The sequence below is a fragment of the Mus caroli genome, unplaced genomic scaffold, assembly GCF_978045245.1.
Source record: "Mus caroli unplaced genomic scaffold, Mus_caroli_1 scaffold_8, whole genome shotgun sequence".
In the NCBI taxonomy this organism is placed as follows: Eukaryota; Metazoa; Chordata; class Mammalia; order Rodentia; family Muridae; genus Mus; species Mus caroli.
Window position 1 is genome coordinate 24,326,123 of NW_028227263.1, and position 288,358 is coordinate 24,614,480.

A 288,358-nucleotide genomic window follows, 5' to 3' on the forward strand; every position below is an offset into this window, starting at 1 on the left:
CCCAAAGCAAGGCAGGAAACCAACTGGGCAAACTCCAAACTCTGCATCTCCATGGCTGATGTCAAAGTGGTCTTCAGATCTCCACTCCTTTTTCATCTTTTTTGACTGCAACAAACTGCTTTCTCCTGGGCTGGTTCCACTCCCTGTTAGCAGCTTTCCTCAGCATGTATCCCATGGCTCTGGCATCTTTAACATCTTTGAGTCTCCAAGGCAATTTCAATGTTACAGCTTCTTCTTTCAGTGTCTGGGATTCCACTTGATCTTTTGGACTCCTCCTAAGGACTGGCATCACTTCTCCATCTCTGTCCTCTGTAGCACTCTATGCTCAGGTTGATCCACTCCATTACGGCTGCTGTTCTTGGTGATCATCCCATGGTACTGACATCTCCAATACACTGGGGTGTTCCACTCCAACTAGGCTTCACCAATAGCCTCTCATAGGCTCTCTTCAGGGTGCCAAGCCTCAAATCCTTTGCATGACCCCTTCAATCCTGGGCCATCAACTACCGCTGAGGCTTCACCTTCTCCAATGGCCTTCCCTGGCCTCTCACAGTGCTAAGCCTCAGCTTCTCTCCATGATCCCTTCATTCCTTCACAAGCAGTACCACCTGAGTGACTCTTACACATTACCAAGTCCAGCCGCAGCATGAGGTACAACCTTGGGTATCTCTGGAACACAGCTTCTTTGTGCTCCCAGAAAACAATTTCCAGAAGATTTCACCTCAACGATGCTGGTCTCTTCTTAATCACCGCTAATTCCTTAGCTCCAGCTAACCAGCATCAATTTTCCCAGTAGTTCCTTCCATTCTTAACTCTAGAGCCAGAGGCACATGGCTGAAGCTGCCGAGTTCTGCTGCTTACAGGAACTAGAACATGATCCCCTTGTATTATTACATTATCACTAGCTTTATGTTTTCTAAATCCTTCACTGCCTAAGCTTGGCTATCCTGGTTCTTGCTCTGTAGATTGACCTTGAATGTAGAGATCAGCATGCTTGTCTCATGGGATTAAAGGTGTGTACCACCATGCCTGGATCTAATTTAGCTGGGTAGGATCTTGCCCCAAGGTCCCACTCCCTTAATCTTTATCTCCTAGAACACAAGATTTTGCTCCATTTCACTTCCTGGTACTCCTTTAATACTCAAACCATATATTTTATATTTTTCCTTTCTAAGCTTGCTATGCTTGTTCAAACTTTTCTTCATAAGACTTAACCAGAGAACAAAGTCTCTGCTGGGCTTTTTTGAAACTTCTTTTGTCAATGCAATTAATCCAAGTCTCTTCACCTTAGCCTCAGGCAGACTTTTCAGGCAAGGGCAAAAAGTAGCCACATTCTTCACCAAAATACCACAAAACCAGTCTTTATGCCACATTCTGAAATTCTCCTTTGAAATCTCTTGGGCCAGGTCAACACAGTTCAAATTACTCCCAGCAACAAAGTCTTCCATATTCCTACTAGGATGACCCATTAAGCCCCATTTAAAGCATTCCACTGCTTTCCAAATCCAAAGTCCCAAAATCCACATTCTTTCAAATAAAAACATGGTCAGGCCTATCACAGCAATACCCCACTCCTGGTACCAACTTCTGTATTAGTTAGGGTTTTACTGCTGTGAACAGACACTATGACCAAGGCAAGTCTTATAAAAAAAAACAACATTTAATTGGGGCTGGCTTACAGGTTCAGAGGTTCAGTCCATTATCATCAAGGTGGGAGCATGGCAGTATCCAGGCAGGCATGGCACAGGAGGAGCTGAGAGTTCTGTCTTCATCCAAAGGCTGCTAGTGGAAGACTGACTTCCAGGCAACTAGGGTGAGGATCTTATACCTACACCCACAGACACACCCATTCCAACCAGGTCACACCTATTCCAACAAGGCCACACCTTCAGATGGTGCCACTCCCTGGTCCAAGGATATACAAACCATCACAGACTCCATGGACAGTGATGGGAGGCTTGTGTATCTACCTTTGCAGTGCTTCTTGGTCTGGAGTCTTTGCCTACCTTCACTTCATTGAAAGAGGCTCGGCAGAGAACGTCTCCTGGTATCCATGCTGGTCTTGGTCCCTCCTGCTGCCTCCTGCCGATTTGGCTGAGGCCTGGCTGTCTCTGATGGGTCCTACAACTGCTGCTGATTCATGTCTGCTATCCCAACACTACTGAACTGCACTGCTGGTCTATTCATGAAGTGTTTGTAAGTGGATCGAGCTGCCACTGCTGACTCCTGTGAACTGAACTGGACTTCTGGTATCCTGACAATTGGAGATCGAAATTGCTCCAAAGAACAATTTCTAATCAGGCCAACTTCTACCGTATTCTAATAACTTTTATTTTCTTCTACCTCAGATGGGTGGTAGGATAGAAGGGAGGTTAAAGCATTTAAGAACCCCTATTAAAAGTAGGGCTTGAAAAATTGAAGCCAATACATTCCCTTGACTCTCTCACTTCCTCCCAACTGTCCTCCAGTTGAGGGAGACCTTCCTCTTCTCTTCTTGTGATTACCATCAGCAGAGTAGAGGACTCTTAAGAGAACTGGGCCCTTGTCCTCCAAGGCATTTATGTCAGTCTGTAATGACATGCTCACTACTCAGACTATTTGGTTAACATCTGTTCATGCCATTATGCTATGCTTGGTGCTTCAGGGGGTGAAAAGACTGCTGATTTTACAGTTCTGTCTGGTTGTCCAGGACATTGCCTGGTAGACAATGGAAACTGAATAAATGTTTATTGAATGACTGGTCCATCAAACTGAATAAAAATCACCAAGGACCAGACAAATTGGACATTCTGCCACAAATTCCATAATGCATCTTTGTTTCCATCCATGGATGCTCAATCAGCTCTTGGCACAATGATGGTGCTGAGGCTGCTGACTGGATGCAGGGTGGGAAGAAGGGCAGGAAGAAGAGTTGGGCTTGGGTAAGGAGTATTTAGTCACTCTTGCCTATAAGAGTTTCCTCTACATTATTCATGCCCTGGGATCCATTGAGAACCCAAACTGGGTTAAAACTCTTAGAAGCCCATGAGCTGAGAAAACTGGAGATTGGGAAAATAGCTCCTAACTATCCCTTGGGTAGTCTGTCTCCATAATGACTCTGGGCTGGCCTCATAACTTGCTTTGGATTGTGGGAAAATAGAACTGTGTTAGTAAATTGAAGTAACTGCCTGGGTAACTTTATAAAGAAAAAGCATTATTATTCTGGATGTTTGAGGGCCAAACCTCATATTGGCCTTTTAGATGTTAGAGTCCAAAAATGGACCAGAGAGTCATATGGTAGGCTACAAGTGCCTCTCCTGGCTTCTCTCTCTTCTGAAAATATCAATATTTGTGGTGGTTTGAATATGCCTAGGAAGTAGCACTATTAGAAGGTATGGCCTTGTTGGAGTAGGTGTGGCCTTGTTGGAAGAAGTGTGTCACTCTGCGGGTGGGCTTAGAGACCCTCCTCCTAGCTGCCTGGAGGCAGTCTTCTGTTTGTCTTTGGAACAAGATGTAGAACTCTCAGCTCCTCCAGTACCATGCCTGCCTAGACACTGCCATCATTCATAATGAACTGGGTCTCAGAACCTGTAAGCCATCCCCAATTAAATGTTTCCATTAGAAGAGTTGGTCATGGTGTCTCTTCCCAGCAATGGGAACCCTAACTAAGGCAGCCTTTAATCACGAGTCTAATGGCTAATCCTGACTGCCAACGTGACTATACCTGGAATCAACTACAACTCAAGGGATTTTCTTGGTTGGACTATTTGAAGTCAGAAGACCCACTCTGAATCTGGACCACACCTTCTGCTAGAAGCCTACAGAAAAGCTCACAGAAGGAAGCTTTGGCTTTTTTGCCTGCTTTCCTCATTCTCCTTGGCAAGTTCATCTATCCTTCTCCCGAGTTATTTCACTAGTATGAAAACCTACTTCTTCAGGATCCCACGGTAGACTGAAGACCAGCAGTTCTCTAGGAATCCTCCAGGACTCCAGCACCAGATTGGGACTGCTCAGGTGTCAAGCCTCATAACTGAATAACTACTGAATTCTAGGCCTTTCCATTGTGAAACAGCCATTGATGAACTACCTGGACTGAAATCAGTAAGCCACTCTGATAAAGCCCACTTTCATATATATATATATATATATATATATATATATATATATATATATATATATATACACACACACACACACACACACACACAACACACACACACACATTGCCCATTCTGTTCTTTAAGAGCAGCCATTTTTCAACCTGTGGGTCATGACCCCTTTGGGGAGGTGGGTCAACTGATCCTTTCACAGGGGTTGCATATCAGATATCTTGCACACCAGATATTTACATTATGATTTACAACAGTAGCAAAATTACAGTTATGAAGTAGCAATGGAATCACTCTATGGTTGGAGGTTCCCACAACACGAGGTCACAGCATTAGGAAGGGTAAGAACAGAGATGAGAACAGCCCTGCTCCATTAGTCAGGGTTCTCTCAAGCACTGGCGAAACATGGAAGAAGCTGTGTTACATTTGCAGTCTCTTGATACTTTACAGTGGGGGTTAAAGGTCAACACACGAACCCCTGGTGGACATGTTGCTCCACATTCAAACCAAGGCATGACACTGGCAGAAGCTTAGCGGGTACATGCTCACTGGCTTTGTCCCCTCTTGTTCATCTGAGACCCCAGTGACTACCTGTGTACAAATGAACTCAAGGAAGCCTAACAGATGATGAACAACATATGGGTATAAGTTGTCTTTATCTCCCCCCTGTCCTGCTGACCCAGAACCTCCACTTGACATGTAGGAGAGGCCATCCTGGACCATCTACTTGTGGCATAGCCACCAGATGGACCATAAAGGACAGCTGAGCTGACCCAGCCCCAAGGAACATGCTTGTTAACTCATTACTATGAGAAATAGAACAAAATTGTGTTGATTCATCATGTTTCCCGATTGCTTGTTACAAAGCAAAAGCTGACCAAGACAAATATGGTGTATTTGTAGTTAAACCCCATCATTGAATGGTTTTACCTGAGAAATGTTTTTCCCATTTTCTGATCTCCATGTGTCTTTTCCACGTACAAAAGCACGATAACAAGGAGAGATCGTGTATGTGAAAGAATTCATGTATTTGTTCAGTGAGTTTATATGTTTAACATTCTCAGAAGAGGGATATACCGTATGGCCCATTGATGATGTCATATGTGTGTTTTAGTTTGGGGGAACTCCGGCTAAGCGCTCCAAGGTGGAGGGATTCTCCTCCCATCAGAGAGCAGGCTCCAGCTAGCTCCCCCCTGCAACAGCTGCTGTATGTTAGCTGAGCTTATCTGTATTCTAGGCAGGGAGTGACAGACAGCTCAGAGCAAGAGACTCAAATGCACATCTGAGACCCCGTGAAGTCTGTCCTCTGGACCGTGATCCACAGGGCAGGCAGAACCCCTTCTGTGCTGACCTGGGCCTCTGCCCTCCATCCTTAGGGGGCAGTGCTAATGAGAGGGAGAGCTCTCCTGAGGGAATGCTGCATGGTCCAATGGCCAGTCCCTGCACTGCTTTGCATGCACAGCCTCACAGGGCTCTAGGGGTTACAGAGATGGTGGCCTGTGACGGCTTTTCCAGCCACAGAAGCTGAGGAAATTCTGTGTCCTTAAAAGTCCACTGAATGGTATCAATGGGAAGGGATGGGGTGCCTCCCTACCGTTGGTTTGTGTGGTATCATGACATTAGCCCTCGGAGGGAGATGTTGCTGTAAGCTGCCATCTGACTTGAAGTCTTTTGTTTACACGCAGCTCATTTTGAGTTTCCTGGGCCCTGGTGCCTCCAAACATTTACCCGAACAAGATGTGAGCATGGGAGAAGGCAGCAGGGCAGTGAAAGGAGTCTCATTGGCTCTCCCAGAATCTCTCAGCAGTTCCTCTCACTTGCTATTTCTTTTCCTCCTGGCACACTGTAGAAAAGGGACAGCCTGAATAACTCAGAGAAGAGTTAGAGAGTAAAGGGCTTGTCTCCTTTACTCTGGGTCTCCACTGAGTGACTCGTGGTGAGCTCCAGGAAGCTGCTTCATTCTGCCGTGGCTCAGTTTCCCCAGCTGTAAAAAGATGATGTAGATTCCTCAGTGTGTCTCTTCCCTTAGTTCCTGAAAACACCTAGTAGGTGCACTGGTTCTCTCCATTCCAGACTGTTCTACATGAGAGGAACCAAAGCCTAGACAGGAAGTGAGTGACCCTAAAACTCATAGGTGTGAATGACAGCAACATTCTTCAAGTTCAGGTTGTTTGGCCTTTGAGTTTTTGGCTTATTCCCTGATCAGTTAGAAACCTCTCTCCATTGAGAAGCAGACCTTGTGGTTGCCAGACAAGGCACAAACACCTGGACCAGGTACTTTATCAGTTCTTTCCTCTAGGAATATGGCCTGGTGGTGAATTCTATTGAGAATGAAGTCATTTTATTAAGAAAGGAGCATGGGAAATGGTTAGGTGGGAGGTCAGGCCCCAGGCGGGAGCTGTGAAGTGTAGGATTTATAGTAAGAGAAAGCATAGGAGCTGTGGTTACCGATGCGGAGCCCTGGGAGGTGTGGACAGCCCAGAATGTACACTGTATGGAAGGCTGGGCGAAGAGCAAGCCTGGCCCAGTGTGGGCCCATGACTAGTGTTTATGGCAGATGCTGGCTATGAGGGGAAACACTTGGGACTTCCAAAGACCATCATGTGCTCTTATACTGCAGTGACCACAGTCCTGACAAAAATAACTTCAGGGAGGAGAGATTTCTTTTGACTCACAGTTTACACTGTGACTGGGAAGGCACCCGACAGCAACTAAGTGGCAGTGGCAGTTTGTGGACAGGGTGGTTGACAGCATGGTGGACCAGACCCTGAGAGAGTAAGACAGGAATCAGGAGTGGGTATAATCTTCAGAGTGGTCAACTTCCTTCAGCTAGGAATAAAATCGGTACCAGCCAAGGAACAACTTTTAAAACACAAACCTGTGCGTATTCAAATCACAGTGTTCATCCTCTGCCTCCATCATTCTGTTCCCCAGCCTCCTCACCTGCCCTGATTACCAGGTTCCCAGATTTCTGGGAGATTTACCTTTCCTCGTAAATCCATGTGCTAAGCAAACCTCCTCCCCCACTGCCTCTTCTATAAGCTAACGCTACCATTAAAGAGAAGGGCCATTGGCAAGGGTAGAAGGCATGCCCCAAGGACAGGTGGGAAAATAACTAGGAGAGCTGACAGACCCTTGCAGGTTGAACACTTTTCTGGCTGTTTCCACCATAACATACCACCTCAGTGCTCAGTAACTGAAACATACTTGCAGTCTTATTTCTTATGTGTCTTGTGGGGCATGTAGATCATACCACCAAAGGAATTGGCATGGATCTGGTGAGGTGGAGCATGCTCAAACCCTAGAAGTCACAAAATTAGAGATTAGAATCTCATCGTGAGATCATGGCAGGAGTAGGACTAACTCCCTTCTTGTTTTCTATGTCTGCCATTGGCATGTATCAGGTAACCCCAACCAGCAGTCAGTCAGTCAGTCAGTCAGTCAGTCAGTCAGTCACATACCCAACACCTAGAATGCCTCTCCATGCTAATGAGGCCTTTCGGTAGACTTGGCCTTTAGCCAATGGCCTTCTCTCCCCGGATAGTCTCACATTCTTCACCAAAGTTCACCTCTTATAAAGTGTATGGATTCAAACCCACCCCCAATAAAGAAATATGAACAAGCTAAGATCTTCTCAGAGTGCTGCTTCATTAAGGATCATTGGCGAAGGCCTTCACTTAAAAGATCTGTAACTAACATTCTTGGAAAAGACCTTGCTCCCTGTCCCCCAGGAACTCACGTCTGACCAGATTGGGACCCTTTTATCCTGGACTACACTTTACCTTCTCCTGGCCTGACAGGCAGTGGAGTCTGATGCCCCTGAGGGAAGAGGTGGGCATCGGACCCCACCCTTTCCAGAACCATTCTGCCCCACCCTCTCTGAGCCAGACACTCAGAAGAGAGGTGGGACTCAGCACCACAGGGTCTGGCAATTGGTGGGGTTTAGACAAGTGGCTTTTCCAGGAGGGCTCTACTACTGACCATAGTCACCTGGAGCTTGCCTGAGCTAGACAGTTGACAATGGTTCACTGATAGGTCTGGCAGCTGACTTACCAACAAGAAGAGGGGCAAGTGCTGATATCATAGTTTGAGTACTGAATGCACACAAGACAGTGAGACCCATTCTTCAGACAGCCTAGGTCATTGAAGGGAGGTCACTACATAGGGTGTTTCAAGATAGCCGTGTGAGTCAAATACTAGCATGTTCCATGGCCATACAGCTAGAGTCAAGTTAGATCTAGATAAGCATAGATGTGACATTCAGCACAAGAATGTAAGGAAGTGTGTGTGCTAATCAACAAAGGCTCTAAGTGCAGACTCTGATGAGCAAAGGCTTGCCTTAGGCACTTGTTCTATGGACTGGGTAAGCTTTGCATTTTTACAAGCTTGCCAGTTTTCTCTGAGTTCTCAAAGGTAGGGAGACATTGTCAGAGAGGCTAGCCCCATCCTCGCTCTAGAGAAGAGAATAATGTGGGTGTGTGTTGCGGTAAATCTCTCCAACCCAAATATGCCCTGGCAATGAAAATATTGCACAGTTAACATGCTGTGCACCTAGATTGGGCAGATCTTCCACTACACCACCATATTCCACATCTATGAGACCCTTAGAACGTGCGGTTTCTCCAGGCCATGTGCTTCTGCTCTGCTTTTCTCCTTTTTCCTCCTCCTCTGCATCCTCTCTGTCTTCCATTTTCTCCTCCTCTCTCCCCCACCTTCAGCTTCACCTTCCCTTTTATCTGCCCAATCATCAGCTCTCTTTTATTTTACAAATTAAGGTGGGAAGCAGGTTTATAGGAAATCACCTGAGTGCTGACTCATTCCTTGTTCACACCCACTCACAGGAGAATGGAACTAACATCAAATATAATTAGCTCCAGGGCTATTCACAACAGGTATGCGAGCTGCCCTGGTTCGAGAAGGCTAGTTCACCATGCATGTGCAACCCTTTCTTCACTTAGGCCATTGTATCAGGACAGGACAATCAGTGCTAGGGCCTTGAGGGATGCCCCTGCTAGTTTCTACTGCAAGATGGCAAGGAGTTGGTTCCAGGATCCTCTGGAATTTTCCCTGGGCAAGCAAGATACAAAGAACCTTGCTTTCCACACTGATTTTGTTAGCACAGACTCACGTTGCGTCTTAGTGGTGTGCCTTACCTTTGTATCAGGTTCTTTTAGGTACAAGTGCCAACATCTCAATGAAACTGAAAGACCTGACTGAGTTTGACAATGAAGCTAAGACATATTTACACTTAACTTCCTTCCTTAAATGATTCCTAGACAGGCTGGAGAGAAGTTGATATGGGGGAATATGCATTTGTAGCAACAGGCTTTGGTGCGTGTATTTCTGCAGAGGTTGTTAGCAACCTAAACACTGGTTTAGGTGGGTGTTGACAGACAAACAAGGGGGTTGGGAGTGTGAGTGGTAGGTAGCTAGCTGAGATGAATTGTGGAGATCATGGGGCGGGGGGGGGGGGCGGCTGTCTAGGCTAGTTAAGGAGGATTGTCAGGGTAAAAAATTCATAAAAGCAGAAGAAAGAATGACTGAGCACCCATGGAGGGTGGAAGAGTCCAGCTGGAGGAGTTGCCTCTGATGACATATTACCCTAGGAGATGTCAAGGCTCTCCATCCGTGTGGGAAAACACCCAAGTTACAGAGTGAAGGAGCCAGGAGGCTGTTTGTTGGACAAGTCACCCTCACACTGGAATTCCCAGCTGCAATGAAAGAATGCGCATCTTAGATGTCAGGGATGAGGATGCAGGAGGGGATGCTTAGATGGCACGGACTTCCTTTCTGTTCAGGGTTGGAAAAAAAATAATGAGACAGAAACTCAGGAGAGTATGGGAATGAGAAAGAGGTGTGGTGCTTGCTCATTTCCTCTGCAGTACTGAGGATTGAACCCTAGACTTGTGCATAGTGCTAGACAAGTGCTCTACCACTGGGCTCTATTTCAGGCCTCACTCTTTCTTCTTTCTTTCTTTCTTTCTTTCTTTCTTTCTTTCTTTCTTTCTTTCTTTCTTTCTTTCTTTCTTCCTCTCTCTCTCTCTCTTTCTTTCTTTCTCTCTTCCTTCCTTCCTTCCTTTTTTCTCCCTTCCTTCCTTCCTTTCTTTCTCTCTTTCTCTCTTCCTCTCTTTCTTTCTCTCTTCCTCTCTTTCTCTCTTCCTTCCTTTCTTTTTTCTTCCTTCTTTCATCTCTTCAATCATTCTTTCCTTCTTTTCTTCCTCCCTCCCTCCTCTCCAACTCTCTCTTTCTCTCAACAGCACTGGGGATCAAACCTTTACACATGCTAGGTATATGTTCTTCAATTGAGAAACATCCTCAGCTCTTAAAAATGTTTATATGAAATCCAAATAATATATGCCATTACATGCTAATGTATTATAATATGCAAACATATTCCAATAAAGGGGGAATACCAACCAGGATGCCACCTGGGATGTAGCTGAAGGCAGAGAGATGAACGGAAAGAAGAGTAGGAGGGAGGTTCCCCGAGTGAATTCTTCTCATATGGCACTTCTAAAGAATAGTTTGTACTGGGGAGGACAAAGCAAGCCATGTAGCCAGGGCAGAGTCTGATGTCAAGCCAAGCCAGCTGGCCTCCTTGGTCACCTTGGATGTCAGCCCTGAGTAACTGTGGCACATCTGTCACCAAAACATCTGATAAAACAACTTAAGGGAGGGAGGATTCCTTTAGGTTCATAGCCACAAGGGCTTTGTTTCATCATGGTGGGGAGGCATGGTGGAGCACAACAGGTCCCATATGGTGGCCAGGAAATAGATAAAAAGGGACTCAATGGATTTGATTCCATCCAACTCGCTAACTCATGGGGCAATGTCATCAATATTCAAGGTGAGTTTTCTCTCTTAGGTTGTCCTCTTTAGAAACACCTCCCAGACACCCAGAGGTGTGCCTCCCCTTGTGCTAGGTGATGCTAACCCAGTCAAGCTGGCCGTGGAGATATTAGGAGGGTTGGTACCACTTGTTGAGGTTCTTCTAGGCGCAGAACTCTCAGCAGGGAGCTGGTGACCAGGGCTCTTGGCCTCAGGAGCATGGCCCTCATTAGCAGTCTCTAGTGCCCCAGAGCGTGGATTGGAATAGTTTAGACATGAGCAGCGCGTTCCTGATTGACTCGTTTCCATTGAGTCCGCACCTATTAGGGATCTGTTGGTAATTACCCGGCTCCACTTCAGCCCCTGGGGGCCTGTGTTCCGCTGCAGTAATGAGCTTGAGCAGCCTCGCTGGCATAATAAACAGCCCGGGAACGCACAGAAGGGCACTGCCTTCCACTCTCAACAGGGCAGCTGCAGCTTCAAGGACAATCCAGAGACCCGGGATCACAGACGCTTGCTTTTTAATTGCTTTTGTAAAACTGCAGATGGGAAGCAGGCCTTGGGGTCCCCGCTTGGGGTCCCCCAAGCCCCGATGGAGTCCTGAGCTCACACTCACCTTGCTTGCTCAGAGAGTGAGGGAGCCACACCCACAGGTTCACTTAATGAGTTTAATATGTGCTGTGTGAAGAGCTCTGTGTGGCTGACCGTGTCCATAAGGACAAAGATTTTCCCATTTTCAGATGAAGAAATTGAAGCTTAGAACAAGCGATGCGATTTGTTGACTCTATTCTAGTTGTAAATTGTGGGGAGCTGGGGGAAATATGGGGCCAACCTTGTAGGGAGTGAGAAATCTGTTCCCTGCTTTCAAGGTACAGAGCAATGGCTGTTCTAAAACGCGGTGGCAGAGGACCATCTTCTTGTACACCGCATCTTTGTCACTGTTCCTCTTTCTGATACTCATAATGGGAAAAGAAACCCATCCAAATCTGCCCAGCAGCCTCCTCCATCTTCACTGAAGTTATGACTTTAGATCATCATAGCACCCCCATCCCCAAAGTGGCAACAGGACTGTATTCGTTATTTTCTCTTTTCAGTCACAAAACATCTGGCAAAAGCAACTTAAGGAAGAAAGTGTTGATTTAGCTGGAACTTCCACAGTGAGCCCATCATAGCCAGGAAGGTACTGCACACTGGTCACACGACATCCTAGGTCAGAAAGCAGAGAGAGATGGCATTCCAGCCCATGGGATAGCACTGCCCACAGTGAAGGTGGCTCTTCCAAGCTCAACTCACCAGGTCTAGACAATTCCCCAGGGACATTAGGAGGTTATTTTCCAGGCAAGTCTAGATCCCATCAAGTTGATGATCGGCGTAAAGCATCACAAGGTGTAAATAAGGACGTGTATAATGTCTAAGGAAGAAAGTGGCTTTTAAAACAGAAGAGATAAAGTGATGTTAGGAAAAGGTAAGGAAAGACCAGAAATGGTGGCCTATACCTGCAATCCCAGAGTCAAGGAGGCTGTGGCAGGAGGATTGGGAACTTCAGAGCCAGTCTGGGCAACATGAGAACACACCTCAAAAAAAGCCAAAAATAAATGGATAGAGAAGTAACTGCAGTGGAGAATCCTGGGGGAGATGCAGCCAACAGCCAGCCTGGTAGAATGCTGGTTTCTTCCTCATGACTTTTTGTTTGCTATATTGAACCTACTGTTCATCTAAAAATGATCTCTAAACAGCTATTTAAGAAATAGCTGTGAAGGTTCTTTCTACAGCCTCAGCCATGGATATAAAGCATCTCAGAGAGAGTGGAGGCGCAATGCAATAGCTTCAATTATGTGAGCCAATCCAAAGCTAGGTTCAGGAAAACTAATCGTCTTAACTGCTTTAGTCACTAAGAGAGTAAAAGGGAAAACAAACAGCATTGACTTAAGGTGTAGGGAAGAGGAGGGTGAGAAAAGAAACCCAAGAAAAGCAGGCAGGAGAAACAAATGGAAAACCACCAATGACCCAGAAAACTTGAGACCAAGGCCAGATAGCACCACCAGAACCTGGATCTAAACAGAGGGAGCTAAATGAAACACCAGACAATTTAAGAGAACAAGCACGACATGCCTGGTTCTTTAAACAGACCCAGTAAGGTAAATAAGACCACAGCAGACATGAGAAGCAGAGCTCAGAGTGAAGGAGGGAGCAGAGTAGCGGAATTGTCAACAGTGTCACAACACAACGCAAATGAATCTGGACACGGAGTGAAATGGCGTCCTCAAGGAAATGAGTAAAACAAGTGTGGAGCACAAGCAGCCCAACAGCCCTGAAGCAAATGGCAAAAGCGCTTCACACAGCGAGACTTCACTTCCTAAAAGAGCTTGCTAGACATGTATGGACATACGGACCCTGTCTTTGCAGCACTCAAAGGGCCAGATATTTCAGACTGGGATGGTTACAACAAAGAAAACGACATTTTTCAAATCACTTTGCAAATCTGTCAGAACAGATACAAAAGTTAAAAAAAATTCATGCTGGGCATGGTGGCACACGCCTTTAATCCCAGCACTCGGGAGGCAGAGACAGGCGGATTTCTGAGTTCAAGGCCAGCCTGGTCTACAAAGTGAGTTCCAGGATAGCCAGGGCTATACAGAGAAACCCTGTCTTGAAACCCCCCATCCCCCTCAAAAAAATATTCACAGAAAATTCAATATTAACCATCCAAATACTCCTATGTGTATCAATTTAAAAAAATCCTAAGTAAAACATTACTGATTTAATTCTAACCAAACTGTTCTGTTACTATACCTTGAGTCCAATAGCCCAGGATCCTTAACTCTTTGTTCTTATGACCATTTTTCAGCCTGAGAAACTTTTACATGTCCCATGTACACTGATATATAAAACAGGCACACAGATCAAATATTTCTGACATAGAATCATAAAGAAATTTATTTCAAATATGTTGAAGATGAAGGGGAATCTTCTAATTTGATGGATACACTTGTTTATTTTCACATAAAGAGAATCTTTCCTGAGTATCTACTACTCTATACTACAGTATAGAGAACATCTTCAATGTTTTTTCAGAGTTAATCAATAGTTTGATTTTATAATCCTCAATGGTAAGAATGCCACTTCACTTTAAAAAATATAGTAAAAGTGGCATAAGTAGGTTTAGGGTCATTTCAGAAATTATTGGAAATTCTGTTTTAATTCCAAATTAAAACTAACATTTAATGGCATTTGTAAAACGCAAGTCAGCAACTCAGAAAGCACTTTAGCTTTCTCACACATTATAAGCCAAAGATATCATCTGATACTCAGATGCTGGAGAATGACAGCAGGGAAAGTTAAGAGTCTGTTTTCTGGAATTAAATCACTACACAAATTTCTGTAAGAGCAGAAGACTTTGTATATCAGTCAAAACACTGCAATTCACAGAATCCAAATCAAATCTGAGCGGAGGTGTTTCTGGCAGTGTTTGTTGGCCTCCAGTGGTGTGATAAGATGCCCTGTGCACATTATATGTTCAGGACCATGGCTGAGTGAAGTTTCCTGATGCAACATGGGTGAGTGCTTCAGAAATGCCTCCAATGCACGATGCATGCGATTTCTAATTGATTTTGTAGTTATGTGTTAAGCGACCTTTTGCCATTGCCAATTTTTGGTAGAGACTGCACATTCAATTATGAGATCTCTCAGTGTAAGAAGCTGTACAAGAGGGTAGGACTCAGTCAAGTTCAATTTTGCGATGCAAGGGTGGCTCAATATTAACAAGGTGGTGAACATATTTGGCCACATCAGTAACTCCCCAGTGGGAAGCCAGATGATTAGACTGTAGATATTGTAAAAATGTGTGTGATAATAATTAATATCCATTTTTTCCAGCTCTAGGAAAATAGGGTTCATAGCATAGTTCTCAAGTACTGTGAAGATTTTTATATCTTAACACCTGCTTATTCCAGGGCTCAAAAACCTACCATCCCTCAAAATTCCACCAAATCCAGAGCTTGCCCCAAGATCAGGCTACAGAATGCCATCAATCCCAGGGCACTCTGGAAAGCTCCAACCCTAAGGAGCTCTATAGAACTGCCTCCTGCCTAGTTCTTTGTTGCTTCTTTTCCAAGAAGAGGTAGTCACCCTCTTGTGTTTCTCCCAATAAATCTCGTGTGTGATGTTTGTTGTGTGGTGTGACTTTGTGGTATTCCTTGGCTCCCAACTGCCAGGATACCTTTCCCTTCAGAGCTGTAATGCTTCCATTGAGGAAACCATTTTCCTCAGAGCTGCAACACATCCATGAGCACGGCAACTCTTATAAAGGAAAGCATCTAACTGGGGCTTGCTTTCAGGTTCAGAGGTTTACTCCATTGTTGTCAGGGCAGGAACCATGAGGGCATGAAGGCAGACATGATGCTGGAGAAGTTGAGAGGTTCTATATCTGGATCAGCAGGCAGCAGGATGAGAGAGACACTGGGTCTAGCTTGAGCATTTGAAACCCCAGAGCCCTTCCCCAACAAGGCCCCACCTTCCACTCCCTCTAGAACCCCTCTCTAATGACTAAGCATTCAAATATATGAGCCCATAGAATCCACTCCTGTTCAGACCCCACTTCAACTCCTGGTTTCCATAGACTGTAGCCATATCATAACACAAAACTGCACTCAGTCCAATCCCAAAATGTCCCCATCCACTGTCTATCACAGTTTCAACACATTTTAAAAGTCAAAATTTTAAAGTCCATTCAGAGATTCATGGAAATCTCTTAACTCTAATTCCCTGTCAAAATCAAAATTAAAAAGCGGGTAACATACTTCCAACAGTGACACAGAATAAACATTGCTGTTCCAAAAGGGAGGAAAAGGAACACAATGAGGAAATGATGGACCAGAGGACAACCTAAAACCAGCAGGGCAAACTCCAAACTCTGTATCTTCATGTCTGAGGCTAAAGGCTCTTCAAATCTCCAGCTCCTTTCAGCTTCGTTAACTGCAACATAGTTCCTTCTCTTGGGATGGTTATACTCCCTGTTAGCAGATTTCCTTGGCAGGTATTCCACAGTGCTAGCACCTCCAACATCTTGGGATGTCCAAGGTAATCTAGGCTCCACCTTCACAACTCTATTCAATGGCCTCTCTAGGCCCCCTTGCAGGGATAACCAGATACACACATGGTCTCAGCAGCTTTCCTTATCTACAGTAGGAGATTCTACAATAACTTTCTTGTATCTGTGACTCGAAAGCCTGAACCACATGGCCAAAGCTGCCATCTTTTTTATGCTTGCTGGGCTTTAGCATGGCCTCCTTGTTCAATATATCTCACCAGCTTTCTATTTTCAATGGGTTCTTTCACTGTCTGAGCTTGGCTGACCTGGAACTCACTCTGTAGACTGGGCTAGCCTTGATCTCAGAGATCCACCTAACTCTGCCTCCCAAGAGCTGGGATTAAAGCATCATTATGCTGGGCCCTAAACTTTTCTTTAATTGCTTTTTTACAAGTTGGAAGTTTAGCTGGGTAGGGTCTTGTCCTGTGCTCAACACTCCCTTTTTTTTCTTTAGGATCATGTTTTTCTTTAAGATTATTTTCCAGGACTCAGCTCCATCATATTTTCTGGTGCTCCTTTTCCCTTCAAACTCTACATTTTGTTTTTTTTTTTTTCCTTGTTTTGCTTGCTCATTTTCATTATAGATCTACATATATGTGTATGTCATGTGACTGCTAATAACCACATGACAGAGTCAATACTAGATTGTCTTGAAATCTCCTCTGCCAACCCCATTAATACGAAACTCTTCAATTTGGCTTCAGGGAGATTTTTTGGGCAGAGGCAAAAATAAGCCACATTCTTTGCCACAATATCACAGGAAAAGTCTTTAGGACACATAGTAATATCCTTTTCCTCTGAAATTCTTGAACTGGGATGTCACAGTTCAAATTACCATTAGCATTGTCTTCTGTGTTCCTATTTTGATGACTCATTAAAGTGTTCAATTGCTTTTCTAGTTCAAAGTCCCAAAGAGTTCACATTCCTCCAAACAGCAGCATGGTCAGGCCTGTTACAGCAGTACCCCACTCCTGGTACCAAGTTCTGTCTTAGTCAATGTTCTGTTGCAATGAAGAGACACCATGGTCATAGAGACTCTTATGAAGGAAAACATTTAATTGGGACTGACTTACAGGTTCAAAGGTTTAATTCATTTTCATCATGGTGGAGAACATGGTGGCATTCGGGCAGACATGGTGCTGAGAAAGTTGAGAGTCCTACATCTGGATCAGCAGGCAGCAGAAAGAGAGAGACACAGCCTAGCTTGAGAATCCAAAACTCTAAAGTCCACCTCCACTGATGCACTTCCTCCAACAAGGCTATATCCCTTAATCACTTTCAAGTAGCACTAATGACCAAGTATTCAATTATAGGATCCCATATGGGGGCATCCCTATTCAAAGCACCACAGGTAGGGTAGAGAAAATCATACAGATAACCTCAAATCATATGTTCAGTGGCAAAGGAAACACCTTCTATGGCTTCCATATCATTAGCACTAAGCAATGGCAGACTTCTCATTTGTTAGTCAGAGATGGACTGAGATCTGGTAGGATATGCCTGCTCATACCGAATTTTAACAATTAAATGTTGGGGTTGGTGATATGGCTTAGTTGGTTAACATTATTGTTATGCAAATATAATGGCCTGCATTGAATCCCCACAACACAGGTTAAAAAATCTGAGTGTGGAGGGACATACAAATTATCTCAGCTCTAAGAACATAGAGACAGGTAGATTGCTAGGACTGGCTGAACAGCCAGCCTAGCTTATGGATGAACTCTGAGACGTCAATAGCCCTGTTTAAAAAGAATAGAAAGGTGGATGGTGCCTGATTGAATGGCACCCAATGTTGTCCTCTGGCCTCCATCTGTATGTGTGTCAACACACATGTGCAGTGGAATATATACATGCACCTGCACACATGGCATTCACACACATGGGTCACATATACACACAAACTATTCACTGAATTATAAGAGCTGCACACACTTATTAAAATAAGTTAATCATGTCATTCAAGCATCTAAAAGAGAGCTAGTAAACATGTCTTTCTATGTCTAAACCAATATCACTACTGGACACTGTTAAAAATGTGCTAAGGCTTCCTTCTGTATTTTCTTTTGCTTATAAACAGGTGGAAGCATGGGTACACACACACACACACACACACACACACACACACACACACACTCCCTTTTCTTTAAGAAGTAGGAAGTCTAAAGATGCTGTTCTTCAACTCACTTAAATCATACACCAGATAATCACAAATAACCAGGTTAATAACAGAGCTTTACATGACTGGAACTGTTGTTCAGTAAATATTTGCTCAGTAGATCTAAAAAGGAGAAACTTTGTGACCCGTGGGAAAGAGGGAAGAAGAGTTCAGGGGATGTCGGTTTCTCTGAGATGACCTGGTAACCCAGCTTAGCCAACCTTAGATAAGGAGTTTAATGGTCCTCTGTTTCCAAAGCCAGCCTTTAGAGGGCACTCCTCCCTCCTCTACACAAAGCAATTCCTCCCAGCCTGTGAAAACAAGAATTTTGGTGAATGTGATATTCAGTCATTTGGGTGCCCCAGTGGTATTTGACTGATGTCTTAAAAGACTATGTTTAGGCAACCCACTTTATTATATATCTCTATAGCCACCGCATATCAGGAGGAAAGAGCACTTACACAGCATATGTAGAATTTTGATATAACCTGTGTGTAGGCGGCTTGAATATCCAGGCTGCATACCATTTGACCAAGTACCTTAACATAAAGTAATATAGATACATTTATTATATAAAGTACCTGGAAAACCTTTAAAATTATTTTTATCTTCTGGGTTCTTGCTTGAAGGTTATGTATATGGACATATGTGTGTTTGGTGCCCAGGGATGCTAAAAGAGGGAGTCGTATCTTTTGGCTACAGTTACAGAAGGTTATGAGCTGCCCCGTGGGCTCTATGCAGGAGCAGAATATGCTCTGACCCACTGAGCCATTTCTTTAGCCTGTCACTACTGTTTTTCAGATGAGATCTTTCATAGCCCAGACTTGTGGTAGCAGCCCCTGCATCCACTTCCTGAGTGTTGGGATTATAGGTATGTGTCATCATACCCTACATGGATGGTTATAGACAAAGATTGACATCTACTCCATAGGTAAACCACAGTTTATTTCTAGTGTATAAAACTTAAATGATTATAAATGAAAATACTCATAAACAAGAAATGTAATTTTGGGTACATTCATGGAATGCAGTTGTATGGATTGTTAAAAGTAACATGATTGGAAAGAATCGATTATCCCAGAACATATTTATAGCATCTTGACAGTGTGTAGCATGTAGCTTCCTTTTCTCTGTACATTCAATGCTCATCAGACATTTTGTTGCTGTGACAAATTCCTCAGAGAAATACAGTTGTCTAATGGTTTTAAAGGTGTCAATCTGTGGTCATCTGGCTCCATTGTTTTTAAGGCCCATGGCAAGGCAGAGATACTGCAGTCAAAGTGTGGGTGTGTGGGGTGCTGTTCACCCCATGGCAGCCAGGAAGCAAAGAGAGAGACAGGGGGCCGGGTACAATGACCAGGCAGAGAAGGTGTCTCTGCTGGTCACAGGAATACAGCTGGGGTTTACTCTACACTTATGTCTTGTTCCCATGTCATTCATAACCCAGCACTGCATGGTTCTTCTTCCGGAATGGTTGCACAAAGAAAAGCACTTTTGCCGGGCAGTGGTGGCACACACCTTTAATCCCAACACTTGGGAGGCAGAGGCAGGCAGATTTCTGAGTTTGAGGCTAGCCTGGTCTACAAAGTGAGTTCCAGGACAGCCAGGGCTACGCAGATAAACCCTGTCTTGAAAAACCAAAACAACAACAACAACAACAACAACAAAAACAAAACAAAACAGCACCCTCTAAGAAGAAATGTCACATTAGGTTCAGCAGCTGAGAAGTAGACCAGAGCATCTCCCCTGCCCTTCACCGGCTGGTCCTCCTCCGTAGTCTCCTCAGGCTCCAGGTCAGGTCAGGGAACCCCTCAACCTCTTACCATCATGGAGGTGCAGAGATAATGGCTTTTCCTCTTTATCTCCATAGTATATGATTAGGGCTTTCATTGGCTGCTCCTGCCCTGTCCAAACCAGGACAGCCAGACCAAGGACAACTAACTGCATAAGAAACAGAAACAGGTTCTGGGGTCATTCCCCTGGGGCGGGATCCTGGACCAGGAGAGGGAATAGTTTTGCGGTGAACTCAAATCATTTTCAGCTGACAGAAGACTGCAAGCCACACTGGACCTGCTTAATCTCCAGACTTCTCGAAGAATCCCAGGACGGTGCCCCAGTGATGGTTTTCTTCACTCTTTCTACACACTGTCTTCCTATGCGAGCCACCATGTCCAGCTGCTCTGCCTGCACCATACAACTTCAGAAGGTACCATTCCTGTAGGCTACAGTAAGAATGGTATCCACTGGAATCATGCAGTAGGGTGAGCCATCCTGCTGTTACCTCCATTTTGGATCTCTGGATAGGGATTTGTTCCTATAATGTGTAATTTTTCACAAAAGCCGTATTTAAGAAAGTTAAGGCACCCCTATACCTCCATATATCAGCGGGTCTTATTTCTGGCTGGTGACATAATGATTGAGTTTTATTTTCTTCTTTGTGATTTTTTTCTCCCATTTTCCATTTTTTTTCCCGCAATGAGCACATATTCTTTCTTTAATCAGAGAATGAGAGAAAGCGACAATAAATGTTACTTTAAGAAAAAAAAGAAAGTAAACGAGGTGCCCAGAGAGTCTGGCAGGCAGGAGAGCAGAGGCGAGCGTTTACTTGTAAGAGAGAAGCTGGAAGCAGGCAAGGAGAGGATTTCTAATGAGGCCAAGAGTCCAGGGAATGTGCCAGAAGGGGCTGTGATTACCATCCGAGTCTAACAGTCTTCTTTAGAAATCACTAAGAGCACCGTGTCCTGGGAACACAGGGAGCTGTAGGACGCAGTTGGAGAACAGGGTACGTTGCCCCAGGAGTGGGACTGAGTGCTGCTTGAAGTCTCTGCCCCCACCAAAGGAAGCGAGCCAAGCTGGGAGCAGCTTGATTAACTGCCGATCTGTGGCCAGTGAATGAAAGTTCAATTAGAATGGGGTTTGCTAATGAAATCCAAAGGCAGGAACAGGAAGCTGGCAAGAGCTGCTGTTTTCTGGAAGTATAAATCAGAACCTGAAGAGGGTGGGTGTCGGGCAGGAGTGACGGTGAGAGCAAGAGGGTGGGGGGCTCCCCTAGGCTGTTTGGGCCACCCTCAGGAGAAGGGCACCTGGCAAAGACGGACTGTGTTCAGGTAAGTGAGCTAGAACCTAGCCTGTCTTTCAAGCTCGTCTCTAAAAGAAGTAAGTATGCTTGCACTTTCCTTGCTGGACGACTGTTGGGAAGTAAACACCCAAGACTGGGCATGTGATGAGTCTTCAAGCTGACTGGTGGATGCCAAGCACTTCAGGAACGGCAGGTGGCGCTGCTATGGAGTCGGGCTGGCCTCCAACACTCATCTTCCCGAGTGCTGGGATGGCAGCGTGTGCCCAGCTGTAGCAATGCTTTCTTCATGTACATTGATATCTTTATCATCACTGTTCCTCCAGAAGATAACCACTAATGAGGGTGTACATGTGTGTAAGTGTGTGCTGGCGCATATGCGTGTGTAGGTCATGAGTCTTGATGTCAGGCTCCACCCACCTTTCTTTCCCAGGGTTGTTTGTGTTTCCATCTCCCAGGTGCTGGCAGCAAGCATGTGACACCCCACCCAGGTTTTCACATGGGTATTAGAGACTGAGCTGAAGTCCTCAGACTTGTGTGGCAAGAATTTTACTGACTGGTCTTGGCAACCTAGTCGGCTTGGTTAGTTCTAGGTCAGTGAGAGACCCTGTCTATAAGAAAGAAAGACAGAGGGAGGGGGAGAAGGAAGGAAGGAAGGAAGGAAGGAAGGAAGGAAGGAAGGAAGGAAGGAAGGAAGGGAGGGAGGGAGGAAGGAAAGATGGAAGGAAGGAAGGGAGGGAGGGAGGGAAGGAGGGAGGGAGGGAGGGAGGGAGGGAGGGAGGGAGGGAGGGAGGGAGGGAGGGAGGGAGGGAGGGAGGAAAAGAAAGGTGGGTGGAGCCTGAGGAATGACATCAATTTTACTCCAAGATAAACATTTTTATAATAACTTTATTTTTAACATCTTATTTGAAAAAAAACCCATCTTATTTGGAAATGATTTTAGACAGAAAAGTTGACCAAGTGGAAGAATGTTTCTGAATGTCTTAGACTTAACTTCCACCAATGTCAACATCTTACAACACTGTAGTTGGATTGTCACGAACAGCCGACTGTCAAGCACATGAAGACTAAAAGCTGACACAGATTGTAGTTGAGTTCTCCATACATCCCTTCCTGTCTAGGACCCACTTCACCTTTCATCCTTATGTCTCTCTGACTTCCCCCATGTGTGTTCTGTCTTTCAGGAGCTGGACATCTTGGGGTGTTCTTATCTGTTATGGTATAGGATGTTTCTCAGTCTGGGCTTGTCTGATATTTCCTCCAATTAGCAGACATTCTACATCTGGGTAAGATTGCCTCAGATGGAGTGATGCCTCTGGCTCAGAAGGCCCTACCAGGGACTTGTGATGTCGCTACATCTTGTACTAGCTTTGTATCACATATTAGTTTAGAATTATGGGGGCTTGGTAATTCATCAGAGGCCCATGAGGTTATGGCAGGGTCTTATGACCCAAACTGACTGCTAATCATTGATCCTCCTGCTGTGGCCCCTGAATGCACAGATTGCAGATGTGCACTTCGACACCTGCCAGGTCTGTGACTTTGAACTGCACAGATTCATAGACTACACCCAACGATCCCGAGTTCCTTTGCAGCAGAAACCCCTTGTAGTGTTGCATAGCTTACGGTACCCTGCTTCCTGCTGCTGGAGGGACTGAGGGAGGTTAGACATGCAGGATTTAAATCGAGGCTTGCTATCCCAACTACTTTGCGCCATTTGCCTGTGAACCAAGCTTGATAGGTTCCTTAGGGGAGGACAGAGAGCTCTCGGGCCACCAATTCAGCAGACACAGCATCAGAGCTGAGGCAGGAGGATCCCAAGTTCAAGACCTACCTAAGCTAAGGAGTGGTTTCAAAGTGAAAGAAAGACTAGAAATACAACTCAGAGGTACAGTGCCCAGCTAGTAAGAAGCCATAGGCTTAATTCCCAGCCCTCTGAAAGAAGAAGAAACAAAAGCAAGGATGTAACAGAAGTACAGCTCTTAGGTAAGGTAGACACACGTGTGTGATGGTAAGGTATACGCTTCATGCTTTGTATAGGGCAGCTCTATTTGGCTGAGTGAGCTGTGGACACAAATGAGGGTGGTCCCAGTATGGACAGATTTTCAATGAGTTTGTTAAAGAGGGCCCAGTACTCTGGACTCCCCTGTAAAATAAATAGCCTGGTTTTCAAATGTCAGCAACTAAAATCACAAAGAACACTCCGACCTGGTCAAACAGGACAGTCCATTTTGCAGGAAGAGGTTCACACCTTACCCCCGGGCAGACTGCAGATAGTTGAGGTGGGCGCTTGGATGGAGGATGAGGAGGGAAAAATGTCTGTAGGACCAGTAGTCTTAGCATGATGTCTGTCACATGAGGACAACCAGCCCCTGCAGCCTGGAGGGCTGCCCTGATGGTAGCTGCAGAAGGGTGGACACTCTGGCCAAGGCTGCCAGTAGCCCACTCTTCCCCTTTGTTTACCAAACTGTTGATGTGAGTTGGGCTCATCACCACTTGGGACAAAGGGTGGTCTTCTGTTCTTGCTTGCAGCTAGTGTGTGATTAGATTGAGGTTAATAGGATGTCCTTAGAGTATTGTATAGGCTTTCAAGAAAGTCCTCTTAACAGGGAAGAAAACTTCTTTCTAATTTCTTTCACTGGCTGCCTGGAATGTGGATGTAATGGCTAAGTACAAGCATCCAACCTTGGACCATGTGGTGACCAGGGTGGGGCATCAGGATAAGGGGAGCCTGGGTCCCTAGAGGTCACAGAGACAGCAGGCTGCTCCCAGACTTCTACAACAAGGCTTACTATTGAAGGAAGAAAATAATGTAAGCTGGCTGATGAAGTCACTGATATTTTGCATACATGTTGAGCCAGAAACACAAAAAGGCCATTTGGTGTGAGAGGGAAGACTAATTCCCAAGTGTGCTGTGTGCCACCAAATATCCACATTACCTGCTGTGATTAAGCAGATCTCATGAGCAACCCCCATGAGGACATGGAGGATCCACCTAGGCCACTTAAGTCAGAGTCCTTCAGGGGGTCAGTCCCCAAAATCTGTCCCCCAGTGGTCTTAATGCTCATGAAAGTCTGTGGCTTACGGAATGATGTGGGTAAGAAAGCAAGGTACCAACCATTTATTTAAACTCAATTTGCCTAAAATTAACATGGAGGAATGTCATGCTCCATCATCCCTATAGGAGAAGCACAGTGGTCCTCTCTTATCTGTGGTTTCACTTTCAGTGAAGGGCCACACACTAAAAATACCAAATGGAGCATTTCAGAAATAAACAGTTAATAGTTTTTACTTCATGACCGTTCTAAGTAATAGAACCAAAAATTTGCACCATTTCTCCTCATCCATCCTGGGTCACAGGGCACCCCTTTGTTCCGAGTATGCAATCTGCATCTGCTCCACTCTTCTCCATCACTTAGGACCTGTCTCAGTTTTCAGCTGGATATTTAGGACAGCACAGAGCATGGGTTTGGGAAACCCTTGTTTTTACCCAACAATGTTTTGAAGATATGTTAGAAAGAAACTGTAAAGCACTTCCTCATGTGAAAGGTAAAAGTATAATAAGATACATTGAGAGAGAGAGAGAGAGAGAGAGAGAGAGAGAGAGAGAGAGAGAACATTCATATAACCTATTATACAGTTTTAACTGCTCCATTTTTATCAGTAGTCACTGTTAGGTTTTATCTTTATAACTTGAGCATGTTAGAACCTCGGCAGCAGTGTTGGAGTGGGTGTTTGGGTCACAGAGAAGCCCACCGATATGAACATTCTTCTCCATTTGCCCAAGGGAAAGTTTAACATATCTTTTTATTTCTCTTGAACATTTGCCAAATTTGTTCCATTTTATTCTTGTAGATTATTCTCTTCTGCCTGCCAAATAGCCTTCCTTGAATGGGTGTGTTTCTTTCAATAAATATTCTCAGACCTGGAGCATTTAGAACAGGATTTCCCAAATCCATCCATTTTGATTATTTTTGTCTCCCTCTTGATTTTTTTTAATATTGCCATGCCTGAGTGTATTTCATGAGCTATACCAAATTAATATGTTGACAATGTTCTCTCCTGCTTAGGAAAGTGCTGGCATTTGACAGCAAGGACAGAGGCATGAATGGATGGGTTTGGGATTGTATTGAGTTCATTCTATTTTATTTTTTGAGTTATTTAATTTATAAAGTAATTTGGGGATGAGGAGATACAGTGATACATATAATATTACAACCAAGTGTATTTATTACAAAATTATAAAACTTTATAGAAAAGTCCCTAGACAAGCTAGGAGGAAAGTCAGGAGAGGGCACACAGTGGTTGTCAGAACTGTGCTTTTACTACCAATATGATGCTGCGACTAAGTGAGTACATTCGTTCCCTCTCTCAGCCTCAGTTTCCCCATCTTCAGAATCAGGGTGGCCATCATTTACATGGTTGCATGACAAATGAAGTCCGGCTGGCAGATGATGCTTAGGGAGTGGTGGGCTTGTTATCAGACTTCTCTGGAGAAGCAGTGGGGGGCGGGAGGGGACATATTTCTGTGGCAATTAGTAAAGGGAAAAGGAAAGAGAGAATGTATGTTAGGGTAAGGGGATGTTGATCTTTTGATTAGGATTCTCTAGAGGGAAAAACCCAGGATAGATGTACGTGTTACAAAGAGGATTCCTCTGACTGATTTGCATCCCAGAGGTCACGTAGTCCAACATGGCCATTCACAAGCTGGAAAGGTAGAGAAGCCAGTAGCTGCCCTGTCCATTGTGGTTGTTTTAGCAATCCCAATCCTGGCCTAAAGCCTGGGGTTCTCTGAAGAGTTGCTGATGTTGAGTCCACACTGAAGTGCACAAGAAGCTAGAGTCTGATGTCAGCAGACCACCACCTTGTGCACCTCACTAGGATGGGCAGGAAGCACTCTTTGCCTTTCTCCAACTTCCCTCCATCTGGACCACTCTCCCATGGGAAGATGCTGCCCACATTCCTGGGCCTGCCTTTCTACCCTAGTCACTGTCCCACCTGCCAATCATCTCTGAAATGCCTCTCACAGACATCCAGAGGTTCATCTCACAATCCTATCCATTCAAGCTGACAACCAAGACCAACCATAACACTCCAGGAAACAGACTGAACATTACAGAACAGCAAAGACAGCTGGCCAAGCCAGGGAACGGAGCCAGGGGGATGTGGAGCCTCCACTGCGGATGGGGAGGAGCTGGACTCGCCTAAAACAAGGATGCCTGGGAAACCTAGGTTAAGGCAGAAGCTTTGGGATGGCAGTGGAAGTGGTTCTCATGGGTCTGCAGGAGGTGCTTTGGGGAAGGTCTGCTAAGCAAAGTAGCAGAGGCCAACACGCTAGGGCGGATGTTGGATGAAGACACTGCCCTACAATCCCTTTTTCCTGCTGACCTCAGACTCCAGCTTCTGCCTTTCTGTAAGGGAGTGATTATTAAAGGTAGCCTTTGATGCATCCCGCCCCTTGAGAGGAAGCATGGCTCTGTGGCCACTGGTGTGTGAAGAAGCCAGGGGCACACTATATCCAGAGTAACTGTGTGGGAAGGAGAAGTTAACTGCATTTCTCTTTATTAATCCCTTTAGTTACTTGATTATAAAGTGAAATTTAGTTTTCAAGAAATGTAGAAGGTGGTAGTGCTCACCTGTAACCCCAGTGGCAGGGTCAAAAGTCTCAGGCTAGCCTGGGCTACACAGCCAGAACCTGTCTCAAAACAAGACAAGACAAGACAAGACAAGACAAGACAAGACAAGACAAGACAAGACAAGACAAGACAAGACAAGACAAGACAAAACAAAATGGTAAGTTGAAAGAAACAAACAGGAGATCCCACTGAGAGCTGGACTTGATTTGCATTGCTTCTCTCTCTCTCTCTCTCTTTCTCTCTCTCTCTTTCGATCGCGCACTCGCTCAGGTTCTATGGAATTCTTTGGAGAATTCAGGCACTGATACTTGCATAACACTCTGCACAAGACCATATGCGGTGTGGACATGGTGGGATGACTTCGTTGCTGTGGTAACTGATGACTGCCAGCAGTGCTGTGTCCTTGCTCATCCTGAGTCTTCCTTCATGTCGGAAATTCATTTCCCCAACTCTTTTGCCCGGGATAACTTCATACCATCCTTCAGATGGTAACTCAAGGACATGTTCTCCAGGCAGCCCTCCTTCCTTCCCTCTTTTCACATTATAATCACCTGTTTAAATGGCTTCCACCAGACTGTAGGCATTTGTGGATCCCAGCCTACAGGCCAATTCTATGCTTCTAATCCGGATCAGAAATCAAGAAAAGTCTGATAAATAACACCCCAAGGATTTTTTTTTTTAAAAAGAAACGAATTTAATGGTGGCCCAAGAAGCAATGACCAACTCTACTTGTAGGTGGCAAAATCGAACAGGCAGAGTGGAGTGGGATTTCCAACACAACTGGTTTTAGTGTCTTCTGCCTTTGCTTATTAAGCAAGTGGCTGAATTGAGAGGCTTAGACTTACCAAAATGTGGTGCCACTGAGGCCTAAGGAGATTAAGACACTGGCTTTAGGGTCAGAATTTCCAACTTTAAAACCAGGCTACCTTGTTTGCCATCTGTGAAACTTCCAGCAGCTCACTTCATTTCTCTGGTCCTCCGGTTTCCCGGAGAGATGGGCAAAAAAAAAAAAAAAAAAAAAAAAAGCACCTACCTCTGTCCAAACAAGAAAATGGAAGGTGAGCGGGTATGCTCCCGCACACCAGGATACAGGGGACTTAGAGGAGACAGGGGAATTAAGAAGGGTCCTTCTTGAATCCTCGTTCTACCTGTGCAACCTGGAGGATGCGGGGTGGGGGCAGGGATGCACCTGGCGCCCCACACCAGCCCTAACATCTTCAGGGTGCACCTAGAGAGGAAACAGGTTTCTGGGGTTTTGAATCTGGTTGGGGCTCCTGAAAGGAAGCCCCTGGGGCGCTGTGCTTCCTGGCTTCTGCTGCCTCCCTCCTCCTGTGCTGCAAGGAAAGCTGAGGTTCACAAAGTGGCCCTTTAAATGGTTTTTATAGCGACATAAAAGCGCCAGCGGGCGGCTGGCCTCCTCTGCGATGACCTCTGAGCTGGTGGTAAATTGCATCTCTTGGCACAGGCGGCTGTGGGCAGCGGCAGGATCAATAGTGCAGCCCTTGTCTGGTGGAGGGCAGAGAGTGATGGTGGGGGACGCATCTGGGGATTACCAGAGAGGTTCAGGCCAAGGCCCCAAAGGGGTTTGCAGGGACCAAGCCAGGCCATTTGAGACTCTTTCATTCCTTGGAGGCTTACAAAGGAAGCTCCCAGCCATGGTTCCCAGGAACTCTCGGGGTACCGAGAATGTTCATGGTGGGACAAAAATGAAAACTGGATGGGGTTGCTGTTGGAAGGTGGCACGGCACCCCAACCAGAGGCAGTCTTTCCTACTCCCTTGCTGTTTAGGAACCAGGCAGGAGGGCTTGTCAAACAGGGCGCTGACATAATGTTCTGCATGCCAGAGCCCACTAACATATGACCTAAACTTTCTTCTAACAGACATTAAGGGCCACTTTTGGGGGAGGGGGCTTGATTTCTTCATCCATGAGTGGAATTATGAGGTGAGCTTCCTATGGTGTTGCCCTTAGGATCCCCGGCTATTCAGCTTGCAGACATGACTAATCGACATCAGCAATCTTGGGCAGTCAGAGTCTGGGATGCTCAGAGAGACTGAGTATATAGTCCTCCATATAGACCAGTTCAAGATGGCAATAAGGATAAATCCCACACTGATTTTGCTAGCTCCAGTGCTTTAAGCTACACAGTAAAGAACCATAGTTACTGCTCACGAGCATGTTATCATCATGTTAGAGAAGTATGTTGCTAATGTATTCGCAGATAAATAAGTGTATCGTCACAATCATTAGTTAGAGGAAGCTAATATAACCTAGGACATTTCATCTACAAAATCAAATGAACAAAACATCCCCGGACACACGTCTTCCAGGTTAGGAGACAACCCAGATGGAAATCTAAGCTCAAGACTGTACTGATCAGGCAACCAGAGAGTGTGAATAAGTTTTCTAGAAAGTTCCAAGACGTTGCTAAGTTCATAAGAAGTTGCTCCATGGTGTTGATGAGAATAGGGCATTTTACATGAATTTCTCATTGTAAAGACTGAGGTGATGATCATAATGCATGAGGGTGACATAGGTGACCTTGCATGAGGGTGACATAGGCAGCCTTGACTTCTACTTTTCAAAGGGTTGGGAGGGGTCTTTTGTGATCCGTAGATTTCTCTAGAATTGGGAGGATGTCTAAACCATGCTAGGCTCCTTTCTTTATATTTCAATTCTAATATTTTGTTTTCAGCATGACCTGCTGTCACCACCACCAGAACACACCCCAGTTTGAATGTTGGTTGCCCAGCGTCCATGTTTTAGGGCATTAATCAGCAAAGTCATGTGTTAGTAGCATTTGGATGTGGGGCTCTGTGAAAGAAAATCTGATGAAGCCATGGAGATGGATGTCCCATGACAGCCTCAGTTGCTCTTTTTTTTTTTTTTTAAAGATTCATTATATATAAGTATACTGTAGCTGTCTTTAGACACACCAGAAGAGGGCATCAGATCTCATTATAGATGATTGTGAGCCACCATGTGGTTGCTGGGATTTGAACTCATGACCTCTAGAAGAGCAGTCAGTGCTCCTAACCACTAAGCCACCTCTCCAGCACCCTCAGTTGTTCTTTATGAAGAGAAGCAAGATCCAAGGTGGCAAGCTTGCTTGGTCTGACCAATGGATGTCCTCCACCATGTTCTGATACAGCAAGAGGGCATTTGCTAGACACCAAGGCCAGACTTCCTAGTCTCTAGAACTCAGAGCCAAATAAACCTCTGTTCTTTATGTCACCCTGCCTATGCACCCTGCTATGTAGTAGTCAGGTAGAGCCAAAGAAGACAAACTAAGACAGCTTAGCTATGTCTACCTCTCTCTCTCTGATGCCCATGCCTGGTCTCTCCTACCTGGCCTCCTCATGGCCTGGGCTACCTGCTCATCTCTCTACTCACACTTGATCTGTGTACCCAAAGAGAGTTTTGGGGATGAATCATATTCCTTTGGGCTTAAGACTCTCTCTTAAGCTTTGAGCAGGAGTGTCTGCCATTGAGGTGCTTTGCAGGATTTGGCTTGTTTGGGTCTCACCAAGGCTCCTGCCATCCTATCCCAGAACTTAAAGTGCGTTCTGTTTTCTTCGTCACTCTGCCCCCCACCAAGCACAGTCCCCTTTGCCACCCAATCTCGGGAATGATGTCTCCTGTCACTGGCATTGTTATTTCAAGTCACCTCACTGAAGAGACCCCCACTGACTACCCTATGTGAAATGAGGACTCCTGTCATCCCCTGCCTCCTTATTCTGTTTTCTTCTCTTTCTGTGGTTATCTGCTTGTGTGTTCACTCATGTGCATATACCACCTGCTCTAGTTTGCTTTACCCATTGTAATAAACTCCATGGCCAAAAACAATTGAGGGTAAGAAAGGATTGATCTCACCTTACAGGTTACAGTCCCACAATGGAGAGAAGCCAAGAAAGAAGCTTGAAGGATAAACCATGGAGGAACAGTGTACACCAACTTGCTCTTCATGACTTGCTCAGCCGCTTTCTTACCTAGTACCACCTGTCCAGAGGTAGCACCACCCATAGTGGGCTGAATTCTCCCACATCAGTCAATAATAATAATAATAATAATAATAACAATAATAATAGCTACAGTTCAGTTCTTCATATTAGGCTCCTTCTCCTAAGTGGATATAGTTTATGTCAAATTGATAAAAACTAACTAGTGCATCCCTAGAATATTTTTCCATAAGGCACTTGACTTTCTCCTTCACTGCTATGTCCTTTGAGCCGAGGATGGTGCCCATCATAAATATTAAAAAATTATCAATTAAATATGTGAAAACATCAATAAGACAAATCATTATTTGAGGCCTCCCCCAGCCCCAGGCTCTGCATAAAACAGCTAACTAACTATAGACTTATTCTTACCATTAATTAAATTTGTTCTTTCACAGTTTGATAATGCATCCTGATTGCTCTCATGCCCACCTATCTCCTTTCTTCCTTTGTCTACTAACCTTACCCCCACATTAATGTTTTTTTTTTTTTTTTTTTGCTTGTGCCCTTAGAAACCTGATCAGGGGCCTCTTACTTCTTTGAATGACTAAATGATGCCAAGGTTGACAATGGCTTTGCACCAACATTAGGTCACAGTTGTGATTCAATGTTTGCCATGTTGAGATCTTATTTTGGGTGGTCCTTGACATCCATGATATAAAATACTGTCAGAAACCAATGATAAGACAAAGCCAATCCATAAGGATCTTGCCTAGCATCCCCCTCTTCCCCAGACCACCTCACCAGCTCCAGCATAAGCAAGCTGGTACAGCAAAGAGCTGCTGGGTAACAGAGGATAGCTAAGGCTTGGCTAAAACAGAGAGTTGGCACTTGAGTGTGTGGGAGTGGGGGAGTTCCTGAAAGGACAGGCTGTCTGTGTAGGCAGAGTGGAGAGTCAGCACTTCTTAAATGCTACTCACAGGCCAGTCCTGGCATTTCCTTCTTCCCAGCCATACAGTGGTCAAGTTGGAATTTGGTTGGGAGATAAATACGTCAGGGCTGAGAGCAGAAGAATTTCCTGAGATTTCTGAAATGATTGTTGAAAACTTGACAGCACTGAGGATAAGATCATAGAATGAAGCTTGGAAGACTCAGAAAGAAAGGGAGGGGACGTCTCTTAGACCACGTACAAGATGTCTTCTGGGTTAACTATGGCACAGGAGAGACACCAGTAAGTTCCCATAGCAGTGTAGAGGAAGAAAGACCCCCCCCCCCAGAGAAATGGGTGCATAGCATATCCACATGTAGTAATGCAATATTCGGAAAATATTTCTTGCATTCTAAGAGGCTGGGACATCTGGTGGGTCTCAGAGCCTGAGTTTACAATATATCCTGAGGTCACTGAAGACTTAGGACTGCTCTCTGATTAGTGCTCAGCCCGTTTGTTTAGCCCACTTTGAGAGAACTCTGGCCTTTGATTTCCCATGTGTACTGGTTAGTTTTGTGTCAACTTGACACAGCTGGAGTTATCACAGAGAAAGGAGCTTCGGTTGAGGAAATGCCTCCATGAGATACAACTGTAAGGCATTTTCTCAATTAGTGATCAAGGGGGAAAGGCCCCTTGTGGGTGGGACCATCTCTGGGTTGGTAGTCTTGGTTCTATAAGAGAGCAGGCTGAGCAAGCCAGGGGAAGCAAACCAGTAAAGAACATCCCTCCATGGCTTCTGCATCAGCTCCTGCTCTCTGACCTGCTTGAGTTCCAGTCCTGACTTCCTTTGGTGATGAACAGCAGTATGGAAGTGTAAGCCAAATAAACCCTTTCCTCCCCAACTTGCTTCTTGGTCAAGAATGTTTGTGCAGGAATAGAAACCCTGACTAAGACACCATGGAGTCAACTTTTACAACCTAAGCTATTACATAGCTGCAGTCTTACTACTCTCCCCTGCCCCTGACTCTGAGTAATGCAGGTGAATCATTAGCTGAGAACATCAAATACAGAAGTTAGAAGCAACTTCCTCAGATCTACCACAAAGGTCAAAAGCACCACTTATGGATATTGGTTGATAAACAGTGATGCTTGCTGTCTGGGTCAGTTGGAGTTAGTCAGTGACTTCATCTCTTGTAAAACTCTCTCTAGTATCCTGTTCTTTCTCCATGTGATGCTTTCTATGCTGTTCAATAAATACAGAGTTAGGGACCAGATAAAAGTCACTCCATTCACAGACACAATCTGACAGACACAGAGACACAGACAGAGACAGGCAGACACACGCAGGGACAGACAGAGTCTCTGCACAAAGACACACACAGAAAGACACACATAGACACATACGGATAGACATGGATACAGAGACAGGCAGAGATTAAGACCCATACAACAGACAGATAGAAGATGGGAGACACGGAGACTGTGAAGCGGAGGATTCGAATCTGGACTTTCCTCTCTGTTAAACGATTCTAAGTGGAGTGCCTTTATTTCTTTCCTTAATGCGATCCCAATGTATTGTTGGTAACTTGGAGCTTACCACTAATGCACATCCATAGATATGAGGCCACAGACACCAGTCTCATTTGTGTCCCGTACTGTGGGGAAAGTGGCAGACAGAACCCACAGTGTGGATGGATAATACCAACTGTCAGGAGTAATTGTTACCAAAGAACCTGTGCTCTGTGACCCAGCATCCTCCATGAGACCCCATAAAGCAGAGCTGAGGGGGCACCCTGAGAAGTGGGAGTCACACTTAGTGATGGGGCTCAGGATGAGAACTAAGCAGGTATGTCCACATCAGCTGGCCTGGCTTTGGGACACAGAGCCACTCTGTATAGTGCTGGTGGGTTGAGGATCCAGGGACATCGCAACAGCTTCTGGTTGGACGAGGAGATGGGTCTGTGTCTGGGAACCTTGGCTCCCAGGGTGTCCTTGAGGCATCCTCCAGATGTTGCGTCTCTCAGACTTCCATATTCACCTTACGGAATCACCAGCCCCTGCCTAGTGATATCATAGGCGTCACCACACCTTTTTATGTAAATACTGTTTGATAAAATGAGGTGCGGGCCTGCTGTTGCAAAGAACACTTAGCTGTTAAACACTTTTGCTTTCCACTCCATTGACTTTCCCTATTTATAGCTATTCCAGCAGAGCGGTCTATGTCACATTCATTTCCCGCCAGCTGCTGTTCTTCTCATCTTACTGTGGAATTGAGACCTAGTGGTACCTGCCCAGGACCTCCTGTTCTCCCTGGCATCGGCCTCTGGGGCAGCACTTGATAGTGAAAATGCAGAGGAAGTCTCTTGTCTCTTCTATCCTGGAGGCAGTCCTGAGTAGACAGTAGCCATTCTGTGATCTGGGTTTACCTGGTCAGAGGTTATAAGCGGTGTGAATGGAGAGGAGAGAATTTAAAATTCTGAAGAGGTATGAAAATCACGAGCCATGTAAATACTGTAATGAGGGTGGGGACAGATTAATATTAACACCAATATTAATAGTGATAGTAATGCTGGTAGTTAATCTTTATTGAGTTTCTTCCAATGCTCTGAGCAAAGCACTAAAATCTTAAATGCATTATGCATTTAACCTCATCCCAGCCCCACGGGGTAGGCTTTGAGTGGGCAGTATTGATCCGATGGGACTGTGCTCAGAGGGGGAGTAAGATTGTGGCTGGTAAGTAAAAAGTAAAATGAATTATGTGAGTGACTCAGGAGAAACCACCAGCTACATCTTTTCTGTACAAAGACAAAATGAGGAAAAGGGCAGGTAAGACTAAGGGGTGTTTTCTGGTCGGTGAATCCCTGAGAGTGGATTTCTAAGCAGTAGAACTGATGTCTAAGTAAAGGCTGAATCTGCATAAACACCATTTCTGGTTGCCCCAGTAACAGGACCCTTAGTTTAGGACAATAATATTATAATTGGAAAATGCAAATGAAGCAAACAGTAATGAGAGGAGTTTTGTGGCCTAGTTAGCACTGCCTTGGGGGAAAGGAGACAGTAAGGCGAGGGCAAAAGGGAAAACGTTCACGTTCTGGTTTAGTTACCTTGAGAGAGCTCGGCATGGCGTGTGCTTCCAGCTTCTCCCACAGGGTTGAGCAAAAATGGAATGGATAATAAATCATGCCCTCGTTGTCCACACTTCCTGGCCCCTTTCCCCACAGTCATAGCCACCTGGGAAAGGACGAAGGACTGTTTTTCTGGTGATCAGAATCTGTGACCTTGGCTTTGGTCACAGGGGTCCAGGCCCGCCTGGGATCTGAGATGGACAGTATGGCCAGGCAGCGATGACATCAATCTGCTGTTTAGCTCTTTCTTCCTGTCCTGTGGACAGCAGATGGTTGGGCATGTCCTAAAGGAGTCATGGGAGCAGGATGGGAGCCAGGAGATCGTATTCTTGACACAACTTTAAAGACAAGGAGAGTGAGGTTCAGAGAGGCTAAGCAACATGTGTGGGGTTAGACTTTAAATGTTTGGTTCTAGTTCAAGCGGGTCATTCACTCTTGCTCTCCTCCAGTTGTTAAAGATGAACGAGACCTAATGAGGACAAGGAGTGCATGCTAGATTAATGTCTGACACTTAGCTTTATGTCATCATGTCCAAAACAACAACAGAAGCAACTTATAGGAGGCTAGCAGCTTTGGGGGTGGGAGATCAGAAAAGAGGATTCTAAGAAAGGAATTGAGTTGAATTGGCTTTCAGGTAAGAGGCTCCTTACCACTGTGGCCAGCAGTACATTGCAAGAGGCTTTATAGTCCCTCAATCAAAGCAAGGTATCTCTCAAAGGTTTCCTGTACATAAGATGCCGGCTTTGTTAGCTTGTGACCTGTGCTGTGTGCGCAGTCAGGGTGCCCGTGATTGCTGAGTGGCAGATGGGGTGGGGGCATGTCTCTTTGTAAGGGGAGAGAGGCTGAGGGGTTGTGTGTGGCCTATCAGTAGTACTTGGATGGCCTAGGTTCTACCAGGAAAGACTTGTTTAGGCTGAGACTTGCAGAGATTTGGTCTGGCAGGATGGATAGAAAGGAAGACCTGCTGAAGCTGCTCAGGTCACTGGGAATGGTGTGGAAGCCCCTTAGGTCACAGAGGACCAGAAAGTACAGCAGAAACCTGGGACAAAATGCAATCTTCAAAGGCTTGTCTCTAGAGCCCTCCTTTCCCTCGCTCTATCCAGTCTCCTAATGGTTCCACAGCCTCCCAATATAACCTGTGAGGGCCATTTCAGATCTAAACCATAAGAATTTCCCCCAAATGGTTACAGTTCTTTCCCTCCTCTGATGTTTCTCTTTTGTGATGTGATCATCAAGGTCCCCCCCATTAAGAGGCAGAATTTATGTTTCCAGTCCTTGGAACTGGGCTGGCCCTGTATTTGACATGACATGATATCATGATGGCTATGTCTTAGGGTTTTATTGCTGTGAACAGATGCCATGACCATGGTAACTCTTATAAGGGACAACATTTAATTGGGGCTGGCTTACAGGTTCAGAGGTTCAGTCCATTATCATCATGGTGGGAAGCATGGCAGCATGCAGGCAGACATGGTGCTGCAGAAGGTGCCGAGAATTCTACATCTTGATCTGACAGCAACCAGGAGAGACTGACTTCCGCACTGGGTGCAGTGTGAGCGTAGGATCTCAAAGTCCACCCCCACAATGGCACACTTCTTCCAAGAAGGTCATACCTTCTAATAGTGTCACTCCTTGTGGGCCAAGCATTCAAACACATGAGTTTATGAGGGCCAAAACCTATTCAAACCACCACAGTTCATCATTTGTGAGCCCAGGTTTCAAGGACTTTGGTGGGACTCTGCCCACTTTTTTGGAACCCTGAGCCTAGGATTGTCTGATGGAGTTGGAGGAAATATCTGGAGGTGACACAGGTTGCAGGCTGGAGAATGAGATGCCTCAGGAAGCAGTTCCTAGGGCAGTGCCCCAGTTCATACAGATCAGCAGAGAACAGTCAAGACCAATAGAACAGTCTCACCACCCCAGGAACTTAGGGAAATAAGAAATGTTTGTTTTGTATATGATCTTAATCACTTTTTTGTTGCGATGATAAAATACTCTGGAGAAAACAACTTAAAGGAGAAATGGTTTAGTTTGATTTACAGTTCCTTGGGGATTCATTCTATGAGGGTGGACAGGAGCAGGAAGCTGGCCACATTGGATCAGTTCTCGAGAATTTGGGGTAAACAGAAAGAGGGGCTGTGCTTTACAGTTTTAAGGCCCACCCCTGCAGTGACTCCCTCCCTCCCACTTTGCCTCTTAGATCCCACGACCTTCCCAAATAGTGCTACAGTTTGTCAAACATAAGAGGGTATTTGGGGACATTTCAAATTCAAAATACTTGGGTACCAATGGTATTCTGCGATCATTATTACCCAGCATTTTGGTGGCCAAAAATAGATAATTCAAAAGACTATGGGTACTCTGTAGTAGAAAGAGGCACAGTAGAATACAGGCAGCAGAAAGGCACCACTGATTTGGCAGGTCACATGGGCTCCCAGAATCCAAATCCCTGTGGGGACTGTGGAGACAATGAGAGTTAGGATGGAAATCTGAAACTCCTGCAGGCTCATGTTTTGAAGACTTCCTCCCACCCCCACCCTCCCAGCTCATGGTTTTTATTTTCAGAGGTTCTAAAAAGTTTGGGGGATGGGACAGGGCTGGAAGAGTAGATCAGTGAGGGGAAGTCCTTGGGTTGTATGTCTCCGTGGCTTCCTATTCCTTTCTTAGAAACCTCTCCACCATCATATAAACTGCTGTCTACCTTGACACTTCATCCTTCCCAGCCTGATGGTCTAAAACCGTGAGCCAGGAGAAATCCTTCCTCTCTTCATTGGTCCATGACAGGTAAATGGATCCTAATGATAAAAACCTAATACATTGATGAACAGTAAAGCAGGTATCAATCTAATACCAAACCATTGCTCTTGGAGAAAAGAAAAAGATACCATCATTGAGTTGCTCCCTATAGAGAAAAGGATTCTCACTCAGGCCTGAGGGATTCCAGTACTGTTCTCTTCTTAATCTACCCTGTGCTTTCTCACTTGTCTGGATTAGTTACAGTTTCATCTTGCAGTGATGAAATGCCCAACCAAAGCATCTCACGGAAGGAAGCATTTGTTTTGGCTCACAGTCTGAGGGTGCAGTCCGCCACGGCGAGGAAGTCATGGCAGTATGATCTTAAGGCAGCTGATCACACGGCATCTGAGTCAAGAAGCAGGGAGAAATAAATGCTGGCACCCAGCTTACTTTCTTCTTGTTGTTCAGTCTTGAATCCCAGCTGGAATAGTGCTACCCACATTTAGGGTGAGCCTTCTCACTTTGGTGAACCCAGTCTAGAAACTCCCCATTGATATGACCAGAGGTTTGTCTCCCAGGGAAATTCTAGGGCTTGCCATCTTGACAGCTGATCATGTGTCAGGCTGGGTTCTGTGCTAGGTATGGGTTTCCCTAAGTGAGCTGAAGACAGCTTTTGCCCACAGAGAACTGGAAGTCCATGTGACCTAGCGTGTGGTGCTGTGTGGTAAGTTTGTTTTCAGTATGGCATCCTTTCTGAAGAGACAGTTCTGGATTCTGATGATGATTAATGACCAATGGTTTCCAGTGACTCCCCTTGAAGTGGGCTTGGCTTTGAGGTGAATGAATTCATGACCACTTTTTCACTGAGTTCCAGGCATGGCTGTGTTCTAGTTATAACTGGGTTGTAATTTAGTGAGGACTGCACGTCCTCTGCAATATTGGTTCCTCATCTGTCTTTGGATTATGCAAGGATCATACTCAGTGCTGTACCTCATTAGCCTCAGCACTGGACTTTAGGCAATGGGATCTTGGCCAAACTTGGATCTGAGCTGGATAAGGCAGATGGACTCAGAGCCACAATGAGATAGTGTTGTCCTGGCCAACTGCTCCTTATCTATTCTTTATTCTGCATAGTCAGCCTCTGGACTTTCATCTGGGACTCAGGACTGAAAATGGAAAAGCCTCTTTTGTGTGGTTCTTCACTTGTTCCCCCCCCCCCCCAAAGTAACGCGTGCACTCGGCGGCAAGTACTGTGTTACTTCAGGGTCCGAGTGTCTAAAAAATCTGAAAACAGATTTCGAGTATACAAGCCAAGCAAGTTCTTTCTCAGGCTCTTGGCTGCTGGGTCAATGGAGGCAGGTACGCTTCGGTAATGCTTTGAATCTGAACGGCTCCTAACAGAGTCTTATGTTAGCCATTTGTTTCATTTAAAGAGTTACTGTTTGGAGAAGTTGTAGAACGCTTAGGGGTCCAGCCTGGCTGGACCAAATAAGTCGCTGGAACAGGGATTTGAAGGTTATACCCGCCCCTGCTTCTGGTTCAATTTTGCTTCAGGAGCAACCTCTGTTGCACAGTCTATTGCCATGAATGCTGCTGCAATGTCCCCAAAGTGATGAGTAGAATTCCCTGAAACAGTGAGCCAAAATACTTTTATCTCCTAGTTGTTTCTGTAGGGCATTTTGGTCACACTGACGCAAAAGTTAGCCATGTCTGTGAGACACTGTCTTGATTGATGACTGATGTGGAAGTGCCCAGCTCACTGTGGGTGGCACCATCCCTAAGCATGGTGGGCCTGAGCTATGTAAGAAAGAGAGTTGAGCATTAGCCAGAGAATGAGTCAATAAGCAGTGTCTCTCCATGTTTTCTATCTCCAGGTTCCTGCTTTGAGTACCTTCCCTGATTTCCCTCAGTGACAGATTGCTACCTGCAAGTGTAAGCTAAACAAACCTTTTCCTCTCATAATTTGATTTTGACCAGAATGTTTTATCACAATGACAGAAAAGCAAGTTACAACAGTAATTAATGCAATTATTATTGGAATGAGCCAGAGGCTATTAGGTCACATGTGTGCAAAGCAAGGTGGGCATTATATAGGGACGCAATCCTCTTTGTCAGAGTACAATTTTGGGGGTATTCACAAACAGAAACATTGGCATGTACTCTGTATTTTGTGTGTGTAACTGTTTGTAGGTACATGTGTGTGTGCAGGTATATGTGGAGGTCAGAGGACAACCTCAAATATCATCCTCGGGAACACCACCAACCTCCACTTGAGCAGGGTATCTCATTGGCCTGGAGCTCACCAATTAGGCTAGACTAGTTGGCCTGAAAGCCCTGGGGATCTTCTTGTCTCTACTGTCCCCCACTGGGATTACAGGTTATGACACAAAGCTCAGCCTTTGTAGGCAGTTTATGCTGATTAATCTGAGGTTCTCTGTTTGCAAGACAAGCACTGTCCCTTCTGAGCTGCCATCTCTCCACCCAGTACTCACCCTACATTTGCAGGATCCAGACCAGTGACTTAGCTGTATGCTTACACACAGTGAAAAGCCCATTGGGCCAGAATCTGGTGTATGAAGTAAATTTCCAGATTCTGGGCCAGGGAAGACAGTGCTGACAAAGTGAAGCCACAGCTGGGAGTCATACCGAGGAAAGATACAGGAGTAGGGAGATGGGAAATTTAATAATCACATTAAAAAATTAAACACCAGGCCCCAGTGGTTGTCGCTTTCCATCCGCTGAGATTCACAACACTTGACATCCAATTATAATTGTGGGTTCCTATAAAACAGCCCATTAACTACAACCATAAATTATTATTGCTTATGTGGAGGAGGCTGCTGGCTTAGTAGCTGATGGTGAGTATTATGGAAATTATTAACGAGCAATATTGTCCCTTGGAGTCTTGTTGGTCTGGAGAGGGTGTACGGAGCCTGGGGGAGTAGAGACAGCTGCTTTGGAGTTGGGCCTGTGTATTCTGCTTTGGGTTATGACCTCCTTTGTATGGGATGGTGGGAATTCCTCTCTCAACTTCTCCTCAGACTTTCTACATAGTTGTTTTTCAAAGACAGGAAGAGCAAAGCTGGAGTCGAGGGAGTAACGTTGTTATTTGCTTATGCCTGCTCATATACACATAGCCACAGTTCAGTAGTATGGGTTGCTCACACTTGCTGAGTGATTTGCACATGCCTGGCAAAAGCTGTATCTCAGTGTCCTCATTTCCTCTTCATAGCTCACAGGGGTGGAGACACCATTAGCCACAGAGAGGTTACTGGTAACTTAGCTATGGCCAGAGAACTAAGAAATGGCAAGTCTTACTTTAAACCCAGACACTCTAACTCTGGACTGATATCCACCTTCCTGCACTGCCCAACAACACACAGAGACTCTTTCACACATGTGTGTGTACACATCTGAATAGTGAGATAGTCACAACTCGACTCCTAACTCTCTCTAAGAACAGCCCTCTAACACCACATCTTTGCTGCTGAGACCTCAACACACAAACACGCATGCACACTCACATGCACACATGCACATTTGTACACAGAGGTGCGTTAACATAGACAGGATCACATGCATACTTATTGTGCCTCTTTTGTCAACTGCCTCTGATTATACAGAGAAGCCAAGACTGACTCTATCCATCCATCCATGTATCTATCTATCTATCTATCTATCTATCTATCTATCTATCCATCCATCCATCTACCTACCTACCTATCCCCCCCACACACATAATATATACACATACATATATATTATATATATTGTATATATATATGTGTGTAGCCTGGGTTGACCATACCTGGGACAATATTTCTTAATTGTTCTCTTTTTAAAAGTGTAGTGTATTTTCAAGCCTTAAGAAAACACAGGCTAGAAGTAATAGCAAACAGGTCCTCCTGCCCCTTTTCCTTGGCTTGTGTTTCAGAAGGTTCTTTTAGTACACACACACACACACACACACACACACACACACACACACTATATAATATATATGTAAATACTTAAAAAAGAAACCCTGTTAGAAGAGCTTTCTTCGCTGTTCTGAAGGCTGTATTGGCAGCTCACCTTTTTCCAGTGCTTTCTTGTTTCCTGGAAGCGTATCTTTCAGGGGACTTGCTCCCCCTGATGCAGTGTGCAGGGTTTCCATCAGTCTGACTCCAGTCCGCTTAGCAGCCTCCCAGAATTCTCTATCCTCAGGTCCGTTGCCAATATTGTTCTCCGTTCCCCAGGGTCACAGAAGAGTTTGCCTTTTATCCTTTGAGTAGCACTGGGAGACTTACACCCTGGAGGTAAAGTGGGCAGGGTAGGCTTCCCCCCTGGAAAGCAGAAGTCGTCTGTTGCTTTTGAAAATATTTGGGAATATTTTTCACAGCAAAGAGAATATGTTATAGCTGGGTGTGCTGGCCATGCCTGTAATCTCAGTGCTCGAGAGGCTGAGGGTGGAGGGTTGGGAACTCAAGTCCAGACTGGGTTATGTACGATGGCCTCGGAGCAAAACAAACACAAAGATGCAACCATCAACTTCTTGAGAAACCACATCTAATATGCTATCGATGTCTATGAGGTGGGAGCTGAAGAAAAGGAGGCAGAGAGCCCATGTCTATCAAACACAAATAGCTAAAAAGATGACAGGAACAAACTTTGAAATCTGCGACCAAAATTGGGTTATTGAAACACAAAGCCAGTCCTTTTAAACACAATCTCTGTCTTGTTTTGACCCAAAATAATTTTTGCTCTTCCTCTCTTTTCTTTCCCCCTTCCCTCTCTCTTCCCTCCCTCCCTCCCTTCCTGTTTGCTTGCTTCCTTCTTTTCTCTTTCTTCTTTCCTTTTCTTTCTTTCAACATGGTCCCTTTCTATAGCCTGCATTGACCATACTTCACACAATATTTTTAATTGTTCTCTTTTTTATAAGTGTAGTGTATTTTCAAGCCTTAAGAAAACACAGGCTAGAAGTAATAGCAAACAACCCCCCCCCCCACACACACAATTTTTTCCTTGGCTTGTGTTTCAGAAGGATCTTTTAGCACAGTGTCTTCTCCTTTTTGAGCATAGCATCTTCTTAAAGTACCAAGTAGACAGCTAGACATTGGGGGGAAAAGTGTAGACTATGCCAGCCCTTATTAGACTGTGCCAGCCTTTATTGGACTGGCCTTACTGGACCTTTCTGTGTTAGGACTGAGGTGATGGGAGACTTGTATTTTTGTCATTTTCTTTTTTTGGATCAGGGTTTTGGTTGCCTGTGAAGAGTAGGAAGTGCATTTCCAGAGAGTCAGCATTGCCCACAGAAGTTTCCTGCCAGGCCAAGCAATTTCCTTTCTGGGTTTATTCCTGCAGCAGATGTTACCAGGGCTCAGACCTTCTCCAAGTGTCCTCATTAGAAGCTCCTTATAGAAATGCCTTGTCTGGGCCTGACACGCTGTCTGAGGGAGTTGCATGCTCAACCCCCTGTGGGCCAGGGTGGATGCTGACCATGGTCCCATACTGTGAGTGAGGGAGCTGATGGTTTGAAAGAAAATAGTCCTCATAGGCTCACAGGGAGTGGCACTATTAGGAGGTGTGGCCTTGCTGGAGTAGATGTGGCCTTATTAAAGGAGGCATGTCATTGTGGGCAAGCCTTGTGGTTCCAGAAGCTCAACTCTGACCTGGTGTGTCTCACTCTATCTTCCTGCTGCCTGCATATCCAGATGTAGAATTCTCAGCTCCTTCTCCAGTACCATGTCTGCTTGTGTGTCACCATGCTTCCCAACATGAAGATAATGGACTAAACCTCTGAACTGTAATCCACCCCCAATTAATGTTTCTTTTTTTACAAGAGTTTCTGTGGTCATAAAGTCTTTTCACAGTAGTAGGGACTGTCCTCACAATCTCATGTGTTTGAACAATATGTCCCGAGCTGATGGTGCTCCTTTGGAAGGTCGTGAAGTCTTAGAGGTAGAGCTTTGCTGGAGGAATTGGGTCTAATAGGGGTGAGCCCTGGGGCCTCATTTCCTGTTCGCTCTGCTCCTTGACTGAAGATGAAATGTAACTAGTTACTACATGTTTCTGCCACCGTGTCTTCCCTATGGTGATGGACCCTGTGACCTAAAACTGTGAGACAAAATCAGCTCCTCCTCCCTTCAGCTGCTTCTTATTGGATCATTGATCACAACAAGAGAAATAACCACCCCACCCCCACCCACGTGAGTGTCTAAAAAATGTCTTTAGCCTCAGTGTGCTGCTGGCTGCTTTCCCTGTCGGATGCTGATGAGGGTCTCTCTCTTCCTATCCATTTCCATCTTCATTTCTGAGACCATATCAATTGGAATTTATGAAGAAAGAATTAACAGCATGAGCTAAATGATGATAATAAAAATGCAAATTTAAATTCCCCTCTTAGCAGGAAAAAGAAGGAGAGGACTTCAAATACTCAGAGGTATATCTGGGCAGTGGAATTACAAGTGATTTTTATTCTCTGCAGTTTTTCTTATCTTAATTGGAGATCCATTACTTTTGCCTTATATTTTTTTATGTTTTCATATCAAAATGTCAAGCATGTAGAAAATAATGTAACAGATATCCATGTACCCATTATAGAAACTTAACACATGTTAACATTTGCCCTATTTGATGATAGATCTACTTTTTTTAAGGGCACCAATTCCTTTTATAATCAAAGACTTACAGGTTTAACTACTTCTAGAAATAGTTCATTTTATTTAACAGAGGGAAACCTGGCAAACCTGCCCCTGGATTGTCAGAGTGACCAAATCTCTTCAGATATGGTCTAAAGATATGGTCTAGATATGGTTAGCCTCTGGTGTTGATACACATATTAATAAGGAAGTCTGAGGTGCATACATAGATTCAGTGACTAGACATGCCTACACGGGATACAGACCCGCGTCTGTCTGCAGACTGGCTTTCCTCAGGAGTATTTTGGAACTACAAGGGGCTTCTCCCACCACCACATGACTAAGTTCAGGTTCTGATTAAGCAGGACTGGTGTGGGCCTGGGGTCTTCATTTCAACAAGTTCTCAGATAATGGAGAGTTGAGTGCCAAGCTTTCAGAGTTCTCTGCATTATCTCAGACAGACATAGGCCATCCTGGTGGTATTTCAGGGTCAATGTTGTACAGATTTAACATTTAAGAATATATTATCTTGTTCCTGGAGGAAACGATGGACTGCTAGAGCCTTTCCGCTTTTTCTCTCAGCTTTGAGTGCCCCAATTATTGTCAATTATTGTAATTAACTCTTGGAGTAGAGTATAAAGGGTAAACTCTGCGATCTATTCTCACTAGAAAAAAAAAAAGAGAGAGAGAGATAAATGTTTATATTGTCTTTTCCACAACCAGCATATCTGAAATCAGAATCATTCATTCCACTGTCGGTGTGTAAGAAGATTTTAGTTATTACGTTGGTCTCATTTTACACCAGATGTGAATATTTGCTGTGTGTAATAATTAATCTTCGTTGCCAACCTGACTGGATTTAGAATGGTGACGGTGCCTTTTAGGGTGTTTTTAGACTCACTCCATGGACTGACAGCCTGGGTGGAATGAACAGGAAAGGAGAAGCTGGGAGGGCCCCCCCTCCCTGCTCCCCAAGAAGCACACTGAGCTGAATGTCTCCACCATGGGGCCATGGGACCCTGCCACAGTGAGCCAAATCCTCTCAAGCCAGGAGTCAAAAGACTTCTTCCTTCCCATAATGCTTTGTCTTGGTTTTCTACTTGACTTGATCTGGCATTGAGAGAGACTCAGATCTCCAGGAGGGCATTTCCTGGGAAAACAACTGAGTCTCCTAGAGTGAGCAGCATCTTCCAGTGCTGGCCCACATATGAAAAGTTTTGAGATATGGGATGCTGCTTTTGGTGGCTTTCACTCTTTGTTGTAAGTGCATCTACTCTGTTGCTGCTACTGCTGCTGTCAGAGCCATTTCCTCAGCCCCCCAGTGTGAATTGAACCAGCAGCTCTCCAGCCATCTCCTACCAGCTTTCCTGCAATCCTGAGACTGTGGGTGCCATGCTGAACTGCTAGGCAACCAGCTATATTACCTAAGCAGGTATCCAATTTGAAGTTCTCCAGCATGCAGGCAGCCACTGGTGGGCTACCCAGCACTCATTGTATAAAATAGTCTGACACTTCCGTTGCAAATGAAATGTGTTCATTCTCTCACTCCTGTTGCTCTTGAAAACTCTGAATATTCCTTTGCATTCTTTTCAGTTGAGTGCTCTGGTCTCAGAGATAATAAAAATGAATAAATTTGGAGTTTGAGAGATCTGATAAAGTACAATTCTGCATTTCCATGTGAATTTTGAGCTAATTGGGGGGGGGGAAAGACATAAGTCTAAAACTGAAGAAAGACTGCAGCTGCACCCTTGTGATGGCTGGCTGAGCTCTGACTTTGTGAATCAGAGTTATTAATGCCTACCCACCGTCCCTCAGCCAGGACCCTGGTAACCTTCCCTCTGTAAAGTGTGTGTCTTAGGAACACACACCCACTTACTCAGGTCCTTGCCTGACTCTAGACTGAGACAAGACTAGGATTTTCTGATAAATGAGCCCCACCCAGGCAGGGCAGAGGGACCTACTGTGTGCTGCCACATACACAGGTTGAGTCTGTGAGGAGAAGGGGTAGGTGGTGTTCTGACGGGGGGAGGCATTATCCTATAGCAAGAGTTTTAGTTAGAGTTGATGGAACTGGTGTCTCCATTTATGATTAAAAGGTGGAGGTTTCATTTTTAAAATATTGAGGAATAAGAGAAATGATGGCTTGAGGACAGAGAGTAAGGGGCTGGAGAGATGCTGAGTGGCTGAGAGCACTTGCTGTTCTTGCAGAGGATCTGAGTTTAGGTCCCAGCTCACAACCTCCTCCAACTCCATCTCTGAGGGACTGGATGCCCTTTGAGAAGACTGGTCTTTGGGGGTAACTGCACATAACTGCACATATACAGATAAGCATACACACATAAAAAATAAATAAAAGTTAAGGTAATGACTACATGGATAGTATGGACATGTCAAATTGCAGAAACCATGTCAGAATGACTGAAGTTACTGGCCCAGTTAAAACTTCCTGAAATCTCATCTTTACAAACTGAAGGGCAGAGTCTCCTTTCTTTATATTTTTCATTGGGGACAAGAGGATTTAGGTCATTATTTGACTATTGGCCATGATTTTATTCCAGTTCATTTCATAGAGAATAGATAGAACAGAACATTTCAGCCCATTGATGTATTATATATAAATTTTGATTTCATATATAAATAATTTATAAATTGAGTCACACTATCTTATTAGTATTGACCCAAGGCTTTTAATTCTCCTTTCTGGCTCTCATCTTACCGAGTTCACCATGAGAATCTGAGTGTATAGCCTGGAAAATTGGTTTTGTTTTTAATGACACGAAAAGAGAATGTGCTCTTTATAAACTTGGTCCAGTTTTTTTAGTAACAGGAAACATCCTACTGCAGGGAAGACTTTCCTTTCATCCATTGCCTGTCAAAGTTACATTTACAGGATCTAGGCAGCATGAAGCAATGAATCCCATTGGCTAAATGTGCCAGGTAGGATTGGCAACATATGCATGAAGCTCAAACCGAAAACCTGTAGCTGGCAGAGAACTCTTGGCATCCAAATGGGAAACATCAAATGACTCCACCCCAAACGTTCATTCACTTGGTTCTCTGGGGGACCATTTGTTGTCAGTTTCTCCAAACGGTTAATTGCTAAGTATTTGTGATAAAAAAAAATAATAAAGGTGGTTTCCAAATATGCTTTATAGAAGGGTCACAACCTCTCTTGCCAAGAAAACCCTTCAGAACAGTCAGGAGTCATTTTACATTTGAACCCTTTTAAAAATCTCCATATTAAAACATTCTTGAAATTATTTTCCTTAGAGCCATGCCTCGCCGGCTACACAACTTGCAGCGATCCGAATCCATGCTAATCTTGGGTGTTTATATAGGTTGCTGCCTGGACTTGTAACTGAAACGGCAGAGCAGTTTAACTCAGTGAAGGCAAAGAAATGGAGCCCACATTTGATCCTCATGTTTGTTTGGTGTGTGAGTGCAAGCTGTGGGTGTAAGCAAGCTCTTAGACTGTGGTAACAAGAAAGGTACGGCTCCATTTCCACAGTTGATCACCATGAGGTCAGTGGTCCCAGTGTCCTGGGGATAGAGACGGGACGGACTGGGAGAAAATTCTCATGGTCCTACTGTCACAGGAGTCTTGTCTTTTTGACTGAAATAATTAAGTCAAGAAATAGAAACAGCTTAAGCTGAAGTTTATTTAGCAAAGAAAACGCTTCAGAGAAAAGGCTAGAGTGAATTGCCTCAAAGGTGGAGAGCAGCCAGGGCTCACTATGTTGTAGATTTAAAATAATTTCTCATAGGTACTTAAGAGGTAGAGGGTATACCCATGGGATAAAGTGACCCTTCCTCAAATCATGGTGAAGCAGCGCTTCCTCTTAGCATATTCTTCCCATGATCCTCCAGGAAAGCCCTGGAAAGAGGAGGCGTGTCGGAGACTCACTGTGAGCAATGGCATCGGGTCTTTGGGGTTGTAGCCCTTTCGCTAGCACGATCCTCAGTTTGTAATGCAGTGGGGGAACAATTTAACTTCAGCTTTAAAGAGGTTTAACCATAAAGGGGCATCTGACTTCCAGGGGACACAGCTACAAGGTTCAGCTGCTCTTCCCTTGGTTACCTCAGAGCTCACACCTTGCCTACCTCAACATCACCATGCAGGAATTTGAACAGAGAGGGGAAAATACATTGCACAAACGTCTCGAAGTACTAATAAACACATGCGGAGGAACTGATGTTAAAGATTATGGCAAATTTAATGATTGTCTTTTTCTAATGCACTGGAAGGAGAAAAGCAACATTTTGTATCAGTGTGTTTATCCATATGGTGTGACTTTTAAATAGATCCTCGTTGCTTAAATAAGTCAGACAGGACACATCGATAGCTTACTGTGCCTTCTAATTTCCTAAATGTTTGTTTTAGGAAGAGACAAGGGAGAGTGTCATTTTTATAGATCAAAACAGTGAGGCATTGGAAATTTCATGCCACTCAGTATTTTAAACTCAGGTTGGCAAAAGATATTAAAAGTATGGTAGATCACCTAGGTACAGCAGGCGTTTGTGCCATCACCGTGTGGAGCAGAGGCCTAGCATTGCTTCCTAGGCTCGGAATCTTCAGAGCGAGGCTGTGGTGCTATTTGGAAACAAGAGTTTTTAAAAATTAAAATTTCACTTCTATCTATCTATCTATCTATCTATCTATCTATCTATCTATCTATCTAATGTGTGGAGTGTGTGTGTGTGTGTGTGTGTGTGTGCCTGATTTGGAGGCCAGAGGACAACTTTCAAGTGTTGGTCTTCTATTTTCACTAGAGTCCTGGGGATCAAGCTCAGGTCTCTTGGTAGCAAACCCCTTCACCTTCTGAGCCCAGTGATGAGTTTTTAAATAACTGAGAACTGTCCTTGGAGACTTGCTCTGTCAGCAGCTTTTGTAGTCACTGTCCTCTCCATAGAAATTTGGTTAATTTTTAAAAAATCTCTCTCTCTCTCTCTCTTCCTCTCTCTCTCTCTCTCTCTCTTCCTCTCTCTCTCTCTCTCTCTCTCTCTCTCTCTCTCTCTCTCTCTCTCTCTCGTATACTGTGGATTCACAGCATGTATGTCTGTACGACGCAGTTGGATCCTCCGGAACTGAAGTTACAGACAGTTGTGAGCTGCCATGTTGGTGCTGGGACTTGAACTCTGGTCCTCATGAAGAACAGCCAGTGCTCTTAACCACGGAGCCATGTTTCTAGTCCCTTAATATCTTTGGTTATTAACTATACGTTTTCACATGAAGTCACTAGTGGCATCAGTGGCATATCATTTGCTCACAGTTAATCTAATATCATAATGGGTGACTTAGGCCCAAGGAGGGCAAAGATAGTCTTTTTCCCCTCTACCAATCCAGACTGCCGCTAATTAGTAGTTGTTATACCACGCCATCTGGGCATCCAACAGAAGCATCGAATTTAGATCCTCATTATTGTATATGGGTTAACATGCAGATTATCCCAGTTCTTGTCAAAAGGAACATTATTTTAATGAGTGTCTCACACAGGAGAATCTCTCTCTCTCAGGAACTTGGTCCTCTGTCCTTTGAACCCATGCCTTGAGGTCATATGAGATGCACTTCCCGTAAGCTTTTACCTTTGCCTTAAGTATTCAGAAGCTCCTGGTGTGGTGTCTCGAACCTTAAATCCTAGCACTTGGGAGGCAGAGGCAGGTGGATTGCTATGACTTTGAGGCCAGCCTGGTCTACAGAGAAAGAGAGAGAGTTCCAGGTCAACCAAGGCTTCAAAGAGAAACCTTGTCTTTAAAAACAGACACCAAAGACAACCAAAACGAAAACGTATTCAGAAGCTCGAAGCTATGTCGGAGGCCAATTACAGGATTTTCATTACAATGTTTCTTGACATGATTATAGTGTGCTCTCCCCCCCCCCTTCACCCACTGCTGCTGTGGTGCCTCCTCCTGCTCCTCCTCTTCCTCTTCAAGACTAACTCTTGTCAAGCTTCCAAACTGGTCTAGAACCTATGATTCTCCTGTCTCGGCCTCCTGAGTGCTGGGAGTATATATGTGTGCACCCTGACTCTCAGGTTTTACCCTCTTAATTACAGAACCTTTCATTTGGGATTTTGTGTCGACTCCCAAATTAGAAGCTCTACTGCCCAGATGTCAGTTTGGATTCGGTACGAGGCTTGGTTGTCCCTGATCCTGTGCTTGACCTTGCCATCACAGATGACCCTGTGTTTACCCTTGCCATCATAGATGACCCTGTGCTTGTCCTTGCCATCACAGGTGGCCCTGTCCTAGTCCTTGCCATCACAGGTGGCCCTGAACTTGTCCTTGCCATCACAAATAAAATGCCAGGCTCTGTGTCTGATGTTTTATTCTTGTCACCACTTCTTAGATATGTCAGAGAAGATTCGATGAGTCCTGTGCACATTATAGTATGTATCCGTATCCACTCTCTAGCCTAGGGTCTAACAAACTTTGCTGGTAGCAACTCCTTAGAAGATCATTTGAATGTTAACATTGTAGTGTGCATCCTTTCCTTAGAAAGACAAGGGATTTAGCACTAGAAGTTGTCGATTTGAGTCCTCACTATGGAACCTGGATCACATTAGGCAAGTCTCTGGACTTCAATTTCTTCCCTCTGTGGAACCAGGAATAAGGATTGTAGTTATTACAAAGCAAAAATGATATGAAGTTATGTGAAAGGACCTCATTCTCTTTAACCAGAAAAACTCACATCTCATTATTCAAAGATATGGTTGAACTCCTAAAAATACCTCTGTGCCCTGAACTCTTCACCTCTGCTTTTTTTCTTGGAAACATCATCATATTGTCCAGAATCCCCGTGCTGTGCCCTGGTCTAAGGACTCTGGACATAGAGAACCTCTCTAAGGAGTTCTCAGGGCTCAGAAAGTGGCAGAAGAGGTTTGTACAGCCACTGGCAGAAACCTAGAACTGAGCTCTATTAGGACAGGGGTCATATGTGTTTAGTGGGCTGCAAAACCCTAGCTTGTCTTTGATAGTCAAACAGCCAGCTGTATGTGGTCAAGGGATGAGCTACATCCCCCTTTCTAGGTCTAAAAAAAAAAAAAAAAAAAAAACAGAGCCCGTCCTGAGGCACATGGGGGCAGTATAGCAAGCCCATCAATATCAGATAAGGTGGTACAGTTAACCAAGCTTCACACTAAAGTGTTTGAGGCAGACCAGCCATGATCCAATTAGCCAGGTGTCATCAGTCATGTATAGTCAGATAGACAGCAGCCTGACACACGTGTCAGTCATGCAGATTCATCTTACAGCCCCTGAGACACATGGAAACAAAATAAATGTCAGACACATACATGCATACATTTTTGTTAAGTGTATTGAGTGAAGAGGGGAACGCAAACTATGTGGCCCCATATCAAGCGGGAAGGGGGCTGATTTAAGAATTAGGGAGTTTCTAAAAGTCCTTCTGTTCCCTTCTGCTTTTCCTCTGAGACTGGGTTCCAAAGTGAAGAGGTTTGATAGCAAAGGGACACAACCGAATCACCCTAGAGATCCCCTCAATCCAACAGTTACTCTTCCAGCCCCTGCTTTAATGTATTCACAATGCTGAAACAAAATGCCCTGAAGGAGTTCTTGGTGAACCACAGAAGTTCATCTCACAGTTCTGCTGCCAGAAAGTCCAAGGCCAATGCCAATGCCATGGCAAGTTCAAGTGCTGTGGCCCTGGATGACATAAAGGACAGAAGGACAAGGGTGACAGAACTCACTCTCTTAAGCCCTATGACAGGGGTGTCCATGGAGCCCCAACAGCCTATTTGCCTACTAAAGATTCCCCCTGTTGCTATTTTGCATTGAGGATTAGGCTTCAAAAAGGAGTTTTTGAGAGGACAGCTAGTCAAACCATGGTTGCAATGGCCTACCATTCACTAGCTTTCTTTTTGCTGGGTTGATGCAGTAGGTGGCTTTTGGCTAGGCACACTGGAATATAAAGGTAAGTAATACTCAACATTAGAGTTGGTTAGTGAAGCATCTTGTTCTCCACGAGAGTCACATATATGGAGAGGAGGACAAAAGACCCGGGGCTCCTTCTCCTCGTTACTCGGCTGTATGCGTACATTTTATCTGCAAAAATGGAAGATAAAATTGCTGCGCCATTTAAATCATTTCTCCTTTTCTTTTGCTGACAGAATGGAATTGAACTTGGTTGAATTGCTTTATGAAGAGGTGACTCCTTGCATCACCAGCTGAGTAGCATTTGACTCAAAGACGAAAATGCATTTGGTCCAGATCCCAGGGCTCAGGTTAATTTAGGCACCGAGTTCTTGAATACATAATACGACTGACTGTGGATTTATCCTCTTAGGGGTTCTCTAGTCAGAGAAGCTGGGAGAGCAGCAGTTAGGCAGTGGTGCACCCAAGCTGGCTACTTCTGACTCCAGAGAGTTGGTTATGTGCGACTCCCTCTATCGATACACTCAGACATGTTGTTCTGGTCACTAGAAACTGACCACAGTGGGAACATTTACACCAGGGAGATCTGCAGACACGACAGTTGATGTCTCCCTTTGTCCTACCACTCCCTCTGAGGTCCGATTTACTGGCTCAGAGAAGAAGGTAGAGAAAAGTTGGTATTGGGGTCCCTTGCTTTCAAAACTCAAGAAAAAGAGAGAGAGACAAACTGGAAGTCTCAAATAGCACCATGTGTGGGGAGCACAGGTGAAGACTGGTTGGAAAAATGTTGATAAGCAGGAACAAATTTCAAACAGTTGGGTTTCCTGGTAACAGAGGCTGTTAACAGCCTTCCCAACAGCCATTTTCCCTTCTTCCCAGGCACCAATATCCTGGGATGAACTGTGTTCAGCAAAGGATTGCATTCCCTGCCTTTCTCAGCAGTCCGAGATGGCCAAAAGTTGTAAGTGTAAAAGCCACACTTGTTGGCCCCCCAAAAAAATGTCTCTTGCTGCAGGGTTCTTGGGATATCTCACAATGCAGTGCCCAGGTGCTTTGTGTCTCAAACAATGAATTGAGCAAGATATAAGTTACTGGGCAATCAAGAGTCCCTTTTAAGAGAGATGAATTCTTTATTCAAGCTACCACTCTCAGCAAAACAACCAGTTAAGAATACTGGTTGGTCCAATGGAGCACATCTACATGTTTCTTGTACAGTAGCAAAATGCAGTAAGAGTTTTATAAGTGCGTGTCAAGGCATTTATGCTCATTCTCCCAGCCCCCAGAAATAAAAGCAACATGTTCAGGCTGGGTTTATTCTGAATCAGTTTCGACTGAGCCACTTGATCCTGGCTTGTAAGGACAGCGTCATTCAAGGTACATGGCAAGAGACAGGGGGAGGAAAATTGCTACGAGCTTGGTTCATTTAGAGCTGCAGGGCATCAGAGCTGGCAGGCATCTAGCAGGCTCTGCTGCCAGGGAGCAAATAAACAAGAACTAACGAGAACCTACTATGTGCCAAACAAGACTTTTCTCACCTAATCTCCACAGCAAACCTCTTGTCTTGAGTACAGGGTCTGACTTGATTTATTGATGATTACATCCTTCCAGAAAAGAAATGATTTGTCCAAAGCCACACAGCTAAGAAGAGCGTTTGAATTTGAACTTGAACCCACCGAGCTCCAGGAGTCCCACTTTTCTCTAGTCTGCTTCATGCTGCCTTTTGGTGGAGGCAGTGTGAGGGAAGCAAGGACTGACCCACATTCCATTTGAGTGGAGAAGCATGCTCACATGCTGCAGTCCCAGAGCCATAGAGAGCACTACACACCCAAAGCTGTGCTCTGTGGAGAAGAGTCTGTGTCTGGGGCAGGAAGGTGGCCCTCCATACTTCTGTCCTCTGATTCTAAGACAGAATACTTACATGTTCCCATCTCCCTGCAGCTCACAATGTGGCCAAGGGATTGAGTTCTACCAAAGTAGATGCAGATGGAAGGAATGCTGCTATCCTGTCCAACCCTCAGGAGTACCATTCACACCACGAGGAGGCTGTGAATAGAAAGGATGCTAGAACCTGAAATAGAAGTAGAAAGGGTGCTATAGCCTCAAAAAGAAGAAACTGATTTCTCCTGAACCATCTTTGGATCCCGAGAGCATGGTGTATGAAGGGACGAAGGTCAGCCATTGTGACAGCTGAACTCTGACCCATTGTCTCTGCAAGTGACCCACTTGCAACAGTCTGGACTTGGTCAGTGCACAATAGCTCACCTTTATCTCTCCTCACTTTCAATTCAGCACCAACCACAGAAAAACAAACGGACACTAATCTGGACTTCAGATAGCTCATCAGCTTGCCAGTGCCAGCAGCTTCTGCTCAGGGCACACCTGCATCTTTCCTTCCCTAAGCTCACGGGGAACCTTTCCCCCTGACTTTGAGGACCCTAATGTAAGGGTCCTTGCTTTGGTGAGCCAAACTATGTGTCCATAGACCCACTTCTACTTTTTTAGGGTGGTCTTTGTTTCTTGTCCTCTTTCTGTGGAGTGAAATGCAGACATGTGTCCAGCTATCTTGAATTATCTTGGAGGTGAGAGGAGTCTGCATCTATAGTATTGAAGACCAGTCAGCCACCAGTTTCTGCTTTGAGATATATCAACAGAAAGGTACACTTCAGTCTTTTAAAGTGTTTCTTTGGGTTTCTGGTTTCTATAATCTCTCTGTCTCTCTGAGTCTGTGTGTGTGTGTGTGTGTGTGTCTCTGTCTGTGTCTGTGTCTGTCTGTGTCTGTGTCTGTGTCTGTGTCTGTGTCTGTGTCTGTGTCTGTGTCTGTGTCTGTGTCTGTCTGTGTCTGTGTCTGTGTCTCTGTGTCTGTGTCTGTGTCTGTGTCTGTGTCTGTGTCTGTGTCTGTGTCTGTGTCTGTGTCTGTGTCTGTGTCTGTGTCTGTGTCTCTGTGTCTGTGTCTGTGTCTGTGTCTGTGTCTGTGTCTGTGTCTGTGTCTGTGTCTGTGTCTGTGTCTGTGTCTCTGTGTCTGTGTCTGTGTCTGTGTCTGTGTCTGTGTCTGTGTCTGTGTCTGTGTCTGTGTCTGTGTCTGTGTGTGTCTGTGTCTGTGTCTGTGTCTGTGTCTGTGTCTGTGTCTGTGTCTGTGTGTGTGTCTGTGTGTGTCTGTGTCTGTGTCTGTGTCTGTGTCTGTCTGTCTGTGTCTGTGTCTGTGTGTGTGTCTGTGTCTGTGTGTGTGTCTGTGTGTGTCTGTGTCTGTGTCTGTGTCTGTCTGTCTGTGTCTGTGTCTGTGTCTGTGTCTGTGTCTGTGTCTGTGTCTGTGTCTGTGTCTGTGTCTGTGTCTGTGTCTGTGTCTGTGTGTGTCTGTGTGTGTCTGTGTCTGTGTCTGTGTCTGTCTGTCTGTGTCTGTGTCTGTGTCTGTGTCTGTGTCTGTGTCTGTGTCTGTGTCTGTGTCTGTGTCTGTGTCTGTGTCTGTGTCTGTCTCTGACTCTGTCTCTCTCTCCTGTGTGAGTCTCCCTGAGGAGGCCTTTTGGTTTCAGATGCAATAGTCAGACTTCATCTATTTAAACTGTACTAATTTGGGACTTGTGCAACTTTGCCCTGGGGCAGCCTAAGCGAGAGGGAACAGTTACACTAGATTAAAAATCAGAGCTTGCTGAGTAGACCCATGTACTCGGAATTTCTGTCATTTCGGCTAGGATTTTAAAGATACTTTAGCATCTTTCATTTGCATACAATGATGGATATGCTAATTACAGTAGACATACCTATTCATTAAGATGGTGCTGCTGCTTAGCCTGGGCGGCCTGCGGATGCTGGCAATGTAGAAGAATGAAGCTTATCTGCACACAACGTTCAAGATTTTTACAAATTCTTGGTGAATCCTCCTAAAGTTGAGATAAGCTATCAAATTTTACTGACTTTTTATCAGGGGCTTCTTTTATGTCCTAGAGATTCTGTCTCCCAGTGGCTGTGGCTTTGGCCAGAGTGTAGCTCAGGATACCAGGGCACTAAACACATTTCAGTGGGAAATACTATAGGGCAATTTATTGTCACCCACATACATTGTCTGTCTGTTCCTCAGTGGCTCAGAGTCCAGTTCCAGGAAGTAATGGCTACTCATTCCTCTGCATCACATTTTCAGATCAACAGGGATAAACTCACAAAGGCACTTCTCAGTACCATGGCTACAGTCCTCTGCTGTCGGGAAGATGCATGGCTCACAAGACCTACCCATTCATACATACAGTGAACACCTTAGACTTTTGTGTCAGACTATGCCTTCCAATGACCTATAGGCACTTAGAACTCTTCCTTTGGTTCCACAGGCAGGATAAGAACTTGGTGTCTCTGCCTTCATTTAGAACCTGGTTCCCTTTCTTTGGGTTGCCTGCTCACCTCAGCATGCAGGGATGATAATCACCCAAGGAGTGTCTATCTAGAAACCCTAGACGTCTAGCTCATTTTACGCTCTTTCAAGGCCAAAGGCACAAAGGTAAGAATCACAGAGGTCTTTTACGACATCCTGTTCGGGATCCTCAAGGGCATCCAAAGTCTTATCATTATCCTAAGTCTGTAGTTACCTCTGATTGGAGGAACGGCAGAGCCTTGCACCGACAGAGCACCCCCCAAATGAAGGAAGTCACCTATCATAGGGAGGTGTCCTGGAGCAGAGGTAATCATCCCATGGTCACCAGGTTGCTTCTCCGGAGTGATAAGGTCTTCTTTGGACCATTCCACAGAACCAGAACGGGGCAAAAGCATCCAGACCACACCTTAACCAGAGCGGCTTAATTATGGTCCAGCTTCCTCCCCCCCTCCCCCTGCCCCATGTTTAAAGCTAAAGCTCTACTCAGTTCCTTAAAGATGGACTTGGAGTCACGTGGTCCCTTTATCTGTTCCCCTTCCCAATATAAATATGGATCAAAAGATCTCTCTCTGCTTTTTATATCAGTATTCACCTTCTTAACTGGTTTGTTGAGAGAAGAGGCTGAACTCAACCTGCTGGGGCTTTTGCCCTAAGACTTTGTTAACACCTCTGTAATGCTTAGCAGAGCATGTGAACCTACAGTAGTCTCACTGCAAACATGTAGTGGATGGATGTGTAGGTGTGTGGGTGGATGCTGAAGACCAGGGCCTTGGATAAGGATGAGCGGAAGAAGTAAACTGCTGTAGTATGTATGCGTCCTGCACGGCTCCACGGAGCATGAAAGAGTCTTGATCTTCAAAGAGTTCCTGATCTACGGTGGAAACACATTTAAATACCCAACTGTTATCTAGTGTGATAAAAACCTGCTATTGACAAACGAAGATAGAAGAGTGAGCAGCTGTCAACAGAGGGAGGTGACTTTACAAATGTCATGCATGAATACTTGAATGAAGTCTTACTGGGATTCTGGTTTTTGAATGAGACAGAGATGTGAGGGAGGAAGAAGAACAAACATTCCACAGCAAAAGAGAGGGAATGGGCCAGAGTGTGGGGACTTGAAAAGGACACAGGAAAGCATGATTCTGGAGTGTTGGAGAAGATGAGAAAGAAGCAGGAGGTGAGCCAGATGATGGGAGTCAGGATCATCTCGGTGCCATGTTGGATGGACTGGACACCATCCTAGAGACTGGGACATTCAAGGCAAGACTGGGAAATATTCACAAGGGTCAAGCAGATTATGCCTATCAAGGAAGGGAGCTATGTGGGAGCTGGAAAGCTCAGGAGTGCAGGACCATATCCAAAAGTGGTCATCAATTCTCATGTCAGAGTTTCTCTCCTTCCTTCCTTCCTTCCTTCCTTCCTTCCTTCCTTCCTTCCTTCCTTCCTTCCTTCCTTCCTTCTCTCCTTTCTCTCTCTCTCTCTCTCTCCTTCCTTCCTTCCCTTCTTCCTTCCTTCTTTCTTTTTTTAAAGAAAAGTCAAAAGCCTACATTTTGAGGTGAATTCTTTCAGTTTGTAAACACTGACAGCTATTTCAAAGCTTTATGCTGGCCAAGCAAAAATATCTATCTGATTTTTCCTCAATCCTTGGGCCTTCAGTTTGGTATTTTAAGTTGAAAGCATCTAGGCAGAGATGTTATCCAACCCAAATCGTGTTTCAGAGAAGAAGCCAGCCCTGCAGTATGTGACTCTAATCCCAGATACTTAGGAGGCTGAGGCTGGAGTACCCTAAGCTCATGGCTAGCTTGAGCAACGTAGTAAAACCCTACTCAAGATAAATATAGGGGCAAAAGAGATAGCAGAGTCAGTGAAGCTTCCCAAGCAAGCATGAGAACCTGCATTTTGTCCCCAGCACCCAAGTTGGACATAGTATCATGTGTTTGTAATCCTCGCACTGGGGAAACAAACACAGGCAGATCCCTGGGGCTTTCTGGTTAACCAACTAAGCCTGATTGGCAAGCTCTAGGCCAGTAAGAGCTTCTGTCTCAAAACAAAATAGAACAACAACAAAAACACAATACAACAACAACAATTAAAACAAAAACAACAAAAACCCAGGTGGACAATCTACCTGAGAAACAATATCCTAATTGGTAATCCTGAGGCTAGTGAGAGACTGTCTCAAAAGGCAGTGGGATGGCCTGTTTGATGAGTGATACCTGAGACTGACCTTTGTCCTTCACATACAAATGCACACATGTGCATGTGCATCTACACAGACATTTGTACACTCTCCTCCCTGTGTGTACAAGACACATTAACACAGTAAGAAAATAAATGTAAAAATGACGAGGCTCTATCTTAGTTTCAGAACACGTGCCTAGCATGCATGAAGACCTGGATTCAATGCCTAGTGCTGAAGATAAAGAAATACAATAAACACGTTCCTTGCAGATCTCTGTGTGATCTTTCTGTACCAGTTTCTTACAGCCAGAAACCACCATCCCCCATCTATACCCTGGCTTCTCCCGACACAGTCTTCACACCCACACCCACTTCCAGCTGTCCTCCCAAGTCTTTCACATCCCTGACTACTTCTTCCACTGGAATTTACTGACGAAGGCCTGCCTTAGACAGAAACACTCAGTGTTAAGGACACGAGAGAGCCATATTTATTTCACATGGACAAGCATGATCCCGTGCATGCTGAACATGAAAGCTCGCGTGAAGAAAGTACCCGTAACAGCAGATTATGTGCTTTTGTCCGCAGGGAGCAGGGAGAGTCACAGAGTGCTTTTCAAAGACATCGTTGTCCTCTGAGCACAGTGGAGACCACAGGCTTTGAAGTCACTGGCTTATTTCAGCATCAGAGTCTGTCTCCTGGAGTGGACAGAGAGGGATTTGGGGCTCTGCACACTGTTGATGAACTGCTGTGGTCTGAGGGGGGGGGGGTCATTCCCCTATCCCACTGCTCAGGGCTGCAGGGGAAAATTAAGCTCAGAGGGAAGGTACATGCCACTTGGAATTACGCCCACCACTGAGTGTACAGTGTTGGGATGAACTGCTGTTCTCACATAACAGAGCCATCTCCACTCAGAATATCCCCCAACATCGAGAGATCCTTTCTTCTTACAGTAATTCCTCAGGACCATTCATGGGCAGATAGGAGCAGGTTCTAGAACTGGATGGGTGTGCCAAAAGCAGACAGAATTTCCTGGACAGAGCAGGAACCACCAGTCTCTTGGACTTTATTCAGTTTTCTGGTTCCAAGATGATCTATCATGGGGTTCAAGATGAGAAGAGGGGCTGGAGATGGGGGTCAGGATATCTGGGAGCAAACCTTGTGGAAGAGACAAGAGTAGAGCCCTTGTACCTTGGAGACTCACTCCCACCGGAAGTCCTGCCCAACAGTTTCATAAAATTTAATATTATAAGGTCTATAAAATTCCCGGAGCTGGTCTATAACTTCAGGGTCGATCTGTACATGAGTTCTCCCTTTTGATTTGCCCAGGCATCGAGGCAGAAGGGTTGACTCTGGTTTTTTCAAGCAAGGGAATCCTTTGGTCTTGTTGAAGTAGAAGTGCTTGTCTGTGATGAATCTCTTGATACCCAGGAAGTCCTGAATGCGCCCCATCTCACCAGCAGGGTCGGTGATGAGCCGCTCTCCACTGACGAAGTGGATCTGGGCCAATGGGAAGTACCGCAGCCAGCTCTCCAGGTGCAGTGCATACATGCCGATGCGGATAGCGTTCCAAGACACGTCCACCAGGCCTAGACTGCGGTTGCGGAAGGACAGGCCCTCGAAGGTGGGGATGTCTGGCTTCTTGGAAAGAGTCTGCGTGTAGTCAGAGATGGCTCGGGTCACTGGGTTCCGCACCACCACTATCAGCTTGGTGTCTCGTGACATGTTGAAGATCCGTCGAGGGGCTTCTTGAGTGACGAAATAGCTGGGCGTCTTCTCCAGTGTGATCTGGGTCTCCAAGGTCCTCGGCATCAGGCTCCTGGGGGGGGGGGGACGCAGAAGCAACACATCATCAGAGAGTGTGGCTGTTTTAGGGGTGCTGCTGTTAGCTTCCTCCCCTAGGTGACCCACGCAGGCCCCCCTCTCTCCTATCCCATTTGAGGTTCTTACTTGGTGAGAAACTCACTTCAACTAACATTGCATTGTGTGTGTGTGTGTGTATGTGTGTGTGTGTTTTATAAAAAATTTAAAGACAGAAACAAAATTAAATATCTGTCACTATGGGTTAAAACAAATTGTTTAACCAGTAGATCTATAAGTATTAATATGTAATCAATACAGTAAGCCTCCACATCCAAGGGTTCTACAGCCAGTGATTCAATTGATTATGGATCAAAAATATTTGGGGAGGCCAAACAAGTGTGTTACCCTGAGTTTGGATATCCAGAATTCACATAAAGATGAGTATTTGTATGTCTGTAAATACCAACACTCCTATGCAAGATTCGCAGAGATGGGGAGTCTGTGGAGGCTACTGGTGAGGTAGCTTGGTAGATACAGCAGAGAAACAAAGAGACCCTGCTTCAAACAAGGTGGAAGATAAGGAATGATGCCTGAGGCTGTCCTCTGGTCTGCATACGTGACATGATGCACACACACACACACACACACACACACACACACACACACACACACTTTAGGAAACGTGCATGTGCTAAATACATACAAATGTTCCTTTGTGTACAATATCATCAACACTGTATTATGTACTATAAGCCAGCCACCTAAAGATGATTTGAAGATTACTCCAGTGTAGGATGGAACACAGATACTATGCCGTTTTCTGTAAGAGACTTCAACATCCACAGAGTTTGGTATTATGGGGACTTACATCAAGGATGACCTTATCCTTTGTAATGAAGAAATGCCATATGGCAGCTTATCTCAGGAGGGAGACTCAGGCCTCTGGTGATTGTAGTTAGCGCTGGGAGAGGGATCTGTACGTGGGAAGGGAGAGCTAGGCAATTGGGGATAAATGAGAATTACATTTGATTGTATAATCTTTTACGCTGCTTGAAATTTTTAATGTGTTTATTATGTATTCAAAAATACAAAGTAAGCCGTGGAGTATTATCCTGGCCAAAAACTATTTCTTCAAATATATTAAAATCTTTTTTTTTTTTTTTGAGGAGCAAAAGGCTTGTTTTTGCAAGAATAGAAGCTGTAATAGAAATGCGTTCTGACGTCTTCTATGGAAAAAAAAACTATCTGAATTACATCCTTTGTCTCGGGCTGCATGAAGCACAGGCCTCTCTGGGCAGGCAGCAACTTCAGTCAGAGCCAGGCAGTGCAACCCTCTTTCCCTTGTTTTTTTTTTTTTTTTTTAATTTTCTGGCTCTGCTTGGGACTTCAGAGGATGAAGGTAGCTACTCTGCAGTGTCCCTTCCAGATCTCTCTCTCCAGCCTGGATTCGGAACTCCCCTGATTCCTAGTTGCTGCTTTTTTTCTGAGGGTCGAGTTTTGTCTTTATAGCTGAATTTGTTGCTGGCTGCTTGCACGGGAACATTGCATGAGGATATAACTTTTCCTTTCTCCCTTTCTGGTTCTTTCTTTGTTAGTGAGTTTCATTTTTCTCTCTCACATTTTTATTTAAATAAAGATATCTAGGGTTCTATCCTAAAACAATTAATTAAGCATATTTTGGGCTATTTCATCTTAAAACTCATTTTTAAGGTTCACAGGGAATCAGAGGAGGCTGGCAAGGAAGCAGAGTTAAGACAAAAATATTGTCCCTCCAACAGTATACAACATTACCCCCCCCCAAAAAAAAAAAAAAAAAAAACATCGTCCTCACACTTCTCTGGAACACAGACTCACCCTCTCCAGCTTTCTCCTTACCTCCTGTCACCTCCACCTGTCCTCACACCTTTCCAGTGTCTTCTCTGTCACCAGCCTTTCTTTTCTTTCCTCTAGAAACACTCACAGCCAACCCTTGGGCCTTGTCACCAAAGCTGTCATGACTAGAATGTTTCACCCTGAAGCTCATTCTAGGGCCAGCCATATCCACACAGAACCTCTGAGTGTGGCTTTGTTGGGGGCAGAGTCTAAGCAGATGTAAAGGTGAAGTCTCACATCCTGGACCTGTGGGACTCAAATCCACGGCAGTAACCTTAGACAGGCAGGGAAGAAGGTGGGCTGAGGCAGTAACGCAGTGAACATGATGGCCCAGAACAACACGGTTGTCGCCAGCAGCTACAAGACGGGCCCAAGGCAGTGTTTCTTCACAGTATGGATAGGAGACGAACTCTGCTAGCAACCCCATCTCCAACACCATGGAAAGAACCATCCCCTGATGTGTTAATGCTTTCTCCTGGCCATTTGTTACAGCAGCCTCAGGAGGTGACAGATTACATCTTTGTCTCCTTTCACTGTTAGCACAGTTCCAAACTCATACCTGCCCTATGAGACAGTTTACCTATGAGTTTACCTATGAGACTCTTGATTTCGCTCTCTACCATTTTTCTGGACCTATTGGACAATAATTTCAGTACCATCCCTCATGTACCACCCGGTTTCTCAGTCTCTAACGATGCAGTATTTCAGCTTCTATTCTTGCCAGTTCTGCTCCCAAGTTTCTAACCGGTATTCAGGATTGCTGAGCCTTCAGACAGCATCAGTTCTAGCTTTGGTTGACTCTTCAGCCATGTGTTACCTGGTCTTTACAGCACCCCCATCGTCTGGTGTTTCAAATTCTCACTGTAAGCTCCCAACCCTGCTTCTCTTACCCACTCTTAACATGAAGCTAGCCTCCTCCAATAGGGAGGAGGTAGAAGCTCCCATATCCCAATTCCTTCAGTTTCCTTCCATTCAGTCTTGAAACTGGCCTTCATCTGAATCTGTCCCCGGGCCCTCTTGCTAGTTTCAGAGAATGAGGTGTGCTGGGCTCATGGTCCACCTGTGAGAACAAGGAATGCTGGGCTTGTGGTCCACCTGTGAGAACAAGGAATGTTGGCTGGGCTTGTGGTACACCTGGCTTAGCTAACTTCCTTAGGATTCTCTGAATATCCATCTGTAGGCTCCACATTCACTACTCAGGAGTGCTGATGCAACTGATATTTTTGTTTCAAAACCTCTAAAGGTTTTCCAAACTCCATGGACATTATTGATGCAAAGGACTTCCCGGGGCATAAAGACTTGGTACTTGACTGGCCATTAAATATATTTCTTTGCAATATCCTATGGTGCAATAAGGAACATCTGAGGAAAACAGGGGAGGCAGCATTTCCCAAGCCTTAATAGTCCAGCTGTGAACTTATGACCTCTGCATCCACTAACATCTTACTTTTTGCTACTTTGGAGAATTCCAATCAATTCTGGCGACCTCCAGAATATCATAGCATCCCCCAACTGGACTCTAACAGAGTTTCTACTATTCAAATTCCTAATGGGTACATGAGTTGCATGACCAGAGCTAAGATAAAGGGACCAGGTTAGGGGCTGGTAAGGTGGCTCAGCAGGCATCAGTACTTGCTGTGAAAACATGAGCATCCAAATTTGGATTCTGATACCCACAAAAAAAGCCAGGTGTGCTGAGCATTTGTGTAACCCCAGTACTGAGACAGGAGAATTGCTAGGGCTTGCTGGCTGCCACCCTAGCTCCAGGTGCAGTGAGAGGCCCCATCTCAAGGGAATGAGGGGTGGAGAACGTGATAGAGCAGGACACCCAAGGTCCTTCCCTAGCTTCGGCACATACACATGTACACACACACACACACACACACACACACACACACACACACACACACAGAGTAGTGCCAGGTGGGGACATGAGACTGCACCTTGAGGTCTGCCTTTTCTCCTTATGTCACAGATGGAATTTTGCTTTACAGTTGCCAGCAAACAGATGAATGCTTTCCCTACAGTTCATGCCTCTGAAGTTGCTATCTCCCTTCGTTTCTACATAGCACTAAAATAAATAAATAATACCAGGAGAGTCTTCCTACATTTGCTGTTTGGACTTGCCCTCCATCTTCGTTTTACCTTGCTTAGCAAGGATTTTCCCTACAGCCAGTCACAGCCTGGATTTCCCTTTGTGGAGCTGCCACACTCCTGCTTTGGACAGAGTCTTAGTGAGTTGAAGAGCAGGTGTGTGATGGAAGTCGGGCAAATGAAGGCCTGTCTAGTGTCCTAAGACTGAATGAAAATGTGTCATAAGGACTGAAGATGGAGCCCTACCAACCAGCCACGGGGTCCTGGAGGAGGCTCCTGAAGTGTGTGTTAGCAGCTTGTCAGGATCTTACCATTTCTGAGGTGTGATTCTAGATTTCCTTTGGAGTTTGTGAGTTACACACACCCTGCCTATAAATGACTGCCACTTAAGCGACCTGTGGCTCCTGTTGCTCACAGCCCTCACTTTTGCAATCCGGCCTCTTCTTCTCCCTTTCTGTTGAAGCTGCTCCTACTCTTCCCATGATAAACCCCATGAAGGTAGGCCAGGGTGCAGCACATATGTAAATGTTCCATCAGAGTCTGCCCACAAAGCATGGCACGTGTCCCCACATCTCTACCAGTACGTATTTAAGATTTATTTGTTTGTTTGTTTATATGTGTATATATGTGTGTATGTGTGTGTGTGTGTGTGTGAGAGAGAGAGAGAGAGAGAGAGAGAGAGAGAGAGAGAGAGAGAGAGAATGATGGTTACTGCATGTACATCTGTGTATAATTTTTTACAGTTCCCACGGAGTCCAGAAGAGGGCATTGGATCCTCTGGAGCTGGAGTTACAGATGGTTCTGAACCTCTATGTGGGTGCTGGTTGAACCTGGGTCTTCTGGAAAAGCATCCCGTGCTCTCCACTGCTAAGTCATCTCTCCAACCCCTCTCTCTGTATTTGAGTTTTAATGTAATCAACAAGCCCTCAAATACAGCTATGCTCTGAGTTCCTCAGCCTCTCTCAAATTCCCGACTTTCTCCAGTCTATTCCGGACCTTCCCAATAGACTGCACAGTCGTCCCGAATGATCTCCTTCCTCCCCAGCCTTTAGTCATCACCTAGGGGCTGATTCATAAGTTGGTCATGGATGCTGTATAACTTCAGCTTCCCTGTGTTCTAAACTGCCGGTGTCTGACTGTCTGAGGACCAAACACTTCAACGCCCCATTTTCCCTCTCAAATTGTAATTGCTGTACAGACAGAAAAACAAAACAACAACAACAAAAAATGTCTGTCTTTTTTCCTTGGAACATTTGTCTTCCTAACCTTCCCAAGTCTTTGTGCTCCTCACCTAGTTACAGGGCTCACCTGCTGTAGCTTGCTCTCTGATGTGCATGCTTCTACTGGCTTCAATCCATTCTGCCACCAGGGGAAACTCTCTAAAGCCAACCCAATCAATGCAAGCCTCAGTGACTCCTTAGAATGAAGCCAGTATTCTGTGGAGTACAAGTTCCCTGCCTACCTTTCTAGAATTAATTTCCATCACTCCTGGTAACTTGATGGTCATGCCACACTGAACATAAAGCCCACTCTCCAAACACAGGTGTCTTTTAATGTATGGTTTTTCTTGGTTGAATTTATTTTTTGTCTGTATGCGTGCACTTGCATGTGGAGGCCAAGGGTCAAGCTCGGGTGTTGCTCTTCATGTATTGGTCCACCTTGGTTTTTTGAAACCAGGTCTCTTATTGGTTTGGAGTGTGCAGATTCAGCTAGACTGGTGGCCTTTTGAGGCCCAGAGAGCCACAGATCTCAGCCTCCCTCGGGGAGGCTTGTAAATGCTCATAAATGCTTGGTGGTCAGCTTTCTATGTAGAACTCCTCTCGGTTGCGTGGTGAGCGCTTTGCTGGCCAGGCTATCTTTGCCCTCCTGGATATTTAACGTCTCGAGATTTGACACTGGCATTTTTCCCCCCATGTTCTGATGAACGATTTCTCATCTTTACAGACTGGAACTGAAGCCACACATCCTTGTTGTCTCCTGGTGTTTTATATTTATCAGCAGCATCCTATCGTTTGGTAATTACCTCTTATGTCTCTTTTTTGGTAATTATCTCTTATGTTTCTTTTTATTACTAAAGATTATTAGCTATTTGGAGATGTCTCTTGTTTATCTTTGCCTTCATATAACCTGGCTCACCATCATTGCTCAGTGAGTAGATTCAAGATTCATTCTCAGAACAAGCCTGTTGGGAGGTGGCCCGGGTCAGCCAGCATTCTGTTGCTGTAACAACATAATGCCCTCACAATCAACTTGTAAAGACACATGTTTATTTTGGCTCACAGTCATGTATGATCTAGTCTGTAGTAATGGGCTCCTTTTCTTGGAGCCTACATGTCTTGAGGGCGTGTAGGAGAACAATATGGTTGAGGAACATTTCTACTTCACAGGCAAGAAGCACAAAAGGAGCTGGCTCCAAAACCCTTTTTGAGCGCACACTCCAATGACCAAATGGCCTCCCACTAGGCCCTGCTTCTGAAAGGCTTCACCACCTCCCAATAACACCATAGCCTGGGGACTAAATTGTTAATATTTCAGCTTTTGGAGGACATGTTTGTAGATAGTGTGGCTTTATGAGTCTTCAGCAATCAGCATTGGTGTTTATAAGCTTAGTACTTAGCATTCTGACAGAGAAAGGCCTTGGCAGACTCATGGAAGCAGTATTTTTGTTGTTCTAGAGATTTTATTGTGGCCATAGGTGCCATAGGTTGAACTGGATATCCAAACTCTGCTTCCAATACACACTCCAGAAGCAAGAAGGGAAATGGGGCTTAAGGGAGCACCTCCACTCCCGCCACACACACACACAGCATTGCTGTGTAGTTCTCTGCACTTGCTCCCTTGCAAGGCTCAGCACTGTTCCTGGTGACCACCCTGAATCCCAAGCCAGACTCACTCAACTAGAAATTCTGAGCACAGATCCAGGAGCCTCGGTGAGAAAACTTATATCTCTATGGAGCAAAGGATGGTAGAGAGCAGTGGTTCTTGCCCTTCCTAAGGCTGTGACCCTTTAATACAGTTCCTCATGTTGTGGTGACTCCAGACCATAAAATTATTTTTGTTGCTACTTCATAACTGTAATTTTCTTACTGGTATGAATCATAATGCCAATATCTGTGTTTTCTGATGGTCTTAGGAGACCCCTTTGTAAGAGTTGCTCAACTCCCAAAGGGGTAGCGACCCCTAGGTTGGGAACTGCTGGTGTGGACTATTCATTCTTGTACCATACCGCCATCACTAAAGTTGCTCATGAGTAATGGTTACCATGTGTCCCATGTTCCTGCCTCCCTCATGTGTCCCTACTCAGTGGGATTTTGGCAAGGGTCTATAGATTGGTGTGTGTGTGTGTTTAAGGCAAAAATCACACATATTCCAGGCTAGCCTCAAACTTGCTTTGTAGTCAAGGATGACCTTGAACTTCTGATTTTCAAATTTGGGGATCACAGGTTTGTGATATCACATGCGGTTTATGTGTTTCTATGGATCAAACCCAGGGTGTGCATGCATGTGAGGCAAGCATTTGGTCAACTGAGTCATATCCCTACCCCCCACCCCCAGTCCATTTTTAATCGTGTGTTTAAAGACTCTCCCACCATGATAGGATTTTTTTTAAATAATTTTTTATTACGTATTTTCCTCAATTACATTTCCAATGCTATCCCAAAAGTCCCCCATACCCTCCCACCCACTTCCCTACCCACCCCTTCCCATTTTTTTGGCCCTGGCGTTCCCTTGTACTTGGGCATATAAAGTTTGTGTGTCCAATGGACCTCTTTTTCCAGTGATGGCCGACTAGGCCATCTTTTGATACATATGCAGCTAGAGTCAAGAGCTCTGGGGTACTGGTTAGTTCAGAATGTTGTTGCACCTATAGGGTTGCAGATCCCTTTAGCTCCTTGGGTACTTTCTCTAGCTTCTCCATTGGGAGCCCTGTGATACATCCAATAGCTGACTGTGAGCATCCACTTCTGTGTTTGCCAGGCCCCGGCATAGTCTCACAAGAGACAGCTCTATCTGGGTCCTTTCAGCAAAATCTTGCTAGTGTATGCAATGGTGTCAGAGTTTGGAAGCTGATTATGGGGTGGATCCCTGGATATGGCAGACTCTAGATGGTCCATCCTTTCGTCACAGCTCCAAACTTTGTCTCTGTAACTCCTTCCATGGGTGTTTTGTTCCCAATTCTAAGAAGGGGCACAGATTTTAAACCCTTGGAGTTTGCATGGCTGTCTTTGTTCAGTGCTGTATTCTCAGCACCAGGAAGGAGGTGACTCTCAGTGGGTTTCTGAAAATACCCATTATGAAGAACAGGAAACAGTGGAGGCTTTCATTTGGGAAGAATGAGGCAGGAGGATCATGCATTACTACGTTGTCCCACACCTCAGAATTCTGTGCTGTGTCATCTAAAAGGAAAACCCAGACTTCTTGCAGAGCTTGCTAGAGAGAGAAAAAAAAAATCCAAATTTTATTTATTTATTTATTTATTTATTTATTTATTTATTTATTTATTTATTTATTATAGGACAAGAAAGACCACCTTACGGGAGGGAGGAAGGAATTATGTTAGCTCATGATTCCAGAAGTTTCCGTTTGTGATCAGCTGGTTCCACTCTTCCTGAGCCTGTGTTGAGGCAGAAGCATCATGCTGTGCGAGTACAGGTAGGGCAGAGTTGCTCAACAGCTGTGCTTCTGCAGACTTTGAAGACCTATAGGAAACTACACTCAGGTGTAGACCCTTCTGCCAGAGGAGGAAGCCACCCATGTTTGTGGGAAGCTTAGTTTAGGTGCAGATCGCAACATGGGAACTGGGAGACTTCACCCCTCAAGTCCTACCCGTCCCACAAAGCTGTTAATACCTCAAGGAAGGAAAACACCTCACATATCTTTATATCCCTGGCACATAGGAGGTGTTAAATAAATGCTTCCCATTGAATATATCAGCGGAGAAGGGGCTGCAGAGACAAGATATGACCTTCAAAATTAAGTTTCTAGGAAGGTTTCCCCCCCCCCAACAATTCTTCCTAGCTGTTCAGTGTGAATTTAATCATAAATTAACAAACTTGCTGATGACACAAGTTCCAGTTTGACTCTGCGTCCACTCTGTAGCACCATCATCTGCAGAGCAAGCCTCAGTGTGTTAGCCTTTTGGGGATACTCCCTAGCCAGACCATGATCAGTTTTCGTCACCCTGGGGGCTCTCTGGAGATTACATTTCTGACTCACATTGGCTACCCAGTGGAACACAGATGGTTCCCACAGCCTCCACTGTCCACGCAAGGTGCACCTCGCACACACAGGAGTCTGCTGGAGCTGGGCATTATTGGGAACACAGAGTGAACACTCCTCTGATTATTGCAGACAGAGTCTCTGGAAGGCTTCCTTTCTGCTAAATTTGTGTGTTCTGCACTTGTGTTCTGGAAGGCCCAGCTGCCTGGGGGACTTTGTGATTTATTAGCTCCTAAGTGGGCAACGAGGCTCCTTGAAAAGCACCGCAGTCTCCAGGGGGATAATTAGCAGGCGCAGTGGAGGAAAGAGGCCTCTTTGCAAAGAGCTGATTCTGAAAGCAAACCTGCTAAATCTCCACGCAGAGCCAAGCTCCAGACACCTGTGGCCATTTACCCTTTGGCTGAGGTAGGCCCAGACTGTGTCAAGAGGCTGCTTCCTTCCACCTCTACAGCAGCAAACCCTGACTATTAACTGACCTTGGAGCAAAATGGTAAATTCCAGTTTAAACTCCACCACCGGTCACTCTCTGTTGCCCAGATGATATTGAACTAGACAGAATGTCTATGGTTCTTTTGATCCTGCCATGGCCACTGCTGGGCTACAGTCAGAGTGGACTATTCAAAGTTCAGTCTGTCCTTCTGAAGGCTGTTTTTCATGCTGAGGGGACTTTGATATGTGCCCTTTGCATGAAGCGTTTCTTTTCTTTTCTTTTTTTTTGTTTTTGTTTTGGATTTTTGGATTTTTTGCACTTTTTTATTATTGGGTATTTATTTCATTTACATTTCCAATGCTATCCCAAAAGTCCCCCACACCCTCCCACATCCACTCCCCCACTCCCCCACTCCCACCTCTTGGCCCTGGCGTTCCCCTGTACTGAGGCATATAAAGTCTGCACGACCAATGGGCCTCTCTTTCCAATGATGGCCGACCAGGCCATCTTCTGATACATATGCAGCTAGAGACACGAGCTCTGGGGGGGGGGGTACTGGTTAGTTCATATTGTTGTTCCATCTATAGGGTTGCAGATCCCCCCAGTTCCTTGGGTACTTTCTCTAGCTCCTCCATTGGGGGCCCTGTGTTCCATCCAATAGCTGACTGTGAGCATCCACTTCTGTGTTTGCTAGGCCCCGGCATAGTCTCACAAGAGACAGCTATATCTGGGTCCTTTCAGCAAAATCTTGCTAGTGTATGCAAATGCATATGTATGCCAAATGCATAATCAGCATTTGGAGGCTGATTATGGGATGGATCCCCGGGTATGGCAGTCTCTAGATGGTCTATCCTTTCCTTTCAGCTCCAAACTTTGTCTCTGTAACTCCTTCCATGAGTCCCTTGCTCCCAATTCCAAGAAGGGGCAAAGTGTCCACACCTTGGTCTTCGTTCTTCTCGAGCTACATGAAGTGTTTCTTAAGTCGTCTAATAGATTATTGCTTCTACCAGGAAGCCTTCCCTGACTGATGTGTCATTTCCTTTGCCTAAAGAGGCAAGGCACTTGTTTTCATCCCTCATGATGTCCATGGTACCCAGTGTAGACACAGTGTGTGCACTCTTGACACATTACCTAATTGAACATCCCATAGTGTTAGGAATTTTGCCTAGCACATCTCTGCATCAACAAGGTCTGTAGCCACTGTGAATTCAAGTACTCATTTATTAAGCAAGCATTTGTGTAGCACCTACTATATTCCAGTTACAAAGATATGTCAAGTATACATTTTTTTCCACAAGGAGTTAACAGCTTTGTGGGCAAACTAGGATTGGAGAGGGGCTGCATCAGAACTTAGCTTCCCATAAAACTGACCACTTTATTCTCTGCCATAAGGGTCTATGTCTGAAATCAATTTCCTGTAGGTCTCCTAAGTCCCCAGCTAAGTCTTGTTGGGACTCAAAACCCATCAACCAGTCATCTGATTACCTCGGAACTGATGAGGCTGCTCTCTTCATTGCCATAATGACAGGAAGTCGATTCTATTGGTAGTAGATAATGCTCAGCACAGAGACTCACAGCTGGCTAAGGTGCAGAGAGCAAGAGACTGTGGAGAGCTCGGCCCTAAGAGGAACATGTGCACCTCACCCTTCCCACGAAGGCTCAGGGGCCATTTCAGAAGAGAGGCAGAAAAAGTGTAAGAGATAGAGACAGTGGACGACGCCAAGGAAACATGCTCTTCAGACACAGCAGGGCAGTGCACGTTTGCACTCACAGCCGCTGATAGCAAGCACAGGACCTAGGCAAGCCCAAGCCTGACCAATCCCAGCGTGGAGGGGGCACTGGGCATGAGGCCCCATGCTAACTAACCACAGAGCTGTTAGCAGTTGTTAGCTGCTGGTAAGGAAAAAAATAGTTTTCCCTAAGCATGCAGGCCCTGGAAAGTCAACCACTCTCCAATGGGAGATCACACATCTAAGATAGGGGAAAGGGGACACAAAGTTGGATGGGAAAGGAAGCAGGATGGATGTAGAAAGAGTTGGAGGAAGGATAAATATGATACACGGTATGACATTCTCAATGTACCAATACTTTTTTTTTTTTTTAAGAAAGAAAATTAGTGGAGGTGAAGGAATCCTTCCCTGTGGGGATAATACCATTGGTGGAGGTGTGGAGGCCAGGCATCCATCCCTGGGGATAATACCATTGGTGGAGGTATGGAGGCCAGGCATCCATCCCTGGGGATAAAGCCATTGGTGGAGGTGTAGAGGCCAGACATCCATCCCTGGGTTTCCTCAGGAGGTTCAGCCCTTTGCAGGTCTCCCCTGTCACTGTGAGAAGACAGCACTGTGCTAGGTTTTCTTTCCTCTCTGTGTGACTCTCAGTTTTTAAAGGTCCCTAGTAAAGCCATACCTTGAGTGTTGTGGGACTTGTCTTGGATTCCATTGTACTGGTAGATACCACATGATCATATAGAGAACAGTGGGTCCTTTTAATGACAAGTCATGCACGTATTTTGGAATTTAAAATGCTTTTCATTTTTAAATGTATTTTTACAAAGTTTCTATGACTTGCTCATTATAATATATTGTAAATATATATATATGTATATATATATATATATATATATATATATATGCAGATATCAGCTATGTACAGAGTCATAAGCCACAAACCCAGATGGAAACAAGCCAATAGCTAGCACCTGGCATACTGCATCTCAGCCAATGTCTTTTCTAAGTCTAAGGACACAATCATTGTGCTCCAACTTCACAATAACCCTACCTAGCAGGTTCTCCCGGTTCCTGTTTGGGAGCTGTGGAAAGTAGGGCACAGAGGACCGAGGGAAATCACCAACGCAACACTGTTGCAGTCTGGATTCAAGTGCGGCTTCAGCACTGGAGGAAAAAACGTGAGAACATGAAAAATTCATCTTGGCACCAGGACAGCCTTTCTAGGCATGAGACAAAAACCACGGGAAAGTTAAAGCACATTAGAAAGCTACGTCTCTGCAATGGGAAAGTATCACAAGTAAGAGGGTCGTAGCAAAAGCAGCAAATACCTGTAGCGTGCTAACTGGGATCACGGAGGGATGGCTTCTTCTCTTTCATGTACATAGTTTATGAGTTTTCTCTGACTCCTCACAAAAAGCAAGTAATAGAGAAAGAGCCAGGAGAAGAAAGGGATGCGGGTCATTCATTAGAAAAGAACTAACGGAAAAAGCTACAGATGGAAAATAAGAACATGAAAATAATCTCAGTCTCTCCCAACATGCTCATTTAAAGGAATGCAAATTAAAGTCATGATCACCTGTAACATGGATCATTTATCCACTTGTAACGTAGTATGTGTGTGTGTGTGTGTGTGTGTGTGTGTGTGTAGGCAGGGAGAAGGAGAAGAAGGAGAGGTATGGAGAAGGAGAGGGGGGGAGAAAGGGAGAGAGATCCATGTGTGTCACAATGTATTTGGCAGTCAGAGGACAACCTCACTCTTCACTCCCACTTTGCCTGCTCCCGGGAAGTCTCCTGTCTCCACTTTCCATCTTTTCCAGGTGGAACATAGGAGTACAGATGTATGCTACTGTGTCTGTGTCTGGCTTTACGTGGATTCTCAGGGTCTCAGGTCCTCAATCTTGCTTCGTAAGCCTTTTACCTGCCGAGTCATCTCCCAGACTTAGGCTATATAAATGGTGACAAATTTTAACAAGGGTGTGAAGAAGGAAAGTGTTCTTGACAAGGTAAGAGCACAAATCAATGCACCTCTAGGAGGGCAGTTAGACATTGCCCACAAGGTCTAAAATGCACATCGTCTGGACATGGCCATTGCTCTTCTTGACAATTAACTATACAAACATGTAATGACTTGACGGATGCTCACTGCTGCAACTGTGGTAAAGATGGAGAGGCGTTCAACAGAGATCCCCTCTCTTCCTCTCTGGGGACCTCCTCCCTTCTGTGACCCTGCTTGTACTGTTCTCACAGTTCCAAAGGATTATAGTTCTCCTTACCACATCCAACTGAGGGCCATGGCTGGGTCTTGACAGAAAGAACAAGTGGGGATGAGATGCATTGCTTCAAGGCCAAGGTGAGCGTACAATGGACCCATCCTGTTCCCTGTCTTCTCTAGTGCAGGAGACTCTATAGCTCTAGAACAGAGCAAGTTCGACAAGTACGAGGAAGAGTGGGGACCTCGTTCAACTAGGAAATGCCTTCCCTGAGTGGCTGTGAGCCAGGACAAGCATTTTTGTTTGTTGCTTTGTTTAATTATTATTGCAATAGCAAGCATGAACATAACTACCACCCATTATACCCAAAAGATAGAGACTAGGAACAAACCCTGTGGCCATTAGTAGGATGTGGTTAAATAAGCTCTAACAAGGCTCTGCTATAGATTATAAAGCAGCCGTTAAAAGCAAGAAAGATCTATTTAAAGACACACTCGGAAGAGAGTCCAGGGCGTGTTGTTAAGTGGAAGAGGTGAGTTGCAGTCAGGTTAATGTGACCCTATTTGCGTTGAAAATCCACACACCTATGCTGGGGTGTATATGCGTGTGTCTCTTCTGAAAGGATGCACAGGTGTCCTTAGCAGGGCTTAGGTTTGGAGAATGACCTTGGGAGATCTGCACCGGATGGTGTTGTGCATCCTGGGAATTCATTTTCACCTTTAGTTTGATGTGTTTATGGACTTGCTTCTCTTCTTGACCATGAGCATGTGTTCTCGGTCATTAAGAAACTGTAGCTTATTAAAAGCTATTTGTAAAGGCCTCCATTGATATTATTTAGGAGGACAAATGCTTGCACTGCACACTGAGGGAAGGAAGGTTGTTTGGAGTGGCTGAAGTGTGAGTGGGTGGCGAGGACATGGCAGGCATCCTTCCTCTAGATGCTGGCCCGGATAGGAGGCTGAGGGACCGTGGGTGTTAAGTGTTTTTGCGAGTGCTTGAGCAGCCCTAAGATGTTTCCTGGCAACTGGACCTCAATTTCTCAGGCTCCATCTGTGACTGAGCTTGGGGACACTAGCTGAAGGTAACTGCATATCTGCCTGTCTCCTTGGGGTTTATCTTCTTCCTCTTCCCTCTGTCCTTCATCCTGGGTTAAGCCAGTAAAATCTCTGTGAGGTTTCACCAATACACAAACACAGTCGGTGTCAGGAAGGGGCCCAAGTGTCTGCATATCTATCTGGCTCTGCCTGGAAGCTGACTTGCCCGGCCTTGCTATTGGAGTAGCTGGGTGTCAAGGAGGCAGACCTAATAATACTGGTGCAAGGTATGCATTTGATGTAGGCTTCCTATAGTCAGCAGTTGAGTAACTGATGTCAGGTAAGGAGTTATGCATGATTAGAATTAGTAAAAACATTGGCTAGAATTTAAGTCAGAGCCATTCTGTTTCCTGGCTTCTGTGACATTCCTATCAGCTGCCTCACCAGCAACAGGTGGATGGCTCAGACTTCCTGTGCTGCCCTGAAGTCTAAGCCAGGTAAACAGGTGAGAGAGCCTGTATCAATCATAAAATGCCACACCCATCCTTGAATGGGCTTCCTGTTTTCTATTGGGTTTCCCTGATGGGATTCAAGTCTCTTTGGGGAGCCTGGTGCCTGCTTTCTCTCCTCATAGAGTAGTCCTCTATGGCTGCGGTTCTTTCCAGCTGAGGATCTTGATCCAGAGTTGAATGCTTCTACTTCCTCCTGTTAGTCACATTCTTCCTCATCCCGGTGCTTCTGATTGCCAGCCCATCTCCTCCCTCTAGTGTGTGTGTTTTGTTTTATTTTGTTTTCAGACAGGGCCCTGTGTAAGCCCTACTGGTCCCAGACTCATTACGCAGTGATGGCTTTGATTTTCTGATCCTAGTGGCTCCACCCCCTGAGTGCTGGGATTACAGGCACATGTCACCACAAGTTTTTCAAGGCCTGGGATCAAACCAGGTAAGCATTCTACCCATTGAGCCACAATCTCAAGCCTCTTTCAACTTTAGTCTTGGTTTAATTCTCCCTTATGTAGCATTGGGAGTGTCTACCCACTCCTTACTCCCTAAAATGTTTCTTCTTGGCTTTGGGCACACATGCTCCTGAGCCCTATGCCTATTCCATAGGGATCTCTCCAGGACTTTGCATTGATCTTTGCATGGCTCATCATCCACCCGTTGTCAAGCAACACCAAGGTCTAAATGATAAGTGGGTCTAACTAGTAACCTCTCCTCTCTGACCTTCATCATGGCCAGCTCAGAACTGTCTCAGCCCCCCCCCTCCCCCCCAGCCCCCGAAACCAAGGCTTCACAGCCTTTCTCTAGCTAGGGCTGACCCACTCAAACTCATTTGGATGCAGCTTACTCTTGTGTGATACTTTCCAATGTTGTCGGCATCCAGGAAACAAGAGCGTTCATGTGGGCAGTGATGCTTCTAAGTGGCGCTGAGGGGTCATTATTCTCTTTGTGGTTGCCATGAGCCAGCCTGAAACAGTATAGAGACCAACTCCAGGAGAGGCTCCCCTCCTTTCACAACTTGGACACCCTCTCCTTCCTACAGAATGGCAGATCATCTGTAAGGACATGAAGGAAACAAGCACCATGGAGGGCCTGAAGCTGGCTGCCCTCACCCTCTCCCCATCTGGAGTTCTGTCAGAAGGCACCTTAGTCAGTAGGTGATTCCCACCATAGAGTCCTGGCGGTCAATGTGAAGGACATTAGCACACATGGCCAGTCTGTCATGCTCCTCTGGCCAATGAACTCTTCCTCCGCACACATGTGACGTTAGCACTTTCCCACGCTTTTCAATTCACCAAATCCTGCCATTTGTAGATGAGGTTGGCTCATACTTCAGAGGGGATGGAGACCTCTGGGGTCAAGTGAGAATGGAGCAAACCAACCCAGCAGCTTTGGATGCCACCCTCCTGAGTCTGAGTATCCATCCCTTCACCACACTGTGCCCCCTACCTGAGCTGTCCATACAGCCCCCCCCCACCTCCTGCTGTGTGTATTCAGAGTCTCAAGAGCTCTTAGCATTTCCAGGTACTTGCAAGCTCTCCAACCAATGACTAGATGAATCAGTAAGTTTAGTCTTTTCCCACCAAGCTTTACAACCACCCCACTCCAGAGTCCCCAGAGATGTGGATGGATTTAAAGGGACAAGTTCTGCGAGGCAGCCCAACTTCCTGAAGCACAACAGTACCCCCTAGTGGGGCATGATCCTGATACAGCTAACAGAGTAGACACAGGAATCCCCGGGTTCCTGATGCTGCCTTTGGTGGACTTGATGGCTGATAAAAGAAGGACCTTTCTGTCTTGTCTCTCAATAGCTGTAGGCACACCGATTCCTGCATTAAGCCTCTTGGTTGCAAAGGTCCTCAGAGTTGGCTTTCTGACCATGCGGGGAACGAGACATAACTTATTGCCAAGGAGCCTACCGAGCAGTCAGTATCCCTCCCACCATAGTGTCCGGGCTCTGGTGTGCTTGAACCTGTTGGGTCCCCAGTGCTTGTTTCCAGGTTCGAGACTTGCCTAAATTGTACAAGTGTGGATTCTCAGCTAGCCTTGGAGTAGAGCAACGCCACCTGCTAATCCTAAGGCATTAATATTCTTTCTGTCCAGGATAGTTAACCCTAGCTCTTCCCATGGTGTACCCTGTCTCATCCTCAGATCAAATGTCACCATGATTCAGTGTGATTTTTGATACCCATGGACTCTTTCTCTCATAGATGCAAGCACAGGTGTGCAATGACTTTGCATATCTGTTTATCTATTGCCTTTCTCCCCTGTGAGTTCCCCCCACTAAATCCCATCAGCAGAGGATGGTGTCTGCCTCATCTCTGTGTATCTTTAATCCTTGTCACAGAGCCAATCTCATCACAGGCAAGCAGACGGGCATGAATCATAGCCACCAAATATCTCGCTTGTCAAATGAATAGGATGGGAAGGAGCTGAGGCCTAAATCAAGACAACATGGGCTCCTCGTGTAAGAAAGAGGTCTGCTGAAGATCTTCACAGAGGACTAATACACACACACACATGCACATGTACACACATGTGCACACACACAGAGTTTATATATTATCTGTAGCACACAACTGATTCAGAGATGAGATGCACTTTTTTGCATTGTTTATTTTTGCATATTCTAGGAAATTGCCAGAACACCGTAATGAGGATATATCATAATATTCATACAATAGTCACTTACTGAGTACCTACTGTCTGCCAGCCAGCTCTGAGGTCATGGCTATAAATAAAATAGACACAGGACTCACCCTGGTGAAGCTTCAGGCTTGGCAGGGGTGCTAAAGGGCAAAAGAAAATATTTCATTACAACTTGTTAAAAAGGAAAAGGAAGAAACATGTAATGAGTGAATGAAGTGCCCAGAGAAACCCTAAAGTGGCTGGAAAGTCAGGCAACGAGCACACGCTTAGAAGCAGACATTGATGAAGAAGATAAGAGGATACGAAAATGCAGGGTAGACTGGGGGGGATGGTCCAGTGGGTAAAGTGCTTGTTTTGCAAGCATCCAAGAACCCATGTGAAAGCTCTCTGTGGTGGTATGTGTCTGTAGTCCCAGCTCTTCTATGGTGAAATGGAGGTAGGGAAAAGACTGATCATAACCAGAATGCCCGGAACCAGCTAACTTAGCATACACAGTGGTGAATAAGACCCTGTCTCTAATGATGTTGGAAGGTGAGGACTGACATCTGAGGTGGTCCTCACTTCCACACATGTGTCATGCCATAGACATGACATGCTCCTGGACACACACACACACACACACACACACACACACACACTTGCAGATGGGGTTGGGATGAGGTAAGCCATTGTAGAGAATCTAAAAGTACACAAATACCCAAATCGACAGCCATCAAGAGAAGTCTGACTGATGCAGAAAGCAAAATCAGAACAAACTTGAACCTGATATTTTAATTCTAGTGTCACAATCCACAAAAGGACTGCCTTGAGAGACTTGGTGCAAGAGGCAGTAGTTGCAGCAATGCATGGTGTGTAGGTAGAATTGAAAGAGAGGCCTCAGATAAACTGGCTAGAATGTCAGACAAGATCCAGGAGGGAGGCTTCCCCTTCTCTGGGGGGGGTGGGGTTTTGTAGGGGTAGGGCTGGAAGTGGGGAGGGGGCTGCGAATGGGATGACCAGTGAATGGATAGATGAATTAATGAAAAAAAATCATTAAGCAGACATTTCCAAGGAGGTAAGATGGCTACATGGGTAGACTGAAGGCTACTTACTCCTAACAAAATGAACCAGCAACCCACGGATTTATGCACCCACACATTCAACCACTCACCCACCCAGTATCTATCCTATAGAAACATATCAGTTCAAATGTCTTAAATGACAAGTAGAAAGCAAGTGCTTTTGCAAGGATTACAGACATCCAGCATATGTAAAAGAAGCATTTCTACAAAGTCGAGCTGGATAAGGACATCTTAGCTGCATCAAATTCCAGGCAAAACAACAGCATCCAAACAAAAACACAGATTATCATCTGTAGAAGTTTGTAGAGGAAAAATGACTCCTAATATTTATTATTTTGTCAGTTTGCTCATGAGAACAAAAGAAAAGCACTGAAAAGCATTCAACAGCTTGAAAAACATCACATCCCACCCTCCAAAGAGCACCCCGAAAAGGACAACAGCTGCCCAAGTGACCAGGTGGCAGAGCTAGAGACTACAGAAGTTGTGCAAAAAAAGGACAGTAATTGGGGTTAAACTATACAGAGGCCAGTAAGTAATGCTTTTAGCTTCCACTGTCAAAACTATTCTTCTAACAAATACCATGTGTTCTCATTTACATGTGAAGCTAAAACCTAGCAGGTCTTATAGGATGAGAGAAGAATGGTGAGTATCAGAGGCAGGGAAGGGCTGGGGGAGAGGGTGGCAATTGGCACAGGAATGTGATTGGACAGGAGGGGTAGGGGCTCCTCTGCTTCAATGTGAGTCTGACCAAGAATGACAACAGTCAGCTGTGTGTTTTTTAAAGGTACTGTGGAGGCTTCAGATATGAGGAGAGGGGAGCTTATGCTTTTGTAGATGGTGAACAGGACCTCCAGACTCAATGTCCCTGGGCACAGAGAAGAATGGATTGAGACAAGGAGCCAGGACACTAGCAGGCAAGCTATATCTAGTTGGAGTGACAAATAGAGGGTCCCTATCAAAGAACCCCCTGAATACAAAGAGATAAATATAAGTAGATGTTGGCTTCAGAAGGGTTGGCAATAATGAGGAGAAAACATTCTCCCTCTTCTCCTTCCTTCCTCTTTCTTTCCTTCCCTTTCTCTGTTCACTCGTTTTTGTTTTGTGGAGCTGTGTCTCAGGCTTGTTAGGCACTGAGCGCAAAGCAATACCATCAGAAGCAAACGGAGCACAAAACTACACCATCAACAACAAATGGGTTCTAACACGCTCTCCCAGAAGCTTGGGGGTCAAGGTCGCAGAGACCACCTGTCTGGACAGACAAAGGGTAGCTCATCTCTATAGATGGGGACAAGGACCGCCAGACTGCATGCCATCGGGCGCAGAGAAGAGTGGGCTGGGGCTCTGATGCAGGCATGTAGATCTACTTGGGGCCACATGGGAGAACCCCCTTAAAACAAACGGGCCATCAAATCCTATCCCCCAAAGTACATTATAAAAGCCGGCGAGTTGCATTGAGTCAGTATAATTCCATCGAACACCGCGTTATTACTCAGTGCAGAAATAGGTCACAAGAAAGTTAACATCTCCATAGATTAGTACTTAGTAAATGCAACATCCGTTACTAATTGAGAAAAACTAAGCTTAAGAAGGCAGAAAGTTGCGTCTTCAACAACCACCACCATCTCAAAACAGAGCGGCCATCTTAAAGCATAGGCAGCCGGCAGGAAGGGAGCAGAGATTAGATTAGCTCTGTGAGGCTCACGGCAGGCATGGCACCGCGTCCACCTCACAAGAGCTATTTCATTTGAATCTCTCAGTAGCACCAGGTATGTGTCTCTATTAACTTTAAGACCTTATTTTTCACTTAGGAGATTAGGTGCAAAAAAAGAACCCGCCTAGGGTACTGAAAAGTAGAAGCAGGCACAGAAACCCCAGCACTTCCATTCAGCTGCCTCCGTCTGGGCACCTCCAGGCTGGGAGCCTCATTAAGGCTAGGCAAGACAAAGATGCCCACTAACACAATTAATATTTAACATTGCTCTATAATTTATGGACAACTCAATTAAAACTTTAATAAATGGAGAGATGGGAACTCGTAATGTTAGTGAGAGACATCAATTCTTCTCAAATGAATCTATAAGTCAAATGTAATTCCAACCCAAATCCCAAAAGGACTTAAAAATTGAATTTGACAAAATAATTATAAAGTTTCTATTGGATTAATAAATTAATGAAAAGCGCCAGTTCATTTTATTAGGAGTAAGAGTGATAGAGGCAGAGACTTGCCACATCCCATATGAATGCATGTATGAAAGCTGTCGTAATTAAAACACTGTGACTGTGGCTTGGGAGCAGAGAGATGGAGGATGAATAAAATCAGGTCAGAAACAACCTAAAACTTTGTTTCAATAACCCTTTATCTTCTTCTTTCCTCTCAATATTTTCCTCACCTCCATTCTCTCTCTCTCTCTCTCTCTCTCTCTCTCTCTCTCTCTCTCTCTCTCTCTCTCTCTCTCTCCTTTCCTTTTTTTTTTTCAGTGTTGGGAATCAACAACCAGGGTTTTGTGCACACTAGGCAAGTACTCTACCCCTGAGCTACATTCCTTGCCCCAGGGGTAGTGTTTGCAATGACTGGAAACATTCTGAGTGACTGGGTATTTTGGTAAACACCAGCAAGTCATTTGTGGGGTGGTGGGCTTAGATTTCTTTATTCACTGTTATCTCAGTATTAAGTCAAAATGAACAAACTAATTCAATGTTAAGAAGAAAACCATGGGTCCATTGAAATGGATCACTGGGTAAATATGCTTGCCACCAAGCCTGATGACCTGAATTTAATTTCCAGGACCTACACACGGTAGAAAGAGAAGATTTAACTCCCACAAGCTACCCTCTGACCTCCACATGTAGACTGCATCCTCTCCTCAATAAATCTCACATACACACACACCCCAGCATAAACAATCAGTAATCCAATGGACATGCCTATCCATGGGCGGTGTTTACTAGATTTAAAAAATTTAGTAAACAGGGGAAGACATAACCAGACTACAAGAGATAAAAGCAGAAAGGGGGACTTTTGTTCTGACCATAAAATTTCCAAAGTATTACAGTAGAAAACAACAATAATAACAGTGACAAAAACATAAAGAGGAAGTAAGTGAAAAAGACACACTCCACTTCATATAAGGCAGGCACACGACATCTTTGTAAGTTATTAAGAGAAACTGCTCCAAGGTCGAAAAGATGGCTCAGCTGGTAAGAGCACTGGCTGCCCTTGGGTAAGACCTCAGTTCAGTTCCCAGCTCCCATACAATTCCAGTCCCAGGGGCTCCCACATTCTCTCCTGGTCTCCTCGGGCACTCAGATTTTTACCCCTACACATAAATATTAAGAAAAAAACCACACCAATAGAAAACTGAAGAAAATACATAATTATTCACAAACAATATCATCTTTGGCAAAACATTCAAATTCAGTAGCTGTCCAAGTGATAAAAAAATAAATCCAAATAAAGTAATGTCTTTTTAAAAAAGATTTATTTATTTATTTATTTATTTATTTATTTTATGTATGTGAGTACACTGTAGCTGTCTTCAGACACACTAGAAGAGGGCATTGGACCCCATTACAGATAGTCCTGGGCCACTATGTGGTTACTGGGAATTAAATTCAGGTCCTCTAGAAGAGCAGCCAGTTCCCTTAACTGCCGAGCCATCTCTCCAGCCCCAGATAACACGTTAAAAATTATTTATTTTACTCAGACATGTGTGCTCTAAATAACTATTTGGGCTGCGAATATGCTCAAATGTTATAGAAGACACTCACTGGAATGTATCCTGTCAAAATACTGAGACAGTTGTGGAAAGGTGTTCAAGGCCACTTAGCATATGCAAGTGGTAAAAATAATAAAGATAACCTAAAGGTATTCAGCCCTGGTATGATTGTTTTAATAAAGTGCTCTGCTATGATTACAAGCTGCATTTTAGCAGATGTTTCAGATAGGAAAAGCGGGTGCTTATTAGATTTTAAAAAATGATTTAGAAAATATTTTATATCTGCAGGTGTTTTTGGATACCCAAATGAAGACCCCAGTTTACTCCCTGGTAGTCTAAGTCTGTCTCACATCTTCCCCCTCACTGTAGAGCATGCTGCTGCTCCTCGTCTGATATTCTTATGAAATTCTCTACTTCTTCACTCCCAACACACTTATAACATTCTAAATAAAAACAGAGCTATAGCCCACTTCTGCCAAACAAGTTTATAACAGCAACCTCAAAGAGAAAATAAGGTGCACATGTCTAAAATATATTGGATGAGGTGCAAGGAGAGATTAGGCTGAAGCCTCTGGGAGGGGAAATTGGAGGTTCGGGGCTGGAAGGAAACTCGTTTCCCATTAGGAAACATAACTCCTTGAAGATCCAAGATCAGCATGGTACTCAAATGTATTAGATACAAAGAAACATAAGTTAAATTCCTTGTAATTTTAATTTTATAGTTAAATTTAAACTAGGATTAAAATTCAATTTAATTTAAAATCAACACTTTGCAATTTCATTTTTGCAATACAAATTACATCATTTTTTGCACCTTTTTTTTCAAGTACCCCCTTCCCCCCAAATGAATGTAGGAATTGAAAGTTTCAGTCTCTGTCTTGCTTCTTAACATTGAGTAGCCACTGGCAAGCCACTTCACCTCCAAGCCTCACTTTCCCTATTAAAGAGAATGAAATAAAATTGAGTTGTGGAAAGAATTGGGAGCGGTATGTGAAAATTTCCCCATCTGATTCCCCACTTAGTGGGCTCCCATTAGCTGTAGTTACTATCAGTAACCTTGTACCTGCCTGGGACTGGAGGGGGAACCTAGGCAGAACGCAATTATCCACCCTGGAACAGAGCCAGGATACCTGTGTTGCAAAACACACAGCTGAACGATCAGCCTAGACACCAGTGTGTACACATCGAGGGGCAGCCCGTGCTCCTCTGGGCTTGGGAAGTAAACTGCATTTCACATGGCACAGCTGCTTGTTTTTTTTAAAAAAAAAAATTCCACAACTAATTAGCCAGTTTCCTCATCAGCCATGTCTATGTGGATTAACTAAACAGGCTGTTTCCTGTTAAACACAGGTGATTTCTACTACATAACAATGCCTCCGGCAAGACACCTAGTGCCAGGGAATTGGACAGTTAAAGGTAACTTTCAGCCCTCTTGGCAGGCATTTTTGATATAGCAGGTCAGTTTGATGGCTCTTTAAATCAGGAAGGCACAGTATACAACATACTACACATGCCTTCTACAGATTCAGAGATCTGTCTGACTTTGCATCCAATCCTGCTTGGTCATATCCAGACTGAGTACTCGGATGTAAGTTATTTAATCTCAGCAAGCCTTAGTTTCTACATCTATTAAATGGAATTGTTGCAATAACTGATGAGTGTAACAGCTGATATAAGGAGGTTGAGGGGAAAGGTAGGAGGTGTAGTGCATGGGGACTGCAGGGTCCTAAGAACCATGGTAACAGACAGAGCCAGGTGGTGTTCACCTGCAATCAGCTGTAAGGCTATTTAGAGGCAGGAGGGCCCCAAGTTCAAGGCCTGCCTGGGCTATAGAGTGAACTCAAGACATGCTTGGCAACTTAGTGAGACAGTCACAAAGTCAAGAAAAAAAAAAGGGGGGACAGTGTTATAGCTCAGTCATAAAACACTTGGCTTGCCCTGCCCCACCCAGCCCCCATGTGTATGTGTGTGTGTGTGAGGAGAGACAGAGACAGACAGACAGAAGCTGAGAGACAGAGACGGAAAGAAACATTTTTACTTCTACCACTGCTAAGACAAAACCAAACCGAAGATACTTGTGCATTTGTATTAGAAGATCTGAAGGGATTTGAAAACTATCCTCTGAAGGGGTTACAGAAAGATATATGTAGCTGAGATCTTCTGTCTGTTAAGGATGGGGTTGTCTCATATGTGTATGTATGTGTGTGTGTGTACATATGTATTTGTATGTGTGCATGTGTGTATGTGTGCATGTGTATGTATATATACATGTGTGTGAATGTGTGTATGTATGTATGTGCATGTGTGTGCACATGCATGCCTGTGTCCATGTATGTGTGCATGTGTATGTGTGTATGCATGTATGTGCATGTGTGTGAATGTGCGTATGTATATATGTGCATGTGTATAAATGTATGTATGTATGTGTGTGTGCATGTGTGTATGTGTACATGTGTATGTGTGTATGTGTGCTCATGCACATGCATTCATAGATGCTCTTGTTCATGCAGGTATAAATGTAAAGGCCACAGGTTGGCATCAGGATGTCTTCCTTAGTACTTCTTCTCCAAGCCTCTTGTGTGTCTGGGGTGCTCCATTTCAGCAAGGTTGGCTGGTCAGCGAGGAGCAGGTGTGTCCAGCCTGGCTGGCATTAGGGGCATGTGCCACCACTCCCAGGCTCTACCTGGGGATCTGGATCTAAACTCAGGTTCTCATGCTTGTCCAGGGAGCACTTTACTCCCTCCCTGAGCCATCTCCCTGGCCATGTACTGAGATTTAAGAAACAGTTTAACTTTAAAAAAGCTAAAGGATTTCTATACTGTCCCTTGTGTTACACATATAAATAGCCGGTTTATTAGATGTTCTGGAACAGAGATGTAAAAATAACTGTTTAAAAGTATGGCTCTATTAAGATAAAACCATTTCAATGGGTTTCATACACACAAAAATGAATTCTCTTCTAGGAAGGGATTTTCTTTCGTAGCCGCACACCTGGTGCAGTTACTGTAGATGGAGTCACAGAGGCCCATGCTTTCCCAAGACTGTTATAGAAGTGTAAGTAGATCTTAGCCCTATGACCTTGTATGGGAAGAAATTTCTGATTAGATACAATGTCAAAGGAGGGACATTAGCTTCTCTTCTAGTCGAGCAAAGTGTGCAAAAACCCTAGGATCTTCCTCATTGGATGAAGGTCTTGGAATGAACGTAGGTGTTTACTGACTGCCGAAGCCTTCCACCAGCTTTAAGTATTGCATTTTTCCTCAAAAATCAATTATTTCCCAGAAACTAATAGGGGTCTCCCTAAACCCCAAGTTTCATGTAACCTCCTAATTGTGGTAAAAAAACAAACCAAAACAAAAAAGTCAGATGCACATACAAACATACATTCATACATACATACACATGCACACATGTACACATACATTCACACACACGTACATACATACTTACATACACACATGCACATATATACATACATATACATGCACACATACATGTATGCATACATACACACACACATACAAATACATAAACACATACACATGCATACACACATGAGACAACCCTATCCATAACAGACAGATCTCAGCTAGATATATCTTTCTGCAACCCCTTCTCTCATGGTCTTCATGAGGATATTTTTCAAATCCCTTCAGATCTTCTAATGCACCCCCCCCTCCTACTGCACTTTTAAAGCATACAGAAAACAGACCCAAGCTGTAATCCAGTCTCCATCGCTTGAAGATTAGGGTACTAGTAACTCTCCACCTCTCTGAGTCTCAGTTCCTGTGTTTAGGAGATGAAGGAAGGAAAATACACTCTGCAAGCTTTTGCAGGGTTTGAATAAAATACATAGGCGGTGTCAGCACAGTGCCCTGCACATGGATGATGGAATGATACCCTGCATTGCCTCCATCTCTACTTATTGTCATGGCAACCAAGTTGGAGTTTGATTGTACATTTATCACCAAAATTCTTGAGCCAGAAGGTTCTGTTGTTCTCGGGGCTCCCTCTTTTGTTTAATTCCAAGAATTTATACAAAGATTTGGGTCTGCACACATCCGCATTTTTGTTTTTGTTTTTTCAGCTAGCCATATCCTTGTGTAGCCAGAACATAGAGGAAGCTGGGTTGGTATTGATTTTCATGATACGGTGGCTATTGTACAATGTTGTCAACTGGTTCACTCGATGGTGTGTGCAGGATACTGCCCTTGGTGCTGAAGCCATTATTTTTAAAGCCTTAATTAAAGAGCCTACATTCTAACAGAGAAGGAATATGGCTACAAAGGAAGAAGAAATGCTGAAAATGGAGATGTATTTAAGATGTGAGGACAGCAAGCACCTAACTTGACTCCAAAGAGTGCAAGGCTGTGTTCATGGAGCTGGTGTTACTTGGATAAGTACGTATCTTAACACTGTGAAATAGAAAGTAGAGTGTATTTGCCAATCCACACCAAAAATGTCAGTGATGTCTGATGCTGCAGACAAGATAAAGGCTCTCAACAATTAGCCCTATGCTGATGAGATCATTGGCAGCCCTAGAGAGAGAAATGGGCTTAAGGGTTCAGATCTGAACATCAGCTCAGACTGAGAGACAGAAGACCGGGAATCAGCTTGGAGTCTAGATTTACCCCCTCTTTCAAGAAGCAGACACTGAGACAAGACTTTTGTGCAATCGCTTATTTGGAAGGTGTTCTTAGAAATCAGCCAAAGGTATGGACAGAAAGGAAGCAGTCATAACTTTGCTGTCGAGCCAGTTACCACTAGGAGAAGTGAGGGGAAAGACATTGAAGAGCCAGAGTGAGAGCTGTCCCAACCAAGAGGTCTACAGTGGCTGTCCATGAGCCCATGCCTGCTATTAGCTGAGAGTTACTGAGTACCCCAATCCTCAAGTCCAAGGCAATTTTTAGAAATATGAACTCCCCAGAACTTTAGCCATGATGCTACTGTCAAGTGACAGCCACCAGCATGTAGGAGTGAGGACGGAGGCAGCTCTGAGCAGAGCACAGAGGGCCTGCTATGGGTTCATGCATATGTGTGCATAGGTCGGGATGTGCAAGTATTGAAAGGTTGTGTTGCTCCAAAGCACTGATGCTGAGACAAATCTCCATGTCGACAGCAAGTGGACATGGGGACAGGGAAGTGATCGGAGGACAAGGTCAGAGTCCTAGTGACTTGGATTAGTGTCTTTTCAGAGTCTTCCCAGAGTTCCATGTGAGAACTCAGTGAGAAGACAGATCTATAGGCTGGAAGCTGGTGCTCTAATTTTAGACTTGGGTCTTACTGTAAGCAATGCATGTCTCTCTATAACTCACCCAGTTTATGGTATTTTGTTGTATCAATTTGAATAGATTATGATATTGGCTAGTGACTGATTTATAGAGCAAGATTGACTGTTAAAGAGTGGCTCCAAATATTTAATGTAAAAAATGGTTTTAAAGATGCCTGTGTATAAGGTGACTAGAGGCACACACACACACACACACACACACACACACCCCTCAAAACTCTCAAGAATACCAGGGACATGGGTGAACCAGGGCTGATTGTTCTAAAGAGATCCATGCTGCAGTGTGAGTGGGTCACATGCATCCCTCTGAAGGTCCTTTAGCCTATGAAGCAGAGGCTGATTTTTGTGTGGTGTAATGTGGCTCAGCGCTTGAGTGGTTGTCTAGTATGTGCCAGGCTCTGAGTTTGTCCCTCTGCTCTGCAAAAGATAAATGAAAAACCATCCACCTTGGGCACTCCATTTAAAGTTGTGTGAAGCGGCTTCTTTGCAGCCAAGAAAAAGTGGAGAGCAAACCAAGTGTCCATGGAGTTTGCCAGGTGGTCTCCCCTGTGCCTGGGCTTGCCCCAAAGTGACGCATTTGTCTGTTCTGCACAAGGCTGGCAGCAGTCCTAAGCTTCATACGAGGATTCCTTCGCTGGAGTTTATGAGAAGATGGAGCTTCGGAAGTGGGTCATCCAGACTGCATGTGCAGTGGAGCAGTCTCGACGCACAGGCACCTTACAGCACCTTGTCCCTAAGTTGTGCTTCCTGGGAAGGCTCTTTGCTGAGAGTACCAAGAAGAGAAACACAAAGCTGTATATCAATTTGTTTACTGCGGGAAGCATCTGTTACTTTGCTATGTTTTGCAAGGAAACTTGCCGTCTCATATTCATAAATGGGTTGCTTTGAGTTTAATTGTGCAGCTAACTGGAGCTATAAAGCAGACTTCGTGGCTGTCTGGAGAGGAGTTTGAGGGAGAAGCAAATGAGCCCACAGGACCACTTGGCTTAGAGGAAAATACAAGTGTTACTGTATCCCCTAAAAGCAATGCACATTCAGCCATCCATCTCAAGATGGGAGGGAGTGCCCCTTGCAAGGCGCTGGTAAAAGAAGGCTGTTTTCTCTCCCTCCTTCCCTCCCTCCCTCTCCTTCTCCCCCTCCCCTCCTTCTCCCTCTCCCCCTCCTCACTTTTCATCCCCTCCCTCTCCCTCCGCCTTTCTCTCTAGCATATGTTTCTTTTGTGATGTAGCCAAGCTGACCCTGAACTTAACAGTCTTTTTGCTTCTTCCCCCCAAGTAAGCAAGTGTTAGAGATACAGGCATGCATCATCACACCAGACATGAAAGATCGATTTCTTTATGTATGGATGTGTGTAGACTCATGTACACATGTATGGAGGCCAGAGATTAACATGGGATGTCTTCCACAACTACTATTCACCTTATTTTCCTAAGACTAAACTCAGAGTTCCCTGACTGGCTTGAATGGCCAGCGAGCCCCAGGGATCTCTCTGTCTCCATCTCCCCAGTGCTGGGATAACAGACATGTGATGTCATCCTCTGTCTCCACCTTCCCAGTGCTGGGATAACAAACATGTGATGTCATCCTCTGTCTCCATCTCCCCAGTGCTGGGATAACAGACATGTGATGTCATCCTCTGTCTCCATCTCCCCAGTGCTGGGATAACAGGCATGTGATGTCATCCTCTGTCTCCATCTCCCCAGTGCTGGGATAACAGACATGTGATGTCATCCTCTGTCTCCACCTTCCCAGTGCTGGGATAACAGGCATGTGATGTCATCCTCTGTCTCCACCTTCCCAGTGCTGGGATAACAGGCATGTGATGTCACTCTTGTTTCTAATGTTGGTGCTGGGGATCCAAACTCCGGACCTCATTTCTGGGCAGTAAGCACTTCACCAGCTGAACATCTTTCTAGCCCCAAGTATTGGTTCCTGATGTGTTCACTCTCAGAGTTTGAGAGCAGAGCTAGTCAGGTCTACTGAAATCTGTGTACCATAGACTTCCAGCAGCCAAGGATGACTGTTAACCAGGTCAAAATGTGCTTGTCTTCATTTCAGTGCCATGTGCAAAATCCTCATGAAAGTATTTATCTGGGAAAGAGAGCCTGTTTTCTCCCTAGTAGAGGGACATTTCTGGTATTAAAAACAAGCAAACAAACAAACAAACAAAAAACATTCTAGGACAGAAAAGAATTCACAGGGACACATGCCGAGGAAGTGTGGATTTGAGAGCAGTAGTTCTAAGTTCAAATGTTATGTTCTTCTTGGGAAGGGATTGTCTTGACTCCTTTCAACCTCATCTCCAAAGACTATGGCTTCGAATAGTGGCTGGGCTGTCCTCAGGTATTGGAAGTTGGAGGAGGTATAGGAGGGGAAGCCTTCTTCTGTCCACCCTTAAGGAATCCTTTGCTCTGTTTGTACAGGAGTTTGTGATGTCAGAGGTGTGTAGTCCAAGAGTGAAAAATGCAATGGTTTGGGGCAGATGATGCTTGAGATAGGCGTCTACATTGGATCAGAACCTGCCTAGCTTCATATGGGATTAAAAATGATGGTAAATATACTTTCCTTCCTTTTGCAGATGGAAAAACTGATGATAAGAAAGGCACCCAGGGTTACCCAACTTAAAAATGGCCAAACATAGGTACAAACCCAGGAGCCTGTTTCTGTAGCACCTGCATTGGAATATGACACCCCAGAATGATGGCCAGGACCTGGGGAGATTCATGGTGTGACAACCCTTCAACCATACAGTACTGGACAGCAGGATGTAAGGATCTATGTGAGCACTTGCACACGCTCTGAACACTATTGAGGCTGAAGCATTGCTGTCCCTTCTCTCCCATCCGGAGGCAAGGGAATCTAGACTTGAGGATCTGTTCATTCTCTTACCAGTATGCTCTTAGGCAAGCTGATGAAGCCTCCATTCCTTGGGTCTCTTGTCTGTAAAATGGTGATATGAAGCCTATAGAGTGAGTCAGATGGTGCTCCCCAATATATAGTAAGCATGATATCAGAGTTAACGTTGTGGAATTTGGATCAAGGGTGTCTATACTTCTTGACTGATCCTCTACTCTCTTTCCCTGTCCCCCGGTCTCTGTTACTTGCCCATCACAGGTAAACTCTGGACCCTTTGGAAGGACCTGCCCTGGTTCCTAGAGCAGGTCTGAAAGTCACCCTCTGGCATTCTCTCAATAGATGTAAAAGACAGCCTGACGTCCCCTGTGACTGGCTATGTGGGTGCTCCAGATTTCCCATGATCTGATGTTCCTCTGTGTCTGGCTGGGGGTGTGTGTGCCCCAACTTTCCGCAAAAGCAGGACCCAGTGTTACTGTTGGCTTATGTTCAAGATCCCAGTTCAGTCTAGTATGGCCACAAATAGAAACAGAAGTTGGGTTTTAATTTCTCCCTGCATCTGTATTTTTCCTTAATTTAGAGTTTAGAGGCAGGAAGTGAGGCGGGCTGTAGTTAATCACTAACCCCAGGAGAAGGGAGTAAGGATAAGGATACAGTTCAACCAAACGAGCAAACAAGCAAACAAGCAAAACCCAAACACAAGTCTGAACTCATCTCAGCTGTCATTGGTGGTGTCTTTCTTTAAAGAGTCATCATGTTTGTTTGTTTGTTTGTTTATTTATCTATCCATCTATTAATTGATTGATTGATTGTGGGGGCGGGGGGAGGAGTGCACTGGTTGGGTTCTTTTATGCCAAGGCACACATTCAGATGTCAGAGGACGATCTGCAGGAGTCAGATCTCTCCTTCCCCTACATGGAACACAGTTCAGGTTGTCAGACTTGGTGGCAAGCACCTTTACCTGCTGAGCCATCTTGCTGCTGGCTGTCCCGGTCCACCTACCACACACACACACACACACACACACACACACACACACACACTATAGTGCCTCTCTAGCCATATGTCATTTGTTTAGATGGTGCTGTCTGTGAGTCCCAAAACTTCCAATCCATCCCACATAGCACAGACCTTCCATTTTAGCTAGGGCCTGTCCTGGCAAATCAGCTCCCGGCCTTCAACATCTGCCCTTCACGCACTAGCTTCAGTTTCCTAGGCCTCTCCAACTTCTCTAACCTTCTTTTAAGGGGCGTTGGACTTCCAGGCTAAGTTGCCAGTACAGCTTGGCTAGTGAGACTCTGAGTTCCTCAGCTGTCACCTTCTGTCCTGTGACCGACAGAAGTGGGACTGGCCAGTGTGCTTTGGAGCTGGAGTCTATTTAACATTGACAGTGTTACCATAAGGAGGTCTGGCTTTTCCTCAAATGGAGCATCTGGATATCTGGAATATTGCTGTGGTCTGAGAATCCCAGAGCAGCCAAATTCACCTCCCTCACAGACCCCAAAGGATCTCTTTGGAACCCTCGCGTATGTTACTTTTTAAATTATGAAATAAGAAAAAAAAAGATTTTTTTCCCATGTGAAATTTCTGTCTTAAAATGTTCTCATTTAAAAAAAAAAAAAAAAAGAAACCAAAAGCCACTAAGAGCTACAAAACACATACGGCTCTAGGGAAACTTGCCTGGGTGGCTACATCCTGCTGGCTGACAGCGGGCAGCCTGGGTGTCTACAACACTTGTATTTATCTATTTTTCTTTTGCTGATATTTATTAATTACCATTAAAGTGTCTGAGACCTCAGGAGATGCAGGCAGAAGACCAAGCAGGAGGCCCAGAGCTTGCTCTTAAGGAGCTTACAAACAAGTGGGCAGAGAACTGTTAGTGTAAGCTTCCTCCCTCTTCCCTCCCCTCCCCTCCCCTCCCCTCCCCCACTTCCTCCACTTCCTCTTCTTGTGTATGTGTGGAGACCTGAGGTAGCTGTCAGCTATCTTCAATCACTTCTCTGTCTTGTTTATGAAATGTTTAGCTTTATTTTTGAACTAGCCTACACAGTATTATGACATTTTGAACAGTGTGCTTAGTAATCTTCTTTCTCCCCCTCATCTCTCCCACCCCTCATCGCCCATGTAATCTAACCCCCGTCTTCTTTTTCTCTTTCCTATCACACGTGCCCTTTGGCTCTCTTTCTAACCTTCCTTAACATCTACCGAGACCAAGTATGACAGCCAATCTTGGTTTTCAACAGAATTAAACCTGAAATCAAACGAAACCCAAGCAACCGGACAAGTCTGTGAAGGATTGCACTGAGTGGGTCATTTGAGGCTGGAAGATTCACCCTAAATCCGAGCCACACCTTCTGATGGCAGCGCATAGAAAAAGACAATGGGGAAGGAAGCATCTGTCTTTGCCTACTTGTTTTCACTATGGCTGGCAAGTTCATCTGCTCTGTTTCAGTCATCCCTTTGCTGGTGTTTGAGACCACTGCTTTGGGATTCTAACATAGACTGAAGACTGGTTGCTCTCTAGGAAACTCCTGGGACTCCAGGAACAGATCTGGATTGCTGAGATATCCAGTCTCATGAACTGAACACCCAGACCCAAACCTTGGCATTCCTGGAGGACTTGGGCTGCAACCTGTAAGCCACTCTAATAAAGAATATTTATATAAACTGTAAATAGCAGTGCTTTCTCTTTAGAGAACCTGGCCACTATGCAGGGTCTCTCACGTAACCTGCAGCTTGCCAACTTGGTAGCCTGAATGTCAACAGGTCCTGTGGATCCCCCCACCTCCTTAGCACTACAGGCATCACGGGCATGAGCTGTCACAACTGGCTTCTTACCTGGGTTCTGCGGGATTTGAACTCAGGTCCTCATGCTTTTATGGGAGACATTTTTACTGGATGAGACATCTTTTCAGGAGAGTACAAGTTTGTTGCTGTTCATTTGTTTTTAATACTATGAAGTATTTTCTCCAGCTTCCTGAGCCCACTGGAAACCTTTCTGTCCAATTTTGCCAAGAAAGCTAGGGTTCTGATATAGACATTACATATCCCTCCATACCATCTCACAATCCACAATCTATTCCGTCCATTTGTTCCTAATCCCACCGATACCCTGCAGGCTTTGGTTTCTCTCAGCTGGCTTCCTTTAAATCTTACAGTTCCAATATGGCAGCCGCAATATCCACATGTGAATTCTGGTGCCTTTCCTAGAGAATGGAGTGGCTGGTGAGTGAGCAGAAGGGAAAAGAGAAAATGAGAGAAAATACGAACAGCAAGCCCTGAGGATAGCCTTTGGGGCTTGCTGTGCTCACACGGATTCGACTCTATCTTCTTGCATTGTGTGCCGAGACAATAGAGGAGTGTTGGGGATGAAGAGGATGGGTGGGTCATGGAGCGCCATTCAAGTCAAGCAGTGGTCAGGCGCATACATAGGTGTCCTTGTCAGTCTTCTCAGCTGCCTCACAAGACATGTGCTAATATTATGGATGTTTTTCAGAAAGTGAATTTAGATATTTTCCTAAGACCACAGAACTAGGAGTTGTTAGAAATAAGGTTACAGTTGAGTTTAGCTGTGTGGTCACAAGTGACAGAAACTAACAATAGAATTGATTGTCACATATGCTCTGGAAGTCCAAGGGTTCATTTAGTCTCAGGTTCCTTTAGAGCCACGGATCAAATGATGTCCTTGGTATCCACTGTCTTTATCAGTTCGTGGTCCTCTCCCCTTCTCTTCCCCCCTAGACCTCATTTTTTCCTGTATAGTGCCTGGTATGTCCCCCCCAGGGCCTTGTACATGCTCAACAAATGCTGAGCTGCACCTCAAGCCAGCTCTGTTTTATTTTGACATAAATTCTCTCTTAAGTTGACTTGCCTTGAACTCACTATGTAGCCTAGGCTGATTCTGAGCTTGTGATCATTTGCTGTTTTAACATGGATTCTACCGTGTCTTCTTCCAACAGTACCAGTGTCTGAACCAGCCATCAAGGAGGCATAATCAGCCTGTCACTGAGAAAGCCTTTCACCTGCTTCCTAAGGACTAGGCTTTGGGGGCTATACTAGCCCCACACAGAAGGAAGAGTGAGAGGACCATGTAGTGCCTTGACCTGCTCAGTGCTGGCATCATAGGCATGTGCTACCATCCCTGGCTGATTCTGCTGTGCTCTGTGTCTTGGCCTTACATTTAAGACTACTTCCTTGGTGTGTTTGGCAGAGGCGTCCATCCACACTTTTATTACATAATATTTACAGCCTAAGATCTCAGGGAAAAGCAGTTTATTTCTACTGCATTCCTACTCCAAATGTTAGGGAATTTAGGATTAACTAGGTTTGGGTTCCAGGCCATCTCTGAACACATTATAGTGGCTAGCAGACAAGAAGGTTCCAGGCTACAGGTCCACCTTCATGGAAATAACATAATCAGATACATTCCTCAACTGGGACCACAAAGCACAGAAGCTGTTCCACAGTGGGAAAAAAAGAAACAAAACCAAGAGGTGATACCAGCTAAAGATGGAATAGATGCTGGGGAGGCAAAATCAACAAATATCACCTGTACTTTGCAAACGCAAATTATTTTTCCACAGCACTACTGGAGAGCATACAAACTGAGATAGAGCACTTCGCAAATGTGAGTGATTTCTCAAGCCATTTGACCGTTCTCTAATACCTACCTTAGCTGAGAGTCCTTAACCTTCTCACAGGCTGGACTCCATTCCTCACAGAGCTTTGTGGCCCACTAGAGGCTTCCCAGTCTTCATCATCATGGTTCAGGCAGTCTCTGGTTGGCTATTAGGAGTTTCATCATGGCCCAATGGCCCCTGAGCCTTGTCTGAAAAACCCCATTTATGCTTTGAAGAGAGGAGGCTGGTGGACTGCCTTATCCTCTCCAGGAATTCAGAGGAAGATTTCAGATACAGATGGACTTGAAGGAAGAATTCAGTGGTGGAGTTGCTACTTTCAGATTAATTTACACCACAGCATTCCCCAGAGGGGCCGACAGACTGATGGATGGCAGTGCCTCCTGGGTGTGCAGCCACATTAATGCTGTCCTGAACTCAGCTCATTAGCTCCAAGTCACTCTCCGACCCTCAGTGCACCTCAGACACAGTTAATCTCATGCAAAATGGGGCCAAATCACTCCGGCCATGTGTTTACAATGTCAGGTCCCTGGGGTGGCTTCCCAACAGGGCTGCCAAGCCTGCAAAGGGTGTTGAAATCCATGACTCATTTGCCATCTGTCTTTGCCCTTTCAAGGACACAGGACACCTGATAAGAGCACAGTGTACAAAAGGGCTCAATTGCTTTCTGATGGAACTTCATAGTGGTAGTCTCAAAGACACGAGCGCTCATTACATCACCAGTCCTTCCTGTAGGACATCTAGAGATCTCTAGAGATGATCTTTAAGGCAAAAAAACACATGGTAGATTCATAGGAATACAAGAAGGCAACAATTCAAACTGGTTAGCTACTCAGAAAGCAGAGCCTGGACTTGGGGTTATCTATGCAGAATGACAGGACTGGCATTGAATTTGCAGTCAAAGCCCAGGTATTTGTACTTTTAATAGCTATACCAGCCTCCCTACCTTTAGTGACTTGGTGTCAAAAATAAAGGATGTGAGCCCTAGAGTGAGACACATGGATGGACCATCAGCATTATCTCTCCATCTACCCTTATGTGAGCTAGCACAAGAGACTTCCATGGGCTCCTTAAAGAATACTTAATAACAATATAATTAATATAACTACTAAATAATTAATTATTATTATGATAACAATAATATCAATAGTAATACAGACTTCATAGGGTTCAGTACTTGACTCTAGGTATACAATAAATGCTCTCTGCTGATTGCTGGCTGCCCCATGCAGGCTTACCTCTGCAGGCTTGATCCCCAACCTCTTATACAATTTGGTATGATCCTTAAATTCCAAGCTTTGTTGCAGTTAAGAGTTTATCCCACTGGGGTAACCCAGCTCTGAAGGGCCTGGCAGACAGGGTAGTGTAGCCCCTAGTGTATTTCTGTAGTGGAGAAGGATCAGACAGGTTCCAGTCTACTCACACCCTTGCAAAGTCTTAGGGTTTAAGTTCTGAAAAGTTGAGAGACACGGAACCCTGACTGCTTTTGGAACCAGTGACAGAACCAGGATCCAGAAGAGAGATGCTAGGAAAGCCAGGAGACCATCCTTTAGTTCAGCTGTTTTAGCTTCCCATGGGTCTGGAGGTACACCAGGCCCTGGTACTTGTCTGGACCATGACAGGTTCCAGCCCCAACAGATGTCTCTGCTGGTTCTCAGCATTGACGGCTTAGTGAGCAATGACTTTTCCCAGACAGCATATGGCACTGGCAGTGTTCTGGAGATACAGACTCGCAGCCATATGGGCCTGCTGCCTAAGCTGCTGTGGTCAAGTCAGGTCACACAGGAAAGCAAGGGTTGGAGGACTCAGCTGAGAAGCTCTGTATATAGTCTGGAGAAGAGCTGAGCTCAGGTCTTTCAGGAGCAAACTCCTTATCAGTCCCCAAATTTGCAAGTAGTTTATGGAGGATGACAACTCACTGCCGGGTTCTGGAAGTTTCTTAATTTAGCTTATGGTTGCCATAGGGTCTATCACTTACAAAAATATCCAAAGAAACCCCCTTCTGCTTCTGACCTTCCTGGTGGTGCCTTCTCACACGGACTCAAACTTGGCCATGTGATTTGCTTTGACCAACAGATGATAACACATGTAACACACGCAAACACTTGAAACTGTTGGGCGCCAGCATTTGCCCTCCTGTGGACCCTGAATCTTTTGGCTATCACTGAGTAGGTCCAACATCTTACAGGAGAATGGTTGACCATGTGGAGGCATGATGGCTATCATTATTTCTAGACCAAGCTGCCACATGTCTGCTACCCCACATATCAGACCTGCAAGATGGCCACAGATGCAGAGATGAATCCCACTGAGTTCAGCTAAGTCAGACCCAGACTGGAAGAGCCAGCCAGGTGACCTCGAACCAAGCCAGCACCGTAGAGACTAGTAAGACTCTATGTCTGGTGACTGCTTTAAGCCAAGTGTCTCAGTGGTCTGTTGTACCAGAGCCAACACCGGTACAACACATAGAGCACATAGCCTATTGGTCCAACAAGACTTGGATAACTGCAGCTTCTCACAGAGCTAATAAATAAATTTTCAAATAAGACGTTTGCCTCAAAGAGAGTGACTATATGCTCAAAGTTAGCTGTGCCGAGACAAAAGCATCCATACACCACTTCTCTCTTCCAGCCTGGGCTATCTGTTCCCTAAAATTTCCTGAGGATTTGTAGTAGAGGTCAACAGAAAATGGTCCAAGACACTCACCACTAAATTGAGATGAGACTTAATGAATATTTAAATATCTGTTGTGTTCCAGGCTTTGGATTTGCTGTTTTAGAGGTTGATGGTTATGTTAGCCTCCAACTTTTCCATCCCATGGCATATGGAATAGATTCTGCTTCTGGACTTGACGGAGTCAAGTTACAGGAGTGGCGTTTTCTGAAGGAACAATAGGGTCTGCTAGCTCAAAGCTCCTCCCTGCCTCCTCCCCCTTCTTTTATTTCTTCCTCCCTCCATCCCTTCCTCTGTCTTCTTTTTTTCTGTTCTTGAGACAACATTTCACTGTGTATCCCAGGCTAGCCTGCAACTCACAATCCTCCTGCCTTATCTTCCCAAGGGCTGAGGTCACAAGCACAGCCAGCTCTCAAAGACTTTATATAAATAGTTCATTTCTAGCTGACAACGGTGCGGTGCTACCTATCCATAATCCCAACACTGAGAAGACAGAGGTAAGAGGATCAAAATTTGAGGCTAGCCTGGGCTATCTAATGAGTGTCAGGCCATCCTGGGCTACATAGTGAGCAATGATCTCAAAACATTAAATAATAAAAGTCTTCTTTCCCATTTTGACTTTCACAGGGTATGAGCCTTGTAGTTTGAGCCACAGGGCCAGCTAAGAGAGCAGACTGTCCAATAGGTTCATGTTTGGGACTTTAAGACACAGTTGGTGGAACTTGTGGGACATAGGAGTGCCCCCTCCTTCTCAGCAGAGTAGCCATCACCTCCTAGTTTTTCTAGTTCAAGAATTTGCATGATCATACAGGCAATGGTGGCTGGAGCAGGCTGGCCAGGGTGGATGAGGGTCCCCCAAGCTATGCACTCCATTTCAGAAGAATCCCACGGTTTCCCAGCTAACTGCTAATGGACAGGAATGAGGGTCCCCTGCTGCCAAAATCTCCCACTTTTCAAGATAAATCAGAAGTGTTATTTTTGGTATGTTTTCATTTTTAAGTATGCAGCCAATATTTTTTTCCTCAAAATACCATATGAACTAAACAAAACTTGTGGGGTAACAGCAGCCCAGGAGTCTGATCGACTGTGTTTGACACAGGATGAAGCACGGGGCAAATGACAATGAAAGGATACAGTTAGGGGGGACCTTATCTCCTGGAAAATAAGTCGGAAGTCATCATCTTTTGGGTCGATACGAAAAGTGAAGGGTAGATTATTAAGTAATTCCTTCCTGGCTTTATCTCCAGGCTGCTACTTGCCATCTGGATGCCCTACTGACAGATCACAGGGCTGGCCCCCTTCTGTGCAGAGAGATCTACAGGCCAGCTTCTAAAATGTTCATCTCAGAGTGTCTGCTCTGCTGCTGGCTTGTTTGAGCACACCAGTACACACATCTCATTTCCATCGATAATATGCAGTCTGGAGAGTAGGAGACATCTGTAGCTGTGATAGCTGATACCCAAGTAGATGTTTGTATGCCCAGTCACTTCCTCATGGGGCAATTTCAGTTCATTTACACCTCCAAGCTAGGACTGTCTTGGCCTTGGAAATGTTTCCATGTTCCTGCCAGCATTAGTGATCACACACACACACACACACACACACACACACACACACTGGTATCCTATAAGCCAAACCTCTAGCTGTTGCTACTGATGTAGTCTTACATAGTTCCCTAGGACTCTGGCCACCATCTCTCAGACCCTTGTGCCCAAGTCTTACATCTGTCAAATATCTACCGGTCATTTACTACATGCTTGGTGATGGTCCAAAGCATCATAGATAGACATAGACTAACCTGAAAAAGCCAAACTCTGTGATGCATGGGAAGTATCTGACAGATAGGCTACCTTAGAGGGCTCAAGTCCTAAATAGGAAACTAAGCCAGGGAAGAGGGGATGGAAGAGGTTGAGCTATTGAGAATGGTGTCAAAGAAGGCTTCACTCTGGAGATGCTGGTAAAAGCCTACAAGGAGTGGGGGAGATAAGTGGTGGTCTGGACAGGTGCACGGCCCCCCAGTATGCTTCCCCAGTAACAAGGAAGCCGCCATTGCTGGGAGGGTCAGAAGAGAGGGATGCAGGAGAAATTAAAACAACAACAACAACAACAAAGTACAAAAACAAAAATGAAAAGACCCAGCATTTATGCCAAATGTGACATGAAGCAGAGAGGTCAGGATCTAGTCTCCTTGTGATCTGTTTTACAGACGCTGCAGGATACTTTGGGATGCTATCTGGGGAAAGATAGAAGGGAGACAAGGACAGAGGAGGAATCAGTTTGGAGGCTTTGACAGTCATCCCTGAACACCTGACTCTTGCTGGCATAATGTTATTGTCTGGGCTTTCCCAGGAGGCATTGTGTTAACTTGTCTAATTCTGCAACAAAACATCAGACAGAAGCAATTTAACAAAGGGAGGGTTTGTCTTCTCTCACAGTTTGAGAGTCAAGTCCATCACAGCAGGGCAGGAGCAGGAGGCAGCTGGTCCCACTGCATCCCTCGCCAAGGAGCAGAGAGGGATGGATGCTGGTGTAGGACCCCAGTCCAGTGAGTGTGGGTTTTGCCATCTTGTTGCGAAATACACATCTACATATCCACATACATGATCTATCTACATACAGGCCTCTCTCCTAGATGATCATAGAACCTGTCAGGTTGACAATCAATATTAACCATTACAGGCTTCGTGGATGCCCTGATGTTGCCTGCGAAGTGCTGTGATGTCTATGACTCATACTGATCAGGGCAGAACACTTCAGAGGGCAATAGTTGTGTGGAGTGGGCAAATGGCTCAAGTTCATTCCATGTTGGAGCGAGCTCTCCATAAGTACAGGCAAACTTTTCCCATGCTTCCAGCATTCCTTGTTTTCCCTCCCTGCAAGTTCAGGAAGGTCCACCATCATACTGCTTTGTAAACCAGTGCTAGCATTTCAGATTATGACTATCCAGCAGTCCCTGATAAGGTGAGCGAGCAGTGTGCATGGCTATTTTTATACTGTCTTCTCAAGGAGTGTGTCTCCAGCAAGAGTGTGGCTCTGAGTCTTTGATTTCAGTCTGGTGTGAGCCACAGGACAACTCCAGGGCTTCTTTTGAACTCTTGGTCTAAAGTAACATGCGGCTGAAGATCTTAAATCTTACATGGCAAAGCAATTTGCAAAAACTTGTCCAACTCCTATTTCAGTCAGTCTGAGGCTTTCTTGGTTGATAGCCTGGATCAGCAATCAATAAACACATTTTCTGTTTCTAAAACAACAACAAAATTCTGTCCAAGATCCCAAAGCTGCAACTTAGGGAAGGGGACTTGAATCCACAGCAGCCCGATGCTGACGTCACATCTCAAATCACAACAGTTGGGTTTCCTCGTAGATGCGCTGGAAGATAGGCCAGCTAAGGAGGGATCAGCCAGAATCAGCTCTGTGTCCCAGGCTTAGTTTTACAGAGGCATCCTTTTCCAGCTTGGCTGGGCTGTTCGTGCAACAACATAAATCCCACGTGCAGCCCTTGGCTTTGCACCTGTTAGGAAGACGCTAATGTCATTGTTGATCCCACAGCTGTTCCGATGTTCACAAACAGGTCCATCATAAATCCTCAAGGGATGGCATTTATAAGCAGTTCTACCCCACAGAGTCTAGCATTAGAGGTCCATAAGGCTTCTGCTTCATTAATGGGCCATCTTCCTACTTGTTAATGTCTAATTACTGACACTAATGGCTCCATGTATTTTAAAAATGAAATTATGAGTTATATTCAATTAGGAAAAACACTTGAGAACTCACTGAACAGATCTGGAGAGGGACACAGAGGACTGGGAGTTACGCACGTGCCCCAGCTCTTGGGACCTGAGTGAGCTGCAGGAACAAAATTAACTCCAAGAGGAAACGGATCGATGCCTGAAAGCGGAAGATGGAGCATGAGTGTGTATGAACTCATCAGAGATTAACAGCAGTCCTGGGTAGGGCCAGCCTGGGAAACAGATATAAAACTTAATCACTGCTGACTTTAAAATACTTCCCAACTTAGCAGTCTCTGGTTAATATGCATAGAAAAAAACACATCAAAAACAGAAAGAGAGAGGAAAAAGGATCTTTTATGATCCTTGCATGCAGAGCTAAGCACTATTAAACGTGTGTTGTGATTCCTTCTGGACATTTATGTTTCAACTTGTAATTTGGTGGCCATGCATTTTTTTTTAATGTTTTTAAATAGAAACAGAATCAAGCTAAATAGTTGCTTTATTCCATATTCATTTTACATGTAACTGTGTACTGTGGATAATATTCTATCTCTATTCACACTTACTTTTTAAACAGCTGTATAGTATTCCATGCCAATCTCTCCCATCAACATTACTTTCAGCAAAGCTGTATCAAATACTACCGCATTTACTTTGTATCCTTGAAGTTCTTTTCTGAAAGAAGCTTCTGGCACGACTGAGTCAAGTTAGCCAAATCTCCTTCCCAAAGACTGTTGGACCAGTCAGCACGCGACATTCCTAGAAGCTCTGGCTTTGGAGGTAGAAAGTTTCTCCTATTGGCTCAGGGCATTCTTCCTGAGGAATGAGTTGACTGTTTCTCCTTTGATTTGCTGGTTTTCTACTTGAATCCACTTATTAATGTCCACTATGAGACTTTCTTGTTTGTATGTTGTAACTCTTTACTTGTTAAGGTGCTAATTCCTGACTTCATGTGTTCGGGATCCTGCTGCTAATTTTACTGTCTGCTTTCTTTACAGTTTAAAAATTAAAAAAAAAAACTTAAAATGTAAGGTATAAAAAATGTAAGATGTCCTGTATTTAAACAGATGATATAGGTCTTCTTTATCTGGCCTAATTTCTTCGGTTTTTTTCTTGATACACCCTGTCATGGGCACTGAACTTACATCTTCCCACCACTCTGTTAATGTAAAATGGTTTTGTTTTTAACATGTAAATCTGCAATCCCTTTAAGACTGATTTTTGGTATAGCTGAGGGAAGAATCCTTTTCCCAATGACTAGACAGTGTCCTAACATTACCAGCTAAATAAGTTTCTCCTACTAATTTAAGTGACACCATATCATATATTAATTCTGAACATATTTATGGATTTTCCTCTTCTTTGTTGTTTTTCATCTATTGTCACTGTTTTTAATTATTAATATACTTTCACTGTATTTAATGCAATATTCTTAATCTCTGTGTCCAAATAAATAAAATACTCACTGTCTAATTGGTCCCCAAATGAACTTCAAAGGTTTTATTTTAACTGGATATAAAAAGAGATGAGCTTGAAGTTGAGCCACATCCAGGGACGTATCGAACCTCCACCACTCAGGGCCTCTGCATATGCGTTCTAGTAACAGTTTAGTATTTTCTTCACACAAACTCCTTCTGAAAAATACTTATGTTTTTGTAGGTGTTATATTCTTGTGCCCCTCCCCACAATGTTCCAGTTGGTTACTGTGAGGTGTGTGTGTGTGTGTGCGTGCATGCACGTGTGTGTGTGTGTGTTCCCCCTCGCTAGTTCATTTCCCCGGAGACAATGCTACCCTCTGTTAGTCATGGACAAACATGGCTCTTTCTGGAATTCATATCATATGTCTCTCTGTCTCTCCCTCCCTCTCTCCTTCTATCTCTCTCTGTCTTTCTCTGTCTCTCTGTCTCTCCTCTCTGTCTCTCTTTCCCTTCCTTCCCCTCTCTTTGCATTTGCTATCCTTATCACAACAGCACTAAAGAGTTGCTGGCATTTCCAGGCTCTACATTCTGGGTTAAGGTAATGACAGGCAGGTAGCTAGGTGTCTCTATAATATGAAACATTATCCTGCATTCCCAATTTAGTCTTTTGTTTATAGCTGTGACCACTGACTTCCATCAGTGCCCAATTTAGAAGCTGTTAGCTGGTGGTACACTCTCCCTTCTCCTGGCCACTGCAGTGAGTTAATTGTTAGATCAGGCTTCCTAAAAGCAAAACGTTCTGGGAAGAAGGTTTGCATGGCTCAGTAGAGCACATCTCCCCTAAACTCTCTAGATGTGCACATCCTTTGGCTAATTTTGCTGAATTTCAGCTTCAGGGTTATTCCGGTTCCCCATCTGTATAATCAGTGTGAATACAATCACCTGATAGCCAAATAAATGGGGAGAGGGTAATTTATGTTTTTTAATGTCTACAATAGCATACACATTCTAGATCCTTGAAGATGTGATTAAATTCTGCCACAAAATCTTTTTGGCCTGTCAGGTTTTTCCAGGATATTCTCATCATTACTGGAGTGTTAGTTTCATGGTCTTTTCTCATAAATTTCTCTACAAACTCTTTCTGGGACAGTATTTTATTGCTTGGTAAACATAATTTTTTAAATATTTTGCCATGTTGTCTTTTTAATATTCTATCTTTGAGTTTATCCTCTATCCCTTTCCCCCTCCCCGCGGTTCCTCCCTCCCTTCCTTTTATTATCTAAGCAGAGAGCTGCCTTCTTTTTTTATTTTTCTTTTCTCTAAAAACAGCAGTTCTTGGGGGAGTTCTCTGTCTTGTCTGTCTGTCTGTCTGTCTTGAGGCTCATGGATCTAGAAGCATGGTAAATATGTGACTTGTATGTAGTCAGTCATTCCAATAGGTTTATTCTGGGGCTGTCAGCTCCAGTTCCCCTGAGAAGCCCTGTTGCCCACAGAAGTCTCCTGTAGCCACACTTCTATGAAGCAACCTAAAAGTTCTGACATGGGCTAGCTCTGCTATGGACACTCGCCTCAAACCATACCAGCCAAACCAAATCTCCTGTCGACGTGGGGTTTAGAATTAGAGATGGTAATTACGTGTCTCTGCTCAGATGAGTCATTACTAGCTTGGTTCCTGTCTACCGTTCTTTAGGACAGCCTGAGTTTTCTGTACTTTATGAAATGCCCTTATAACTTTGCAGCAAATTCACTTCTTATTCTTCTGTATATGATTTGAATATGTTCCTGCTATTCTCAGTCAGATGATACTTAAATGAGACAGTCACTGAGGGCTAGGCAGTCATCATATCACCACGCCTAGGATATGACACTGTCATGTTGTCATAGTTTCCACTGATGAAACTGACAGGATTGTATGAATGTCATCCCTCTGTTACCTTGGAATTTAAATCTCCCCATAACTGCCATAAAAATGTTTGTCTTGTACATCAGAAGTCACCTGGTCGTACAAGCTCAAGGCCAGGGCCTTTCAGACAGAGTAAAGACTCCTGCCAAACTCAACATGGGGAGAAACTGTGGAGCAGCTGGGAGTTGCAGAGGAAGAATGGGAATGGTGGCATCCAGCCACATCATCACTGAGCCTTCTTGATACAACATGTGTGCAAGTCCTGTGGACTGAGGTGAATCAGAGGTGCCATGGCAGGAGCTGGTGACTTTAAGGAGAACCAGAATAAGTGTCCTAAGACAGGATGCTGGAAATATTGGTGTATGTGTGTGTGTGTGTGTGTGTGTGTGTGTGTGTGTGTTTCTGTACATATGCAAGCAGTGCCAATGGAGGCCAGAAGAGGGAATCAGATATCTTGTATCTGGAATTCAGGCAATTGTGAGGTCCACTACATGAGAGCTGAGAACTGAACTCAGGTCCTCTGGGAGAGCAACTAGTGCTCTTAACCATGAAGATATCTCTCCAACCTTTAGGTCAGGATTTTTTTTTTTTTTGATGAGCAGTATAGAGCCTAGGGAGCTATGTAGAATGACTAAAGTGAGGGACATGGCTATTTTTATGGATGCATCCACAAGCAGGAGAACCATCTTATGGCCCTGAGGGGTCCAGTTGCCAATGATGCTCAGAGGCAAGATTCTGGAAGTATGCCATTCTCAAACACCCATTGTGAGTTCTATGCTTCTGGAGGTCTCGGTGAGACTACCAGAGGACCTGAAAGATCCTTCCACATGGAAGGCTCTTTCCATTTCTAGTGTAACCCTCACTCCTAGCATGATGGAGAAGACTGTATATAGTTGCCATGGTGGTAACCTCCAAAGCCTAGGTTTTAGCCCTGTGAGAGCTGTGTCTTCTCCCGGACACTATTGCAGATGCCAACAAGAGCTTGCTGTCAGGAGCCTGATATAGCTGTCTCCTGAGTGACAAATACAGAGGTGGATGCTCACAGTCATCCATTAGACAGAGCACAGGGTCCCCAGTGAAGGAGCTAGAGAAAGAACCCAAGGAGCCGAGGGGGTTTGCAGCCCCATAGGAGGAACATCAATATGAACTAACCAGTATCCCCAGAACTCCCTGAGACTAAACCACCAATCAAAGAAAACATATGGTAGGACTCATGGCTCTAGCTGATCATCAATGGGAGGATGGCCTAGTTGGTCATCAACGGGAGGAGAGGCCCTTGATCCTGTGACAGTTCTATGCCCCAGTATAGGGGAATGCCAAGAAGAAGGAGTGGGTGGGTTGGGGAGCAGGGGGACAGGGGAGAGGATAGGGGATTTTTGGAGGGGAAACTAGGAAAGGGGATAACATTTGAAATGTAAATAAAGAAAATATCTAATAAAAAATACAAAAAAAGAGAAAAGAAAGAAAGGAAGGAAGGAAGGAAGGAAAAAAGAAAGAAAGAAAGAAAGAAAGAAAGAAAGAAAGAAAGAAAGAAAGAAAGAAGAAAGCAAGAAAGCAAGCAAGCAAGCAAGAAAGGAAGGAAGGAAGGAAGGAAGGAAGGAAGGAAGGAAGGAAGGAAGGAAGTCTTTGCAGATGTGTTGGAGTTAAGATGTCTTTGATGGCCACTTGGTTGTCATCTTTGCTGGATGCAAATGGTACAAGCAGCAAGCAAAACAGACCTGGCTCTGCCTTCATGGGCTGCCTTTGGCTCTTCCTGGGAGAGGCTGCATCCTCCACCCTAGTCTTCTTCCTTCTTGACTCTTTGTCTTGGCTCCCTTTTTCCAGACCTATTAGTCATATCTTACCTGCCCCCTGAGCCTGGCACTGTTTGTACTCACGTCCAAGGCTGGCAGCCTGAGTGATTGAGAAGGCTGATTCTTTAGCCAGATCCCCACAAGTGGACTGAAAAGGACATCGGTAGAAGCTACAGAAAGTTTGTTCTGAGTTCTGATGCCATAGAGGTCCAGGGTAGGTGAGCTGAAATGTTGCGGGGGCAGACAGGCTACAGAGATGTGTAAGATGGGGATGGTAGAGGTGATTGGTGCTGAATAGCTGGGGCTGTAAGCCTAACAGATGCTTGGTTAGCGAGCCTTTAAACCACTACAGGGTGCCAATCAAACCACTTCCACAAAACTGCTGGCTCTTTGGAGCCCAGAGCCTCCCAGTTTGCAATCTTTGCTGTGATTCTCTTCAAAGCCTGCCATGTGAATGAGACACCCACACAGTTGCCTTTAGATCCTAGTACAGCAATGCCTGGTGGCTTGATGGTGCCTTTATTGATTTATTCATTCAATAAAGGTATAGTGGGCACCTGGGCATTGCAGGGTGCTGCATTCCTCCACGTTGAAGCTGATGAACCAGGAGAAGGGGAGCCTCATTCACACAAAGCATATCCATTCCCAAAGTGGGAATGGATCAAGATAGCTTGACGCCTTAGTATGGAGGAAATGACTATTTCAGACAGGAAGGTCTCTGTCCTGAATACATTGGGCTGAAGTTTGAATGAAGAGAAAGCCTAGGCAAGAGAGAATTCTAGAAAATAAGCACAAAGGCCCTGAGGCAGAGTGGTCCATAGCTGAGTCTGTTACAACCTTACAGGCCACTGTTAGAGCCTTTGTGTCTTATTATTCTGTTGTAAAGTATGTGTGTGTGATGCATGTGTATATTCATTTTTTCTACATGTGTGTGGCTGTTCGTGTGTGTGCGCATAGATATGATGGCCCTAGGTTGAAATCAGGAATCATCCTTGGTTATTTTCCCTCTTTATTCGTCGATGCAGAATCTCTCAATCAAATTCAGAGCTCGTTGACGTGGGGATCCCCTGTCTCCACATCTGAGATTGGAATTACAGGTGGATCTTCGTGCTCAAAGGACATTTATGTGAGTGTCTGGGAATCAGAGCTTGGGTACAGCGAGTGCCTAACCTCTGGGCTATCTCTGTAGCTCCATTTTCTGAAGTTATATTCACCCATGAATCTAGAAAGTGACCCTAACTTCATCTTTGGGTTAGAAGCTATACTTCTAATCTTGTTCTAAAACCCTCTTGTTGTCAAGATTTTGTGTGTGTGTTATTTACTGTTTAAGTGATGGCAGAGGACTATGAGAGAGAGAGAGAGAGAGAGAGAGAGAGAGAGAGAGAGAGCAAGGTTAAAGCTAGTCCTGAGACTGGCTCTTCATACATGCTCTAGATGCAGGTATTCTAATTTGCCTTCCATTGCGGTGATACACACCATGACCAAACAACTTGGGAAGGAGAGGGCTTATTTCAGCTCCTAGCTTACAGACCATCATCAAGGGAAACCAGGGCAGGTATTCAAGCATGAAGCCACAGATGAAGACTGCTTCCTGGCTTGCTCTCACACTTATGTCCCACTGCCTTTTTTATACAACCAGGCCCACCTGCCTAGGGACGGCACTGCCCACAGTGGGCAAGGCCCTGCCACATCAATCATGTGAGACAAATTAGTCAAGACAATGCGCATAAGTCATCTGATAGGGGCAACTCCTCAATGGATATGTTCTCTTCCCAGATGTCTGGGTCACAATCACACATATTTCGGTTATACACCATAGTTACATATACTATATATTCTTGAGTAGCCATGGTGTATGAAAGCAAACGGTGAATACAGAACATGGCTGTTGTAGTTTTTCCTTTCACAAACTTTTCCCACAGAGCCTGAAATGTGTGTGTCTGGGTGCCAAGGGTGATCAAAATGGAAATTTGTCTGGGATGGGGTGGGGAGGGCTGAAGTCCCTCAAAACCACAAATGATACAGGTAAAGCAAATTACTGCACCAATGGGAGCCAAGGAAATTAGAGTGAGGAGGGGTTCTGCTGTGTACCTCAGAGAGGGGAAGGCAGCTGCAATTGTAAGTAGAAAGGTTAGGTAGACACTGAAGCATGAGCTTCCTAAGCCCGAGGAGTAAGCCATGGTGGTAACTGGGGGAATATAGCAAGACATGCACATGTAGGTGTCACGGCTTCAAGACAGTGTACCAAGGGAGGGTGGCATGGCCTGTAGTTAGAAAGAGGTCTGATGGCGCTGCGGAGCACATGATCAGGGCTATACAGCTCTGTACTCCTCTGCCTCCTCCCTTCTCTATCTACCCAGTGCTCCCTGCCCACCGGGCCTCAGTTCAGCTGCCGTCTTCCCTGGCAGACACTCTCAGACCAGACCACCTTCAATCCCCAGCCTCCACCCTCAGCAGTATGCTTCTGGTCGGTGGCCTTGTTTGTTCCCCAGTCTTGCTGGAGAGCAATGGTTGCAGCTTTCCCTGAGTGGAAATCATGAGTTGCAGATGTGGGGTTTTCCATCAAGATTAAGAGTAGAGGTTTTCAAGGCAGAGAATTCCTCCAGGATAGGCCAGGCATGGACTGCGAACTCGTCTGGCCCAATGAGGAAGCTTTTAAGACTGTAGGGTGATCCTGGTACAGCCTCAATGTGAGTCCCATGATGTGGAAAAGTCGGTCTTGAAGGAGTAGTTTTTCAGATATTCAGCAAATTTGTTCTTTTCTTTCATTTCTTGTTTTTTCTTTAATAAATTTGATCTTTAAATTGAAGAGAGAGAGAGAGAGAGAGAGAGAGAGAGAGAGAGAGAGAGAGACATAGGGACAGACAGACAGACAGACAGACAGACATGAGAGGACCTGGCAGCTGGCATGCCAGAATGAAAATGGACAGTAAATTTGGACACTTTCTATGAATACTGACAAAGTACACAACACTCTCAGGTATCCTGCCTTTGCAAAATGGGGGTGGGGTGGGTTCCCCTGGCATCTTCCCCAAAGTGTCCCTTCTGTGTTGAGAATGACTAGAGGCAGCTTGCATTGTTTGCAAGCCAGAACAGAAACACTCCACGCTTGCTGCCTATGTGAAGACTCCGATCTGTCTAATGTGGGCAGTAGCTGGGAGAACCCTTGGGGGTGCTGTATAGAGGGACAAGGGCAGCTTGGTCTCATGGTATTTCAGATGAGAATGGTTTGAATTTTCTCTGCTGCTGGCAAGAATGCTTGGTCATCCACACGGTGAGTTCGTACGCGTAGTCCCAGAGAAGCCTCCTGAAAGGAGTCATTTCCCAACATAGAAATAAGCTCAGAGACAATAATCGATTTTTATAAGGTCACACAGTGCAAAGCGGGGACTTGTACCCTGGCTATCTGCTGCAAATTCAGCGTTTTCTTCTCAAGCCCCTTACTGAAGTGACTTCCTCCCTAGAATAGCTCACTCTCTCACACACAAAAGCACGGACCTCACCCAGGCCTTCCTATGATTATATTTGTGATAACATACTGATCTAATTATCCCATTCTTCAGCATTCGAGAACAGAAAACATTCGGGTTATTGAAGCAGCTGAAGTTTGCTGCTAGCATGCAAGCATAGACTACACCAGTGTGTGTGTGTGTGTGTGTGTTTCTGCCTTTGCAGCCGAAAAGCACGTGTTATTCTGTTACCTTTGGGTCTAGTGAGGCTCCTGCATTCTGTAGACACCAGTAAAGGTTTGTAAAAATGAATGAATGAACAGCCATCGAAAGAGCTGTGCTCCCAAGGAATGCCTCCTGTCTCTCCTTCAGCTCCCCTCCAAGGCACCGAGGGGCTTATTAATTATGGATGAAGCTGGAAGCTCTGAAACAGAAGCTGATGTGGGTATAATCACACCCTGTGTTTGCATGATCATAAGTAGATTATTAAAAATGGATAAGGCAGACATAATTGGGCTCCAGCCTACCAGAAATCTTAGAGGAAGCAGATGGAACGTTTGGGCATTTTCTGTGCTTTAATCTAAACCAGCAGGAAAAAAGAGGAATTGATTAGAAGATTGTCTTTCACATTCCATTATTGATGCTAGCGCTATCATTAGCAAAGGGGTCGCTGGAAGGGCTCCCCCCAGCACAGAACTGGGAGAGACATGGGAAACTTTATTTAGCAAGAGTTCAACTTTGTGTAGCTTGTCAGACTCCTTTCTGCACTTGGGCATTTGGCCAAACTTGTAAGTGAATTTTTTCCCCCTAAACATATTTCCCTTTCATTTTACAGTGGGGCTGGGAAAGAAATTATATTAACAAATTTTCGACTGTTTGTGCTAAAAGACTACCTCAAATACCCATCAAGGGGCTATGGAGGGGGGGGCAGTTCTTTAAAAGCAACTCTGATGGCGTCCCACTTGAAAGAGGAAGATGACGTTTTACAGGCTTATGGGAAGACGCAGGGAGTATCCTGTGAAGCAGAGATCATCTTTCTCTCATAAGACGTTTAAAATGTGGAAATTCACAATAGTTAGAGGTGAAATACACACACACACACACACACACACACACATTCACACACACACACACACACACACTCACACACACACACACACTCACACACACTCACACACACACTCACACACACACACACTCTCACACACACACACACTCTCACACACACACACTCACACACACTCACACACACTCACACACACATTCACACACACACACACACACTCACACACACACACACTCACACACACACACTCACACACACACACACACACACACACACACACACTCATTGCTGAGCATGGTGGTTCAGGCATACAAAGCAAGCACTCAGGAGTCTGAGGATTGCTGTGAGATGTGGTCAGCTGGGTTACTTAATGAGATGCAGCACACCCACCCTCCCCTCTAACTAACTAACTAACTAACTAACTAATTAATGAATAAATAGGTCAGGGTCCCACTCTCCTGAAAAGATGTGAGAGTTCGAGAGTTTGTAATAAGGAGAGAGATGATACTATTGTGAATTTCCACATAACTTCCCCCATAACTCACTTCACCACCACCCCCCCACGCCTGTCCATTATAGTCTGTTTTGTTCTCCAGGCTTGGATTCTACTCTCATGTCATCTGTACATGTGTGATTTTTATTTACATTATATTCATCAGTGTGTGTGTGTGTGTGTGTGTGTGTATCTGTGTGTTGTGGGTCTGTGTGTAGGTCAGAGGACAATTTGGGGGAGTTGGTTCTCTCCCTTTCATGTGTGGTTCCTGGGAACTGAACTTCAAGTCATCAGTTTGGGGGCAAATGCCTTTTCCCAGCGAGCCATATAGCCAGCCCCAACGTATGACATTTTATGGATATATAAATTTCAAGACCCACAAATCAAGGAAAATGCGAGTTATTTGTCTTTCTCAGATCATCTTTCCCATGCTCACATTGAAATGGCTGGGGATGGCGAGAGCTGGGGCCTAAGGTGGAAACGTGGCCAGTGCAGACTGAGCTGCCGGAGACCAGTCCTAGATTAACACAGGGCTCCATTTCTGGAAGAGGCCTACAACTTAAATATGAGAAATGGTCTGAAGAAACTGTATCAGGACTGAGAGCCAAGGGAACCCACTGCAGCTTGCAGTGAGAACCCTGAGCAAGCCACCTTGAGATTGAGACAGGCTGACTCCATGACAGGCTTCAAATTGGCAGTTCAGGAGACTAGGTCTAAATCTCTGTTTCCAAGAACTAGGCAAGTCCAGGCCTCAGAAGCTGCCCCACCAGCTGGCCTGAGGCAAGGAAAATGGGTCAGCAGCGCAGTTTCCAAACTACCCCAGCAATAGTTCTGGAATGTCTTTAGAGACAGAGCCAATGTTAGAGATCACCTATCACCCACCCCAGAATTCCCCTAATGTAGTTTAAATCAGGCCTATGAGCTCACTTGGTCATCTCCATCTTTGTAGACGGTAGACCCCAGCATGCTGGACTTCTGCAGAATAAAACACTCTTTGCATTTACATTCTATTTAAGTCCCGAGTATCATTCTTTGGCGAATCATAGACCTTTACAAGATAACAAGGTAAGACCACTTCGATAGTCTGCATCCTCCTTCTATGCAGCTTGCAGAAGGTGCTTCTATTTAAAAACTCGAAAAGTTTCTAGAAATCCATAGTCTATGATGTGATCAAATCCTCTTATGTATGCATGGCTGAGCAGTGATGAGTATCCCACCCAACTGACTGCATCCCTGGCCTGCTTAGAAGGCAGAACAACTTTGTGGAAGTAGTGGGGAGATTTTTCTATACATATCCTTGGAGCCACTTACCATCCATCCATCCTTCTAACAGCTATGGTGTGTTGACATTCTTCTTAGGATTTGGGGACGGAGTCAGATCCCTGCTTGAGAAGTAAGCAGGTGTCTGTGCTTGCCCAGGCAAAAATATCCTGTTCCTGGATGTGAGGAGTGGTACAGGGATGAGCAGATGATTCAGGAGTCATAAGAAGACTTTTCTTGAGGATGCTGAGAGGAGAAAAAATGTTCTCTCTCTCTCTCTCTCTCTCTCTCTCTCTCTCTCTCTCTCTCACACACACACACACACACACACAGACACACAGAGAGAGAGAGAGAGAGAGAGGCAGAGAGAGAGAGAGAGAGAAAGAGAGAGAGAGAGAGGGAGAGAGAGAGAGAGAGAGAGAGAGAGAGAGAGAGAGAGAGAGAGAGAGACTGGTAACTCAAAGACCAGTACCAGTCCTGAACCCCTACAATGTTCTGAGAAAGCAGCTGAACCTTGGCAGTGGTCAGGAAGAAAACATGGCTTCCCTTAAAATGTGGGTGTCATATGAGCTGGCAAAAATCTGCAGCTCTGATAGCTGTGGACATTGAGGGTGTTTGAAACTGCTATGATGGCCTTCCTATTGTGATGTGTCAGCCCAGGGGCAGGGTTGGCACTGACTTCACCTTCCTTCTGAGTCTAAGTCCCTATACTGACTACTTTGCTTCAGTAGTTATAAAATACCATGACCAAAGCAACTTAAGGAGAACGAATTTATTTTGACTTGTAATTGCAGAGGGCGAGAGATCGTCATGGCAGGAAATACATAGCATGGCAGAGGAGCAAGAAGGGGGAGGGGGAGGGAGGGAGGGAGGGAGGGAGAGAGAGAGAGAGAGAGAGAGAGAGAGAGAGAGAGAGAGAGAGAGAGACTGGGACCAAGTATTCATTCCAACCATCAGTCTCTAAAATTGGAAAATCTCTCACACTAAGGTCCACATGTAGAAAAAGTAATAAAAAAAAAAATCCCCAGGACTCAAAAATGGGCTGGGGAAATGGTTCTGTGGTTGAGAGAACTTGATGCTCTTGAGGAGGACCTAGGTTCAGTTCCCAGCATACATATGGAGGCTAACAACTGTCTGTAACTCCAGTTCCAGGAGACCCGATACCCTCCTGACATCCACAGGCACTACAGGCAAATAGTATATACACATACACATACAGCCATGCACACACACACACACATATATATAATAAATATTTTTAAAAATAAGTTACCAGACTCAAATGGAACTTTCACCAATTAAAAACAATAAAAAGGGAAAAAGTGAAGTCTGTGAAAAATGTCTGTCATAAAAGGGAAGAGGAAAAATGTTCTGTTCAGAACGATCTACTGCAAGAAGCAGAAACAAATTCCAACAGCATTTTTTGTACTATCAAAAAATTGCTTTAAGAAATGCAGACTCCATGAAACTAAAATATAGATGTGAGGAGAAGGCAAAGAAAAAAATAATTATGCTTTTAAGGCGTAGAAAGATTGAACTATTTAAAATGCATTTGATACAGTAACAGCTAAATTAGGGAAGTAGAAAGTCAACTCGGAGGATGTTGGTCAGCTGAAGCAAGTGCCACTGGACCCAGGGGAACAGGGCCAAGAGGACGCGTGAAAGGCAGTGGTGTGATACAGCATAGGAAGTGTACATCTAAGGTGGGGTTTGGTGGCTCAGGGTTGTCATCTGCCAGGAATTGCAGCACTGGGGAAGTTGGATCAAAACGAGTGCAAGGTCAAAGTCATGTGGAAGCTCACTATTGCACTAGCTGTCTACAAATTACACATATAGATAGATAGATAGATAGATAGATAGATAGATAGATAGATAGATAGATAGATAGATAGATGTACAGGTATATACATGTACACCACACACACATACATATACATATGTATATGTATACACACACACATATATAAATAGAGATAGAGATATATTTGAGAGTGTGTGTTTAAATGGAGTACCCTATAAGGTAAGATAATGCCTCCTCCAGGCTAAGAAATAAAATTCCCAGTGTCTAAAATAGGTTAATTTTATTGGAGATGCTGGCCAGTGAGGCCCCAACATTATATGCTATTGCTATTTCTCTTGGTTACACTCCAGAGCTTCTTAGAAGACCTGAATGCTGAAGAAAACCATACTTGAGTCGGAACTTGGAGAGATCAAGCTGATCCGTCATCCCTACTGGCTGGCTTTCATGGTGCTTGAAGGCGTGATGTATATACTATGAAAGGAGAAAATAATCACCAGTCTTACCTGACTGTGAACCCAGTGAGCTCCAGTAACAACTGGCCTGGGGAGCCATGCCCAGTGGAGTATAGTGGCATGTGTCTAGACAGGTCATAGGTTGTAAAGAAGAAACTCCTCCTCCCATTCTGTTAAATAGACAAAACAATGATACAACGGCTAATAATTCACTATTATACCCATAGACCAGTGCACTTGTCAGTATTCAGGGGAGAAGCTTCCTTTTTTTGCAGTACATGGAAGTTAACAGAGCCCACAACTGGTCAAGGTACAGAGAATGAGAGACTGTGGAGTCCTCAGACTTAGATTGGACATTTCTACACATCCCCTCCTCCCAAGGTTCAAGGATCACTTCAGAAGAGGGGGTGGGAAGACTAAACGAACCAGAGGGGGTGGATGACTACAACAAAGCTGCTTTCCAGACACAACGGGGCCGTAGCTCATACAAACTCATAGTGGTTGTGAGCATGCACAAGACCCGTGCAAGCTCAAGCCAGACAGAATTCCATCCTGGAGGAGGGAGGTGGGCATGAAGCCCCACTCCAAGCTGAGAAGCTATTGGACAGATGCCGGGAGAGGGAGAGTCAGTTTTCTGAAAGGCATGGTCCCTGGTGAGTTGATCATGTTCCAGTGGATGGCTCTGTACCCAGAGTATACGTGCAGCACAAATTGGAGGCCACAGATGTTTTGTCTGTCTGTCTGTCTGTCTGTCTGTCTGTCTGTCTGTCTGTTTTGGAGAGTACATACAATTGGGTGGGTGAGGAAGAGAAGTGGGTTAAGGATGGGAAGGGATGAAAATGATCAAAATATATTGTATAGAATTCTCAAAGAATTATTAAAAGATAAATCACAAAGAAAAGGGGAATGAAAAAAAATACCATAGGATTTGGGAATTAAATCAGTGCTAGCGAGCTTGCCGGGCAAATGCAAGCCCCTGGGTTTGAACCCCAAGAGAAAGGAAGAAATGGAGGGAGCATGGAGAGGAGAGAGTGGGAGGAAATGTATGTGTTGTGCAAGAATGAGACGGGATAAATGTAATAGAAATAGTAATATTCAATGTGACGGGAAAATGTTCCCGAGTTAAACAAAAACCTGGGTCTGTGTTTCAGAATACAAATCAAATCAGAAAAAAATTCATGAAAAGAGACATGCATCCTGGTGAAGCTCTAACTTCAAGGAAAAGATCTCTATAAATACCCAGGAGGGGAAGCTTAGAAAGGAGAGGGAGCCGCCCTGCCTCACATCCCACATCCGAGGCAGGAGACATCAAAGACAACACCACGATTTGAGGGTTCTGAAGCTTGCACCCCGAGGGCTCTCCATGCATGACCCCGCTGCTGTTCCGACTCCAGCCACAGGAGGGAGTACTCTAGGGTTTAACAGCCCAGCAATTCCAATACCCACAACTCTACCGGATTGAAGTCAGATGGCTCAAAACACAATCATGAGGCCACATGCTCACAGTTGAAAACTGAAAACCTACAAGCTTTTCTAGAGCAAAAAACAAAAACAAAACAAAACCCATCAAAACTGAGTAGCAAAGAGTTAACCTGCTTAGAGCAGTAACTGTGGCAAGCTTCTTGCTTGATCAGACAGCCAGTTTTAGGGGAAGCCCCATCTCAGTGTGTGTGTGTCGGAGTGGGGTTTTTTTGCCTTCTGGCTCTGGAACTGTGGGCAGGAGAAGAGGAGAGTTTTCCATAACTCTGTATATGGCAGCCTTTCTGTGTTAGAGGAAGCCCAATTATCATGTTACCTCCTGCTTTAGTTCCCCTGCCTGCCCAGTGGTCCTATCAGGCTGCAGGGAAGGAGGGAGGAAGGGAAGTATGGGGGGGGGGGTTCCCTGTGACCTTGGTAGTCTCAAACTGTCCTGGGTCTAGCACAAATTCCTTGGTCTTAGTCCTCCTGTCTCAGCATCCTGAGTAGCTGGGATTTCATCAATGTACCACTGCCCTTAGGGAACCTGAAGTATCTGTCATACAGGTGACACCATTCTTAGTACAAGTTTAATTTTCCTTATCCAAAGTGCTGGTGACCAGTAATATTTCAGATTTTAAATTTTTTTGTTATGGGTTATTTGCATACATATAATAAGATATTTTATAGACAAAACCCACGTTTAAACACGCAATATAATAAATTTCACATACAGTTTACTACAAAACAGGACAGTAGTTTTATAGAGTATTCTCAGTGAATCCATCCTTGACCGTCACTCCTAATATAAGATCACATATGTAATCTTCCATTTATGGCATGGGGTCAGCTTTCAAACTGTTTTGAATCTTAGACCATTTGGAATTTGGGACTTTTGTATTAGGACTGCCCAAACTATGTCTAAATCCCTGTGCACATAAACTATGTCTAAACCCCTGTGCACATAAACTATGTCTAAACCCCTGTGCACATAAATATGTCTAAACCCCTGTGCACATAAACTATGTGTAAACCCCTGTGCAATGGTCCTTCTGTTATGCTGTGTTGATTCTTATTGAGGGGGTGACAGGAGGGAAAGGGAGCACACAGATGCCTGTGTTAAATGGTTATTGTTCTCAAAAGTCCATAATTCTCCTTTTCATTTATTCATGGACTCATGAGCTAGGAATGGTAGAAATTTTACTGAGTATTTCCCCTTCTCTGTGGAAGAGGCCATTTAGAAGTCTCCAACGTACAGTCCTATCAACATAGATTTAAAAGCAAGTCCAGGTAGAAAAAGCAAGATTCAAATGAGGGCATCCTGGATGATTTACTGGTCAGACCCACCCTCTATGATGTTCAGTAGCAAGCAAACTTAATCATTGTTGATTATTATGGTTGGATATGAATATCCCAGGCAGGTCCATGTATTGAATGCTCATCCCCCAGTGCAGCAGACCATTAATCTACCAGTTATAACCGGATGGGATGTTGAGAGGCAATGGAAACTTTGGGAGGGTGGGGCCCAGTTGAAGCAAATGAGATATTGAGGGTTTACCCTTGAAGAATATATTCTCATTCGTCCATCCATCCATCCATCCATCCATCTAACCATCCATCCATCCATCTATCCATTCTCTCTCTCTCTCTCTCTCTCTCTCTCTCTCTCTCTCTCTCTCAGGCTGCTGATTCCAATTTATGCTGCTTACATAGTCCTGAGTATGTAGCCATTCACTGGAGCATGGTTGACTCACCAGAGTCTATACGTACCCTCAAAGAAAACAGATTCTCCTTCCCCTGGGAGCCACGACTGGAACCTCATGAGCAACTCTGCCCTCCAAGCTGGGTCTTGGCTAGCTTGATCTTGTGCAGGTCTTGTGCAGGCAACTGCAGATGCTGTGAGCTCCTGGGTGCAACTGTCCTGTCCCTGTCCCTGTCCCTGTCCCTGTCCCTGTCCCTGTCCCTGTCCCTGTCCCTGTCCCTGTCCCTGTCCAGAGCAATTGTTTCACTCCAGCCCTTCTGACTGGCTCTTATAGTCTTTCATCCCTCATCAAAGACAGTCCCGGAGTCTTGGTGAGAGGGGTGTAATACTGATGTCCCATTAGTGACCAAGCACTATGTAGATACTCATTTTCTGTACTTTGAACAGTTACATGTCAGTTTTTAAAAAAATCTTTCATGATGTATATAAACATATCTGATATGAAATATAATGGCATGTGTAGTATTTCTTTTTGATTCTGTAATTGTTTTGTGTGTCAACTAGTCAAAACTTGATTCTTTTCTCAGTTTGGGAACTAAGATGCTAAAAAGGATAGGAAGCTTGTGGGGGTTTTGTTGAAGGAGCACCAGGAACATTTGTCATCTGGTCTGGAAAACTACAGAACGAATTAGGTTCCTTTGGGAACACCGTTACCACTGCAGCAGGTGGGTCTCGGTGCTGGGGAGTCTGGGCTGCAGAGAGGAGAGAGTATGTGATGTTTTCTGCAGAAGAAAAGCCATCATTGTAACCATCTGGAGGAAAATCCTAAATAGAATGTGATAGCGAGGAGGAGGGGCATCTCTGTAAGGAAGAGATTCATGACTTGTGAGCGGTGGTTACAGTTAACTGTCACCTTGACTGAATCTAGAATCACTTGGGAAATGGGCCTCTGGGAATTCCTGCAGGAGACTATCTTCATTGTATTCACTGAAGGGAAGGTCCTCCCACCATGGGTGGCACCATTCCCTGGCTGGGATCCCCAGATGTGTGAATGGAGAAAGAGAGCTGAGCTGCAGTGTGCACCCATCACATGGTTTACGGGTTTGAGTGGATTACAACCAGCGGCTTCAAGCCCCTGCTGTCTTGGCTTCCCTACTATGATGGTCTGTACCCTTAAGCTGTGAGCCAGAATAAACCCTTTCTCCATTAAGCTGTTTTCTTTTTCAGGGTATCTTTTAAATCACAGCAATGGAAAAGCAGCTAAAACAGAACTTCACAAGGTGAGCAAGAGGACATAGCATACAGGAAAGGGGAAACTAGAGAACGCTGGTGTCTAAGAGGTCTCCTCTCTTAGGAGATTGTGAATGACAGAGAATCTACAGGCTTTCCCTTTTCCGAAGAAAATGACCAGGGACGAGAGCCAGCAAGGTGACTGTAGGGTTAAGCTGGGAGGAATGTTTTATTGAGCTTGTCTCTCTCATAAAGCATGGTTCTCGTGGCTGCCATTACTACCTCCATTTACTACCACAGTAACGCTGCATTTACCCCCCCCCCCCAAACTCGGGCTTCCAACAGCAATCACTCAGCTGTGCTCATGTGTCTATAGGTAGACTGGAGTTTTACCGATCTACACCAGGCTTTCTCACCCTCAGTACCATTGACAGTTTTTGTCTGAGCATGTATGTACATGCCCACATGTACGCAGGTGTACATATGTGTGTTCATGCATGTGGGGGTCAGAGGACCATGTTGGGTATTGTTTTTCAGACACTATCCACCTTCATTTTTCATTGATGCAGAGTCCCTCACTGTCTCAGAACTCATCAAGTAGGTGAAGCTGGCTGTCCAAAGAGTTCCATGGATCTGTTTCCATTAGCCCAAAACTTGGATTATAAGCATGCACCATCTTACCCAGAATTTTTTAATGCAGATGCTGGGAATTGAACTTGGGTCCCTGTGCTTGCATGGAAAACACTTTACTGGTGGAAACATCTCCCCAGTCTTACTACTGACATCTGAGGTCAGATCGGTATTCACTGTGGGAACTGTCCTGCACAGTGGAAGATATATAATAGCATCCCTGCCTTCTACACACTGGGTGCCTAAAATAGGTACCAAAGGTTGTGGCTGTGGCAACTAAAGGCGTCAATGGACACTGTTATACTTTCTCTGATAGGAAAAAAAAAAACTCTTTTGTCTGGGAGCCACTGGTGTGACAAACCACATTTGGGATTGGCACAGGTGGGCTCAGGCTGCTCCTAACATCTATCGGTTTTGAACAAGCTAGATACCTGAGACGTGCTTTTCTCACGGGTAACTTCAGAGGCTTCAGAGAAATATGCTACCCAGACATATTATAGATCATTGATCATGACCAGCCATCATCCTTTAAGCAAAGTATGCTACATGGGACAAGGCCTGTGCTGATGGAACAAGGAAGCAGCGTGGGGATAGCAACTGATACTGTTGGATAACGACCAGACCATCAACATTAGAACTGACCTTAAGTTACACTGGTCTGGGTAGCTATTTATTTTTAATCTTAAACCATCATAGGTGGTACTCTGGAAATGCAATATACCAAGGAGAGAATGGAAGTCTGTCACAGCAGTGAAGGCTTCTAAGTTCAGTGCTGGGAAGTGAAGAGGGCAGATCCCTAGGGCTCCTGGCTAGCCAGCCCAGCCTACTTGGTGAGCAACAGGCCAATGCGAGAGACCAGGTGGATGGCTCCTGAAAAGACCTGTGGCTTCTGCATGCACAAATGCATGTTCTTTTACACACACACACACACACACACACACACACATACACACACACACATACACACACACACACACACACACACACACTCCCCTAACACACACACAAAGGAAAGATAAGGGACATGTAACACCCATGAATCAGGAAAACAGGGGCCATATTGGAGAGCTCAGGTGTTACAGGCCCAGCTAACATCTGACTGCAGTGGTAGGAGCAAGACTAAGCAAGAGCCAATTGCCCTGCTGAGCTCATGGGTCTCATGGAGAAATGAGAGATAATCAATTATTAGTTTACTTAGCTGAATTTCGAGGCAGCTGGTGTCTAAAAACCAGCACACTGCTGTGCCTCTGCCCACTGATATTTCTAGGGCTCGGTCACACCTGGGAGGAACAGCATGCCCTTTTACCCACAGCATGAGCAACTGTGGTCTGTGCCACTCAGATATCGATCTCCCATCTCTGCATACAGTATCTGTCTTAGTTTGCATTGCTATGATAAGCACCATGACCAAGTGCAGCTTAGGGGGGAAAGGGTGTGTTTGGCTTACATGCCCATCACCAAGGGAAGCCAAGGCAGGAACTAAAGGCAGGAACCTGGAGGCTGGAGCTGAAGTAGAGCCCTTTGACAAATACTGCTTATGGTTTGCTCCTCGTGACTTGCTCGGCTTTCTTGTGCAACCCAGGGCCACTTGCCTAGGGGTGGCACTGCCCACGGTGAGCTGGACCCTCCCATGTCAAGCCTTAATCAAGAAAAGACTCCATAAGCAGGCAACTTGGTGGAGGAATTTTCTCGATTGAGCTTCCTCTTCTCATTTGGCTCTAGCTTGTGTCAAGTTGACAAAAAAACTACATCCCAGCTTGGAGAAAGCAGGTTTTCCCTGCGTGTGGTTTGGACACAGATTCCAGAAAGGAGTTGCCTTTTTTGTTTGTTTTTTCAAATAAAATTATAGAACACCCAGTTAAATTTGAACTTCAAATAAGCAATAGATTTTTAGTGTAAGTATAACACGTGAAAAAATTGAGTTTAACTAAAATACACTAAAAGGTATTTTTTTTGTAGAAAATTCAAACTTATTGTCTTGTCACCTTAAAAAAATTTGAAAAACATTATTGCTATTTTTTCAGATACTCTTCTCACTGATGTGACAAGATTCCTGCTAAAAGCAACTTAAGGAAGGAAGGGTTTATCTCGGCCACAGTTTGAGAGTACAGTTCACCATGGTGGAGAAGTCACAAGGCAGAAGGGTAAGGTAGCTGGTCACATCACATCTGCACTCAGGAAGCAGAAAGAGGTGCTGGTCTTGGCTTGCCTCCTCTTTCTAATTCAGTCTGGGTTTCCCAGACGAGGAGATAGTGCCACCATTATGGTGGGTGCTCCTGCCTTAATTAACTTTTTCTAGGAAACCCTTTAAAGATACACCCAGAGGCTGGTCTCTTTAGATCCTGTCAAACTGGAAATCAAAATGAACCACCACCCTACAAATACATCTTATTAATTGTGTTGATGAATGGAACAATGAGATTTCCATATGGGTATACACCATGCACTGGTCCTGTCTGTCTTCTCTACACCTAACCCCATCCCTAATACACTCTTCATCTAGCCCCTCTCCCCGCCCCCACTCATATATCACGTCCGGGAACCTTTCTTAGTCCCTAGCAGTCCCTCTTTTCCTTTAAGTCAATCTTCTTTCTTTCTTCTCTTTCTCTTTTACTTTCATTCAATATGTTTTTTAGTTTTCACATCTAATTCCTTATGGCTGAACAATACTTTCCACATATTATATATAATATCGTGTGTGTGTGTGTGTGTGTGTGTGTGTTGAATATGGTTGTCCCAGGGAGTGGCATTATTAGGGTGTGTGGCCTTGTTGGAGGAAGTGTGTCACTGTGGGGATAGGCTTTGAGAGACCTTACTTCTAGCTGCCTAACACTGCCATGCTTCCACCTTGATAATAATGGACTAAACCTCTGAACCTGTAAGCAAGCCCCAATTAGACATTTTCCTCTATAAGAATTGCCCTAGTCATGGTGTCTGTTCACAGCAGCAAAACCCTAACTAAGACTACATATATTGAAATTCATACTGTGGAGGAGCCACTGTGCTCCCAGACTCTACTTCCAGGAGTCTCCACTAAGCCAGTAACACACTGTAGTCCCTGACCCATAGCCAGCACTTCAAAATGTCCAGGGAGCTGGAAACCTTGGGTTTACATGGTAACTATTCAAGTGTACACTCGTCACTTGCTGAACTGAGTGCTCTGCTGCATTAGTCAAGCAGATTCTGAGACCGGTAAGCCAGAGAAAGCAGATTTACAAGGAGCCTGCTCAGCCCTTCCTTGCAGGAACTTCCGGAGCTAGTGAACTCTTCACCCCATTCCCTTTCCACACCTGTGCTAGCTGGGAAGCAGATGCTGCAACATGGTTTCTATCAGCTGCACCTCTGATTGGCCACAGCCGATGCACATCTGCGGCAGAATTCAAGGGATCAGTAGCAGAAACAAGAACAACCCTTTTATAGTTCTATCACATTGAGAAGCTGGGAACCTTTTGATAAAGAATCTGTGTATCAGTCAACGTTTTCTTCATTGTGATAAAACACACAAAATAAGCAACTTTTAAAGGAGGGTTTGTTTATTCTAGCTCACAGCTTGAGAGGATCCAGCGCATCCTGGCAGGGAAGGGCAGAGTAGAGCTCATGGCAGCTGTCAGCAGCAGGAGCATGAAGCTGCTTGCTTAACATCTTTATGGATCAGGAAACAGGGGCAAGGGTTGGGAGAAATGGGACATCGGGGCTAGAGAATAAACCATGAGATCTGCCTTCAGTGACGCCCGTATTCCTCCCGTATGGCCCCTGTCTCTGGACATTCTTACAATCTCCCCCCAAAACAGTGCCATCAACTGGGCACCAAGCCAAACCCTATGTTTTCTGTAACTGATTCTCTCAGACTCTGACTGGGGAGGCTGATTTTAAAGAGAAGATGACTATATTCTATCAGAAGTAAGAACAGTAGTAACAAAATGGAGAAATTCCTTAGAAGGTGGGAAAGCCAATTCTTCCCATGTGTGGCTACACGAGCAAACTCAGCTATTTAGGACCATTACCTGTTCCACTGTCCTCTGGGAGTTTAAATACACCATGTAGAGATCATTCCCGTTTCCTAGATGAGAAAAACAAGGCTCTAAATAAACGTGGTGAGGCGATTGCATTGTCCGAGTCTGCTGGATTGAAAACGTTCAGAATGTGAAAGCTTTTAAAGACTCTTAGGTTGAATGGGAGATTTCAGGAAACAGCTGGATAATTTTATAGTGCGTATAACCTGCTGCTAAGATGAATGCAATCAATCGAAAGGCCTCAGAAAATCACCACAGTCCATGGGACGATGTCAGGGTTTCTTCACTGGCAGCAGGCGTGGGGATAATCACACAGCCTGATGTAGGCTATGGTCTCTCTAACAGACAGCGGAGAACAAAAGCAAGAGAGAAATCAACGTGAGCACTAAGGGGACTTCTCCCTGAGATGGGAGGGGAGTGAGAAGTCACAGAGTCCTCCAGAAGGAAGGCAGAAAAACAGCTGGGAGGAGATGGTGGAGGTGTGTGACAGGCCCTTCTTAAAGGTATTCAAGACAGAGTACTTCACAGCGCTCAGAAACAACCCTGGGGCTTTTAAAAAATGCTGCATGGAAGTTCTTTGTTAAACTTAAAGCTAGAGCCAACACCAGTTCCTTAAGAAACCTTGACTGAACACCCTGTATTACAGACTGAGACTGTGGGCAATATAATCAAGGAGAGGACGATGGTGTTCGTGGACCATCTACGCTCACCACGGTCCTGCATATAGTTTGTAATTCTTCCTTCAACTCCTGTGACAATCCTCAGGGATTGTCACCCAAGTAACCATGAATATGATGCTACTTAATAAGAAGTACAGGATTCCATACTTAAGGCTGTATACCCATACATGTATCAGTGTATCAGTTAAAATCTCCTCTGACCTCTCTGTTATCTGGGTTGTTGTTCGTTTGTTTGTTTTGGTGTCGGGGTAGCCCTGACTGGCCTCAAACTCATGGTCTTTTTGTCTTAGTCTTTGGGGTGCTGGAATCACTGGTGTGAACTCATGCACCTGGCCTCCTTCTCCGTATCTTTTCAGCATCACTCGTCCACAGTTAATCATCCTCCTGACTTTGTAGCTTGTCATCAATGTTGGTCGTCTCACAGCGTCTTTCTTACGAGTTTATTAATTAATGTATTTGTCTATGGCCTTCCTCTATCCCACAGGGAATCCATTCTCACATATTTAATGTTTATCTTTTGGCTGGAGTCTCTTCTTGCAACATGTATATTGTTCTGCATGTAGGTTTTAAACATTTACGTAAGTGTTATTGTACTAAAGCTCTCCCTTCGGTGCATTTTTAAACTCAGTGCTGTGCTTTTACAGTCGTTCCATGTTCTGTGTGCTCTGACACAGGAGCTACAGAGAACTCTGGGCTGTGTATTGTTCCCTTGGTCCACTCGTGGTCAGAGATGAGCATCGAGATGATCCCAGATATCTTGTCCCCTCACCAAGACTACCCTGTACTGCTTGTCTTTGTCCATGCACTCTTAGGAAGTTCTCTGGGGATGCTGTATTAGTAAGGGTTCTCTAAGGAAACATAACTTAAAGAATGTGTGTGTGCATGTGCATATGTATTAAAGGGGCATTTATTACAAAACTTGCAGGCTGTGGTCCTGGTAGTCCAATAGTGGCTGTCCTGAAGTTGTTCGGTCCATGAGGCTGAATCCCTCAGCTGTTCTTTGATGTCCGTGTTGGAATCTTGAAGAAATAGGCTCTAACACCAAGAAAGGAGTGCTTCCGCAGCAGAATAGGTGAACTTGCCAGAAAGAATGAGAGCAAGTAGGCAAAATGCAAACGCTTCCTTTTCCTGCATCTTTTTATGTTGGCTGCCATCAGAAGGTGTGTCCCAGATTTAGGGTGGGTCTTCCCACCACAGATGATCCAGCCAAGAAATCCTTCCCAGGGGTGCCCAGATGCTTGGCTTTAGTAGATTCCAGATGTCAGTCAAGTCGACATCCATGATTAGGCACCACAGATACCTCGAGCTGCCTACCTAAGAGAGGAACTCTGGGATTTGATATGCCTAGTTAGACAGTACATTGAGTCCACCTCTCGCCAGCACTTCAGGTCAGTTCTCTGGCCCTCTCATAACTGAGCACTGATTTAGAGTCTCTGCTTGCCTAATAGGTAAGAAACAACATCCCAGACTGTTCAGTTTAATATAGATTATTAGTGTGCTTACTGTGTGCTGGCAGCATTGATGATATATAAGGCAAGTTATCTGACTTGGTCTGGGTCCTCAGTAATCTTACAGAAGGAAACAAAGTAGCAAATTATAAGGGGTGTGTTGTGGGTGGGGAGATGAAAGATAAGACCACAACACAGGGCTAGCAGTGAGTCCTGTTGACAACATGTCACCCAAAGATCAGGATAATACCCAAGTGTAAACTGGTCTAACACAGCAACCTATCTGAAAGGACAACTCACGCCTGTACACTCTGAAATGACATTAGACTATAAGGATCTTTTGTTAATAAGACAAAAGCTCAAACTGCAAAGACAGGAACTTACCTAAAAGTTGCAAGTTACCCTTAAAATCCTGCTAAATTGTCTATTGTGTCTCGAAACACACATTGTTGTGATTAAAGAGAATTATAGAGCCCCCAGCAACATAACCCTAGCTATTTTTATAGGCTGATAGGAAAGAGGCTGACATTTATGGCAGATTTTGTAAAATACCAGGTTTTATGCTGGATCTCAATCTCGGGTAACAACCTCACATAAACCCATGTCAAGCCTCACTCCTTCTGGTAGTGCTGTAACTCCACCCTCTGGGAAGCAGGCTATGGCTGCAGTGTGGTTTTCTTCTCCAGAACCCTGGACTGAACCTTTGCTTGCCAAGTAATGGTACTGGGTGGTGGGGTGGGCTGACCCCTGAAAGGAATTAATGTCTTTTTAATGACTAGATTAGTTACCACAAGAGTGGGTTGTTCAAAGGCAAGAAAAACTTCTGTGAGGCAACGGACACTGTCAATAGGACAAACAATAGCCTATAGATTGGGAAAGACCTTTACCAACTCTACCTCCGGCAGAGGGCTAATATCCAAAATAAATAAAGAACTCAAGAAGTTAGACACCAACAAACCAAATAACCCAATTTAAAAATGGAGTACAGAGCGAAACAGAGAATTCACAACAAAAGAATCTTGAATGGCTGAGAAACACTTAAAGAAACTTTCAAAGTCCTTAGTCAACCGGAAAATGCAAATCAAAACAACCCTGAGATTCCACCTTACAACAATCTAAGAAGATAATTCAGGCAAAAGCACGTGCTTCCAAGGATGTGCAGCAAGGGAGCACTCCTGCATTGCTTGTTGCAGTGGGAACTGCACAACCACTCTGGAAACAAATCTGGAACTTTGTTTGAAAATTGGGCATAGTTCTACCTGCAGACCCAGCTATACCACTCTTGGGCATATACTCAAAAATGTTCCCCCATACCATAAGGACACTTGCTCCCCTATGTTCATAGGAACTTTATTTGCAATAGCCGGAAACTGGAAACAACCCAGATTACCCTCAACCAAAGAATGGATATAGAAAATGTGGTTCATTTACACAATGGAGTACTACTCAGCTATTAAAAAACAAAGTCATCATGAAATTGGCAGGCAAATAGATGGAAGTAGAAAATATTATCCTAAGTGACATAACCCAGACCCCAAAAGGACATTAATAGTATGTACTCACTTATAAGTAGACATTAGCCATAAAGCACAGAATACTCATACTATACTCTACATACCCAAAGAAGCTAAACAAGGAGGCCCAAATGAGGATGCTTGAATCTCACTTAGAAGAAGTAATAAAATAGTCATAGGGGGTAGATGGAGGGAAGGAACTGGGTGGAAAGGGGAAGGGAATCAGGATCAGATGTGGGGAGAGACAGGAGAGAGGGCCAGAGGGCCAAGAGAATGAATAGAAATTACTGGGTAGTGAGGATATGGGAGGGGGGCATCGTTAGAACCTGCTAGAGACCTAGATGGAGGAAGTTCCCAGGAGTCTATAGGGGTGACTTTAGCTGAGATTCCTAGTAGTGGGGATATGGGACATGAAGTGGCCACCTCCCATAGCCAGGCAAAATGCCCAGTGAAGGGATAAGGACACTAACCCACCCACAAAATCTTCTACCCAAAATTTGTCCTGTCTGCATGAAATGCAGGGGCAAAGATGGATTAGAGACTGAAGAAATAGCCAACCAATAACTGACCCAACTTGAGACCCATCCCATGGGCAAGCACCAATCCCTGACACTATTAATGATACTTTCTTATGCTTGTAGACAGGAGCCTAGCATAACAATACTCATAGAGGCTCTACCCAGCAGCTGACTGAAACAGATGCAGGGACCCACAGCCAAACATTGGACAGAGCTCCAAGAGTCTTAAGGAAGAGAGGAGGACAGAAGGCCCCTGAGGGAGTATGAGTGCCACAGAAAGACCTACAGCATCAGCTAACCTGAGCTCTTGGGGATCTCAGAGTCTGAACCACCAACTAGAGAACATGTATGGGCTGGACCTAAGCCCCTGCCAACATATGTGCAGCTCACTCTTCATATGAGTCCCCCAACAACTGAAGTGGGGAGCTGTCCCTAAAGATGTTGCCTGTCTGTAGAACCTGTTCCCCTAACTGGACTGCCTTGTCTAGCTTCAGTGGGAGAGGATACACCTAGCCCTGCAGAGACTTGATATGCTTTGAGGGGGGGGGGTTCCTACCCTCTCAGAGGAGAAGGGATAGGGAGTATGGGGGAGGGATCCTGAGGGGGGGCAGGAGAAGGGGATGGCAGTGATCAGAATGTAAAGTGAATAAATAAATTAATCAATGGAAAAATAAATAAGAAAATGGTGACTAACTAGAGGCAGGAGCTGTGTGGAAGTTTGGCAAGATATTGAGCTGGAGGTAGTTGAGTGAGAAGAATAAGTTATAGGGACCTGGAAGACAGAATAGTAAGCAAGCCATGGTAGTAGCCAAACATGGAATTCCCGAAATGTGAAAAAGAAAGCAGATCTCCTTAGAAACTTTGTCTTGAAGTTACAGAACGTCAAACAGACTGTAAGAAGCAGTCAGAGAGAGACAGAGAGTTCAAATTCAAAGCAAGTCATCCTACCTAAAATGCTCTAGAAGGCACTGGAATAAAATTCTGTCCTAAACCAATCATCATTGAAATCGAATGCCAAATAGAAAGTTTCTTTGTTTGGTGCTGAATTTTGCACTCAGGGGCTTGTGCGGTCCCTCTGAGCTGCATATTAATGGAGAACAAACTATAAAGATTTAACAACAGGCAAAGGAAACTCAGAAGGACGGTCTGTGACCCACACGTTAGGAAAACGTCCCTTTAACTTTATGCAAGTTTGCTGTACTGCTTTTATTGATGGATGTTTTATTTTGACTTACAGTTCAGAGGACCATGGTCCATCACTATAGGGAAGGTATGGTGGTGGGAGCCACTTCGTTCATGGCACCAACCAGGAAGCAGCAAAAAAGGGGAGGCCAGCTCGTGCATCCCTTTCTTCATTTCCTCCTCTTATTCAGGAGAGCATTGCAGTCCATGGTGTCATTCACTTCATGCTGAATCTCCCCGCCTCAGTCAAGTCTCCCTGGAGACAGCATCACAGATACACCCTGAGGTATCCACCACTGATGCATTAAGTGACTCTTAATCCAGGCAGTCTGGCAACAGAAATTAGCCATCACAAGTCTTCCCCTTGTCAGTCTCACACCCAAACACATGACTTTACCATAACGTCCACCCCTGTTCCCTTTAACCTCGTAGCCAGCTCATAACTTCAAAAGTCCTCGTTGTCTGAACAGTTTAACACTCTTAAAAAGCCCAGAATCGCCTTTGAGACTCAAGGCAATCTCTTAACGGTGAGGACCCATTCAATAAAGAAAATAACAATAACAACAACCTACATGCTTTCAGTATTCAATGTCACAGAGTAAATGCCCCCATTACCAAAGGGAGGAACAGGACACAAAAGGGCACAGCAAGGAATGATGGCACCAAAGTAACACTAAAACATTCCAAGAAAAATGCTCAGTCCTGCAATTTGTATCTGGCCTCTGGGGCTCTTGGTGGTATGCATGCTGCTTTTAAAGCAGAATAAAAGGTGATCGTGTGATTTATGTCGCACCTATGGTGTAACTCAAATGATAGACAATTGCATGGCAGGGGGTTGGTGATGAGTACTTTTGGATAAAGTTATCATCCTTTTCAGGAAAACGATAAAATATGGATGATTTCTAGATCAAATCAGCTTTATTGTAAGTTCCGTAAGCCAGCCAGCATACTTCCACAGTCCATGAGGCTGGTGAGCTGGCTTGTGGCTCCGAGCAGAGTAGAGTAGACAGCAGGGCCCCTGTGGGTGTTGTAAAATGCGTCCTTTTCACCAGCAGCACCTTCCTTCCTCCTGTTGGTGATGGATCATGGAAAAGTGATCTCTTGGCCATGCACACTAGCAGGCCTCTAGATAAACTGCTGCCATCTTCCAGTGCCACCCTCTTCTCCTCTTTCACGCACACTGACCATCGAGCTTTGTAAACTTCTTGTTTACAAAAAATCACAGAGGCAGACAATACCTCTGAGGTCATGAAGGTTCTCTGCCAGGCACAGAATATGCAGATGAGCATCATAGTTCATGGACCTCACCGAGGGAGCAGTGGAGAAGTCAAGTTCTCTTCGACTTCAGGCCAACCTCACTGAGGAAAGCTACCTACGGCAGCTGACAGACCTGTCTCATCTGCTTCAGCTTGCCTTTGTGACTAGGTGTCCATCTAAACCAAACACCAGAAGCCACTGCTGTCAAAGACAGCATTAAACTGTGTGGCAAGATTATGACATTATTAGCATTTCTTCTCAAGTTAAAAGCTAGGTTTTGATTTACTTTACACACTTTCAGGTTTATATATTCCCTCCACCCCAGAAAATTGTCATTTATCTTCACATTTACAAGTTAAGATGAGAAGGCCTAATTCCTCTTTATTGAAGACCACATGCATATTATATGGACTTAAAGTACCCATTGCAATCAGATGAACTTTGTGAAAACTGTGGGGTGTATGGCTCTGTAGATGTGAGGGGGTGGGGATAGTGTTCATTATATTCTCAGAGAAGGCTTCGAGCAAGAAACAATAACAAGAGGCATCCAAGGCATTAGTTCTAGCAAGAGTAGTGGGCACGATGATGGAGAAACATCAGAATCTTAGCTGAAAATGGGGGAAGATTGATTGTGTGTTTTCTTAAGAGAAAGTACAGTATGTTGTCTTGCACTGAGAAAAGGCATCAGATTACAGCTACGAAGGAAAGGAAAGTCTCATAAGTCCCAGAAGTTACCTAGATTTCAGCTTTTGTGCCATGAAGAAAACACATTGAGAAGTGCTTCTTAAAGGTATGATTTAATTTATCAAGTGTGATTGACAGATCATTCAAAATTACAACTATTTCAAAGCTCTAGGCAGGAAGGGACATTGTTATACCCCTCCTTCAGGCTTTATGCTTTTGTTCTCGTCAAGAGCTCCTTCTAGGTTTCCTGAGCACTGCTCCACTCTCTTTGTGAATTTGCAGCTGGGAGCCAACAGTCCAAAAAGCTTTCAGTGGGCTCCCATGAACTTTTCTGAGCCCTGATCTTGGGTGGTCAAACCCTCATGCATTCATTCAACAAATACTTATTAATCTTATTATGTGCCCAGCTTTCTGAGGCTTGTGAGAGACAGAAGCCCAGACAAGGCTGTGCTTCATTTCACAACCACACACAGGTGTTGGAGGGTGCTCACTACAGTGAGATGTGTGTTACACGGGTTTGCCAAAGGCACTCAGTGATGTGCCATGGTAATTACTCTTTAGTACACTTCACAGATGAGGAGGCGACAGTGGCCTGTGCTCTGCAGGCTGAGCTCTGCTAAGCCATGTGAGCTTGATATCTGTGACTAGGTCGTAAAGGGCAGCGTGGGGGCAGAGCTAAGATCTCGTAATGAAAATAAGGGGTTGGGGATATTCCCAGCATCCATATAAATGCTAGAAGGCATGTCAGACCCCAGGAAGTGGAGGTAGGTAATGCCCAGAGCAAATTGGCTAGCTAAACTAGCTAAACTGGCAAGTTTTAAGTTCAAGTAAGAGACTCTGCCTCAGTGTATAAGGTGAAGAGTGAGCAAGGAAGACCCTCAGTATCATCCTCTGGCATACACACGCTCACAGTGTCTGTACACACAGGCATACTTACATATATGAGAATACATGTGTACACATACATGACACACACATACACATGTAAACAAAAAGGAACATGAGGCGGGGGAGAGATTGGTTGGTAAAGTGCTTGTTTTACAAGCACAAAGACCTGCACTGGCTCAGCAGAACTCAAGTAAGAAATCACACTTGTAATCCCAGTGCAAGGGAGGTGGAAACAGGTAAGCCCTAGGTTCAGCCGGCTAGCTGGTCTAACCTAGTTATTTAGTTCCAGGCCAATGAAAGACTTTATCTCCTAATGATTTGTAATGATATTCTGCTGTATGCATAGATTGGTGCTTTGTCCAGTCGTCATTTGAAAGGCTGCCTCTGGCAGCAGATGGGAGTGTGTGCAGAGACCCATAACCAGATATTATGCAGAGAGAGAGAGAGAGAGAGAGAGAGAGAGAGAGAGAGAGAGAGAGAGAGAGAGACTAAATTAGAGATCTCCATCAGTTGCCCCACCTCTGATCCAGGAAACCTGCAGAAGTGGAGGAAAGATTATAGGAGTCAGAGGGGATGGAGGACACCAGAACATGGCCCATCGAATCAACTAAGCAGGTCTCAGAGACTGAAGCAGCATGCATCTGCATCAGGTCCTCTGCATGTATGTTATGGCTGTTAGCTTGTTTTGGGAGGACTCCTAACAGCAGGAGTGGGTGTATCTCTGACTCTTTTGCCTGCTCTTGGGACCCTTTTTCTCCTATTGGGTTGCCTTGTCCAGACTCTATATGACGGCATTCGTCTTATCTTATTGCAAGTCCTGTTTGCAATTGTCTTTTCTAGAACTGCTTTTTTTCTGAAAAGAAAACAGAGGGAGCACAGATCTGCGGGAGAGAGGAGGTGGGAGGAGCTAGGAAGAGTGGAGGGAGAGGAAATGATGGTTGGGCCATATTGTATGAAAGTTTTTTTTTTTTAAGTACAAACAAACAAAACAAGTTAGCTAGCACCTGAGGAATGACAGCCACGGTTGTCCTCTAATCTTTGCAAGCATGTGCACGCATATGTAACTGTATCCACGTGACCACACAACGGACACATACACAGAAAGAACACAGAAACTAATGAGAATCAAAGAAAGATTCCTCAGGAAAGAAACAGCATCTGCAGCGCTCTTCTCCTGGCTTCAGGAAGGAGAAAGACACGCCCAGCAGACACCTGGATGGCGTGCCCCAGTGCAAGAACTGCTGAACCCAGGACTGCCTGTCTTCACACGCCATTGTCCTTTAAACAAATTGCCCCCCACTTCCTCCCATCCTTGCCCTTCTCCATGACCTCATGCCCTTTCATAAATCAGCTCCAGAAGCGTCTACCGCTGAGCTTCAGCAGTCGTGGACACCTAATCGATAGCTCTTCATAATGATTTTTCTCCTCAGCCCGGACTCCAGACCAACTCTTCGGCTACAACACACCTAGACCACACTAAACAAGGATGTTAAGGCAGCCACAGAAGCAATTTGTCATTTATGACTCATTCGGAGAGAGGCCTCCCTCAACTGTAGGAAAAGCTTCCTTGATGATGCAGTGTCGCAGAAAGGGTGCATTGAAAGGACGCAGGGCCCCAGTAAACAACTAGGAGCCTATTCCAGAAGGGTTCCAAAAGGGATCCTTTAAAATTCTGAGCCATTCCATAGTCTAGCCTCCACCCTGACTGTGCATGATTTGGGCTGAAAGAGATTCTAGAGCTAGACAAAGAACCTTTAAGTTCCTTTCCCGGCAATTCAGCATTCACACACAACTCTCCAAACCCCACAGTCTTGCACACATTACCCCTTTGGGTTACTCTTTAAATCTGTGTTTAATTACATAAGTTTGTTTTTCTTCTAAAATTCTGGTAGGGGTGTAACTGGAAACTCAGCACCTCTTCTTGCCTTGAACTGTAGGAAAATGTAGCAAATTCAGAGAAAGATGGCAAAGGTTAAACTTTAACTAGACTATAACTGTTGTTCCTGTAGAAGAGCGATTAGTGGAGACTTCGAATTCTACAAATAAAAGGGAACAAAGATCCCACAAACATGCAAGTTATTGCCCAAAGGTCAAAGGGAAGTTGATGACCTTGGAACTAAACTGAAGGTTTCTTGATTCCGGACCAGAGCTCTTGACATCTGCTCTCCCCATTCCCATTCGGGATCCCTGAGCATTGTTCAGCTCCCTTGGGAGAAGCGGGCTTAGTTCCTCAGTTTGCCGAAGCTCTGATGTCTCTCACACATCTGTGACAGCTCTCATCAGCACCGTTGAATGCCCTAGAAATGGCAGTCTCCTGTCACAGGTGCATCTAGAGTCCCTATTCCAGAAAAGATGACCTGACCTGAAGAGCAAACTAAGGCCCGTTAATCATACTTTAGCCAAGACAAGAACAAAACTAAAGGCTGGTGTTAAGATGCCGGATTCAGACCAAGATCAACAGAAACATTGAAGGTTATGGCTGAGTTACCCAGACTGGGCAGTGCATCAGCTCCTGGAGTGGGGCTTAGACCTCGTTGTCTATCTTCTCCCAGTGATAGGACTCCTGGAGAGGAAACGGCTGGCCAGAGACTGAGACTTCTTCTTTAGCTTCTGATCAGGAGAGTTCTTGTACATTAAAGAACAGACGCTCTCAGCTTAGTTCACTTTAAAATTCAGTTGTGAGCAGTTCCTGTGATTCCCAACTGCACCCCTCAAAACTCCATGGGGTTTCCTGATTGTTCGGGGCTTTATCTAAAGTGGAGACACTCTCTTCTTTTCTCTCCTGTGGGAAAACTGGAAGCAGGGAATGGATGCACTCTTCGGAAATACCCTCCCCCAACAGGCCACTCTCTGCATGATCTCCTAGGCCTCCCAGCAGGATTGAATCTGATTCACCATAGTGACAAGTAGCCTCTACTAGCTCAGTTTTCTCCCTTGCTTTCAGGAACAAACTCCAAAATAAACAGCTTACAGACATCTGTATATCTTTGGCCTTACAACGTAGGAAAATTAAATATGTCAGTATCTCATGCAATTTAGATATAACCCAGAGGCATGTTGTATTGGAGGGGTTTACAGTATTAGGGAATGACTGGAAGGGACAAGTTCTTGTCCTTTTCAACAATGCATGCTCTACCCTAGAGACAAAACATCCAATGCCCAGCAATGTGAAAGAATGAAGGAGACTAACCATAGACTGACAAAGAAACCTAGATTTAAAAATCTGGATTCCACTCTGAAGTGACCATGATAATAAAGTGGGTATCAAGAACAGGGATGCAGCCAGGCTCACAGGGTGCTTGACTGGCTTGCTCAAAGCCATGGGCTTGAGCCCTAGCACCCGCAAACTGGACTTGCTGGTGCATATGTGCAATCCTAGCACTTGGGAGGTAGAGGCAGGAGAATCCAGAGTTCAAGGCCATCTTAAACTACATGTGGAGTTCAAAGCCAGCCTATACCATATGAGGCCCTGTTTCAAACAAAGAGCCAGATTCAGATTAAAAGGAGTTTCTGAACCTACAGCTTCCTCCACCCAGACTCCTGGGTCCCTCTTAGTAGTGACAAGCAGAAATCTGCATCTGTGCTAGGGACCAGAGATACACTGAGCAGACATACCATAAACAGAACAATTTTTTACAAGATAAAAGATGAGAGCATACAGAGGGAAGACCCAGCCAACCTGTAAATTACTTCATGGCTGTAACAGCGTGCCTGAGGTGTGTGGAAAGACTTCAGCGGGACCAGGGAGTACTCCTGAATTCAGAAACAGGGGTGGAGGAAGGACGTGCTGAGCACAGATTGGTGTTGTGCAAATCTCAAGCTTATGATGTCCAGGGGTTTCTTCTGATGCTGGAAGCCTCCCAGAACAAAGATCCCACAAAGCACTTATCTGAGATACATTGTTGCAATAGGTGTCTGTGCCCAGTACAGAGACAGCCACTGGTCTGTCCCAAAAGTAAAAAGAGAAAGTCAAATTGGGAAGTGATATGCTTACAGGGGACTACAGAAAATTCCCTTATAGATACTGGAAATCTTGACCACTTAGAGGGGAAAATAGAATTAAGAGAGAGAGAAGACCTAAATATTTAGTAGTAGTAATTATAATGATAAAATAATATTAAAATGGTAATCCCTATGTAGTCCTTGTTGTGGGCTTGGTTCTTCTCCTAAACATGGTGCAGACGTTAATCCAAGCTGGGCCTCATATTGTCCCTGTGCAGCTGGTACATGCATCACACCTGTGACACCCAGGAGGAAATCCAGAGCAGAGGAGTGAGCTTCCCCAAGGAACACTACTAGTGGGTAGAGGAGTCTGTACTTGAATTCAGGGCAGCTTGGCTCTAAGCCTGTATTTTTAATTTAAGTAAGGGAGAAAATTTATGTAAGTGTCTTAGTCAAAGAGAAAGAAGTGTGCTTACAAAGAGAAAAAGGATCCAGCTGACATCAGGATCTGTGCTGCTACACACACACAAGCCTTGTGACAATCAGATTGTATTTTCAGAGATTCTTAAAAAAAGATTTTCCTCCCAAGAATTCCAACCGAGCCAGCCAAACTTTTATATGAAAAACAAAACAACAACAAACAAACAGAAAAACATTTTTTTTTTTTTGGTCTGCCGGAGGCTTAGATTTAAACACTAACATGGTGCTGGAGAGAGCTCAGCTGTGAAGGGGGCTGCTCATGCAGAGGGCCTGGGCTCAGTTCCCAGCACCCATACCAGGTGGCTCACAGGCCCTTGTAACTGCAGTTCCAGGGCTTCAAATGTAGTCTTCAGGCCTCTGAGGGCGCCTGCATGCACATGGTACATATAATCTCCCAAAGGTACACACACACATACATCAAATTTAAAATAAACAAATCTTTTAAAAATTGGTTAAGAAATGAAAGCTACTTTTTAAAAAATTGTGGATCAGAAGAGAACATTGAGAATCACAGCCCGTAAAGACTGGAGTGCTAATGCCTGTCATCGAGGGCCCGTCCGTCTATGGCTGAGTTGGTAGAGCGAGGAAGCCCTGGTTCAATCCTCAGCACCCTGTAAACCCAGTGTGGTAACCCACACCTGTAATTCCAGCACTTGGGAGGCAGAGACAGGAGGTACTGATGTTCCAGGTCATTCTTGGCTACATACTGAGTTCAAGGCCAGCCTGAGCTATGTAAGGCCTTGTCTCAAAACATAAGCATGAAACAAAAACAAACAAACAAACAAAAACAATAAAATAAAAACATGGTTGTGGAGTTTAGGACCACTTCAAATTTTAAACAGAAAACCCATGGCAGAGGATGTCAGTGATTTTCTGCAGAGGTAGGAGTCTGTCTCTAACATGCACCGCAGCCCTTCTGTGATTTATCAGCACAGTTGTGTGGAGGTTGCCACTCACATTGGTTCTGATCCCCCACATCCCTCTTCATTGAAAACCATTTTCAAAACTGTACTTATAAAATATCTTTAGCGCTTTTGCGATGCTTTAAGAGGATTAAATATTTGATTTTTTTTAACACAGTTCTTTTTCAGTATCATAAAATTTGAGCTCTTCACAGATTTTTTAAAAAGGAATTCTTGAAGCTCTATCTTTCTTCCCCATCATCTTTTTTGTCTATTTTGTAATTTTATCAAATAGTTAACTCTTGTATTTATCTTTTAATCAATGGGACTGTTTTTCTCCATTTGCTAATTTCTTTGCCTCTTTGGATTGTTTCCTTGTTTTCTTACCCTGTCTCCTCCTTCCTCTAACACCTGGGTTGGATTCTTCGTAAATGCATGTGCTCCAGTTAATAAAGAAGCCCAGTTGCTATGGGATGGTGCTTTGGCCACATCTGTCTGGTTTCTGCATCCATTGCATCATTGTTTGCTACATATTCTGCAGTTAGGACACTGATTAATTTTAACTAAGTGACTAGCAGGTGCAATTTTAATTCCCAAGGTTAGTCTTTATATGGTTTATAAGACACAGTGACATAAACATGTTATTTGATGATATGCAGAACACAGAAACAGCAAGCTGAAAGACTGCTAAATGGAATGCTTTCAGAACCAGAAGTCATAATCCGAAGAAGTCAGGCTGCTATTGTCCTGGAAGGGCCATGCCCTTGTTTAACCATTTAAACTATGCAGACACAATGTTTCTGATAAATGTTAATATTCCCCTGCAATGGACAGTGTGGGGGCTGCATTCGCTTGCACTCACTCTTCTGAATTACTCTTCAGCAAGTGTTTGATCACTATAAAGGCACCTGTTAAAAATCCAGATACAGATAGCCTAACTTTCACTCCAGAAAAGGAGAGAAAGAAAACTCCATTAAGCCGGAGAGGTAGGAGGATGGGGAAGATGGCTCTAAACGCTGAGCATAGGGGCAATCGTGGACTCCCAGCACTTTGGCGATGAGGATAGAAGAAATCTGTGAGGTCAAGTCTAGCCTGGGCTATGTAGTGAGATCCTGCCTCAAAACAAACAAACAAACAAGCAAACAAAGCCCCCAAAAGGATAAAGAACACAGTAAGTCACAGTAAATATTTTAATCACCAGAGAGCTTAAAACTTAAAGCTTTTACATTTGAACCTGAAAATTATCAAGATAGAGCCAGACTTGCATGCATGGGGCTATAACTCCAGCTGCACTCAGGAAGCTGAGGCAGAAGGATCACAGGCTTAAGACCTGCCAATACTAAAGAGCAATTTCAAGGGCAGCCTGGATAATGTAGAGACAATTTCAAAGAGTGAAAATCGCTGAGGATCTGGCTCAGTGACAGAGTGCTTACTCTGCAGACCCCAACCCTGAGTTCAATCCACAATACCAAAACCAAACAACAACAAAACAAACAAAACAAAAAAACAACCACACACACAAAGTCAATAAAGAAAAAGGAAAACTATCCTCAGGCTTAATATAAAGACAAAAGTATTCAGATCCAACTATCAGGAGCGCATTCAAAGCTAGAACCAGCTCAGAGGTCAGCCCAGCGCTGAGTGTGAAGTATCTCCTCTCAAGGCAAATGAAGAAATAATTAATGGACAAACACAACCAAATTTTAAGGAAAAAAACACAAATGGGCTAAAATGTTTTTGTAGTACTTACTTTAAAAAATTCCAAATTAGAAAGATATAGTTCCACACATTTGCAAAGACCAACTAGGTTGGCAATATTAGAGCATTAACAAGACAGAAAGCTGATCTTTGACACAGGACAAAGGCCTCCTTCAAGTCCTCAGGGAAGAAATACACCTCTGCTGAGGTACAGAAACTTGGGTAGGAAAAAAATGGGAAATGTATACTAAAATTGCTACTTCCATGTTTTAGCATACTTATTTTCAAAGATAAAAATTCCTTCAAAGAGATTTTATCCTGAGGGAGAAATGGGTAAAGAGCCCGCCGCTGCCCTTGTATTAAATTTTCAGTAACAAAAGGTGGGAGGCAATTGAAGAGCTCAATCACTAGTTTGTTTAAGTAGGCGACAGTCTGTGTATACAACCAAATGCTGCACAGACATTTAATAGGACTGTGTAGCTCTATTCTTCCTGACATGAAGAAACCGTTGTCACATTGTTAAACGAAACTGCAACTTATAAAATGGCCTATGAAGCACAGAAAGCACACTATATACATGAGGGTATGTGTGCACACGGGCATGCAGATGCATGAAAAGTGGCATATAACATATACAACGACTTATCCCAAACGGCAAAAAGCAACATTTTAATAGTGATTGCAACCCCAAGGACGGGATGGGAGACTTTTAATCTTTTTATCCATTCCTTATTTTTCCCCCACAGTGCACAATTTCCACCTTAGTTCTTCCAAGGCTGAAATCATAAGGCATAAAACATGTAAAGTGTTGATCAAAAGTCTCTCTCCTATCCACATCTCCCATCCACCCAATTCTACCCCTAGGAGACTGCTGTTCGTGTGTTGGATTTTTTCTATAACCATTCATAATTTATGCACAAATAAGAACACTTGAATATATTATCCCTTTTTCTTCTTTGATACAAAAGACAACATATGTTTTTCACTTTGCTGCCTTGGGGTGAGTGTGTGTACGTCATTGGGGCTGGAGCCCAGGGTCTTATGCATGAGAGGCAAGCACTCCACTGCCGAGTTACACCCACAGCCCACGCTGCTCTTGTAATTGAGCAATGTATCTTGAGAGTGTTTGTAAATTTTCTTTTATCTGCTGTGCTGAGTTCTATCTGAATGCCTCTCTTCACTTATTCATTTACTTCTAAGATCAATTTCTCTCTAATCCACGTAAATAAAAGTAGTTCTATGTTGAGGACAGTGATGGCAGCAACAGGGCTCAAATGTCTTGATACCTGGTATGATGATCATTTTTGAAATGTGCAAATCCCACACTGACCCTACAAGAGCCCAAGGTGCAAGGTAAGTGGGTCAGCCCAGGGGATGGTGAAGTGAAACCATGTGGTGCCTTTCCCCGGACACTCACATGGAATGAAATATCCTGAAGAAGTCGGTACCCCACCATGCCTGGTCACCTTCAGTCTGCTCCACCATATTTTAGGAAGTGACATCATCTTCCTGCTTTTCCCCTCCTCCTTTCCTCATTTTACTTCCTGGCACACCCTATCTTGCCCTTCTTTTCTGTGCAGACTCCTGGGCCACTGCAGCCACTCTCTCAAGTAACTATTGCCTATGGGATGTCAACACCCATGTTATTTATTTATTTATTTATTTATTTGCCTTTGGTCTAGGTAGTTTGAGCACAATCACTTCACTGAGGGGAGTGACAAAAATATGAATGGCGACTTAGTCCTCTAAGGAAAAGCAAACTATTTCAACAGAGACAAGTGACAGACGTTATGCTGGACAGGTGCAGGGGCACCTTGTATGAACACTTTTAAAGGCAGGTTGTGATGGCTGCATATGGTCTTTGTGTCTCCTTCAAGATATCATGAAAGGGAGAATGTGATTGGTGGTCTCTGATTAACAGTTTTTGAGAAGTTAGGCAACACTCAAGGCTCTAGGAAGGGTACACTAGAAACTCAATGTCCTTCCTGGCCCTGGAGTGCTTTGGCCAGGAAGTCAAATTTTTTTTTTTTTTTTTTGGTTTTTTGAGACAGGGTTTCTCTGTGTAGCCCTGGCTGTCCTGGAACTCACTTTGTAGACCAGGCTGGCCTCGAACTCAGAAATCCGCCTGCCTCTGCCTCCCGAGTGCTGGGATTAAAGGCGTGGGCCACCACGCCCGGCTCAGGAGGTCAAATTTATAGAGGTTCTGGTCTCTGCTCTGTGGACTCATGATAGAGGATGCCTCTAGCTCAGCCATTAGGCTCTCTGCCTAGGAGGCTTCACCACAATAGATTCACCCAGCTCTGACTTCACAGCTCTGTGTTATATGTGGAACAAAGAGGAAGCTTTAAATGCCACCTGCAGCCTTGATGCTAATAGATAACAAGGATGAAAGTTAGGAAAGCTTGGAAATCAGAAGGAAAAAAAAAATATCCCACTGTTAACTAGGATTCCCTTTCCTCTGAGTCTGTATGTCTGTCAATCTCTGAGTCCAACAATTAGGGTTGTTGCCAATATTTTCTTTTACAATTTTATCTTTGAAAATGGCATACTTTGAAAAATGTAGTTTTGTGGGTATTCTACACTGTGGCTTTTGTTTGTTTGTTTGTTTGTTGTTTTGTGGTGCTAAGTTAAAACCCAAGGCTTCATGCGTGCTAGCTAAGGTTTCTATCACTGAGCTATGCACTGAGCCTTGCTGTTTGCGTTTTAATATACTTTTTAGTTTATTGTTTGAGGATTTCACACATGTATGCAATGTGTTTTATCAAATCCACCCCCATTCCTTCCCATGTATATCTTCCCAAACCCATGTATCCCTCTCAACTTCAATTCCCCTTAACCAACTTAGACCTCTTAGCACTGCTTCCATCCACATATGTACAAATTTTAACTCATTGTATCAGTTTGTACAAACTTTAACTCATGTATCAGTTTATACAAATTTTAACTCATGTAACAGTTTGTACAAACATTAACTCATGCATCGGTTTCATCCTCATATGTACAAACTTTAACTCATGTATCAGTTTATACAAATTTTAACTCATGTAATAGTTTGTACTAACTTTAACTCATGCATCGGTTTGTTTGACTATCACCCCAGTCAGGATACAGGACAGAGCTCTTTGGGTAGTGTTTGTCAACCTGTGGATCATGAGCCTCTAGGGAGTCGGGGTGGTAAACAACCTTTCTCAGGTGATACATAACAGATATCCTGTATATTAGATATTTACCTTACAATTTATAACAATAGCAAAATTACAGTTCTGAAGTAACAACAAAAATAGTTTTATGGTGTTGGTGGTGGGGTCACTGCCACATGAGGTATTGTGTTAAAGGGTTGAAGCATTAGGAAGATTGAGAGCCACTGTCTCAGGGCATCCCCACAGAATGCCTCTCAGACTGACTGTTTCTAGTCTCCCCACTCTACTGTCCTAAGCCCTGGCAAGCAGTAGATTTTTCTCTAGCACGTTGGTTTGCCTGCTTGAGAGTGTCACGTATAATTGGAAACAGGCAGTACATAACCTTCTTCTCACTCAGCATGGCGTGATGCCTTTGAGCCCCATCCAAGTCACTGTATTTTTAAGGAGTGGTTCATAAAGGTTTTACACAGGTGATTTCGGGGGCTGTGGGGGATTGGAAGGAAACCTTGGGTTAGCCCTTGGCGAGTGAAGATCAGAACTTATCCAAACCAAAGTCCAAATACAAATTATGCAAAACCGATCAGGGGGGAGATCTAAAAATACTGCCGAGCTGGATCTTTTCCTCCCATTTTTCATGTCTGCGTTCGACTTCCCATGATGCCCTATCCATTTGCAATTTAAATCAGAATCACAGCTTTTTAAACCACTCAGACTTGGTAATGTCAGCCAGTCCCTCCCAAGCTGTTGATGGACCATGACAACTAAATATGATACAGTAATACGGTGACACTAAAGCCAGAGGGGTGGGGGTGGGTCAGAACTCCCCAAAGTGTGGGAGATGCAGCACTAGGGCTTAAAGAATGAGACAGACGGTACACACAGGCGTTTCACCACCACTCCATCCTGTCATTAACAAATAATTCACTTTCCCATGTCACTATATTTGAGTCTATTACTTGCATCGTGGAGAAAGTCTCAGTTGTTAGAATGACGTTGATAGCTCTGAGTGTGTGACTGTGTGTGAGTGTGAGTGTGTGTGTGTGTGTGTGTGTGTGTGTGTGTGTGCGTGCTGTAACTAGACTTAGTTAAGGCCTTGCACGTGCTAGGCAGGCACTCTACCACTGAGCTATATTCCCAGACCTTCAATTGTTTTTTATTTTCCTCCTCAACAGAGCAGGGCCGCCTCAGGCAGAGCATCGCAGCCAGCAGAGCATGGCAGCCAACGGTGTTGGAATAGCACAGAGCCCACTATTTGATGATGACTGTGTTTGTTTTCTCAATTACTTTTTATTTCTGGCAAAAAGCAGGGAATGTCGTTTAGGATGGTGATCTAAAGTTTCCTCTGTGGGGTGTGTGTGTGTGTGTGTGTGTGTGTGTGTGTATACACAAGTGAAGGGTCAAGTGAATGTAAAAACCAGATGTTAATGTCATGTATTTTTCTCAATTGTTCCCCACCTTATTAGTCTTTAAAGATTTATTTATTATTATTTATGTATATGGGTGTTTGCCAGCATGCATCTCTGCTCACCATGTTCATGCCTGGTGCCTACAGAGACCAGAAGAAGCCATTGGATTCTCTGGATCTAGAGTTATAGATGGTTCTGAGTTGCATGTGAGTGCTGAGAATCACACCTGAATTCTCTGGAAGAGCAGCCAGTGCTCTTAACCACTGAACCACCTCTCCAGCCCCTACCTTTTCTTTGAGGCACAGTTTTTCATGGAATCTGGAGCTCATCAAATTGACCATATTAACTCGGCAACTCCCCAGAATCCTCTTGTCTCTGTCAGTGCAATGCTGGAATTACTGATGGATGCATGCCACTTTATATGTCTTTTATGCATAGCTCCGTGGACAGACCTCAGGTCTTCATACTTGTGCAGCCAACATTTTCCCGATCGAGTCATCCTCCTGAACTTTCATTTTTAGTAAATGTAGGTGAGTAAACATTATGAGAAGTCCTTAATAGAATATAGAGGAAATGATATTGGCAGGTACAGGCAAAAGTAAGTCATGAAGATGGTAGAGAAATGGCTGAAGGTTGGGAAACAAGGTGTTAGCTTTTAGAAAGATTGCATAAAGCCCCACAAATTAGGGGTTTGTGGGCATTGTCTTTGGGGATGACTGATGACTCTCTGGCTTGTCCATCATTGGCTCCTAGTGCTAAACACACAACCCCATCCTTAACACCACTGCTTCACTTGGTTTTAACGAGGTCCATGCTAACCTTGGCAGGCCATCTGTTCTTGAGCTATGGCTGGCTTTTATTGCCATAACTCTTCTTTCTTCATCCTCATTTTCCCTTCTGAACCCCAGTGTTCCTCTATCTTCCCATATACATTGAGTACTGGTCAACAGAGATTCTTCTAGACTAATCTTTATGCTCCACCCTTGAACATCCCCCAACCCCTTCTTGTCAAGAATTTCTCCCTTTCCAGGACAGACTCCATCTATTAAGCGTCCAGAATCAGAGGGGCTCTGACATTTACCGCAAGCAAGATCATCTCTGAAAGATGAACCTCTAAGCTCCCGTGCTGTCCAGATGCTAGTGCCAGGAGAAGTGTGTAGAAGGATGGAGAAACTCAGCTATTGGAAACACAGCATCATGAGCCTGAGGAGTGACCAGGGATGCTTCGAGCACACATGAGACTGAAAGGGAGCAGCAGAGACCAAGTAGGACTCACCAATCATGTATCATCCTGACTCTGGACTTCTTTGTCTCATTAGCCAAACTAAGAACACTGTAGGTTCCCACATACTGACGAAGGTCCACGTTATGACCGTGAAAGTCTATTATTTTCTTGGCAAGGCCACAAGTAGACAATAATCATACCTACTTCAACCACAACTCTAGAAGGAAGACCAATGGAGTAACAGTAAAGCCTAACATGGTTGTATTCAATCAATTTACTTCAGATAGCTATGTGGTGAGAGCCTGTGAGTCCTTCATCTCATATAAAAGAACCCAAGGCTTAGGAGAATGGAGCAACACACATCACAGAGTATCAGTAGCAGAGGGTCAATGATATCTGCTTCTGAAACCACTCCCCCAGTTTCAGGGGGGACAGGTGACCCGTAACACCCTGACCACACACTATCCTTGTAAGAAGTTTTGAATCAGTAAGACACAACTACAGATAGGGAGCTCACCATCTGGTTTGCTTGGTTGGTTGGTTGGTTGGTTGGTTGGTTGGGTTTTTTGGTTTTTTTGGTTTTTTTTGTTTTGTTTTGTTTTGTTTTTCGAGACAGGGTTTCTCTGTATAGCCCTGGCTGTCCTGGAATTCACTTTGTAGACCAGGCTGGCCTCGAACTCAGAAATCCACCTGCCTCTGCCTCCTGAGTGCTAGGATTAAAGGTGTGTGCCACCACGCCCGGCTGTTTGTTTGTTTGCTTGTTTTTGAGGCAAGGTCTTACTGTAAAGCTCTGACTAACCTTGAACTTGCTACATAACCTAGACTGTCCTCTAATTTATGATCCTCCCACCCCAGCCTCCTCAGTGCTGTGGTTATAGGGGTGAACCACTAAATCTATTATTTTTTAAAGGGAAGGAAGGGAAGGAAGGATGGCAGGGAGAAAAAAAGAAGGATGGAAGAAAAGGAGGAGGGAGGAAGGGAGGGGAGAAGAGAGAGAAGTGGGGATTCAGTGATACAAGGATGTTGAAATGAGGCTTAGGTCTTTGGGATGAGTTCCTGATTTTTGTTGGCCAATATCATTCATTTATGGCCCACAGAGCCCTCAAGGATACCCGCTAGCAACTCTGTGAGGCTCAGTCCCTGCCTTCAGCTCCTTGTGCCATGTTCTGGTACCTCAGGGTGTCCCAACCTTTCTACATATTTCTCTTGGCTTCAGCCAAACCAGAGAAGCTGATCTGCTTAGACATGACCTTATTTGCACAGTTGTCATTAAAATGAGTCCTGAGTTCAAGAACCTTTAAGTGCCTTTGACAGAAGTGCCTGTCTCTTAGAAACCTGACATAGTTCTTTCCTTCAGCAAAATGACTAACAGAGAGAGATAGCCATGCTTCCTAGGATTTGACTGAGATGTTTGTGCTAGAGAAATACGAGAAAGGCACCCAGAGTGGGGCTGGTGCCACTACAGAGCTCTGTAGAGACTTAACTCATTTTTCACAGAATTAATAATTCAGATCCCACACGGTTCCAGTGAGAAGTGGCTGTAAATGCAGAGTTTAACCAACCACTTCTGAAGATGGGGATTGATCCTGGGAAAGGCTGCCTCCACTTTAAGCCATCTCGCCTGAGCAAAATGAAAGCTGTTAGATGATTTCATATCTTCATTAAAGCCATCAAAGCAGAAACACACTGCAAAGAGGCTGCCAAGGCAGAGAGCATCCCCTATGCTTCAGCAGCCTGGGGGGAAGTCCTGGAGAGTTGGAACCCGACTATCTGAGAGCCATGCTAGTCTTTGGTTCTGCTGAAAGAAATCACAAGCATTGGTCTCCAATCTGATAACGTCATCATGACAGCAACCTTGTCATGCCTGTGGGAGGGACTAGAGCAGAGGAGAAGCTGGGTGACTCATATAAGTGGCATATGCCTTTTTAGAGTTGGACAAGAAGTCAAGAGGTTATCCAAACAGTCTATGTTTTAAAACAGGCCCCAAAGACCCCTAGGATGGCTCTGCTATCATCTACCTAATTGGGAATGAAGAATCCAGGTTACAGTTGAACAAGTCATCCTACATTCTTTGAACATAGCAGCCACCCTTGTGGATGGATGCTTGAAAAGCCAGGCAAGAGGTTGGATTTGGAAGGGTTAGGCTCAAACCTCAGCTTGTCACTTGCAATGGACTTTAAAAGTTTAACAGAGAGAAGCCACAAATGCACTATAGCTCAGTCATTTGTGCCCAATGGCAACATGTCCTACACCATCCAAACTGTCTTAGCCATCTTCTTGCTTGACTTGTCTGTCCTCCACACCTTGCCCTCATCAACTAATCCTGCAGTCATGTTTTCAGACCATGCTGGGCATCTGCCACCATCGTAGAGGCCTCTTTTTCTGTTCCTGCTTTGCCTTCCCTGCAGAGCCTGATAAAACAAGGCAGGAGCCAGGCATGTCACTCAGTTGGCAGAGTGCTTGGCCAGCCTGCAAAGCCCTCGTTCTGAACTCAACACTACATTAAAAACATAGTGTCATGACCCTGTAACCCCAGCACTCAAGAGATGGAGGTAGGAGGATCCAAAGTTCAAGGGCATTCTTGACTACATAGCAAGTTTAAAGTTAGACTAAAATTCATGAGAACCTCTCTGAGCAAAAACAAGCAAGAAGTCAGATCATGGGTTCCAGAGCTCCAGCCATTTCAGCTCCTTCTTGTTGATTAAGCAAGAGTCAAGGTTCTTGCAGGGATCTCTAAGACCCTGCTTGATCTGCCCCCCGCCCCCCCACATGTTTCTCCTTGTTGCTGGGCCCACTCTGGCCATGCTGGCCCTGAGGGTTGTTGCCATCACTCCATTAACCTTGATGCCATTAAAAGTTTTGCATTTGTCTTTCTCTTTATCAAAGGTTCTTTCCATTAAATTGCAGTACTCTTTGTCTTGGAGCCTTCTTCACATTTTAGCTCAAATATCACCATCTCAGGAAGGCCTGTTCTAATCACTTACAGTTGAATACCTTGCCCTAACCACCACCTCCCTGCCCCCGACTCTCTCTGTCACACTATCTATCGCTGACACAGACATATCTTATTGTTGACCATAGGGGATAGTGGATTCTTTCTGGATGTTTCACTACTCTCTCTTCTGTAACTACTGTATAGTCTAGTACATAGTAGACATACAACAGGCATCTAATGACATGATGATCAATCCTCAAACATGCAAATTCTGTATTTTATCACTCCATCAGAGCCCATACGGTAATCCAAATAAAGAGATATAAATTACTAGTGTCCTCAGGAAAAACTCATGATTTCAGCCATACCTCACTCCTGAGAATACTCACACTCAACTAATTTTTCTTGAAAACCTACTGTGTGCCAGGCTCCAACTCTAAGCTCCCGAAGTGCCAGCAAATGAAACAGACAAGGTCTCTGCATCCAGAGAGCTTCCAAGTCAAAAGAGAATGATCTAGACACATTTGAATTGTAGCAAGAAGCATGGAGTGGATAAAGTAAGGCCGTGAAGATGTCACAGATGGGCAAGGAAGGTCAGCTGGCTTCCAGCAGATGGCAAAACAAAGGTTTGTTTCCTTTGCTTTTGTGTTTGAGGAAGTGACAAGTGTATCAACTGAGACCTGTGTTACAGAAAGAACCAAGTCTGGTAGCCACTGGTGTAGGATGAATCCCAGGAGAGACATGGCTGCGGCAAACTCCCTCAAGGTTAGGCCTCAGCTAGGAAGCTTCTCACTGCCCTGCCCTGCCTGAGGCCTCTCCTCTGTGACTGAACAGGTTCTGTTTGGGAGTATCTGTTGCTCAGGTCTTCCTAGCTTGTCTTCACCAGTCAGCTCCTCAAAACAAGACCTTCTTTCTGAGGCTTAGTGTGAGTTTGACACATAACAGGTGACCAGTCACTCAGCAGAGGCCACTTAGATTCTGATTTTGCTGTCTCCAGAAGAGAACTTGTGTGATGGGTATGTTTAGACATAATGTCCCATAGGGATACCTCTTCATCAGTTGGTAGGACAACTCATAACCCATCAACAAATGAGAATCCCAAAGGCAGGACCTGAACTCATCTCTGTGTCATTAGTGTTAACATCAACAAAAACTCAATGAAAGACTCAATGGTCAATAATCACATTTAACACTTGTTGGCTACTTTTTATAGAAGAAACACTTTTATTGTCCACTGAATCTTCACTGCTTCCCTACCCAACAGTCAGTATGATTGAGCCCCAGGGCGCACACAGAGCACTGTGCCAAAGAGAAGCAACTGGTTAATGTGGTCGGTGGACATCTACCAGCAAGCACTAGAGCAGAGATGCCAACACAGTCTTCCTGATTTCAGAATCTGAGCTTTTGATTGCTGTTTACAGCTACTCATGCCTGTGTCTATAGTTTAGCTTTCTGCAGTTAATTATTACCCAAGAAATTCCAGAATAAAATAATTTGTTAGTTTTACTGTTCATTACAATGAATAACATTATGGCATTTCCATACTGATGTCTTCTAATGAGGACATGAATCATCCTGTTATGCAATGTGTCCACACTGTGTATGCTACCTACCCGTTACTCAGTTACTGCCTCAGTCATCAGATGGACTATCATAAAGTTATTATTTGAGTATTAAGTGCCTCCCACAGGTTCAGATGTTGAATGCTTGTTTTGTTTTAGTTTGTTTGCTTTTGTTTTATTTTACTTTGTTTTAATCTTGTGGCAATGATTTGAGAGGATCTGGAAGCTGTAGGAAGTGAACCTAGATGCCAGAAGTAGTTCTTTGGGGGAAAATCTTGTTCCTGGACACTTCATGTCTCCTCTACCTCACCTTTATCCTCCTCCTCCTCCTCCTCTTCCTCCTCCTCCTCCTCCTCCTCCTCCTCCTCCTCCTCTTCTTCTTCTTCTTCTTCTTCTTCTTCTTCTTCTTCTTCTTCTTCTTCTTCTTCTTCTTCTTCTTCTTTCCCTCTCTCTCTCTCTCTCTCTCTCTCTCTCTCTCTCTCTCTCTCTCTCTCTCTCTCTCTCTCTCTCTCTCCATATCTCTCCTTCTGGCCCCTTCCTCCCTTCTTCCTTTCCTTCCAGCTTCCTTTTGCCATGAGGTAAGAAGTTCCTCTTTCCTACCCATGTTCTCATCACATGATGTCCTGCCCAAGTACATGGGACAAATGACCTCTAAAGCTATTAGCCAAATGACTCCCTTCTCTCTCTTAGGCTCATCTCTCCATATTTTGTCACAGTAATGGGAGAGGTAACTAATGCATACAGTTTCTCAGTACCTGTGTTCCCATGACCGCCATTTTACTTAATCATAGCCCCAGACTGTAAGGGTAAATGGGGCTGGAGATTTAGAGATGCCAAGGAGAAGCTGTGAAGTGCTTTCTTACATGAAAACCTGAAGGTACAATACGATGCTCTGAGATGGGGGGGTGGGAGAGGGAGGGAGAGAGGAGGAGGGAGGGAGAGAGGGGGAGGGAGGGGGAGGGGGAGAAGGAGAGAGAGAAACACAGCTTACAAGTAGTTACAGTAGTATATTGTTACAAATGTTGTTTTCATGGTTATTGCTAGTCGTCTCTAACTGTGACTAATTTATATATCAAATTTTATTATATATTTGAGTATGAGACAAACCATAGTGTATATGTTCATACTACCCATGGTTTTAGGCATCTACTAGGTGTGTTGGAAAATCCTGCCATTAAGGAGTCATGTAGTTTCTGTTTCCTTCTTATTTTTACGTTCATCACATATATCTTAAATCTGACTCTCTGGTCATCTGTATGTCCATCTGTCTGTGTCTGTCTGTCTGTCTGCCTCCATCTCTCTCACATGTACTCTATCTATCTATCTATCTATCTATCTATCTATCTATCTATCTATCTATCTTTTCATTCTTTTTTGAGGCTCCCAGCTCAACTAGGAGGCATAATTTCAAAACCAATGCCCATTCATTTTACTCCAGCCTCCCAGTAGATGCAGAACTCAGCCTGGCAGTGGGTTCTGATGGCAGGGAAACACTCAGTAGCAAGAAGCCATCTTCCCAGCCATATTGATAACTATTGCTCCATTAAAGGTAGGACCAAGGAGTCTTGCCATAGACATGCTGTTATGTCTGTTAACAACAAAGGCACAGCCCCAGGGACTGTTTTCCCCGGGGTCTGTACTTCCACTCTCAGCTCAGGGACCTTATGCAGACTGGAGAAGCAGAGCTGATGACTGTTTACAGAAACAACGTGAGGCTGGAGGACTCTTCTGGCTCACAGGTCCAGTGAGTACCGTCTGTTATAGCAGAGGTGGTGTGATGGAGTGCACAGCAGGGCAGCAGCTGCTCTTACTGCAGTAGACCCAGAAGTTGGTATGGGACCAAGCCTGGGACTGGGTAACCAGCAACAGCCCCTCATCATCCTGCCAAGCTCACTTCTACAGACTCCACGGTCCAAAACCAACAGTACCAGCCAGGACTGAGTGCTCAAAGCATAATTCATGGGGACTACTTCAAACTCAAACTCCAAGATCTCATTTCTTTGCTGGGTGGTGGTGGCGCACGCCTTTAATCCCAGCACTTGGGAGGTAGAGGCAGGCAGATTTCTGAGTTCAAGGCCAGCCTGATCTACAGAGTGAGTTCCAGGACAGCCAGAGCTACACAGAGAAACCCTGTCTCGAAAAACCAAAAAAAAAAAACAAACAAACAAAAAAAAAAACAAAAAACAACAAAAAAACCCAAAAAACCCTCATGTCTTCACAGTGGAATAGAAGAGACAGAAATCTGCACCCAGAAGGTTTGTGTGGGTGTGAATGCACAAGTGTGTGTGTATGTGGCCATCAGAGTTCAGCTTTGGTATCATTCTGTAAGAGCCATCTACCATATATTTTCTGAGTCAGGGTCTCTCACTGGGCCCTGCCTCCCCAGCTCTGACATTACAAAAGTGTTGCAATGTCTGGCTTTTTGCTTGGAAGCTGGGGCTTAAAATCAGGTCTTGATGCCTGCATGGCAAGCATTTTACTGACTGAGCCATCTCCTCAGCCCCAAAGATATATTTTAAAGAAATGCCCTGCCTCATGCAAACCTCAAAATAGATATAAAATTACTCCCGAGCCCCCTCCTGTAGGTTTCTGACTCCTTAACAAAACAGCTTTTCTCCAATTTTTACACTGACATCTTGGCTACAGTTATGGTACAAAGTAGACTGAAGTGGCTGTCACTGAGTGTGTGGCAGTGGCGGCAGAGAGGGTGGGTGAAGATGGTGGCTTCTTTGGTTTAGTCCCCAGTAGTGGGAATAACAAGGAAGCCTTGTGATTTAATATATTTCTTCCTTTAAATATCTACCATACAGTTTCTTGGGGGAAGCTTGGCTCTTCTGAAGCCTGGATGCCCTTGTGAACACTGAACGTTGCAACACTTGTCTTATCACTGCGTTTGTTCTGAGTTTTCTCTTTGCTTTTTCTCTTCCAATCATTAACACATCAAAGAAACCTAAGAAACCCAGGGCACACTCAGTTAAGTTGGGTGTTCTACAATTTCCAGCCATGTTTCTCACGATGTCGGTCATGTTCTGCTTTCTCCCCTCGGAAAATCTGAAAAATGCCATTACGTCACAGAAAAGAAGTCTACCATCATTTTTTACTGCGGTTCCATCCCTACTGGTCACATGAAGGAGGACCATCTCAGCTTGATACCAATATTTCCTTAACCTATTAGCATCTCCTAATATCCCCGGCTAAAGACAGAGAGTGCTGTAGGTGCGGAACATTCCAGCATGCTCTTTGGTAAAAACTCAATAACACTGCTTTGTTCTCAACTTGTCTGTTTGGAGATTACCTTCAGATTTGATACTGCTTTCCATTTTGGAAATTTAAATCAAGTTGTTTTGTAAATATATTTATTTGAAATGCATTTGCATAGAATGCATTAGATTTACAGATGGAAAACATCACTGGAGGGATTCACAAAATGGGGACTTGTCATTTCTTCTCCAAAGAGAAGCTCTGAGACCACAAGGTGAGGCGTGCAGGACTTCCATCCTCACTTTTGGGCTGCATGGCACACTGTGCTATTTGCTCCAAAATAGGAACTAACCAAACAAAAGAAGGAAGGCTTTTTCTTTATGAAAGAGTATAGTTTTGTTTACTCTAGAGAATTTTATTCATGTATGCAATAAATACGATTATATTCACTCCCTATTTTCTCCTCCAATGCCCTCCATAAGCTCCCTAACACCTAAGATTATATAATTTTGAAATTTAAGTTTATTTTAATTGAAGCATGAACTATTTTAAAATATTAGATGGCAGCATGATTTGCGTCTAGAAAATGTTGCTCAAGGATGTGTTTAAAGCTTCTGGAAGTGATGGAACCTTTAAGGGGGAGGAGGGTCCTACAGGATTCAGAGTCCCCTGGGCTGGAACTGGCCTGAAAGCATCCTGCTGAGGACGAGCTTTCATGATACCAGAAGGCACCAAGCAAGGTCCCAAAGGAGAAAGGTAACCAACTTTCCTACTCAGCAGTGATTGCTATGAACTTCATCAAGGACCAGCAAACCAAGGGTGCAGTAGTAGCACGCATACCTTGGTAGTAACCAATGGCTCTCTAATTGGACTTAAAACCCACTCAACAAGAAGGAGCTCATGCCTGCTACTGAAAACCTAGCCAAGGGTTGGATCACAGAGGAGAACCTAAGCTGTCACAGCACAATCCCCAACTACAATATAAATATTGGTCCTTACACCCACAAATAAGTGTCATTTTCACCCCTCAAGGAAACTTCTCTTTGGAGCAGACCTCCAGAGACCATTACAGGAAACCTCAACCAATCAAAACGCACAGTGAGAGTTATGGATCGGTCACAGTGGCGACATCTCTATAGTACTCTTGTACCTAAAGCACCAGAAGAGGCAATGGGAAGACTGTAAGAACGTGGGGTTTACTGTGAGATTATGTCTCAACACCAGGAAGCTACACGCATGAAGTCTCACCAGCATGACTGCCTAACCATGACATGAACAAGGACAACAGCAGTAGACGTGCTGACATGGATTGGGGAAAGCCCTGAAGCCTCAACCCTACATGAAGGACTCTAGGCAACTAAAGACTGCTGAGGCCGGGAGTGGTGGCGCACGCCTTTAATCCCAGCACTTGGGAGGCAGAGGCAGGCGGATTTCTGAGTTCGAGGCCAGCCTGGTCTACAAAGTGAGTTCCAGGACAGCCAGGACTATACAGAGAAACCCTGTCTCGAAAAACCAAAAAAAAAAAAAAAAAAAAAAGACTGCTGAGAAATTGTCTTCCCCAGGAAGAGCATACCAATTTGTTATCCAATATCAAATGGTGGGCCATGAAAACATGCATAAGATTAATATTATACAGACTGACTAGTTTATATTTATGCAATATACATACATATATGGGTATATACATGTGTGAATGCAAAAACAAATAATGAAAGAGGAGTCCAGGACCTTGAAAGAAAGCAAGGGGTACACATGAGTGTCTGGAGGGAGAAAGAAGAGTGGGAAATGATATAATTATAGTATAATCTCAAAAAATAAAAGAAATACTTTTTTAAAGATATTGGGTTCTGTGGAAGGTGTTAGGTCCCTGGCATGTGTCCTTGAAGAGAATAGTAGGAATCTAGACCCTTTTGCTCTGTCTCCTGTGTTCCCAGCCATGAGGTTAGGGCTTCTGCTTAGCATGATATACTGCCTTGGCACATACTATAAGAATGGAGCATTGGTGAGCTGAAACCTTAAAAACTATGAGCCCAAATAATCATTTTCCTTTCTAAGGTTGCTTGTCTCTGGTATTTTGTTACAGTAATCAAAGCTTAACATAAGGAATTCATTGCCACCTGATATTTCAACACGTACAGTGTGCTGCACATATGTCAGGTTAAATATATGTCTCCTCAAACATTTATCGGTTCCTTTTAGTGGAACATTCAGAATTCTCCTAGGATTTTATTTTAATTGTGTCGTGCATTGGTGTTATCTTTATTCCACTTTACGATGCACTAGCTCACCAGAACCTTGTGCTCCTGTCTGTAACTTAGTGCTCATTGATCAAGCCTCTTTCTCCTACACTTGGCTCAGTCTTGGCTAAACATCCTTGCAGTTTTCACTGAAACACAAATATTAAGAAATTACAATAGAGGTTGTACCCTGTAATGACTGAAGTCTAGAAAATGCTGGAGCCAACCCTCCAAAATGGGAGCACTGCCATGGATTGGGAAATAGTAGAGGACATCCCTCCAGACTCCATCTAGAGCAGAGATGGGAGCTGAGCAAAAACCATTGTCAGCCTCTGGCTGGAAGTTTGAGAAGACACAACAGCTAATGCATACATAGGAACCCTATGATGCCAAAGCTCCCACGACCAAACCACCACATCTGGCCATGTCTCCTGGGAGAATGCGCTCACGCAGAGCCCTCATCTCCCCAGCCTGTCCCATTATCCCACAGAGAAAGCTCTGGGGAGTAGAGCATTGGACCAACAGCCCAGCTGTGTAGCCTGACAGGCAGCAATTACCTCTGAAATGCTAAGTTATTTCCACTCACTGGTGGCTTTTACCCACCTTGTCAAACTGCTCATGGACTACAAAGCTCTCCAGCCCATCAGTGCAGCCCATTAGGAGAAAAGAGTGGCAGCAGAGCCAGCCCACAGCAGCCTGGCACTGAGCCTGGCCAATGGTGGGCGTTTGACAAATAAATGGATTAATCCACCTCAGAGTTAGCTCTGGGGGAAACGGTGGGTGCCGCAGACTTAGTTTGGCTGCATGACCTTTTAGACCCCTCTGGCCTGACTCACAGCCTGTGAGTGTCTGCTTATCTTCCTCCTTCTTCCTTGCCCACTGGCTGTGAGCCATCACACAGAGAGCTGGCCTCCCCTCCAAGTCCTCCAGCAGATCCGGATCAATAGGGAGCCGTGTGCTTCCGCCCCTCCACACCCACTCTGTCACTCAATCATTCAGAAATGATTCATGGAGGGCTAACCAAGGGAAGAACGCTATTCAACACTGCTGAACACAGAATGCAGAGAACATTAACAATACCTCAGGAAATGGCACCTATTGGCATCGACTGTGCACCAGAATGAATAGGGGATCTTGGGATGTTCCTCCCAATCTGTGTAAGCAAGTGCTTCTTTACAGCTGCCCCTGGAGAACATCACAGCAGCTCATCCCTGGTGGGCATCTGCCCCACCCCCTCCCTAGTGGTAAAATAGATGCTTTCAGGGAGATGGCATGGGTAACACTTGAGATTTCAAAATGAGTACAGCTTCCAACAGAGACATCCCCCAACCCTGCCTCCACCCCCACTCCAACCCATCCCCACTACTGGATACAGAGATTCCATGTTGGGTATTTTCCATCTAGTCGGTGGTTCTTTGGAAGGTTGATAGACTTCAGGGTGACTGAGGATGCCATACTCTCAAGGCAAAAGACAGCCAAGGTGGAAACAGTATTTCATGGAAGCCAGGACATCAATCACTCATTGTAAGACATTGTAAGACATTCTAATCTCAGAAAATTAAAACAAAAACAGAAACAAAACAGCTATGCTTCTTACCTTCTCTAGTGAGTGTTTTGTTTTGTTTTTCTATTTAAACACCATAAACACTATTAACGATGTGTATTTGGTAAAAATTTCAGGGCCTATCAGGGTCTTCTTCACAACCTTAAGAAAAGCTCTCTGGGAGAAATCTCATTCTTCATTCCCAGATCATCCAGTCCCTTGAAGCTCCAAAGGGAAGTGAGACTAGCTCTGCCCCCCAAACCTTCCCTGAGTACCAACAGCTCTTCTGGCCCATTCAGTGACTGAGAACGGTACACAAGCTGTAACTAATATACCTCCAGGGTGCTGTGAGGATGACAGATGCAGGATTTCCGGACTCAATGGCTTCATTTCATCCGAATATGTCACACTCCCCTGGAACCATGCAAAAATACTCCTTATAAAGGTGTGTCTGCAAAGATGCTGTGCAGGAGACCACACATGTGGGGGAAGGATTACAGATCACCAGTACACACAGTGAGCATAGCTTGGTCTGTTTTGTGTGTGGTTCAGTTTGTTATGAGATGGCAAAGCCTTCTGTGTTCCCTTCTTCATGCAGAAGGCCCCTGTCTCCTGCCTGTGGGCTTCCTCCTAAGGCTTGCTGTGCCAGAGTTTGGCTTTGCTGTTACATATGAGTCACTGATTTACATGAGCTTGATAATGTGATGGATTTCATCCTGTGCTTTTCCCTCTCTGTCTTACTTAGAGCATTACCTCTGGGGCAAATCCTGTTTCTGCTTGTCTTACACGGTCCTAAGAACACCCCGACACTGAGCGAGAAAGTAAACAGAGATAAGAGATGGCGTCTAAAATTTATAACAAGTTCATCTATCAACATTTGGACACCAGTGTAGAGTCAATTATCATGTATTAACTTTCCCCAGTTGGCATTTTAATGCATTTAGCAAAGATTCCCTTCCTCTCCATATGTATGCCCTGCCAACCCTTAAGGCTAACAGAATTGAGATACTTGAAACAGAACTCACCTTTCTCTTGAACCCTAAAGACTCCTGGACACGATACCATTTATATTGCTCTAAAAATGACAAACATTTCAAATAGGCTGGCTCAGAGGCAAACTTTTGTAAAACAACAGTATTGTATGTGAAATCTTAGGTATGTTGCATGTTTCCACATATGGTGCCCTACATGGTTCTCATATGATGTAAAAGACCAGGTCAGGCATTGTTCTCATTTTTAAAGGTGGATACTCAGAAATATGAGGTGAAATTCTATCAATGCAAAGTTAAGAAACAGAAGATGGAAGAAGAGGGAAGAGGAAGAAGCAAGGGTGGGAGAGTGGCGGGGGAGAATACAGAAAGGAAGTAAGAAAAGGAAACATTGGCCTGAGGAGGTGGCTTGGTTTGTAAAGAGCTTGCAGTGGACACAAGTATGAGTGTCCTCAGCTCAGGTCCCAGAACTCACATAAAACCCAAAACCCAGTAGCAAGCACCTATAATCTCTTTGCTGAAGAGGCATTTTCCTGGAGCTTGCTGGTCATTCTCCCTAGTGGAATCATTGAGTTTCAGGTTCAGAGAGAGACCCTGTTTCAAAAAGCAAGAAGAACAACTCAACTTCTACCTTCAGTTACATGTGCTCACACATATACATGCACCCACAGATACACACACACACACACACGTAAAAAAGGGGAAGTGTAAAATTATTTCTTTAGCGATGCATTCTTTGGCCACATTTGGCAGTGGCAGCAGGTAGTGAGTGCTCTAACAGTTGTGCTAGCAGTAGTAATAACGGCTATAACAAGAGTGTTGGCAGCAGAACAGCAGCAATTGTGGCACAGTAGTAACACCATTGGCTTATCTTTATATACCAAAGTCCCCCCCCAATGGTACTTTCATATGCAATGTTCCATACATTCTTCAAACCCGAGACAATTATTATTGGCTTCATTCTCGTGAGAAAGCAGCTGAGACTCAAGGTGATCATCTTTTTTTCCAAATCACACAACATCTAAAGATGTCATCTCTGGTCTTTGACACAGTGGGATGACACTCATCAACTTCATATCTCGTCTTCTTTACTTCCAAGAAGCTAGTGGCCCCCACCCGTCTCCCCCATGGATCCATATGCTTGCATCTGGGAGGAAATTTGAAGAGAGGAACTCAGGCCAGACACACAGGTGAGGTGTGATCACGGAGGAGTCTCAGAGGGATTCCTCTGCAGAGAGCTGGGTTCTCCGGGGTGATTTGGCTTGGTGATTCCCAAGAAGGGATTAGGATCCAGAAACAAAGAAGACAAGGGCTCTGTGGGCTTGTCCCCTTTTGCTGATGGTGTCTCTCTGGTTGTATCAAGTCTGCCATCATGGAGGAGATGTATCACCTGTCGCTTGATGATTGGTGATCCTTATTTTCCCATTGTCTATCTGCACTTAGACCATCTGGCCTAAGAAGTGCTTCAGGGCTTCAAGATGGGCAGAGTATCATGGACTTCACTGCATTCATGGGCTCCACCCTGGGAAACCGAGGCCACAACAGTGGACAGAAGGCTGGCTCTTTGAACACAGAGTGTAAAGAATCTTAGGAATCCCCATTGATTCTGCAATGACTGCATGCTACTCAAGTGATGATAAAGGATAAAACAGAGAGAAGCAGTGCCCCAGTAGGGGAGTATATTATGTTTTGAGGAAACAGCAATCCTTGTGTGAAATACTGACTTTGGAGGGTACTGGTTGGCCGTCCCCCACCCCCATCAAAAGCACAAACCACACAGTCCTTTCCTGGGTGCTGTAGACTTCCCAGCCTTCCTGGGAAACTGATAGGTATCATAGTTATGACCAGACCTCCAGGCTAATCTTTCCTTTAGAACTATCAAGAAACAAAGGGTAGAGGGGGAGGGGAGAGAGAAAGAAGTGGAGCTGTCAGTGTGCTTCATGTTAAATAAAACCTACCAAGATTCAGCTGAGAATTTTAGCAGAATCCAAATGTGCTAGGAAAGAAAAAAAAAAAGGCATGGCTCCCATCTCCAAGGTTCACAGCTAAGCTGGCTTAGAATCACACATGCCAAGGTTAAAAATAAAAAGCAGTCATCCCTGAATGACACAGGCTCCAGAAAGGAAGCCTGAGGTATGCTGTTTAGTGGAGGAGGGAGAAGGAGCGGGGAGGAAGAGCCTGGGCTCAACATAGAGGTGTTTATGGGAGGGAGCATCACCTAAAAGCTAGATGCTCAGAATTTTGCTATTTTGCACTTAAAAAAGCACTTCACCGTGGGAAAAGGCTTCATAACAATCTTCATATTTTCCATCGAGGAAACCCTGGCACACAATGAGTGTGGCTGAGGGCGACCTCGAGCAGGGCACTGGTGTTGGATGTTTCTGCAGCTCATACCCTGGGGTCTGGTTCAAAGAGTTTTTGCACATAACTAGATGGCACACCTCTGGGTCACAGTCCAGAAAAGCATAGTGGGCCATCAGCATTGGCATGAAGCCTCACCTGACTGTGTGCCAGCAGTTCCTTGCTTGGCTCTACTACAAACTATGTGTCTGTCTCTTAGGGACAGCATACGTCCCATCCCTTGCTCCTAACAGTCATAGCTATACTGGCCAGGGCTAGCTGAGAAAGGTGACAAGGCATTCCTGTGGATCCCCCTTTCTTTGGAAATCCAGAACTCTCTGTTATGACTCCATCGGGTCATTTTTCCAAAGAAATTATTCTTTATCCAGTATGCTTATGACTCTAATGAGTAAAGGGTCTCCTTTTATATGAAAAATAAAAGAAATAGCCTCAGCAACTCTGGCAGCCACCATGGCATCCCTCCAGAACTGAACTGCCTAGAATGTCTTTAGGTAGATTCCGTGACAGACAGATTCTGTGACATCTCTGAGGCTCACACTATACTCTAGCCCCAGAGGTGCCTTGACTCAGTCCCTCTGTGCACCTATCCTGCAATTCTGCACAACACAAGGTGTGAAGGCCAATGGACACCAGAGGCACTGAAGAGTGAAGGCTGCACTGGAGAATGAAGCCTCACTGTAGGTCCAGACACCGCCCCCCCCCCAGGAGGGAGGGACTCTAGCTGGCAGAAGTCCAAGGGAAGAGTGGGCATTCTAAGCATGTCTGACTACTCCTAGGATCCTACTTAGTCTTCACCTGAAGTGCCCACCTATCTTCCAAATCCCTTCTGTTGGCTACTATTTTAAAAGCACCTCTAACGGTCATTTTTACATCTTTCAAACACTTTGAAAAAGACTGGACAGACAAACAGGGCAGGAACTATTTTCCAGCCCCTTGTAATTGATGGTGAAAGAAATGCTGGAAGAGTTTGAGGAACTTGCTTAATGTAAGTGTCAGAGACAGGACCAAAATCGGAGGCTCTTTCCTACACTCCAACCCCACCAGCTCAGGACTAGAGAACTGCTGGAGGAGTGAGCCTCAGAACATAGCAAACATTTGCAGCAGAGCCTGGCATTCTCCTCATTGCAAGAACTCAGGACACACTCTCATATTGCCCTAAGAATGGGTACCTACCGAGGCAGAAATCACCACAGAGGGCCTTTGTGGTGGTTTCCCTTTCTCAACTACAGGTGCCACACAGGCCAGGGAAGATCAGCTTAGGGGTAGGAGTAGAGAGCCTTTTGCCTTAGGCAACCAGCTCCAACCGCCCTAAAAACTGGACAAAGAATGCAGCCCTCCAGCCAGCACCTAGTTTTGACTGGAAATGTCCCCTACCTTTCAGAGACCCCAGGGACAAGAGGGAATACTCTTTCCCTTTGCGCTTCAAAGAGCGTCAGTCATGAAGAGCCAGTCTTCCGGGAAGTTCTGGGTGGACCCTCTACAGTAGTGACCCCACAATCCACTTGCCGGTTTAAGACAGGCAAGGAATTACTCTAAGGATGGAGCGAACCCAAAGCTCAGAGTGGAGCTGTCGTGACCCTCTTACCTGTACCAGTCCAGTCCTCGTCCGTAGTTCCTGTCGAAGAAGTGGGGCTCAGTGCCCAAGGCCCGCACGTCCGGGTGCACGCGGATAAACTCCAGCACCGCCCGAGTTCCCCCTTTCTTGACGCCCACAATGAGGGCTTGGGGCAGCCGTTTGGTGCCTGGCTTCGGGGAGCCAGAGTGATTGGATCCGGAGAGGCGCGGTGCTGGAGCGGCAGCGGCGGGCGCGCTGGGAGCGCTGGGCTCACTGGGCGTCGGCCCCGGGGGATCACACGGGCGGGACTTCGCCAGAAGTTTCTGGCCGCTTGCGCTGGGGCCGCGGAGGCAGCGCGGCGCGCCGAGCAGGCGGCTCTGGCCCAGACCGTCGCAGCAGCACAGGAAGCTGTAACACAGGTAAGTGCAGGACAAGGACAGTGTGAAGGCGAAGAGCAGCCTGCGCGCTCTCCGCGGCTGAGGTGGCCCCGCGCGGCCCAGGACCCTATAGGCCATAGCTCCATGGACCCGCACCGGGGGTCATGGTTTCCGAGGTGGCACCTGCGGCGGAGCTGCTGCGTGGCTCTGCGATTGCCTAGAGGGCTCTCGTGGCGCTGTCCCCGCTGTGCGCGTTGGGCGTAAGGGATATCATCTCCTCTGGGGGCAGCTGGCCTGGGCGAGCACCGTGCCCGGGGGTCCCGGGTACGGTGGCTCCTCGGGGACCAGGTGGCTGCATTGCCAGCATCTCCCGGTACTAAGCGATGAGGGCTCCGGACAGCCGGGCGGCTCCCCGCACTCTTCGACTCTCACGCGCGTCGGGTTCGGAGCGCGCCCAGCGCCCGAAGCCCCATTCCGGATGCTCCGAGCGCCTTTCTGGGGACGCTCTGTGGCCGCGCGGCAGTGCCGGCGGGAGGATGCGCGGACCGGACGGTGGCGCTGGCGCCGGCCGCGTTCTGGCTCCTCGGGAAATGCCGAGTGGAGCGCGCTACCGGCTCTATTTAAGGAGTCGCCTGACGTCAGCCGCGCGGGTCCCCCGAGCCCGCGCCGCACCCGGGGACCTGGCCCGCCCCTTGCACCCTGACTCTCTTATTCCTCTCAGGTACAACACCTCCCCAGGTTCTCCCCATGAGGACTGCTCCCTATGGAGCCTTGACCAGCTTGGGGAGGTGAAGGGAGGGTGGGCAGGTACGTCCAGTACTCCTGCGGGAGATTAGACACCCCCATCACTCCGGCCTCTGGACACCTGAGTCGAGATTACGCCAACACCCACCCTAGGCATAGACCCGGGTGCTGATGCAAGCACCCAACCCTGATACTCGGTTCCACTACACTTACCCACACATGCACCACACATACACTAGCACAGGAACAAGCTCACTCTAATCCGGACACTCCTCAACACCCCACAGAGGGTGGAGAGAAGAATACACCTAACCCGAAGATAGGAACACAACAAGGACACACCCCATCCCCAGCCATCTAGCCGAACCAATACACACAGCCTGGAATCTGGCATCGTGCAGTGTGCGCACACGCATGGGACCTGGGCGCACAGTGCAAAAATGGATGGGTGGAGGAACGAAGCGAGAGTGAGATTCCGTGACTAGTTACCGAGCCCCCTAGCACCCGCATGCTGACTCACACCCAGGCGACTCACTCTGTCTCGCACCCATGGAGCACAAACCTCTATCCAATTTGCACACCACCTCATCACACACACACCCCGACCCCCACCCCCCACCCCCACCCCTTACTGGGCCTGGAAATCAAGCTAGCCCCAGAGCCTCAGACTTATTCATCTCTTGGAGGCCGCCCCCTAGCGGTGGCCTGCTCCCCAGGGAGCTGTCCAGGGTACCAGACGCTATATAAGGCATGTAACTGGTTTCCTCACAGTGACAAAGCAGGAGGAAATAAAGGACAGAACACTTCTACATCTAATGATTGCCAAGAGGTTGTCTTTAGAACAGCTCCCAGTGACCAACCGTAGCTGGTTAGAACCCTGCATTCCAGATGGGATTTACATCCCCTACCTGGACCAGTGTTCCCAAAGAGAAGACCCTCACAAGATGGCTGTATGACCCCACCACCCCAGTCAGCTTCCGTTAGGCTGATGATGACTTCAGGACAAGGTCTGTGTATTCTTGCTCAAACTGGGAAATATGCTCTGTTTCTAAACCAAGCCCATCCCTAGAAAACTTAGATCAAGCTCTCTACTGTAGGGGCTATTTTCTAATACATATAGCACGTGATAAGTAATTTGATAACCTATTACCGTTTCCTCACATTTCTTTGGATTATTTTATAAAAAATATTTTTATTTATTCTGAGAATTTCATATCATATCACTTCCAATCTCAGCAGCTCCCAGAACCCTCTAAGATTTTCACTCTCAATTTCATTTCTTCTTCTCCCCACCTCCTACCTCCTCCTTCTCCTCTTCCTCTTTTTCTCCTCCTCCTCTTCTTCATCTCCTCACCCTCCTCTTCCTTCTTTGTCTCCCTCCTCTTTGTCTTCCTCCTCTTTCTTCTCTTCCTCCTCCTCCTCTTCAAAAAATAACCTACTAAGTTCAATTAGTAATTCCCACAGCTTACTGGGTGTGGGTCCATCTTCTGCAGCATGAGCAACTTACCAGTCGCCACACCTCCCAAGAGAAAGGATTCACTGGCAGCCACCACTGCCAGTAGCTCCCCAGCCAGGAACGGGGCCTCATGAGCTCCCTATCAGTCTATACGGGGAGGTTGACAGTCTTGACCTTGTGTGGATGTTGTGCAGGTAGCCACTGTTACAGTGAGTTCATGAAGGCAATGACCCTGACATGTTCAGAAAGCATCACTTCACAGTTCTCCTTCTCATCCTCCCATTCTTGTATTCTTATTTCCCCCTCCTCTAATGTTCCCTGAGCCTTGGGAAGCATGTGCTGCAGATGTCCTTTCCAGGGGTGGGCACTCTCAGTCACTTATTCTCAATGCTTTGACCAGTTTTGAGTCTCTGCCTACTGGAAGAGAGAGGGAGGGAGGGAGGGAGGGAGGGAGGGAGGGAGGGAGGGAGGGAGGGAGGGAGGGAGAAGGGGTGAGGGAGGAGGAGACAGAGGGAGAGAGAAGAAGAGAGGAGAGAGAGAGAGGAGAGAGGAGAGAGAGAGAGAGAGAGAGAGAGAGAGAGAGAGAGAGAGAGAGAGAGAGAGAGAGAGAGAATCTCCTTCTCTGATCAAGGTTGAGAAGCACACAAATCGATGCCTATATCTCCACATTAGAATCTTAATTCTAACAATAGCTAACATGTATCAAGTGCTTGTTTTGTGCCATAATGTGCAAACTACTTAAAAGGCTTTACCTCACTTATCTTTGGAGATAGGTATTATAGGCATTATTATAAGTCCTAATTTACAGAGAGTGAAAAGAGGTTAAATAAACATATACTGAGTAATTGGCAGAGCTAGGATTAAACCCAGACAGTCTGGCTCCAGGATTCAAGGTTTTAATTACAGAGCTCTGAAGCTTTCGAACTTCCTTTGAGCATTATCCACATGACTCCATCCCAGGCTCTTCTCCTAGATGTGGATGAATATATCTAGATTGCTGCTAAAAATCTGGTATCGGGGACTGGATGAGAATTCCAGGTAGAGCGTATAAAGTTCAGCAGGACCCTCACCCCCACCACGCTTTGATAAATTCTGTCTCTAGTAATGCCACCAAGGACCCCACTGCCTTTTCCCTGCACCAACATCACACTGCTGACATCTCCAGCTTGAAGCCTCGTAGCATCTCTAAGTGTTTTCCTACAAGTGCTGATGATTGAAGCATAGCTACTCCCTGCTGTGCTTGAGCAGTGGACTTTTAAAAAAAAACCTAACATGTAACATTTGACCTGATTAAATTTCATCTCCTCTCATCAGTTCATGGCTACAGTTATATTTTTTTTTCAAATCTCAAGTCGTGATTTAGCTTTCATATTCTTGAAAGATAGAAAGGTTGAATCCATACTTTTTTAAGGGTCTTAAAGGTTGAACCTAGATCTTTGCATAGCTAGGAAAATACTTTACCATTGAGCTACATTTTCAGCTCTTGACTTTACTTTTAATTCTTTGTGTATTTTAGCCAGGTGTTTTGTTGTCTCTAAGCCTCAGTTTCTTTAATCTGTAAAATGGGAAGCTATGAGCAATCCCAAAAGCCTTTTGGCCCTAATGTTATAATTCTGTAGTTATATGATCTCATTTTCCAAAGCAGGAGCTTGTCTCTTGGCACCATGTCACCTCCACATCTCATTACAATTTAATTAATTCTTTGCTCAAATTGTTAATAAAAATGTCACAACAGGTATGCTGAAAGGAGTTCTAATGCAGGCTTTCAACAGTTCTTCATGACACCAGCCTGCTATTTCTGCACTCCATTGTTAACATCCCAGATCGAATGTAGTGTGATCCACCATGTCGTGCCTTCTCCTTAGGAAAAAAAAAAAAGAGCCCTGAGCACTGTTATACCTCAACATTTTCTGTTTGCTTCCACTTTTAAATTATTTTATTTTTTTAATAAGCTCTGAAAGTGCAGTCATTTCAGAAACAGATGAGTTCTCTTCTTCAAGTCTTAACCAGAAAAACGACCATGACAGCCAGTAGACAGACAGACAAATTTAGGACGGAATGGGAGTGGCAGTGCCCGGTCTCCCTCAGAAGTGTCTGGTAGGATTATGCTGAGTCTCGTGGTTCATCAGGGAGGACTCACCTAGAGAAGGTAAATCTCTGGTTTTCTACCGGATGCAAGGCCGGATGAAGGCGACTTGGGGTTGACATGGAACCTCCTCAATAGTGGGGACCCAGGAAGCCACGTGCTTTGTCATGTTTTCTCCATCATAAAGATATCCCATATTCTGTAATAACCACCTGCTGTCAGCTTGCTCATATTCTGATCATTAGTCAGGAAGAAAAGGACAGGAGAATGCATACCGTCTCCCTGTGAGGACACGTCTACGGGGATCATCTGCATTATTTCCTCCAGTAATTGATCAGTGTCATCACATGCTGTAGTGGTTTGGATAAGATTGCCCCCATAGGATAATATATGTGAATGCTTAGTCACCAGGGAGTGGAGCTGTTTGATAGGATTAGAAGGATTAGGAGGTGTGGCCTTGTTGGGGGAAATATGTCACTGAGGGCGGGCTTTGAGGTTTCAAATGTCCAGGACCAGTCAGGACCAGTCTTGCTCTCTGCCTGTGGGTCGGGATATAACTCTCGTCTACTTCTCCAGCACTGTGTTTATCTATGCACATGCAACACTCTCCCTGCCATAATGATAACAGACTAAGCCTCTGAACAGCAAGCAAGTCCACAAGTAAATGCTTTCATATAAGAGCTGCCCTGGCTGTGCTGTCTCCTTACAACAATAGACCAGTGACTGGGACACATGCTTTCTAGCATCAGGATACCTTTCAAAGCAGTCTTGACCCTATGTGACTATACCTAGTTAAATCTTGAAATTCCTTTTTAGGTTTATTTGACTTTATGTGTATGAGTGTTTCCCCTGGATATATATATATATATATATATATATATATATATATATATATATACCATGTGCATGCCTGATACCCTCAGAGGTCAGAAGAGGGCTTGCTGGGTCCCCTGAAACTGGTGTTACAGACAGTTGTGAGCTACCATGAGGGTACTGGAAACTGAATTTGGGTCCTTGACAAGAGCAATAGACATCCCTCATCTCCAAGCCACCTCTCCAGGCTACAAACATGAAAGTATTGTTTCCAGTAAGGAATTTACGGCAACTGTGACAAACAGATAATCATGTCTACTTCCTTGAAAATCTTTTTTTTTCCCCCTGTGTAGCTTGTGTGGGCTGGATCTGGTTTAAAAAAAAAAAGAACAAAACAAAACAGATGTATGACCAAGTCCAATGTCTTATAATTATATTTCTATGAATCTAAACAATTTAAAAATTTCCAGTGAGAATTAGCTACAGAATTTTATGGAAACTCTTCCTTCTTTACGACAAATGAGACAAAAAAGTTTCAGTTCCAATAGTCTTATGTGCTGTCAAGGAGGCTGTCCTAGCGTCACTTCTATTGCTGCTGTAAGCAACAGGGACCAAAAGCAACTTAGGGAGAAGAGATTGTAGTCCACTATCAAGGGCTGCCAAGGTAAAACCCGGAGGCAGGAAGGGAAGCAGAGATCATGGAGGGATGCTGCTTACTGGCTTGCTTCCCTATGGCTTCCTCAGTTTGATTTCTTATGTAACCCAGGACCACTTGCCCAAGGGTGACACCACCACCAGTGAATTGCCTCCCCCCATCCCCCATCACTTAAGATCTAGGAACTGCTTTGATGAAAACTGACAGAAGTGGAGGGGGCTTATTTTTAAGGACCCCCCAAATCTGAAACTGTTATGAATCTGAGACAGTCAATCATAGGTCCAGAAGTTCAAGGGTTGGTCTCTGGTGTGTGAGCAACAGGAACAGATTTTGGCTAAGTCAATATAAAAGCGAGTAACTCACACTGGACGAACACTCCAGAGCAGACCATTATCAGAAAGGATTAGACGGGTAGGGACCAGGCTGGTGGATGTAAGCAGCCTCAGGATGGATTCTTTTCCTTCTGTCTCCTTTGCACCACTGTTGTAAAGATCCTTCCCTCCCACTCTAATGCCCTGCATTGAGGACCTTGAATTTGAAATTATAAAACAACGAAGTTCTCTTCCCCTTACATTTTTGGACCTAATCAAGTCTTATTATTCAGTTTTGTTTGAGAGTAAGTTTCAAATCTTTTCCTGGGAGCCGAATTCTGTAAAATGTTAGTGTGTGTGTGTGTGTCCATCCCCAAAGAGAGTGATTCCTAGGAGGCAGCAGCAGGCAGTGAAGTGGAGTCATGTGATCTGTCAGTTCCCCTCTGGGAGACACAAAGTTCACATCTGAGCCCAGAGGGTGGGCATAAATATTCCACATTTAGAAGGGAGTGGGGAATAAAGAAGAGGGAAACGTTCAATCTTGCTCCATTGTCTGGATAAACCCAAAAGCTCCAGATCCTGTAAACAGGAGAAAAGAATCCAGAAGACCAGGGAGCCTGATGGTTTTAAGGACTAGGATTCTAAACCCTTCTCTAGTCCCCCATGCTCATGGCTTTTGTTGTTGGCGACAATCACAGTCCTAATAATAGACAGTTTGTTGCTCCAGGGCCGAGGCTAAGCATTTAGATGCATTACCCAATTTAATCCTTCCAATAAACCAATACCATAGGCGTTGTTAAGACCCTTAGTTTAGAAGTAAGGAAGCAGTCTCCAGGGGGTTGAATTTCCCACATTCTCCCAGGTGCTGCCTTCCAGGGGAGTAAACAACGTAAGCAGGGCTGGGGAGATTCAGCATGAGCCTCAGTCAGTCGCTTGGGTATCTTTTCTCAGCAGTTCAGCACATTGCTCAGGTCCTGCATTATTTAACCTCTTTCATCTTGTCTACCTCTCCTGCAACTAAGCAGCTACTTCCTGCTCAGCCTGGTACTCAGAATTTGGGCTGTATATTCATGTTAAGCTATTCTTGGTTTCTTCATGTCTTTTCTCCTTTGATCAAAAACTAAATGTGACTCCTGCCCAGGCTTCCAAGGATGAAATATTTTATTTTAAAATGTATCTGAAGTGTAATGTCAGGGAAGATGCTAGCCCCTGTCCATTCGTTTCCTCAATAGCATGGTAGAGCTGACCAGGAAGGGCCATTTTCATTAACCACAACCAGATGTGAATGGCACCACGCCTGGTAAAGGTCTCACTCCATCCATTGTTGATTTCCCAAAACACAGACCTCAGTTGTACAGGAGGAATGAATTTGAGGTAACTTCAGGAGAAAACATGATAAAGATCTCACTTGTCAGTTTGTATTGAATGTTAACACCTTTCTTCTTCTTCTTCTTCTTCTTCTTCTTCTTCTTCTTCTTCTTCTTCTTCTTCTTCTTCTTCTTCTTCTTCTTCTTCTTCTTCTTCTCCTTCTCCTTCTCCTTCTCCTTCTCCTTCTCCTTCTCCTTCTCCTTCTCCTTCTCCTTCTCCTTCTCCTTCTCCTTCTCCTTCTCCTTCTCCTTCTCCTTCTCCTTCTCCTTTTTCCTCCTCCTCCCCCCTTCCTCCTTCCTCCTCCCCTCCCTTCTCCCCCTTCCCCTCCCCCTTTCTCCCTCCCCTCCCCCCTCTTCCTCCCCCTCTTGAGACAAGGTCAGACTATGGAGCCCACAGTGGCCTTGAACTTTCTGTGTAGCCCAGGCTTCCCTCAGTGTCACACTGGTCCTCCTAGCTTAGCTAACTTCCTCTGTTCTTTCATCTTTTTCATTAGGTGATACATTTTTAAAGTAGAAACAAATGAAAAAATGCTGAGACTCAAGGAAAAACACTCCAACACATAGAAATTTGTTAATATTTTGTGTATTGTTAATTTTGTTAGGATTTTATCCTTCCATCTATGCGTTTATTTATTTATGGATTAGGTATTTTTTTTGCCACTTTTTAAAGTGTTTCTCTTTTACTTCATAGCATTGTGAATCCCTTTCATATCATTTAACACAGATTTATGTAACAAGGCATTAAGAGAGAGAAAACATTCTATGGGAAATGCAAGGTGTGAGGCTGGCAGAAGCCCACAGCTGATGTGAGCGGAGGAAACCTTAGCTGTGCATGTATCAAGCAAAGTGAAAGTGAAGCCCTGGTGAGAAAGTAGAGGCCTCTGGATCCAGCTTTGCCTGAAGCTGAAATCTAAAGAGGCAATAGAGCCCAGTGGTTAGGGGTGTGTTCTCTGAGAGCAGAGTGCATAATATGCTCAAATGCTGGCTTTGCTCTGGGGTAAACAAAAAAAACCAGTGTAGTGCCTTTGAGATGGAATCAGGCTAATGAGTGTCCTGAGAGTCACCAGTGGCATAGGTCAACAAATATTCTTTTTGGCTCAAGTTATTTTGAATGATACAAATACACACTTTTCAGGGAGCTATGCGTCTTTCAACCAACCTGAAAGTTGTGCCAATAACAAAATTAAATCAAGTTCAACTTTCAAAATAACCTAATATCTTTCTTTCCATGAGTCCATTCAACCCCAGTACTTTAAACATCCCCATGGAAGTAACCAGACACCTTCTCTAGACACAGCTTGTGGCAAGTGTTCAGTAAGTGCTTCCTGGATAAGGAGGCAGATAATATCCTCCAAGCAGCCCATTGTCAGGAGGATAACTGCATTAGCCACAAGGACCTGCTTCACTTGCATTAAAGGACTACACCGCCTGGGCCTCAGTCTTTCCTCTCATAGCCTCTTCTCTCTCTACCAAGTGTGGATAACAAACAAACCTGAAATAAACAGGACACCCATCTTGCTGCCCATGTTGTGGCATCGAGTCCTTTGATCCTCTTTTCCTGTACTGGATTTCCTGGTTGAAATCATCTCTCTTCCCACTCGGTGCTTTCAGCAAGATCGTTGAATACAGCGAGTCCAGAAGTGCCCTGACTAGTCCCACTCAGCATTCATCATTTCTAGTCTCAAGTGGCCCCTCCACACTTCCTCACAATCATGCTACATTTTCTAGTCCATTCAATCTCAAGTCTTCCCATGAGCATCCTTACGACCACCCATCCCCGTCCCACAGCCCTGACACCTCCTCCCCGTGCTCCACAGTGGAGGACCTTGATCCTACTTCACTGGGGAATCAGAGCCATCAGATGAGAGCTTCCTCCCTCACCTTTCCCCACCTGCCAGCATCTACATCCATAAACGGTATTTTCTGTACTGCTAATGTGATTTTACTGTGTGCTTTTCAATAAGATGCTTCTGCTGGTGCACACATCCAATCTATTCCTGTCTTTTCAAGGATGTGACCCCAGCCATCTTTCTATTTCTCTTCTACATCATCATCTTTCCCATTGGCCCTGGACTGTTCCCAATGGCATACAATTGTGGGGCTATTTATTGCGTCTTAAAAGGAAACTAGCCTGTCTCAACCTCACCTCTCCCTCCCAGGGCCTCTTTGTTGATATTTCTCCCTTCACAGCTCAAACATCATCTCTGCTCCCTGACTCCTCCCGTTGACACATGAGCCTATTCTAGTCTGGTTTTTACTGCTCCTGCCCCTGTCTGAAAAGACTGTTTTGGTTGAGGTCACCCATGAGTCTCATAAAGAGAAATTCTATTCTTTTTAGCTTCCCTTTCAATGCGACGGTGCAAGGCAGGGATCCAACCTAGGGCCTCGCGCATGCTAGGCAAGCACTCTGCTCAGGCCTCCATTCCATCATTGGTCTTTCTTGACCATACATACAAGCAGCATCTGGCCCAGCTGGCACTCTCTTCTCCTGGCTGTGTCCCCTGGAATGCACAGTCTGTGACATCCTTCCTGTTTTCCTTCCAAGTCTCCATCAACAGTTTCCTTTTGTTTCTATAACCTCTAATACGGAGTATCCTAGAGACTGCTTCTGAGACACCATTTCTTCTCTGTCTAAGCTGACCCTCTCAGTGATGTGGTAAGTTCCCAGGCTTGATACACCACCTTTGTACTTAGCAAACCCCTCTGAGCTGCCAACCTCTCAGCTCTCCAATTGGGTGTCTGGTGGACATCTCAAACTAAGCAGGTTCCAAACTGAAGTCATATTAGTTGTCTAGTACTTGACTTTGTCCCAGTCGCAGCCATCTAAGAAAACAGAAGCTCTAGTCTTTTCATTGTTTAAGTCAAGACAACTCCACTCAGGGTTGAATCTTTCCGTTCTCACACCCCACATCTAATCTGTTGACAAGTCTTGTTTATTCTTCCCTCAAAACATGCTCAATCCTCACCACTTCCATTGTTGTCATCCCATCCAAGTCACCTTCCTTTTTCATCTGATTGCCATGGGCAGTTCTCTCTCTCTCTCTCTCTCTCTCTCTCTCTCTCTCTCTCTCTCTGTGTGTGTGTGTGTGTGTGTGTGTGTGTCTGTCTGTCTGTCTGTCTGTGTGTCTGTCTGTCTGTGTGTCTGTCTGTCAGGTGATTCTAATTAGGCTCACTAAAAGAAACTCCTGGAGGGAGACAGGAAAATATACAGAGAGGAGAAAAGATGGCTTGCTTATATATGACATCATCAGTAACAGCAGTGGTGGTTAAGCTTGGGCTTCTAATTCATGGTCATATAGCATTTACTTGCGGTGGGCATACCTTTAGTCTCAGCCATACAGAAGTCACAGGCTTTGCTCCATCCGTGTCCCACTCCCTTAGACAATGTGACCATGGTAACAGTAGTGTACCCTCTGTCAATCACATCCTACAGCAACTGTGGGCTTTTAACATCACCATCCTTTCTGTTCCCACAGCCCAAGAGTAATTCCTGCAGTGCTGAATGTTTATAAAGTAACTTTCCTTTTCACTCCTCTGACCCTTCCATAATTTTTGAATCTAGTTCCCCACACAAAATTCTTTGGTTTGAAATACCCAGAGAAGTTCTGTCTTCTGGACAGATGTTGTTAGCGCCCCTAGGAGTTCTTAAGTCCAGTTTCAAAAGCAAGGTGGGTTTGTCTATTCAAAGCTGTTTGTGGTTTCTGGGGGCACTCAGAAACTTCATTCTTGAGGCTAAAGATTTGCCAGTAAAGCTGAAAGTCCTCTGATACAATAAGCCAAAGGGGCTGCCTGATTCCCAGGTCATTTCCCCTCTCTCCCAGACAGCTAGCAGACACAGAAGCATTTCCACCAAAGAATTAAAACAAAACAAAACAAAACATCTGCCATGAGACCCATGAGTAAATAGAACGATTCTCCTTTTATTTTTAAGAAGACCAAATTGACTGATCTAATAGAATTACACAGACACAGAAAACACTTAGAGTGTGCACTGGGAAGGCAGCTCAGTTGGTAAAGTGTTTCCCACACAGGTGTGAGGACCTGAGTTCCATCCGACGCACCCACGTGAAAAGTTAGGAGAGGGACAACCAAGATGGCTCGGCATGTGAAGGCACTTACAGCCAAGCTTCACCATCCGAGTTCAGTGCCCAGGACCTACACATGGCAGAATTCAAGAACAAATTTCAAATGTTGTCCTATAACCTACCCATGTGTGTCATGGCTTGTGTGCTAACATATGCACACACATACACACACACACAAATAAACTTATGTAATTTTTTTTTGAGAAGCAAGGTGTACTCCAATGTGATTCTAATTCCAGTGCTAGAGAAACAGAGGCAGCAGGATTCCTCTAGTTTGCAGGCTGTTCAGCCTAGCCTAATTGAAGAGCCATAGATTCCAGTGAGAAACAAACAAAAATTGTGCCTGCCTTCTGAGGAACAACACTTAAGGTTGAATTTGGCCTCTAACCTATAACCCCCAACACACCCACACTCACACACCTGCACACACACACACACACATACCTGCAAATGTACACACCTGGACACACATACCTGCATACACACTCACCTGTACACATGCACACATACAGCTGCACACACATTCATACACACATACACACACACACTCATACATACACACACACCTGACCATTTAAGATACTTTTATTTCAGATTATACAAACTAAATATTACCTACTCAGTTAAAATCAATAAAGCGATGTACAAATTGAAAGATCGCCATATGTATCAAGAAAATGACACACTGAGTTTTGGTAAGTTTGTTTTTTAACTAATTCTCTGTCCAATTTAAAGATAGGTCTGGTCGTTTTAACTGAAAGAAAACCATTTAGTACTGTGATAGGGTTTGCTTGTTGTCCTGACAAGTACCCCCCACCTCTGCTTTGTTGGGAAAATTCTAATCATACAAAGCACGATGGTAAACTAATTTCCCTCACTTATATTGACCCTTCCTAGCAGCCCGGGGTCACCCAGAATGGGATCATCTTACATTCCTATAGAATACGGATCTAGAGAGGAAGCCACACTGCCGTGTGACTGCACATGGCAGGGATCATGTGGGAGTTGGGAGGACTGTGATGGCTACTTCTTATTGTCACTTAGGGCCTTAGTGAGGCTCCCTCTGATATGTCTGTGCCAGTGTTTCTAGAGAGGACTGACAAAGGGATGACCCAGCATGAACGTGGGTGGCACCATTTCATGGCCTGGGAGCTCGGACATAATAAAAGGAGAAAAAGGAGACAGTGAGGTTAACACCAGGATTCGCTTCTCTCTGCTTCTGTCCTCTGCTAAGTGAGAGGCAGCCTCTGCCACATATCTCTATGGCTCAGGCCACTGCTCTGCCCAAGCACACGGGAACAAGACACCTGGACCAAACTCTCAGAAACCATGAGCCAAAATAAACAGTCCGCCCTGGGTTCTTTTGGTCACAACTTTGCAAAAATGGCTAAAGTAGGGTCCCAGTTGTCAGCCTGCATCTCTTCTGCTTTTCACCCTCCTTGGCAAAGCCCCTTTTAGCTACTTGTCTGAGGAAATATTTTCTCTCCCAGACAGTGGTGGCAGCTTTGTTGGCTCTGCTGGGCTTTCCAGTTCTTCCTGTTTCCAACTCTCTGTTGTGATCTTGTCTTTTCTGTTGTGCCTGCTCAATCCCCCCACCCCCCGCCCCCGTCCTGTAGATTAATGCCTTCATTTCCTTTTGGCAGACACTGTGGTCTTGTGAAAAATGCAATGCGCAGGACAAAGGACTTCTGAAAGAACCTTGAACTTCGCCAGCAAAATGCACTCAGTGGTGCTTCTTGAGCCATCTCTCTTTGCCGGAGGGGTTGCTTTTCACACCCAAGTCTCCAGCCCTGGATAGTAGTAGTGTTGTGGGCTCCACAGGTGGCAAGCAGCAAGCATGAACACAGTATAGGGAGGTCAGGGGTTGGGCAGGTGGGAGACCTAGTTAATTTACACTGTACACACAGACCATGAGTCATTCCTCAGGTGAAAATGTAAAGTGGTCCAAGTGCAAGATGCAGTGGATTTTTTCCCTCCCCAGTGTATTTTTCACGTGCTTTCTTCATTGCCCCTTGAACTCTTTAATATCCTCACAGTGTGGGTAACATAATGATGCTCTTCTTAAAAGAACATTTCATATATAGAAAAATGGGAGATTGTCTCTGTGTTTGGGGGCGGGGTGAGAGACCTGCACTTGCAGTGGCTCTCTGCAGCTTGTTTCCACACCGTGTGCTGAATGTTTAAGTCTGTGAAAGTCATCCTGCCACAGAACTGCTGCCTCTCGTTGATTACACTTGGGATGACATTTAGCTGCATGTGACTGAGAGCACCCCCCTCCCATGCCCACCCTCACACGCACCACCAGAGAGCACCCCCTCCCACGCCCACCCTCACACGCACCACCAGAGAGCACCCCCTCCCATGCCCACCCTCACACGCACCACCAGAGAGCACCCCCTCCCATGCCCACCCTCACACGCACCACCAGAGAGCACCCCCCTCCCACGCCCACCCTCACACGCACCACCAGAGAGCACTCCCCTCCCACGCCCACCCTCACACGCACCACCAGAGAGCACCCCCTCCCACGCCCACCCTCACACGCACCACCAGAGAGCACCCCCCTCCCATGCCCACCCTCACACGCACCACTACCACCACCACAGCAGTTTGACTAAGAGAGAAATTTGTCTCATTTCAAGATTGTCCAATAGGAGGCAGCCTGGGTCTGTGTGGAGTCTGAAGGTGTCAACCACCCATGCTGCTTCTAGCTCTCTGTAGCTTTGGATGCATCCCACCTCTGAGCTGAAGACAAGGTGCTGAGGTTCTCAAAAGCTTCATCTCCAATGTGGTGATGGCTCAGAGGCTGGAAAAAGGACTGCTGCCTCCTTCAGAAGAAAAGTGTCTGCATACTTTTCATTTGTTAAAATTTAATCATGTAGCCGGGCATGGTGGCGCACGCCTTTAATCCCAGCACTCGGGAGGCAGAGGCAGGCAGATTTCTGAGTTCGAGGCCAGCCTGGTCTACAAAGTGAGTGCCAGGACAGCCAGGGCTACACAGAGAAATCCTGTCTCGAAAAACCAAAAAAAAAAAAAAAAAAAAAAAAAAAATTTAATCATGTAAGGGCCAAAAAGAGGGCTCAGTGGGCAAAGGTGACTGTTGCCAAATCTGATGGCCTGAGTAACCACATCATGGAAGGAAAAAAAGACACCTGCAAATTATCCTCTGACCTCCATTTACCACATATGCACAGTGGTACTTGTGTCATATATATATATATATATATATATATATATATATATATATACATATACATATACACATACACACACATATACACATATACATAAAGATAGCTGATAGATACATAGATACATAAATGTACTTTTTAATTTAAAGAATTTAATCACACAACAACATCTGGCTGAATATTAGAACATAGCCACTTTTGATGGTCAAAAATATCAACTGGTTTGTTTGGTGGTGGTTGTTGTTGTTTTTCTCTCAAGAAAGACAGTAGACATTTAGAAGGCAGGTGGAAGTTACTTGGTTCCTTCAGATTCTAACTCCTGGGAGGCTTTGGGGAACCTCTTTTGACAAACAGATCAGTCAAGTATTCTCAGCCAGTTAGACCAGACCCCTGCTGAGCACTGAACTCCTTATGTGCCAGTCACTAACACAGTGGCTGGTTCCATGAAGACATGAGGCGGAGGGGAAGTGATCTGGGGCATAAAGGTCAAGAGCATATATCCGTGAGGGCTGGGCTGTGTGCCAACCACAGAGAAGTCAGGCTGCTCATGGGTCCCTGCTTGCCCTGGGAGTGGGCATGAGATACTCCCTCAGTAAAGGGCATCTACTGGCTCCAAGTGTGTGATACGCATGGTTTTTAAGAAATAATGTCCTTCAAAGTAGCTATGTTAGGCATACCCCCGCAGCAATGCCATCCAATCTCAGCTCTGAACATTAAGAGATTAGATTTACAATATAATGTTGGGCTGGATGGGGGCATGGCTGCGGCTCAACAATGCAGAAGGAGAGACAAGGAAAGCTCAAAGTCAAAGCTATCCTTGGCTACACAGAGAGTTTCAGGCAATCCTGGGCTCAGAACCTCCAAGCCTCCTGACATAGCTCAGTGATGCTGCTCTTTCCAAGGATGTGCATGATTCTGGGTTTGAGTCTCAGACTCAAACTGCCAATGCCAGTCATATAGAAAATAGTCTATATGTGATTGCTGTTTTTATTTGTATTCCTCTATTTCTGAGGGTGAGAACATTTTTGTACGTTTTTAAACGTTTGTAAATTTTTGTCTAGAACTTTTCACTGATTTTGCCAATTTTCTTGAAATTTGTGTTTTCATGTAATCTGAGACAATGCTCTCAATTGTTTCCAATTGGATAAGCAAACTGTCCAAGATCAACTGCTGGATGGTCCTCTTGCCTCACTGATATAAAACACTCCAGCCCTTATCTCTGACTCTTTGATTCCATAACCCTATGCATCAATATTTACAAATAACACTGTCTCCACACATTTCAACAGAAATCTTTGCAAGATTTTTAAAAAGATAACCAAATAAGACCTATAAAGAATAGACGAAGAACCCTCTGAAAAGAGTGATGTGGTTTTGCTAGGTTTTAAATGATAAAGTCACAGTAATTGATGCAATGCTGTTAGACCAAGTCAAAACAGGCAAACCAAAGAGACAAAGAAAATAGAGTTTCCTGTTCACTGTGAGGTGGAATGGGAGAGAAGGAGGGAGGGACAGAGCAGGAGGGATAGAGGGAGAAGAGGAGGGAGGGAGGGAGAGAAGGAGGAAGAATGAGATAGACTCCAGGGTCTTGCTTTCAGAAGTACCCTCTCACTCTACCTTCTAAAATTCCAGCTGGGGCCCAAGCCTTCAATACCTGAGCCTTTTGTGGAAATACTTTATATCCGAACCATGGCACCAAGGAGAATTATCAGCCACACTTATCAAACAAAGCTCTAATATCCTAAAAGATATAAACACTTTAAAAACAAATAAGAAACAATGAACCACAGTGAGAAAAATTAGCCAAAACACAGGAATAGCTTTTTTGGAAAAGCAGAAATGACTAATGCATGAATAGAAACAGAGTACTGAAGTTACAAAATAAATGTTAAATAGAACTTATCAGTTGTCAAGCCAGCCAATACTGCTTCAATGGTGAGCAACAGGTTTGTGTGGGCGGGGCTTAAAACCTTGAGCATTTACATTGGATGAGTGCTTCTGGAAGACAGTTTGGCTGTGAGTATCATGGACTTTAGAAAATATCTGCAACTCTTTACCCCAGGGTAAAAATTAATTATAAGAAAATAGATTCTAAACATGGTCAAAGCTTTGTGTATAGAAGGGGTGGTTTCTTGAGTCATATATTCACGCACATGTAACCAGAAGTCATCTTAATGCTTAATGCAAGGCTGCACTCCTTGGTTTTTACTTCACTGCCTTGTAGTGCCTCACTGTCTCCTCTCCCAGCTCAGAGTGGGCCAGGAACCAGCAGATCACAGATTAGAGACAAAAGAAGAGCAGTATTGTGACATGTGTTTGAACTTGTCCCTTTAATGGGCCAGCAGCATGGTTATCAGTCCTTGCTTTTTTACATTGCAATGGCTGGAAAGGTCCTGGAGTGCTGCTTCCACCTTTAAGAGCATGCTGCTCTTATAGAGGGATATATATATATATGGAGAGAGAGAGAGAGAGAGAGAAGAGGAGAGGAGAGAGGAGAGGAGAGAATTAATTTAAAAATCACCTGCAGAGATTTTTACAAATCCACTGTATCGCAGGTCCCACGGGCTCTTGGTTCAATTGGTCCTGAATGAGGCCTGGGGTAGGGGGGAGGGTTGTTAGTCTTCATTTTAAAACTCCCTGGATAATTCTTATGTGCAGCCAGGGTCAAGATCCATTGCTAACCAGAACTGCCTTTAAGTTGATTAATTATACAGGCTATTGACCAACACTGTTAACAGCCCTCCAGAAACCCCAGGGAAGGCAGGCCACTGCTTGAGCCCAGCTGATCTGAAACAGTCAGTGGCCAACCTTATCCACCCCCCCCCCACCCCCTGCAAGACTGGCTTCCCTGGACACACTAGTGCCCCACCAGCCAAGTGTCTGTTTGATTAGTACCAAAAGGGTCATGGGCGACCTTGACAGGCACACTTACTAGGGAAGGATTCTTGACTGTTCTATGACAAACTGCCATAACAAAGCTACACACCAGTTCGAGTTTCCATTTTTAGCCTCTTTATTACCTCCATCTGTTGATGGGGGTGGCGGCCGCAAACACAGAGTGTGAGCTGCTGCGTTATCTGGTATTGTATAAATAAAGGCAGACAAACTCCTCCAGAGTCTCCCACTTGTGGGGGGCTTCTGCTCCGTAAGTGGGTACCTCCTTCTGTCCCTGTAGGCTATTTCTACCCTCCCTCCAGTCTCTGCTGCCTTCTCCTCCACCTCAATAACAAGTTGGCAGTTTACACTCCATTTCACACAAACAACTTTTTGCTCCCCCTTGCTCACATAGTGATGGCTTGAGGCTTAGCTGCAGACCTTGAAAATGCTTCTCTATTCTCATCCATGTCTATCTATTCCATAATCCCTTTATCTGCTCTCCCACCCCCCTTTCCCTGTCTATGGATGTGAGCTGGAAAACTGTGATTCTCTTCAGATGCTACAATCACAGCAAAGGAGGGGTGCTTTAGCATCTAGAGCCCAGTGCTGAATATAAAAAAAAAGAAGGGGGGATACATGCATAATGTTTATTGTGGTGTCTCCGTCTCTGTACCGCTTTCATCTTGCTAAGACCCCTTAAGAGAGAGGAAATGGAATGGAGAACAGCCCAGTATACCAAGACAGTGTTCCTAAAATTCAGTCATGCACAGGGTTTCTTCTATCTGTCCCACCTGTGGACCAGCTATATGATTGTTTTTGTAACAGTTCTCCATCTCTGTGTCAGTGTTTTTTGTTTTGATACAGAGCCTTATTTTGTAGCACAAGATAGCCTCGAGCTCACAGCAATCCTCTCTTGAGCTTCTGAGTGCTGGGGTTGCAGGCATGTGCCACTGTAGCTATGTGTTCTTTATACTTAGATACTGTTCTGTCTTCATTTCTGTTGCTGGGCTAAAAGACTCTGACCAAAGGCAATTAGGGGAAGAAAAGTTTATTTCAGTTTATAGGTTTTAGTTCATCATTGAGGGAAGTTAAGGGAAGAACTTGAAAAAGCCTCAGAGGCTTGCTGCTTGCAGGCTTGACCAGAGACTCCTAGTTAGCTAGTGCTTGCTCTCTCCCCCTACCCCTTTTCCTCCCCTCCTCCTTGCTAGCTTTCTTATACATCCCAAGACTACCTGCCTAGGGGATGGAACTGCCCACAGTAGACTGGGCTCTTCTGTATCAATTAATAATCAAGCCAATCATCTATAAACATGACAATAGGTCAATCTAATATAGGTAATCTCTCAACTGAGATTCCCTTCTCAGATGACTCTAAACTATCAAGTTGACAGTTAAAGTTGATTAGGACTCATACATATGTGTATTACTAAAAGCAAAGGCCTGGTGACATTGCCCAAAATTTAAGGTACGTTTAAAAAAAATACATGATACAGACAATACAGTGTTTGTCATACTGTTGCCTGCTACGCACTGAGTTCAAGACTCCAGCTCTCTTTGTTAAAAGGTAGATAAGGGTCAGAGGTAAAAGAAGTGACATTTTAGCACCGGGCTAGTATCTTGTGAAGCAATCAAGGGCTGTAAGATGTTTTGAACAGAATAATGTGCTTTGCAGTTGATCGTTGTGAGCGAAACAGCTGGGTTTTCCGGTTTTGTTTTTGGTACTTAAACACACTACACAGTTGGAGAAGCCAGCTCAATGGTTGCTTTTATTTCTAGTTAGAGCTTCTACCTGCCCATTTCCCTTGTTCCGCTGTTCCCAGAAGTATGCTTGAATGTGATTCGGGATTCTTTTGCCTTTCAGCCAAGTCAGTCATCTAGCACCCAAAATCTCTTCCTGAAATGCTCTAATTCAGCAAGCGGGGATCACAGCTCAGTGCTGAGCTTCTAAAGAGTACCCTGCTGTGAGGACCAGCTAGGCAACTGCTCTCTTAGGCATTCCAATGTGAGCAACACTTACTTTATCTCTATCACCCCCAGAAGCACCTGGATTAACCCTCCAAGTTACTCAGCTCAAAAACCTCAGGGACTGTTGTTGTTAGTCATGATTAGAAGACTCAATGGCGCTGAGAAACAAGATTAATGCCTGTGATGCATCTCCAGAGTCAGTTAGATCTCGAGAGCTCTACAAGATTCATCCACGATGTATTCCTATGATGATATTGTGGTGGCGGAAAGGTAGGAGGTGTGACCTTGTTACAGGAATTATGTCACTGGGGGCATGTCTTCCCAGGCTACTTCCTGAATCCTCTTCTGCTTTCTGTCCACCATAAATTTTCTGCTGTACACACCCCCAATGCCACAATGAGAGCATCAAGTGCATGGGGCCAATGATCATGGGCTGAACTCTGCAACCACAAATGAAACCCTGTTCCTTTTGGGTTCTTTGAGGAATTTGGTCACAGAGATGAAGAAATAACTGAGATCAAGTACGTTCAAAGCACTTCCGCCACAAATGGTGGAAACTGAAAAATGTATCCTATAATAATGACCCCAAGAAACAGCCGACCTTCAACTTACACCCCAGATGTGGAGAAGGGAGAAGAGAAGTGAGGAAAGCCTTCTCTCTAACCTAACAGCAGCATGGAGTGTCATTTCCAGCCTCTGACAGGCTTGTTTCCATTTTCCTGGGAATGTTTTATTTCCTTGGCCCTAGTTCCATAACTACAACCTCTGTGAAAGATGATGGTGGTGGTGGTGATGATGATGATGATATGATGATGATGATAATAATAATAATAATAATAATAATAAAAAAGGCCTGGTGAGAAGAAAGCAGCCAGGCCAGCAATGTTAAAATAACCTTGAATTCGTCTTAATTATCTGCTCCAAGCGACACACCATCAGTGAACTTCCTAATGGGTAGTTAACTCAGACCTGGTATTTGTGCCATGATAGGTCAGGACTCCTACTCAGGAACAGACATAAATTTTGATGTCTAGGACCAAAGTCATCTCCCAATCCACCCTCCTGCCTATAGATCGGAGTGGAGCTTGGCCAACTTGAGCTCAGAGTCTGTCTGATTTTACTCCTCAGGTGACCCTAGCCATATTAATCGGATCTCTCAGGTCCTCAGCTTTAATCTCTGTTGGGGGTAATAATAACAGTGAGGATTACATCTTGGAATTGTTATGAAAGTTAAATAAGAATGGGTGTCAAGAGATTGCCTAGTGCTTGGCAGAAGCTAATGCTTAGCCTCCAGGTGTCATTATCAGCATTGCTATTCATGAATCTCTGAGTGAACCACAAATAATAGTTAAGTGCTAAGCCAGGGCAGTGGATATTTCCTCTTATTTGATGCTGGGCAGCTTTAAGAATGGACTTCCTTCCTTACACATTGAGTGTGGGCAGCAGACAAAATTCACCCTGTCCTGTAAGGGGGATGTGTCAGATTTAGCTTTCTTGTAACTAGGAATGCTCAAACATTTCCTGTGCTGTTTTGCATAGAGCCACAAGTTGGGGGGGGGCGTGCGCAGAGAAAGCAGCAATAATTGCTAAAGAGATGCACAAAGTTAAAGAGAAACCAGTTTACTCTGCACTGCAACAGTAAAGGTTTCCTGAGGGTGGGACTCCACCCATTAGTGTGTTCAACTTGTAGAAATGCAAATTCAGAAGAAAGGTGAACCGAGAACCTCACTGAAGAAGTCCATGCTTGACAACAAGGTGTTCCCCTGGGTTCCCTTGTCAGGGTGCTCAGGGGCTGTTACAGGTATGGTAGAAGGGAGCCAAGCTATTGCTGAAGCTAGCAGCAGAACTTGACAGCATCGTCCCTATGTAGCTGGTTTTGCAGTCATGCAAAATTCAAGAGGTATAGGGATCACGGAGGCTCCTAGAGTGTGACCATTACACAAAGCTGAAAGGTGAAGCCTATGCTGCAAGGGAGACCCCAGGATGTTTGTAGGCTTAGAATTGTCAAAGTCTACTTGTAATAAAGGTTCTCAAGTAATAAGGTTTCTCAAATGCCCGTTGTCCAAAGGTGGGGAAGAAAAGATGGTAAATACGACAAGGGGCTGTGGATCTGTTTAAAAGTAGTTCTTTGAGGGTTATTCCAATCTCTGTGTGTCAGGATAAAAGCAGTCCAGTTCAGTAATGTACAAATATGAATCAGTAGCAGAGGCACGATCCAGCAGAAACAGTCAGGTCCCCACGGAGTCAGCACAAGTCAGTGCTCCAGAACCAGCAGGGGCACCAGGAAAAGTTCTTTGCTGCGCTTCTCTCAACAAAGTGAAGATCAGCGAAGATACAATACCAAATACCAACAAAGCATTGCAAGTTTATCTATGCAAGCTCCCTCTGCCCCCACCCCATCACTGTCCATTGAGTCCTATTTGTACTCTCCCCAAATATCACTCATCCTCCCATGGGTCTTGCCTAAGCAAAACACCATGTGAGTCTGCCTTAGCAAAACACTGAGTTTAGTCTGTGTCACATGACACAACCAGAAACTTCCACTTCAGATGTTGGATGGCCACAGGAAGTTTACAGATCAAAGTGGAGCCAGCCCAAAGTGGAGGCAGGTCATACCTGCTTCAAACAGCATAGATGGAGGGGTGGATGTCCAAAGCCCTTGGAGTCCAGATAACTCCATCATGAGCCTCAGGTGGTAGAGCTGGAACTTCTGGCTTTAGTGTTTTCTGTGTTCGATTTTGCTCTTTGCTCTTTCCCTGCCATACTCCTGCTCCTTACTCTTGGTATAAGAATACATATGTATGTTTTTATTTTACAAGGACTTACAGTTGCAAAATTGTCTTGAGTGGCAGAGGCAATCGTTAAAAACTACTGTGAACCACAGAGATGGCTCAAAAGATAAAGGTACTTACCACCAAATCTGGTGACCTGAGTTTAGTCCCTGGAACTCAAATGGTAGAAGGAGAAAACCAACTCCTGAAACTTCTCCTCTTACTTCCACACATGTGGCTTGAATGTGTATGTACACACACACACACACACACACACACACACACACAGACACTGAGAGACAGAAAGAGAGAGAGAGAGACAAAGGAAGGAAGGAAGGAAGGGAAGAAGGAAGGAAGGAAGGAAGGAAGGAAGGAAGGAAGGAAGGAAGGAAGGAAGGAAGGAAGGAAGGAAACACATTTTGGTTTAAAGACTCCAGGAACAACAGTACAAGACTGTCAAGGTGGCAAGTGATGGACTTTGGTGAATGCTCAACATGGCTGGATTTGGAGTCGCGTAGGAAACAGACACCTGGGCACTCGTGTGAAAGCACCTCCTGAGGTTTGATCTAGGTGAGAAGACTAACCCTGAATATGACATCATCATCCTTTAGGCTGGGGTCTCCTTATTTTGAATCAGAACCCCTCAGTTTTGTTTGTGCTCATTTGAGGGTAGATGTGTTTGTATACCGTGTTACTATATGTCAGGTGTCCACCACCACTACCAGCATAAGGACCAGCAGCTGCACCCTAGAGGTCTATCATTCAGTCTCTTAGTGAGCTTTCCCCCCTCTCTGCCATGCCATTCCTTACCCTAACAACCAACATGCTCTCCAATTGCACGGTTGCACACACAGAATCACATGGCGTACAAGAGTTTGCAATTGGCCCTTTTCACTCAGCATAATTTCATGTTACATGTGTCAACAGTTCGGTCCTGTTTGTGTTATGGTTACCTTGTGATCTCTTTAGTCACAGTACTTGCCAATTACAAATGAAGCTGCCACATGAGTCCATGTAGAGGTTTTTGGGTGGACATAGCCTTTCATTTCTGTGAATGAATACAAGCCCAAGAGCTCAGTTATGGATCAAATAGTGATTGAATGTTTACCTCAAAAGAAACAGGCAGTCTCTTGCAGAGTAACTCTCCCATTCAGAAGCAAGCATGCAATCTCATTTCTCCATGACCACAGCTCTGGCTGTTGCCACTGTTTTTTTGTTTTGTTTTGTTTTTAAATGTTGGCAGTTCTAACAGATGTGTAGTGACACACCTTTACTGTCAGGGCACATTTTCCTCATGACTAATAATGCTTAGTGTCTTCTCCTGTGCTTGTTTCTCACAATCTATACCCTTTTTGGTAAAAATGTATCTTCATGTCTTTCACAAATTCTCTAATCTGATTTTTAAGTTCTTAGTGTTAAGTCTTTATATAGTCTTTTTAGTGGCCCTTTGCTGGACATGTGTTTTGCACATATTATCTCTTCATGTCTGCAATTTGTCTTTTTACAGGACATTTAATTTTATTTATATCTTATGAGTATGGGAGTTTTGCCTGTGTACCTCATGTGTGCCTAGTGCAGGAGGAGGCCAGAGGAATATGTGGATATCTGATCTCCAGGAACTAGAATTACAGATGATTATTAGACACCATTGTAGGTGTTGGAATCCCTGGTTCTCTGCAAGAACAGCTAGTGCTCTTAACTGCTAAGCTATGTCTCCAGCTTCTTCCTAGAGTATCTTGAAGAGCAAGACTTTTATACCTTGGCAGGTATGTTAGTCAGGGTTCTCTAGAGTCATAGAATTTATGGAATGTCTCTATATATTAAGAGAATTTATTGGAATGACTTACAGTTGGTAGTCCAACTAACCCACCAATGGGCAGCTATGAATGGGAAGTCCAAGAACCTAGTAGTTTCTCAGTCCCATGAGGCTAGCTAGTTGTTTAAACTGGTCTTTTGTAGAAGTAGATTCCCACAGATGTGCTGGCCAGTAAGTGCAAGCAGTGGAAGAAGAGTGAGTCTTCCTCCTTCCAATGTCCTTATGTAGGTCTCCAGCAGAAGGTGTGGCCCAGATTAAGGTGTGTACCACCGAACCTGGATCTGAAACTTGCTGTATCCCAGACTGACATTGAACTCAGAGATCTGATTGCCTCAGTCTCCTGGGATTAAAGGCATGTACTACCTTGCCTTAGCCTAAGCATTTCATGGCCTCTATGCCTCAAGATCTCCACGTCAAGATCCAGGTGAGAAACCTGTGTCTTCCAGCCATAAGATATGGATCACAAGTATGCCCTCCATTTCTGGATTGTAGTTCGTTCCAGATGTAGTCGAGTTGACAGCCAGGAATAGACATCACAGCAGTTCAAACTCAACAACTTTACCTTTTACAGACAAATGGCATTTAGTGCTTGTTGACTTCCATCGACTTGTGCAGATCTTGTCTGCTGGACCTGGGAGCTGAGGACCTGCAGGAACAGAGCAGGCTGCCATCTAATGGTGTAAACAAACTTCAGTCTTGCTGTACTTTTATACACAGGTAGAGCAAAGAAAGGAATGATCCAAGGAAGGTTGTTTGAGTTCAGAAAAACATGATCAGAAGAACATGTAAATAAACACCGGTAAACACACATTAAATATTAACTGAGCAACCCTTTCCCAGAACTTTCTCAAGACAGACCAGTTTAAACACAATTGCCTGGCACGACCTAGAGATTATATCTGGAAAGCATGAAAACAAGGCAGAGGCCATATCCAGGTTCAGGGTATGCTAACCAGACTGGGTTCTATAGCTAAGATCTGACATCCAACAAGAATAAGCATGTCTTATAAATTGAATGCAAATGCTTGTCACAGGAGGCACGAAATCATACCCAGGAACAATCCAGGGAACCAAACACACCCGAGGAAAATGGCCCTCTGCCTTCTTTCCTGGAGCCTCCCTCACAGGTCCCCAAGGCCTTGTCAGCATGGGTCATTCCTTGGACCATGTTTTGACAGTGCTGAGTCTAAGAACTCATATTTTTCTGAAGGTTTTTATAGGTAAAAATACATAAAGTTGTGCTCCATTCTGTTTTGTTTCTATTTTTGGTATCTAACCATACAAATAAATATAAATGTATGATATTAGAAAAATTAATCCTGTCACAACTCAATCCCATTACAGAACCTAATTTTCTTATAAGCCTTTATATTATGGTTATATTATGCCAATTATATTACGTATGGTATTTATATTTAGATACACAATATAAGGTTATAGTATATATTATAATGTACATAAATATATATTATATTTTGTGTCTTAATACAAATTTAATCTGTTTGGTAGTTCCTGACGGCTGTCTAGTAAGTCACTGCACTGATGTATCTGAAGGCAGGCATATTTCAAACCCGCTTACACTGTCCCAGGATCCACTTAATAGGTTTCTTTCGAGCTTAGACGGGCAGCTTTGGTATCTGTTGCTGGACACTAAGAACTCCCACACCAGCACATAAGCTGCTTTCTGAGGTATTTAAGCAAACTTCACATGGTGACTGCGTCTGAAAAAGAGCTGGAACCTGGAGAATGTTTCCTCTTGCCCCTTGAATCAGAGAAGCTTGCGGGTTCAGTGTAACCCGCCTCAGCCTGTAAGGCTCTATTCCCATCCACACTGGAGGTCATCTGTTTCTATTTCAGTGCATATTTGAGGATTTACATAGATTTGTTTTGAGGACAGAAATGAGTCATTGCCAAGGTTGGGGTTTCAGACTTGTAGAGGTCATTTAGCTTGCTCCGGGCTTCTTCCTGAGTAGCGCAAGCCAGTATCATCTGGGAGGAAAAATTAACTTATTCGTGCTCAGCCTCCACCTGGCTTGACTGGACTATAGTCTTCCAGGAAGGGACCTAGTTTTGGGCACTTGGGAATGCTCATCCCACCCCCGACTCCCTATTCCCCACATAATGCCTATGCACACTCAGAACAATGAGCTTTGGCTCAGTCTTTGTCCATTTCAAATATTGCAAAGTTAGAATCTCTCTGGAGAGAGATACCTGCATAACTACTCACATTATTTGACTACTGGGAAGTTCCATCTACTAGATTTTAAGTTTCTTTAGAGCTTCTACTAGCTCTAAGCTCTCGTATCCACGACTGTGCGTTCTCAGGTTCAGTGCTGTGGCTGGCCTGGGGAGCTCATTCTTTGTCCCTTGTATTGTAGGATGCTGAACAACATCCTGGCCCTTTCCTTTTACAAGCCAATCATATCTTTCCTCCCCCCAGTGGAGATTGTCTGTAATGTCTGCAGACCTTTGCAAATATCCTCCGGGGTGTGCAACCCCCGCCCCCAGGCCCTCATTTCTAAAACAACTGTGTGTGTGTTCATGTATGCACACGCATGCATGCCTGTTCGTGTATATACATGTGCGTGAGCCTGTGGAAGCCAGAGGTCCTCATTAGGTGTCTTTCTTTATCACCTGGAACTCACCAATTAGACTCAGACTAGCTGACCAGCCCCAGGATCCCCCTGTCTCCTCCTCCCAGTGCTGGGGCTGCTGCTTAGCCTTTAATGAGCACGAGGAATCTGATCTGTGGTCCTCATGTTTGTGCAATGAGTACTGAGCTATCTTCCCCAGAGTCTGACTATGCAGCCCTGTCTGGCCTGAAGCTCACTACGTAGACCAAACTGGACTTGAACTTACAGAGAACCGCCTGCCTCTGTCTCCTGAATACTGGAGTTACAGACATGTGCTAATTATGTTTGCCCATTTCTAAAACAACTTTCAATTGTCCCAACTGATAGAGAACTCACTCTGAAGCAGCATGTGATTGTCTCAGAAGTCTAGCCAGAAGGACACTCTACTTTGTTAAGTAGACAAATCCCATCCTACAACTTCCATCTTTGAGCTATAATTCTGATTGCTGACACCGCCCCAACGCAAGTTTCACTGATTTCAAAGTCATCTCCCTTGTTCCCCTGGAATGGTGCTGGATCTCCAGATTCACTTTCTGTACCTCAGGTGACATATTTTCTATGTCATTCACCTTCTGCCAAGTAGCCTCTGGTCTGTTATCCCTCATAACCCATGGCTCTGAATTGAACACAGCATTCCAGGTGTGGCCTAAGCCATCCGGGGTACAGAAGAGCTATTTCCTGCATGCTGCAACTCTTAATGTACCCCAGGATCACATTAGTCAATTATTTGGTGACCACATCCCGCTGTCGACTCAGACTGAGCTTGTGGTCAATTAAGAACCACAGTCCCTGCTCCCACAGCTCTTGCTTTCAGCCCATCCTGTGCTGTGGCCGATATGAGTGTGAGCACGCCTGCACGTGCATGTGCCATCTAGCCTAATTTTAGCCCAATACACTGATGTGGTTAACTCATATCCTTGGTTTCAGAATGTCACTTTAGAAAACAACATAGTTTGAAACCATATTCATCAACAACAAAAGAGCTTTTTCTGCCCAGTTTTATACTATTCTCACATTATTAGACCAGCAGTCCCTACTAGGTGCACATCACTATTACTGTTGGGAGCACACACTGTCTGGAGCAGTCTGGATATAGGTATCTAGGGACAGCTTCTGAGACAGCTTATATCAGGTAAGGGATTCTGCTATCCCTCGGTCTCTAACTCTCCACTCTACGTACCCACAGCTTATCTACAGGATAGTGTAAGACAAAAATAAACATCCTTAAAGGGAGATTTTGGCACAAGAAACTTGAAGGCATTAGGTTAAATTAATTATTCCCTACTCAAAGGCTAAATGAAGACTTTCTTTGTATGGAATTCCCATGTAGTAAAAACAACAACAACAAACAAACAAACAAACAAACACCAACAGAATGTTGGGGTAGGGAGACAGCTCAGTGGAGAAAGTGCTGTGCATACAAGTATGAAGACTTGAGTTCCAATACCCAGAATCCATGTAAAGTGAGACACAGACGTTTGTATCTGTAATCCTAGTACTGCTACAGGGAGATGGAAGGAGACAGGAGACTTCCTGGAAGCTCATAGGTCAACTAGCTCGACATCAAAAGATTCTATCGCAAACAAAGTGGAAGGCCAGGGCCAATACCTGGTGTCATCTTCTGACTTCCACATGTACACTGTGGCATGTGTGCACCCACACTCAGATGTGAATGTGCACACATACGTATGCACATACGGAGTAAGGGAGTAAAGAAAAGGAAGATGGTGCTTACCAGGGTCTGGGTAATGACTGAATGGAGCTTCAGTTTGGGAGATGAGAATGTCCCGGAGATAGACAGTGATGTTTGTACAGCAGCATGCCTGCCTTCCTGCCACTGAAATGAACACTTAAAACCAGCCAGGATAGGAAATGTAATGTTTTGATTATTCTGCCTCAATAAAAAAGGAGGTTCATTATGCGGCAAAACAATTGAATTATGCAAGTTTTTCATCACGCTCCTGAGACTAACCCCCTTGGGATCAATAGATGAGGTCATCCTCACGTGACAGACTTGGTGACCATGTAACTCCTTCTCAATTAGTCACAAAGCCATCAGAGACTCGACTCTTAACTCTCTCTTTAGTTGCTCTGATTTTTTTCTTTTGTTAGAACCTAACACTACCTTCTGTCTTGAGGCAGGATTCACGGTGTCCCTGAGGCTAGCCTTGAACTCGTGGCCCTTTTACTTCAGCTAGGATGATAGGAGTGTGCCACGGCCACGGGACTTGCATCTTTTCCCAGTCTCCTAGAGTCTCTTCCCATGCATATGGCAGCCACAAGGCTGGAAAGAGTAGCTCCTCAAGCATCTGTCTCACCAAAACAAGTTTTACACTAGAGGAGAATGTGTCTGCAATCAGATGGCAGGCAGCCTGGGTCCACGCCTGAAGAAGAATCAATGAATCCGTTAAATGGCCAGAGGGACTGGGTGGACACCATGTTGGGTTTGGGTTTTGGAATTCCCAACTAATAAAGCAGAGTTTCATCTCTCTCCCTTCTCTTACTCTTTGTGGGACTGGGGATGGAGCTGAGGTCCTCATGCCCTCTAGGTAAGGACTCTCTACAAAAGCCCCATCTCTGGCCCTTGGCTCTTTTAGATGGAGTCTTGTCACAGGTCAGGCAGGCTTTGATCCTGCGATCCCACTACCTCAGCTTCTAGCATGACAGGCATGCACCACTGTGCCTGGAGTTCTCTTACTCTTGGATTTGGTTTTGTAAAATTTCTTTCTTCAGATCAGAAGGCTATTTTCTTCATTGGGAGCAGCTACAATCCAAGTTCTGCTTCCAATCTGTCATCTGTTGGCACAATCCTGTCATTTATCTTCTTGCTTCAAATGTGCCCCCAAATCCATTTTTCTTGTCCTTAACATTTTTGCAAACCTTAGCTCTTAAAAACAAACAAACAAAAACAAAAACAAAAAAAAAAAACAGCCAATGCTTACAACTCTTCACCTTCACCTTGGACTTTTTAAAATCCTTGGGGTGTGTGTGTGTGTGTGTGTGTGTGTAAATGCGTTTGAATAAAGGCTGATATCAGGTGCCTTCCTCAATGAACTCCACCTTACTCTTTGAGACAGGGTTTCTCTGAAACTGGAGCTTATTGACTGGACCAGTGAGGTTCAGGAACTGCCCCTCCTCATCTCCCATTTCCAGTGCTAGGACTGCAGACACTGGCTCTATGTCAGCTTTCTCACATAAGTGCTGGAGACCAGAACTCAGGTAGTCATCCTTGGACAGTAGGCACTTTACTGACAAGCCATCTCCCTAGGTCCCTTCTTTCCATCTTTTGTATAATGAAAGTTTTGAGATCAAATCCCTTTATTCAGAACTCCTTCCTGGTCCCACCCCATTTTCCAGTGGGGACTCATGTAGGGAACCATGAAGCATCCTTTATAGAGTTTCACATATTTTGCTCTGTATTTTTGGTATGGGGTCACAGTCTGTGGAAATGTCAAAGCATTTCTGTCTATCAGTTAAGTCATGGTGGGCAGTAATTCAGCTGATCATTACAGATACCCACAAAGCAAGCCAGGTGGATATTATTGTCCCTGCCTCACGGCTAAAACAGATGGGTCTCAGTGAGGCCACCTGAGGTTGTAACTAAAACTGAATTCCAGATCATTTGACTCCTAGTCACCAGCAACAATATTGATCCGGCATCTGCCACAGCTGAGCATTGTTCTAGACTGTAGATACATCAGTGAACAAAATAAATACAGCAGTCCCAGGGGACTGGCTTGCTAGCAAGGACAGGAAGCAAGCAAAGAGGCAGAAAGTATGCCAGATGGTGCTGAGAAGGGGAAGAACATGGCTTCATATTAGAGTAGAAGGTGCCTTTCAGATCAGATGATATCTGAAGGACATGAAAGAAACTAGGGAGTCATGTAGGTAAAAGGAAGAAGTGTTTCAGACTGAAAAAAAGAGCTGGTGCAAAGGTTCTGTGGTGGGAGTGTGACTGGAGTCCTTGAAGGACAATGGGAAGTTAATGTGGATGGAGAGAAGAGAATGGAGACAGAAGCAAGAGGTAGAGTGAGAGGGAGTAAGAGGGCTCCATCAGACAGAACTTTGGATTGTTATGAGATCTTTTGACTTAATGACAAGTTATATAAACACCCACTGGATTCCTTAGACAGTTGGATGTGGTGTTGTAATGAAATGAGATAAATTAGAATGTTAAGGTTTGGGGCTTCGAGTTGGATGTGCCATTACCTGACTGTAAAGGGAGGCCAGGAATCAGAATCCAGTGAGGGGGAGTCATTAACTGGAATGAAGAAGATTAAAGACGAGTTAGAGATCTAGAAACAGAGGATACTGGGTATGATGATTTGCATACGCTTGGCCCTAGGAGTAGCAGTATTGGGAGGTGTGGCCTTGGAGTAGGTGTGTCACTGTGGGCGTGGGCTTTAATATCCTAGTCCTACCTGCCTGGAAGTAAGTATTCTCCTAGCAGCCTTCAGATGAAGATGTAAAACCCTCAGCTCCTCCTGCACCATGCCTGTCTAGACACTGCCATGCTCCCACCTTGATGATAATGGACTGAACCTCTGAATGTGTAAGCCAGCACCAATTAAATGGTGTCCTTATAAGAACTGCCTTGGTCATGGTTTCTGTTCACAGCAGTAAAACCCTAATTAAGACACCGGGCATTGATAGATTGTGATATGGCACTTCTAGAAGGTCAATGGATGGGCAGGGAAGATACTGAGGGATGTGAGGTGAGTTTGGGGTTCAGAAGAGTGGACTTGGGAACATAGTTCCTGGTTTTAGTCTTGCATTGTTGGGCCCCATTTGGCTCTGGTTTGGACCTTGAGAACAAACCCAAGCCTGGCTCAAGTTTTGAGACCTGTCTCAGTCACTTCCATATTGGGATGACTCAGCAAGACCTGTTTGGTCCCACCTCTGCCCCACAGCTGCTGATGTAGAGCTTCGCCATTGGCTCTGTCAGTCACTCCATACCCTCCGTCACCCTTCCTTGCCTCCTACGTCATCTTACCCCACCAAAAATTCCCCTCCCTATGTTCTGAACTTATATAAATGAGAGGCTGATACCATAAAGTTGAGTTCCTGCTTTGACAGACTTCCAGCCCCTGTGTGTTTCATTTGGGCCATCGACACTTGCCATCCCGCTCAGCCCCGGAGAGACCCCCAGCGATGGGGGAGGAGGGACCCTGGACCTCTCTCCTCTTGCCTGGACATGCTGGCAAGGAGCTGGCATTGCATTGTTCTGGATAGTTTTATGTCAACTTGGCACAAGCTAGAACTATCTGAAAAAATAGAGGATGTCAATTAAGAAATGCCTCTATAAAAAAGAACACACATGGTATGCATTCACTGTAAGTGGATATTATCCCAAAAGCTCCAAATACCCAAGGAACAATTCACAGACCACATGAAGCTCAAGAAGAAGGAAGATCAAAGTATGGGTGCTTCGGTCCTTCTTAGAAAGGGGAATAAAATACTAACAGGAGCAAATATAGAGACAAAGTGTAAAGCAGAGACTGAAGGAAAGGCCATCCAGAGACTATTCCACCTGGGGATTTATCCCATATACAGTCACCAAACCCTGACACTATTGTGGATGCCAAGAAATGCTTGCTGAAAGGAGCCTGATATAGCTGTTTCCCAAGAGGCCCTGCCAGAGCTTACAAATACAGAGACAGATGATCAAAATCAGCCATTGGACTGAGGGCGGGGTCCCCAATGGAGGTGCTGGAGAGAGGACTGAAGGAGCTGAAGGAGTTTGCAACCCCATAGAAAGAACAACTATATCACCAACCAGGCCACCCAGAACCTCCAAGAACTAAGCCACCAACCAAGGAGTACACGTGGCTCCAGCTGCATATGTAGTAGAGGATGGCTTGTCAGGCATCAATGGGAGGAGAGGCCCTTGCTTGGTCCTATGAAGGCTGGATAGATGCCCCAGTGTAGGGCAATCGAGGGCGGGGAGGTGGGAGTAGGTGGGTGGGTGGGGGAACACCCTCAAAAAAGCAGGGGGAGGGAGGATGGGATAGGGGTTTCAAGTGTATGGGGGGGACCAGGAAAGGGGATAACATTTGAAATGTAAATAAAGAAAATATCCAATAAAAAAGTTTAGGTAAGATTAAAAGAAGAAGAAAAAGAAATGCTAGCTGTAGGCAAGCTTGTAGGGAACTTTCTTAATTATTGATAGGGGAGCCCAGCCCATTGTGGGTGATGCCATTCCTGGGCTCTATAATCAAGCAGGCTGAGCAAACCATAAAGAGCAATCCAATAAGAAGCACTCCTCCATGGCCTCTGAATCAGCTCCTGCCCCTAGGTCCCTGCCTTGTTTGAATTCCTGTCCTAGCTTCCTTCAGTAATGGATTACAGTGTGAAAGTGTAAGCCAAATAAATTCTTTCCTCCCCAACTTGCTTTTTAGTCATTGTGTTTCATCATAACAATAAATACTGTAACTTAAGGCGTGCACACCCTGCTAATTCTTTGGCTTTGGTATTTGGACATTTCAGACACCCAGATGTAACAGGTTCACATCTGTCTTTCTCACTTCAGCAAGTTGAGTCACCATCATCTTCCCTTGTCTATCAGCTCCCAAGGCAATTTATGAACAACATCCATAACACTATTTGCTATAAAAGGAATTCCAAATCCTGTATTTCCTCCACTATTGCTGTACCAGGCTGGGTCCTTGTCATTTCTTACCTGCTATGTGCAAATCCTCCTCGTTTTTGTACCCATTCCTAATCTGTAGTCGGTCCTTCACCCAGCAAGCTGGTCTAATGGTTTCCTGTGTGTCTTATGTGCCTCTGTGTGTATGTGTGTGTGTGTGTGTGTGCTTGTATGCATGGGTATGTGTAGCTTTGGGTGTCTTTCTTGATTACTCTTCACCTTATCATTTTGGGTAGGGTCCCCATTGAACCTGGAGCTCAAGATTCAGCTGTAATGGCTAGCAAGACCCAAGAATCCTCCTGTCTCCACCTCCCTAGCTCCAGATTACAGGTGTACACTCCACACCAGGCTTTTTCACTTGCTCTCTGGGAGGTGGGACTTGGGTCCTCAGACTTAGACAGCAGGCATCTCACTGACTGAGACATCACCTCAGTCTCATCAGTTACAATGGTCTTAAATAACCACCAAGTCACATAACACTTTAAAAATAGAATTTCTGGACCACAGCTTCAAAGTTCTGTATGTCAAAGTCTGTCTAATTGTGAAGAGTGATGCTGTCCCATACTCTGTCACGCTGTTGAATATCAAGGGGGGATGCACGCTGACTTACAATCTTCTCTTCTTAAAATGATGGACCTTCCCTCACAGACAGTCCCAAGCCTAGTAGGTCCTTTATAAAACATCAAGTACATATCTTGTTTTACGTTCCTTACGTTGGAAGATAACTATGCTTGACAGATGGGTGACACATGCCTTTAACTGTAGAATGGAGGCAGGAGAAGCAGGGAATTTGTGGCCAGACCAGGGGGAGGTAGGCAGTTCAAAGCAAGCCTGAGATATATAAGAACCCCTGTTTAAAACAAACAAACAAACAAACAACCCCCCCCCATTTTTTTTCTTTATGCTTACTGCTTAATTTTTTTGTCTCCAAAATGTAAAAGTGGGGTTGGGAGGTGGCCCAGTGAGTAAAGCACTTCCCCCACAAACTTGAAGAGCAGAGTTTGGATCCCCAGAGCCCATATTAAAACACTGTGTGGGTGGGGGAGCCCACTTTTTAAAGATTTATTTATTTATTTTATGTCTGTGAGTACACTGTAGCTGTTTTAGACACACCAGAAGAGGGACTCAGATCCCATTACAGATGGTTGTGAGGCAACACGTGATTCCTGCCAATTGAACTCAGGACCTCTGGAAGAGCAGTCAGTGTTCTTAACCACTGAGCTTTCTCTCCAGATCCCATGGGGCAACCTGCTTTTAATCCAAGCACATAGAGGCAGAGACAGGGGCCTTCAGAACCAGCCAACTAGCCAGACTAGCAGAACTGGGCTCAACTGAGCAACCCTGCATCAGTGACTAAGGTGGGCAGAGATCAAGGAAGACACTGGACATCAACATCTGGCCTCTACATACACATGAATATGTATATATACACACACACAAGTAAGCACGCATATATGCATATATGCACATCATACACATATACACAGAAATATAAAGGATACCTTTAGATTATATCTAGCAACATGCTCATTTAATTGATTAATTTCATTTCTTTTTGTTGTTGGTTTGAGATAATAGTGAAAGTTTTTCATTTAAGAATAGAAAAAAATTCTATGTGCTGGTTAGCTTTTGTCAATTTGACACAAAATAGAGTCACCAAGAAAAAGGGAACCTCAGCTGAAAAAAATTCTTGGCCTAGGGGCAAGCCTGTGGGCATTTTCTTCATCGATGATTGATGGGAGGCACAGTTCACTGGGGGGCGGGGAGGGCAGCTCACTGTGGACTGTGCCACTCCTGGGCAGGTGGCCCTGAATGATTGTCTAAGAAGTAGGCTGAGCAAGCCATGGGGAGCAAGCCAGTAAGCAGTACCCCTCCATGGTTACTTCTCCAGGTTCCTGCCTTGTTTTCCCTCAATGATGAACTGTTACTTGGAATAAACCCTTTCCTTTTCAGGTTGGTTGTGGTGATGGTGTTTACCGTAACAATGGAAAAAAACAAATAAAGTTGTGGGTGTTACTTGGAAGACAAGTGTGTGGTTAAGATGTACAAAGCCCTGGCTTTGCTTGCCAGCAACAGCACACATACACACACACACACACACACACACACACATGTATACCCACATACTAATATACACAGGAATATACTCACACACACTCATTTACATATACATGTGTATACACACACTCATTTACATATACATGTGTACACACAGGCCAAAATTAGCAAAGCTGTGTTTGATAAATGTTTCATAATCTTGTGTCCACTGATTGCCATCTCCCTACCCTTTTCAAATTCAGCTTCCACTGCTGATGGCTTTCCACACTGAGGAGAAAACTGTAATCCATGTGAATCAAGCAGGACCGTGACCAGTACAAACAGATAGATAACTGTAGCAGCTTCTTATAGCCGTCACTGGACCCCTGAGAGTGCCCAGCAAGACAAACCCTGTGGAATTTTAACAAAAGCATGTAATGTCCATTCAAGGACATGCACGGCCCTGTCCTCAAGGAAAGAGGACCCAAAGGAGTACAATCTAGAAAGAACAAATAAGATTAGAAGCAATAGTCTGGTCTCTGTGTTATGTCAAGCTCTTCGTAGAATAGATCACAGTTTGTTTTTATTTCCACAGTCTAAAAGAAAAGATAGTGCCTGCAGCCAAAATAATGTCACTGCTAATTCAATTTTCCCTTTCTGGTGTGTGCCACTCAATACCTCTGGATTTTGTAGCCATCCACTGGCTGCTGTGTTCCTTAATTCTGTTAGGTCTGAACTTCATGGCCAGTTGCTTCTGTCTTAGAAAAACATAAATGAGAACCAGAGGGCCACCCTCTCGCCCGCCAGGGATTTGTGTTAGGGACTGTGGCGTTACTGGACTCCTAGAATCCTAGGGGATATAAGCGTTCACTGGTTGAAGTCTTTCCCACCATGTCTGCCTTTTTCCATTCCCAGCTGCTCTCAGAATCCCACAAGGAACATGGGGTGGGACCGGGAATAGAATGCCTCACACCAAGCTCGTCTTTTCCTAGTTAATGTATGTGTGTGTTTATGCGTGTGTGGTGTCTGCCTGTGTTTGTGTAGATGTGTGAATGTTTTCACACAGGCAACATGTGTGCACAGACATATGAAGGCCACAGGTTGCTTCTGGTTATCTTCTTTGATGGCTCTCCACCTAATTTTTTGAGATAGGGTCTCTCATTGAGCCTGGAGCTCACTGGCTAGCTAGCTGGACAATAAACCCCAGGGATTCATCTGTCTCAGATACTTCCCCCAGTGCTGGGGTTATAGGCCTGCACTGCCATGCTAAGCTTTTATGTGGGTTGGGACTCCAAAGTCAAGACCCCGTGCTTGTGCAGCAGTTACTGAGTCATCGTTCCAGCCCCACTGTAAGGTTTTATACTTTGCACAAACCTAGGCTGACCTTGAACTCTGGATCTTCCTCCTCTGCCAGCTGAATGCTGAGATTACATCCAACCTTTTCCTAAGCACAAAAGGAAATGCCTTGGGCCAGATCAGAGTTAATTCAACAATACCCAGGGTTCAGGCACAAGTCGTTGTTAAAACAGTACGGAGCTCTTTAAGGTTGGTGAAAAATCATTAAACATATAAAGCTTCCAGAATTTGTAATCCAAATCTATAAACAGATTTCCATGCGCTGATGTAGAGAAGGGCTCAATTATCATTCACTGCGGTTCTGTTATTGTCAGAGCAGCCGAGCTGAGGCCAATCGGCAGCCGGATTCCTGCTTCTCCACCGCGCCCCAACTGAAGCTCAGAGTGAAGGGGACAGGAGACACACATTGAATAATTCAGGCCCTAAATCGCCCCCTGAGCTCCCTCTCAATTGTGTCTCATTCTCTGTAGATGCAGACAGTTCTGTGCACATCTATGGGTTTGAATCACAAAATTACCTCTATTGATTTCACTGGGGTGTGTGATATAAATTTACATTCTATCTTCCTGGCCTCACGCTTAAATGCCAATAAGTGTCCCTTCCGAACAGCCAGGCACACACCCGACCTTCAGCTTGCTATGTGGTAAAGGAGCCGCTGCTGGGTTGGGCATGCTCTGCAGGGACTTTTATGGCCAGAATTTTAATATTTAAAATGTTACTTGGTGAATCACTTACAACCTACATAGCAAATGAGAAAACAACCACTTATGTGTCCAGAGCCAAAATTGTGTAAGTGTTCATATTTCCCCAAGTATACTTTTGACTTCCCTGTAGATGAAACTGTGGAAGCAAATTGAGAGACCCTCCCAGGTTCATCTGATAGTCTGACATCTCCAGACCACCTTTCTCCCAAACACATCCCTTGATTTATGTGGTCTTTCTCCCGGGATTGTTCCAATATTTTTATCACACACGCACACACACGAGAGCGCGCGCGCGCACAGGAGAGTGGCTGTCATGGTTTGAATATGCTTGGCCCAGGGAGTGGCACTATTGGGAGGTGCGGCCTTGTTGGAATAGGTATGTCACTGTGGGCGTGGGCTTGAGACCCTCACCCTAGCTGCCTGGAAGTCAGTTTTCCACTAGCTGCTTTCAGATGAAGATGGAGAACTCTCAGCTCCTCCTGTACCATGCTTGCCTAGATGCTACACTGCTCTCCCCTTGATGATAATGGACTGAACCTCTGAACCTGTAAGACACCCTAATTAAATGTTGTCCTTTATAAGACTTGCCTTGGTCAGGTTGTCTGTTCATAACAGTAAAACCCTAACTAAGACAAGGGGGCAGATATGTGCATACACACACACACACATATATACATGTATATATATATATATATATATATATATATATATATCTGCAATCACTTTGAAGTGTATGGAAAGGCTAACTGGATTCTGTTGCATGGAGAGCTGGCATCAAATCAGCATTGCTATGAACTGCACAATGACATTTCATTCAGCCATAGAGAAGAATAGAATTATGTCATCGGCATGAAACTAAATGGAATGACTTGTCAGTTATTCACTAAAAAAGCCAGACTCAGAAGGACAAAGACAACCAGATCTTCCCTCATATGTGGAATCTAGACATGGACTGCTGACCAGCTAGTCTTCAGCAGTGTATACCAGCTCAAACCATTGCTGGAGGCTGCTACTTCTAAGGTCCCTCCTTTGGCTGTCATTGGTGAACTTCCACACTTTTGTCATCCTGATAGGTACAAAAGAAATCTATCCCTGTTTCAATTTGTATTTCCCACTTCCACTAGAAATGACCCTGTTCACCTTCCCATAGAGTTGGGGACTATAGGTGTAACTAGAATGTGTTTTTTTTCTTTATGTCTGAATGTTTAATAATTTCTAACAAATGCCATTACATTAGGTCTTTTGCATTTGTTTAGATTGTTCCATAGCCTGAGGAAATTTTAATAACTCTTCCAGGTGTGCATAACAGGAATATATTCTAATTTTATCATTTATATCCTTAACATGTGATTAGACTAAGCTTATTAATTGTGGCATTCAGAACTTCAATATCTGCATGTAGTTTTCATTTTCTTGATCTATCTGTTTCTAAGAAATGTTTATTAAAATATCCCTCTGTGGCTGCAAATCTGTCGTGTTTCTTTCATCTCTATCACTTTGGATTTATATGTTTTAAAGCTGTGGGTTTGTTGAAAATAACTTGGAAGGCAGTTTTCTCTTGGAGAAGCCCATACTCATGTACTTGGATGTGACTTAATTCCCTTAGCAGAGACTCTTTCTTTGTCATAGCCTCATGCTTAAAATCTAAATTTAAAAATTCATAAATATCGTGTGAAGTTTCTCTTAAGGATATATGTCATGACCAATTCTAGTTCTTTATTATACTAAGTTGTCTTAAATAGTATTTCGTCGCTGGAGACTTTGTCCTGTTAGCCTTTGTTTGCTTGGTTTGTCAGGAATAGCTTTTCCATCTTATTACTTCCAAAATCTACTTTTCAGGATAGGTCTAGTACTTAGCACATAGGACTGTTCAGGGTTTTAATACAACTCAAACCATGCATTTACTACAACACAAAGCACATGCACTAGCGAATGGCCATAACCCACTTACATTTATTGTGATTTCTAAGACAGATGGATGTTTCTCATCTCATTGTATGTGTTTTATTCCCTTTCCTATATTGTATATAGTTTACAGTCCCTTCACATATTCAATCAGTTAGGTTCCCCCACCCCTCTCCACACTTGCACAATCTCCCACTTTCTGAAGTCAAGCTCTGGTCTTCTGGTAGTTGCCCTGACATTTTTAATGTGGACACTTCACTGCTATAGTTAGCCTATTTCTGCTATCCTGCAGAGCAACATGGGATTCTAGAAATCATTGGCTCCCATCTCCTCCTTTCCACACGACCCATTTTTGCCTGCTTATTTTATTTCCACCTTGTTGATATTCCACCTCATCTAAGTGGTGTAAGAGAAGTTACAGCTGTCTCCACTCTACTTAGTGGCTCATTCCATTGACTGAGATGCATCCCTGAGACTATTGGTCTCTCTCTCCTCTCTCTAGAGATGCCTTTTTATCATCTCTAGTTTTGATATTTAAATTGGATAAAGTGTTCTAGGTCAACAACACCCCATTTTTTTGTTTGTTTGTTTTTTGTTTTTGCTCTTGTTTTTCGAGACAGGGTTTCTCTGCGTAGCCTTGGCTGTCCTGGAACTCACTTTGTAGACCAGGCTGGCCTCGAACTCAGAAATCCACCTGCCTCTGCCTCCCGAGTGCTGGGATTAAAGGCGTGCGCCACCACGCCCGGCTCAACACTCCATTTTTAAGGCATTGAAAACATTGCTGAGTTCTTCGATGGCTATCAATATGTTGTTCCTTCAAGGTAACTTCTCTATCTTTAATCTCCAGTGAGCTTCTACAGTTTTTCTTGTCTTTGATATTTTTCAGCTTCACTTTGCTGTACCCAAATGCTCCGTGGTTTTTATCCCCTTCACATCCTGGTGTGTCTCCCAAGTTCTAGATGTCCTGCTTGTTGGATGCTGACTGCTTTTCATTCTCTCTTAAATCTTTCCTTCTAAAGCTTTTGCTCATATTCTGACCTACATATTTCTTCTCTGATTTTTCTACCTCTTCTTTTCTGTGGCATTCATCCTCACTAGTATCTTCTGCCTTATCTCGTATCTTAACAATTCTATATAAGTGTGTTGAAACTGATATCCAACATGTTTATTATTGGGGGTTGATTTTCTGCAGTATGTGTGTTTTGTCAATAACCATTTCATATGTTTTCTATCTCTCTCAAACCTGACTTTTTATATTTTCATACTATTCTGGTTTTGGTGTCAGTTTATTCTTTCTTTTATTTCTCTACATTGTTAAGTAGACTTACAGACTCGGGCTGTTTCCAGTCCTAAAGTTCCTGGGGTCACTAATGTTGCTGCCTGTGGAATCTGCTGAGTCTCCCTCATAGTTGACCATTTCTTCTTATAGCTTGATATTCTGAAGGATCCCTAACTCCTCATGGGGATTATTTAGTGCTGTGGATGCTTCATGGAGCCCAGGGATAAACTAGCTACTAGAGAAAGGTTTTACCCAAGTATCAATAAGGAAACATCAGGGTTACTGATATAGAACAAGTTCATAATGTTAACCAATCACCTGAGAATTTGGACAGCCTGTACTTAAGGAGGATTTATCAAACTTCACTTGTAAAGTGACCCCACAGTGTAGGCTTGTCATTATGACTTCTCATGGATATTTTGCAAATCTCCAACCTAGGTTCCAACCTAGTGATAAACTCAACAGCTTTTCAGGTCAGGACTGATGGACACAACTCTTGTGGTCTTCCCCTTGCACATGAAAAGATATAATGTTAACTTATCAATATTTCAGTTTTCAACAGTGTCCATCATCCTTGCAGGATCAGCAGATAGAGCAGCCCAAATGGATGACGCTTTGCCTTTGTGGACCAGTGATGCTGACTCAGCACAATGGCTCTTCCCCACTCACCATGAACCACAAGCTTTTCTGATAGGCTGTTCATCATCCAGCACTTCACAAACCCACCATCTAACTCAGGTATCCAACAAGAAGCCCTTTGCTGCTTCATTTTCCTTTAGCTCAACCTGATGAAAGGCTCTTTTCTTACAAGCTTACCATGCCTTGGACCTGTAGACATTTTAATTTTGGTCTTCTCAAAGGCCAAGCCACATTTTTCTTTTGTGTCCAGAGTCATTGTCTTTTTGCCCTCACTCTTTCTGTCTCTGGTTGTATTTCCCCCACCCCACTACCTTTCTGTGTTTCTCTTTGTTTCTTCTCTGTTTCATTTACTGTTCTCCCTCCTCTCATATGCTGGCATTCTTGGCTCTCCTCCTTGTCTAGAACACCTGATTCTAGTGTCAGTAGAGTCTCCTTATTTCTTCGGCTAATATTCTCTGCCTGTGTTTAATGTCTCTTTTCCCTAAAAGCTAAAAATTAGAAATAAAAAGCCTCAGAGGAAACCCTCATTTCAGACTCTACACTGCTACACACACCCCACAAGGAAGGCATTCAGTGTGCTTCCTGCATGAGACCAAGCAAGAAAAGACAGACTAGAAAGGAAGGGGGAAGCTGCTGTAAGGAAATGAGCATTGTTGGGTCTCTGTGCCTTCCTGAGAGGCATCGAAGGGGCTTCAGCTGTCAAGTGTGACACTCCTGATTCCATACCCTGGTCATGCACTGCCTGTATCAGTGTGATTTGGGATGGTTCCACCACCTTCCCAGCATCTGCTTTCTTGTTTGAATGTTTTAACTGAGGGATAACCAGATCATGTGCCCCAGAGGCAATAAACAGAACAGTGCCCACGATCTATTGCTACATAGTCCTTAACAAAGGATGACTCAATTTCCATGTATTCTACCACCTTTACCATGATGCAAAAGAAATACTTATTCCATAGAACTGTACTTCAAACCTTAGATTTGACCTTTTCCTTTGCTAGCTTTAAGTAGTATGAACTCCAGTCCCAGTCAGCTGCACAATCAGGGAAATAACCAACGATCTACAGTGACCTATGTCACTGATCGGGCATGTGTAGTGGATTATAAAAATTAGATGCATGCTCAACTAAAGATACGTTCAACTTATGATGGGTTTATCAAGACATAACCCACTGTGATCCAAAAAGCATCTGTATGCTGTGACCTAGCAGGCAGTAACTTAATTACCCAATAGCTGGTGGCAGGTTTTATGAACACATGAGTAATGTTGGGGATTCACATTTTTACTTCAAGCTGGATGACCTTGAGTGAGTTATTTTTCTCTCTTGATCCCCTAGCTCCCTCGTCTGTCATAAATTTCATGGGGTATCATTTTCAACAACATCACTTCCAAGCCCATAATATAGACTATGGATCCCTTACCCAAAATGCTTAGAATAGGATTTTTTAATTTTGGAATCATCATGTGCATATTAAGGGATTTGGGAAATAGAATGCAATTCTAAGCCTGAACTTCATCTATTTCTTAAAATCTTAGACATAGAGCCCAGAGATAATTTTTTAGAATATTTAAAGTATACATATGCTTTGACTATAGCAACTCACATAAAGTCAGGGTGACTTCAGAGAATTTGGGGTTTAGGATGTATCTGTTTGACTGTCTACTATGTATGTATGTATGTATGTATGCATGCATGCATCTATCTATCCATCTATCTATCTATTTTCAGCAGGGGTGATGCTTTTGGTTTCCTCTGGGTCCCTTTTAGAGCACCCAGCTTCTAATGACTGACCACAAGCTCATACTTGCATTTTTTTTTCAGAATGACTTCATCTTTTATTTTGTCACCCAGGATTTAAGTGGCTGATTTCTCCCCCATCGTATTGAATTAATAGCCAGTCAAGATCTTTTTTTTTTTAACCTTACTCTCCTCAGATATAATGCAGTGCCAACATTCTAGGTACTTTGGAATGTTTGTTGAATGAATAAGTGGATGAATACATGGGAAAGAACAGTCTGGAGTGATCCGTTTCTGAAATTTGTGCCTCGTACCTGTCAGGTTCCTGCCTACTTCTGGTTTTCCATTTTAGTTCCATTTAATGAACTCTTACTGTTTTCTCTGTGTGTGAGCATGCCTGTGCAGGTGCCTGGGTGTGCCTGGGCGTGCAGAGGCCAGAGGTTATTGTCTTTCTGGTTCTCCACATTAATTTTTGAGACAGGCTCTCTCACTGAACCTTGAGCTCACTGGTTAGGCTAGACTGACTAACCAGCAGCTTCAAGGATCCTCCTGGTTCTGCTTCATAGTGCTGGATTACAGCTACACCATCATAACTGCTTGTTTGTTTGCTTGTTTGTGTGAGTGCTGGGGATTTGAACTCGGATCATTGTGCTTGTACAGCAAACCATATTCTCATCCCCTCTGTATTCTCCATATGAGGAAACCGCTGTCAGTTTACAGCCCATAAGCAATTGGCTTCACATGGGGCTGATGAAGGCAATGATCAGATTCCAGAGCCCTGGAAATCACCATGGAGAAATGCAGCTGAAGGCAGCAGAAGGGCCAGTTAAAGGAAAACAAGGTCATCCATACTTAAATCGTGTTTTCTGCTCACCAGAAAGAGACTGTGTGCCTAGGAATTTCTGTACACAATCAGGGCAATTTTGGACGTGGAAGTAGGCTACAGGTTGGACATTTGGTTGGAGTCTAAAAGTCCCAGGTTCAGACCATGCAAAGAGCTGTGAAGCAGGTGGGTGCTTCTCCTTGTTTCTTCTACAGGATACTTCCTGTGGGGGTTGGTGATTGGATCACAGTCAAGCATGTAACACATTGTTTTAGTCAGGGTTTCTATTCCTGTACAAACATCATGACCAAGAAGCAAGTTGGGGGGGAAAGGGTTTATTCGGCTTACACTTCCATGCTGCTGTTCATCACCAAAGGAAGTCAGGACTGGAACTCAAGCAGGTCAGGAAGCAGGAGCTGATGCAGAGGTCATGGAGGGATGTTCTTTACTGCCTTGTCTCCCCTGGCTTGCTCAGCCTACTCTCTTATAGAACCCAAGACTACCAGCCCAGGGATGGTCCCACCCACAGGGGCCTTTTCCCCCTTGATCACTAATTGAGAAAATGCCTTACAGTTGGATCTCATGGAGGCATTTCCTCAACTGAAGCTCCTTTCTCTGTGATAACTCAGCTGTGTCAAGTTGACACAAAAATAGCCAGTACACACATACTGAGCCAATTTAAAAAAAAAAAAAAAAAAAAAAAAAAAAAAAAAGCTAATTGATAGAACTGGGCCTTAGAAGTTGGAAGCTTGGTTGGACTAGAGTAGAACTTTAAAGAAAAGCTCAGGAAAGTCCCATGGTACAAGTCCCAGGGGCACCCTTGCATCCTATAATTCCTTGAATTGACAACTCACCTTTCTCTAGATTCCAAGAACCTCTGTGCCCTTTGATATTGCATGTAGTTTTAAAATGCCTTTGCCTGGGGTAGGCTGCACTACTGACTGAGCTATCAGCTCCCAACCAAGACCCTAGAATCCATGGATAAAAGACACATATACACACAGTTAATTCCTTTACAGTTTGCCTTCTTGGCACAATTGCTGCATGTTACTATCTCATGTCTGGAAAAGTATGCCCTTACCAATTTATTATCTCTGTCTCTCCACTTGCTCCAAACTTAGTGGCTAGTCCCACCTAGTCCCTGCCAAACACCCTTGACCACCCACCTGTAGCAGAGGCCATAAGCCCTAGCTCCCCTTCCCCTCCCCAGATCTCACCTGGTTGCTGTGTTCTTATTCCTCCAAAGCATGGCAGACAGACCTCTCTACTTCCTTGCATTTGCCTTTTCCTCTTGGGTCCTAGAAGTCCCATCTGTACCTTCTGACCAGCAATTGGCCCCCGACTTTCTTCACTGACAAATCAAGAACCAATTGGGGAACAGGACCTTAGTATCAGCCCCTCTCCTTACACTTGGATCTTCTCAAGACATTTTCTTTTTAATCCACATAAACTAGCAAGACTGGATATCATTGCCTGGAATTAAAAAACACTTACACACAACTCTGTCAGGTGAAGACTGGGGAGGCTGAGTAGCTTCTTTTTACCTGTTTTTAGCCTTCCTTTGGCCTATTTCTCCCTGATCCTTAAGAGGGAAATATACTGATATTTGCAGTCAACAGACACACACAAATCATCTCAACTCAAGGCAGAAAGTGCTCTAACAGCAGTGCTATGGCAGTGCCCTGGGAACAAAAAAATAAAATAAAACAGAGAGAGAAAAGGAGAGAGGAGAGAGAGAGAGAGAGAAACATTCAGACTCTGCCTGAGTTGGGAGAGGGGAGAGTCTCAAGCAGAGCTGAACCCCTGTGTGGTGGTGGTGGGGAAATAGGAGTGGGAGTTCTGGTGTATTACCAGGATCATCTGGAGAGTACTAACAACATTAATGTTGCTTAAAAGAATACAGAGATGACAGACAAGGCACAGTTTGCTGCTGTATTGAGGGCTGCTTTTGCCAAGATAGTCTGGGTTCTGCTGTGGTAACGGATTCCACCTCCAATCTCAGGAGGTTAACCTGGATGGGTTACTGCCTCCCAGTGATGTATTGGGGGGAAATCCAATGGAGACTTGCCTTCATAAAATCTCTTAGGGATATAGATGATGAAGATGGTAGAGGTGCTAACACTGCATTGTTGAGCCATCTGAGATGTGGGAGCTTCTTATCCCTCACAGCAGACACAAGGGAGAGAGACATTGTTGGCTTATTATTAAATGTTTTGTGCCAGAAGGTATACAAATCACTTCTACTCCATCCTGTTGTTCATGACTAGCCACATAGCCCCACCTAACCTTCCAGGCAGGAGAGCAGATGAGGGTAAACATGAAAAGTCCCAGGAAAAGAGAATTCTTCATAACTTACTCATGTGCGACTTCTTGGCATGCTTCCCCTCTTGCCTCGTGAAGCACTGCAACTCTCGTCTCCTCTAGCATGTATCCGTGACTAACTAAAAGCTACTACAAAAGGCATGAGACATAACCCTTCAGATGTCTGACATTCATGTCTGAGTTTGATATCTTCTCCTTCAAGACAAGCTCTTTCTATAGCCTTCTCTGTTGGAGTTAATGACAACTCCTTCCTTGGACTTCTTCATGACAGCCTGGATCCTACATCTAATATGTCCTGAAGTTTCACCAGCTCTTCCTTCAAAATCCATCCAGGGCTCTTGGAGCTGGAGACATGGCTCTAAGGGGAATATGCTCACTGAGCAAGCATGAGGGCCTTAGTTTGGATCTCCAACACTCACATAACAAACTGGGTGTGGTGGTGTGATGGTTTGTATATTCTTGGACCAGGGAGTGGCACCATTTGGAGGTGTGGCCTTGTTGGAATAGGTGTGACCTGGTTGGAGTAGGTGTGTCACTGTGGGTGTGGGCTTAAGACTCTCACCCCAGTTGCCTGAAAGTCAGTCTTCCACTAGCAGCCTTTGGATGAAGACATAAAACTCTCAGCTCTGCCTGTGCCATGCCTGTCTAGACACTGCCATGCTCTCACCTTGATGATAATGGACTGAACCTCTGAACCTGTAAGCCAGCCCCAAGTAAATGGTTTTTTTTTGTTTTTGTTTTTGTTTTTTTTTTTGTTTTTTTTTTTTTTTTTTTTTTTGTAAGACTTGCCTTGGTCATGCTATCTGTTCACAGCAGTAAAACCCTGACTAATACAGAAGTTGGTACTTGGAGTGGGGTATTACTGTGATAGGTCTGATCATGCTTTTATTTGAAAGAATGTGTATTTTGGAACTTTGATGGGGCTTAATGGGTCATCCTAGTAGGAATGTGGAAGACTGTTGCTGGGAGTAATTTGAACTGTGTTGACCTGACCCAAGAGATTTCAAAGGAGAAGAATTTCAGAATGTGGCATAAAGACTGTTTTTGTGGTATTTTGGTGAAGACTATGGCTACTTTTTGCCCTTGTCCAAAATGTCTGCCTGAGGCTAAGGTGAAGAGACTCAGATTAATTGCACTGACAAAGGAAGTTTAAAAAAAACCCAGCAGAGACTTTGTTCTCTGGTTAAGTCTTATGAAGAGAAGTTTGAACAAGCATAGTAAGCTTAGAAAGGAAAAATATAAAATATATGGTTTGAGTATTAAAGGGGTACTAGGAAGTGAAATGGAGCAAAATCTTGTGTTCTAGGAGATAACAGATTAAGGGAGTGGGACCTTGGGGCAAGATCCTACCCAGATAAACTTAGATCCAGGCATGGTGGTATACACCTTTAATCCCAGGAGACTGGCATGCAGATCTCTGCATTCAAGGCCAATCTACAGAGCAAGATCCAGGATAGCCAAGCTTAGGCAGTAAAGGATTTGGAAAACAGAAAGCCAGTGACAATGTAATAGTACAAGCGGGTCATGTTCTAATTCTTTTTTTTTTTTTTTTTTTTTTTTTGGAATGGTGTGTTTTTTTTTTGTTTTTTTTTTTTTAATATTTTTATTACATATTTTCCTCAATTACATTTCCAATACTATCCCAAAAGTCCCCCATAGCGCCCCCCACTTCCCTACCCACCCATTCCCATTCTTTTGGCCCTGGCATTCCCCTATATTGGGGCATATAAAGTTTGCAAGTCCAATGGGCCCCTCTTTCCATTGATGGCTGACTAGGCCATCTTTCGATACATATGCAGCTAGAGACAAGAGCTCCAGGGTTCTGGTTAGTACATCATGTTGTTCCAACAATAGGGTTGCAGATCCCTTTAGCTCCTTGGGTACTTTCTCTAGCTTCTTCATTGGGAGCCCTGTGATACATCCAATAGCTGACTGTGAACATCCACTCCTGTGTTTGCTAGGCCCCGGCATCGTCTCACGAGAGACAGCTATATTTGGGTCCTTTCAGCAAAATCTTGCTAGTGTATGCAATGGTGTCAGCGTTTAGAAGCTGATTATGGGATGGATCCCTGGATATGGCAGTCTCTAAATGGTCCATCCTTTCATCACAGCTACGAACTTTGTCTCTGTAACTCCTTCCCTGGGTGTTTTGTTCCCAATTCTAAGAAGGTGCACAGTGTCCACACTTTGGTCTTCATTCTTCTTGAGTTTCATGCGTTTAGCAAATTGTATCTTATGTCTTGGGTATCCTAAGTTTTGGGCTAATATCCACTTATCAGTGAATACATATTGTGTGAGTTCTTTTGTGATTGTGTTACTTCACTCAAGATGATGCCCTCCAGGTCCATCCATTTGGCTAGGAATTTCATAAATTCATTCTTTTTAATAGCTGAGTAGTACTCCATTGTGTAAATGTACCATAATTTCTGTATCCATTCCTCTGTTGAGGGACATCTGGGTTCTTTCCAGCTTCTGGCTATTATAAATAGGGCTGCTATGAACATAGTGGAGCATGTGTCCTTTTTACCGGTTGGGACATCTTCTGGATATATGCCCAGGAGAGGTATTGCTGGATCCTCCGGTAGTACTATGTCTAATTTTCTGAGGAACCGCCAGACTGATTTCCAGAGTGGTTGCACAAGCTTGCAATCCCACCAACAATGGAGGAGTGTTCCTCTTTCTCCACATCCTCGCCAGCATCTGCTGTCACCTGAATTTTTGATCTTAGCCATTCTTACTGGTGTGAGGTGGAATCTCAGGGTTGTTTTGATTTGCATTTCCCTGATGATTAAGGATGTTGAACATTTTTTCAGGTGTTTCTCTGCCATTCAGTATTCCTCAGGTGAGAATTCTTTGTTCAGTTCTGAGCCCCATTTTTTAATGGGGTTATTTGACTTTCTGGAGTCCACCTTCTTGAGTTCTTTATATATATTGGATATTAGTCCCTTATCTGATTTAGGATAGGTGAAGATCCTTTCCCAATCTGTTGGTGGTTTTTTTGTCTTATTGATGGTGTCTTTAGCCTTGCAGAAGCTTTGTAGTTTCATGAGGTCCCACTTGTCAATTCTCGATCTTACAGCACAAGCCATTACTGTTCTATTCAGGAATTTTTCCCCTGTGCCCATATCTTCAAGGCTTTTCCCCACTTTCTCCTCTATAAGTTTCAGTGTCTCTGGTTTTATGTGAAGTTCCTTGATCCACTTAGACTTGACCTTAGTACAAGGAGATAGGAATGGATCGATTCGCATTCTTCTACATGTTAACAACCAGTTGTGCCAGCACCATTTGTTGAAAATGCTGTCTTTCTTCCACTGGATGTTTTTAGCTCCCTTGTCGAAGATCAAGTGACCGTAGGTGTGTGGGTTCATTTCTGGGTCTTCAATTCTATTCCATTGGTATATTTGTCTGTCACTATACCAGTACCATGCAGTTTTTATCACAATTGCTCTGTAGTAGAGCTTTAGGTCCGGCATGGTGATTCCACCAGAGGTTCTTTTATCCTTGAGAAGAGTTTTTGCTATCCTAGGTTTTTTGTTATTCTAGATGAATTTGCAGATTGCACTTTCTAATTCGTTGAAGAATTGATTTGGAATTTTGATGGGGATTGCATTGAATCTGTAGATTGCTTTTGGCAAGATAGCCATTTTTACAATGTTGATCCTGCCAATCCATGAGCATGGGAGATCTTTCCATCTTCTGAGATCTTCTAGAATTTCTTTCTTCAGAGACTTGAAGTTTTTATTATACAGATCTTTCACTTCCTTAGTTAGAGTCACGCCAAGATATTTTATATTATTTGTGACTATTGAGAAGGGTGTTGTTTCCCTAATTTCTTTCTCAGCCTGTTTATTCTTTGTGTAGAGAAAGGCCATTGATTTGTTTGAGTTAATTTTATATCCAGCTACTTCACCGAAGCTGTTTATCAGGCTTAGGAGTTCTCTGGTGGAATTTTTAGGGTCACTTATATATACTATCATATCATCTGCAAAGAGTGATATTTTGACTTCATCTTTTCCAATTTGTATCCCTTTGATCTCCTTTTGTTGTCGAATTGCTCTGGCTAGGACTTCAAGTACAATGTTGAATAGGTATGGAGAAAGTGGACAGCCTTGTCTAGTCCCTGATTTTAGAGGGATTGCTTCAAGCTTCTCACCATTTACTTTGATGTTGGCTACTGGTTTGCTGTAGATTGCTTTTATCATGTTTAGGTATGGGCCTTGAATTCCTGATCTTTCCAAGACTTTTATCATGAATGGGTGTTGGATCTTGTCAAATGCTTTTTCCGCATCTAACGAGATGACCATGTGGTTTTTGTCTTTGAGTTTGTTTATATACTAGATTACGTTGATGGATTTCCGTATATTAAACCATCCCTGCATCCCTGGGATGAAACCTACTTGGTCAGGATGGATGATTGTTTTGATGTGTTCTTGGATTCGGTTAGCAAGAACTTTATTGAGGATTTTTGCATCAATATTCATAAGGGATATTGGTCTGAAGTTTTCTATCTTTGTTGGGTCTTTTTGTGGTTTAGGTATCAGAGTAATTGTGGCTTCATAGAATGAGTTGGGTAGAGTACCTTCTGTTTCTATTTTGTGGAATAGTTTGTGAAGAACTGGGATTAGATCTTCTTTGAAGGTCTGATAGAACTCTGCACTAAACCCATCTGGTCCTGGGCTTTTTTTAGTTGGGAGACTATTAATGACTGCTTCTATTTCTTTGGGGGATATAGGGCTGTTTAGATCATTAACCTGATCTTGATTCAACTTTGGTACCTGGTATCTGTCTAGGAACTTCTCCATTTCATCCAGGTTCTCCAGTTTTGTTGAGTATAGCCTTTGGTAGAAGGATCTGATGGTGTTTTGGATGTCTTCAGGATCTGTTGTTATGTCTCCTTTTTCATTTCTGATTTTGTTAATTAGGATGCTTTCCCTGTGCCCTCTAGTGAGTCTGGCTAAGGGTTTATCTATCTTGTTGATTTTCTCAAAGAACCAGCTCCTTGATTGGTTGATTCTTTGAATAGTTTTTCTTGTTTCCACTTGGTTGATTTCACCCCTGAGTTTGATTATTTCCTGCCGTCTACTCCTCTTGGGTGAATTTGCTTCCTTTTGTTCTAGTGCTTTTAGGTGTGTTGTCAAGCTGCTAATGTGTGCTCTCTCTAGTTTCCTTTTGGAGGCACTCAGAGCTATGAGTTTTCCTCTTAGAAATGCTTTCATTGCGTCCCATAAGTTTGGGTATGTTGTGGCTTCATTTTCATTGAACTCTAAAAAGTCCTTAATTTCTTTCTTTATTCCTTCCTTGACCAAGGTATCATTGAGAAGAGTGTTGTTCAGTTTCCACGTGAAGGTTGGCTTTCTATTATTTATTTTGTTATTGAAGATCAGCCTTAGTCCATGGTGATCTGATAGGATGCATGGGACAATTTCAATATTTTTGTATCTGTTGAGGCCTGCTTTGTGACCAATTATGTGGTCAATTTTGGAGAAGGTACCATGAGGTGCTGAGAAGAAGGTATATCCTTTTGTTTTAGAATAGAATGTTCTGTAGATATCTGCCAGATCCATTTGATTCATAATTTCTGTTAGTTTCACTGTGTCCCTGTTTAGTTTCTGTTTCCATGATCTGTCCATTGGTGAAAGTGGTGTGTTGAAGTCTCCCACTATTATTGTATGAGGTGCAATGTGTGCTTTGAGCTTTACTAAAGTTTCTTTAATGAATGTGGCTGCCTTTGTATTTGGAGCATAGATATTCAGGATTGATAGTTCCTCTTGGAGGATTTTACCTTTGATGAGTATGAAGTGTCCCTCCCTGTCTTTTTTAATGACTTTGGGTTGGAAGTCAATCTTATCAGATATTAGAATGGCTACTCCAGCTTGTTTCTTCATGCCATTTGCTTGGAAAATTGTTTTCCAGCCTTTCATTCTGAGGTAGTGTCTATCCTTTTCTCTGAGATGAGTTTCCTGTAAGCAGCAAAATGTTGGGTCTTGTTTGTGTAGCCAGTTTGTTAGTCTATGTCTTTTTATCGGGGAGTTGAGTCCATTGATATTAAGAGATATTAAGGAAAAGTAATTGTTGTTTCCTGTTATTATTGTTGTTAAAGTTGGCATTTTGTTCTTGTGGCTGTCTTCTTTTAGGTTTGTTGAGGGATTACCTTCTTGTTGTTTCTAGGGCGTGGTTCCTGTCCTTGTATTGGTTTTTTTCTGTTATTATCCTTTGAAGGGCTGGATTCGTGGAGAGATAATGTGTGAATTTGGTTTTGTCGTGGAATACTTTGGTTTCTCCATCTATGTTAATTGAGAGTTTGGCTGGGTATAGTAGCCTGGGCTGGAATTTGTGTTCTTTTAGTGTCTGTATAACATCCGTCCAGGATCTTCTGGCTTTCATAGTCTCTGGTGAAAAATCTGGTGTAATTCTGATAGGCTTGCCTTTATATGTTACTTGGCCTTTTTCTCTTACTGCTTTTAGTATTCTATCTTTATTTAGAGCATTTGTTGTTCTGATTATAATGTGTCGGGAGGTATTTCTTTTCTGGTCCAGTCTATTTGGAGTTCTGTAGGCTTCTTGTATGTTCATGGGCATCTCTTTCTTTAGATTTGGGAAGTTTTCTTCTATAATTTTGTTGAAGATGTTTGCTGGTCCTTTGAGTTGAAAATCTTCATTCTCATCCACTCCTATTATCCGTAGGTTTGGTCTTCTCATTGCGTCCTGTATTTCTTGGATGTTTTGAGTTAGGATCTTTTTGCATTTTACATTTTCCTTGATTGTTGTGCCGATGTTCTCTGTGGAATCTTCTGCACCTGAGATTCTCTCTTCCATCTCTTGTATTCTATTGCTGATGCTCGTATCTATGGTTCCAGATTTCTTTCCTAGGGTTTCTATCTCCAGTGTTGCCTCATTTTGGGTTTTCTTTATTGTGTCTACTTCCCTTTTTAGGTCTAGTATGGTTTTGTTCATTTCCATCATCTGTTTGGATGTGTTTTCCTGTTTTTCTGTAAGGACTTCTACCTGTTTGATTATGTTATCCTGTTTTTCTTTAAGGATTTGTATCTCTTTAGCAGTGTTCTCCTGCAATTCTTTAAGGGATTTTTGTGCTTCCTCTTTTTTGTCTTCTGCCTGTTTAGCAGTGTTCTCCTGTATTTCTTTAAGTGTGTTATTAAAGTCCTTCTTGAAGTCCTCTATCATCATCAGGAGATATGCTTTTAAATCCGTGTCTAGCTTTTCCGGTGTGTTGGGGTGCCCTGGACTGGGCGAAGTGGGGGTGCTGGGTTCTGATGATGGTGAGTGGTCTTGGTTTCTGTTAGTAAGATTATTACGTTTACCTTTCGCCATCTGGTAATCTCTGGGCTTAGTTGTTATCGTTGTCACTGTTTAAAGATTGGAGGAGAAGCTGTGTTCCACTCACCAGCAGTCCCAAAATCCTGCGGCGGGGGTCGTGGGTAGCTGGCGGGTGTCAGGCAACCCTGCTCTCCCGCTACCCCGGCGCTGATCTGGCCGGATGAGGCCTGTGGCCCTACTCAGGCCGGTTTCTGCTTCCCTAACTAATGCAGTCTCAGGTCCCGCGCAATTGGATTGGAGCAGAAGCTGTGCTCCACTCACCAGAAGTCTTAAGATCCTGTGGCGGGTGTTGTGGGTAGCTGGCGAGTGTCAGCAGACCCTGCGCCCCAGCTGCCCCGGTGCTTTTCTGACCGGAAGAGGGTTGTGGCCCTATGTAGGCCGGATTTCTCTCTCCCCAACCAGAGCAGTCTCAGGTCCCGCGTGATTGGACTGGAGCAGAAGCTGTGTTCCACTCACCAGCAGTCCCAAAATCCTGCGGTGGGGGTCGTGGGTAGCTGGCGGGTGTCAGGCAACCCTGCGCTCCCGCTACCCCGGCGCTGATCCGGCTGGATGAGGCCTGTGGCCCTACTCAGGCCGGTTTCTGCTTCCCTAACTAATGCAGTCTCAGGTCCCGAGCACTTGGATTGGAGCAGAAGCTGTGCTCCACTCACCAGAAGTCTTAAGATCCTGTGGTGGGTGTTGTGGGTAGCTGGCGAGTGTCAGTCGACCCTGCGCCCCAGCTGCCCCGGTGCTTTTCTCTCATGTTCTAATTCTTGCCAGCAGCAGAACTTGGCAGCTTCAGCCATGTGGCTCTGGCTCTTGAGTTAAGAATGGAAGGAACTACTGGGACAATTGATGCTGGTTAGCTGGAGCTAAGAAATTAGCAGTGATTATGAAGAGACCAGCATCACTGAGGTGAAATCTTCTGGGAAGTGTTTTCTGGGAGCACAAAGAAGCTGTGTTCCAGAGATAGCCAAGGTTGTACCTTGTGCTGCAGCTGAACTTGGTAATGTGTAAGAATCACTCAGGTGGTACTGGTTTTGAAAGCATGAAGGGGTTATGAAGATCAGCTGAGGCTTGGCACTGTTAGAGGAAGGCCATTGGTGAAGGTGCAACCTCAGCTGTAGTTGATGGCCCAGGACTGAAGGGGTCATGCAAAGGATTTAAGGCTTGGCACCATGAAGAGAGCCTATGAGAGGCTATTGGTGAAGCCTAGTTGAAGTGGAACACCCCAGTGTATTGGAGATGTTAGTACCATGGGATGATCACCAAGAACAGCAGCCGTAGTAGAGTGGATCAACCTGAGCTTAGAGTGCTACAGAGGGCAGAGCTGGAGAAGTGATGCCAGCCCTTGGGAGGAGCCCAAAAGATTAAGTGGAATCCCAGACACTGAAGCAAGAAACTGTAACATTGAAATTGCCTTGGAGACTCAGAGCCATAGGATACATGCTGAGGAAAGCTGCTAACAGGGAGTGGAACCAGCCCAGGAGAAAGCAGTTTGTTGCAGTCAACAAAGATGAAAAAGGAGTGGAGATCTGAAGACCGCTTTGACATCAGCCATGGAGATACAGAGTTTGGAGTTTGCCCAGCTGGTTTCCTGCCTTGCTTTGGGGATTACAGTTAATTAGTTGGATGAATCTCAGAAGAGACCTTGAACTTTGGACTTTTAACATTGTTGAGACTGCTATAGACTGTGAGGACTTTGAAAGTTGGACTAAATGCATTTGGATTATGCTATGTTTAAGTTTGGCCCTCATAGACTCATGTTTTTGAACAAGTCTATGAGGGCCAGGGAGTGGAATGTGATTGTTTGTATAGTCTGGGACCAGTGGAGGTGTGGCCTTGTTTGAATAGGTGTGACCTGGTTGGAGTAGGTGTGTCACTGTGGGTGTGGGCTTAAGACTCTCACCCCAGTTGCCTGGAAGTCAGTCTTCCACTAGCAGCCCTTGGATGAAGACATAAAACTCTCAGCTCTGCCTGTGCCATGCCTGCATGAATACTGCCATGCTCTCACCTTGATGATAATGGACTGAACCTCTGAACCTGTAAGCCAGCCCCAAGTAAATGTTGTTTTTTTTTTTGTAAGACTTGCCTTGGTCATGGTATCTGTTCACAGCAGTTAAAACCCTAACCAAAACAGGTGGTATATATTGTAAGCCCAGCACTGGGGGATGGAAGTGGCAGAGGTTCATCAGCTAGCCAGTCAAGCCAAAATAACAAGTTCTAGGTTCACTGAGAGACACTTTCTCAAAAGGTAAGGTGGACAGTGATATAATAAGATACCTGATGTCGACTTCTAGCCTTTCTCATGCATAGAAACATGATCCAAATACGTCTCACCACTCTATGTCACCCTCATCTGGGCCACCATCATTTCATGGTTTTCTCATTGGATTCCTTACTGACCTTATAGCTCCTATTCTGTGATATGCTCTCTATTCAGTAGCCACCAGATCCCAATGATTATCAATCTATTGAAGGCTCCTTTGGTTGGTCCCATAAAGAAATACAAAATAATCTTTCCAACCTTTCTTCCACAATGTTCCCCAAGCTTTAGGTGCAAGAGTGTTTCTGGAGCTATTGCAAGGAGGAACTTCCTTGTTGAAGAGTAAAGTTACACTTGTAAAGGTAAATTAACACATGTTTATAGATTGTTGTTAAGGATTACAGTTGTATAGTAAAGTAGTGGTTGTAGAGTCTCCTCTGATAAACATGACTTCAAGCTAGATTTCCAGTACCAGGCAGGGTTTCTTGTTGCTCCAATTAAATCCAATTAGAGAGTTGTTGGTTACCACCAAAGTATGTGCCACTACTCCACCCTTAACATTGTTGTGACGTGGTGGTCAGTGATGTGGTTTATAGGTATCCTAGCTAGGTAATACTATGTTGCTTCCCTATTCCGTGGAAGCTAATCCTCAGGGAGAAAACTTTCAGGTCAGTTTCAGATCAGGGGTGACTGAAGTACATAGCATCTTCAGCAATAGAAACTTACCTTTTGCCTCTGGGGCAGCCAAGGGCAACAGCAATAGGCTGTTTCAGGGGACTCCCTTGGGCAGCCCTGACCAACAATTCAAAGAGGGCTTCTCATGTCTGATATGACAGTTTTTGTTAGGTTGTTTCTGGCTCTTGGAGGGCTCACCATTAGCCCCAGTGAAAAATAAAGTTCATTAAAACTGTATATGTGTATTTATACACAGAATTGCAATTATTATAGGGGATCAGGAAATTTGTTGGGAGATGTTATCTCCTAGCAATGTCAGAAGAAACACCCAGAAAGTCTCACTAACATGGCTGCCCAAGGATGAGATGGACAAGGATGACACTAATGAGGAGGCCAACACGGGTGAGGAAGAGTCCATGGGGCCTCAACCCTACACAAAGAACTGCAGGCAACTAAGGAAAACTGGGAGCGAGACAGGTGGTCTTCCTCAGGGAAGAGCTTATGAATTGATGGTTCATTGCCAAATGGTCAACCCTGAAAACACACATCTGGGGAATATTACATGGACTGAACAGTTATATCTAGATATATTATTATCTACCTATCTATATATTACATACATACATACATACATACATACATACAAGAACAACTAATGCAAGAAGAGGCCATAAATTTGAGGGAGAGAGAAGGGTATATGGGAGAATTCAGAAGGAAATGAGGGAAGAGAAAAATGATGTGGTTACATTATAACCACACAAAATAATTTAAAGTATAGAAAAGAAACAAAAAGTAGGACAGCAATATCAACTGAAAAAGGCTTTGTTGGGGTTTATGTGAGAACACAAAAATCTGGAGGTGAATGGAGGGTCTCTGAGGAGGAGGGACAGAGCATGTAAACTAGCTGCTGTCCTACACAGACACACATAACTCGGGATCTGTTTGTGCATGCTGGGACTATCTGCAATCGGTTTACTGCCACCACAGGAAGGTCACATGTCACTCAGAGCCAGGTGTTGAGGTGCTAGGGGTTGTAGGAAGGGCTTGGTTGTTGTAGGGTCAATGCTTCAAACCAGGTGGTAAGATGAAGTACACAGGTCTGGGCATTCTCGAGCTGTCTCATATTAGTGATGTCTCCAGTCACTTGCTCTTCTACTCACAACTCCATGGTGGGTCTCTATTGCATTCAACGGAAAAGACAAAATCTTCACAGAAACCTACAAGGCCTTGCATTGTGTGTTCTTCCTGTCTTGCCACATGCCCACTTTGGTCTCCTCTTCTGACTCCTCCTCTACCCTTGCAGCCTCCCCACTCCTCTGCCCCTCCTCTCCTGCGGAGACTGCTTCCTTGCTGTTCTCCCAGAGCCCTGGGCCCCCTAATCTCAAAGCCTTTATTCTTGCTGCTGATTCTTGCCCTAAAGAATTTCATCCCCACATATCACAACCTTAATTTCTACATTTCTTTCAAGTAGATGCTAAAAATCACACCCTCAATGATACATGTCTTGACCAACCTATTTAATACTGTGAGTTTGTCCCACCCATGCACCAACTCTGGTAATTACCAGTTCCACTTTACTGTATAGCAAATTTTTCACCTCCAGATGAACTATCAGGGTTCTTTGCTATTTCTGCTTGTGACCCTTTTTATCTGAGGAATTTTTATGAAACTCCAGGAATATAAAATAGGTATACAGATCAAATATTTCATGATAATAAATCATAAAGGGATTTATTTTAAGACAGTTTGATATACACATAAGTTTGCCATTTATTTAAAAGTTGCATACTAATGAAACCTGTTTACTTTTCCATAAAGAATTAAATCTTGGCTGAAAGTTTGATGCTGCGGGGTGTAAAGCATATTTAACATTTCGCAGAGTTGACTGATATTTTGATTTTATAATCCTCAGTGTTGAAAATTCTGCTTTGCAGGATGGGAGAGATGGCTCAGCAGCAAAGAGCACTGGCTGCTCTTCCAGAGAGTCTGAGCTCAATTCCTAGCACCCATATGGCAGCCAGCTCACAATTGATGCAGGTATACATACAGACAAAGCACCTGTAGAAATAAAAAGTAAACCTTAAACGCAAACAAACAAAAAGAAACCTTATCCATGCAGTGATGGCACAGGCCTTTAATCCCACACTCAGGAGGCAAAGGCAGACGTATCTTCAAGCTTAAGGCCAACCTGGTCTCTGGAGTGAGTTCTAGGACAGCCAGGGCTACACAGAATACCCCTGTCTCCAAAAACCAAAAGAAAAGAAAAAAAGAAAAAGAAAGAAAGAACTAGAGAGAGAGAGAGAGAGAGAGAGAGAGAGAGAGAGAGAGAGAGAGAGAGAGAGGAAGAAGGAGAAGGAGGAGGAGGAGGAAGAGAAGGAGGAGAAGGAGAAGGAGAAGGAGAAGGAGAAGGAGAAGGAGAAGAAGAAGAAGAAGAAGAAGAAGAAGAAGAAGAAGAAGAAGAAGAAAGGGAGGGAGGGAGGGAGGGAGGGAGGAAGGAAGGAAGGAAGGAAGGAAGGAAGGAAGGAAGGAAGGAAGGAAGGAAGGAAGGAATATAGCACAAAATGGCAGAAGTAAATCTGAAGCTACTTCAGGTATTTTTCCCCTAGAGATTATGTCCTAATTTTAAGCCAACATTCATCGAACGTTTTTAGCAAGACTCATCACCAACTGAAACAGCGATTCTAGAAATCAAACATTCTAACACAATAAAACCCAGTTCTACTAATGTTCTCCTTAAATGCTAAAGATGACAATAGAGATTACTAAATGCCTTTATTTTCCCCAGCTGAACAACTATGTGTCTGTGAGAGCAGAGAACGTTTAATGTGCAAGAGAATCGCTGCACCTCATGGAGCCCACCTGCCTCACAGCTTAGCCAAGGTGTGTTTTTGAGTGGCATGACAGCTTGTGCAGTGCAGAGAGAGTGTTGTGTGTTCAGAACCACACTGCAGTGAACTCTCATGGTACTACACAAGTGAGCACCACAAAACACCTGGGATTTGTTGTGTGTTTGATTTTTACTTAATTTTTAGTTGTCACACACTCAGAAAACATTGATTATTGACAGCCTTCTTACAACTACCCCATGAAGTCATGACCTATTGTTTAAGAGCTAGGACTATACACTTGGATTGTTTGCTGTGTTTATTTTTTTATCCCTTGTTGCCTAGGTTGTGAGTTCCTTGAGCCGGTCACTTCCCAGGAGCTGTTTCAACATGCTCATCTGATTTACTGTGAGCATCTAGAATGGTGCTTGCCACATATGTGTTCCATAAATCTTAGCAGAATAAGTTAAGGAAATATAGTTGTGCTCTCAGTGATTCCATCTGGTAAAATTACTTTACCCCTGTATGATCTTATTACATAAAATACTAGTTCATTGGGTAAAGATCAATCATCCCAGAAGAAAACTGGTCAATGGATCTGAAATATAACCTTATTAGAGAACATCTAGTAAAAGTTATGTATCACTCATAAACAAGAACAAACAAAAGCAATAACATTTCCAGCTATCAAACTGGAGAACACTATCTTGGGTTGGCAAATATGTGGGAATGTTGGCATTCCCGTACACTACATCTCCAAGAGGATAAATGACATTTTAGCAACCATTGAGAAACCATAACATCATTTGTACATTTTGGCCTCCTAGTAATCATAAATATGCATAAATATTTATCCAGTAGAACCCTGTATCAATAGAGTGGTTATATTAGCAAAAACTCTGGAAACAAAATAAATGTCAAAAAGCGACTACTCTAACTATGATACCTTCGAAAAACAGAAAGAAACTAGAGAAGAAAAAAATAAGTTACCCCAATCCATCAATATTCATCACACTCAGCAACTGATGCTGGAGTATGCACTCAGTTCTCATTATCACCGACATCCATAAAAGACCGATAAGAGCGGGAGCAGGACCTTCCCACCAAGGAAGCTATGAGTATGGTGACAGACATTTGATAAATGTAGTAAAAAAGGATGAGCTGAAAGAAAAGTCTATTCTGGGTAGAGTTTGGACTACTGAGAATCAATATCACCATCTAGAAACTCTAAACCACAAGTGAAAGTACCAGGGATAGAGGTAACATCACTCCAAGAAGAAAGATAGTCATAGGGCAGACTCTCCAAAATCAGAAGGCCCTAGCTACCCATTGCTCACAATATTAGCTCAAATGGCTCTTATCTACTAGCCACAGTTGCTACCAAGCATGCATCTGAATATGACTTTGCTGGCTCTCTGATTCCTGGTCTCCCAAGTCCAGGTCCCAATCAGCTCTGAACTCTCACCTGAAGGCTTAACTGGTGAAGAACCAGACTTGAAGTTCATATGATTGTTGTCAGGATTCAGGTCTTGGGGTGAGGGATAGGGGTGAGGGGATATGAGCTGAGAGTTCCAGTGTCTTGCTTGCCAAGAATAACAACCAACTCCCAGCTCTTTGTTGGCCTCCTCAATACAGCCACTAAAGATAAGTCAGCAAGCCTGCAAGAATTAAGTCTTCTAGTGAGAAATACACTGTTACATAAACCATAAGCTTGAGAGTTGCATCTTACCATGTTTGCTGTATTAGTGAGAGAGGGTCGGAGGTCATGTCTACCCTCAAGAGATGTACTGGTTAGCCTTTATTATTGTCAATTTGACACAATCTAGAGTCACTTTTGAAAAATCAGTGAGGAATTATTTAGGTTGGGTTGGCCAGTGTGCATCTCTTTGAGAGGGTTTCTTTTATTGTTAGCTGAGAGAGCACACTGTGGGTAGCACCATTCCCTAGGCAGAGGATGAATATATAAGAATGAGAGGACCGAGTAAGCAGGCATCAAGGGTGCATGTTTCTCTCTGTCCTTGACTGTGAATGTAATGTGAAGAGCTGCTTGAGTTTCTGCCTTGACCTCCCCAAAAGGATAGAATGTAACCTGAAACTGTGAGCCTAATAAACCCTTTATTCCCCTAAGTTGCTTCTGGTCAGGATATTCTATCACAACAGATATAAAACTAGGACAAGAGTGGAAGAGTATTTGGATGTGCAAGTAACAGGAGATGATTTGGGACAGACTTAGGGTATTTCCAATGTGGGTCTGCCTCATAGGGACTCCAAGTCTGAGCAGAGGTGAGATGAGATGGAAGAGTAAAGATGGAGTAGTCTTGGTCTCATATGCCAAATGATCCCAAAAATTTGCAATATGAACCCCAGCTTTTCAAAACACTCCCTCCATCTCATAGTTTCTAAACATGATTATGGTTTTATCAAGGATAGGAAACGAAGACTCAAATGCACACAAGAACTGGGCAAGTAACAGAAGATCTCGTTCAGCTTTCCTATGAAGGAAGAGGCGGAGACTGTGGCTACCTGGAGCACATATCCCATCACCAAGGTCCACTCAGGAGACTATCACCTGAGAAGAACCTCACACTTGAAATCTCCCTAGATTTAAAATTATTTGTGGGCTCAATGAAACACATCTGTAAGCCAGATCCAGCTCCCTGTACCCTTTGGACCTTTGTACTTTGCAGAACATGGCAAGGTGCTTGTGCTGAATTTCAGCCTTGTATTTGTCACTCTGCTGGCTCCTGATTCTCCCCACTGGCTGTCCTCAGAGCCTCTGGTTGTGTGAACTCCTCACATTCAAAGCCAGCCAGCCTGATGATGAGTTTTACATTTCAGGAGCTTTAAGGTTTCCAAATTTGAAGGTAAGCATAGTCTCATTAAGAAGTCATTTGATAAAAATTAATCCCTCCAGGAATACCCTGGACTCAGAAGAAAGCTGCAGCAAGCTCATTAGCTGCTGTGAGTTCCCAGTCCACCTCAGAGACCCTGATCCTCCTCTGGGTTTATCTCAGAGGCTCCAAACAGCTGCCAGAGTCTGGGGACCAGATGCCAATGATCCACCCATCTTAGGAAAGACCGTAACAGAACTTGGAGCCACAGTCAGGGCCATGCCCCTTGAGTCCTACTCTCTGTTTTAATCACTTGAGCCTGAGAATAAAGGGACAGATTTCATCTTGCTGAGTAGATTTCTGAGCTTGCCTCTCCTAATCTGTGTAAGGTCTGTCGCCTGCACAGAAGGAAGAACCACTAAATGAGTGCTGGGTGGGGGCAGAGGGTCAATACAGGGAACTGTCCCTGGAGAAGGACCATTCTCCTAGGCTCATCTGGCCCTGTGCTGTCTTACTTCCCCTCAAGGTGATGGTGATAGGTCCTTGGGGACCTATAAACCTGTCCAGAATAGGCCCTAACTTTAATCTCTCACTAACCCAGTTGTAAAAGCTTTTTATGTAAGTCGGTGGTGGTGTTAGAAGCAGCATGGCTGTATTTTTTGTCTCAAATGTTTCTATTTTTATTTTTTGAAAATATAATATATGCACATGGGTAACAGAAAAATGCAAACAGAATAAAGGAGAAGTCTATGAAAATTAAATCCCCCACCATACCCTGAATCCCAGCTCCCCACCCCAGGGCAGCCACTGTGTTGGACTAAGTTCTCTGGTAAGAAAGATGGCTGTTTTTAAATTTTCTAATTTGGTCTCAGAAATAGCCAAAGGCCAAATAGAGCCCACAATAATGTAATTAAAATGAGTGATGAGGCTACACGTGGAACATGTCAGAGTGAGAGAAAGATCACACTCTTACACACACACAGAGAGAGAGAGAGAGAGAGAGAGAGAGAGAGAGAGAGAGAGAGAGAGAGAGAGAGAGAGAGAGAAAGCTTGGTTCCCCATCTCTCTGAAAACTCTAGTCAATTCCATAAACATTTATTGCACGCAGTGTGTCAGACCCTGTCCCTAGTACTGTGGGTTATACCAAGATAAATCATATAAGGTCCCTGGCTTTGGGGAGTTTACAATAAGAATAATTCACATTGGATTGGCCCCTTTCCCTTTACAGAGAAAATTTCAGGAGAGTTATGTCATAACTCAGGCCAGCCATAGCCTGAGGCATGCTGGGACTTGATCAGCCCAGGCTGGCAGGAGGGGGAAAGCAGCATGGGGGATGGTGACAGAGGACCTTCGCCAGGACCCAGAACCACTGAGGAACAGGGGTTGGAGCCAGAGTTCTCGCCCCTTGGGAAAGCTAAGGTACCAAGGTCAAGGAAGCCGGATGCTCACTCTGTGGTTATGGGAGTTCCATCTATCAGGCATCCGTGCCTTTGAGCCCGGCTCTGCTCCTAATTACAAGTGTGGTTGTGAGCCAATTACTTCACCCTGTACATCTCAACAGCAAAGAGAAAAGATAGCTCTCTCCTTTCAGAGCTGATAGGAGGATTAGGAGGATCTGGCAAGCAAAAACAGCATAGAGTTGTTTAAATAATGTTTAGCAAAAGGCATTGATATATGGGTCTTGCATTAGAAATATTCAGTCATGCCAAACTGTAGAGCTCCTCCACTTTCAACTTCATTTGATGCCTCTCACTCTGAGTCTGGTATCCACTGCTCTCTTTAAGTTGTAGTGCCAGCATAACATAAGGAAACAGCACAATTTCTAAAACTCTAGGTTAAATGTTAAGGAAAGTCAGCCCAGTTCCTAAGAGAAAGCTACACTTGGGCAGAGACCTGAAGAATTAGTTGGAGTATCTAGGTGGGATGTTGGAAGGTCAGGAATGCGGGAAAGAATATTCTAGACTGAAGAAATGGTATGTACAGAGGTCCTGGGGTAGGAAGGTATGTGGCAAATTGGGAGGCTAGAAAGAAAAGGTACTGTGACTAAAAGGGTAGATAATGAGTTATAGAAAAAATTTCAAGTGACACTGAAGAGGTAGATAGAAGACAGGTTGCAAAGAATGTTATGGCCACATATGGCAACACGGTGCCATACCCCCTCAGACCCCTTTCAAGAAAGGAATGGTCACTCTTGACGCTGGACATGTATTGTCCAGCCTTCAGTTGTCAGTCCCCTCAGGCATGGTGTTGGCTTCAGCCTCACTTATTGCCAAATTCATTGTGGGGTTCCTCATATTCAATGAGGGAGAAAAGAGTAGACACAACTCAGATCTGTGAAGAACCAGCTTAAGTCCAGAGCTCCTTGGGAGTTAGCTGAGGCTGCTGTGGACTCATTTCATACTCCGTTCTCTGCATCTTGTATCTCCATTTCCTTCTCCCTTTCATGAGCAAGGATCACAAGGGGATTCTTAACAAACGTGCATTGTGATGAACTGTGTCTTAGAATCTGTTTTCTGTAGAACCTGCTAAAACCTTGTGATTTGACTTAAAAGCCATGGGAAGCATTGTCCGGCTCATGCAAAGGAGTAAGACAATCAAAGTTGCATCTTAAAAAACTCAGACTAGGAAAATGGCTCAGGGAATAAAGCACTCCCCACAAAAGCACAAGGCCTTGAGTTAGAGTCCCCAGACCCTATGACAAAATCAGGCTTTGTAAATCCAGCACTGGGGGTCAGGAGTGGAGACAGGCAGATCCTGGGGCCTCAGTGGCCTATGGCAGAAGCAGTGAGCTCCAGGTTCAGTGAGAGACCCTTTCTAGAAACTAGATGGACATGTTGGAGGAAGACATCCAGCGTCAATCTCTGACCTCCCCATGCACATGCCAGTGTGGAGACCAGAGGATCACATCTGATGTCCTCTCTATGGCTCTCCACTTTATTTTGAAACAGGGTCTATCTGAACTTGGAGCGCATCAATAGGCTAGCCTATCTGGTCCAAGAGCTCCAAGGGAAAGTGCTATAAAGCTTGGGAGTTCTTACAGCAAGCTAGCAAGAAGTAAGATAAACTATGCTCAGGCAAAGTGGGTTTCTGGTTTGTTTCTCTGTTGTTTTCTCTGCGTTGGCTTCTATTTTGTTCTCTCAGAATTTAAGAATGTGGATGTCCCGGTTGGTATACGCCTGCTGTGGAGCGGGGGAGGGGTGAGTTATACCTGCTGGAATAAAGCACTGGCTTATGCATGGGAGGTACAGACTTTGTACAAGGAGTTTACTTCCTAGTGGCAAAGGATGTGAGGTGAACAAGGGAGACGGACAGCATGACAAGGGGGTAACCAGTGCTTGGAACTGTAAATTGGAGAAGGGAAGTTGGGGTCCTGGGGAGTGAGCTCTATGATGGGGAACCAGGGAATGCACAACTGGAGCCCCAGCTTCCACTGGCATTTCTTATGGAGATATTCATTATTATTATTATTAAATCTTTTTTAATTAGGGAAAGGCTGGAAGGAGCTGAGAAGGAGGGCAACTTAGGAAGGTCAGTGGTCTCAACTAACCTGGATTCCCGAGATCTCTCCGAAACTGAGCTACTAACCAGGCAGCATGCACTAGCTGATATGAGGCCCCCAACACATATACAGCAGAGGACTCCCTGCTCTGGCCTCAGTGAGAGAAGAAGCACCTAACCCTAGAGAGGCTTAAGGACCCAGGGAAGAGGGAGGTCTGATGGGGTGAGGGGTGGGGACACCCTCTTGGAGACTGGGGTGGGGGAGAGGAGGGAAAGATTTTTAAGAAAATGTCTCCTAGCTTTTTACATGGTAGAAATGGAGGCAGCTTGGCTGCTGATGGCTACCCAATCATGGAGTCGCTTAGCACTCATGCAGGGAGAGGCATCTCTGATGATTTTGCCCCCAGTCCTAATGGCTGGTTCTTCCTTGAGAATTCCCTTTCCCGTCCTCATGTTCCTTGGATTAGGTAGGGTTGGTTTAAGATGGTTTGAGATGGCATGAAAATGCTACAAAGTTTGAGAGTCCTTGCAGCAAACAGAATAATAAACTGTGCTTTGGCAAATTTTATGTGTTATGTGTCCTATTTTGTGTGTGTGTGTCCATGTGTGCATGTACACATGTATGTGCACAGACAGGCCAGAGGTCAGTGTGGAGTCTTTTCCTCAGTCGCTTTCCATCTTCGATTTTGAGACAGTGTCTCTTACTAACAGTGAAGCTCACCAGTGGCTACACTGGCTGATCAGAGCACCCAGGATCCTCCAGTCTCTGCCCCAACCCCCATTGGCACTCTCAGCTTGGCTGGTGGCTAGCCAGCAAGCTAATGAACTCTGCTTTGCTCCACCTCCCCAAAGCACATGATGACCTGTCCAGCTGAGGATCCAGACTCAGGTCCCCATGTTTGCACAGCAGGCATTTACTGTTTGAGCCATTCTCTCAGCCCTGTTAAAGACTTAGTGAGGTAATGCATATAAGTACTGCACCCCGATTGGGACAAAACACCTTTACTCAGGGTTGGCACCATGTAGGTGGTCAGTAAACATTTGTTAAGTGAATGAATGGAATGAGCCAGATAACCTCCAAACCCCTTGCCTGAGTCCCGGCTCACCCTCCTGGAACACACATTGATTTGTTCTGGATTTCTTGATAATTAATCTCTTGACAAAATTTAAGACCTGTTAATTACCCCTGATTAATTAGGGTGAACTTTTTAATTGCTTCTCTAAGCTGAAATACACTGTCAATAGGCCCCATAATTAGTGACCGAGTAATCAGTTTTAAACCAATTATCCCACAGTAACAAGTGAAAGTAGGCAAGAAGTGCCCCAGGGGCTTGGGCCAATTTCTGTGGAACTCAGAATAATACAAATTGGCACTTGTGGAGTGGGGAACGTATATGCTCAGTGTGATTGGAAATACAGATACTTAGGGCCTCTGGGGTGTTTCATTTGTCTGCATTTCCAGAACTGTATTATTGATAGTGATGAAATACGTGTGCTTGCTCACACCCAATCCAAAGCCTGGAATAGTCTCCATGTTGTTTGGATGTCTTTGGACACAACATAAAGCTATGCAGATGGCACAGTTCCAGGGGTTTCACTTATACTGAGCCTGTGTGAGCAGCACCTCTGAAAACCATGCAGTGCCGCGCATAGGTGTGATACCGTGTGGGCCACATGGTGTGAAGTAGAAGGACTTACATTCCTACAAGGGAGACCTGGAGACATTAAACTGTCCCCAAATGGGGAAAGGCAAGCGCTGAACAGTTCTTGTGGTCTATCTTGTGCCTGGAGTTATATCATGTGTGCATTTAATTTCTACTAATCTTCCCTCTTGCATTTGGAAAGAAATTTAACAAAGGGAAATAATAACGGCAACGGTACAGGCAATTCTGCTTGCCACTCCATTTAATACTGGCACACCCAGGGAGAGCCTGAAATAGGGCCTTGAACCTGCTGGCCCCCCATGCTTCTCCATAGAGCCAGTCACACCATGTGAAGTAATTAAAGATTAGTACCTTTGTCTTCAGTGTTATTAATGTTTTAAGCAGCGGGGCCTTCTTGCCAGCCATTCAGTGGGTATTCAATTGGAGAAGAGATTCCTTCCCATACTGATGGGAAACCGGCTGAGCTGGCCTTTCTGAAAGATGGCATACGATCTCCATCATATAGCCTTTCCTGACAATTTTCAAGAACAATTTTGAAAGTTCGCGGCGGGGGGTGGGGGTGAGAAACCTCCTTTTCTGCCATTCTTTTCTACTACTGGGAATCATATCCAGGGCCTTGCTAATGCTAGACAAATGCTTTACTAAAAGCTGAGCCACTTCCTCAGCCAGGCTGTCCCCCTTTTACGCTCCCTGGAACCCCTAAGGCAAAGCATAATTCCAGTTTAAGGGAGCCTGGTACAATTGTCTTTCCCAATAGCTGCAAATCCTGGTAGACCAGATGAACCTCAGGACATGGCTAGGGCCAGTTGCATTAAAAGCATCTAGGATGCTTACTTTAAGAGAATACAGGTTTATGCCAGGTATAAAGGAACACTCTTGTGATCCCAGTACTCTGGATTAAGAAGTTTGAGTTCTACTAGTGAGTTCAAGTTCAGCCCAACATAAGAGTCTGTCTCAAAAGGTACAAGGGAGGCTAGGGATGGAACTCCGTGGCAGAGAACTTGCCTGGCATGTGCAAGGCTCTGCTCAGTTCCCACTAAAACCAAACAACCAAAAATGAAAAGAGCACAACCTATTGATGCAGGCATGTCAGGAGATGATGGAGATAGGATGGTCAAAAGGTAGAGGTCAATGATGGGGAGTTGGCTCATTTAGCAGTGATTTCCATGAAATCCTGGGGACCTGATTCAAAGTCCAGAATCCATATGAAATACTCAGGAATAGGAGGCCACTTATAATCCCTGCACTTGAGGTAGATATAGTCAAATTGGGAGTTCAAGGTAAAAGTGGGAGCCCCTGCCTAAAAAGGTGGAGAAAAGATTAAGACACCTGAAGCTGGCCTCCATGCACATGAACACACACACACACACACACATGTGCGCCTGAGTTTGAATCCCCAGCACCCACTTTAAAAACCAGGCCATAGTGGCATGCATTTGTAACCCTAGAACTGGGTAAGCCTAGAAACAGATGGCTCTCAAAGGCTGGCTGGCTGGCCAAACTAGCCAAAAAGTATTCTCTGAGAGATCATGTCTCAACAAATACAGTGGAGAATGATAGAGGAAGACACCTGCATCAACCTCTGGCCTGAACAGCACAGGCAAGCAGAGCCACATATCCACATACAACATGTCCACATGCATGCAAGCACACACACATACAAAACACACACACAACACACACATTGCACACACACAACACACACATGCACACACACACACAAACACACAAACTAAGAACACAGATTCTTGGTTCCCACCTCAGACCTATAATGTCAGAATATGCAGGCAGAGGGCCCTAAAATCTACATTTTAAAAAGCCTCTGGCCTTTGATGTACAACTATAAACTTAGGTGAAAGGAAAAAGAGGGTCCCTGCCAGTCACTACCTGCCTACCTCATCTAGGACAATACTGGTCCATAGTATACATTTGTTAAGTATTGATTAACTTCAAACAAGCCCCTGGATTTGCTCTGGCTTATCAGGACATAGATCAGGTTGTGAGTGAAGGAGAAGAGATGGGCACTTCCTTGTCTTAGGGTTTCTATTGCTCCAGTGGAACACCATGACCAAACTAGGTTGGGGAGGAGAATTTGGCTTTCACTTCCAGATTGCTGTTCATCACTGAAGGAAGTCAGGACAGGAACTCAAACAGAGCAGGATCCTGGAGTCAGGAGCTGATGCAGAGGCTATATAGATGAGAGCTGCTTACTGGCTTGCTCATGGCTTGCTCAGTTTGTTTTCTTATAGAACCCAGGACCACCAGCCCATGGATTGTACCTCCCACAATGGGCTGTGCCCTCCTCCATTGATTACTGATTGAGAAAATGCTTTACATCTGGACCTCATGGATACATTTGCTCAATGGAGGCTCCTTCCTCTTTGATGACTCTCGCTTGTGTGAAGTTGACACACGAAAGCAGCCAATACACTTCTCTTTCCCCAGGCTTCTCCAGGACAAAGGCCTGGGCCCTGCTATAGGAAACTGCAGCTCAGTAAGGACCCTGCCACCTGCTCCTTATCCTCTGGGAAGCAGCTCACAGATGCCATTAGACATTCATTTGAGGCCTAATCCTCTAATCCAACTGCTTGCTGATTTGCCAAGCGAGAAATATGCACAGACACAGCCACTTGTTCCCACAGTTCTTTCCAGCTGGTAAAAAGGAGGCAGCTGGGGAAAGAGGCTTTAGGCTTTGCTCTCTGAGCCAGGACATCCCAGAGTGGTCCTGGGACGTAGCTCTTCCATCCAGATCCATCTCTCTCAGATGCCCACAGCCTGGAAAGGTCCAGTCCCCAAGAGGATGGCAGGATGGTTGTATATTGAGATTACCACATGACTGTCACGTACGGCCCAAGCATCTCCTTCTTTCAGAAAGGATTTATTGAGCATCTACTGCATGCCCAGCACTGCTTGGGTGGCACAGAATTCATTGAGACACAAAGAAGACTCAGAGTCAGACTTTGGGGAACAGTCAGTCAGCCATGCTCCCAGGTGTCCTGTTCCTTTGTCAGCCTGAAGAAGCTAGCCTGGCCTATGGACTTCTTTTTCCTTTTGGAGACTTTAGTTAGGGTTTCTATTATTGTGATGAATCATCATGTACAAAATTAAGTTGGGGAGGAAAAGTAACCGTTACACTTCCATGTTATAGACCATCACTGAAGGAAATTAGGACAGGAACTCAAACGGGTCAGGAACCTGGAGGCAGGAGCTGGTGCAGAGACCACAGAGCAGTGCTGCTCACTGGCTTGCTCCTTGTGGCTTGTTCAGCCTGCTGTCTTATAGAACCCGGGACCACCACCCACCATGGTCTGAGCCGTCTCCCATCAATCACTAATTAAGAAAGTGCCCTACAAGCATTTTCTCCCTCCTTTCAGATGACATTAGCTTATGACAAGCTGACATGAAACTATCCAGCAGAGAAATAATAACGTCACAGCTTCACCCTCCACGATACCATCCTCCAGGTTACCACTACCCACTGTGTTCCCATGTCCCCACCACATCACTGTGTCCACACCACCCTACATGTCCCCACCACCCCACCGTGTTCCCCCAACCCCACCACACTTTTGTGATCCCCTTCTTTAATACAAAGGCTTCTTACCTGTGCTTATTTAAATACACTGTCTGTCTTATGAGCAGACCCTGACTCGCAGCTTCTCTCTCTCTGAGTCTCTGGGAGGATGTATTGGGGAGTAGGGGGAATATGTGTTCCTTAATCACCACTTTTTTGAGACATGGTGTCTCACTGAACCTGGAACTCACTCTTTGGGCTAGACAGTCAGGCCAGCAGCTCCCTGAGGTCTGCTGATCTCTGTTCCTCTGACTCCAGCCCCGGGGCTGCAGCTGTGAACTGCCATGCCATGTTTCATGTGAGCGCTGGGGATCTAAACTCAGTCCTCATGCTTGCATACCCACTCTAGGCATCCTTTTTTCATGTACGCTTGATGAAGAAGCTGAGATCAAGGTTGCAAATTGAGTTCTTGGGTGGCATGTGGCACTAATGTGTCTCCGTGAGCCTGTTGTATGTTGGGTTTCCATATTTAGGAACATCTGCCATCACTTAAAAAGAAAAACAAAATCAGCCCCCCTTAGCAAGTGTCTTAGTCAAGGATTCTATTCCTGCACAAACATCATGACCAAGAAGCAAGTTGGGGAAGAAAGGGTTTATTCAGCTTATACTTCCACGCTGCTATTCATCACCAAAGGAAGTCAGGACTGGAACTCACACAGGTCAGGAAGCAGGAGTTGATGAAGAGACCATGGAGGGATGTTTCTTGCTGGCTTGCTTCCCCCTGGCTTGCTCAGCTTGCTTTCTTATAGAACCCAAGACTACCAGCCCAGAGATGGTACCATCCACAAGGGGCCCTCCCACCCTTGATCACTGTCTTAGTCAGGGTTTCTATTCCTGCACAAACATCATGACCAAGAAGCAAGTTGGGGAGGAAAGGGTTTATTCGGCTTACACTTCCATACTGCTGTTCATCACCAAAGGAAGTCAGGACTGGAACTCAAGCAGGTCAGAAAGCAGGAGCTGATGCAGAGGCCATGGAGGGATGTTCTTTACTGGCTTGCCTCCCTGGCTTGCTCAGCCTACTCTCTTATAGAACCCAAGACTACCAGCCCAGGGATGGTCCCACCCACAAGGGGCCTTTCCCCCTTGATCACTAATTGAGAAAATGCCTTACAGTTGGATCTCATGGAGGCATTTCCTCAATTGAAGCTCCTTTCTCTGTGATAACTCCAGCTGTGTCAAGTTGACATAAAAATAGCCAGTACAATCACTAATTGAGAAAATGCCTTACAGATGGATCTCATGGAGGCATTTCCTCACCTGAAGCTCCTTTCTCTATGATAACTCCAGCTTGTGCTAAGTTGACACACAAAACCAGCCAGTTCAACAAGTTAGACAGAGGAGAGTAATAGGCTTCTAATTCTGTGTGGCATCCCTGCTTCAGGCTGCATGTCAGCTGTTCACTCCCTGTGTGGCATCCCTGCTTCAGGCTGCATGTCAGCTGCCCACCCCAGGTCCCATGCTTTCCTGTTGGCCACAGTCTCCACCATCTCTATGGGACCCTCGGTTCTGAGATTATTCTATGTTTGCTACACTCGCTCTGCTTTTCTTGGAAGAGGAGCATAAACGCTCTCCCTTCTTGTGTCTAGTGGGAACTAGGAAGATAAAAGTTAGACCTGGGGGCGGGGAGGCATAGCAAATATCTTTGTAGAAACATACTCATCCTAAATTGTAACAGGATGCCCCGCCTGCTGAAAACTCGTTTTTGTTACCTTCCAAATTCAAGAGAGGATTTACACGTCGGACACTAAAATAGAGTTTTCGTTACATTTCTGCCTTAAAAGCATCCAACAATAGCTCAGAGAGATAGATAACAAGTGAATTTAGACTGAATTAGACAAAGGCAGGCTAAATGAGTCCTCTAGTCTCTACATGGCCTTGCTTCCCAGTGTATGCTCTAGATTTGCTGACTTAGAGACTCCAGGGGAAAAGGCCAAGCTGATGTAGAAAATTCAGCCAGCTGAGATAGATAAGAGCCCAATCTAGCCTTACTTTACATACAGATCTCTGTTTATTCTGCTTTAATTTTATCTTCAAGGAAGTAGAACTACCCACTGATTGAGTTTTACGTTGCACAGGAGATTTTATACATAGCATTTGGTTGTTCTGTTGTTTGTACACAGGGTTTCATGTAGCCCACACCAGCCTCCAACTCGATACATAGCTAAACATAACTCTGATCCTCTCTGATCCTACCTCTCAAGTGCTGAGATCACAGGCCTGCACCACGATGCCTCACTTTATTCAGGGTAGGGATCAGACCCAAGACTCATACATGCTAGGCAACTTCACCAACTGAGCTCCCACAGACTCTCTTTTTAAAAAGGTAAGAATAATATTAGTTATTATGACTTCCATTTTAAATATGAAGAATCTGATGTCCAAAAAAGTGGAGAGCCTGAGTCAGGATCACAGGACTGGAATGTGATGGAACTGAGAGTCACAGCATCCAAACACATCTCTAGTGTCACCTCTTAAGAGACTTAAACAAGCTGAGCAAGCTTCAGCATTGAGTTACTATAAGGTTTGCTGTCTTTAACAATATAGAGATCTTTCCACATCTGTCTACACAGGTCCATCCCCATTCTTTGTAGCAGCTGCAGGGAGTCCAGTTGCCCGGGCTATCTACCTGTTCTCCATTTGTGGACACGGACAGTTTCCCAGTATCTCATGACCATGAGAAGCACTGCTGTAGACTCTCTACCCCCACCCTTGCATTCTTTTGTGACTAACTCTATAGAGCAAATTACTAGCACTGGAATAGCTTTTTCAGTGATGTGTTCATTTAAAATTTCAAAAGGTTCAGCCAGATTTTCCTGGGCTGATTCACCATTTCCACTAACAGGAATGCCTGTTTTCATATGCCCTTCACAGACAGAGAACTCTATTAATAATCCTTCACCCTCACCAGGCAAAAGACTATGATTTTATTGAATATTATTAATCATTATTATCACCTGTGCACAGGTCACTGGTATTTCCCTCCAGTAATCAGGGTGTTGCGTGTCCTCTGCCTATTTGAGTTAAGGGTCCAGTCCTTACTCTTTCCTAAACATTGAGTATCTCAGTGCAGATGAGGTCACAGGTTCTTGTGAATCACTCCAGAAGGAACTTGGAATAGTCTCTGGTCCAATAAAGGACAGGGGTCTCTCTGTGTCATGTGATAGATCAGATAAGAATCACCCAGAGTCATTGCTGAAAAGCTAGGGTTAGACACAGAGCATCTTGGCAGCCAACCTGTAAGAGACAGCATCCCTATTCCCTCTGTGTTACATCTGTGATTGGAAGAGCTGTAGACAGGGAGTACCATATCCTGCTCCAGGGAACATAACACCGATAAAGGGCAGACGCATGAGACAGGTAACGAAGTTGTCACTGCATAAACAAGTGTACGAGTGAGCACTGAGGGACTTTCAGAACTCAGGAGTAAGTGCTGGTGAGCAGACAACTGTCTGTCCAAACTACACCTGTTTCTTCTGCCAGAGTTAGAAGGGAGAGAAGGGCTTCTAAGACAACAGCAAAGGAGACTCCTTTCTTTATAAAAGAAAAGGGAGATTCTTTTTAATCTCACGGTTCTAGTTGGGGCAGCTTGCACAGCCATTTCCCTTTGTATCTGAAGGGTGTCAGTCCCAGGACACCGAGAAGGCACTCTATTTGCATGCATCACTGACACAGTCTGTCACACAGTGTGAATCATCTCCAGATGACTTAGAATACCTGATACAATGCAGGCATTGTGTATATGGCTGTTAGACTGTGGTCCTCAGAGACTATCACCAAGAAAGAGGTTATCTATGCATGTTTAGCACAGGCACAAATCTTTTTCCAGGTTTCTTGGATCTATTGGTGGCTGGACTCATGAGTATGGAGCCCACAGTTATGGAAGAACAAGTATACTAGCTAAAAATACAAAGTCTGGGCCAGCAAGATGGCTCAGCAGACAAAATATGGCCACCTGAATTCATCCCTAGACCTCACATGTGGAATGAGAGTGCCAACTCCCATAAGTTGTCCTCTGGCCCCCACATGTGCTGTGCCACACGCCTGTTTTCTAATTAAATACATAAATACATGTGGGGAAAAGTAAGCATTTAAGTCTAATGATTCACACCAGAATTTCCAAAACTGCAACATTTAACCAGTACCCAGATGACTGCACGTATAGAGGAATTTTTTGGAGACAATGGCTATCAGCAGAGTACCTTGTAGGCAAGCTATCCATGACAATTCTAGTTTTTTGTTCTGGAACTAGATCAGAGACTTCCTTGTGGTTGGTGGTTGGTTGGTTGGTTGGTTGGTTGCACTATGCCATCCATATTGAAAATCACTGGTCCTTCAGTGGCCAAACATGACAGATCACCAGAATCACCTGGGTACTAAAATACTAATTTTATGATCTAGGTCATTAGCAAATGCACCACTGAATGGGCTGACCAAACATCTCTGGAATGGGTCCTTAGACCAGACAGGCCATTGTCTCACCACAACTACTGGGAATTGGTTCTACAACGCCCACTACACCCACTTCTGCTGACATCCACACCCTCTGTCTGCTTAAAAGTTTAAGACATGATGATTGAAACCAAAACCATCTCTAGGCTTACACACAATACCTAGTACAAATTGACTTATGCATAAACGTTTGTTGTATGATATTACTTGGAGAATGATGACAAGACAAATGTCTGCAAATGTTCACTGCACACACTTTCTTAAAATATCTTCAATCCTTGGTTGGTTGAATTCACAGATACTGAAGAATGCCTGCCTGCCATTACAGTACCACCTGCTGTAGCTGCAATCCCCAGTGGAGTCACTAAGTTAGTTCACTCACAAGTCAGAGTCCTCTCTCAGGAAGACCAATTCACACCCAGGAGAATTGGATGTGAGAAAATGGAGACATTCCAGAAATAGAAGGATGCTCAGGGGCAAGAAAATCCTTCTTAGGAAGGCCCCTACCCACTGTATCCTTTGCTAGGTTTACCCTGAACTGACAGGCAAGCTGTAGACTGCACCCCTACCCTGTGTAACTGCAACAGAACTGCCTTAGTGGCCCAGAGGGTTCCTTCTGTCTTATCAGGTTTGCTTTGTTTTGTTTTGTTTTTTTCCCCCTTTGGCCTTTCAATTGTATTTCTTTTATATCTTTTCCAAGTCAAGGTCTCATTATGTAGCCCAAGCTAGCCTTGAAGCTGGAAGTCTCCTGCCTCACCTAGGCAGAAGTGCTAGGCACCTGTGCTGGTTTGAATAGGAATGACCCCATTTTAATGCTTGGGTCATTAGGAAATGGCACTACCTGGGAAAGTTTAGGAGGTGTGTCCTTGTTGGAGTGGGTGTCGTCTTTTGGGGAAGTGTGTCATTGGGGGTTGGATTTGAGGTTTCAAAAGTCCAAACCAATTCTAGTGTGTGTGTCTCTCTCTCTTCCTGCTATCTAAAGATCCAGTTGTAGAACTCTCAGCTCTGTCTCTGGCACTATGACTGTCTGTGTGCCATCATGTTCCTTGCCATGATAATAATGGGCTAAACCTCTGAAACTATAAGCCAGCTGCGGTAGTTAGGGTTATATTGCTGTGAAGAGACACTATGACCAAAGTAACTCTTACACAGGAAAATATTTAATTGGGGCTGACTTACAGTTTCAGGGATCTAATCCATTATCATCGTGGCAGGGAACATGACAGCATGTAGGAAGACATGGTGCTGGAGAAGGAGCTGAGAGTTCTATATCTTGATCCAAATGCAGCAGAAGGATATTGTATCCCACACTGGGCATAGCTTGAGCTTAGGAAACCTCAAAGCCTGACTCCCACAGTGACACACTTCGTCCAATAAGGGCATACTTCCTAATAGTGCCTGTGGTCCAAGTATTCAAACACACAAGTCTATGGGAGCCATACATATTCAAACCACACCAGCCCCAATTAAATGCTTTCCTTTAGAAGAGTTGCTAGGATCACAGTGTCACTTCACAGAAATAAAACACTGAGTAAGAGAGTAAGCACCTCACCTGACTCTTTTGTTTAGTCTTTTCAGTCTTGGTAACATCACCACTAACATCTACAAAACCCCTAATCTCTTCTACTGGATTGGCCAGTCCAATCCATGGCTGTTTCCTTCGCCCAGCCCATGCCTTGGAAGGACAGCACAGCCTTATCCTTTCTGAGACTTGCTCTTCATGCTCTCCGAAGCACAAGACTTGCTGTTCTGACTTTCTACCCTTCCAGAGAGATCCTCCAAGGATGTCAGCACCTGGGTTAGTTCTCATCTTCAGTTCCATCGGGAGCAGTGTACTTGGTCCAGAGGTACAGATGCTCAATTCCAGCTAGTGTCAGCATTCTGCCAACAGACCGCACTAGCTGCCATTCCTTCTTCCCTACCCAAACCTAGCCCTGGCTAGATTCTTTGACCAGGAGTGTAAAATGTTATCTTGTTATTATTTTCATTTGCATTTCCCTTATTATTAATGGAAATCTCTGTATGCTTGTTCACCTCTTATGTTCACACGTTTCTCTCTACCAGTCTACCCATAGGGGATTCTTACTAAATCGATTTACTATCCCCAGTTTGTCTTTTTAGTCTTCTCTGTTGTACAGAGAGGTGGCACATGGGAATCCTCTCTAACTGGCTTCTTCCAGAGTAGAGATCGATTCCTTTGTTGGTGAATGTTGCTGTTCATACCTTTAAGCTACACGAAGCCCAGAAACAGGCCTCTGACATTCTTGCTTGCATGTCCAGAGCCTCAGAACTAAAGCACATGCTCTAACCAAATTTGTCTTCCACAGCCTGAGACTCAGTTTCCCACATGTATGTACCCTACCCCACTTCTTGGGCTGGAGCCTACGCTACCACTTACACTTTCTTCTGTGTGACTCCAGAGGCCTGTTATTTACTCAAGCACTCACTCCACGAGCCCGTGAGGGGGGCGGTTGATATTTAAACCATTAGAGAGATGCTGGATCATCTGAGGTCAGGGTGCTGGCAGACCCAGTGCCATGTGGAAGCCATTTCCTGGTTTGCACTTTCCTTTTCTTTCAAGAAAGGGGTCGTGGGGAAGAAAAGTTATTGGCTCGTGCATTTCTTCTTCTGCGTGTGGATGTGAATGTTCAGGCCCGAGGCTGACATCAGGTGTCTCCGTCAACCATTTTCTACTTTATTTTTTTTTTTTTTTTTGCCACAACATTTCTCTATGAACCTGAAGCTCACTGGTTCAGCTGGATTAGCAAGCCATTGACTCTCAGAGGTCCTCCTGTCTCGGTCCCCTCAGTGCTCAGTTGGCACGTGTATGCCACCTTTCCAACTTTTGTATATAAATGCTTAGGATTCAAACTCAGCGTTTACCTTACTAAACACAGAAAACACTTTACTAACTAAGCCATCTCCCCAATTACTTGTTACTAAACCCATCCATGAGGGCTCCACCCCAACGACCTAATTATCTTTCAAAGGCTCCACTACCAAATGTTACAGTATTGGACATTAGGATTCCAGCATTCAGATCTGAGAAGCAGGAACACATCAACATTCACTTGTGGTTCCTTGGGATTGAAAAACAAAAACAAACAAACAAACAGGAAACACATCAGGGAAATCACTGGAAAGCCACAGTGACAGCAGAGAATCCATGAAGGTTTAGAACATGTAACTCCTGACAAAGCCAGGAGCCAAGGAAATTGGGGCGGGGGGGGGGGGGCTTTGATGAGGGAGATCCAAGAAGCAGCAATATCAGCATCATCCCTGCACCTGTGGGGAAGGCAGAGGCCCAGGCTCTGCCCCATGCTCTCATTCCTACAAGTCTGTCACCTCTCAAACCAACCCCTCACTTTAGAAGGGAGCCATCCTACTCCATCCATCCTCCTTCTTTCTCTGGTCTCTTTCTCTACTTCTTCTCATTTCAACACTACCTTCTATGGATGCAAATGGATATGGATAGGTAGAGACAGACAGTTGAGAGGGGTTTTTAAATAGGGAGTGTCTCCTTGGCTGGAATCACCCAGTAAAAATGCCCTATTATGAATATAGTCCCACTATGTTCTTATAGATCATGACGATGGAATAATTCCACTTTCTTAAATTGATCTGTGCTCCTTTTAAAGTGCTAGCTACCATTCATACGATGGGGTACCTGGATTCTGTGAGCTGGTGGAGACAAACATGTTGTGTAGTTATGATCTGTGTAATCAGGATGTAGAGTTCAGGAAGGAGGCATGGGTCGCTGGCTGGTCAGGGCAGCTGATTCACATACCACAGGCATGGCAGTCCTTGGTACCACAACATCACAATGAACACATTGTATTTTGTTTGCATCAGACATCATGTTTTATTTGTCCCAACAGATGTAGAAATGCTCACAGTCCAGATCAATAGTTTCCGCAATGGAAATTCTCTGCCAACATGAGCCCCTTCCAAAACTCCCCTCAAAATCCAGGAATATTCTTTTTCTCAAGTTGAGGCACACTGAGTGACTAAGATCACTCCATAACCACAACCTCATCCCTGTGGATAAGGAATTGTTAGACCTTTGTGAATGGCTTGGTGTGGAGCTGACCCAGCACACATTGCTTTGTGTCTACCCTTCTCAGGGGGGCCCTAGCACTGGCAGCATCCTTACATCATAGGCTAACTGAAACCTAAGAAGATCTACCCTTTTTTGCCATTCTGAGACTTAATGATGTACTACCCAATTAAGCCATGTTCACCTGTCTACCTGAAAAACCTTAACAACCATTTTCCTCTAACAGATCGTATTTTTCCTTTGTTTCATAGTTATGATATCTTTCGAATTTCCCTTCTGCCAAAGGCTTGGCCCCCAAGGCTGTTTCTTATCACTTATTCCTTCTGCCTCAGGCAAACTGTGAGTTCCTCTGCTCTCATTTTGCACAGAGCTTCCTTTCTGTTAGATAGCCAAGTCCAAAATGCCTGCAGTCTCTCTCAGACAAAAGACTTGGTTGAATAAAACTCCATTGTGTCTATATATTGTCATGGAAGATGGGGGAGGCAATAGGACACATACAACATGAAAGTGAGGGAAAAGCTGCTCTGGGTCTGAAGGATGCAAAGTAAGGTGAGGAGTGGGGAATAGTAGGAGTTAGGGGAAATATCACATGACAATGGAGATGTGCAGCAGAAAGGGGGAATGATGGGAAGGGAAGTCTAAATGCGGAGAGGGGAGTACTGGGAGAAGGATAACTCATACTAAGGATATTTGGAAAAAGCCTAATTCTATAAAAATCATTTAATTTTAATTGGATTTTAATTAGAGTTACCCTACATAGGGGATTTGCTTATCCCAGAAGCCATGAGTTGCCAAATAAGGCCAATACCAGGTATAGACGACCTACCCTCAATTTTTTGGTCAGAGGTGTCTTGGAGGCCCCTAAAATAATACAGGTTATTACCTTTCTCTTGATTGCCCACCAGAACTCAATTTGTAGAACAATTTCTTTTAAAAAAAAAATCACACATGTTGGTTCTAAAACACGGATAAATCAAATTAGAACTGAAGGGGAAGTTGCTTTCATTCTGGCTAGCTTTCATAGCACTGGAGGTGGGATGCAGGCTGCTGGGGGTAGGGAATCATCAATGGTCTTACCAAGCTGTGTACCCACTACACTGCAATAATGACCAGCATGGCAAGATACACCCACGGGTGTAATAATGCCACAGACGCCATGGAGGTAACAAATAATTTTCTGATTGGATTTAAGGCCTAATTCACACGAGGAAGCACATGTCTGGCATTGTAAATCTGGCCAAGGACCAGGAAGCTTACAGGTCCTAGGAATGAGCGTATTACTACATTATTCTGCCAGTGGACATAGCACAAACTATCCTCTAAATTCCTTTTTTTCTACTGCAGATTAGCACAGCTCTCAGAACTCATGAGAAAAGTTAATTTCTCCATGCAGTGGATAGTGGTTAAACTGGAAACTCACAACTGGTCAATGGATGGTTAGATCAGACACTCATAACTGCTCAAGTATCAGTAGCATGCTAGGCCATAAACAAAATGTCACAGACCTCTCCAAAGCTCAGGGACCACTGAAGAAGAGGATGTGGAGAGACTACAAGAGCCTTTGGGAGGACTGAGCATCTTGCAGGTATGATAGGACCAAGGCACCTATGAACTCCCAGCAGCTGCTGTTGCTTGCATAAGGCCTGCATAAGCTCAAGCAGTCAACATTGTAGCATGACCTGGGACAGTCTCTGAACTTCATCAGTAGAGAAGTATGAATTTAGATGGCAGTTTGGTGCTATGTCTGTCTGGAAGAATAGACAGAATAGCTTCATGCCTGAGACCTATGAGCTCCAACTATGGGTTCTGAGTAACTCTGTGGTCAGCTGATGGCTCTGAAAGAGGAAAAGACAGTTTTTGAAGGGTACGGATCCTAGTAGGCCAATCACAATCCAAGAGACTGGACCACACCCAAGAGTATAGGGGCAGCACAAACTAGACCCAATGAGTTACATTTTAAATAAAAGAGGGCATAAATTTGGAGAGTTACAGAGGTGGGATAAACCTTAGAGAAATTAGGAGGAGAAATGCTTGTGAATATTGTCAAAATACATTATATGAAATTCTCAAAATATAATAAAAACATTTTTTAAAATAAAGAAAATGCTTTAATAAAACCTAAAACTTTGGATGCCAATTTTACAATAAAGAAAAACTTAAAATGAGACTTTGTTGATGATGTAAAGTTAGCTTAACTCAGGGTAGTGTTCTTGGGATGGCAAGGTTTCTCAGGGGGTAAAGGTTCTTGTTGCCAAGCATGATACTGTGGGCTTGATTCTCAGGGCACACAGGATGGAAGGAGTGAACTGACTTCTGTGGGTTTCCTCTGACCATCATGTGCATACATGTAACTAAATAGATATTATTTTTAGCTATAAGTTTGACTTTAATTATTTCTCCCTCCCACCGACCTCTCCTTGTTCTCTTTTAAATTAAAGAGTTCAGTAAATATTTTTTTAAAAAAAATAATGCTCTTTCTCCAACTCCTATGGTGTTCCTTTGGCCACAGCAACAATTCTATCACCCTAGCTTCCTAGTAGATAGATACGGACTGTCTAGATGGCACCTTGTAGTGTTGAGTGAGGAGCCTCTCCCTTATAAGAACAAGAGCTTTACAAACATTATCTGCAAAAGACTAGATTTTAGAAAATTAATTTCTCTTATTGATTTTTATTTTCAACAGCCATTCTTCCAGGGATAGTAAATAACATTGGCTTATCAATTTGTAGGCATTTCTCCATATATATATATATATATTAATTCAATACGCACAGGACAAGTGCTGGATAATTGTAACCTATTACCACAAAGGTAGGTGCTTGTCTTAGTTAACACTTACCCTACCCTAGCCTTTCTCTCTTCTCTTGGATATAGACTGGTAAAAACCGCCTTCCCTTCTCATGGGTCCTCCATGAGCTTCCAACAGAGCGCTTGAAAACAGCCCTGGCTACTTTATATGCCCCAGTACAGGGGGAACGCCAGGGCCAAAAAGTGGGAATGGGTGGGTAGGGGAGTGGGAGGAGAGAGGGTATGGAGGACTTTTGGGATAGCATTGGAAATGTAATTGAGGAAAATATGTAATAAAAAATATTTTTAAAAAAGAAAGAAATTTAAAAAGAAAGAAAGAAAGAAAGAAAACAGCCCTGGCTAGCAAAGATTGGTGACGCCCCTTCTTCTGCTTGCTCTACTTCAGCTCAAGTCAAACTTTAAAGAAAAAAAAAATTCCCAAATTGTCTCCATCAATTAACTAATAAGAAGCAGAGCTTACCCAACCACTTAAGTGGCACTTTCTGTAGGGGACATGTTCTAGGAATGCTTAATAGCATCGCCCTTAACAAAATCAGGCCTGTATCTTCAGTCCAAAATCTTACCATAGTAAGAAGCAAAATTTAGTGTACTTTGTGTACAAGTCCACTGTTTTGCATTGATTGATTGATTGATTGGTTGATTGGTTGATTATGTGGAGTGGGGAAGCATCCCATGGTGCATATGTGGATGCTAGAGGGAAAGTTTCCAGAGCTGGTTTTCTGTCCCCAGTGTGTGGGTTCTAGGAATAGAATTTTGGTCTTCAGGGTCAGTGGTAAGAAGAGTCACTTTATTACCATAACAAACTATTTGAAGCTGAGTAACTATACAGAAAAGGAAAAAAAATGTTTTCTGTGGCTCACAGTTGGGGATGCCAAAAGTCCAAAAAGCCTAGTGAGGCACCCATGGGAGATGGCAAGTGTACCAGTCAGAGCCAGAGATCACACACATCACCAGACAGGACGCTAGAATGACTAGAGTCTCTCAATCCCCGGAAAGGCATGACTTCCACTGACCTAACCAGCAGCAAACACACCATAGTGCAGAACAAGCCTTCAATACACAAGCCCTTAGAGGACAAAGCATGGCCAAACCATAACACTTCTGCTAACCACCACTGCACATGCTCCAGTTACTGAGAAGAAAAGTCACTTGCTGTTGTCTTTGGGTCTCAGTTCTGTAGTAAAGAAACAGTGAGAGAGTAGCACAAATGCAATGCCCACTCCCTCAGCACAGATGCCTGCTGAAGCACGTTCAGTGGGAAAGTCATAGACCAACAGGGTTCTTAGCTACAGAAAAGTGATTTTTCTGAACTTGACTTTCATCTGCCCCTGGAGAACTTATTAAAAACACAGATCTCTACTGGGCATAGTGCTGCATGCTTTTAATCTCCAGCACTTGAGTGGCTGAGACAGGGGGATCATAAATTCACAATACAAACATGATTGATTGGGGTGGGGGATGGGAATGATTCCTGTTGCTCATCTGGGATTAAAAGATACAAGTTGTGGTGGAATGGAAACGGCCCCATAGGCTCTCATATTTACATGTTTATTGGGCACTTGGCGGAACTGTTTAGGAAGGATTAGAAGGTGTGGCCTTGTTGAAGGAGGTGTGTCATTCAGGTTGTGTTTTGAGGTGTAAAAATTCTATGCTATTCCTAACTAGCATTCTTTCCCTCCCCTTCTCCTTCCCCCTCCCTTTATCCCTTTCATTCCTCCTCCCCTTCTCCCTCCCCATCCTCTTCTCCTCTCCCTCCCCCTCCTCTCCCTCCCCCTCCTCTCCTCTCTCCTCTCCTCCTCCCTCCTCCTCTCCCCATCCTCCCTTCTCCTCCCCCTCTCTCTCCTCTTCACCCTCTCCCTTCTCTGAATATTGTCTCAACATGTAAGCTCTCAGCTATTAATCCAATGCCATCCCTGCCTGTCCGCTGCCATGCTCCCTGTCATGATGGTCACAGACTCTTAACCCTCTGAAACTGTAAGCAAGCCCCCAATGAACTCTTTCTTCTGAAAGTCGCCTTGGTTATGAGTCTCTTCACAGCAATAGAAAAGTAACTAAGACACCAGTGAATTCTGTCAAAACAAGTTTGGTGATCACTACCAGGAGAATGGGATTATAAGGAAAGAAGTCGTTCAGAACAATGGGATGGGACTTCGGGGAAGCCTCTGTATGAGATTCTGCGAAGGAATGCAGGCTTGTCACTCAGGGTTTTGCCAGGGAAAGGGGCTACAGCAGTCCCCAAGATTAAGATATATAGTCCAAGAAACATTTTATAAGGTATAAAGTTGATTTTTAAAAAGGATCACTAAAAAGAAGGAAGGAAGCTCAGAGACCTGACTGCATCCCATAAGGATCAAGGTAACAAAGGAAGGAACCATGGTTACTAAAACACAGAAGGTCAGAGGAGGTGATGCAAGCCAGCTGGTACTGATGCTGGCATCTCTCATGAGACTGGGTCATCCACGAGTTCAGAAAACAAAACACCATAGACTGGATCTGGAAGGAGGAATCTTAAGACAGTCACAGGAACAGGAAGCCACAGCCTCCCTCCCCCCCCACAACACAGAAAGCCTCCCCTACAGACAGAACCTGTCAGGGAGTAGAGAATGTGCCTCATGGTAGAAATATGGTTGACAGAGTCTCAGGCACAGCATCATAAAGACAAATACAAAGGGCTGAATTTGCAGCCAAGAGACATCAATTTAATAGCTGGCTAGTGTGGGCAAAAAAAAAAGAGGGCCATTTTCACAATTACTTTACAGAAGAAGATTCTCCTGTCCCTGTAAACCTAGGAAGATGAAGCCCAGGAAGATCAAGCGACCTGTGAAAGGTCACACAGTAGCGGATAGACCTGGATGAGCTAGTGCTTGTTCTGTGTTAGCTTCAGCCCTCACCGTGGACTTGGGTAAGGATGGTGTCTTCTTGTCTCCAGTCATTTTTCCTGGAATTGGCTTCTATCCCATTTTAGCCCCCAAGAAAAGCTGATCTCAAGATGAAATTTAGCTATACAAAAAGTAAGGTTTACCTTTTCTGATTTTCTGAGTTTAGCAGAGCCTGCATCTGATTGAGGTGCCACTGACGACGGTCTTCCCTGGATGGAGGAGGGAGCGGTGAACAGCCTCCAACGTTGAATCACAGCCTCGAGAACACATGAGAAAGCTTCCCAGCCATCTCTCCATCAGGCTAATGATCCAAAGAATACTGAGGAGGCAGGTGGGAAGACATCCACAGACTGTATAGCAAGACAGGCTGGACGTTTGTGGTGGAGATTGCCATGGGGCAATATGCTGACTGTCTATGCAGAATGGTGAAAGCTAAGTGTGCGTATGTCTGTGTGTGTGTAATCCCTGGACTTGGGGAAGAAGGGACCCAATCAAATGGCAGCTGAAGCTACGTTATTGCTGAGAGTGACCCCCAACCCAGCCTCCTGACTCCCTCACCCACATGTTACTCCAGGTCTTCTTCTCAAGGTGCTTCTGAGTTACCCATCCCCCTCACCTTTCACCTACGCTGATCTGGCCTCTGTCCCACTTCTCTGCAGCTTATATAAGAGCAACACACCACCTGCTCTGAGCCAGCACCAAGCACTAGTGACCGTGGCTCCCATTTTGAAACATTCTCTTCTATTGGCTCCTCAGAGTTCAACATGAATCTAAATCCATTATTCCTGGTCTCTGCATGAGTGAGAGTAGTTCAATTTCTAGAAACCGAAATCAGTGTCATTGTAAAATTATCAGGAGGGCTTTGAACTAGTCCATGATGTGGTAATTTGTATATGTCAGCCCAAGAAGTGGCACTATTAGAAGGTGTGGCCTTGTTGGAGTTGGTGGGTCACTTTAAGGCCCTCATCCTAGCTGCCTGGAAGCCAGTATTCCAGTAGCAGTCTTCAGATGAAGCTGTAGAACTCTCAGTTCTGTCTGACCACGTCTGCCTAGATGCTGCCATGCTCCCATCTGAAGATAATGGACTGAACCTCTGAACCTGTAAGCCAGCCCCAATTAAATGGTGTCCTTTATAAGACTTGCCTTAGTCATGGTGTCTGTTTACAACAATAAAACCCTAACTAAGGCACATGGCATGTCACTGATCCTACCAAATTCTCCAGTTCTCCAGCCATGCTCTTTGTAATATGACTTATTTGTTCCTCCCGTTGCATTGGCCATTGAGAATAGTATAGTACAATGAAGTCTTTTAAAAGCATTGGCTTACCCTCCCTCCTTCCTACCCCCCTCTCTCCCTCCCTCCTTCCATTCCTATAAGTCTATTGAAAGATAAGGCACAGTGACTACAGCAGAGTTGCCCTTGATGTTCTGAGACCACCCCAGACCAGCTGATCCAATTCACCCAGACGACCAACCAAGCAGGTGAGACCAACAGAGTTGTTTGACTGGGTCTTCATCTCGCTGCAGCTTCGTGAGTTAACAGAGATTAGTGAGCCATACACTCGTGAAATGAATGCTTAATGTTTCAAGTCAGAGCCATGTGATTGTTACCTGGGACTCTGTGGTGAATAAGCAAACTGATCTGCTGTAACCAAAGCAAAGTTAGGAGCTATGCCACCGTGCACAGAAGAAGGCAGCATCAGGTACCATGGAGTAGGAAGTTAAGGACAGAGCAGTTCCTAAGACGAGACCAGTTCTAACCTGCTTTTGCTTTCCTGTTTTACTCCTCTGCTCCTGTTGAATGCTTCCCATTATTAGTGTCAATCATTAAATCCTGGAGAAAGAGTATGATTTGTGCGTTATGGGACTGTAACTCACCTCTACCACCTTGACAGTGATTGACACCCTCAAATCCTACACCGAGGGTTTGGGTAGTTATCCAAAGAGATACAGAAGTACAACGGCGCCAAAATGAACCACGAGTCCAGGGCAGACATGAGGAACAGCATCTCCTACAAGCTCTGGATCTTCCTTCAGGTTTTATAGCACACATTTGTCCATGAGCCAGGACACAGGCAGTGCTGGCTGCGGCTGGATGACAGATTGAGCATCCAAAAGATTCTCCAACAATTGGAATTGAAGCCCAAATCTAGCAAGATGAAATTAAATATGGATTAATGTGAAGGCCTGCACTTGTGTTCAGAGGAAGGGACAGCTGGTGGGGGGTGAGATCAGGACGCCGGTGGTTAATGGTAGTTTATGGGGAAAGATTAAAAGCGCAGAATGTGCCAACAATGAGAAGATGTCCAAGATGGTAGACTGGTGCTGCTGGGCTAAAGAGAGGGCTAAGAACTGGTGTGGCCTTCATGGGCAGCTCTGAACTATACAGCCACTCTGTCACCTAATAGACTAAGACTCTGAGTGCCTAGCACCCACCAGACTAGCTTGCACCAGTTATAACGTCTTGTTTAACTAACACAGTGCTATTATTCCCATCTTCCTCATGATGAAGCAAAGTAAGGGGAGGTTAAGTAACTTTCCCAAGGATACACAACTTTGATGGAGCCTTGGAACCCAAGCCAAATGACTCCACATCTTATGCTCATGAGCCCTGAGTCACCTGACCTCAAGAAGTGTGTCAATTGCACAAGGGAGAGATTGGTGAGGTGCACTTGGTTTGTCCCATGAATTTAAAGACTTTCATTCTGGATGGTATCAGAGTCACCATTTCAAACATGAGAGTCCGTGGGAAAGAACTGGAGCATGCTGGGACAGTAGCTGAAGAAACACGGTTCCCCTGCATCCGTACTTTTGAGAGTGAGACATCAGGATGAAATCTATTCTGCTTAGCTGCTGGAGCTGGTGCTGGAGCAGTGGATGGGGTTTACAGTGACATAGCTTCATCTCAGAGTTCTGAAGATCTTTCTGGTGTAGACAGTACTTATACCAAATCTCAGAACACAAATATTATAGCATTTACTAGACTTTTATTATGTGCTAAGAATTTCTCAGTCGTGACACAGAAAGGCATTTTCGTAATAAAAATCACAAGACTGGTTACTATTACATTGCTTACTCTATACTAATCGCTGCACAATTTTAAGAAAAGGTTGCCAGCATTATCTCCTCTTCATAAACCACAATATGCAGCACAGAGAGGCTAAGAAATCACCTAAGGTCACACAGCTAGAAAGAGGCAGGATCCGTGTGTGAATCAAGTTGCTCAACCCCTAGCTAGAGTCCCTGCTATACTGGTGGCTGTGGGTCTCCTGGGACAGCAGGGAGCCATGGTGGAGGCATCTAGACACTAGAAAGCCATCCTCCTCCTCCACGGAGTGTACTAGAATGAAAATCAAAGCCTCGTCGCAACCCTGGAATCTAAAGCCCAGGGGCACATTGTTTAATTCTGGAAGACTAGGAGCACTCATACAGCCCTGCTCTGTGGGACTGTGCAGGGGGTCCTACCCGATCTGGGCTCTGGCTGTGCGACCAGGATGTTCCACACAGCGGGCTCCCGCCCTGCTGGGCCTGGCTCGATGTGTTTTATTAAAAAGCAGCATTTATTCGGCCTGCTCCTGGCAGGGCTGCGGCTGCAGTTTATTAGGACATCATTTGGAGTGTAAATTGTTGCTGGTTTATAAAAAGGCTCTCGCAGAGCAGCTCCGCTGGGATGGCCTGGATCCGCAGCTCGAGGCAGACAGGCTTTAACTAAATCATTGATTTCCCTCTGAAGCAGCAGCGGGCAGGAGCCTCGCCCGCTGTTTAGCTGCCTACACCCTGTTCCTGGAGGGCAAAGTGGCAAGACTTCTTCCAGCTGTGTTGACAGCGCGTTCTCCTCCTGAATCCCAGATTCCCAAAGGCCAGTAGGGTGGAATTCTTATCTGGCTCATTTGAAAGGAGCTGCTGGGAACCTTGTTTCATCCTCAGGACCTCAGAGCATGCCTCAGTCAGGCACGTGACCCTGGTCTTCGATGGTGGATTCAGCAAATAAACCAGGGGCCAGCAAGATGGCTCAGCAAATAAAGACGCTTGCCACCAAACCTGGCAACCTCGGTTCTATCCCTGGGACACACGTAGTGGAACGTGGTGGGAAGAGAGAATGGACTCCCGCAATATACACACTGGCATGCCCGCCCCCACGTACAAAAACTCACAAAATAGATGTGAAGTCCAGATTAACAATGACTACGTTTTTGGATTAAGTGTGGAGCATGTCGATCCGAAGTTTGAAGCTGGCTGCCTTCACCACCCCCCTTAGTCGCTCCTGGGTGAACCCCCTGACACTGCTTTGAAAGCTGATGTACACAGTAATGACTTCACTGTAGCATTTCATACACGTGGCGTTATACTTCCTTCTACTCTTCACCTCGCTGTGCCCCTGCCCTCCATAGGTAAGGTTCCGTTCCTTCCCTGAGATATTACACACATTTAATTTCATGTCACATAATCTATGTCCTCTCTATCATCCCCTCTCCCAAAACCTCTCTCTTCCCCCCCTCCTTATGATCTGCTGTCAAGTTTCATAATCTCATATGTAAAATATATATATATATATATATACACACACACAGGTATGTATGGTTCCATATATGTCAGAAAACACATGTTTGCTTTTCTGAGTCTGGCTTATTTCACTTAATGAAGTGACTTACACTTCCATCTACTTTCCTACAAATGCTGTGACTTCGTTCCTCTTTATGGCTGCTGAATGCAATTCACTTGTGTGTATGTACCACATCTTTGTCATGTATCTGTCTAATGATGGGCATTCCCTTTCTTGGATATTGTGAATACAGTAGCAGTAAGCATGGATCCACAGGTGTCTCTGTGGCGCGTTGATTGTAGCCCTCCCTTCAGGTATGTGTGGGATGGCTGTGTCATTTGGTAGGTCTATTCCTCAATGTGGAGAAATCTGCACTGATTTCCACAGAGGCTAAACAAGTATCCATTGCCTCCGTCTGTCAGTTTCTATGTTTATTCTTTACTCTGCATCCTTGTCACTTGAGTTTGATGGTGTCCATTCTGACGAAGGCAAAACAGACTCCCAAAGCAATCTTAATTTGTCCCTGATAGCTAAAGATGTTGAACACATTTCAAGTACGTATTAACCATTTATAGTCTTCTATTGAAAACTATTTAGTTAACTAACCTATTTATTGGTTGGATAATTTTTATGTTTGATTTTTGCAGTTCTTTGTATGTTCGTAATAATAATCCCCAATCTGAACTGTAGTCTGCAACGATTTCTTTTCTCAGTCTGCAGGCTGTCTCTTCACTCTGGTGATTGTTTCTGTCCTGTGTTGAGGCTCTTTTTAGTTCCACATAATTTCATTTGTCAGTTCTTGGGCTTGATTCCTGTGTCCATAGAATCACTTCTGAAATGTCTTGCTTACACCTGTATCATGAAGTTTCCTCTCCTGGCAGTTCCAGTTGGGCAGGGGTGTTTGTTGTGTGAGGAATGCACAATAAGATTTCTTTCCTAGCAAGACTCTTCCAGGTCTTCTAAGTAGAATAATGCTATCTGCAAATAGAATAATTTGACTTACTGCTTTTTATACTTTTTGTTTCTTTATCTTGTCATATTGCTCTAGCTACGATGAATCTCTACATTGAATAATAGTGGAGAAAGTAGACACCATTATCTCATGCTAGATTTTGGAAGAAATATATTAAGGTTTTCCTCATTTAGTAAAATACTGACTTTAGGCTTTATTTTGTTAAGATAAGTTCCCTCTATTCTTCGTTTCAGGTGTTTTATGAAAAAGGAATGTTGAAATTTGTCAGTCTTTTTCTATTCCAGTTGACATTCTGCCTTTACTTTGTTGTGTGCTAAATGACAATATTTATTTGCATATGATAATCATCAACCTTGCTTCCATGGAATGGGACCAACTTACTCCTGGTTATAATCTTGATATGATCTTGAATTCAATTTGCTAACTTTTTATTAAGAAGTTTTTATGTCTGTGTTTATTATGGCAATTGGTCTATAGTTTTCTTTCCTTGTGCCCTTAACCAGCCTTTCGCTTTATCTCCCCTTCTATTTTATGAAACAGTCTAAGGAGCATGAGTGTTAGCTGGAATTCTGCAGGGGAATCTATCAACTCCTGTACAATTCATTGGGAGACATTACTGCTTTAGCTCACTGAATTTCATGGATGATCAAGTTAAGTTGTTTATAGCCTATTGATTTAATTTGGTAGGCCATATATATCTAAGAATTTATTCATTTTTTCCATATATTGCCAGTTTCTGTTAATGCCAGTTTTCAAAGTATTCCTTCATAATTATCTGAATTTCATTGGGATCTGTAGTAAACTACCATTTCTCATTCCTAATTTTGTTAATTTGGATCATCTGTTCCTCTTTCTTTTGTTTGGATATGGATTTGAAATCTAGTTAACTTTTTGAAAGAACTGACTTTCTTGATTGTGAACATTGTTCTTTTAGTCTCTGTTGTATTACCTTCTTCCTTGCAAAAACAGCAAGAATAATCGCTATTTCTTGTCACCTACTACTGCTTTGGGGCATGGGTTGTTATTGTTTTACTAAGACCTTTGCATGCACTGTTAGGCTGTTATTTGCAATCTTCATGATTTTGAAAGCACTCATAGCAAAATAAATTTTCCCTTTAGAATGGTATCTCAAAGGTGCTGATAAGTTGAATTCTGTTCTCATTTGATTCTAGAAAAATTTTAATTTCCTTTATGATCTTTTTTTGTTTTGTTTTGTTTTTGCTTTGTTTTTCTTTTTTTTTTTTTAGATAAATCTTTTTTTTAATTAGGTATTTTCTTCATTTACATTTCCAATGCTATCCCAAAAGTCCCCCCATACCCGCCCCCACTCCCCTACCCACTCACTCCCACTTCTTGGCCCTAGTGTTCCCCTGTACTGAGGCAAGACCAATGGGCCTCTCTTTCCACTGATGGCCCACTAGGTCATCTTCTGATACATATGCAGCTAGAGACCCAAGCTCCAGGGGGTACTGGTTAGTTCATATTGTTGTTCCACCTATAGAGTTACAGATCCCTTTAGCTCCTTGGGTACTTTCTCTAGCTCCTCCATTGGGAGCCCTGTGATCCATCCAATAGCTGACTATGAGCCTCCACTTCTGAGTTTGCTAGGCCCCGGCATAGCCTCACAAGAGACAGCTATATCAGGGTCCTTTCAGCAAAATCTTGCTAGTTTATGCAATGGTGTCAGCATTTGGAGGCTGATTATGGGATGGATCCCCGGGTATGGCAGTCTCTAGATGGTCCATCCTTTCGTCTCAGCTCCAAACTTTGTCTCTGTAACTCCTTCCATGGGTGTTTTCGAGACAGGGTTTCACTGTGTAGCCTTGGCTGTCCTGGAACTCACTTTGTAGACCAGGCTGGCCTCAAACTCAGAAATCTGCCTGCCTCTGCCTCCCAAGTGCTGGGATTAAAGGCGTGCGCCACCATCACCCGGCTCCTTTATGATTTCTTAAATGACACTGGTCATTAAATGGTCAGTTGTTTGGTCTCCATATATTTATGTAGTTTCTGTAGATTCAGCTCAGTTTTTGTTTGGTTTGTTTTTTGGTTTGTTCACTTTGCTTTTGATTTCTACTGTTACTGCTCTATGAGCTGATAAGATACAGGAAGTTACCTTGGTGCTTTCATATTTGGTCTGGATTGATTTGTTGCCTAGCATTCTTGGTGGTCTACTTTAGAGAAGACTCCATGGGCTTCCATATTCATAACATGCCTTTCTGATGGGTAGGATATTCTGTATATCTTTTAAGTCCATTTTGATCTATAGCAGAGTTTATCTCTAAAGATTCTTTGATAATTTCTAATCACATAGCCTATATAAATTAGAGTTATATATTGAAATTTCCACTATTACTGTTTCAGGACTTATTTGACTTTTTATGTCCATTAGTGTTTATTTTATGAGATTGGGAACCCTAACATTTGAAGTGTAGAAATTGTTACAGCTTCTTGATGAAATGTTCCTTGTGTTAGAATGTAATGGCCTTCTTTGTCTCTTCAAAGTTTGAAGTCTACTTTATCAGATAACAGGATAGTGACACCAGCTTTCTTTCTGCATCCATTTGCTAAACAGATTGTTTTCCACCCTTTGACTGTCAGTCAGTGGTTACCTTTACCAGTGAGATGTGTTTCTTGGAAATAACACTTAGTTGGACCTAGATTTTAATCCATCCAGTCGATATCATTTTATGAATGAGTTGAGACCATTTACATATAAGGTTATTATTGAGAAATGTTTCCTAATCCTTGTAATTTTGTTGGCTATTTTTCTGGTTTGGTGGGTTATTGTTTGTTTTTTGTTTTCTACTCCATCAGTACTAGGAATCTATGTAGTTAGTGTTATTTGACGTGATGCATCACTTCCTAGCTTTCCTACATCTATTCCTCTCATGAAATTTATTCTTTCCTATGCCCTCATGATTGAGCTATACTTCCTCCTCTGGATGTAGTACATACAGTACTCTTTTAAGTATCTTCCTACAGTGCTTCCACAGAGGTCATGGACTGCCATCACCTGTGATTTCCTTAAAATATCATTATTTTCCCATCAATTTTAAAGTGTAATTTTGCTGAGAGTTACAGAGCGATCTTGTGTTATTCTATACTTGATCTTAGCCAAAAGCTGTAAATGAATTGTGGTGGTTTGAGTAAAAATAGTCCCCATGGGCTCATATATTTGAATTATTGGTCAGTGATTGGTAGAAAGATTTGGAGGTATGGCCTTGTTGGAATATGTGTGTCACTGAGGACAGGAATTGAGGCTTCAAAATACTGGACCATCCCCAGTGTTTGTTGTTCTCGTGTTTTCTCTCTCTCTCTCTCTCTCTCTCTCTCTCTCTCTCTCTCTCTCTCTCTCTCTCCCTCCCTCCCTCCCTCCCTCCCTCCCTTCCCTCCCTCCCTCCCTCCTACTTGATAATTATGATGTGAACTCTCAGTTGTTCCTGCCACTATACTTTTGCTCTACCACCATGGACATCAGCCATCTGAAACCATAAACCCAGCTAAATGCTTCCTTGCTCCCTTTTATAATTTTCCTTGATGGTGGTGGTTTGCCACAGCAATACAAAAATAGTTAAGACATGGATAAGATATGATTATAATGTGTTTGGCTTTTTTAATATTGGTCCCACACTTTGTATTTTGACTGTCGTATGCTGTGGGAAGGTTCTCCTCTGACTGTGTCTGTTTGAGATTCTAAATACCTCTTGTATTGAGATGTCTTTGTCTGTCTCTAGACCTGGGAAATTTTCTGCTTCATTTCATTGAATAGAATCTCTGTCATGAGTGTTTATCTTGGCTCTTCTTCTAGCTCATGAATTCTTAGGTTTGGTTTCTTGATTGTATGCTAGAGCATAGATATTGTAGTAATATTTGTTGATGTTTCATTGTTGATACTTGAATGTTGTATTGTGTCTGCTTTGTACTTTACCCATGAGAGTCTGTCTGCTGTGTGGTTGAGTCTAATGGTGATATTTTCCATTATCTCTTGGTTTTGTTTTTAAGTTGTAGTCGTTGACTTTTTTATTTCCAACATTTCTATTTGATTTTTTTCTCAGAATCTTGATTTCCTGGATGAATATTTTCTTCCATGCTGATTTTATCATTCTAGATAGTCTGGAACAGAAAGTGTGTATCAAGCATTGATTGCCAGAATCACGATACTGTGTAACAAACAACTGGAAGCTTATTGATTTATTCCAAGAACATTTTTGCTCACACTTCAAGCAATGGAAGTTCAAGCTGTAGATTATTCTGAAAGCTGCTTCTGATTCCAGGACATGACCAAGGGAATTTGTCCTAGGATCCAAGAAACAGTGATAGCAGCCATGATAGAAAAAGTTCTTTACATGGTAAATGATAGGAGTTAATGGGGTGGAATCCAATGATGTAATTAATATAAGGCCTCTGCTTATATCTAACACCTACCATCCCATTGTTCAACAAGTACACCACCAGTGGGGGAGGAAAGTATGATGTCCTAGAAGCAGATAAAGATAGAAAGAAAGTCCCTGCTATCAGCAAAGGTATGCTGGATGGCTGAGCCAAGAAGAGCTAAGCAAGAAGCCCATTCCCTCCTGCCCTGTGGATAACTTCTTTCTTCATTATTTTCTAACTCTACCCCTATACCTCTTTCTCTTTAGCCTCTGTGAACACATTCATCTTACTCTCAAGGGAAGAAGAATGAAGAGAAAAGTGGAGGAGGAAAATAGAAAGGAGAAAGAAAGAGGAGAAAGGAAAGTAAATTCAAACACAAAACCATGGGGTGAGACCAACTGGAGGAGTGTGTTCCAGGCATGTGCATGGCTGTGGGCTTGACCCCCAATGACTTCATCAAAATTGTCTCTTGACCTTACTTCTTCATTGCCCTTTCTTTCATCTCCAACAAATCTTCTCTAAAGATGTACAGTCTAAAGCATCAAGAAGCTGTGCATCCAGGGCTGGAGAGATGGCTCAGTGGTTAAGAACACTTGCTGTTCTTCCAGGGGACCTGAATTTGGATTCCCAGGACCCATGTTAGGCAGCCACAATGGTCTGGAACTCTAGTTCCATGGATTCCAACACATTCTCTGGTCTCCACAGGTGACATACATACACACATGCACATAAAATTATTTTAAAAAGTGATTCAAAAGAAGCTGCACATTCCACCTACCAGATCACCAGATCAGTAAAATAGAGTGAGGCATCCTAAGGATGTGGAGTCAGAACACACACCCACATTCCCATGAGGATGTAGCCTCTGTGGAGAGAAGCCTGAAAGTAACTATGAGAATTTAAGATGCACTTATTCACTGAGTCAGCGATTCTACTTCCAGGAATTTATCCAACAAACATCTTTGCACATTTCTTTGGGAAACATGGAGTGTAGAGTAACGACCATTATAACAGTGTTTGCAAGAATAAAAAGCTATCCATAAGTATGATATAGCCACTAATAAAACACCATAGGCACCGAAAGAATGAAGTTGGTCTATATTTTGTGACTTTGAAATTTCTTTCAGATATATTAAGTTGGGGGAATGTTGAGTATCATAAAGGATATGCTCTCGTGTGTGTGTGTGTGTGTGTGTGTGTGTGTGTGTGTGTGTGTGCGCGCGTGCGCTCTCTCTCTCTCTCTCTCTCTCTCTCTCTCGCTCTCTCTCTCTTTCTGTGTGTGTGGTGGGGGGTGTAAAACATCTTTGTAAGGATATATTAGAAGCTGCTTTCTCTGAGCAGAGTCTCAAATATACTGTCTGCAGATTCCTGACTCAGAGTTCACATTCTCAGTATCCACCTGAAATGAACACTTACTAATTCTGTAAAGAGGTAAACATACTTTTTAAATACCCCACTTTTTGAAGTCCATGATCTTCCACTGTGAAAAATTGTTCTTCCTCCAAAGTGACCACTAATGTACTCTGATTGCTATTCCCCAGGTCACACTGGGAAAGGCACAAAGGCAATTAATTAATTAGTTTCTTTGTCTTCAAATCAATCCCCTTCTAGTGGTGCCTGACCTAGACCACCTGACATTTCCATAACCTACTTGCCACTTGATGCACGCCAAATGACTTCTTGTTGTCCCAAACTTGGAGATTTTAATCTCGAGTATTAAGCCAGCAGGGCCCAGTAATTCCCTGAATGCATTTTTATTGACTTTGTAAATCAGACTTGCCCACATCAGGGACTGTGACCAGGAAAGAGGTGTTTGTCTGTGAAATTGGCTGGACACACACCATTGACTATGATGATAACCAGTGATTTGTGGGGCTGGATAGATGAGCCACATGCACTAAGCAGATTAAAATATAACAGAACAAGAGGGTCCCATTACCAGGAATACCATCAAGGAGCGGCAGGATGTTTGTGATAAAGAGCAGAAAAACAAACTGATTCCATGTCTGGATAGAAGCCCCAGACCTTGCTTTGCTTCCTCGTTGATCAGCCAAAGGGAAAGTGTGGGGATGCAGACACAGGTAAACCACAGTTCTGAAGTCTTTTGGCCAAAGTCAGAAGTTGTTTATCTCTTGCTTCTGGTGGCCTCTGCAAACAAGGTTGTACATAACTTCATGAATCTCTGCAGAAATCACTTATAAAATGGGTAATTTTAAATTGTTTTTCTTCTCACTGACAATGGAATCTAATGAGCACAATGCTCCAGCCGGTGTCCTGACTTCCTCTTCTATTAGCTATCTTCCCAATTAGTTTTCAGGGCCTTTGCACTTGCTGTTCTCACTACCCATGATGCTCTTCTTCCAGATAACCCCAAGGCTGTCTTATTCACTCCATTCAGGCTTCTAGAGAGACACCACCTCTTTAACAAAGCCTTCCTTGGCTGGACATGGTAGTGTGTGCCTGTAACCCCAGGCTGAGGTAGGGTGTGAGGGTTCAAAGGCCAACCTGAGTTACATAATAAGTTCAGGAGCAACTTGGACTACATAGTGAGACCTGCAGAGAGGGGGTGGGGGGAGAGAGGAAGAGAGGAGGAGGAAGAACAGCATCAGCAGTAACTGAATCTGAAATAAAAGCCACCCTTCCTTTTCGTCTCTCTAGTCCTTCTGTTTAAGAACCGAGTTTGTGTGAGTGGCATCATATTGTGTATTCTGTGTTTGTGTATTTTAGGCCCTGCCCTCCAGAGAACAAGCGTTTTTGTCTGTTCTGTTCTCTGTTGAGTGCTCAGTGCCTAGAGTACTCACTGCACAAATATTTGATGAATGAATGAATGATGTGTCTGAGTTCCTGTTCGTTTCTTTTCAACTAAGAGGCTTAACTCATTCATATATTTGTCCAACAAATGTTTGCAGAGGGACTGCCACAAGCCAGGCATACGCTGAGTGCTGGGTCTCAACAGAACCATGTGATGGTAAGTATAAAATGCCAGGGTTCTCTGCAGGTTTCAGGTGCAGTTTGGCATCAATTCAGTTCCTGGAAAGAATGGTATATGCGTCTCAGCCACGATACACAAGACAGATGTCCTGAATATAGTGGTGAGATGATTGCTCAAAATTTCTTACCCTTCTCTCTGGAACTTACTTTCTTCCTGTGTTGCATCCTGAGTCTTAGATCGTTACAGCTTCCAGTTTGTCCAAGTCAGAGGTTGCTGGCTGCCATCACTGCTACTTCAGAGATTTTGTCTGAATTCCCCAGCATCCCTTGCAAGTTGTATGAGCTTGTGACTAATTTCTGCCCAATGAGATGTGAGTGGAAGCAGTATGTAGATTTCCCAGCAGTCAGACCTGAACTGTCCAATGGAAATAGACTGTGAACAAAACAGCTAGTATAGAAGTTCTAGTGATCATGATTTGTATGTAAAAAGACAAACAAATTAATTTTAATAATATATTTAAACAATCGTATTGGTTATTGTTTTCAAACAACAAAACCAATATTTTCAAGGAGCCTTCGTTTCAACATATAATCATCGTAACACATTAATGAGGTGTTTACATCCTTCTATCATGGGTCCTCAGACTACAGGGATAATGCTAAATTTTTCCTCCAAAACAACTGATCTGTGTTTTGCTCTCATAGTTAAAACATCATCTTCAGCATGTCCAGGTTGTTCCAAACACACAAGCATTATGATAACAAGACAGAGTTCTTTTATAATTTCAATTAAGACCAATAAAAATTAAATATAAGATTTTCTTCCCTATCTCACTGGCCACTGTGCAATTGCCTGAGAGCCTCTGTGGCTCTAAAGATCTTACAAAAGACCAGCATGCACTTCTCTGTGGTCTCCCTCTTCCCACTGGCTGGAGGATGAAGGCATTCAGAAACGTACTCACCGGTGGAAGCCATATGTTTGGGTTGGCAAAGCTACTCTACCCACTGCTAAACAATTATATGCAGAGGAGACAAACCTCCATTCTCTTCAAGCCCATATTTCCTGGTCCCTTGGCTGTAGTTTATCCCTCCGACCACTAACATGCACACCAAGAATTTTGTTGCATCTGCATCGGAGTCTCACAGAACCTCCACTCCCAAGCCTTCACATGGCTTTATCTCTAAAAACAATGATACTCAGCATCAACAGTAGAGTCTCCCAGCGTCATTTCAGCCACTTCACCATGGATCAGCAAATTCTCATCTGGGATTCTGATAGGACCCTGGGGTTGGCAGAGATGCCAAGGTTTGAATTCAGCCTCCACTGCTAGGATGGTTAACTTTACATTTCAGCTTGATGGGAACTCGAGGCACTTAGGTGTTTGATCACATACTATTCTGAGTAAGGATGTTCCTGGTGCGATCCACACTTGGAAGAGTAGACTGGATTAGACAGATGGCCCTCCCTAATGTGGGTGGGCCCCATTCCATCACTTGAAGGCCTATAACAAAATAGCTGAACCTCCCAAAGTCAGAGGGATTCCTTCTTCCCAGCAGCCTTTAAACTGGGATGCTGGCTCTTCTCTGCTTTCAAACTCAAGCTGAAGCATCAACTCTCTCTGAGGTCCAAGCTTGCCAGCATTAACACTGTAATCCACCATCAGCCTCCAACCCTAGATCTTCAACTTGGAGACGATATAGCTTAGGAGTTGTCAGCCTCAAAATTCACAGGAGCCAGTTCTTAGAATAAATGAATGATTACAGGAACAAATGAATGAGTGTTCCAGTTGTTCTGTTCTCTCTCTGGAGAACATCACTACTGACTTCTAATAGACCATATGACACCATTGCACCTTGGCCTCCTGGCTTGTGAAGTGGAAACAGGAGCAGGCGTCTGCTACAAGTTAGCTGTGATTGTTGTAATGTTATTATTATTACACAGAAGGTCTGCCAGCCATTACTAAGAGAAAATATAAGCCACACACCTGTGTACAGGGCCGGGGGCAGTAGGGGAGACAGCGAGTTCAAGGTCTCCAGCTCTGCATGGTCCCTCAGCATTCAGAGAACGCTTTGTATCCACCCTTGGCCATCTCCCTCTCCTGTTCCTCTCAGCAGCTGATGAGCTTCAAACCCACAGCATTACCTCCTCTTGCCCCCTAAGTCAGCCCTCTTCCCCTCAGGTGAAACCCTGCCTTCTATTTCACAGAGAAAATTATGGCTCTCAGGCAAGAACTTGTTAATTAATTTTGTTTCATCCTCTCATGCTTTTGATCTTGTGCCCTCTCCCTCCTTAGGGATGTTCTCTTCACATTAACTTTTCTCTCTTGATTCTGAGCCTCCCCCTTTCCTGCCGCTCTTTCTGCTTTAACCAGCCACCATGCCTGGGGCCAGCTTATTGTTAGACACTTCCTGCTGTCTAGCCTCTTCTTAACACCCCACCTGCCAAGCTTCTCCAGACACCCATTTGCCTTCTCATCTCCCTTCTACCATTCCCTACAGAGCGGCTCAGGAAAGGGCATAGGCTGTTCCCAGTGCAGAGGAAAGAGTGTGGTGTGACCATAGAAAGATCAAGGCTCCTAATCCCCAAGGTTGGAATGTACTTTGCACTGGGACAGAGTAAGAAGAAAGGAAAGTGTTGAAGGTGAGACCTGGACAGCGGGTTCAGTACAGATGTGACAGGAAGCTGCCTCTGACTTTAAGGGTAAGATCATAGCAGGGTTTTGAGAATAGAAGTAGCAGACTCCCAGCCTATTGCTTAGATTTTAAATGGCTCCCTTTACAAAGAAGCAAGCACACAAACAAGAAAGTAATTACAATAAGGGGTTGCAACTATGGTTCAGCCAATAAAATGCCTGCTACATGAGGATAAGGACCTGCGGCGTTCAAATTCCCAGAACCCATGTAAAATCTGAGCATGGTGCTGTGTTCCTGCCATTCTAGTACTTGGAAGACAGAGAATAGTAGGGTTTCTGGGGCTCGCTGAGTAGCTACTGCAGTCAGATCAGTGAGACCGATTCGGTGGGAGACCCGGTTTCAGAAAATAAAGGGGAAAGAATAAAGGAAGATATCAACTTCTGGCTGACTTACACACACACACACACACACACACGCATACACACATACAGAGAGAGAGAAAGATACACATAAAAAAACCAGCAAAATAAAATGCTTACACTAATCCAACTCTAGGTATATATTAAAGGCAGAGCCAAATGGACCTGCTGGTATTTGGGATGTGAACAGGAAAAAAAAAAAAGAAGTTAAAGGGAACTGGGTGTCGTAGCACCAACCTGTAATTTTAGCTATCTGGGAAGATGAGGCAGGAAAATCAAGAATGTGAGGCCAAACTGTGGTACAAAGAGAGAACTCCCATCTCAAAAACAAAAGTCACAAAGAGCGCCCATCTCATCCTACAGCCTCCTGGGGCTCACATTTAAATGGGTATCAAATTTTGAAATTATTGCCCAAAGTTTTCATAAGGTGCAAGAATAAGCACATATGGTAATCATGCCAACAAAAGATAATCACAGAGGAAAGAAGAGATGATGGGGTCTACCAGCTGTTGGCCAACACATAATATTCATGATAGATAGAAGATAGATGATAGGTAGATATCAATACTGTCTGTTATGAGTATTGAAGAATGGCTACTTGAAGAAACACTCAAAAGAGTTATGATCAGTCACCTTTTAGGATGAGACTCAAGGGTTGGAAGAAGTAGGGCAAGAACACTGGGTTTCACGAACAGTTATTGTATGCTATTTCCTTTCTTTATTTCTCTCCATTGTTAAAAACAAGGAATATGGATTACTTTCATTAAAACACATAAGAAGTAACTGAGCTTGGAGCTTCCTCTGCGCTCATTGCTTTTATAGGGTTAGAGAGCACTTTGCCAGTCAGTTGGGAGCAAGGCCATCAATAATAGTCTTATCCAGCTGTGAACCGTGTGAGCTACAACACCAACCTGCCAGGTGAGATGTTCCCACGGGTGCATGAGTGACGTAACTATTATGGTATACAGCTACTTTTTTATTGGATTGGAGACTCCCTCCACAGGAGACATGTCTGGTATTATAAACCTGGTCAAATACCCATGCCTGAGAAAGTCATAAGCTCTAGGAAGAAACATACTACTCTAATTTTCCTGAAGAGACATGATATAAACATGCCTTTGAAACATTTAGATTGGTGCTGTTCTTAGCCTTGGTCAGAGAAGCTTCTGGTGTTAGTGGGCAAGAGCTATTGCAGAGACTCATAACTGGTCAAAATACAGAGAATAGTGACCACTTAATGCAAGTGTTAAATGGGGCCTCTGTTAGCACATGGCCCAGAGGACCATCTCAATAGAGAACAGAAGGAATGAAAGAGCTAGCAGATGGGAAGGAGCGCTGTGAGATGCTCTCTTCTGGACACGGCATGGCCACGACACTCAGCTCATCACAGCTACGGTTACTTGCATAAGACCTGAAGAAGATGGAGCCTGTCAATGTGCCATCATAGAAGGGGGTGGAGGACTGACAAGCCCCACCCCTCCCTGAGGAGCCATGAGCAGTTAATGGTTGCTGGGGAAGGAGGTTTCTTCAGTGATACAGCAACTGGAAAGTTGCCCAGGCTCCAGTAAATTACCCCATGCCTATTAAACCTGGTAGATTACAAAACAAAGCAAAACAACAGAATGGTGTGGAAATGAAGGGAGGGCTTGTTGGGAAAGAAATTAGGGGAGAGGTGTGAGGGTGACACAAGTCCTTTGCATACAGACAAGTATGAAACCATCAAAGAGTTTTTTTTTTTTTAATGTCATAGAAAATAGGAAAGGTTCCTCTCTTCCAGCAAGGCTGTAACCCAGGTTCACCATGTCCTCCTATACTCGAGAAAAAAACCAAAATCACATTTCTTCCTTTGTTCAGGTTTTTCCTGATTCCCTTTATTGGCATGATAATGCTGATCTTGCTATAAATTTTTTAAAGAGCTCGGGCAAAACATAAACGTTTGGTCTCCCAAGTGATGCTACCTGTCAACACCGTTCAGAAGCTTATTTCCCATAATACCACTTCAATGAAGAAGCCCGGAACTGCCGGCAGACCCGCTACAGAGGTTCCTACAACATAGACGGTGTGTGTGTGTGTGTGTGTGTGTGTGTGTGTGTGTGTGTGTGTATGTGTGTGTGTGCGCGCGCGCACTAGAGTCATGGCTGTTACAAAGACAATGACACAATTCACTGCCATTGCTCCTAATTGTTAGGTGCTTATTAAATATCCACCTTAAAGCCAATCACTGGGCTAGGCCTGTAGCTCAATTGGTAAAGTGCTTGCCTAGCAGACATGAAGCCCTGGGTTCAATCTCTACTACTGCATAAATTGGGTGTAATGGTACATACTTATAATCCCCAGAAATTGAAGCAGGAGGATTAGAAGTTCAATACCATCTTTGGCTTCATAGAAAACTCAGAGCCAACCTGGGCTACATGAGATCTTGTCTCAAAAACAGCAAGAGAATAAAAGAGCTTTGGCAATCTGGACCTATAGCTTTTCCTATGTCACCACCTCCTCCATACATTCATCCCATACACCTGCTCACCTGAGACTCCATGTTGCTCTTGACAATGCAGTGTCCTGCCTGCTGACCTTTGCCTGTGAAGGCATCCTTGAGAGGTGTTCTCTTTCTTCACCAGCCATTGTACAAACAGGGGACTCCACCATGCTCCATCCATGTATTCAATGTGCTTTGATCCTAGGCAACCATCCATTTCCCCTTCTGATCACCCGTCTTTTTCCTCCTGCCACATTTTCAGGAGTTCCACCTTTACTTCTGTTTTTCCCCTCCAGGATTCCACAGGTAAGAGAAAACACGCAGTGTTTGTCTGCATCTGACTTATTTTTCTTAGCAAAATGATCTCCAGCTCCATCCATTTCCCCATAATTGACATCATTTTATTTTTCTTTATGGATGAATAAAACTCCTTTGTGTGAGTACATTTTCTTTATCCATTCACCTGCTGATGGGTATCAAGGCTGGTTCTGTGCATTGATTAATTCGAGTGGAGCTGTAGTAAACACAGCTGTGTGGGTCTCTCTCTGATATGCTAACTTAGTGCCTGCTGGGCACACCAAGCCATGGTGTGGCTGGGGCATGTGAAAGTTCTGCTTTTAGATTTTGGGAGGACCTCTGTACTGATTTGTGTGGTGGTCTTGCCAGGTCACACTCCCAGCAGTAATGATTAAGTGTTCCCGTTTCAACACTCTCACTGTTCTTTGCTGTCACTTGTTTTCTCAATGATGAGCCTCTCAGATGTGTAGGATGAAGTCTGGCGTAGTGTTGACCTGCAAGTCCCTAGTGAGCACTTGAACAAGAGTTCAAGAGCTGATGGAGCATCATTGCTGTGGGAATCTACCTGCCTGACTCTGCGTTCTTGCTCCTAGCTCAAAAAGTCCACGTATTAGCATGTTAACCTTCTATATTTTAATTCATAGGTTGTTGGGATTTATAAGTGGAGCATTGGAGAACCTGGGACTAGAAGAAATCTTGAGGATGGGACCCTCGGGATAGAGTTGGTGTTTTTACAGTCAAGAGTGGCCTGAGCTGTTTGTGCTCCCTTTCTGTTGGCTGTGATGCCATCCACAGTGGGAATGGTACAGCAGGAGAGCCCTCACCAGATTCAGACCCCTTAACCTTGGACTTCTTTGTCCTACCCTCAGGAATTATAAGAAACACATTTCTTTGTAAAGTACCCAGTCTGTTGAATTCTGTTATAGTAACATGAAATATGCTGAGATTTCAGCCCAGACTGTTTATCTGAACTTTTCTTTCCTCCATCTTTAGACTCAGAACCTTTGTATCTGCTGCCATCCGCTGTAGCCCTGAAGGATGATGAAGGAAGGAAAATCATGTGCTCTGTCTCTCAGGCGATATATTCAGCCTGCAAAGCTGTCTGAGTGCCAAGCACTGAGAGCACCATGGTGAGCAAGATGCCACTATCCTTTAATGGGTAATGTGGGCAGCCAAACAAGAAATGGCCACCATGCCATGCGTCTGCTCTGAGAAGAGGCACCATACACTGAAAGGACACACATACACACATAAATACCAGTGACTAAGAGAGCAGAGCGGATTGGAAGGAAGTGGCATTTCAGCTGTGTAGGAGTTTATAAGGCAAGTGGGAGAGGAGGAAGAAGGTTCCACATACATCCACTGCATGCAGAAGTCTAGGAAAGAGTGGAGTGGGACACGAGCTAAGTGACAGAGATGCTGGAGGATGGGGTGGAGCAGAAGGGAACAGACACAGACAAATCCGGGTCTTCAAAGACCTTACAGATCTGCTGAGGGAGTTTGGACCAAATCCAGGTCTTCAAAGACCTTGTAGATCTGCTAAGGGGTTTGGACTTTATTCTAAGGCAATAGAGAACTGTGGGGGAGTCACAGGAGTGACTCATGCCCTACTCCCTCATGACTTTATGTTTTAGGAAATTTATTGTTAAAACAGACAGGGCTAGTCAGGAAATAACAAGACAAAATACTAGGATGTTTCAAAGTTAAACCTTAAAGATCATGCATAGTCTTATTTCCCCATCTCTGTAATGTCTGACATCCTTGTGGGTTATCATGCTTACTAATTATTTTCATTCTAAAGATATGCTGGTGTTCTGGAGTGGTGTCTCAGTAGCTAAGAGCTAAAAGATGCTCTTTTCGAGGTCCCAGTTTCAATACCCATCAACCGCTTACAACCATCTGTAATGCCAAGACCTGGGAACCTGTGCTCATTTCTGACCTCTGCAGGCACCAGGTGCATACATGGTACCCAGACCCATGCAGGCAAAACACTGAACACGAAAAATCAAAATAAATAGTATTTTAAAGCTCTTTAAGAACCAGATGTAACAGAACATTTTATTAATTTTTAAAGTGCAGTTTCTTCAATTCAAATCAACCCAGATCCACGGTGATGGGTAGTGGCCACCTTCCTGACTGCCCACACCAGTACTCCACCACGAACACTGCAGCCTCCCTCATATAAGGAATTCCAGGGTCTATTTTCTTCACTTAACAAACATCGCCATCGTTTTCCACGTTATTCACAGACTTCATAGAGGAATCATTCATGGTGAATTATTTTTATTGTGTTTTGTTGCTCCTTGAGTAATAATTCCCAACACAGAACATCTAGAAAAGATGAAAGTACATGCCACTAAAGAGTCGGCTGTTTAAAAAAAAAACAGTGCTTGCCAGGTAAACATTTCAGTAAATGCCCTGGTGAATTTTTTCATCCTCTGTACATGTTTTTATTCCTAGGGAAAAAAAAACTCATTTTTTAAGGAATAAAAAGAAAAACACATTTGTCTTAGAAATAAACATGGTTCCTACCACTTTTGGCTCCTGCTTCTCATTTAGTAATATATTGTGAACATTTTCTCTGTGACTGATAAGTGTTTCTCTGCATAGTTGGAAGTCCCATTGGTGTTCTGCCCTCCATTTTAATTTTATTCGGGGTCAAACTTAACAAATCTCCCTCATTGTCCTTACCGACTTCAAGAGCTCCTGCTTGCTAACAAAGTCTCAAATTCTTAACTCTTAACCAGTAAAGGGAATTGCCTCACTATGCTACAGGGCAAGGTAAGATGTGGTGGTTTGAATAAGAACGACCCCCATAGGCTCCATACTTGAATGTTTAGTCACCAGGGAGAGGCACTGTTTGAAAGGATTAGAAGGATTAGGAGGTCTGACCTTGTTGGAGTAGGGTAACCTTGCTGGAGGAAGTGTGTCACTGGGGTGGGCTTTGAGGTTTCAAAAGCTCATGACAAGCCTAGGCTTGTGAATATTTGTGAATCTACACTTATGATACAGTTCTCTTCTACCTTGAAACACAGACAGACAGACAGACAGACAGACAGACAGACAGACACACACACACACACACACACACACACACCCTTCTCATAGCCAAGAGTAAAACATATAAGAGAATGAAAACTTTTCTATCTAATTCTTTGGTTCTCTCTCTCTCTCTCTCTCTCTCTCTCTCTCTCTCTCTCTCTCTCTCTCCCCCCACCCCCATATGAATCAGGATGTTATTTCTCAACTACTGCTACAGTGCTGTGCCATGCTCCCACCATGAATGATGATAATGGGCTAAGCATTTGAAACTGTAATCAAGCTCCCAGTTAAATGCTTCCTCTATAAGAGTTGCCTTGGCTGTGGTGTCACTTCACAGCAATAGAACACTGACTAAGCCTGAAGTCTAGCTGGGTGTTGAGTTTCCAGGATTCTGCCTGATACTATGACTCCTCGTGAATCTTCTTGTGAAATCTTAACAACTCCCCTCCCAGGAATAATCAGTTTTTCCATCTGCTATGCACACATTTAGGCTCCTGCATTTCTCAATTCTTCATTGATCATATGGTATGAAAGTTGGTTTCTCTCTTTTTCGTAAATTACAACTGTTCAAAAAAATGTCTGTTGACACTATTTTGTACGCCAGTGCTCACATTGCTGTGGCATACAAGGAAGGGTTGAAAGTCTTGGGGCTTACAAAGATCATGGATTTATGAAGGATACAGAGAAATTGCAGGCATGTGTAACACTGAGATATTTGGTTAATTAATGAACATGGAGTGTTGTCACAGGACTGAACAGAGCATCAACTTGGGGGTTGGGAGTATAAAAGGAATGAGGACAGCCAATGAGCTTCCTGGAGGAGAAAGCTAAGCTAATTCTTACCTGTTCAGCATACATGAACTCTACTGAGACTGCTACTACTCTTACCAAAATCATCAAATTCTCCAGTTGCCTCTCCTGAAGACAATGCCCTTGATTCAGTCCACACTCTATATGAAGTCTACATAGGGCTTTGCACTACACACTGTCCACTAATTTCTTCATTTATTTGTATACCAGATATTTCTTATGCCAACAAGGAGGATTCAGGGTGAGGCCTTGCCTTTCCTTGCTCTAGTCCCACATTTTGAACCCTTCAGTCATATGAATTGAATATGGTTTGTCACCTCCAAAGAGGACATTCAAGATTGGTCCTTTGGTAGTCAGAATTTACAACACTGTAACAAAATGCCCAGCAGAAATGACATAGGAGAGGAAAGATTTCTTTTGGTTCTAGAGGGATCCCCAGGGCGGGGATGTCATGGTAGAACAAATGGGTTCATATCATGGAGCCAAGAAGCAGAGAGAGAGAGAGAATGGCAGGCATCAGCTGGCTTTTTCCATTTTCCTCTTTTGATCCATTAGGACCTGTAGCCCATGAAATGGTGCCTGAGGGTCCCCCCACCTCAGAGATTTCTGAAAATACCTCACAGGCACCCTGAGCAGTGCACCTCACCAGTCTCCTGTGTGAGCCTAAGTCCAGTCAAGATAACAATGAGATTTGACTATCAGTTTCCAGTAACAACATTGAAAGAGACTGTGTGAGTCTTAGGAGATGACAACATCACTAAGAGAATTTGATGGACTGTGGTGATGGTTCAGTCAGGAAAATGCTCGCCTTGCAAACATGAAGGCATGAATTTGATTCCCCACCCCTACCTTCAGTGACACACTTCCTCCAGCAAGGTGACCCCTACTCCAACAAGGTCATACCTCTTAATTCTTTTAATCCTTTCAAACAGTGCCTCCCTCTGGTGACTAAACATTCAATTTGTGAGCCTATGGGGGACATTCTTACTCAACACCACAACATCTTACATTGCCCTGTAGCATAGTGGGGCATTTCCCTTTACCAGGTAAGAACTAAGAATTTTGCCAGGCATGGTAATATGTACCTGTAATCCCAGAACTAGGAATACTGAGAGTCAAACAAAGCTCTGAGGCTCATTATGTAGCCAGATAAGTGTATTTGGCAAGTTCCAAGACAATGAGAGACTCTGAAAAAACAAGAGGGATAACTGAAGATTGTTCTCTGGTGCACACATGCACACACACATTTACACATATGAACATACAACCACTCACTCCCCTTGAGTGGCCTTCAATTACCCCAAGAGTGGATTGCTACCAGTGAGCCTGGTTCCTGGTGCTTGTCTCTTGCATGTATGTGCTCTCTCTTCTAGCCTCTGTGACACAGACCAAGCTCTCAGCAGAAGCAGAGACCCCTGAACCAAAATAAACTCTACAACTCACTCAGCCTCTGGTACTCTGCTAAATCAACAGAAAGCAGATTAATGCTCCCCTGTCTGACTTCATCTCCTCTCTGGCCACTAGGTTCTCCCAGAAATCCTGTTATCCCAGTGCCTGGTATCAAGAAGTCAAATGTCTATGAATCTCTACCCCTAAGGCTGATGTGTTCATCCAATCTCCAATTTCCAGAATGCTAGATATTTTATGCAGCAAAACATTTTCATGGTTCGAATATGTGCTCGTTACTAGGGAAATAGGATGGACAAGGCAATTTTCCTCCTGTCAAGGAGCTCCATTAGAGAAGTTACACATGAACATATTCAGACTCAGTAAAGTTCATCCAAATATGCACACCACTGTCCATTTCCCAATACAGAACATCCCTTCTCCAATAGGTTCCCGTGGTTACACTGCACAACCCAGAGGGCGCTACTTATATAATCTACAAAGTACATGGAGCCCTCCTACAAATGACCAGTATGCAACCTACATGGCCTTATGTGACAGATTTCCCTAGATGCCATGTGGAGCCAAGAGAGTGACAGGTAAAAACTGGTTGTCAACCCTGGTAGCTCAGTTGGTGGTTTCCTTGGTGATTATCCTCTGCTGGGTTGATGGATTGGATATAGATTACATTTCCACACTTTGCTTACACAATTATTAAAGAGCAGAGTTCTAAAAATACAAGTCTCCTCTCATTAAGTGTGGAGACAAAGCCCTGACTTGAAGGACTCTGGCTCCCCTCTTCCTCAGGGTTCCGAGTAGATGTAATTTCTCCATTTCACAATCTGCACCCAGACTGATGGGCTGTCAACTGTGTCTTGTTTGCCTTGCATTGGTATTTTGAATTTAACTGACAACTAATTTCACGTAAATAAACTTACTTTCAGCTTCTTTGAAAAATCTGGAATAAAGGACATTGGGACCACATTTCCACACACCACACTAAGTCAGTTAAGTGTAGTTTAAGTGCAACCAGAGAGCAGCAGCCTCCTGGTCACACAAGAACACACCCTGTCTGCTGCCTCCCTGACCTGGCTGGCTTTGTTCTGCCACCCACTTGACCCCTCCAGCCAGTCACTCACAGTAATTTCAATTTAATTTCTTTCATTTAGAAATGATTGATTTTCAAATTTATTAATTTATTGGATTTTCTGGTGATAACAAGTCTTAACTGTAGGATAAAAATAACCCAAAAAGTTTAAAAATAAACTCACAACAGAACGGATTCCAAGAGTTTTTTTAGGTGTGTGTGTGTGTGTGTGTGTGTGTGTGTGTGTGTAAGGAAATATCAGTTCCACTAGAGTTGGAGATACACACAGTTCACCGTGCTAGAAAGTGAACTGGATGGACAGAAATCCTTAACTGCTGAGCCATCTCTCTAGCCCCCAAACAGCCCCTCTCCCTTTTTTCATTATACGCAATCTATTAATCCTGAGTAAGCAATGGCCCAGCCTTCCTTTCTCTCGAGAAGAGCCACCCGAAGATGAACGAACGTTATTTTGAAAACTCTTCTCTGATTTACCTTGAAATGAGCTCAGATATCTCCCAGAGCCAGTAATCAGCTGTATCCAAAAGGCAAGGCTCCCCAGCAGGGGGGTCGGGCCACTTTAAATTAACCCTTCATGACCTCACCAGGCATTGATGAGAAAGGAACTTCTATTCCTAAGTGATCTCCTGGAACTAAGTGCAAACCCACGATGCAGCATATTTCCATGTAAGAAGAGTCCAGATGTCCGAAGATACCCAGCAAAGGTGAAACGGGCATACTCTGATGTACTGTTTGAGCTGTGCAAATACTCTGCAGCTGGAGAAAGTATGCTTCAACACACACATACAACACATGCGGCACACACACACACACACTCAACCATGCCCACGCACATGCGTACACACAGTTGCTGCATATTGTGCAGTTACTGGATTAACATTGGACTGCTGTGCATGTCCATAATTCTTGATGTGCACACACAGCTCTCTCATTCCTCCACTCAAAAGGTACAGATGAAATACAACTGACAAAACAGGGACATCAAGGGACGTCTGCGCTATGGAGTATAGACAAAAGCAGCTTATTGTTCCTGAGTCTGGCAGTTGACACACGACTTCTCCAAAGGAAGAAAGCATGTGGAGGGCATGATGGTGTGATGGGGAGAAGCTGAGAGCAACACCATCCATCTCCCTCTCCAGTCGGCTTCCTCAAGCCCAAGGAGTTTGGGATCCAGGCCGGAAAGGAGAAAAGGCTGGGCTCGGGGCTTCTTCCTAGAGACCTGCAGAGACACACAAAAGCCTGGAAGCATGGGATTCCTTTGACCGAAATCAAATCCAAATTAACCAGGCAGGGTGACACCATTCCTCCATATTCACTGAGGAAGGGCAGCTCAGCAGAGCAACATAATCATCAACTTCCGATTCACCAACCCCTCCCCTACCGACACTGATAAAGCGCCCTAAAAAACGGGTTGGTTTTCACAAAGGAAAAAAAAACCACCATACACTTCAACATCCGCCACAGCCAGCGTCAGTCTCACCTCCTGGGGGATCTTTCTCCACCTTCCTCCTATCACCCTCGCCCCCGGGTGGAAGAGAATCTGCTTCCAGAGTTAAGTCTTCCAAAATGCAGCTTTCTTGAGTCATCCTTGTCTTCCGGTTCCGTCCTTCAAAACAACGCTTCAGGGCCTCTGTGCTCTCAAGAACGTTGGGCGCTTACATGAGATCCAGCCACTGTGGAATTGGCTGGCGCATACCCTTCGCCTGCAATGTGCTTTCACACCCCCACTCACTTCCACTTGTCGCACAGGGAACCATCATCTTTCAGAGGACTCCTTGCCTCTTCTGGAAGCATCTCCTGACATCTCCACCTTCTCTCAGGATGCAAGTGCTTGGATTAGCATCTGTTAGTGTCCTACAAAGTGCTCATACCATGCTCAAGAAAACAAAGACGTGTACTGGAAACCCCAGCAACCCAGAACGGTCTAGAATAGTCTAGATTGACTATTGACATACTTAAAGCACACAGACAGGACTGAGGACTGCCATATTTCATGTGACAGTCTCACTGTGTGACCCCATTTAACCTTGAACTCAGCACCTCCTGTCTCTCAGCCTCCCCAGCACTGGAACTGTAGGCTAGATGGGTTGGCTTTTAAATCAGAATCAGGACTTCTTGGCCACATCAACTTTCAGCTGGTGAAGGACAGAGTGAAATCGTTCCCTTGCAGATCTGTGTTTAGTGAGAAGTTTCTACAGCTTGGAAGAACATATGCCTTCCTCATTTCTGTTACCCATAAGGTGCTTCTGAGTCCCTGTCAGATCTTGGGATTTGTTTCCAATGTCTATGGCAACCTCTGAGACTCCACTCCTTCCATTATGCTTAAGGTTCCTCTTCTTCCCCTTCCTCTTCACCACCCTCACCAGCTTCTGGATTTCCCCAAAGTGGCCTTGACTGGTAGTCTTTTAATTTCATCCCTTTTCTCCTTAAACGTGATACTAAAGTTCCTTTTTATAAAGGTCCCCCACTGATGTGAGAAGCACATGAAACCTACATATCTACTCTGAACTCCAATGAAAGGGAGCCTACAAAGTAAACTGTCAAGAGAAATTAAATCATTGCCAAGCAGAAAAGACTAGGAGGGGGGGGGAGGAGTAAGGGGAGAAGGAGGAGGGGGAGGAAGGAGAAGAGGGAAGGGAAGGAGGAGGAGAGGGAAGGAAAGGAGGAGGAGGGAGGAGGAGGGGGAGAGAGGAGAAGGAGGGGAGGAGAAGGAGGGGAGGAGAAGGAGGAGGAGGGGAGGAGGAAGAAGAGGAGGGAGAGGAGGAGAGGGAGAGAAAGAGGAGGAAGAGGGGGGAGAAGGAGGAGGAAAAGGAGGAAGGGGAGGGGGGAAAGGAGGAGGACAAAGAGGAGGAGGAGGAGAAGGGAGAAGAGGAGGAGGGGGATGGAGAGGGGGAGGAAGAAGAAGAAGAAGGAGGAAGCTTGTTTTAAATGTCAGCTTTTTCTTCTCCACAATGCACTTCTTTCACCTATGAAACTAGAATGAGCATCATATTTATAAATTAACTGAAGAACAGGAGGAATTGTACAAGATAAAAGCCAATAAGCAAATTGGAAGCCACTTTAAAAGCAGCCAGTAGAAGGCAGGGTAAATACAAGAAAAAGAACCAGAGACCAGGAAATGAATATGGACATCCACTCCCCTCTCCTACCAAACTCAGAAAAAAAGGATATGGTCAAATAACTCAAACCAAAGGCAAACTGTAGAAATCTCAGAAGAAGAAAAGCAGACTATGGCTTAAGAGATGAAATTGTTTAGATATAAATAAAGATAATAATTGAAAAATGAAGACATGATTTTATTTAAGTAACTAACATTCACACAGAGAAATATCTGTGTGAGAAAAGTTAATTCCTACTCATATTCCAGGGAAACTATGGTGTCGGCCTCATACTGTGCCCTATACCACTAAGTGGTTTCTACAATAGCACTAAATTGGAGTGCTGACCGAAAGTTCTATATATACAGTCAAGTTGTCATTTGGAGAAATTCACCAGACAGATTGTTTTAAACATGCAAAAAGCTGAATAAGTTACTTGAAGACACATGTCAGAAAAATAAAATTAATCAAAGGTAAATCCTCAGACACATAATAGTGAGTACTGTCTGTGTAATCATGAGGAATTGATTTCAGATTCCAACACTGCATAAAGCCAGACATGGCGGCAGGGATCTGTAACCCCAGAACATCAGATAGAGATAGACAGATTCTTGGAGTTTATTGTCCAGCCCATCAAGATGAAATACCAAGTTCCAGGTTCTGTGAGAGACACTACATAGAAGAGAAGAAGACGGAGAGTGATAAAGACACCCAGCCTCACATGCACAGATAAATGCACCTGCATACACATACACACATATATATGCACCCATCCTGTGTACACACACATAAAGCTCTATACTCAGCAAGAAGAAAGCATGAACATTAGTCTGACATAAATAGAATAAAGGCAGTCACTCTCCAATATTTAGAATGCATATAAAACTTACTATCACACACACACACACACACACACACACACACACACACAAATGCTTATTTAAAATAATTATTTTAGTGACGGAGTCAAACTCACAAACCCTTGCAAAGGGAAAAATCTGTCTTAGTTGTGATTTTTAATTGTTGTGAGGAGACACCATGACCACAGCAACTTACATAGGAAAACATTTAATTGGGGCTGGCTTACACTTCATTGTCATCATGGCAGAAAGCATGGTGGCACACAGAAGACATGGTGCTGGGATGTAGCTGAGAGTTCTTCACCCAGATTGTCACTAAAGCAAAAAAGAAGAGGAAGAGAAGAAGAAAGGAGGAAGCATGGACTTAAGTATCAGCAGGAAGAGAGAGAGAGGCCTGGCTTAAGCATGTGAAACCTCAAAGCGCACCACCAGTAACACACTTCCTCCAACAAGGGCACACCTACTCCAACAAGGGCACACCTACTCCAACAAGGCCACACCTACTCCAACAAGGCCACACCTACTCCAACAAGGCCACACCTACTCCAACAAGGCCACACCTACTCCAACAAGGCCACACCTCCTAATAGTGCTTCTCTCTGATGACCAAGCACTCAAATATGAGTTTATAGGGCAATTCAGACTCACTACAGTCTCATAACAAAATTTCTCATCTATTACAGAAAGGAGTACTTCAGATTGTAGTTCTGGGATGGATATTCAGAATATAATATAGGTTTAAGAACACCCTTAAAAATAATTAAGGTATTTGCTGACAGAATCTTTTACAGAGATCAAAACAATTTATTGAGGTGAAAAAAATCTTAAAAATAAAGGAAATATTAAAAAAAAAAAAACAAGATGACAAAAACAAACAAACAAGCAAGTAGAGCTAAAAATATCTGTTGGCAAGAGTCACAAGCATGTCCCCACAGGGACTAAAATGAAGACAGGGTGGGGGTGGAGTGATGGTAAATATGGATTCAAATCCACATTCAATAGCTTTTTAATTAGCCAGTGGACATGGAGATGAAGACTCAGAGATAGGGAAAAGAACAGATGTAGCGGAGGCTGAGGCAGGGGATTCCAAGATGCAGGTCAGTTTGTGATACACAGTGAGATATTGTCTCAAGAGAGTCAGGAGAAAGACATCCAAGACCTCAGGTTCATCACCAATGTGACCAGGACAGTGTGTCACCAACTGAGTAGAATTTAGAAAAACTATGAGGCTGTATTTGGCCATATTAATGGTATTTGCCTGAAATGCTTTGATGTATGTGTGAAGTAGGGTGTTCAGATATATGGCCTGGGCCACAGAACATTCACTGCCATTGAAGAACGAGAGTCCACCCTGCCAAGATTTGTACCAGTTACTATACCTGGAGAGATTTCTCAGCACAAAACTTTACGAACAGTACAGAAAGATTTATAGAGACTTATATAGTCGCCGCTGAGAAATGGGAACTATATACATTTCAGTCCAAATGGATAGATAACTAAAACCAACAAAGCATGAGTGATTTATGTCTGCATTTCTGACACTCAGTTCTGTAAAAGAAATATCCAGTACAAGACAGTGCCTCTGATCTCCAAGCTTATTTTCCATCCTGTGCCTCCCACTTACCAACAATTGGTGTGCTCATTGACACTGGAGACAATCCCCCATCTGTTTGCGTTGGGCAAGGATCAACTCGTGTCAGAAGATGGCACAAGACAGGGCATCCAATCAGCATCAGCCAATGATTTTATCGAGGTCCCATCTGGAGTGTGTTGGTTGCAAACTCCCATAGTCTGCCTTCTTCCTTCCTCTGCTGCAGCCGGTACCTCTTTGCTTTTAATTCAGGCCTTATTGGTGTTTGAAAAGCTGTGCTTCATGGTTCATGCACTTGCTGAAATGTCTGATTAAATATAAATTTATTAATGATGCTATGAAAAGATTGAACCCCTCTCTGATAGAATTCCAGAAGTTTCAGCAAGAGTCTAAATATACTTGATTTATAAGTGGGAAGTAAACATTTTTTTCAGAGCTGAGGACCGAACCCAGGGCCTTGCACTTGCTAGGCAAGCGCTCTACCACTGAGCTAAATCCCCAACCCTGACAGAAATATTTAATTACATATCTTGATGTATATTGTACAGATGTGTGAATTTTTTCAATTATTTGTTTCTCCCAAATGATACACTGTTTAATTCAAAATCTAATACTGAGCAGCTTACATTTGCTCTAAAAATGACCCTACCTGGTTACAGACTCAGTCTTGGTAGAATACTCTAGTAAAGCTATGCTTGGTTTTACAGATGCAAATGGTGGGTGAGAGGACTTCCAAGAGATTGGATATAAATGTGTCACTCATTGACCATGACTGATAACAGGCATCGGCTTCCTTGGTCCTAACAATGACAACAGCCAGGACAGAATCAGAGGCATGGTTTACCATCACTTGGCCTCCTAAGCTGGCTTCAATAATGGCAGCAGAGAAAAGGCAGCTCTTGCGTTGTGCCTGAGGCATCCCCCCAATAGACACTGAATACACCTATGGATGATGGCATCAGCCTTCTGGGCATGATCTCAGAAAGTATGCATGGCCCACCCACATTTCCCTCCAGATCACCCCTTGGCATGGAATAGGCAGGCTCACATTTTGTGGTATCCATTGTGACTTTGTCCTTCATTGATTTATGGCAGGTCCCCATTGACTATCACTAACAGAGACCAATGGCCTCAGTGCCACACAGTTGAATATAAGGGTGTTCTGACGGCTGAGGATGAACCTCAGCAGTGCTCTTGGCTTACTTTCCTGTTTATATTATAGGAAGATCCTCCCAGAGCTTCCCCTCATCTCCCTGAGTCCCCACCCACCTACCAGTCAAGGCCCACCCCCCTCAACACTCTTAGCTCACTTCCATTGCCATCCGTACAGCACATGTAACTCTCCTAATGTGTAAAAGCAAACAGCCATCAGTCATCAGCCCTTGCACACACTGTACAAGTGGAATGCTTTTCCTTCTGCTCAATTCTACCCACACAGAAGTCAAGAATCCTTTGGATAATTCACAGAAGGCAGTTAACCTATTCCTTCCTGGTCCACAGTTCTTGGAATTTCCACATCATACCATCCAACAGCCCCATGTATGCACATCTCACTATCTTAAAGTTGACAAAAAGATCGAGCGCATTTGTATGTGCATGGAGGCCAGAGGTCAAAGCTAAATGCTATCCTCAGTTGCCCTTCACCTTAATTTTCGAGACAGGGTCTCTCTCAGAACCTAGAGCTCATTAACTCACCCAGGTAGCTGGCCAGCAAGCTCCAGTGCTAGGATTGCAGAAACTTACAACATGCTTTCTATGTGGGTTCTGGGATCCAATTCAGGTCCTCATGCTTTGGGGGCAAGCACTTCACCGACTGAGTCATCACCAGAGCTTTACCATTGGACTCTTGGGTTAGCTCACTCTAAGCTGCAAGGATCTGGGACTGTGTGGATGCTGCTCAGGGAATTTTAGCTAACACGAAGAAATTGAGGGATGGTGATCTAGGGGTTAGGGGAGATGGTTCTGTGGTGAAGTGATTGTCGTGCAAGCATGAAGACTGAGCTTAAATCTTATGAAGACCTGGTCTAAATCTCCAGCACACATGTAACAGTAAAACTATGACCAAATTTGTTTAGAACCCCAGAAGTGAAGACAGTGAAGGCTCATAGGGCAGAGACAGGCAAATCCTTGGAGCTCATTGGCCAGCTACATAGATACATCAGTAAGCTGCAGTTTCAGTGAGAGACTTTATCTCAAGAAAAAAACAATAAGACAGAGAACCAAGGAAATTAACCTCTACCCTCTACATGCATATACACATGCACATATAGGCACAAAAATATTACATACACATGTGCACACACAGACACATACAACATGCACAAAACACATGAATGGTAACATTCAATACAGCACACACATAAGAGGCAGGTAAAACAGGCACCGAGAGGCTGAGTCACTTCTGCAAGGTATTTAAGGGAGAGGAAGTCAAAGTCAGCTGATTTTCCTCATCATCGGTACTAGCCCCTTCTACTATCATTCCTGAAAACCCACCAGTACCTTCCTCAAGTCCTTCTCGTCAAACAAGATGTACATCACACCCTTTCTTTCTTTCTTTCTTTCTTTATTTATTTTATATGAGTACACTGTAGCTGTCTTCAGACACACCAGAAGAGGGCATCAGATCCCTTTACAGATGCTTGTAAGCCACCATGTGGTTGCTGGGAACTGAACTCAGGGCCTCTGCAAGAGCACTCAGTGCTCTTACCCTCTGAGCCATCTCTCCAGCCCTGCACAATAATTCTGAAGGAGCCAACCCACATGGCTGCTGCTGGCTTCTGATGGGTTCAGCCAAGCTTTTGGCAATTTATGCAATGTGATTTCGTGCCCCTGTGGGATGATGGGCCCTGCCTGATGAAAATGTCTTTGCTTCTAATGTCCCCCAAGCCTGGAGATAAGTTACAAGAAGGTTTAGTGAAAAGTTGAGCTTCCATGTTGTCTGGTAAGAGGCTGAGCATGGGTGAGCTGTGGGTGCTGGGTTAGGTGGCAGGCTGAGAGACTAGTCAGGGATGCTTGGTGAAGAGCAGACATATCATCAGTGCAGGCACTGCAGTCTTTAGCTGCTAGCTTTAGCCACGAGTTCTGTTTGGAACCTATTTACTAAAGGCTGAGCCAGAGGCCTTCCTGAGACTCAGCTGCCTGCTTCAGGAAGCAAGCAGCCACCTAAAATGGGTGTTTACCAAGAAGCGATGTCCACTTCACAGTCTCTTCCTAGGGGACAGGGGACCTTCTGCGTCAAAATTGAAGCAAAGTTGTTATGTTTTTAATGTGTCCCTGGCTATAGCTGGGCACCACACAACAGGGGCCCAGAGTGGCATCTTTAACAGGTGACTCAAGCACTCTATTTCAATCTGTTCCCAGTTCTGCAGTGACAGTCGATTTTTTTAAGCCTTGTCATCTTTCAGAGCCATTAAGTCAACAAGCACAGCCGTCTGGCACTGAGACATAGCTACGACTTCACAAGGTTTAGCAGACGATCCATAAAAGGCGTTTTCTCCTTCTCACCCACACACCTCCTACACCCACCACTTCACATTAAAAAAAAATGCTTTTACTGCCCAAAACGTAAATAAGTAATAAAGCATGAGCCTCCAGGGTGATGCCCTGGATATTTAAGGAATCTACAGAGCCATCCTGGTCAGTTTTTTGTATAGTGCTGACACATGATGCTGTTTTAGCATGCACATTCTGGAATCGCATTGCCTGGGTCTTAGTCCCTACCTCGTCTCTTACACGCAGTGTTGTTTTAAGATGCAGCCTGGCTCCAGGTTCCTTATCTGAAACAGTAGTAGCAACAGGACTCATCTCTGTGAGTCTTCAATTAAATGGGTTGATGTGTGTGCTGTAGATGGCTCCCCTTTGGCTGCCATTAGGATAAAAAGGGGAGGGGGGAGCAAGATGAACTGGATGAGAACGATCAGTACAAACACAAATTATTGGGGTCTGGGGAGATCATTTAGTGGTTGTATAAGAGAGCTTTCTGCTGTCCAAGACTGGAATTTAGTTCCCAGCACCCATGTCAGATGGCTCATAATACCTGTAACTGTAACTCTGGCTCCAGGGAATCTGAGAAACACAGACAGACAGACAGACAGACAGACAGACAGACACACACACACACACACACACACACACACACACACACACACAAAATGCCATTAAAATAATCCAAATTGTGAAAATCTCGGATTTTGAGGCAAGAGTAAGGAGGAAGCAGAGGGCAGACAGCTGTTGACAACTGGTTTCCTGTAGGTTCATTAGAAACCTTTTGTGTCATTTTTTTTTGTATGCTTTCAAAGTGAAGACAATGTACAAATACACATATCCCTACAATAATAATTGACGAAAAAAAGAGAATTGAGGGGGAAATGAACAAGGGTAGATGGAGGGATTAGTGGGAGAAAGGGGAAGGATAAACTATTGTAGTTAAAATACAATCCCGGGTGGGTATGGGGGACTTTTGGGATAGCATTGAAAATGTAAACGAGGAAAATACCTAATAAAAAAAATAAATTAAAAAAAATACAATCCCAAGAATAAGCAAAAGAAATTTTAAATGGTTTTTTTTTTTTAAAGTAGTGGGTTTCTTAGCTGCTTCCTGGCGGGGCCAAGGGACCGAGCTCCTTGCTGATGAGCTACCTCCCTGGAGAGAGGTGCTACCTAAACAAAAGTTATTTTTTTAATATCTTTATAAGCCATGAAGGTAAAAGACATTCTTTGAAATTAATTACAGAGTCAGAACTGGCTCCGGTTCCAAGCTCCTCTTTGGCCTTATAAAAATGGAAGTGAGATTTCCCAGCAGGGCAAGAGAAAGAAATGTTTCCTTTAGTGAGGGACTGTGGGCTATTTCTCATCTCTGCCTCCTTTGGGCAAGAATCCCAGGCGCTGTGACCTCCATTTACAGGGCTTCCGTGGGGAAATAATAATAATAATATGTTCTGTTCCTCCAAGATTGTCAAGTGTCATGCAGATATTAACTAATTAATTCTCCTAAGTCAGCAGAGAAAATTGCTTCCTAAGGTTTCTAAGCACTCTTGAAATGTAAACGAGGTCACACCCCAGCCTGTCCCTCCCAGACCTCACAGCACAGAAATGGTTACCCGATCACCTAGAAGGAAAGCCAAACTCTTTTACCTTGAAGGCACCACTGGGCTGGGCACCTCCTGTGGTTCTCAACTTAAGGGTCTCTGGTCACCTAAGACCACCAGAAAACACAGATATTTATACTACAGTTCATAACAGTAGCAAAATTACAGTTATAAAGTAGCAACAAAAATAGTTTTATGGCACCACAATGGGTGGTACCCTGGAAGTGTAAGCCCCAAATAATTTCTTTATTAAATTGTTTTTGTCAGGGTATTTTAACACAGCAACAAGGAAAGTAGCTGTGTGGTAGAACAAAACCTCACACCTTCTGGCTGGGACTCAGCAGAAAGGGGAGAGGAAGGGGCAGGCATTTTCCTCTCGCCTACAAAGACACATCCCCAATGACCTGAAATCTTCCACTGGGCTCTCCACATCTCAAGGTTCACCAGTCCTCCCAGTGGTGCCAAGCTGTGACTAAGCCCTTAACACACAAGCCTTTGAGAGACATTCCGTGTCCTATCTGTAATATTTGGTCACTGCTTTTCTGGTTAGAATGAGGCCTGGGGAGCCTCTTCTTGGCTGCCTTTATCATAGCATATCTGGGTATAAGTGGCCTACAATAGGTCAATAACTTATAAATACATAAGTAAGTGTAGACAAAGATAATTGGCCTCATTTACCCATGTCCAAATTAGCAGAGGTATAGTGGCTCTTTGTGCCTAGGAAGCCACCTCTAAGGTACTCAGACTCTTCTCTGTAAGACCTCAGGGCTGAGCTTGTCCCCAAGTCACTCAGTGTTTTTGAGTACACTCAGAATACTCTCATCATGTCAAATCCATGTCCTCAGAGGACAACTACTGTCCCCAAAAGCATATGTTCTCACCTAGCTCTTAGTTCTCTGACTGCTTTAAGAATATGTGTTATGATCCCATCTGACATCATGAGAGGTTGGGGGTGGGCTACTAAGCCCAGGAGACCTGAGGATCTTTCGCAACTCCCTTGATGATGCAGAACCCAGTTTGAGAACTTGAAAGACTCACCAAAACAAGGCCCCAGTGATCCAGGATCAGACACTGTGTGACCTTCTTTCCATTAGCACCAGAGGCTTTCTAGAGACTAGGACCTCATGGTTGCTATCCATTAGTGTGGCATTCACAAGACAGACTTAAATATACTTGAATCTCCCTAACACTCAAATAGGCATTGCTGGGCTAATTTTACCAACGCATAAACTGTGGCCCAAAGAATTAACATGCTCTGAGTCACAGGGTATCCATAAATGTGACTGTATTTGACTTCAAGCCTATTAAACATCAACACTCCATGACTCTCATGATCACCCTCACGATCACCTGGGCCCACTGTTATACTAGCATTATCTTAAATATTAATAGTTATCTTGAGGGTCATATCAGTGGCAAGGTAGTATGGGCCAAGTTTCCCCATGAAAGCAAGCCTGTTACAATAATAACATTTAATAATAAATGATTATTCTTTTTTTTAATTAGGTATTTTCCTCATTTACATTTCCAATGCTATCCCAAAAGTCCCCCATGCCCTCCCCCCCTCCCCCGCACTCCCCTACCCACCCACTCTCACTTCTTGGCCCTGGCGTTCCCCTGTACTGAGGCATATAAAGTTTGCAAGACCAAGGGGCCTCTCTTCTCAATGATGGCTGACCAGGCCATCTTCTGCTACATATGCAGCTAGAGACACGAGCTCTGGGGGGTACTGGTTAGTTCATATTGTTGTTCCACCTATAGGGTTGCAGATCCCTTTAGCTCCTTGGGTACTTTCTCTAGCTCCTCCATTGGGGGCCCTGTGATCCATCCAATAGCTGACTGTGAGCATCCACTTCTGTGTTTGCTAGGCCCCGGCATAGTCTCACAAGAGACAGCTATATCAGGGTCCTTTCAGCAAAATCTTGCTGGTGTATGCAATGGTGTCAGCATTTGGAGGCTGATTATGGGATGGATCCCTGGATATGGCAGTCTCTAGATGGTCCATCCTTTCATCACAGCTACGAACTTTGTCTCTGTAACTCCTTCCCTGGGTGTTTTGTTCTCAATTCTAAGAAGGGGCAAAGTGTCCACACTTTGGTCTTCATTCTTCTTGAGTTTCATGTGTTTTGCAAATTGTAACTTTTATCTTGGGTATTCTAAGTTTCTGGGCTAATATCCACTTATCAGTGAGTACATATCATTTGAGTTCTTTTGTGATATTCTATGTTAGTCTCTGTATTGTGTTATCTCAATACATTCTTACATCAGTATCTCAAATAGGTGGCAACCAGGCTGTTTAAACTGAGATAGGGGAGGGGCCTGCTCACATCATGAAGGATAAGAAGGAGAGAAGGGTTTGGAAGAAGGAGTTGTGGACAAAATATATCCTTCAAAGTCATAGCCATGCTCCACCCTCATCCAATGACCTACTTCATCAAGCCAGGCTCTACCTTCTGATATCACATTAAGCTGGACTGATACATTGATGAGGTGAAAGCCCTCATGATCAGCTATCTCTCAATGGCCTCACCTCTGAACACCACTGTTCTGGGTACCAAGCATTCAGCACCAACAAGAGTCTGTGGAGGATACTCCAAATCAAACCATGACAGAGACCTGTGCAGAGAACCTCAAACTCAGAAGGGTGAAGTGAGTTCCCCACTGCCACTATTCCTCCCTGTCTGGAATCTAACACTGGACACAACATGAGCCACCTAACATCTTCCCGCCCCCTGTATTCCAGAGATGGCTTAGGCTTGGGGGGGGGGGTAGTCTTCTGAATCCACATTCCCTCACATCCCCACTGTTTTAGTTCATATCCTTGGTAAGAAAGGAATTCTAAGATTTAACCACAAAGGTTGGAGCATGGTAGGGAAGACAGCAATGGAGCAGGCAGTTCATCTAATAAGCTAGGGACCAGCAGCATTTTACATTCTTTACTATATAGAAAAATCCTGCCAGATTCTGTCACAGCCCTAGGGGCCACCACAGCTCACTTACAGCACCAACCAATTCAGAAGGAGCGATCCCCTTATGGGCTGCTGTACTGTCCCAGGCCTTCAGTCATTCTTTTCTTACCAATAGCCATGTCTGTCCCATATAAATTTATGACTTCCTTCCCCATATTTTCATGATAAAGCAGTGTTCTTATCTGAAGTTTGTCTAACATATTTCCAGCTGTTACCCAACTCTGCTGCTGCTAGAGCTTCCCTAAGACCTGCTCCTTTTCCTGGTTAGCACCTATGACAGCCCCACACTCCCTGTTATTTCAGAGACCCCTCTGTCTTAAAACAGCTTTAGCTTAAGATCTTCATCCATGGATCCTCTTCAGTCCTGTGTTGATTCCCTAGCCAGTTTCCCTGATGACTACTAATCCTTCATGAATACTGCTGCTTCAGTGATTTCATTAGAAGACCAGCTTGTGAGCCAAGTGTGCTCTGTCTGTGCAGAGCCCTGTCTGGCCCTTCTCTGTAAGGCAGATTTCTCAGGTTCCCTGCTACCTAAATTCTGATCAAGTTTAACCAAGAAGAATGATTGCCAGGAGAGGTGGATTGAGACAGAGAGAAGTCAGGCTATTTCTTCCAGAGTCTCTCTGGTACAGTCAGGGACTCTGGAAGCTACCGCATCTCTTCCATGGGTTGAGCTTGGCTAGAGAAGCCCCACCATGGATCTAGTTCCCTGTAGCTCCTTGTCCTACCATGGTTCTAGTTTCTACTAGAAAGATCTTTAAACACTGTTGCTCTAGGGACTAAGCATTCCAAAACACATGAGCTTCTGACATGTGGTGAATGACATTCCAGACCAAAATCATAACAATGGATCAAGTCCCTATTGAACTGTCCCAATGTTAGGATTCCATCAACACCAACCACCTCCTCTCTAGCACCTTACTTCTTGCCCCAGATAAAACAGTGACTCCTGCCATTCATAACTAGAAGCTGCTTCACCACTTAGGGCTGGCTTCTTGTCTCTCCTTTCACCTATGTTGCTAATTTCCTCTATTACCTGTTTGAAATACCTAGAAAGGTGTGTGCTTTTCCAGTTGGACCGTGAACAGCTGGAACTCGAATCAATTCCCTTCTTATATACCAGTCCAATTCTTCATCTTTTCTTCATCTTCATCCATGACAAAGTTCAAACCTATCTAACTGTGGGACCCAGCCACTTTTGCAAAGACATTGGTTTTTAAACCTACTAGGTTCCTGATATCCTGAAATTTCTCTGTTCCTTAAAAGAACATGTATGTTCCCAACTCGGGTTTTGTGCCATTTTCTCCCTCTGATAATCCTACTCTACCTAGTATATTTTGCTCACATGTCTAATACTCTCCTTACAATAAGATCTCCACATAGTATATCTAGAATATCCGTTTTAATTCAGACTGCATTGCTGCCTTCTTACCACCATCCAGCAACTCCAAGTAGGACCACAACTCCTTGCTATGGTGTAAAGACCATCTTTCCCCCTGGCTCATTCTTCCCTACCTACCCTGGGCTCTTTGCAGTTCCTCAAGGGAACCAAATCTGACTCCTCAAGGCCGCTGTACTTCTGGTTCTCTGGGGAATTTCTCAAGTCCCCTTGCTTCCTATTATGGAGGTCTTGGCTCAAATATCCTTTCTCTAGAGTGACCTTCCCCTCACCATCTAGTACAGAATGACTCTGGCTTCACTCATTACTATGGACCCTTCCAGACCTGTGCCAAATAGACTGAATTTGCTTCCCTTTCAAAGGCACCATAGGACACTGTGGAAACTCTCAAGATGCTCACGAACACTCTAGGATGTGTAGTATTGCCTTTCCTTAAAGCTTTTCTCTCTCTTGATGTTAAGGCTTTAATATATATTAAAATTTCTTCAAGATAACCCCAACTTAGCTTCATAAATAAAAAGAAATATTGTATTTGTCATTGTCATCCTCATTGGCAAGATTTATTGACCACTGCACGTTCTATACACAAGATATTTTACAAAAGCCTTATTAATATTTCATTGGACTCTCATGACAGCTCTATGACCAGTGCTATTATTACCCCCACTTCAGAAAAGGGGACACAAGTATAAGAAGCAGATTAAGTATCCACCACTTGTGGCATGACTAACAAATAGGAAACCACATTCCTTCCCCACCAATGAG

General features: G+C 44.3%; 1 protein-coding gene and 1 long non-coding RNA gene across 3 annotated transcripts; one reads left to right on the forward strand and one right to left on the reverse strand.

Moving 5' to 3' along the window:
- The first annotated feature begins 20,912 nt into the window (after window positions 1-20,912).
- LOC147002862 (uncharacterized) lies at window positions 20,913-69,038 on the forward strand. 2 transcript variants are annotated; one of them, XR_015048065.1, is made up of 5 exons: window positions 20,913-20,942; window positions 39,473-39,530; window positions 60,108-60,268; window positions 66,358-66,428; window positions 68,930-69,038. It is a non-coding gene; the product is annotated as an uncharacterized LOC147002862 (long non-coding RNA). The 2 variants fall into 2 exon arrangements; XR_015048064.1 differs by lacking the exon at window positions 20,913-20,942 and adding an exon at window positions 21,189-21,267.
- Window positions 59,165-163,109, reverse strand: Hs3st2 (heparan sulfate-glucosamine 3-sulfotransferase 2). The gene is made up of 2 exons (XM_021168626.3): window positions 162,190-163,109; window positions 59,165-60,463 (listed from the first exon to the last, which is right to left on the reverse strand). The coding sequence occupies exons 1-2, from the start codon at window positions 162,672-162,674 to the stop codon at window positions 59,845-59,847; spliced, it is 1,104 nt and encodes a 367-aa protein (XP_021024285.1). The 5' UTR covers window positions 162,675-163,109; the 3' UTR covers window positions 59,165-59,844.
- Window positions 163,110-288,358: the final 125,249 nt, after the last annotated feature.

Excerpts from the sequence above, each read along its gene's own strand:
- Hs3st2 (XM_021168626.3), bottom strand. The coding sequence starts at position 162,674 with ATGGCCTATAGGGTCCTGGGCCGCGCGGGGCCACCTCAGCCGCGGAGA. Across the intron at positions 60,464-162,189 it reads CGAGGACTGGACTGGTACAG|GAGCCTGATGCCGAGGACCT; the intron begins GTAAGAGGGTCA and ends CCCCCCCCCCAG.